The sequence below is a fragment of the Odocoileus virginianus genome, chromosome 9, assembly GCF_023699985.2.
Source record: "Odocoileus virginianus isolate 20LAN1187 ecotype Illinois chromosome 9, Ovbor_1.2, whole genome shotgun sequence".
Taxonomy (NCBI): domain Eukaryota; kingdom Metazoa; phylum Chordata; class Mammalia; order Artiodactyla; family Cervidae; genus Odocoileus; species Odocoileus virginianus.
Window position 1 is genome coordinate 55,061,376 of NC_069682.1, and position 286,802 is coordinate 55,348,177.

General features: G+C 45.1%; 10 protein-coding genes across 16 annotated transcripts in view; 2 read left to right on the forward strand and 8 right to left on the reverse strand.

Annotated features, from left to right (window-relative positions):
• Positions 1 to 22,342: 22,342 nt before the first annotated feature.
• On the reverse strand, positions 22,343 to 31,993 carry TFAP2C (transcription factor AP-2 gamma). Its single transcript, XM_070471846.1, has 7 exons — positions 31,728 to 31,993; positions 29,614 to 30,099; positions 29,413 to 29,464; positions 28,027 to 28,243; positions 27,313 to 27,431; positions 24,982 to 25,126; positions 22,343 to 23,871 (listed from the first exon to the last, which is right to left on the reverse strand). The coding sequence occupies exons 1-7, from the start codon at positions 31,773 to 31,775 to the stop codon at positions 23,586 to 23,588; spliced, it is 1,353 nt and encodes a 450-aa protein (XP_070327947.1). The 5' UTR covers positions 31,776 to 31,993; the 3' UTR covers positions 22,343 to 23,585.
• Positions 31,994 to 94,059: 62,066 nt separating this feature from the next.
• LOC110145010 (large ribosomal subunit protein eL33) lies at positions 94,060 to 94,494 on the reverse strand. Its single transcript, XM_020905136.2, has one exon. It carries the CDS (start codon positions 94,418 to 94,420, stop codon positions 94,088 to 94,090), a length of 333 nt encoding a protein of 110 aa, XP_020760795.1. The 5' UTR covers positions 94,421 to 94,494; the 3' UTR covers positions 94,060 to 94,087.
• A 1,429-nt stretch (positions 94,495 to 95,923) lies between these two features.
• On the reverse strand, positions 95,924 to 97,674 carry LOC110145011 (protein FAM209). Its single transcript, XM_020905137.2, has 2 exons — positions 97,196 to 97,674; positions 95,924 to 96,266 (listed from the first exon to the last, which is right to left on the reverse strand). Exons 1-2 carry the CDS (start codon positions 97,574 to 97,576, stop codon positions 96,009 to 96,011), a joined length of 639 nt encoding a protein of 212 aa, XP_020760796.2. The 5' UTR covers positions 97,577 to 97,674; the 3' UTR covers positions 95,924 to 96,008.
• A 2,815-nt stretch (positions 97,675 to 100,489) lies between these two features.
• On the reverse strand, positions 100,490 to 140,723 carry RTF2 (replication termination factor 2). Of its 3 annotated transcripts, none has more exons than XM_020905221.2 (9): positions 140,320 to 140,711; positions 136,085 to 136,179; positions 134,836 to 134,929; positions 132,966 to 133,105; positions 128,203 to 128,281; positions 105,156 to 105,269; positions 101,814 to 101,868; positions 101,624 to 101,719; positions 100,490 to 100,873 (listed from the first exon to the last, which is right to left on the reverse strand). In XM_020905221.2, exons 1-9 carry the CDS (start codon positions 140,386 to 140,388, stop codon positions 100,719 to 100,721), a joined length of 897 nt encoding a protein of 298 aa, XP_020760880.2. In that variant the 5' UTR covers positions 140,389 to 140,711; the 3' UTR covers positions 100,490 to 100,718. The 3 variants fall into 3 exon arrangements, with proteins under 3 accessions (XP_020760880.2, XP_020760879.2, XP_020760881.1); XM_020905220.2 differs by having other exon boundaries at positions 100,490 to 100,876; XM_020905222.2 differs by lacking the exons at positions 100,490 to 100,873; positions 101,624 to 101,719; positions 101,814 to 101,868; positions 105,156 to 105,269 and adding an exon at positions 117,452 to 118,726 and having other exon boundaries at positions 140,320 to 140,723.
• LOC110145058 (beta-1,3-galactosyl-O-glycosyl-glycoprotein beta-1,6-N-acetylglucosaminyltransferase 7) lies at positions 116,858 to 121,592 on the forward strand. Its single transcript, XM_070472475.1, has 3 exons — positions 116,858 to 117,949; positions 118,679 to 118,774; positions 119,405 to 121,592. Exons 1-3 carry the CDS (start codon positions 116,980 to 116,982, stop codon positions 119,626 to 119,628), a joined length of 1,290 nt encoding a protein of 429 aa, XP_070328576.1. The 5' UTR covers positions 116,858 to 116,979; the 3' UTR covers positions 119,629 to 121,592.
• A 6,380-nt stretch (positions 140,724 to 147,103) lies between the features above and the next one.
• CASS4 (Cas scaffold protein family member 4) lies at positions 147,104 to 184,049 on the reverse strand. The gene is made up of 7 exons (XM_070472476.1): positions 183,506 to 184,049; positions 163,402 to 163,818; positions 158,176 to 158,277; positions 156,081 to 156,161; positions 153,408 to 154,718; positions 152,487 to 152,564; positions 147,104 to 149,242 (listed from the first exon to the last, which is right to left on the reverse strand). The coding sequence occupies exons 1-7, from the start codon at positions 183,539 to 183,541 to the stop codon at positions 148,832 to 148,834; spliced, it is 2,436 nt and encodes an 811-aa protein (XP_070328577.1). The 5' UTR covers positions 183,542 to 184,049; the 3' UTR covers positions 147,104 to 148,831.
• Positions 184,050 to 189,654: 5,605 nt separating this feature from the next.
• CSTF1 (cleavage stimulation factor subunit 1) lies at positions 189,655 to 200,563 on the reverse strand. 3 transcript variants are annotated; one of them, XM_020905227.2, is made up of 6 exons: positions 200,463 to 200,563; positions 197,738 to 197,938; positions 196,037 to 196,314; positions 195,739 to 195,936; positions 194,261 to 194,651; positions 189,655 to 191,849 (listed from the first exon to the last, which is right to left on the reverse strand). In XM_020905227.2, the coding sequence occupies exons 2-6, from the start codon at positions 197,904 to 197,906 to the stop codon at positions 191,590 to 191,592; spliced, it is 1,296 nt and encodes a 431-aa protein (XP_020760886.1). In that variant the 5' UTR covers positions 197,907 to 197,938; positions 200,463 to 200,563; the 3' UTR covers positions 189,655 to 191,589. The 3 variants fall into 3 exon arrangements, with proteins under 3 accessions (XP_020760886.1, XP_020760885.1, XP_020760884.1); XM_020905226.2 differs by lacking the exon at positions 200,463 to 200,563 and adding an exon at positions 200,258 to 200,343; XM_020905225.2 differs by lacking the exon at positions 200,463 to 200,563 and adding an exon at positions 199,854 to 200,105.
• Positions 200,564 to 200,583: 20 nt separating this feature from the next.
• AURKA (aurora kinase A) lies at positions 200,584 to 216,473 on the forward strand. 3 transcript variants are annotated; one of them, XM_020905229.2, is made up of 9 exons: positions 200,584 to 200,821; positions 204,080 to 204,123; positions 204,967 to 205,240; positions 206,681 to 206,735; positions 207,800 to 207,991; positions 208,741 to 208,879; positions 213,415 to 213,563; positions 215,509 to 215,683; positions 215,823 to 216,473. In XM_020905229.2, the coding sequence occupies exons 2-9, from the start codon at positions 204,085 to 204,087 to the stop codon at positions 216,000 to 216,002; spliced, it is 1,203 nt and encodes a 400-aa protein (XP_020760888.2). In that variant the 5' UTR covers positions 200,584 to 200,821; positions 204,080 to 204,084; the 3' UTR covers positions 216,003 to 216,473. The 3 variants fall into 3 exon arrangements, with proteins under 3 accessions (XP_020760888.2, XP_070328578.1, XP_070328579.1); XM_070472477.1 differs by lacking the exon at positions 200,584 to 200,821 and adding an exon at positions 200,886 to 200,909; XM_070472478.1 differs by lacking the exon at positions 200,584 to 200,821 and adding an exon at positions 200,886 to 200,909 and having other exon boundaries at positions 207,803 to 207,991.
• A 1,833-nt stretch (positions 216,474 to 218,306) lies between these two features.
• Positions 218,307 to 229,079, reverse strand: FAM210B (family with sequence similarity 210 member B). The gene is made up of 3 exons (XM_020905230.2): positions 228,813 to 229,079; positions 220,940 to 221,115; positions 218,307 to 220,718 (listed from the first exon to the last, which is right to left on the reverse strand). The coding sequence occupies exons 1-3, from the start codon at positions 228,996 to 228,998 to the stop codon at positions 220,502 to 220,504; spliced, it is 579 nt and encodes a 192-aa protein (XP_020760889.2). The 5' UTR covers positions 228,999 to 229,079; the 3' UTR covers positions 218,307 to 220,501.
• A 56,608-nt stretch (positions 229,080 to 285,687) lies between these two features.
• MC3R (melanocortin 3 receptor) overlaps positions 285,688 to 286,802 on the reverse strand; it is a 2,493-nt gene continuing 1,378 nt past the window's right edge. The window contains exon 1 of the mRNA XM_020905138.2: positions 285,688 to 286,802. This exon is cut by the window's right edge and continues 1,378 nt beyond it. The gene's annotated coding sequence lies outside the window, so the exon portion shown is untranslated.

Here is a 286,802-nt window from a genome sequence, read left to right on the forward strand (position 1 = left end):
TGTTCTCTTTACAGACCAGCCCTGAGCCCAGAGGCACCCATAACCCAGCCTGGCACCTGGGACAGAGTCAGAGAGACAGCCTTGCCCGCCTGACCTCACACATATGTCCCCCACGTGAGCGGTTTCTTGGCATGCTCCTCAGCCTCACCACGGGGCCATCAGCTGGAACAGAGCAGGGCCCACAGCAGACTCCACTCCTAATCTCTTCCTGCTGATGTGAACCTGAGTGGGTGTGAACACTGGGGAATGCGTGATGTGGGGGTGCACGTGTGCATTCACACACATCTGCCCGTGCCCATATGGGGAGTGTGTGTCCATGCAAACGCCTGCAAAGAGAAATACATACCTGTGCATCTCCATGTCTGTGCATACCTGTGAGTGTGGGGCTGCACCCAATGCCAGACCGGGGCTCCAGCTCACCTGGGACCCTTCACTTGCAGCCACCTGCTGCCACGCCCACCCCCAGTGGAGACTGGCACCTATCTTCCCTTTCAGAGCTTCCACTTCCCCATCTCCTGGTCTCTATTTGCTCCCCAACACTTCAAGGAGACTGCATGCCTGTTATTATCTCTATTTGCAAGATAAAAAATTAAGGTCCAGGACTTCCCTGGTGCTCCAGTAGTTAAGAATCCACCTGTCAATGCAGGAGACAGGGGTTCATTCAATCCCTGGTCAGGGAAGATCCCACATGCCTTGGAGCAACTAAACCTGTGTGCCACAACTACTGAACCCGCATTCTAGAACCCATGCTCTGAAATAAGAGAAGCCACCGCAATGAGAAGTCGGCGTGTCACAACTAGAGAAAACTCATATACAGCATTGAAGACCCAGCTCAGTCAAAAAGTAATTCATGTCCAGAGACTTTAACTGGGCAGCAGCCTGTGGTCAAACGACCAGTCAGTGGTCAAACCACCAGTTAGTGGGGGGACAGACCACTGTCTCCTTGCTTTTGTCCCCAGGGTCTTCCCCCACCCCCCAGAAAGGAAGTTCTAGGGCTCATTCAGATAACAAAGCAACACATTCACCCATCCTTTCAACCACAAACTTCCAGTGCCTCCAAAAGTCCAGGGCTGGGGCCAGGTCCTGTGGATACAGGAATGCTTTCATTCTTGGAGTTTTCAAATAAATATACAATAGTCTATCAGAGGGGCTTCCCAGGTGGCACTAGTGGTAAAGAACCCACATGCCAATGCAAAAACGTAAGAGATGCAGGTTAGAAAAAAAAAGAGAGAGATGCAGGTTTGATCCCGGGTCAGGAAGATCCCCTGGAGGAGGGCATGGCAACCCAATCTAGTATTCTTGCCTAGAAAATCCCATGGACTGAGAAGCCTGGAGGGTTACAGTCCATGGGTCGCAAAGAATTGGACACGACTGAAGCAACTTAGCATGCATGCACGAACAGCATTTGAAGAGAGTTAGGTTCATCTTGACCTAAGACCTTGACTCTCCCAGAGTTTCTGAGCATGGGAGGAGAGAAGATGCAAAGGAGCATGAGATTTGCCTGATTCAGCAAAGGAGAGAGGACACTGATGAGGGGCACAAACCATGTGTGGGCTCATGACTTCTACTCGAGAAACAGAGCCAACTGGCTCCATCCTCTGCTAGCCGAGGGGGCAGCCAGGAGCCGGGCCAGCCTCAGATGGAGCCTTCTGGACATGGCCCTGGCTCCCCCGGGGCACGGGGAGGCTGCAGCTGCCAGGGTCACTTGGCAGAGACCCTGGGCTGACTGCTAACCCGGGCTGGGGTGGGGGAGCCTCTTCCTCCAGCTGCCTGGGGTCAGCACAGAGGGGCCAGAGCAGACACATCCTGGGTTGCGTTTTGTTGTGTTGAGTGTGTGTTTTGAGTCATGTCCAACTCTTTGCGACCCCATGAACGGTAGCCCACCAGGCTCCTCTGTCCATGGCATTTCCCAAGCAAGAATACTAGGGTAGGTTGTCATTTCCTCCCCCAGGGGATCTTTACAACCTAGGGATTGAACACACATCTGCTGCATTAGCAGGTGGATTCTTTACCACTGTGCCACCTGGGAAGCCCATATCCTGGACAGGAGATATGTTTTCTCAGGACAGAATAATCTTTTAGGAGGGTAATCTGGCAATAACTATAGTAGATTGCAAAAATCATACCCCTTATTTTAGGAATTCTACTTCTATACTATATATATATATATATATATATATATATATATATATATATATATATATAAAATACATATATATATATGATTAAATTTACATATGTTCTTCCACATGTTAGGAAAGATGATTCTTCAAGTACTGTCTCTGCAGCATAATTTATGTTTGCAAAGGAAATAAAACCACACCAATGCTAAACATTCAGTACATTATGTTACATGTATGCAGTGGAATAGTATGTAGCCATGAAAAATGGTGCCATAGGACTATACATGTTATTATTTTATGGAAAGAAAAAAGCAAAAGTGCACAAGAGTGTGTAAAGTACAAAGGTATAAAGGGTGTAAGGGGTCCATACCACACATACTAACACAGACTTTCTGGAAGGAAAGCATCACACCAGGTAACCACAGCCCCCAGGGAGAGGGATGAGGGTCAGGGAAGACAACAAAACTCACTTTTCAGCAAAGCTTCCTCTTCCGTTCTGTTGGAAACTTTGTACTTCACTAACTTCTTTTCATAATCTAGAAATTTTTTAAATTAAACATAATCCAGTATGGTGTCCACCTCTCTCCAATTAACAAACCCCTTAGAGGTAGAAATGTATTATGACTCATCTCTGGGCCTGGAGGCTCACGGTGCACACAGCTTCATGAGGAGCTAGACTCTGCAAATGAATGATGCCTTCTGAGGCCAAGGTCCTCGCCTAATACCCATGCTTCCTCCAGGCCCAGGTCTTTGCATGTCCTGGGAATTCAAATCCCAGGGCTGAAAGTGTTGGCACAACCCCGAGTGTTGGCACCCCACTGCACCACTGCCCCAGTCCTGAGGGGCTCTGTCCCAGCTCCCACTCAGCTGCCGCCCTACCTGCCCCATGTGGGAAGAAGGGAGAAGACTCCATGGTGAGTGTAAACGGATCCAGACGCCACGCTGTCCTTCCTCCTCTTCCTGGCTGTGTGTACTTGGGGGTGGAAACACGGCTCGATTTGACAAATATTTATGCAGTGTAATTCATTCCTTCAAGCATGTGCTGGGCTCCCATGACATGCCGGGGTCTGTTCTAGACACAGCAGTGAACTGTCCAGGAAACTCCTCCGTGCCCAGAGCTTCCAACCTAGTGCAGGGTGAGAATTCTGTCTCCTAAGTGTTCAGGTGTGAGCGACATTAAATACAAAAATGTGGGGACTTCCTGGGCGGTCCAGTGGTTGAGCCTCTACACTCCCAGTGCAGTGGGGCATGGGTTTGAACCCTGGTTGGGGCACTAAGAATCCTTCAAGCTGCACAGCACAGCCTTAAAAAAAAAAAAGAAAGAAAGGAAAATGTGTGAGGCATAGAAAATGTGAAGGCATAGAGCTATGCCTTCTGCACAGTGAGCCAAAATGAAGCCAATGTGATCACTACCATCCACCCCTTCTCGTGGTAATGTCCCTCCTCCATGTGGCCCATGACTCAGAGGCAGGAAGTCTATTATATGCATACGAATATATATATGGGGCTTTCCTGGTGGCTCAGATGGTAAAGAACCTGCCTGCAATGTGGGAAACCCAGATTCGATCCCTGGGTCAGGAATATCCCCTGGAGAAGGGAATGGCTACTGACTCCAGTATTCTTAACTGGAGAATTACATGGACAGAGGAGCCTGGTGGACATGTCCACGAGCTCACGAAGAGCTGGACACGACTGAGCAACTAACACACACACACACTATATATATAAATGCATGAATGTTTATATATATACACTATATATATGTCTGTCACACATATATGATTGTATATATGACTATATATTTTTGTAGTGTTTATATGACTATTATATATATACATATATACATGTCACATATATGATTGTATATATATGACTATGTATTTATGACTGTATACTACATACATATGTGTGTGTGTGTGTGTGTATACACGTACATATATAGGTTTCCCAGGTAGCATGAGTGGTAAAGAAACCACCTGCAAATGCAGGAGGCACTAGAGTTGCAGGTTCGATCGCTGGGTTGGGAAGAGCCCCTGGAGGAGGGCATAATCACTCACTCCAATACTTTTGCCTGGAAAATTCCAAGGACAGAGGAGTCTGGCAGGCTACAGTCCATGGGGTTGAAAAGAGTCAGAACTAGTTGGCAGAGTTTCTGGCATCCTGTAAGCATCCTACCACTTGAAGGGGAGCTCTTTTTATTATCACTACAGTGTTTAATTTTATTATTACTTGTTATTACATCATCTAATCATTGGATCTTCCCCTGCAGCTCCACTTCCAGTTTCTTTTTATTTTTTTAATATTTATCTTTATTTATTTTTTTACTTGGCTGTGCCAGTCTTAGTTGCAGCGTGCAAGATCTTCAGTTGCAGTATGTGGGATCTAGTTTTCTAATGAGGGATTGAACCCCTGCACTGGGAGTGCAGAGTCTTACCTACTGGACCAGCAGGGATCCTTCACCTCCAGCTTCCAAAGGGAACTCTCCAGCAGATTCATTCCCAGCTGCACAGAACAACTTCCTGTCCCAACAGCCCTAATGCAGTTTCCAGAAGAAAAAGTTTTTAGAGAATTCCTCCTTCCAAAGGGCCCAGCACAGGTTTGAAACCAAGGAGCACAGGTTTTAGGTCAATCCTGACAGTCTAGGCGCCCAGCTCTGCCTCCCATTGGCCCCGTGAGCCTGGAGACAGGTTGCCGTGCTCTAGGCCTATCTCCATCACTTCCGTCGCATCTGCAGGGTAATTAGGAAGGGCTCCTTCAAGCAACACAAGACAGCCCGTGCACTACAAGCTTGGGGCTACTCCTCTCCGCACCTCATTCATTGCCAGTGAACTTCGGGTGTCTGTCCTGGGCCTGACCTTGGCCCCAGACGTCAGTGATTGGCATGAGTCGCTGCACAGGATGAAGATGAGGGTAAAGACGTGGGTTCCCACCGAGTCCGCAGAGGGAGCAGCCCCAGGGGTAACCAGCAAAGCCCAGTAACAAGCCCCAGGAAATGGCATCAGAATCTGGTAATAAAATAAAGTCTAACCTTTTTGTCTCTTTCTGCTGTCAGTGGCTCACAGGGTGCCATACTCAGAGGCTTTGCATCCTGCCTTCGGGCCAGAGTTCCTTGCAGGATACAGCTGCGCCTGCGCTGACCACGCAGCTCCGCGGGAGATGTGCACAGACACGCTCAGGGACACTCAATTCAGGATGGAGGCGGGCCGTGGGCAGAGACCCCGCCCCCTCAGCTGTCAAGATGGTAAAGCAGCCCCGCCCACAGCCTATCCAGGAGAGCCCTCGCTCGAGGCCATGGGTTCAAGACCCTCCATTCCTTGATAGAATAAAATGTTCCTTTAGGGCTTCCCTGGTGGTTCAGACGGTAAAGAATCTGCCTGCAATGCGGGAGACCCAGGTTCCATCCCTGAGTCGGGAAGATGGCCTGGAGAAGGAAATGGCAACCCACTCCAGTATTCTTACCTGGAGTATCCCATGGACAGAAGAGCTTGGTGAGCTACAGTCCATGGGGTCGCAGAGTCAGACACGACTAAGTGACTAACACTAACACTTCAGATTTGAACACGGTCTCATTCTATTAGCTTCAACAACAGGGAACAGAAAGACCCTCATTGGGGCCTGACTTCAAAAGGGTCAGTGACATTATGGGCAAGGTTAACTTTGGTCACTTGGTCAAAGTGACCAAAGTGGTATTGACCAGGCATCTCCACTGTCAAAAGTTGCCTTTTGAGAAAGTACTTGGAGGCAACATAACTGCTATCCTGTTACTCCTACAACTCTGACACCCTATCGGTTTCCTGGGGCTGCCCAGGAAACTAACATAACTTGGGCAGCTTAATATGACATTCATTTCAGAGACTAGAAGTCTGAGATCAAGGTGTTGGCAGGGCTGTGCTCCCTCTGATGGGTCTAGAGGAGGTACCCTCCTTGCTGCCTCCAGCTTCTGGTGGATCCAGGTATTCTTGGCTTGCAGCTGCCTCACCCAGTTTCCATCTCCACGGTCACAGGACCTCCACCTCTTCATGAGTCTGTGTCTTCTTCTCTTCTGTCCCTTACAAAGGACACTTGTCATTGGATTTAGGGCCCGTCTGGTTATCCCAGATGATCTCATCTTGAGATAGCCAACTTAATTACATCTGCAAAGACTTTTTCCAAATAAGGATACAATCACAAACAACAGGTTATTAGGACATGGACATTTCTTTGGGGGGGCGGGGGTCACCATTCAACTTATCCACCACCACCCCCAGCCCCATGCTTGTTCATGGAACCACCTAAGGGCCTCCTCTCTGGTGTCCCAACCCCCTTCTCATCCCTCCTCTGCCTAAGAGTAGTGATCTGGAAACATAACCCTCCAGAAGCTTCCCATTGCTCTCAGAATTAACTCCAATCCCATACTTCGGACTGCAAGGGGCTGCCTGATGAAGCCCTGCCCTTTGTCTAACCTGGTCCCTACCACTGGCACCCCAGCTAAAATAGATGTTCCAGGTGGGCAGGGATCTTTGACTATCTGCTCTCTGTCGTTGCTGCTGCTGTTTAGTCGCTAAGTTGTGTCTGATGCTTCACAACCCCATGAACTGCAGCACACCATGCTTCCCTGTCCTTCACCATCTCCCAAAGTTTGCTCAAACTCATGTCCATTGAGTTGTCAACATTCTCTGTTGACCTCCCCATCATTTAGAAGAACATCTGGTATGTAAATGGCATGGAATGAGCATGTGCTGAATGGGTCCATGAGGGAAACAAATTCCTCCTGCCAGACATGGTGAAAAGTAGGTGCATGACATTCATTACTCCTCAAAGTCATCCTCTCATTTGAGGACCACTATTATTTTTATCGCCTATGAGAAAATAGAGGCACAGATGGGTTAAGCAAATTTCCCAGGAGCACACAGCTGGTAAGTGGAGAAGTTGAAACTCAAACCCAAGCAGTCTGACCCCAACATTGCTGTCCAATCACTTTGCCTGTTGGGCACTGGACTGAACTGGAAGGGGACAAAGATAGATAAAAATGAGGCCTCTGACCCCTTGTCATCACTGTCCCATCGCCAAGATGAGCATGCAACCTATTCTGTTATGAAATGTGTTGCGGGTGTCTCCATTCAGCCGGTGCAAAGGCATAACTGGCCAACTGCCCTTGGAAGGGCCCAAGAAGGCTTCTCCAAGGAGGAGGGCAGAGCAGACACCCCTCCACCCCCACCCCATGAAGTTGCACTTTCCCCACCAGCCTCCAGCCCTAGGTCTGGACCTCTCCAAGTGTGAGCATCTCTGCTGACAGCAAGGTGTACACACAGGAACCGCCATCCACAGCTGCACCCTGGGTCCCATGTGGGGCTGCCTCAAATAAAACCCAGGGGGATGACCCTGATGGTCCAGTGGTTAAGGATCCGCTTCCCAGTGCAGGGGACGTGGGTTTGATCCCTGGTCGGGGAACTAAGATGCCGCATGCTGTGGGGCAACCAAATCTGTGTGCCATTACTAGAGAGAAGCCCACACACTGCAGTGAAAGAGCCCACATGCCACAACTGAGGCCTGATACGGTCAGAAATACATAAATAATACATAAGTATTTTAAAATAAGCAAAACCCACAGACAGAACCCCTTTGGGGGCAGGCACCATACACAACACTGGACTTGCATTGCCATGGGAATCTTCAACAACTCTCCATGGGACCAACAAGGAAACTGAGGCTGGCAGTGCAATCCTTACCAAAGTCACACAGCTATGATGTGGCAGAAGTAGGTATTGAGTCCAGGCTGATCTTGGCACCAGACCCCTTCTCTTAACAGCTCTGCTGTTTTTAGTCAATTTCTAATTATTTGGGGGGATTGGTGGCTCAGACAGTACAGTATCTTCCTGCAATGTGGGAGACTCAGGTTTGATTCCTGGGTCAAGAAGATCCCTTTGACAAGGGAATGACTACCCACTCTAGTATTCTTGCCTAGAAAATCCAGGGGACAGAGGAGCCTGGCAGGCTACTGTCCATGGGGTCGCAAAGAGTTGGGCATGACTGATCAACTAACACTTTCACTTCTTTCAATTACTTTTTGAATGATACAAATACCTTACATTGCATTTGTTTGTCTAAAAAAAAAAGTATTTGTTCAATGTACACTTTAAGACATTATCATAATTTTCCTTAACCTTTTTAAAAGAATTTTTTAAATTATTAATTACTTTTTATTAAAAAAATAAAAATAAAAATTCCTCTGTTTTGTGAGGATGGAAAGCCCATAGAAATAAATAGGGACTGAGGTGGGGCAGGTGTGGGGGTAGAGGGCTGAGAGGGTCAGGGCCTAGGATGCCAAGGTTAGGTGGGACCGCCCTGTTTGGGGAATTGTAAATCACTAGGCAGGGCCAGTAGAGAAGAGATTTTCACTTCTTATGGAAATGATCTTGAAAGGCAGGAGGATTCATCAGCTTTTCTGAGTGTGGGGGTTGAAGGGTGGGGTCCACAGAGCTCATCCTCCGCCTCAGCTGTGGAGGTTCAGGATCTTATAAGTAGGTCAGAATCCAGATGGAAAGGACAGGAGGCTGGACCCCAGCTCCCACCCGCTGTTTGATGATCACATCTGCAAAATGGGCACAGATGGTACCCATCTCTGAGAGGGGCCACTGGGAGGGTCCCATGGGGGCAAGGGCACAGGTGATGATCATCATCTTAAGATCATCACCTCCGTGGCAGAGACCAAGTCTATTTGATTCATCACCATATGCCATAAATGAGCTGGCACGTAGTAGGTGTTCAGTAAATACCTTATAAGTGACGAAATGATAAAGCAGGGTCCATAGAGACTTACCAAAAAGTCTCTACCAAATCAAAATTTCAGGATCAGGAGGACAGTCTGTGAGCACTCTGTCACAAGTGGGGCAGGGGTCACCCCTCGTCACAGGTCACATGGCAAAGGACAGTGGGAGGGCAGAGGCTGGTATGGACTACACACTCTCGCTAGGCTAGACACTCCACAGAGATGAGAAAGAGCCTGTCTGGCTCCCAGGGATCATCTCTTTGCCCACAATGGGGCTGGCACATAGTAGGTACTCTAGAAACTTAAGAGTGTTCATGAGGAAAAAAAAGAGAGGAATTTGAGTCCCTTCAAGATTATAAACTGGAGGATTTCCTGACCATCCAGAGGTGAAAACTCTGAGCTTCCAATGCAGAGGATATGGATTTGGTCAGGGAATTAGGATCCCACATGCTGTGTGGCCAAAAGAAAAGAGAGATCATAAACTGGAAACTCTCTTTCCTACATTATAGTCAGAAAACCTTTAAGGAAAAGCAGCTGAAAGTCAAAGTGTTGGTTGGTCAGTCATGTCCAGCTCTTTGTGACCCCTGCAGCCCACCAGGCCCCTCTGTCCATGGGATTCTCCAGGCAAGAATACTGGAGTGGGTTGCCATTCCCTTCTCCAGGGGATCTTTCCAACCCAGGGATGGGACCTTTGTCTCCTGGATTGCAGGCAGACCATCTGAGCCACCAAGGAAGCCCCTGGAAAAGCAGCTAAATGATTTCAGAAGAAACTGTAGACTCAGTAGGGAGCCTCTACCATAAGTTCCAGAATCCACCTTCCATATGAGTGTTCTGGGGCTAAAAGCCACAGAGCAGCAGAAGTCTGGTGAGACATTCTTGGATTCATAAACTCTGGATCTCACTCTAATTGGCAGCCAGGCCCATAATTAAGGTCTTCTTACCTCTCTTCAGGGACCATTTCCTGAAAGCCTCAATCAATGTAATTGTGCTTCCTCAGAAACCACCACCCAGCAAAGTCAACCACAAATCACAAAGCAAGCAGCTGGCCCAAGTGCTTCTGACTGCATGGTGATGATGCCCTTGGGGTTGGACATTTGATCTGGTCAGCTCTATGTGGGCAGAGGCTCCCACCACCTAAACTGTGAATTCATGCATTTACAGGAGAGAATCCAGATAGACCCCTCTAGCCCACCTACAGCGGGGCACACACTCAGTCCTGCGGAAACCTGTGTCTGCAGAGGAAACAAGGCTCCTGCAGAAAAAAAAAAGACTCCTGCAGACTCGGGAGTTGAAACTGTTGGGTCTTTCTCTTTGGCCTTCTTTTTAAAAAACAACTTTATAAATGTTGTAACTTATATACCACAGAAGTCACCCACTGTGTGTACACAGTGCTGTGACTTTCATTAGCTTTTGGAGTTTGCATCTTCATTGCCTCTATCCAGTTTTAAAATATTTCTATCATCTAAGAAATTTCTACTTGCATTGAGATTTTTACGTGAAAGTGTCAGTCACTCAGTTGTGTCTGACTCTTCGTGGCCCCATGGACTGTAGCCCTCCCGGCTCCTCTGTTCATGGGATTCTCCAGGCAAGAATACTGGAGTGGATTGCCATGCCCCTTCCCCAGGGGAATCCTGGGCTTCACAGGTGGCTGAGATGGTAAAGAGGTTTTTAAAGCCAATCACTTTTACAGGTGGCTCAGACAGTAAGGAATCTTCCTGCAATGCAGGAGATCCAGGTTCAATCCCTAGGTCAGCAAGATCCCCTGAAAGAGGGCAAGACAACCCACCATAGTATTCTTGGTAGGAGAATTCCATGGACAGAGGAGACTGGCGGGCTACAGTTCATGGGGTCACAAAGAGTTAGAAATGACTGAGCACATAAACTGTAACTCCAGAAGTTAAACCTTGGGCAGTCCTAGGGTAAAATGTTCTCATGAAAGACCCAGGTTAGGCCCCATTTTTCATGGGTGGGAGCTCTTTGGGTAGGGTGCTACTTAAGTTGCATACTGGGTGCTATTTAATTTGCATGCTGTACACTGGTGCCTCACAGGATGAAAAAAAAGGCATGAAAGTGGACAGTTGGGAGCTTCCCCAGAGATCACGTGTGGGAAAGAATAAGACAAGAGGTTTCACCTAAGAGAGACATCACTCACTGAAAAGTTGACACAAAATCTTTTATAATCTTTTTTTCTGATCACTGATGTGTCAACCATAGCCAGCATTTCTCAGTTTGTCAGGCTCTGGGCCCCTGAGATGTTGACAGTAGTTGAGGGATGGAGGAGGGATTAAATGATGTCCTCGGGCCTTCCCTGGTGGTCCAGTGGTTGAGACTCTGTGCTTCCAATGTAGGGGGTGCAGGTTCAATCCCTGGTCAGGGAGCTAAGATCTTGCATGCTGCACAGCACAGCCAAAAAATAAATAAATTTAAAAATAAATAAATAAATAAATGATGTCCTTAAGTTCAGGTAACAGTGGGTTAAACGAAAGTTTCTTCACTGCAGGATTTACCAGAGCTTTCGTTTCCTTAAAGAGGACAGTTAATCTCCAAAAGGGAGATTTGGACCACAGAAGCAATTTTTCAAGGAAGGTGGTACTGGTGTTTATGAAGTACCCCACACAGCTCAAGTTTTTGCATGGTAGCAAGCAATATATAAGAAAACATAGCAGGTGACATTACATATTGGGTGACTGCTTCAAAATACTGTTTTGGGGCCTTTGTGTCAATTTTCTCTTTAAATAACACAAAAACACATTTTGCAGAAGGTGGGTCTGAAACTGCAGCCCCTACTCTGATGTCTCAAATCACCTCCCTGATGAAGTTATTCCTGTCAGATCCCTCACAGACACAGACAATAAATGCTAAAAACAATAATAATAATGTCATGGAAGAACAAACTGTCACGTGTAGTTTCATTCACCTAATCATTTGAAATGATGCCTAGCTCTGGTCCATCCATACAATGGAATAAATTGTTCGTCCATGCAATGGAATACTATACATCTACACAAAAGAGTGAGGCACTTCTTTATGTATCAAGTGGTAAAGATCTTCAAGAAATATCCTTAAGCAAAAAAAATAAATAAAAAATTGGAAAACTGAAATGAAATAGTGAATGTAAAACATTTGGCCTAGATCCCAGTGAATAATATGTGATAAATAAATAATACCTGTTATTATCATAATTCTTTTAAATAACCACTTGAAGGGCATAAGGAATTTACCATTTAAACAAATTTTGTTTTTCCAAATCAATGGCTTAGCCAGGGACCTCTAAGGTTCCTTCTACTGTTGACAGTCAATAAAGTTCTGATGAGCCCCACCCATAGGCTCAACCCCACCCTCACCTCCTGGACAGACACTGTAAGCTTGAGGAATTTTTAATTCTGAATTACACAAGACCAGCCCCACACAGCATGCTCATTTCTCTGCTTCCTGGTCCTGGTGTGACAGGGCATCTGGACGTGTCAGTCTTCAGAGCTAGTTTGGAACTCATCTTGAGCCCCAAAACCAGCCACCTCCAGGGCCCTGTCTTTTTTTTTTTTTTTTTTTTGGCTGCAGCTTGGGGGACGTTTCCTGACCAGGAATCAAATCCAAGCCCCTGTGTTGGGAATCTTAACCACTGGATTGCCAGGGAAGTCCCAGGGCCCTGCTTTAGTGTCTAGCTGTTGTTGGTGTTCAGTTGCTAAGTCATGTCTGACTATTTGCAACCCCATGGACTTAAGCACACCAGGCTCCCCTGTCCTCCACTATCTCCCAGAGTTTGCTCAAATTCATGTCCATTGAGTCAGTGATGCTATCTAAACATCTCATCATCTGTTGCCCCCTTCTCCTTTTGAATTCAATCTATCCCAGCATCAGGGTCTTTTCCAGCAAGTCAGCTTTTCACATCAGGTGGCCAAACTACTGGAGCTTCAGCTTCAACATCAGTCCTTCCAATGAATATTCAGGGTTGATTTCCTTTAGGATTTAGTGTGTAAAGTTCCAGCCAAAAAAAAAAAAAGCCAGTGGCAACTTCCATGAGTTTTTATTCCCTGTGATTGACTTTCTGGGTCTTACTTGCACAAAGCCGACATATTGAATCTTCCGCCATCTCAGTAAATTTTGCTGAGGCCCAATCCTGGGAGTTTTACATGATCCCTCCTGATCCTTCAGCCCAAATATCACCTCTTTGGTGAAAGTTCCTGAACGCTCCACATAAAGCAGCCCCTGGCCCCACTTTATCACCCCCAGCAGGCCCATTCATGTAGACTCTACACTGCAGACTGCAGGGATGAAACCTTGTATCCAAGAACCTACCAATAAAGACCCCTGTGAAATGGCTGGTGAACAGGTACACTCCCCACCACTTTGTTTATAACCACAGAAGACTGGAAACTTTCTAAACACCTTCAGAACAGGATGAATTATCTGTGCATCATGCACAAAATGACATCCTGCAAAACAAGGCAGCTCTATATGAACCAGTGAGGAGCCATCAAGGTGATAAATCAAGTGAGAAGAGTGAGGTGCCAGACTGTGTGTACAAGATGCCACCATTTGGGTTAAAAAAGAAATACATGTCATTGTGTGTATGTGCCTAAAATAGCTCCTTACACACACCTAATTGGTAATGAGGTTTGTCTCCAGCCGGGGAGATGGGGGTGGGAGGGAAACACCCTCATCTCTGTGTACCGTTGCATTTCCTCCTGGGGACCCCACTTTACACTAATAATAATAATAATATAAAAAGCTACTCATTCCCCTGATGTGATCTTGCCAGGAATTTCTATCTTCTATGTCTGGCCCCTTCCTTAAAGGCTCAGAATCCGAGGCACAGAGAGTCCCTCCCAGGAAACTTCCCTTGACCAACAGACCTGAAGGACAGGCTGCTGCTTCCCAAGACAAACGCTGGAGTTGGAGCGCCAGTCTGGGCTGCCCATCCATCAAGGAAGGGACCTTGCCCAGGCAACTCACCACTTGGAGCCTCAGTTTCTCCATCTGTAAAATGGGGCTGTAATGCCTACATCCTATGGTTGTTGGGAAGAGTAAACTAGTTTAATATGAAAAAAGTCTAAAACAGCAGTTGGCACATTCTACATGCTGGATAAGGTAGTATCTTATCCAGACAGGATAGCACGGGGTTAGAAGCAGAGCCCCTGGAGGCAGCCAGGCCTGTTCTGGAAGCTACGATCTCGCTCACCTTTGTCTGAGCCTCTGGCACCTCATCTGCAAGATGGGCTAAAATAGGATTATTAGGTGGGTTTCCCAGGTGGTGCTAGTGGTACAGAACCTGCCTGTCAATGCAGGAGACATTAAAGAGTTCAATCACTGGGTCGGGAAGATCCCCTGAAGGAGGAAATGACAACCTACTGCAGTATTCTTGCCTGGAGAATCCCATGGAAAGAGGACTCTGGTGGGTTACAGTCCATAGGGTAGCAAAGAGTTGGATATGACTGAACAACTTAGCAAGTATGCATGCAGGGTTATTAGGGAATTAAATAACATGGTGCATATGTGTTTTCTGTAGGTTGTATTACAGTAAGCGTCACATTTTTAGCTGGTTTTTCTTCATTTTCTTTATTTCTTTTTCTTTCTTTTTCCTTCTGACCATGCACACAGCTTTCGGGATCTTAGTTTCCTGACCAGGGACTGAACCCACACCTTGGCAGTAAAAGTGTGCAGTCCTAACCACTCAGCCGCCAGGGATTTCCCTAGATTTTATTTGTGTGTGTGTGTGTTTTACTAAACCTAAAGTTTTTATTTTCTTTGTAGATTTGATACCAGGTTTTGCTGGTTTTGACCACATTCAAAATGTGGTTTTGCTGGGTCCCCCAAGACGTATGGCGGTGATGGTTTAGTCACCAAGTCATGTCCAACTCTTGCGACCCCATGGACCAGGCTGCTGTGTCCATGGGATTCTCCAGGCAAGAACACTGGAGTAGGTTGCCATTTCCTTCTCCAGGGGACCTTCCCAACCCAGGAATCAAACCTGGGTCTCCTGCATTGCAGGCAGATTCTTCACAGACTGAGCTATGAGGGAAGCCCTGTTTTGACCACATTCAAGTTAAAACATTTAAACTGGACAACATGACAGAGAGTGGAAGATCATCTGCCAGCCACCCTCAACCCCCAGCCCTGATGTCAGCCTCCCAGATTCCTGCCCAGGACAACCACTTCCTGGGCGCTCATCTGTACTCCCAAAGATATTCTAAGTGTTTACAAGAGTGTGACATATATTACTTTTGTCAACAATAAAAAGGAAATTGTTTGTGACACTTTAATTCATTCTGTCATCAGCTAGAAGTAGTTAGCAACAATGGATAGCGAAAACAATAATTAAAAGGAAACAGTTGAAAAAATTCTGTCTTTCTAAAGATCTTCTTAAACAGTTGGTGCGTGCCACCAGTGAATTTTTCCTGTTTTGTGGTTAAATGAGTATGCATGGATATTCGCGATGCATCAAAATCTCTGCTGGAAGAAAACCAGAATTCCTGGCCAAAGAGAAAAAGAAACAGAGGAAATGCAGGGGGAGGTGGGGGAGCATCCTCCTACCTTTCCTCACCTGTTCTCCAGGAAATTGCTTCCAGTGAGAAACTGCACTGATTCCAAAGTTAGGAAACAGGTAAAAACCCTTTTTAAAAAAAATTTTCGGCTCTCAGCCTGTGCGCCACTGCGTTGGACACAGCGGGGGCCCTAGCTCGAGCTAGCAATAAACTTCCTTCTTGCGTTTTGCATTGTCTCTTGGTAGCTTTCTCTCTTCCCGCTCGGGGATTCGGACATCGGGCATAACATTTGGGGGCTCGTCCGGGATCCCTTGGCGAGGAGAGAAACCTCCCGAGACAGAAGGAAGAATCCAAACGGTACCGGTACCCAGTCAGGTCAGGGAAATCCAGTGTGAAACCGGGGCCTGCTAGGAGAGCAGGGAGGTAACTGGTGCAGGACTAAGGGAACGTTCCTGCCGGTGTTAGACCAAGGCCAGCGAAAACGCTGGAGGGCGACCGGCTCTGCGGAGAAAGGGGTCTTTCGTCCCCTGATCCCGTGGCAGTTGACCAGTGGACACTGTTTGGTAAGTTGAGTCTGTTACGGGGGAGTGCACCCCCCCAGAGACCTAGCACTTGGTTGTCGGCCGACAATTGTCTGTCCGTGTGTTTGTCTACGCCGTTCCGTGTTTGTGTGAGTGCCGGCATTGTCTCGCTTCTTGTCTTCTTTTGGTGTATCATTTGCTATTTCGTTTTGTCTGATCTGGTCTCAATTTCCTAATCTCTTTGGGAGCTTCAGTGAACGGGCGAACGATTGTGGGGGCAATTGATGAGTCCTGGCCAGGGCTACACTCTGGTGGACTCTGAAGGCCCAACAAAAGTGAGCCTAAGTAACTAGAGCCCGACCGGGTGAAGCTCCCCCGTAATATCTCAAACTGAGAACGTGGCCTAAAATTCTTGGTGTGGGCACGGGTCAGGCACTTAAGAGCCGCTAGGGCGCCTGCCACTTGAAGACTCCCGTGAAAGGATAAGGGGGTCACGGAACGGGCCAGAAACCCCTAGGGTGCCCGCCCCCAGCAAGAAAACTTCCGTGCAACGACGCAGGCACATAAACAGTTCCAAAAGCATACCATAAGCCCAATCTCTTGGCCGCCACCACTCCTGATAGGATTTTTGGTGGTTGTTCTCATTGACTTCTCTCTCGCTTTCTTCCATACCACTTGTTCCTTAACTATGGGTCAGGGAGAATCTACTCCACTCTCTCTCATAACTGATCATTTTTCGGATATGAGAGCCAGGGCTCATAACTTGTCTCTGTCAGTCAAGAAAAGTAAATTAATAACTTTTTGTTCTGCAGAATGGCCTACCCTCCAGGTCGGATGGACCCCGGAGGGTACGTTTCAGCCCTCCATAAAAAAAAGAAAAAAAAAAAAAAAAAAATTTTCAAAAACAAAGATAAAAAATAGTTGCACAGGGGTGCAGGTCTCTCTTGAGATCTTAGCACGGGCTTTCTTTACTTACTAGTCTAAATATGTATTTTTCACATAATATTTATTTATTTATGTAATTCTGTATTACTTTCTGTCATCAGAAGTAGCTAGCAACAATGGATAGAGAAAACAGCAATTAAAAGGGAACAGTTGAGAAAATTTTATCTTTCATTCATTATTTATTAATTTATTTATTCATTATGTACTTATGAAAGTAAAGCCTATTGGTTTCTTAAAAATTTTAGACTCACATCTGGTAGAAACTGAGAGGGTAATCCACCTTGAGGAAGCAAATCCTGTGATCACTTTGAGTAACGCTTCCAGGTTTTATTTACAGCAGCATTTCTCTACCTCTGGATGGCTGACACTCCGAGGGATCCTTTGTTGGGGGAACTGTACTATTCGCTGTAGGGTGTTTAGCCATCGACCCACTAGGATGCCAACAGCAATTTTCCCTCCCCCTACTCTTGACAACCAAAAATATCTCCAGACATCGTCAAATCTGGGGAAAAATCACACCCCGTCTTCAAGTCCTCAGGCCCAAACATGATTCCCTCCTGGTTCCTCAAAAAGGAAAGGCTGGGGTAAGCTGTAATGAAACAGAGCCCCACTCTGGGCCATCACCACCCCCACCTCCAAGGGGAGATGGAGGAGAGGTGGGGGAGGGGAATGGGAGGACTGGGACGAAAATAATGATACAGTGACCGGCTCTGCTCTCATCAGAGGCTAGACAACCAAAGTCAGGGTGTCCGCAGGACCATGCTCCCTCTGAAATCCGTGGGGAGGAGCCTTTCCACCTCTTCCAGCTTCGGGAGGTGGCCAGCCACCATCCACCTCTGCCTCCAACTTCATGTGGCCATCTCTGCTCATGTGTCTGTGCCTCTCCTCTCTCTGTAAGGATAAAAGTCATGAGGATTAAGGCCCACTGGACTCCAGCACGACCTCATCTTATTTACCCACAACACGCCTATTTCCAAATAAGGTCAAAACCAAGGTGCAGGGGTTATGACTTGGACATACCCACTTCTAGGGGGTACAATTCAACTCCTAACATCCGGGAAGCCCCAAAGGCCTTCTAATCTCAGCAAGAGCCAGATGCCAAGACACCTTCTTCAACCCACCACTTCTCAGACTCTTGCTTTTAGGGCCATTCCTTAAGACCAAGATCTTCCCTTGGAAAATGTTGGAAAGCCACAAGGAACACTCAGCGCACCATGATAAAAGAAAACAAGGGAATCCCCTCAAGGTCCAGAGGTTGGGACTCTGAGTTCTCACTGCCAAGGGCCCTGAAAGCCCAGGTTCAATCCCCTGTCAGGCAACTAAAATCCCACAAGCCTGAGATGTGACCTTGTAAACATTCTTACCAAAGCTCTTCCTTGAACATGTTCCTGGAACTAGGCCTTTCAACTCTTCTCAGTTTTCACGCTTTTATCCCATCCATCTCCCACATCAAAATGTTATCCAAAAGAGGCAAGAAAACTAGTGTTTATGACGGTGCCAAAAGTAATTAAGCATTCGATGAAACTATGGACTCCAGTGTAGTTTTTAAAAGTCATGAGATCAGGTTTGTTTCTGCAGATTATGTTCCATGTTACTAGAAGACAGAGGTTTGATACTCCTTGCATCCATGGACCATGAACATAATGCCAGCCTAGCCGGCTGGAATACAAGTGGAGTGTGCACCCGATCCATAATGCCAGCGTGGGTTGGCAAAGCCAGGAAGGGGTCAGGTTTTGGTGACTCCAAGTGTCACCAAGCCTCCCAGCCTGGTGGCCTATGAATTTCAGAGAAGTACATGAAAACTGTCAACTGGAAGAGAAATCCAATGTATCTGAGATCTGAGAAAGTAAATCAACAATGATCAGATCATCAGAGAGCAGAAGCCACCCCTGAGAATAGTGCAGGGGTGCACTACGGCATCGAAATTTTGAAAGTAAACCTTTCTTATCTCCAATTAAGGAGACAAGCCTCACCATCCACTCAGCACAGGCAACTGGAGAGGCATTGGCTGAGGGTCACGGCCACCCCAGGGATCAGAGAAAGCTCCCTCACCTGGAAAGCATGCTTAAAAGTACCTCAGACTATTCTTCCCCTTTAGCCCAGGACAGCTGTCTCCTGGGTTCTCCACCTGCTATTGTTATTCAGTCGCTAAGTAGTGTCTGACAGTTTGTGACCCCATGGACTGCAGCACACCAGGCTTCCCTGTCTTTTACCATCTTGCGGAGTTTGCTCAGACTCATGTTCATTGAGTTGGTGATGCCATCCATCTCATCCTGCCACCCCCTTCTCCTCTTGCCCTCAATTTTTCCCAGCATCAGAGTCTTTTCCACTTGCAGTAAAGGAAGGCAAATTAAACTGCCACTTCATCACCCCAACACATCCCTGGGAAAAGGAAAAGACTGGAGATGCTCCCTGACTTACAAGGATTTGACTTATAATTTTTCAACTTAAGGATGGAACAAAAGTGACTGCCATTCAGTAGAAACCATACTTCAAAATTATAACATTGCCCTTTTCCTGGGCTAGTGAGACTCTCATGATGCTGGGCAGCAGCAAGGGTCAGTGACCAATACACTCACAACCATTCTAGTTTCTACCTTCAGTAGAGTAGTCAACAAATTATATGAGGACTTCCCCTGCAGGCCAGTTGTTAAGACTCCACTTTCCAATGTAGGGAGTGAGGGTTCAATCCCAGGTTGGGGAATTAAGATTCCCACATGCTGGACTTCCTGGTGGTCCAGTGGTTAAGAATCTGCCTGCCAACTCAGGGGACATGGGTTCAATCTCTGGTCCAGGAAGATCTCACATGCCAGGAGGCAACTAAGCCTGTGTGCCACAACCACTGAAGCCCGGGCACCTAGAGCTGCAACAGGAGAGGCCACCACAATAAGCCCTGCACGGAAACTAGAGAGTAGCCCCCACTCACTGCAACTAGAGAAAGCCTGTGCGCAGCAACGAAGACTTAGCACAACCAAAAATAAAGAATTCAGCAAATTAAAAAAAGATCCCACATGCCAAGGGGTATGGCCAAAAATTTTTAAAAAAAGAAAAACAATTATGATATATTCAACCCCTTACTATAAAACAGGCTAAATGTTAGAGGATTTTGCCCAACTGTAGGCTAATGTAAGTGTTCTGAGAAGGTTTAGGGTAAGTGAGGCTAAGTGAAGACAATTGATAGGTCAAGTGAATTAAATAATTTTTTAAACAATTGAGGTGTAGGAAACTCCCTGGCAGTTCAGTGGTGAGGACTTGGCACTTTCACTTTCAGGGTCCAGGTTCAGTCCCTGGTCAGGGAAATAAGATCTTTCAAGCTGCACAGCACAGCCAAAAAAAAAAAAAAAAAAAAAGGTGATGTACAATAATACACTTTGAACTTGAAGCAATTTTAACTTCTGATGAGTTTATTGAGTTGTATGTAGGCCCATCCTCTATCAAGGAAGATCGACCCGGAAGTCTTCAGGCATCACAGCAACCCATACAGGAATTCCTAACAGCTGGTAACCAACACTTACCCCAGGAAAAAGGCAGTGGGTTCCCCACCACCATTCCCACCACTGCTGAGCCTTAGGAGTTTCTGCCTCTCACCCATCTGTGACCTTATCTTGTTTTGTTTTTTAATATCCAAATACAGGATCTCAGATCTCACCCTGACACTAGACCCCCAAAACGGAAAGAATGATGGTTGTTATGAGATCATTTCAAATGAGAAACAGACTAATCGTCCCTTTCTTAAGTCACAACTTAAATTGTATGCACATGGAGGGAAGATAGGCATGAAGGACTATTGACAACACCCCATCTGACCTTCCAGAGAACCTCTAAGTGTCTGTGAGACAGGCAGGCATATATCTCCAAGGTGCCCGGATGGGCAGCTATCCAGTCTGTAGATGCAGAGACCTGCCAAGTCTCTCTCCTAAATGAACTCTGGATCGTGCGTGTCTTTGGACCGCAATGGGTTTTCTTTCAGTGCAACCATGAGGGAAAAAAGGAGCATCTTCATTCTTCTCCTAGAGTACAAAAAGACTTCAGCAGCATCCTGTGTCTTCATAAAAAGCAAATCAGCCTGTCAAGGAGCCAGGAAGGCAACAACAGCACAGGGTGAAGGGAAAATGGAGAAAGAACCATAATTCTTACCAACACAGGGCTTAAAAACAAGAGTCTGTATGTCTGACGGCCTGAGGTTAGGCCAAGGGAGTCGGATGTGCCCAGAGGGCAGGAGAGAAATGAAGGCAGCCAAGGTTTCGGTAGGGACCTCATAAGGGTGCTCAGTTGCTCCCCATGGCATCAGCTCAGAGTGTTGGGAAGTAAAACCTGTTACCACACACTGGACCCAGGAAGCCAGTGGCTGTCCTGCTGGTGTTCAGTGGGAGCAAAGAAAAAGAACTGAGCAGAGCCAGGCATAAGCCCTGCTTTATGACTCATTCAATCCTGGGTTGACTTTGGGGTGATTCCAGAACATTGTCTGCACTGCAATTCAGCACAGCTCCTCAAAGCCAGAGTCTAGTCCAAAAGCAAGCAGAGATGCTGATAAGCAAATAGTCCTTTTTCCTTCAATCCTTTGCTCCCTTCATCTCAACACCCAAGGTCTCACATCTTGATTGAGAAATAACTGCCAATGTGAGACCTCTTTTCACTGCTCTAAAGCAAAGCAACTGTAATCCTGAGATAGCAACCAGATAAATCCAACTTAATGGGAATGTTCAATGGCTAGGGACAAGCTGCCAAGAGCAAAGTATTAGGTTGGCAGAGTTTAAGTTACTTAATAACATCCAATGCCAATATTAAATCAGGAATTGCGAAGCATTTGGTAGAGTTATGAATCAAGGATTATGAGTCTGGAGTTGAAGCGACAGCCTCATCCGACGTGGAAAACCCTTTTGCTCCCACACTCCCTTTGAAGCCCAGCCACTCAGGCCAAACTATAAACATATCACTTCCTGGAGGATGTGCCAGGCCACTTCAACTTGAAACCTAAGGACTGTCGGTGAACATCCAAGATCCTAGCAAACACCCCACAAGCACACAAGCCCTGCCAGTCTCTTCTGCTCCCCAAGGACAGAAACCCAACCTCCGATCTGCACAGCAGACAAAATGATTAGAAGGTCTATGTGCATGGTCATGTTTTCAAAGATGGAGAAATTCCATTCAGGGCACCTACCACACACCTCCACTGCCTGCCATCTGACTGAATGCCTAGTCCTCCCAAGGAGGATCTGCCCAAGTCTTTACCCACAATCATCTCATGTCCACTCTCAAAATTTTGATGCAACTTAACCATATGAACCGTGTTTCTCAATAAGTGGCCTTACACAAGACAGGATTCCCAAACTGCAGATTCCTCTTATTTGTTGATCAATCATCCCTCACACATCTCCCAGCAGCCGTTATGTCAGGGGAGATGGTACGAAGCTGAGTGCATGGCATGGGGTGACGGAGCAATCTTACGAGGGAGTCCCCTGGCACACAGGTTTACTGCTCGGCTACAGTCAAACCAGAAATGATCTCAGGTTCCAACCAGACTTTCACAGCTTCTATCGAGAATACTTTTTATTATACAGGTTTCATATACACAACAATTATTTAGGGAACATTTACAGGCAAGGAGTTCAATTCCAAAACTCCATTTTCACCCACACGCACTGTACCTCGCACTGTACCTCTTCGGGGGGTCAACCCAACAGGAACAAGACAAAGTTATTGCTTTGTGGACAGACAGTTTCAATTAAATAAGAGTCTTCCAGAGTCAAGAACAGAGCTGAAGATCCTCTTAACTCTTAATACCCTGTGTACATACGAATAAAACCTAAAGATGTGTCTTAGATTACCCCATCACCTTTAAAAGTTAATATTAAAATCGAATCCCATTTCAAAAAGTCATAAGAAGTGCACCCATATTTACAGACCCCATTAAATTATGCATAAATAAAATCTGTACACTCAACGCAGTTTCTCAAAATACAGAGCCTCCTCTGGGACTGGGGGATGACAGACAGCAAAAAAAAAAAAAAAAAATGCTCCATGCCTACCCTTTTCAAGTTTCACTAAGATGTGAAATAAATATGCAAAATAAAGCTTCCATACCTTAAAGGAATATGTCATTTCAAAAAGTCTCCTCCTTGAAGAGTTAACTTTCAAAGTTTTTTTTTTTTTTTTTTAAAGAAAAAACATAAAGTCATCAGCAGGCTTTGTTTCTACAAGTTTCGTAAAACCCGAAGGGCCCCTTTGAACAAGGGGTTTTAAAGTGTTACAAATGCCACCTATTAACCAGCTGCTAGGTGGACAGAATCCTTGCCTCCTATTGGTATGCAAGACAAGGCTAAAGAAACTACATAAATACTTTTACCTCAACACTAAAAGTTATTGTTGATCTGAATCCCATCAATTTGACCTTTCAACAGCTGAGTGAATGTGAGTTTTTGTTAGCCCGGGGATTTATTTAAAAGGTTCGAAAACTTGTAGCACCACTTCCAGAGTAAGGAAGAATGGGGTTCCAAAAAAATAAAATATAAGCTTAATGAGTGAAGAACCAGTACTTCCAACATCTCGTCCAGAGTTGAGGAGACGCTTCAGCACTCCCTAAACACTAAGGAATCCAGGAGGGCACGTGAAGAGCTGGAAATCGACGGAGGCCCTCTCTCAGGGGAAGGTGGGTAACAACGCTGCCCCCCCAGGTAAGTGGGGTGCCCAGTCTGTCCTGGTCGAGATGATCTGGGAGTCCTTTTCCTTCCAAACTCTTCGGCCCTTGGTCCACCACCCCCTCATTTTACTTCCTGTGCTTCTCCAGCTTCTCCAGGGTTTTGCTAGAATCGGCTGGGCTCTGGTCTCCGGGATTCATGTAGGATTTGTCTATGACTATCAGGGCCTCTTTTATGTAGTTCTGCACGGCAGACACTGCAGCGCAGATGGCCTGGCTGCCAAACCCGTGGGTAATCAGGCTGAAATGAGACAAGCAGTTCTGAATGTTGGTCTCCAGGACTGGGGTGGGTCGGTTGTTCCCGTTGGGAGTTCGGTCTTGATTGAGAAGATCTGTAAATTCTTTACACACTTGCCTGTGAAAACAGTCAACGCACACCGTTGAGCTTGAGCTCAACCTTGGCCTGTGACAGGTAAGGAGCACAAAGACTAAACTACCGTGGGGGTGACACCTGGAGACAAAGAGAAACTGGGGCTGACCAACCCAATAGGTTTTAAACTGACACCAATAGCCTAAGCTGCTGCACTTAGCACCTATTCTGCTCAAGGCCATGACCTAAACTCCTTTAAGCACTATCTTATTTAACCTTCCCTGCAATTAGAAAAGATAAAAGGATTAACACCAGAATCCAGTGGCCAAGGTCACCAGGACTGGTAAAGAGGAGGAATCAGAATTCCAGCCCAGGAGAGTGAGTTTTTTCTCTGATGCAGTCTGGTTCCTATAAAACAATTCTGTCAAGAACTGGGAATTTATTTCCCCGAAAGTCACTCTGTGATACAGGCTGGTTCATCGGCTCTCTCTTCTGCCCTATTTCCCACTCGACTGGTTCTGCTTCATTTACCATGATTTTAAAATCAATTTACTGTTGGTTTCGATGAGAAACCCCTCAGCTGCATTAAGTTGTTTTTGAGACATTTAATTTGCCTACAACTCCTCTACATTCAACTGGGTCGTTATGTTTTAAAACACAAAAGAGACTTCCCGGGTGGGCCAGTGGTTAGGACTCCCACTTCCACTGCAAGGGGCAAGGGTTCCATCCCTGTTTGGGGAACTAAAATCCCACATGCCACGTGGTATAGCTAAAATAATTAAAATCGAAAAACATCTTGTTATCAGGAAGCAGAAGGCACATCATCGCTACTGGATGTGACAAAATAAATTGTTTCTAACACATTTTTGTAAGACATGCAAATAAGATAAAAGAGTAAGCTTAACTATTTTGAGCTAAATAACTAAGCAGCTGAAAAACATTCATTGTGAGCCATACTCTCACTGTTCTTAGTCTTCTAAATCCTACCCAAAAGTTACCCTTATCTGACTGTACTTTTACACTCTGACATTCCTTTTGCTCAACATCCTAACTTATTTAAGGAGCATTTCTTTCTTGAGCACCAGGGGCTGTGCTGGCCTCTGGGCTTCAAGGTCAGAGCATCAGGGCATCAAATTCTCAAGTTTGGATACTTACTGTGCAGCCAGCAGCATGTTCTTCCTAGTTGCTATCTCATTCCGCCCACCGAGATGAGGTCTGGTTAAATACTCAGCCACAGATTTACTAGGAAATTCTGCTTCACAGACATAGGCAAAGTCCCGAGCCAAATGAACTGCCTCACCTAGAATAATCAGCAATGGTAACAGACTTTAAGGTGGCTGTGCTCACCACGGCAAACTAGCCCTTCTCCCCTTTTCCAGCACTATTAGTCTATTCAACCCTGAATATTCACCGGAACAACTGATGCTGAAGCGCCAATACTTTGGCCACCTGATGCAAAGAGCCAACTCACTGGAAAAGACCCTGACGCCGGGAAAGATTGAGGGCATGAGAAAGGGGCAACAGAGGATGCGATGGTTGGATGGTGTCACCGACTCAATGGTCATGAGTTTGAGCAAACTCCAGGAGACAGTGTGAAGGACAGGGAAGCCTGGTATGCTGCAGCCCATGGGGTCACCAAGGAGTTGGACACAACTTAGAGACTGAACAATAATCAGTCTAGTGGTCATTCTGCATTCTAAAATGAAATCACACAGGGGGCCAACAATCCACCTGGTAAGGAGAACTTCCTGGGTACTTTCAGTGGATTCTCTTCCCTAGGAATAGAGGGTGAAATTATACACCCTCAGGGAGGAAAAACTGAATTTTTTTTTTAAACTGAAATTTTTAACTGTTCTTGACCAGTGTAACCCAGTCCTCTGCCCAACCTGAGCAGATCATGAAGATACTGTCTCCATGTTTTCACACCATGTTTTCTGTGTCCTTGTGCAGAAGTCAGAAAATTTAAGGGAGGTGAGCATGTTTGTCAAAGAAGCAAACTGGGATAAAATCTTTGTTTTTAAACGAGGGAGCCCCATTGCTGGTTGAGCTAAGTCTCTAGAATGTTTCTTTAAGAGGGGGACTTCAATGGCAGTCCAGTGGTCAAGCCTCCACGCTTCCAATGCAATGGGGGCACAAGTTTGATCCCTGGTCAGGGAACTAAGATACGACATGCCTCACGGTATGGCCAAAAAAAAAAAAAGAGGGAGGAATGTATCCTACCAGAAATATCAGGAGCTTTACCTACCAACTTGGCCTGCCTACCCCCTGTCTAAGTTACTGGGGGCGGACAGTGAGAAAACCAAGCCGTGTGGTAGGGTGGTGGTGGTCATCTCCCACCTGAGGAACCCACCAAAGTGTCTGATTCCAAGATGTGGAGCTGTTAGAGCTTTACAAAAGCCCAGATGGTGGCACCCCCGCTATCCCCTCTGCCCTCCCTGACTCACTAAATCAGAATCTGAGATCCATTGTTCTGGTGCACACTTTCTCATTCAAGCACCCCAGCTTGGCTGGTGAGGAAACCTTGGGGAGCCACATTTATGCTCCACACACGCAGAGCCCACCATTCTCCGTGCAGGACAGCTGGTCCCCAAGAGCATCTAACAGGCAGCTCCTTTCTCCTGGCCCTGACCTCCAAAGACAACTCATAAAAAGGTAGAGCCCGGCCCTGCCAAGTCTCTTTTAGCACCGCGGTGGCACCGCATAAACCAGGGAAAGAAAATGTTCAAAAGATGGCCTGGCTGCCAGGAGACCACCCCTCATTGGCTGCCCAGGCCCCCAGCGCCCCGCTGATTGGACGAGGCGCTGGCGATAAGCCTCTCCCGGTTCAACTCATTCTCCTGCGCGCAGTAACAACCAGCTTGTTTTGTTTTTAAAAATAATTATTTCACTTTTCCCTCGCCCCCTTTGTAAAGGCCGTATTGCATTCTTGGCTACTTTCCAGGTTAGTGGGTGTAAGCCCATTCAAGAAACTGAAATATCACATCCTAACTATCTTAGCATTGGAGAGGGGTACCCATCTGCGGGCCCCATTGGGTTTTTTTCCCCCTATTACTTTTTTTGATGGGGAAATTAACAAAGGAGTTGTGAATTGGGCCAGTCTCACTGTATACAAGGGCTTTTCTCTTCATTGACCATAATCCCGATATTCCACAGCTACAAAAACTAGAAACGGAATTTTTACCCAAAGGAACCAGCTTTAAAAAAAAAAAAAAAAAGAAAGAAAATAACGAAAAAACATGTACCAAATCATTTCATCTTTCAGAAACTGGTTCACCTGATAGGAAATTTAACAGTGATTTTCTGGGGTTAACATTTGATTAGATGGCTGTGAGTCACTGCAATGAACACATGGCAAATCACTCTTTGCATCTCTTTCTCTACTTGTGACTGAGAGTTGTTTTTAAGCTTTTCTTTAGAGAAATATTAAAAGACACAACACAACACCAACTACAAATACCACAAAACAAAAAAAAAAACTCCACTGACCTTCCACAAGAGACGTCAGGAGGGTGACGTGAGCTGCTTTCCGTCTCCCGGCTGGAAGATTCAACCCAATCTTATCCAACTTCTCCCGCAAGGACCGGCCACCATTTTTAGACTTGGCTCTAAGCAAAGAGAAAAAAAAAATCTATTCTCAAGAAACCACTTTAAAATGTTGAAATGCCTAACCTGCTATCAAAACAGAAATCTGTCAGAGACCTTTGACATTATATCGTTCCTAATCAAGTGATGCAGGGAGTCCTTATCTCCATAAAATTAAAAAATCTTTCTTAGCATCGCCGGCATTTTTGTTTTTTAATCACAGAACACTGCAAGTTGTACTGGAGCAGATAAATTTTCACTTGTAGAAACTGCAGCAGCACCCCACCACACACACACACACACAAAAAAAACTACTCTCTGGGGAGAATCAGACCCATGGAGCTCCTCTATCCTAAATACAGATGCCACCACTTCATACATGGAATCAAATTCCAACCAAATGAGAATTTATTAGCATTGTTTTAGCACTTTTTTCTACACTTGGCACTTTCTAAAAGAGATGAAATGTACTAAGCCGTCCCCCTCCCCCCAGCCGATTAGAATTCAGTGTTAGGTATAAAAGTTACATAAATGTTAAAAATACCTCCCTGGTGCTTTTTTATTTTTCATCCCCCACCACCTACCCAACCACCATGCCCACAACGTGTCCCCATGTACCTTCTGAGAACACCTCCCAGTAATGAGGCATTTAAGCACTCAGGCGGGGACAGCCGCCTCTGGACTTCAGCAACTGTCACTTTGTATTTAGATGTAGAGCTGAGGAGGGACAGTCTTCCAGGGACTGAGCAGAAGACCTCACTGGGATTCATCACAGCCCCCACCAGCTCCTTCTGACAAGGGAGACTCAGGGGGTTCTTCGTCATGGAAATAGGACCTGTAAATGAAGATCAGAAGTGGCAGTCCCAAGCAAGAGACCTTTTCAAATCACTCACCAAAAGTGAAGGAGCCCTTCGACAGTAACATTGCATGTTGGGCTATAAACTGCAAACAGATTTTTTTTTCTTTTAAGCTGTATTCCTCAAGATAATCTAATCTGAAATTCACAAGTTAACACCTTGGGAAATTAATTAGTCAAAATCTGGGTTTGCATTTTCTACCCACTATTATAATCTGTTTAATTACAGCATTTGTTTTCAAAAGACTGCTTTTTAACTAAATGGTGATTCCCCCCACCACCACTCAAGGAATATCCAAAATTGCAGGACATATTCCAATCGTTTGCTAAAATCTTTTAATGCAACTGATCACAGCAAATTTTTAAATACAAATAAATCTGTTCTAAGTTTACTGGGAAATTCAGTTTATTTTATATGGGTTTTGTTTTTTTAATTTTCCCCAGTTGATTTCAGTTTAACCTCAAGTAACAGGTCATTAACTACCCTTGATTTAGGATGACTGTCTCTCCCAGCAAAACCAAACTGGTAATCTTGGCTAGATGTAAGTTAATTTCATGAGCCACTCACCAAGTAATCCCATTTTCCAACCCCCCTCCCCACCTCATCCCAGCCTAAAACCAAGAGATCACCCAGCCCCATGCATTTTAAGGCTGTATGTTTTGTAGGCCAAACTGCTTCCCACCATCTTCTTAGAGATCAGAATGAAGGCCCTTTACCTTGTATTTGAAATCAGGAATAAAATCACAGCAACCCATCCAACAACTAAAATTGTCACAGGACCAATCACTCCACTGATTTTCCAAATTAAATCACAGGCTTAACTCACTCTGGAGTTCTTTCTGGAGCATTGTACAAACACTCTCAAATCGAAGAAGTGACACTCCCCAAGGGAAAAAAATTAAGTGACAAAACCAGATTGAGAGGCAGCACCTGAGAGCATCTTTTTCCATTTAGATCTTAAATGCCCTCTCTTCTCACTCCTAAAACCTATCTGCCTGTCACTCCCTCCACCAATTTAGATGTCCCAAGTCAGATCCCAAAGGCTCCACCTTGCCAATAAGTTAATAACTTCACAGCGCAGTTAAAAACCAGAACAGGGTAGGGTGTGTGGGCCTGAGGAAGACAAGGACTGTGGCTCATTGCGTACCTTTGCGAATAACTGTCTGATCATGCAGAAGTAGGTGCTGGTCGTCCACATTCTGAGGGAGAAATGAGAAGAAAGTTTCCTTAAGTTCGGGGAGAGCCTAGCGGGGGGACCGGGGTCCGAGATAGGGGTGGGGTGGGTAAGAGGAGAGACGCAGTGGGGCGCACAGATCTGGGCCGGAGCGGGCAGAGCCGAGGCGCTCACCTGCACCTCCTCCATCGGGTGTGCCATGTCGTGGAGCCCCAGGTTCTCGGCCAGGCCCGCGGCGTCCAGGGCGTGCGAGTGGGGCAGTAGCAGGTCCGAGCGTCGGTAGGCCTCCCTGCGTGCGCTCACGGCACCACCGTCCAGTCCGGAGAGATGGGGCAACAGGCCGGCCGGGCGCCCGTGGTGCGAGGGCAGGCCGGCCCCCTCCTGGCTCTGGCGGCCCGGCCAGGCCTGCTGCTGGCTGCCGGTGGGCGCGGGCTGGTGCAAGGGATTGATGGCAGCGGCGTACGCCTCTCCAAGGTGCGAGTAGGGGTCGGCCGACTGAGAGTAAGCCAGCTGCTGGTAGGGAGGCGGAAAGTAGGGGGGCGGCTGGTATTCGGCGACTCCGGTATGGGAGAGGGGCGGCGCGGGGCTGTAGAGATGCTGCCCGGCGGAGGAGAGGTGAGGCAGGCGCGGGTTCCCATTGCTGCTCGCGTCGTGGCGATCCTGGGGCAGAGAAACCGAGACCCGGTTAGGACGAAACCCCGCTCCTGCGAACTGAGTGCGGCCGCCGCGCGGGCCCTCTTGCGCCCGGGGACCCACTGCTCCCGCCCAGCCATACCCCGCGGGGCCCTGCCCTCGAGCCAAAAGGCCCCTGGGAGAGCAACGTGCCCCGGGGGAGCTTCGTTGTCAACCGCGAGTCTGCAGAAGAAAAACTCGAGAAAAGACCTGGGGGAAGGTGCCCCCGGGGCCCGGCGGCGAAGGTCTGGGCGCTCTGTCGCCAGAGGCAATCGGGGGCGCCCAGTCCTCATCCCGGGTCGTGAGGCGGGAGAAGCTGAGGCAGGGATCCTGGGAGAAGATCTGCACGCTGCGCAGAGCGCGATCGCCCACAAGTCCGCACATGCCAGCGTTGTCCGCCAAAAAGTGGGGAAGAGGCGCGCGCGGATAGTGCGCGCCGCGCAGGAAATGCGCTTTTTCCCCGCCCCAGGGACCCTCCCTTCCACGCCCTCAGGACAAAGACCTCCGGGCGAGAGACCCTCCCTTAGCCGGGCCGGCCGCCCAGCGCCGCCCCAGGGATTCGGGGTGGAACCCGCTGGAGCCAGGCGTGCGCTCCCGGGCTACCGATGCGGGACCACGGCGGAGTGAGACCGTCCTGCCCGACCAGCGTCAGTTTCCGCATCAATCGGGCACACAAGGAGGAGGAAGGACCCCGAAAATTGGGCAGCCTTGCCTGTGCACGTTCCCTGGCCCCAGGGCTGTCCGACTTAATTCTGAAAGGACGTGTCGCCATGTGTCCCCGGGTCACAGGGGTAGCGGGAGCGGGGGCTGGGGGACCCGGACAGACAGGACGCCGTCGCCCCCTGGCGGAGGTGTCCGGGCCTGCAAACTGGAGCAGCCCCTTGAGGTGCCCCAGACGCAGGGCTCTCGCGCGTCCCCGCAGCCACCGCTCGCCTTTCTCCCGGGGCCCAGGCGCACACCTCGCGCTGCCTGCGTCTTCTTCCTCTTCCCGCTCTCCGCCTCCCTCCCTCCCACTCTCCGAAACTCTAGCTCAACCTGTCCGACAGGATGGAGCACTCCCGAGCGCTTACGGCCCCATCTGGCCCCAGCGCGCCCCCCCCCCGACTCCCCAGCCCCCACTTTTCTCGAAAGCCAAACTTCTGCTGTTTGCTTGTCTCCCCGAGGGGGTAGCGGAGCAGGTGACAAGCCCGCCTCGGAGGAGACTCCGCAAAGGTGTCGCCGGCAGGTCGTCTCGTGTAACGCCTTTGGACGGAGGTTTCGTGCGTAAAAGCCACCTCTAACAGTTGTAGACCCGGCGCTCTTCCGAGAAAACGGGAAGAAGGGCTGTTTTGCTTCGCGTGAAACCGGCCGGTAAGCTTTGTGGGTAGGATCTGCCACTCTCTTTCCAGGCCCTTTCCCGAGGCTGGATATTTATGGAAAGGCCCGATTCGGGGAGGGGACCCCGAAGAAACGCACTATAGGGGGCGTCCGGAGAAGTGGACGCTGTCCCATTGAAGGGCAGGCGGTGGGTGCCTGTTCGCTGCTCCTGCGCCCTCGCCCCCGACCTCGGTCCAGGGGCCCCCGCCTCCCGGACTGTCCTCGGGTGGGGCCGGGCTGCGCCCCTGTGCCCAGCTCACCTCGCAGTCCTCTTCATACTTGACATTATCGGTTATTTTCCACAACATGGCGTCCGGCGTCCCCCAAAACAATCGCCAGTTAAATCCAGGTTCCCCCCACCCCCCGAGCGGTAAATCCAAAATTGGGGTCAGGGTGGCCAGGCGTCTGCCGCCGCCCCCGCCGCGCGGGCCTAGCTGTCCGAGTCACTGGGCGCACATCGGCGGCTCCGCGATTGTAGATGCTGCCGCCGCGGGTGTGAAGACCGCTGCAGGGGACCTGGAAAGCCGCGCCCGCACTGTGTCCCGGCGATAGCCGGGGGATCGGGGAGCCTTAATGAGAAGGAAATTATCATAACTCCTCCCCGGGGGCCGGCGCGAAGGCCCTGGCGCCGGGCGGGGCGGCCCCCAGCCAGTCCCAGCCTAGCTCCGCCCCGCACCCTGGCCAGGCGCCGCGCGGAGTCCCACGCTGCGGGGGGCTAGGAGCAGAGTCCAGTGGACGGCCGCAAGCCTGAGGCCAGGGTCCCCCATCACGCCTGCCATCAGTCACCCTCACCACGCACACACCTGAAACTGGCAGAGCTGGGAACAGGGATCCGAATCCAAGAGCCCCCCCCCCCCCCCACACACACACACCCCTTTCATCTAGGCCGCCGTTCCCCATCTTCCGAAAGACACCGTCACGGGCAGTTAGAGACCCCGATTTAGGGGACATCTCAAGACCTGAGGTCCCCTCATCTCCTAAAACGTCCTAACCACCCACTCCTGGGAGACAAGGTTTACAGTTGGGGTCGTGCTGCCGGAGACCCAACCCCTCCGCGAGATGACCCCTCCCCCGCACGGCGTGGGAACAGTGCTCTTGGGTTCCTCCGAGGGGACGATGTGGAAGGCCTTCTGGGGAGTCCGCCCCAAGCGCCACCGAGCGGGCGGGCCTCTACACCAGCCCCAAAGTCTAGGACAACTTTTTGCCGCCATCGCCCGAAGCTCCATCTCCACGGCTGGGCTGCGGCCGGGAGGGAGGTGGGGGCACCCGCGGGCCCTCGCCCCGCCTCGCCCTGCCCTGCCCTGCTCAGCGCCAGCTCGGCAGCTTCCTCCGACGGGCCGGGCCCTCGGAAGCCTCAGTTTAACAGCGAAACGAGGTGCGGGGCTAAATACAACCATAGTGTCATAGGCAGAGGAGAGGCTAGAGGTGGGGGCAGAAGGAGGGGCCGTAGAGGGACCCCCCGCTGGAGTCGTGCGTTCCCCTCCGTTTCGCAGATGCAGGCAGAAAACGAAACTTCCTTCCGCATAAACGCTGCCTCTCACCCCATTATGTATTTGCCACCCAGGCTTGAAGGCAGAAAGCACCATTAAAGTTTTTTAAAGAAACGAAATCCATTGGCCCAATAATTGTAACTGACTTTTTTTTTTTTTTTTTTTGGCTACAAAGATAAAGTCTCTAATTCTTGAGGGGGAATTTTTTGGGACATCCTGACTGGATTTGGGAGCTGAATTTAAACATTCACAGGGAATCAGAGAAGGGGGCTCTTTCCATCTGATTCTGAATCCAATACTGCAGTTATCAATATCTGTTAGTTCAGGGCCCCAGTGGGCCTGGAGTGGCCTTCTGTTCCCAGTCCATGGAATGGATGCACCCACCTTTCCCTACTCCTGCTTGGGTTGGTTTGTGCTTTAGCATTTCTTAAAACCCAACTGGGCCTAAAGTAACCAAAATAAAAATAGGCGTCTTCCAAGCGAAAAGTTCTCCCTGGCCTTTAGTAGGCAGACTCAGATGATTTGCTGACCAAGTGTGAGGACAAAACCTGGAGGTGAAACCACTGGGGGCTTTTCGGTTTGCCTCCGGGCTTTGCATTAGGAAGTACAGACAGAGGCAATGCACACAAGGACCCCTGACAGCTCGCTTTCAAATACCGGGGCCTGGGGGCTAAAGGGTAAAAAAACCTCAGAAGCAGCGCTCCTGGGATTCGAGAATGGGGGCGGATTCGGACCCGGCGCGACAGGCCTGCTGGCGCCCTGGGCGTGGAAGATTGGGGTCCCAGGCACTTTCGAGGGAGGCTGCGGCGCCTCCAGGTGCCCCAGATTCCCAGACCATTGACGCACCTGGTCTCCTCCACGCTGGGCCTTCCATCCCCGGCTTTGACTCCAAGACCCGGCCTGGGCTGCAGCTTGAACAACTCGTCTCATCCACGCCGGCAACTGCGCCGCCGCGCAGGTTGGGCGCCAGGACCAGGCACCAAGGTGCCAACCCCGACCCCAAGACCTGACAGCCCTTTCCGCGACAGCGCTCGCCGAAGGCAGCCGGAGGGACGGAAATTCCTCGCAGCCCTGGAGAGTCTACGGCGGAGGCGAAAGGAGCCAATGGGCCCTGAAGGGAGCCTCGGAGGCAGTGAGGTTTCCGAATGGCTCGGCAAAGGCCATTCATTCATTCCCAAGTCAGCGCCCTGGGCCTGGACGCTGCCCCTCCCTCAAGGGACACGCGCTCATGACAGAGCGGGACTTGCGCGCGCGGGACGGGGAAGGCGAGTCAAACGAACCGCAGTCTTCCCCGCCAGGCGGACCCTGCCCAGACACGCACAACCTTCGGCTTCAGGGACGGAGTCCAGGAAAGCGCGCGCCCTGGTCGGGATGTGGGAAACCCCAGCCCTCCCTGGAACTCAACTTTTCTGCTCTGAGCCTAGAAAAGTGAGCTGATGGCTCCCGCACTCAAGACAGGCCTCCCCGAAAGGCCCCCACCCGTCGCCAAGTGAAGGCGCGTGACTGCGTGGCCGCGCCCTTGGGCAGCCACGGCCAGAGAATGATGCCCCCCACCGGACCCTCCGCGATTTCGCAGCCGCCTAACTCGAAACAAAACTTGGGGATCGTGGGGACCAGCCTCGCCGCACGCCTTATACCATCAGGATTTGGGGTTGGAGGGTGGTCAGCGGCTTCCCTCTGTCGCCACCTAGGGAGCCTGCACTCAACATACCCGCTTGAAGCCCGGACCCTAGCCCCCAGTCCGCTCGGTTGGCGCTGGAGACCGGAGGCGGCGAGGCGTGTGCGAGGACAGTAGCGCTACGACAGCGCGCCACCTCCAAAGATGCGTCTGGAAACGAGGCTTCCAGCCCCAGGCGACGCGCCTCCGCCGCTCCCACCCCCACCCCCAGCTCAAGCCCGGGAAGGCGACCGGGCGGGTCGAGCGGGATTGGAGCGGGCCCACGATTCCTCTTTTCGCCCCAGGGAAGGGGCGCCCGAGCCGCAGGTGGAGGCCCGAAGCGCCCTTGTGGGCGCCGAGCACCCAACAAGGTGCGTGTCCCGCGCCGCGGAACAGCGTGGGCTCCAGCTGGGACCCCAGTGAGTGGCGGGACCCGGTGGAGCAGAGTCGAAAAGCCTGCAGCCACCCGGGAGGGCCCCCATTCATGCCCCATCCCACACTCTCTCTTCGCGGCAATGGCACCCATCGGAGGGACTCTTGGCGTCCAAGAGCATCCGAATTGTACAAGCCCACTCAGGCACACGCTGGGGGCGCCACATGCATCAATTCACAGTCACTTCAAAATAGCAATCAAATAAAAATAGCAATTGTTTTAGTGATGTTCAAAGTGGCGGCTACACACAGACAGCTTCTCGTCTTAGCTCAGGGTCCAATCCAACACTTTTCTGTTACGTGCCAGGCCTGTCCTCGAAGGGGTTTCGCAGCCCTTAGTTTCTCCTCGCAAACACCCTCTCAAATCAACAAAAGCGTAGCGTCGAGCCGAAAGGGCCCGGAGGACGCCAGCTTAAGAGAGGCTCGCCGAGCGCAGAAGTCTTGGGGAGAGTTCCTAACTCGACAACCATCGCCCAGTTTCTCGGCAGGCGAATTTTTAATCGTTTAACTACCTCAAAACCACAAATTTGCCTGCTGTTCAAAGTCGCTTATCCTAGCGGCTCTCCGGCACCTATCAGACACTTGCTGGCTCTCGCCTCCCCTGCCCTGGGGGACCCCCGCCCTCAAAGGTGCCTGTTACCTCTCCACCCACTAACGTCCCCGGGCCCATCCAGGTGCAGCCTAACCGCTCGGGGGCGCAGGCAGGAGGGCTGAGGCGCGAACCCAGTGTCCCCGGAGGCTTTCTCGGCTCGGCGTCTTGAACACCAGGCACCTCCAGGCCAGCTAAGCCCGGCGGCCCTCGCCTATTTATCAGGTCGCCGCCAGGCGAGGAGGAGACCCACTGTGTCCAGGTGCCCGGCGGCGCGGATTCGGCTTCCCGGGCCTAGACTACGCAGAGCCCAGGGGCCACGGTGCAGAGCCCAGGGGCCACGGTGCACCCCCCACCGACGCCCATCCCACCAAGGGAACACCCCACCACCACCCCACCCCGCCCCTGGCAGCCTGCCTGTCCGCACCCCTCTCCCTGCCGACCCCTGGATCTGCCCTCCACCCAGCACCTCTCTTTTCACCTTTAGGTACTGGAGATTCATGTTTCCAGCTCTTCGACCCTCTGCGAGCTGAGGTTTTTTAAGAATGGGAGCTACGGCGGCAACAGGTCCCCAAGGGCCGCGTCGTGTGCCGTAAAGTGCTCGGAGCGTTTATTTAATTAACGGAAGGGGGATGGGGGCACAATTCACAGCCAGAACGGGCTATCGCGATTGGAAGACACACCTGAAGGCCCTGGTTACTCCTCCCCCGCCCTCCTCCCCTTGGAAACTGTAAAATCGCCAATTGAAAAGGGTCTTCCCAGCGTTTTGAATGATTTATTCACTTGTTTCTAACAAGCGGTTAGAAACTAGGACTTCCTAGGACTTCCTCCATCACAAAATTATTTTACTGTGTAGTCTACGTCTTGCAGGCAAGGGACATTTTAAAAGTATTTTGTCCCCAAAGCCAGCTCTATTAGCATTTCCGTGAAGTCTCCAGGGGGTCAGTTTTGACATTGACAAGAGGCGCCTCACAGGTTTCCGGGTCCAGGTAAAATTGAATCAGGGGCAAAGAGTGCCCTGGAGGAGAATGAGGTGGGCGGGTTTGGGGTCTTCCTTAAGCGCCATCGAGGTTTGTTTACACCTTGGTTTTCACATGCTATTTGCCTTAAGGTAAGAGGCAAAGTACCTAGGTTACTTTAAAAAAGAGAAAACACACGCACACCTGATAGCCCAGTAAAATGCAGTCTTCTTAAGGAAGATTATAAACACAAAAATAAATGTCATTTGTTGACTGTACCATCCGTTTAAACATCAGGGGATCCACCGTGACAACCCAGGTCAGCAACAGGAGAAACTAGCTTAGTAGAGCAGTTCCCCTTCAGCATCTGAGTCCTTGGTGGTTTTCACAGAAATCTTCCCAGGCAACCAAACCGCTTCTTCTCCAGAGAGGTGAGTTTGAAAACTTACCCAAGATTCCTCTACATGTGCTTTAGAAGTGAGAGGAAAAAAGTGACAGGAAAACTTCAGGTTTCAACCCCACCCACGGGCAATCTCTCCCAGACATTCTCTGTCTTCAACAATCTTAAGAGGCACTGTTATTGAAAGACACCAAGAAATTTTTATAATAGAATCATCCATGTAGAGAAATGCACATTTTTGCATTTCTCCAAACAAAAAGTCATGGAAGCACAGCCACAACTTAGTGTCAAGGGGTTTAAATATTCACCCGGCCACCAATTTGGGCAAAAAATGGGCAGAATGTAAGACTACAGGGAAAATAGCTTAGGCGAAGGTGTAAGTAGGATTTTGATCATGAGTACTGTTCTGTTCTAAGATCAACACATGCTGTGCTTTTTGGTCACTTTTTATTCCCATTGGGAATAGTGAAAAGGTCATAGGCCACATTTGGGGGTATAGTTACACCCAGGAAATAGGATGGGACTTGTTGGGGGAAGGTTATGAAGAGAAAGCTGACTTTTTTTTACTTCATTCTATTTGGGGTTTTGTTCCTACCTGTGGGTAGGGGTGCAATTAATGTGTCTGGTATTAATTATTTTTTATTTTATTTATTTTTGCCTGCACTGCACAACTTGTGGGATCTTAGTTCCCCAACCAGGTACTGAACCTGGTTCCTCAGCAGTGACAATGCCAACTCCTGACCACTGGCCCACTGGGGAATTCCTGCCTTAATTTTTTTTTTTTTTTTTAATGAATATACTACGCACTGTTAACATCCTGGTTTCGTTTCAAAATTTAAACCAGAAAGGAAGATTATTGTCTCTGGTCTTCTCTTGTTATTGCTGCTATGATTACATCTTACTTTTACAACTTTTTTTAAAAAATGCAATTACTGTGAATGCCCAAATGTGTTTATTTGACCTCAGAAGCTGAAGCATCTTGTACTGTCACAGTACATAATTATGGAATATTGGCACCTGGAGACTGTGTCAACCACCCCCGGGTCTCTTTAAACAACTACCACTGGTGGGGTCTGCAAGGAAGCTGGAGCAAGACCCTATTCGGCAGGAGCGCTCAGCAAACAGGCAGCCACCCCTGTCCTTTCTCCTCTGCCCTCTCGTTTAAATCCTACAATCCAGGCTGCAGTCTCTCCAGTTTACCCCTGGCATCTCCCTCACGTGGCACACAAACGTTGGCTTTCCTGAACCTGGTGCCAAGCACTTGAGTTCTACATGTAAGAACTCATTTCACTGGGGCCGTCAGCCCGAAAACAACAACATTAAAAAAGCCAAAATGGCACCATGGCAACCCAAGGATCTAAAGGGGAACCTAGCCAGCAAAAATCCACGGCAGATTAAAACCAGAACCTAAAAGGAAGAAAAGATACTATTCTTTAAATCCACTCTATAATATAAAATAAATATCAGTTTCGAAGTCCTCTTTAATACCAGGGATGCCAACAAAAAATCTTAGAGATGTATATATGTTTCTTTCTCACTTGAACAAAATCTGTAGCCTCCAAAACTAAGAACTGGAGAACTGGAGGGATTTCTCTGGTCGTCCAATGGCTAAGACTCCGTGCTCCCAATGCAGGAGACCTGGGTTCCATCCCTGGTCAGGAAACTAGATCCTCCATGCTGCAGCTAAGACCCAGCACAGCCAAATAAATAAATAAATATTAAAAAGCTAAGAACTGAAAATGTAGTGTACCATATCTTGACAATATATTGTCAAGGAAATGTATTTGGCATTTTCTTTTCATGAAAAGTTTAGATGGGCTCAAAGATTCAGAGCACTGCCCTGCCCTAATTTATCCCATTTGGCAATAATGAATTTTCATTTTGCTGAAAAACATCCCGTGGCTGCATAAGCAGACCTGTTATAATGAAGTCCAGTTTCATGTATTTGTCCAGTGAAAAGCTATTTTTCATTAGGATCTCAGACATAGCATAAAACAGTGATTCCCAAAGTGAAGTCTGGGATCAGGATGATGAGTATCACCTAAGAACTTGAAGTTTGGGGATCCCACCCCAAGACCCACTGAATCTGGATTTCAGTGGCAGAGCCAGCAACCTCTGCCTGGACCCAGCCTTCAGCTGATTCTCTCTAGCTCCTTGAGACCCACTGGCTTAAATGATTTGTAGGAAAACAAGTATGAAATTATTTATTCCCCATTCATATGTGAGACCCAGAAACTGTATATAATGAATCAACTGCACATGTTCCAAAACCATAGCTGCATCATTTAGGGGATCCTCCATCTGTCTTTGTGGTGCAGGTCACCTAAACTCTTTCTGTGTTGAAAGCATGTGCTTTAATCTTATCATACATTGACCTTTTAAGCAACCAATTTACCCTGCTCAAAACCATTCATGTAGACTCTGTTTTAAAGAAACAGTTTTTCATTCATGCATACAAAGTTATAAAAATTCTATCAGTTATATGGATTTGGGACTTAGGGGAAGAGGAGGCAAAGAAGTTTTGAACATGATTTAAAAAAAAATTTTATTGTTGCTTCCTGTTATGTCCCCTCCCCCACCTAATGGATTAGATTATAAATATTATATTCAGGAAAATGCTGAGGCCCCATAAGACATGATTACCTGAAACCAAGACTTCCCCAGCCCTATAATATCCAAACAAGCAAATCACCCCTTTCTCCTAGGGGCGGTTCATGTCTCACCATACGGAACACTAGAAACCAGGGGGTCCGAATGCCTTACATTTCCTATCGCGTTTAGGACAGGTGGACCTCTGGTGGTGCCTTGCACATCCTGGGATGCACCACACTCTGACCTGGTGAAGACCATAGGCTTTGGTCCCACTGTGTCTGCTCCAAATCCTGACTCTGCCTCAACTTGGAGTGCCTCAGTGTTTCTGTCTGCACAATGGAGATAGTAGTGCCTACCTCCTAGGAGTGAGGATGAAATGAGATCGCATAAGGAGAGGGTTTAAAATAATGCCTAGGAAATTCCCTGGCGGTCCAGTGGTTAGAACTCTGAGTTCTCACTGCCCAGGGCCGGGGCTCAATCCCTGGTCAGGGAATGAAGATCCCCAAGCCTGGCCAATGTTAGCATTGTACAATATTGTTTACTAAAATCACGGCTGCATTCTCTTCATCCTTAGAGCACAGGCCGCTCTGTCCACAGACGAACCTGCTCCCCAGGATGACCACTGGCTGACCCACAACCCCCTCACCCCCTCCCACTCTCAGCCACCTCCCTGCACCCCTTATTCACCCAAGTTCACCTCCTAGATGCACCTGCCAAGTTGGTAGCCCTCCTTTTAATCAGCAAGTGAGAGGCTCTTGGAGACATTCATTCCTCCAATGGACAGTTACACATAGTTACAAGCATCTCTGCCCAGCTGTCAGCAGGTAAGGAAGCCACCCTCCTGTAACCTCTAGTCTAGTGGGAGCTACACATCCATCCAACAATGTTTTGAGGCTCTCCTATGTGCCAAGTCCTACTGCAGTTCAGGGGTAACATTCACAAAACTGACAAAATCCCCAAACTTACAAAGTGTGTGTTGGCAGGGGCTATAGCTTTAAATGAACTATTACAGAGGGCAGGGAGGGAGAAAAGGAAGGAGGGAATTAAAGAGGGAAGGGAGGCAGGGAGGGATTGCTAAGAGGAGAAATGTTAGAACAGAAGCCAGGGTTCCATACAGGCTGGGGAGGAACTGACTAGCCTGTGAGTCAGACAGATGGTGCTGAAGAGCTGACTTTGGTCCAGAGAATGGAAGGAGGCCCTCTGGACTCTTTGCTCCTATTAGCTTCAGGGTATTCAGCCCAGAGTAGATGTTTAGAGAAGAAATGCTGTTCCCCTCTTGGAGAAGCTCACTGGGTGACCACTTTCTTCATTGACTGGGCAGGAAGCTTGCCAGGGCCTCTCCCATATCAGGGGACAGTGGCAATGAAGCCAAGTCCCTGCCCTCGAGAGGCCCAGGGTCTCTGGAGACAGGACATATAGCATCAGATGGCACTGGAGGAAAAGCAGGGGCCAGGAGAGTGAGAAGACTGGGTGCTTCAAGGATGTAGTCACGTGAAGGAGGTGATCTCTGAGCAGGCACTCAGGGATGGGTTTGTTTCAAATGCAAGCACCAGAAGAAACAAATGCATGAGAAAGTCCCTAAATTGTCCCATTCCCAGAGATAAACATCATTAAAACACAGAAGTATAATTCTACACATTCTATCCATAATCTATATTACACATGATATAGAAGATATCACAAATGTAACATTATATCTATATTTTAAACAAATTTTAAATAATAATAGCAGTACTTTATTTTCTGCAATTTGCTTTTTTGCACTTAGCTGTAGAATGGGGACTTCTTTGCATGCTAATATATGTAGATTTGGGACTTCCCTGGCGGCTAAGATGGTAAAGAATCTGCCTGCAATACAGGAGACCTGGGTTCATCCCTGGGTCGCAAAGATCCCCTGAAGACGGAAGTGGCAACCCATGCAGTATTCTTGCCTGGAGAATTCCATAAGCCTGGTGGGCTACAGTCCATGGGGTCACAAAAGAGTTGGACACTGAGCGACTTTCATATGTAGATTCACTTCTTTCCTTTTTGCTTTCCTCCTCATTTTTCTTCTGTCTTCCTTCCATTTTTTTTTTTTTTTCTCTTTTGCTGGTTTGAAGTTTAACTAATTTTTTTTTTAATTTTTTTTTTTTTAACTAATGTTTATGCGAGCTGCCACATTAGAATTGTTTACCACTTCTTGCTTTTGTCTGTTGCATCCTAGCTGACCTGCACTGACGTTTACCACGTGTGCCTCACTGTTCAGGTCCTTTGCATGGAGTATCCCATTTAATCCTGCAGGAGCCCCGTGAGGTGAGAACTATTACTATTTCCATTTTGCCTGTGTAGAAACCCAGAAACACAGCACTTTAGTAACTTGCCCTTCAAAGCCAGGGAGGAGACAGAAGTGGGTAAATAAGACCCTAGGTGCTAACGTGTCTGCGGAAGACTAAACTCATAGCCTAACAAGTTGAGTCAAGCTGTCTTTTAAAATAGCCTGTGGGACAAACAAAATATGGCCACAGGCTCTTTAAGGCCTGGGGGCTGCCAGGGCAAGGCTGCAAGAAAGAGAGAGCCTGCAGACAGGCAAACGTGATGCCTAGATTCCAGGGGTGATACCTAGAAGTGGGGTTTGGGTACCAGAGCCTACGGGAGCAGCGTGATCTAGTCTTTACATCCCCACCAGTGGTGTAGAAAATGTGTCTACCTCCTCCCACTTACAAAGTGGAAAGACGTTATTCTACCGATCCTTAATTTTTTCCAGAGCTTCTCTGGAGACTCAGTGGCAAAGAATCTGCCTGCCAATGCGGGAGACTTGGGTTCAATCCCTGAGTTGGAAAGATCCCCTGAAGAAGGAAATGGCAACCCACTCCAGAACTCTTGCCTGGAAAAATCCCACGGGCAAAGGAGCCTACAGTCGGGCTACAGTCCATGCAGTCACAAAAAAGTCAGACATGACTTAGCTACTAAACAACGATGACAATTTTTGCTAAATGGATGGCTCAACAGAAAATGGTACATTTGATTTTCATCTTTTCTATAATTTGCTGGTCATGTGTGTGATTTCTTCCACAGACTATTTGTGCTACTTGCCCTTTTTTCTATCGAGGCATCTTCAGTATGCTTTCAGCCCTCACTTCGGGAGCACATATACTAAAAGCAGAACAATATTTTTTTTCAATGATTTTCACACATCCTTGTTCATGTTTCAGTCTTTATTGCAGCTGGTATGGGTGCAGGGAGGTGAGTGGGAAGGGAGATGTATTCACGGTCTAAGGTAGACAGACCTAATTTTTTAAATTAATTAATTAACTTTTATTTCTGGCTGCGCTGAGTCTTCGTTGCTGGGTGAGGGCCTTCCCTAGCTGCAGCGAGTGGGGGCTGCTCTCTAGTTTCAGTGCTCGGGCTTCTCATTGTGGTGGTTTATCTTGTTGCGGAGCACAGCCTCTAGGACTGGCAGGCTTCTGTGGTTGTGATATACAGGCTAAGTTGCTCCACGGCATATGGCATCATCCCAGACCAGGGATCGAACCCTGTCCCCTGAACTGGCAGGTGGATTCTTAACCCCTGGAGCACCAAAGAAGTCCCAGACCTAATTTTTATTTTTCCCAAGAGGAGAGATGCTAGCCAATGGCCCTCACAGTAAGAATGGGCAGAAAGAAACACCCCTATTAATCATGTAAGTTGATCTCTGTCCACATGTATTTTTCTGCCCTCCCATCTGTCTAAAGTGCCAGTGCCAAGCTATGTTTTGATGATTGTAGCTTTTGCCCTGTTTCCATAACTGCCTCATCTCCCTGATTTAAGTCTTCCAGAAAAATCTTGGAATCAATGTGTCAGGCCCTTCCCCACCCCCGACACACACACCCACATCGTCCTCCCCCAACACATACATCTGACTTCCATCCTGAGTGGAATTACTCAGAATGGTATAGCTAGAAAAATCTGGTATCTTTGTACTAACAAGGCTGAGATTAGATGTCTTTTGGGTCTCTGAAGAGACAGAAAGAAGTTAGGCCTGGGGCCGAGCTCTGGATTCAAATTAAGATTCTCAGCGGAGGTGATCTCCCCCTACCCTGAGGGGACATTTGGGAAAGTCTGGAGATACTTCTGGTTGTCACAGCTCCCCGGGTAGGCCCTCCTGACATCTCCCAGGTGGACCCACAGAGCCCAGGATGCCCCCATGACAGAGAGTTAACTGGTCCATAGTGTCCACAGCATCGAGGTTAAGAAGCCCTGCATTATTTTGCTTTGCTCATCCCAATCCAGTCGGGGGCTGGAGGATGGACACCAAGGCACTTGTGTCCACTGACTCCCGGCGGCACTGGCCTGGGGCTGCTCACTGCAGCTGGAAGCCACTTGGTGGGGGGGTGGGTGTTTCAGGGGTCGGGGCGGAGGGGGGGGGAGATTAACCTGAAGCAGCACCTGGGGCCGTGCAATGTGTCTGCACCGTCCCCACCCCTTAGGTACACTCCTAATGGTGAAATCATTCCTCAATTTGCCAGGCCCCAATGCAAAATGATAATTTTGCCAGACCCTTGTTCAAAAGTGAGGAATTCCAGGAGCATCACAGCGAGCATCAACACGGCCCTTCAATCTCAGCAACCTCGTAAAGGCACACAGCCAGGAAGCCGGGCTGGCTCCCTCCGCAGCTCAGCAAAGTCACTCTGCCCCCATTCACTCTCCCTCTGCTGCCCCGACCTGCATTTTCTACTGAAGGATACATCCTCAAGCTCTAACCATATTCTAAGTCCTCATTCTAAAAACCACTGCATAGAATTTCATAATCTAAACTTTGGTGCTTTGCGCATGTTAACCAGTATCAGGCCTAGAGAAGGTTGATGTTCAGTCGTTAAATCGTGTCCAACTCTCTGGGGCCTATGGGCTGTAACCCACCAGGCTCCTCTGTCAGTGGGATTTCCCAGGCAAGAATACTGGATTGGGCTGCCAGTTCCTTCTCCAAGGGGTCTTCCTGACCAAGGAATTGAACCCAAGTCTCTGCTCAGCAGGCAGATTCTTTACCATTGAGCCACCTGGAAAGCCCTCAAAACATTTGTTTTATGAGTGAAAATGCACCTTTCCTCTAAAATGTAGACTCCTTGAGGGCCAAAGAATCTGTCTGTCCCATTCCCTGCATCTACAACTCGCCAGCAGAGAGTAGGCACATCACTAATATTGGTTAACCATAAAATCTCTTTGACTCTACAAAGAGTCAGGTCTTAGTTTCCTTACCTTGAACAGGGAGTGGATGAGGGACAGAAAAGCTACATAACTTGCCCCAGGCCACACACCAAATAAAAACCAGGGCTACAGGCTTCAGAGTCTGAAAAGCCTGAGCTGAGCAGAGACACTGAGCTTCCAGAGTTATCTAGCCAGGCAGAGGAACAGGAAGGGGAAGTTTGGAGAGGAGTGTGGGGAGGGATGAAAGGAGACAAGGGGAGGAGGTTAAGGGAGCCAGAGCCGGGGCAGCCGTGGCTTCAGGGGTGCTGCGGGCTGCTTGGGGTTCCCCAGACGCGTCTGGTCCTGCTGCCCTTGGCGGGTGTGTCCTGTGGCCGTGGGGTCCATAAGACCGTTTCCGAGGGTCATGAGAGCACGGCTCTTTCATAACAGTGTGCGATGTCGTTTGCTTCACTCGGTCACTACGCTGGAATTTTCCAGAGGCTATGTGATGGCCTATCGCAGCAGATAGGAGAACCCAGTTGCCTTCTATTACGCCAGGCATTAAAGGGAGCTGTAAAACGGATAAACAAGCTGACCAACGAACAAATCCCAACCACTGTTCTCAAGACGTTTCTTCTTTAGTTTTAGAAAATATGGTTACTTTTTTCATAAAATGTGATTTTAGGTTGATATGTAGTGGGTGTATTATTGTTACTTTCAAATACATGTTTTAAGTGACTCAGTAATTTCTGATACAGTAATTATTGATAACCCACATAATCAATTTCAGTTTTTTTTCAATGTAAAGAGGTCCTTAGATGGAAATGTTGAGAATCTCTACCCTTTGGTGACCTTGGTTTGTCACCACCAAGCACGTGCTCGTTTACTGCATGATTAAATAGATATATGGAGGGATAAATAAGTTGATAAATACATGAGTGAAGAATTGTGTTTTTGAAATATCTGTGCCCTTATGTTTGCTGCAGCATTATTTACAATAGCCAAGATATGGAAACAGCCTAAATGTCCATCAACAGATGAATGGAAATATATATAAATATATCTGCACACATGTGTACACATACATGTGTACAATGGAATACTATCCTGCTACAAAAAAGACTGAAGTCTTTCCATATGCAACAACATGGATGGACCTTGAAGGCATTATGCTAGGTGAAATAAATCAGGCAGAGAAAGACAAATTCCATATGATCCTATTTATATGAGGAATCTTAAACAAAAGTGAAATCAAAACACCAAGCTCAAACATACAAAAACAGGTTGATGGTTAACACTGGTGTGGGGCAAGCAAAATGGGTAAGGGAAGTCAAAATTTCCAGTTATAAAATAAATAAGTCATGGGGATGCAATATACCGCATGACAACTGTAATTAATAAGACTGCATCGCATATATGAAAGTTGCTAACAGAGTAGATCTTAAAAGTTCTTATCATCAGAAAAGAAAATAATTCTGTGACTTATGTCTGGTGATGGGTGTTAACTGGACTTCTTGCAGTGATCATTTTGCAATATATACAAATCATCATGCTATACTGTGGAAGCTAATATAATGTATGTCAATTACACGTCAATTTAAAAATCAATAAATTCATTTTTTAAAAGATTTATATTTTGGATACATTAGAGGATATGAGATATACTGCTCTGAACATCCCCAGAAGGAAGGGGGGGGAGGCAAGCAAGGACAGCTCCCTCCCTCTTAACAGCTAGAGTTTCCTCTTTTGTAAATGAGACAGTAAAGGGTTCCCCTAAGAATGCTATGCTTAGGTTCCCTTAGTCAGAGAAGTCAGCAAAGGGCCTGGCCTGGAGAAGGAAGGGTGGGTTATGATTACAATAGAAACCTTCTCGATTATGTGTTAGTTTGCATCTACTATGGGTCCCTCTCTCCCCTCCGCTGGTGCCATCTCACTTCTAGATTTATTTGCCTTTCTCCTTCTGTTTGACTGAAGTGGAACAGATGGTTCAGGGATAGTCTCCGGCGAGGTCAGAGAGTCAGCCTCTGCACCTCTAAGAAGGCTGGCAGTGATGGGAGGAGTGGGTGGGCAAGGGGAGGAATTGGGGTCAGGCGTCCAGCGCCAGCCTGATGGTGGTGGCCAGCATCCCAGTGCTAAAACCCAACACTATAGAGCATTGACTGCACATCCAGGACCTTGCAGCACATCCTGTATCCTTCGAGAAACTTTTAAATCTCCACCAGCCAGACACCCCCAAGTTTTCCCAGTTGACAGAGTTGGGTGGGCAAGCACAGGATACAGTGCTCATTTCTAAGCATTAGGAGTTGGTGGAGCCCTGGAACCAAGGAGTTTGGGTGCTAAATTCCACCAAGTCTTAAACCAGACCCCAGAGGAGGAAGAGGGGTGGACAGAGCAGAAACCTCTGCCAGGCCAGGCATTCTCAAGCTCTTGGGGTTTGTTTGGGGTGAGAGGAACGAAAAGCAGTATCCGGACTCCGAAGTGGGAGTTTTGACCTTAAAAGGTCACTTGTTGATGCACTCAGTGTCCTTGTGCTCCTGGGGCATTGGCACCTACCTAAGAAGGCCTGATTAATTGGTCCCCTCCTGGACCGGGGCTGAGTCACCTTCTCAAACCAGCCTCTCCCCTGTCACCCGGCTCCACAGTGTCCCTGCACCCTGCGATTCCCTATCTCTGTCCAGAGTTGTCTCTTTTCCATCTTTCATTCCACAAGTATTTATGGGGCATCTACACAGTCCCAGGCCTTGTGCTGGGAAGCTCAGAGGGAAGGAAAGAGGCTCCAGCCTCTGGCTTCGGGGCTTCCCGTCGCTGGTGGGAGACAACATCTTGACAAACAACTGCACAACTCATCCCTTTACCGAGGCGTCAGTGCCCTAGAGAGACAGGGCTGCTGGGGGGATAAGGCAGCCCAGCCTATCCTGGAGGTGAGGCAGGCGCTCAGAGGAGGCAGTACTGAAACCCAGAGGGGTCAGAAGGACAGAGACCAGATCTTTAGAGGAAGCAAGTGGGGAAGGGAGGGTGGGCAAGCCCTGGGGCAGCACACACAGCTTAGGAGTAGGGAGCTGCTAAGATGGAGTCAGAAGCTCTGTGGTTCAGTCCACACACATTCTTCCTGTTATCTCCAGACCCCACTGATCACTCTCCTACCAGAGGCTGTTTTGTAACTGAGATGCGTTTCTGAGGTTGGTGGTGGATGAGCAGGTCCCTCCATCTTACAACAGATGTACCTTGAGTACCTCTGTACCAGGGGATGGTAGGGAAGGGAAGCCTCAGAGTTTACCATGGAGACCACCATGAACCCCACACCTAAGACAGGTCAGATATCAGAAGGAAAGGCAGAAATAGGAAGTGAAGGAGCGTGTGTCTTAGTGTGTATGTGTGGGTGGGGGGGCGGGGACAACCTGCAAATGTGGAGGTGACTCCCTGGCACCCAGGAGGGACCCCAGGCACACAGAAATTCAAGACTTGTCCTTCCCAGCCCAGGCAGATAGCTCAAGGATGAGACTCTAACACCAAGTGCCAAACCACTTACCTGATGGAATCACCTTTTCAAAGAGCCAATGACTCCAACCAAAGCCATTCACAGGCTATGGAAGGTCTGGGTGCCATGAAGATGTGGGTGACTCTGCTGTAGAATGTAATGGAGCAAGAGCCCATAGAATCTATGGGGTTTGCTGGAAGACTTTGTAACTAACATGTGTTTAGTTTCTAAGATGCTACAACTGGGACTTCCCAGTTGTAGGAAGGACTACTAATCCAGTAGTTAGAACTCAGCACTTTCACTGCCATAAGCCCACGTTCAATCCGTGGTCGGGGAACTAAGATCTCACAAGTCACAGAGCTCCTTCAAAAAATTAAAAAATAGAATAAAAGACTGCAAACAATTTCATCACACACTCCCACTGTGTAGAGAAGGCCATGTCCTCACAAGGTCACATTTGTACATTAGGATAAGTATGAATGCCTCTCCTAGCCTCTCCCAACCAGTAACCATGATTAAGAAGTTTGGGAAGGGTCCTTTGAGTTCTTTTTCTATTTAAGCCCATTTTCTGCACACAACCTATAAAGGAGAGCTTTTTCTTTCCTACTTGACGTGCGTTTTCCACGTGGCAATATTCTTGCCCTTCTTCACTGTTATCTGTAGCTCCATCTCATTTTGTAGCTTCTGCACAATCCAAGGGTGGAGACAGTTTGGTGATGACTAATCTTTCCCATGTTGATTGTGTTGATTGTATTTCATGCTATTTGCCCGAGCTTCCATCACACTATCTTTTTACCTGTCTTATGTCAAGAATTCTCCTAGAATTGTGTTTGAGGTTTGGGTATATGGAATTGTGGTGTGTACATTTGTGAGTGTGTGAGTTTGGAGGGAGAAGACTCATGTTACGGTTTGCAAATGGAGAGACATATCCATCAGCACTGATTTTTACATTCCTTCCCTTTTTAGATTCCCTTATAGGAGTGAGGCTGTCGCTGTCCTGCATGTCGATTAAACCCTCTATTCCTACCCCTGTTCCAAGACAGAGGGCAAAATCTCTCAGACTCGTTCCCACACCTGCCTCATCTCACTGCCTTCATCCTCCTTGAGAGCTTCATAATCTATCTGCTCTGCTCCAGTCCACCTCCGCTCTTCCCTCCTCCTCCCAAAAATCTTGCTTTAAGTAGAATTGCTCTAAATGTACAGACAGGTCTTGAGACACCTGAGATCTTTATACTGATGAAGCTGAGATTAGGTCCCTTTCATGTCTAGGAAGGACAATAAAACACCAGCCTCCTGATGCAGAGCCCTCAGGTGAGAAAAATAAAAATCTGGATGGGTGACCCAGAGGATGGCCACAAGGGCATAGAGTCCTCAGTGACTCACCTGTGCTCTGGCCTCTGGCAGGCTTCCTGGATTTCTTCCAAAGGACACAACCCCAGGGAAGGGTGTGCTGGCAGAGCTCCCAGCCCTGAGGGAACGCGCCCACCGCAGGGTCCTGTGCAAGTTATTTTCAGTAGCTGTTGTTTGTGTCAACCTCTATCCTCATAGGAGCTCTTCCTGTGGGTAAAGATGAAATAGATCTTTTTTTAAATAGCTGATTCGTATATTGATCACTTGGGTTCAGGGCTTCCCTGATAGCTCAGTTGGTAAAGAATCCACCTGCAATTCAGGAGAACCTGGTTCCTTTCCTGGGTCAGGAAGATCCGCTGGAGAAGGGATGGGCTACCCACTGCGGTATTCTTGGGCTTCCCTTGTGGCTCAGCTGGTAAAGAATCCACCTGCAATGCAGGAGACCTGGGTTCCATCCCTGGGTTGGGAAGATCCACTGGAGAAAGGAAAGGCCATCCACTCCAGAATTCTGGCCTGGAGAATTCCACGGACTGTATGTATAGCCCTTGGGGTCACAAAGAGCGGGACACGACTGAGTGACTTTCACTTTCACTTTCATATTGATCATTAGTAAGTGCTTTCTTTCATTGTTCAAAAACTTTGAGTAGACTTTCATTCAATAAATATTTATTCTATACCTCATGTCCTAGCCAAAGAAAAAAGCTCTGAACACATCCAACATCTGGAGGCGAGGACCACTGAGAAAAATGAAGAAAGAGGAGGGAGGCAGGTGGGATGCTGGGGTGGTGGGGACAAGACCTCAAGAACCAGTGCAATTTAAACAGGGTGTCATAATGGAAAAGAAGATAAAAAAGAATGTGTATATGTGTAACTGAGTCACTTTGCTGTATAGCAGAAGTTAATACAACATTGTGAATCAACTATATACTTCAATAAAAAATAAGTAATAAAACAAAGGGAGAGAATGGATACATGTATATGTATGGCTAAGGCCTTTGCTGTTCAGCTGAAACTATCACAACATTGTTTGTTGTTCTGCTATACCCCAATACAAAAGAGAAATTTTAAAAATAAATAAAACAGAGTCTCAGAAGAGACTTCACCCAGCTTATATATATATAATCACAACTTGCAATTATTTTGTTTAATTATAAATTTGTCATCCATGTCTTCCACAAGAGTGGGAGCTTTAGAATAGTGGGGTCCTCTCTGTCCCCAAGAACCTGGTTGATGCCTGTGGCATGTCAGACTCTCACTGTGGGTGTAATCCTTGAAGGAGACACATAGCTAAGCAAGATCCAGGTCTCAGGGAGACAGTGGATTAATCCAGAGTGGGCTGGATATGTTAGTGCAGTATACATAAAATCACTTGTGGTTTTCCTTGAAATGGAGGTTTGGTTTCCATGGGTCTGGGATTTTGCATTTCTAACAAGATCCTGGGGATGTTGGTGGCCCTAATTCTCAGATATCACTGAGTTTGTTTAAATGCCTTAGGGTGTTGGGCAACTTTAGGTCTTCCCCAGGCCTGACTAAAAAACACAATATGAAAGAGGGACTGGTGTTTTTTGGTTTTGTTTTTTTTTTAAGAGGGACTGGTTATTAAATGGCAAGAAATGGGTTAATTTCTATCGGAAATAATAATCATGTTGGGGTTAGGTGATAAGAATAACAATAAACAAACGAATAATCTTTATCTGTTTATTTTTAGGTGTAATGATATGAAGTCTGGGTTCATTTTAAAATAATGATGGGAAAAAATAAAAATCAAATAATGATGGGGGAGTGGAGGAGGAGATGGACGAAAAGCAAGTAGCAGGAAGTAGTGGTGAGAAACAGCGAAGAGTCTGAGGGAGGGGCGAGTCTGAGGGAGGGGCGGGTGAGGGAGGGGTGGGTCTTTACTTTGGGATGGGTTTGAAAAGTTCTCCAATAATAACAAATAAAATGGAAGTAAGATGTGAGCTCCATTTTCAAGAGAAGGCAGTTGAGTTAGAGTTGAAACAGGGTCGCGCACACAATAGCTGCTAGTACGAATCTAATTAACATCATTCTTGTTTAAAAGACTGGAGTTCCAGAAAGTCAGTGTCTCAGTAACCTGCAGAACAGATCAAATTCAGAAAGAAGTGTTTCATCTGTGGAGTCTTCTTTTCCTTTTTGTGGAAGGTGTGGTCTAATTCCTTTCTCTTCCTGGGGCCACACCCAATGCATAACCATCCAACTTCATGAAAACTGCTATTAACATTTTATTTTAACACAAATTATTCACTCACAAAGGAACAATTACAGATCTAAGGAACCACTGTTTATGCTGGCCCTCTTGGAGGGTGAGGGGAAGTGAACGGGTGGGAACACGGATTTGTATTCCCAACTTTATAACTCTGTTGATTTTGTTTGCTTTAATATATTTTTTTTAAGTTACCCACTAATGCATGAATATATTTTGGTTATAAAACATTCATGAAATATTTATAAATGTACAGCTACAGAACATATGAATGTCCATCTCCTTGGCTTTCTCCTAGAAATCAGTCTTACTCCAGAGTTTAATCCCCAGATAACTGATATATCCTTGAATCCTTTTTCTTTATGTTGTTGTTGTTTAGTCGCTCATTTGTGTCCAACTCTTCTGCGACCCCATGGACTGTAGTCTGCCAGGCTCCTCTGTCCATGGAATTTCCCAGGCAAGAATACTGGGGTGGGTTGCCATTTCCTTCTGCTGGGGATCTTCCTGACCCAGGGGTCAAACCTGAGTCTCCTGCATTGGCAGATGGATTCTTTACCACTGAGACCCAGGGAAGCCCTTTTTCTATATATCGAAGTATATATCTCTGTGAGCAGCTTTTATAAAGATTTTATTCTTTGCTATTTTAAACAAACTTACCACCCAGCAATATAGTTGGCCATGCTTCTGCATTATTAGCTATCGACATCTTTCATTTTTAAAAACACCTGCATAAAAAATGGATTTCAAATTAATCAATAAAAACAACCAATATTTCTCTCCTGGGGTAGAGGAGTCCTGCTGGATGACCTGAACTTGAAGGGTTTGTTATTTAGTAACTGAGAAAATATGTAGAAGAATCTAGAACTCTTACCATATCAGAGGGCAGTGAATCTATGAGGCACCCCCCTCCTCGTAGTGTGGTGATGAAGGGAAGGCCTGGATGGCCCAACGGGAGACAGGACCAAACGGCCTCCGCACAGGAACGTGGTCTGAGAGAGCCCAGTGGATGATCGTGATTTCTCTGCACTTCCCAGGTTCAACTGACTGTGAAAGGTGGTTTGTTATCAAAGTTTAGATAAAAGCAGGCAAAATGACGCAGGCTCTACTCACTCACAGGCTGTGTTACTCGAAGAAACAGCACTGATGCACCGCACAGATGGGTAGTGGGACAGGCTTGTCAGTTACTGAAATGCTGGAATTCCGAGCAGCCCGAGAAGACTCTCCTCTGGCCACTTGGAGATAGTGCCTGTTAGCAGGCAAATGCCCTCCAGCACGTAGTTATTAGCATGTCTTAAGCCTTTCCTAGGCTCCAGGCAGTAGGCTAAGCATTACCTTGCCGATCCACAAATAACCACTGACCACCTACTATGCATCTCCCAGGATTGCAGGCGTTGGGCATAGAGCAGTGAACCCAACAGACCTTGTGTCTGCCTCCACGGGCTTGTGGTCTCAGTCCAACACACAGAATCACAAAGTGTGAAAGCCTGATGAGGAGAGACATTCCAGGCAAAAGAAACAGCCCATGTCCTGCTATGCAGCTCTACCCTGAAAATGTTCACCTATCAATTGGCTTCCTGACTTTGGACAAGACAGGCTTAGGCTTAGGACTCAGGACTTCATTTTCGTCATCAGTAAATTACAGGGCAATCTTCTTAACCCAGGGATTGAACCCAGGTCTCCTGCATTGCAGGCGGATTCTTTACCATCTAAGCCACCAGGGAAGCAAAAGTGTAATAGTCACAGATCATCATACTGCTAGCCCCAGAGGGGCACCGTTTCCATTCATATATAAGGACCCCTGAGAATCTTGGTGAATGACTGGAACCCCACTCCCACCTGCTGATCAGGGCTGGGAAGGGCTGCCTTTGAAGTGCAGACACCCGCTCTGGGCTCTGGTCCCTAATCCTGCCGGGAACCCTAACCCAGGTGGAGGTGAGCTTAGAGGTGATGGGAAATTACCCTCTTCCTGTGTTGTGCCAACATCATTGACCATGAACATATGCTCTGCTGACAAAAATACAAATTTAATTTTGTATTAAATGATCTAGCATTGGTACAAGGGCAATCAGAAAAGCTAATGGAATTGAATAAAGCCCTTAATACCTTATTCGCATATATATGGGGCTTTGTTGCTATTGTTGTTTAGTCATGTCAGACTCTTTCCAGTCCCATGGACTGTAACCTACCAGGCTCCTCTGCCCATGGAATTCTCCAGGCAAGAATACTGGAGAGGGTAGTCATTTCCTTCTCCAGGGGATCTGCCCGACCCAAAGATTGAACCTGAGTCTCCTGCTTGGCAGGCAGATTCTTTACCACTGAGCCACCATATGGGAATTTGGTAAACAGTAAAAGGTGTCATTTCACATCGTGGAAAAAGAACCTGTTATTCAATAGTGACATTAAGGAGAGGCATTTGGGGGGGAAATTTTAATTCCTTGTTTCAAAAATGAGTACACTCATAGCAAAGAATTAAACGCACAAAGTGTTAAAGGAGCAGGAAAAAGTTTAGTAATGGATGTGACTTTAACACCAAGACATAAAGAAAAAACACTGATGAAACTTACCACCTAAAAATTTCTTTTTTTTTTTTCAGTTTTACCACTTTATTGCTACCAACCCATCTCCCTCCACCCTCATGCACACATGCTCAGTCATGTAACCCCATGGACTGCAGCCCGCCAGGCTCCTCTGTCCATGGACTTTTCCAGGCAAGAATACTGGAGTGGGCTGCCATTTCCTTCTCCAGGTAAAAATTTCAAATGATGTATTTTAGAGACTAGGAAATGTAAGCAAAACCCCTGTGTGCTCCCCTCCCAGTGTAGGAAGGAAAACAATAAAGTAGTTACCACCCCAGGAAAACAGAAGTTGGACTATTTCCTTCTTTGCCCGCTTTTATTCTTGAATTTCCCATATAGGCATCTATGGATCAAATCCAGGTATGAAACTCGGTATCTTTCTGCAACCTGTATTTTTCCTCACAAGGGTTTATCTGGGAGCTCCAACTGTGTTGATACAGGAAGCTCGGCTGCAGGAAAATGCAAAACTGCAACAGTAGCTGAGGATGGTTGCATCTTCCATGCCCAGCTCTGGGGTGTGTTTCCTTCAGTGTTACCCTTGCTGGGAGTTCAGTTTATTCCCTTTAACAGAGGCCAGGGTCTAGGCAGAGGGACTCTGGAGAGCCCACAGGAAGAGGTCCTCCATGCCCCCCGGCCCACACTCTGTCCTCAGCAGGGCAGGCTCCCCAGGCAGCAGCTGAAACTGCAGGTCCCTGTGGGGATGACAGTGGCCACTGCAGCCCAGGACAGAGCTGAGAGCAGCTGGGTCTCTGGAATGGCCCCTCCCCCATCCTGCTGCATTTACCCCAATCGCCAACTTCCTAAACTCTAGAACCGTGGTTCTCAAAGCCTGGTTCCCCCACAGGCAGCACCTGCAGGACCTGAGAACACATTAGAAATGCAAATTCCCGGACCCCACCCCAGAACTCCTGAATGGAAACTGGAGGCGGGTCCCAGGGATCCCCCAGCAGGTGCTGATGTGAGGTCAAGGTCACAGACCTCTGTCTGGAGTGAGACCAGGTTCCCTTTTAGCCTTGGTTCAGCTGTGAGTGAGCCTCACGGACTCTTAATAAATCAGTCATCATGAGATGAGCCAACAGTAGGTGCTCAGTAAGGTGTTGTTCAGTCGCTAAATTGTGTCTAGCTCTTTGCAACCCCATGGACTGGAGCACACCTGGCTTCCTTGTCCTTCACTATCTCCCCAAATTTGCTCAAACTCATGTCCATTGAGCCAGTGATACCATCCAACCATCTCATCCTCTGTCACCCCTTTCTCCTCCTGCCTTCAATCTTTCCCAGCATCAGGGTCTTTTCCAGTGAGTTGGCTCTTCACGTCAGGTGGCCAAAGTACTGGCGCTTCAGCATCAGTCCTTCCAATGAATAGTCAGGGTTGATTTCCTTTTCAACTAACTGGTTTGATCTTGCTGTCCAAGGGACTCTCAAGAGTCTTTCCAGCACCACAATTCAAAGGCATCAGTTCTTCGGCACTCAGCCTTCCTTGTGGTCCAGCTCTCACATCCATACATGACTACTGCTAACGAGTCCTTAATAAACACTTCCTAAATGTTCACCCTGTGCTGGGGTCTGTGCGTGGGGCTCCAGTGCACAGGGTCCAGTGGGGGAACCTGTAAGCCAAGAAGCCCATTCAGGAACCCAGTTCAGAATAAGGACCTTGACGCTCACTGAGTCCAACTGGGGTTTAGGGCAGAAGATGTGGGGTTGCATATGGAACTCCATATCCAGTGGGAGACCACAGATTTATATTCCCTCTGGTCTGAAATGCCAGTGCTAATATATTTACACTTATGCATACTAAAATAAGTAGCTTTTTTTTTTAAATCCAAATATTTATTGAGCACTTATTATGTGTTAATCCCTGGTCAAGGTGTCTGATATTTATCTTTGAAGTAAAGTCCTAATAATTAAAATGAAACATATGCATGTCTCAGAAAACAAATAGGAATAGGACAGAAGGGCAGAATATAAAGGTTAATCTCTCTATTCCCCTAGCCATTCACCTCCTAATTTTCATATATTGTTTTTAAATTCTGAAACATTTTTGTTCATTTGTAAAACAATGGCCCACTCTTCAGTTTTATGTGAATTGCCTGTTCACATCTTTTGTCTATTTTTCTACTTTTTACTGCTCTTTTGACTTTTTTCTTTTTGATTTCTAGGGTTTATATCCTGTATTCTGAAGCCCTGCACATATTATGGTCTTTTCACATCAACTATCTTATTTATTGCCATTTGAAATCCTCTTTAATGCAATTGACTGCATCAACATTTCCTTTTTTCTTAATTTTATTTCATTTTATTCTTTTTTTTTTTTTTATCACACCCTGCAGCATATAGAATCTTAATTCTCTGACCAAAAACTGAACCCACATACCCTGCATTGGAAGCACAGAATCTAAACCACTGGACACTCAGGGAAATTCCAATATTTTAAAGTTTTGTTATTTTTATCTTGGTGAAGAAACCTCCCTCACCATGATATCATGGTATTTTCTGCTTTCTTCTAAAAGTTTTCAGTGCTGCATTTTTATATTGAGTTATCTAATCTATCTGAAATTTATTTTGTGAATGATCTAATAACAGGAATCTAATTTATCTTCTTTTAATAGCCAATTACACAGAACCGCTTGCCAACTAATTCATTTCCTCTCTACCAAGTTATCACATACACATCCCCACAGAAGGGGGTTTTCCTACTGGTTCAGACGGTAAAGAATCTGCCCTCAGTGAGGGAGCCCAGTGTTCAATCCCTGTGTTGGGAAGATCCCCTGGAGAAGGGAATGGCAATCCCCTCCAATATGTTTGTCTGGGAAATCCCATGAACAGAGGAGTCTCGCAGGCTGCAAAGAGTCAGACACGACTGAATAACTAACACCTCACACAGAAAGTTGGTCTCCTCTGAGTTCTATTCTAGCATATTCATCTGATACACCTGTTGTACTTATTACATTGCTTCTGAGAAAGCTTAAAATCTTTTAAGATGTATTCTTTCTTGTTTTATTTTGAGAAATTGCCTTGATTCTTCCTGGCCACTTCCAAAGTAACAAAATTCCGAAGTCCTAAAATTCATAGAAAACATGTGCTTTTAAAATCACCCTTGCCAAGTTTTGGGGCTAATTCATTAGCATATTTTTATTGGCTTTCCTTGAATTTAGAGATTATTTTGAGGAAAACTGACCTTTATGTAAAACTGCTAAGTTTTGTAGCAAAGCATATAAATTTCCCCAAAAGTTTTATGTATGTTTTATTAGATTTATTCCTAATCAGTTTTTGTTGCTGTTGTATATCATTATTTTAACTATATGTCTAGTTCTTCTTTCCTTTTATCTATGAACTGTATTGATTTTTAAAATATTAATCATTTTTCTAGTAATCTCACTCAACTCTTTTATTTGTTGTAGTGGTTTGTTGAATTTCCTGGATTTTTTTACAGAGTCAGCCATGTTATCATTGAAAAATGACATTTTTGTTTCTTTCCTTGTAATCCTTACAGTCTCTTCCTTCTTGTTTCTTTTTTTTTTTCTCAGCAGAGGATGGCTTGGCTTGGAAAAGAATATTTTAAAATGTATATAAATGTATAACCGAATCACATTACTGTACAGCAAAAATTAACAAAACATTACAAATCAATTATGGTGGTGGTGGCGATTTAGTCACTAAGTCATGTCTTTCTCTTATGACCCCATGGACTGCAGCCCACCAGGCTCCTCTGTCCTTGGAATTTCCCAGACAAGAATACAGGGGTGTGTTGCCATTTCCTTCTCTAGGGGATCTTCCCAACTCAGGGGCCAAACCTCCATCTCCTGTATTGCAGGTGGATTCTTTACCACTGAGCCACCAGGAAAGCCCTAAATCAACTCTATTTCAATTAAAAAAAAAGAGAGAGATGCCTGTGATCCAAATAAATCAATGTACAAGAGCACAGGAAGATGGTCTCGGGTCCCTGGGCAGAACCTTGGTTGTACTGTTGAATACAAGTAGTAATAGGAAGATTTTTGTCTTCTTCCTAACTTTGGTGAAGTATTTTCATCATAAAACAAGAATGTTTTCTTTAGACTTGTGGTGGATACTCTTTATCAAATTCAATTGCTCTTATAGAAAGAGGATGTTGATTTATTTAAACTTGAAAGTATATGGGATTTTATCAAATGTCTTTTACACATCCACTGATATAATCAAGGAGCCTAAAAATATTCATCGAATGCATTGTTTTCATCTTCAAAACAACTCAGTGAGTCGGGTATTGGCTTCCTCATCTATAAAGTGGGCAGATGAGGTGCAGAGAGGCCACCCCACTGGGTGACGTCCATTTCAGAATAGTAAGCAGATCTGTCTATCTTTAGAGCCTGTGATCTTTTTGCTAACCCTCCAGGTGGCCCCTGGGAAGGTCAACAAAAACTTGGGCATTAGGGGAGCTCCAGGTTTGTGCAGGGTGCAGAGAGGAATATTGAAAACAGCCAGAGACACTCCTGGAGGTTGGCTCCCTGGGGCAAAAAGATTCTCCAGATTAGCTTCATGGCCTCGGTCACTTCATCTATCAAATGGGAGCATCAAGGTGCCAGTGCCTGACATGGTCAATTCCAAGTAGTTAAGAGATCTGAAAGTCATCATGGTTACCTGGTGACCACATCTACCATCAGTAACTGGTAGCCAGAGAGGCCCTACAAAGTGTACAATGGCACATGACTTAACAAGGTTTAATAGGGTTGCTGGAAAAAGTAGGGGATTCCTAGTTAATTTTGAACTGAGGATAAATAACAAACACTTTTTCTTTAAGTATAAGTATTAATAGTTCTATAAATGGGCTTCCTGGGTGGCTCAGTGGTAAAGAATCTGTCTGCCAATGCAGGAGACACAAGTTCAATCCCTGGGTCGGGAAGATCCCCTGGAGAAGGGAATAGCCACCCACTCCAGTATTCTCACCTGGAGAATTCCATGGTCGGAGGACCCTGGAAAGCTATAGTCTGTGGGGTTGCAAAGAGTTGGACATAACTGATCAGCTAAAACTTTCACTTCCAATGCGAGGGCACAGGTTTGATCCCTGGTCGGAGAACTAAGATCCTACGTGTTGCACAGTGTAGCAAAATAAAAATAAAAATTATTCGTTGTTCACCCAAAATTCAAGCGTAGGGCAGATTATATGTTTCTATCTCTCTCTGTCAACCCTGCCTAGAAAGAATGCTTGACAAAAAGTTTAACCTGAATCTAATTAAGCCTGTAAACCCCACTTCCAGTTTACAGAAAAGAGAAGGACTAAGTTAAAGATGCTCCATGGACTGTAGCCCACCAGGCTCCTCTGTCTATGGGATTTTTCCCTGCAAGAATACTGGAGTGTGTTGCCCTGCCCTCCTCTAGGGATCTTCCCGACCCACGGATCAAACATTGGCAGGCGGCTTCTTTACCACTGAACCGCCAGGGAAGCCTTCCCAGTACTGTATTATTTGACTTTTTGGTCAAAAGTAGGAATAATCAGTATTATAAAAGAAAGCATTTATGTTTATGGTAAATGAAATTAAAACAACAGATAATGGGTACAATCTCTCATCCCTCTCTATCCCCACCTCCCAGAGGTCTGGGGTAGGGCTCCCAGCAGGATTAGGGAACAAGAGGCAACCAACCTGAGTGCCAGCATCTCATACAGGCAGCTGTGCCCAGCCTGGGGTGCCCACAAGTCTGTGGAGCTTCTGGGTGGTCCTGACCCTTTCACTGGAAATGAGGACCACCCAGCTGGCTGTGTCTGCCAATTCGAGGGCCTCACCTCCTCCTTCCCAGGCTCCACTCTGCTGCCCGGGGTATGGTCAGCGTCAGAGTCAGCGTCAGCAAGAGGTTGAGAGAGACTGGGTCAGCCGCGGCCCACTTGATGCCTGGGTCCACTCAATGGTGCGGGAAAGTCAGCCTGGGGGTCTCATCTTCACGGCCCACTAGCGAGTTCCCTAACCTCTCCGAACCTCAGTTTTCACACATCTGAAATGGAAATGAGGGACTTCCTTGGTAGTCTAGGAGCTAAGGCTCCACGCTCCCAATGCAGGGGTCCCAGGTTCAATCCTTGGTCAGGGAACTAGATCCCACGTGTCCTAACTAAGAGTTCACATGCTGCAACTAAAGATCCCGCATGCTATAGCCAAATAAATATAATAAATAACTAACTAAAATGGAAATGACATTCTCAACCTCTTGGGGTTTGGGGAAGGAAGGAGTGAGAGGTAATATCTTCAAAATCCTTAATGAGTGTCCAAAGTAGGAGCCTTGACTTTACAAAGGGACTTGTTTTGCGGTGTGTTCAGCATGTACGGTTCTGTAGCATCAGCACCTGAGGAGCCAAAGCTGACAGATCCCCTCTCAGATCAGGGTTGAGCCAGATATGTCATCTTCTCAAACTGTGCCCACCCCGCCACCCGCTCTTCCTGTCCTGTCACCTGGGGTCCACAAAGTCCTTTCACCCTGTGATTCCCAGCACTGCCCCGAGTCATCTCTTCCCCATCTTTCATTTCGCAAATATATACGGAGCATGTGCCACGCTCCTGGCACTTTTCTGGGCAATAGGGATAGAGCAGGGAACAAAACAGACTAAAAACCCTGTCATCTGGGGGTTTGTCCCCCTGAAAAGACTTAATAAACTAATGTCAAACACAGAGAACGTCAGAAGATGCCAACGCTGACTTAAAAACGCAGTCACAACCTACAAGCTGAGTTATGTCTTAGCATTAAATTCTGTAACTTGAGATATCTGATTTCCTTTAAAAGTATTCACACACAAAAAAAGTATTCACAAAAATACTTTTGATGTTTGGACTACCTGCCCTGGATTACAAACTTCTATATATAACCTGACTCCTCCCTCCACCTCCTTGGAGCAGTTCGCTCAGGGTTACTTGAGATGCTGTCTCCTGGGCTTGAAGTCCTAGAAATTCCCACCAAAGAAAACATAACTCACCACTTTTAGGTTGTGACTATTTTTTTTTTTTTAAATTGACACCAAGGACTAGAGAAGAGAATTAGTCAGGTGGGACAATTGGAGGGACTTCCCAAGAGGTATTTTAATTATGACAATTTGTAGTGCTTCACGTATCTGGCATTTTCTTATTTATTACTTGTTGGTCAATCAACACCTCACTACCCTGACTCTAGGATAAGAGCCCAAGGACATGGGGCACCTGTCCTTTATCCACTGCTGTATCCATAGGGGTTACCTCTGTCCCTGATGCATCCAATCACTGAGTATTTATTCACAGAATCACAAGAGGAACACCCATCCTCAAGCAGTGCTGAGATCTCAACAACAAAAGTATGTTAAGGTTGGGGCTTCCCAGGTGGCACAAGTGGTAAAGAACCCACCTTTACCACTTTTTACCTTTTAGTGCAGGAGACATAAGAGACAGTTTTGATCCCTGCATCGAGAAGATCCCCTGGAGAAGGGCAAGGCAACCCACTCCAGTATTCTTGCCTGGAGAATCCCATGGAAAGAGGAGCCTGGTGGGCTACAGTCCACAGGATTGCAAAGAGTCGGGCAAAACTGATGTAATTTAGCATACAAGTTAAGGTGGGAAAAGCTTGAACTGGCTGAAATCCTCAGAAGAACTTCATTCAAGTACCTTAAGGGCACTTTGCCCATTGCTCACAGCTTCCCAGTTTTCCTTTGGCCTTAAGGAAAAGTTGAAAACTACAAGTGGACCATGAAATAAGAGCGAGGTGGCCATCTAATGGAAGATAAATGTGATTGAGGCTCACAGTAATTGTTGGTTATGAGGAAGTATTAATTCCTCTATCATCCAAAGGGACTGGGGGGGCTAAACATCAGGATGGTGAGGCCACAAACAGGTGTTTTTTGGGGGGGAAGGGTCAGAGCCAGCGTGACCATATGATTTATCAGACAGGGCGATTTTGAAAATGAAAGGGCTTGATATTAGGAATTCCCCCAGCTCAGGAGATACCCTTCAGGACCATCTCAAGGAAACCTGAAAACAGATCACTCTTAGGCGGGTGGCTCTCAGCCAGGGGTGGGGGTGGGGTGATTTCGCCCCCAGGGAACATTGGGAAACATCTGGACACGTTTTCAGTTGTCACAACTAGTGTGTGTGTGTTGGGGGTGGTGTTAACTACAGATGTCTAGTGCTTAGGGGTCAGGGATTGGGCTAAACATCCTCCAGAATGTAGGATGCCACCCCTCTCCCACCACGAAGAGGTATACAGCCCTCAAAGTCAGCAAAGTGAAGAATGGGGACCCCTGAAGGAGTTAGACTTTTTATCTGATGCAGAATGGGGTTAGGGTTGACTTCTCAGCCTTTTTTGAAGGGGTCTGGGTGGAACCATCACTTTAATTTAGTACTCCTAGATAGCACACCGTCTAACCTGACCAAGGAAACATCTGAGCAGTGAGCATCAGCACCCACTCACCTGCGGTGGAATTTCACCAGGTTAATGTCTGCGGTTACAACTTGCTCTTTCCTTGTTAGTGCCAATGCTGTGAGTTTGTTTTAAATGAGTTGAGTAATATCTGAATACAATCTTTTTTTTTAATTCTGAAGAGGTAACAGACTGAACTCATTTGCATTTCTAGGCTCTCCTCTGAGTGTCAATTCGCAAGCACGTATAACTTAAGGCAGGCTTTGTTCTCTCCTCAGTCCCTGCTGTCATCTTTGGCTTCTGCCTCATTATTTGAAGCACCTGGGAGGCATTCCATTGTATGGATGCACCCTGCTGAACCCCTTCCCCTCCTAAATGGACCCTGAGGTTATTCCAGTTTTTCCTGTCGTAACAAAGAAAGATAAAAGACACATCCTGACATGGACTTCTGAAGATGTGGTTGCAGGGATGGAAACTGCTGAGTCACGGGGTCAGCTCTGATTTAAGTCTTGTTAAAACTCTTCTACAGGGGTTGAAATTTTAATGCCATGATCATATATTCCCTGAATCTAAACAAATACATCCTGGGCTGGCCTCAAATGTCCCCTGTGGAGAGGACTTTTTTTTTTTCTTCCCCTGTAATGACCATACTTTGGGTTTGGCCCTCACAAAGATACTGCATCCAATCAGATGTAATTTCTAGGCTCTGATAAAACAGTCGTGTCTGACTCTTCACAACCCATGGGCTGTAGCCCTCCAGGCTCCTCTGTTCATGGGATTTCCCAGGCAAGAATACAGGAGTGGATTGCCATTTCTTCCTCCAGATCTTCCCAACCCATGGATCGAGCCCAAGTCTCTGTGTCTCTTGCATTGGCAGGCAGATTCTTTACCACTGAGCCAGCTGGGAAACACTTCTGATAAAACAGGGTCTCCTCCTAATAGTAAGAGATGTCAAGGAATGCTTTATACCTTAGTCTTCCCTAGAGGGGAAGAAATGAATGATTAACACACATATATGTATTTATTTACTGTCCACAGTAAGGTAATTACAGAAAAAAAGTCCTTTTCACTGGGGACATTTGGGATCAGTCCAGCATATAAACCACACCTGGGAGAGCCCAGTGCATGGACCCGGTTTCCCCCATTTCCTGGGTCTTACTGGACTGTGGACAGTGGATGATTCAGAGCTATTTTAGGTGGAAACACAATGAAAGCTCTGTTATCCACCAGTTCTCAGGGATCTATAGGGAGGCCCCCAGTGAACAGCACAGGGATGATCTCTGCTGCGGAGCGCCCTCTTCCTGCCCCAGTGGGTCTCAGGAAGAGAAAAGCTGCTTGCTCACAGTCACACCCTTTCTGGAACGCTGACAAGGCAGCAGGCTGGTCGTTTGCATGCCAAGGATAAGTGGGAGGACCCACTGTGCTCCCTGACATTCTGGGCACTGCCGTAGAATCACAAATGACACTGACCTCAATCTGACTCCCATGTGGCTCCTGATCTACGAGGGGAGATGGATTTAATTTAAAAAGCACACATACACCATCACAAAGTGTGGCACTGGGTTGGACTTGGGGTGGGGCAGTACTCCAGGCAGAAGGAGCAGCACTCTACTGGCCATGCGCCTCTCTCTTGTTATTCAGTCGCCAAGTCATGTCCGACTCTCTGCAGCCTTATGGACTGCAGCACACCAGGCCTCCCTGTCTTTCACCATCTCCTGGAATTTGCCCAGGTTCATGTCCATTGAATCGGTGATGCCATCCAACCATCTCATCCTCTGTCCTCCCCTTCTCCTCCTGCCTTCCATCTTTCACAGCATCAGGGCCTTTCCCAATGAGTCAGCTGTTCGCATCAGGTGGCCGAAGTATTGGAGCTTCAGCTTCAGTAACAGTCACCTCTAAAGTGATGAATTCTGCCCACTCAGCCGAACGGCCTGGAGCTGTCACCTACCCTCTCTGAACCTCCCCCTTTCAGCTACAGAGTAGAAATAATAACCATAGCTTCACTGTATTGAATGGTCCCTATATAATTTATCATCTCCTGGATGCTTTTGAGAATAATAAAAGGACACTTTTAACAATGATGCTGGCTAGCAGACATGACCCGGGTCTACTGTGGGTGAACAAAGATGCTTGGCCCTGCTCCTGTGGGCACACGGGGTGTACGGGCTGGAGCTACTGCATACACACCCTCACTGTCGGAGTAGGAAGCATCATCCTGATTTTACAGATGAAGAAACTGCCCATCATCTCCAGGGAAGTAGGTGCAGCAACCAGAATTTTTATGCAGGATTTTTTGATTCCCAAACCCAAGAAGGGGATTATTATGCTCTCCTGAGATTAGGCTGAAATATTTGCATGTATAGTTGTCATTGCCAAAATGTATTCAAGTTGTCTGGTTGTAGGAGGACAGCTTTGATAAATGGGAACTATTATTATTATAATTAGTGAGAACAAACTCTCGAATCATCCCAGTGTTAAGCAATACTTGGATCAGGTAAAAGTCACTTGCTGTCTGCTCCAAGACATATCTGCTTCTGGAAGATAAGATTATGCCTTAGCTCTACTTTCAAAACTCCACCACTTGGCCCGCCATTCCAAAGCTGCTGTGTCAGAAACAACCCGATTCCAACCAGTCCCTTGCCTTGCAAAACTGCTGTAAACTCCCCCAACCAGGGCCCTAAAACCCTATAAATACCATTCCCTAATTTTCTTAATTCTCGAGACTCTGTTGAAGTGGTGTCCTTTATTGCAGGAGGACTAATAAACCCAACTTTGCTTGATCAACAGGTTTTTCCAGTGGAGTTAAGGTCTTGGAAGGCGTTAAAAATGCTTTTTTGTTATTATTCTACAAAATGGAGTACGTCAAGGCTGTATATTGTCACCCTGATTATTTAACTTATATGCAGAGTACATCATGAGAAATGCTGGGCTGGATGAAGCACAAGTTGGAATCAAGATTGCCAGGAGAAATATCAATAACCTCAGATATGCAGATGACACCACCCTTATGGCAGAAAGTGAAGAAGAGCTAAAGAGCCCCTTGATGAAAGTGAAAGAGGAGAGTGAAAAAGTTGGCTAAAAGCTCAACATTCAGAAAACTAAGATCATGGCATCCGGTCCCATCACTTCATGGCAAATAGATGGGGAAACAGTGGAAACAGTGGCTGACTTTATTTTCCTGGGCTCCAAAGTCACTGCAGATGGTGATTGCAGCCACGAAATTAAAAGACGCTTACTCCTTGGAAGGAAAGTTATGACCAACCTAGACAGCATATTAAAGAGCAGAGACATTACTTTGCCAACAAAGTTCCGCCTAGTCAAGGCTATGGTTTTTCTAGTAGTCATGTATGGATGTTAGAGTTGGACGGTGAAGAAAGCTGAGTGCTGAAGAATTGATGCTTTTTTTTTTTCATTTATTTTTATTAGTTGGAGGCTAATTACTTTACATCATTGCAGTGGTTTTTGTCATACATTGAAATGAATTAGCCATGGATTTACATGTATTCCCCATCCCGGTCCCCCCTCCCACCTCCCTCTCCACCCGATCCCTCTGGGTCTTCCCAGTGCACCAGGCCTGAGCACTTGTCTCATGCACCCAACCTGGGCTGGTGATCTGTTTCACCCTAGATAATATACATGTTTCAATGCTGAGAATTGATGCTTTTGAGCTGTGGTGTTGGAGAAGACTCTTGAGAGTACCTTGGACTGCAAGGAGATCCAACCAGTCCATCCTAAAGGAGATCAGTCCTGGGTGTTCATTGGAGGGACTGATGCTGAAGCTGAAACTCCAATACTTTGGCCACCTGATGTAACGAGCTGACGCGTTTGAAAAGACCCTGATGCTGGGAAAGATTGAGGGCAGGAGAAGGGGACGACAGAAGATGAGATGATTGGATGGCATCACTGACTCGATGGACATGGGTTTGGGTGGACTCCGGGAGTTGGTGATGGACAGAGAGGCCTGTCATGCTGCGGTTCATGGGTTCACAAGGAGTCGGACACAACTGAGCGACTGAACTGAACTGAACTGAACAAAATGGAAACAACCAAGTGTGCTAGACACAATAATGGTCTCCAAAAGCTACCCACAAGCATACAACCAGAACCTGGGAAAATGACACCTTACTCGGCAAAAGGGGCTTTGCAGACATGATGAAGTATCTCAAAGTGGGGAATTATCCTGGATTGTCTGGGTGGACCCAGTATCATCACAAAGATCCTTACAAGAGGGGGCAGGAGCTCAGAGGTAGACATGTAATGATGGCGGCAGAGGCTGGAATGATGGATGTCTTCCATCAATGCCTTCCTGGATCAAGGAAGGAAGATAGTCCCTACCAGCTGGAAAGGGCAAAAGAATGGATTTTCACTTAAAACCTCCAGAAGAAATACAGCTCTGCCAATCCATTTTAGACTTCTGCCCTCCAGAACTGTAAGACAATAAAAATGTGTTGTTTTAGGTTACTGAGTTTATGGTAATGTGTTACAACAGTCATGAGAAACAAATACGCCGAACATTCAAGAGAGAGAAGCTTTGCGATAGTTGTCAACAGAGAACAGCAGAGAAGCTAGACCACAGGCTAGAGCTAGGCTCCCTGGGCTTCCGGTCCCTCCCCTGCCACTTCCGGGCTGGCCGATGTTGACTGAGTTACTAAGTAACTCTCTTGAGCTTTAGTCTTCCCAGAACAAGGATGATAGAAGCAACAGCCTGAAGAAAGTTACTGTGCTGATAAAAGAAAAGCTATTGTGGGATGAACCTAGCGCGGTCCCTGGCACAGAGCTGGGGTTAATGCATCTCAGCACTGAGGTCAGAGATGGAGGAACTGGGGAATTCCTCCTCATTGGTTTTCTCAGGATGGAGCAGAGGCAAGAGCATGAGTTACTGGGATAACCAGGCGAATCTCAGCCACACTGCTACTGCCAGTAGTCAGTATCCTTCCCACACTTCGTTTCTTAATTCACACGGCCAGCTGTGTATCTTGCAAAAATTACTTCCAAGGATACGTTGCAGGTTCACGTCTGTGATCTGGCCGGTCTTGAGGGAGCTGAAGACCCTTGGGTCTGACCTTCCTCCCCCACGGTCGCTGTTCCTCTCAGGCTCCGGACATGCCTCTTATTTGGTTTAGATATCAATGCTGCTTTCCAAAACGGAGATAGGCGACCTTCCCAGACACCATGGGGTAGATACTGCAGTGTGAGTGCCACCTAGTCGGTGCCCGTGCCTGGAGCCACACCAGCCCAGGAGGGACTAGTAGAGGACGGAAGAGCCCTTTCAGACCCAGGAGGCTCCACCCTCCCAAGGTAGTCAAGGTCAGGACTATCCAGAAGTTTAAGGAGAAGATGCAAACATGCCCATTTCTGGTCTCCAGGCTGACACCCCCACTGGGCTCTCCCTCCTTAACTCTACTCGGAACCCTAACTCTGACATCTGCCTCAGGCCTGAGATCCGGTGGCTGAAGGGATGGGAGATTACTGGCTGTTATTTCAATGTTGTCAAACACTTTTTTCTTCTAGTTTTATTAAGACATATTTGACATTTTCAAATACTTTTGAAATAAGGCTATTCATTTTTAGCATTATTCCAAAAAAAGATTTTTTTTCTGTAAACAAAATACTTTGTTTTATGAAACAAATACTATGATTCTAGTTCACAGATAAAAATTTAAATAGCTTCAAAAATTTAAAAATTTAAATAGGGGACACCTAAATATACACATGGATTTGGTATATGATAAAGAGTATAATTTTCCTATAGGTGAAAGAAGAAATGGTTATCCAATAAACCATAAAAAGTCCCATTTGGAAAAATAAAAAAATCTGTAAAGCAGAGATTTTTTTTAAAATTTATTTTATTTTATTTTAATTTATTTATTTTAATTGGATGCTAATTACTTTACAATATTGTAGTGGTTTTGCCATACATTAACGTGACTCAACCATGGGTGTACATGTGTTCCCCATCCTGAGCCCCCCTCCCACCTCCCTCCCCATCCCATCCCTCAGGGTCATCCCAGTGCACCAGCCCTGAGCATCCTGTCTCATGCATCCAACCTGGACTGGCGATCTGTTTCACATATGATAATAGACATGTTTCGATGTTATTCTCTCAAATCATCCCACCCTCGCCTTCTCCCACAGATTCCAAAAGACTGTTCTATACATCTGTGTCACTTTTGCTGTCTCGCACATAGGGTTATCGTTACCATCTTTCTAAATTCCATATATATGCATTAGTATCCTGTATTGGTGTTTTTCTTTCTGGCTTACTTCACTTTGTGTAATAGGCTCCAGTTTCATCCACCTCTTTAGAACTGCTTCAAATGTATTCTTTTTAATGGCTGGGTAATATTCCATGGTGTATATGTACCACAGCTTTCTTATCCATTTGTCTGCTGATGGACTTCTAGGTTGCTTCCATGTCCTGGCTATTATAAACAGTGAAAGCAGAGATTTAAAATGCGAAAATCTAAGTTGACCCTTAAGCATGCCATCTTTGGGGATCAGCTCCCCAGGTGGGCAGCTGGAAATGCAGATCCCTGTGGGAATGAACAATGAACCTCTGAGAAGTCTCTTCCATCTTCTTGCTGGGAATTAACCCATTTGCCTTATAATTAGCCATCTCCCAAAACTCTAGAATTCAAGTGTTCTCAGTGTCATTCTCCATTGTTAATGTGCATCAGAGTCCCTGAAGGGATTGTTAAATGGTAGATTGCTGGACATAACCCTCTAGTTTTTCTCTGATTCTGGGCTTTCTTGGTAGTTCAGCTGGTAAAGAATCCACCTGCAATGCAGGAGATCCCAGTTCAATTCCTGGGTCGGGAATATCCCCTGGAGAAGGGATAGGCTACCCACTCCAGGCTTTCCTGGTGTCTCAGGTAGTAAAAAATCCACCTGCAATGCAGGAGACCTGGGTTTGATCCCTGGGTTGGAAAGACCCCTTGGAGGAGGGCATGGCAACCCACTCCAGTATACTTGCCTGGAGAATATCCATGGGCAGAGGAGCCTGGTGGGCTACAGTCTATGGGGTCACAAAGAACTGGACAAGACCGAGCGACTAAGCACAGCTCTGATTCTGATTCAGTCAGTCTTGGTGGAAGGAGGGGTGGGCAGGAGTTTGGTGGTGCTGATTCTGTTGGTCTGGGACCACACTTTGAGGACCACTGGTCTAGAACTGGAGATCTGAGGGCTTGGGGCACTGTGCCTGACATAGTCATCACAAGCCAGCCAACGTTGGGTGCTCAGTTAATATTCAGTTGACAGTCTTTTTTTTTTTTTTTTTTTTCACAGTTATTTTCTTTTTTTTTTTTATTAGTTGGAGGCTAATTACTTTAAAGCATTGCAGTGGTTTTTGTCATACATTGAATTAGCCATGGATTTACATGTATTCCCCATCCCAGTCCCCCCTCCCACCTCCCTCTCCACCCCATCCCTCTGGGTCTTCCCAGTGCACCAGGCCTGAGCACTTGTCTCATGCATCCAACCTGGGCTGGTGATCTGTTTCACCCTAGATATACATGTTTCGATGCTGTTCTCTTGAAACATCCCACCCCCGCGTTCTCCCATAGAGTCCACAAGTCTGTTCTATACATCTGAGTCTCTTTTTCTTTTTTTTGCATATAGGGTTATCGTTACCATCTTTCTGACCATTACAGTATACTAACACATATATATGGAATTTAGAAAGATGGTAACGATAACCCTATATGCAGCTGACAGTCTTAAGAGCCCACTGTGTGAGGGTCTCTGCCCAAGACCAGGGGCCCTGCTGTTGAACACCTGGAGGAAAATCAGGATGTTCCTGGCCTCTGGGAAGTCAGAGTCCAATGGCACCTATAAGCAAAGGAACCCATAATTGAACCCAACATAGGTAGTGGGAGCTGGCCCTACACTGAGGAAGGCAGGCCAGGGGGAGGGAGGGGGAAGTGAACACTAGCAGGTAACTGACCAGGTGTATGACCTGCAGAAGCGCCTGGTGACCATGGTCCAACAGTGTGAACATAAAAAACCATAAGTGTACTGCTGTCTGCCAAGCTTTGAACCAGAATCTCTAGGCTCGTCCCAACCACGAACCCACAGGGAAATGAAGTCCAGTCAAGGCAATTAAACTGGTTACCAAGCTGACATGATCATGATATCTTCCCATTGACTTAAGCCTAAGTTTATGCCCTTTGGTCAAGTTTTACACTTTCTTTATAAAGATTTTATACATCTTTTGATAGATTTAGGCTGAGTATACTTTTTGTTAAGAGTTTTGCCAATCATTCTAGTAATAATTCCTTTATATTAAAAGGATCCAATCTCTATGGAATGGTCATCATTTGCTTGAGATATGACAATGGTATTTAGACATATATATTTGACAGATGCTGATATATTTGATACATATACATGTAAAGTTTATATGGCAAAATCTTAATACAGTCTATCAGTTTTTCAACTTTTCTATATGTTTGAAATCTTCAAAATAAAAAATAGAAAAAATTAAAAAAAGAACCCAATCTCAATCACACTTTGCCCCTAGTTGTCTTGTCTTTTCTGTCTTTTCCATTCGGAGACTTTCCTCAGTCTTTTCTCTGCTCTCATGACCTTGAGGTCTTTGAAGATTACAGGACAAGTATTTGCTGAATGAGGCTTCCCACGTGGTGCTAGTGGTGAAGAACCTGCCTGCCAATGCAGGAGACGCAGGAGACGGAGGGTTTGAACCCTGGGTCAGGAAGATCCCTGGAGGAGGAAATGGCAGCCCACTCCCTCCCGTATTTTTGCCTGGAGAATTCAAAGGACAGGAGCCTGGCAGGCTACAGTTCCTTGGGGTTCCTTGGGGTCACAAGAGTTGGACACAACTGAGCATATACACACGTGTTTCCTGGGATGAGACTCCAGTTACATGCCTGCCTGGAATTTCACAGAAGGGATGTTGTATTCTTCTTGTCTCTTATCAGTAAGCATATGATTTCAACTTGTCCTATGACTGCTGATGTGAGCACTGATCTCTAGATTAAGGTGTTTTGGTCAAGTTTCTCCACAGTAATGTTACTTTTCCTTGTCTATATTTAATAAGTGTTTCAAAGGGAGAGACTTAATTTTCCATCCCTGTTCTTTCACTAATTTTAGCATCCATGGATGTTTCTTGTCTGAATTATTCTTATGATGACTGCCAAAGAGTAATTTTCTAATTTCATCATTTCTCTTTACATTTAATTAGTTTGCATTGCACTGTTAAGAAGCACTTCTCTTTTCCTCATTTAGTTATTCATTTTTAAATGTGTGTCAGTGTGAACTCAAGGATTCCTATTTTATTCAGCGGATTTTTTTTGTGTGAGTTTCTTTTGTTTGTGTGGCTGTGCTGCTTTCGGGATCTTAGATTCCCCCACCAGGGATCAAATCCATGCCTCCTGCAGTGGAAGTGCAATCTTAACCTTTGGACTGCCAGGGAAGTCCCCAGAGGGCACATTTTAAAGTGATCTCTAGTTTATGCAATGGCACGAAGTACAGTTTTGATAGTGGCTCTACAAAGACCTTCAACCGGACCCCAGAGATGTACAACCAGTCTAATACAGACACGAGGCACTGTGGGAGATAAAAGACAATCCCCAGCTCCAAAGAGTGGGGTGGGAAAGGAAGTGCCTGAACTCATCATCTTTCACTGCCATGTTTGTACACCCCTTGGTCCTGTCTGCAATCTGTGAAAGGGCTCTGGCTGATTCTGATCCCCAGTCTTCATTAGAAATGCTCCAAAAGAAAAAAAAAAGAAATGCTCCAAAAGAAACTCAGAGACAACAGCAGAGCTAGACTGGGACTTTCCTGTCCACGGCATTGAGGACACTCTGGCAAGGATGACCCAAGGCTGCCAGTGGACACCAGGTATACGGCATCCAGAAACTCCAGGAGGGTCGACCCACCAAGCAGCTCAGGTGTGGGATCTGATGTGTTCCTTTTGGGGGTGCAGCCCGGAGGAGTCTCAGATGGCATCTGCCCCTCCCCCTGCCAAACTTCTGGGGCAGATTTTGTTCTTCACGAGATGACGGGGTTGCAATCAACCTCAGTGAGCTGGGGCATTTCCAGTGAGGGGTGTCCCTGCCCCTCTTCCCATGAGTGTACTGCTAGAGGGTGGGAAGAACCCCCGGAGGCTTTCACGCTTCCCTCCATCCCATCCCTGGAGGCTTCATTCATCTGGGTTCTCGAGCAGGTGGGGGTGGGGAGCAGCTGAGGGCTGAGGGGACCAGTGGAAGAAGGTGCCTCAATCTGGGTCCTGAATGTATGTCAGGAACTGAGGCAGGAGCTTTATGCCAGTGGCTTGGTGTTTTCTATTTCATTTTTCACAAAGCGATGAGTGGGGGTAGTTGGTTTGCTCTGGGAGACAAAGATGTAAGTAAATTCTGAGGACGGTCCTCCTAGGAGAAAATACTTCCTAAAAACCTCTTTTTTTTTTTTTTTTTTTGCCCATGCCATGCAGCTTGCGAGATCTCAGTTCCCCAACCAGGGATTGAACCCAGGCCACAGTAGTGAAAGCCCAGAATCCTAACCAGTAGGCCACTAAGAAACATCTTCTCCACCTCTTTATATAACACCCTGCTCCCCAAAAGCTCAAAGCTTCTGGTGACACCGTATGTGTTAGCGGCTGTGAACCCAGTTCCTTGAGCTGAGCAGACAGGTTCAAATCTGGACCCTGCCAGAGAATTCCACTTGCCAGGCTGCTGGGAAGATAAAATGGGGAAAAATGGAATAATAAGGCTGTGAAGTGCATAGTTCCAACATCCCTCTAAGACAACAGATGTCTGGTCAGAATCAGACAAAGGATGGCACCTGTAGCCACACAGTTTGCTGAGATGGAGCAGCTCCTGAAAAGGTGGCCAGGTCAAGTGCAAGATCCCTCCCCTCTCTCCTCTCCCTGCATCACAGCTTCCTCTTCTGTAAAGTGATGGGATTTGGGGCAAGATCTTCATTAAATGCCCCAAATCCCACACACTGGGGTGCTTCCCGGAGCACCCAGTACCACTCTTAGGTTCTCTGGGCACCCCCTTATCCTCACATTGAAGATGCAGCTTCTGTCCTCACTGCACCCGCTTTGGCAATGCCCTCCTGGGAACTTCTGTCCACGAGGGTCCTTGCCTGTAACCAGAGCTTCCACTGCACTGCTAAACCGAGAAGCCGCAAGGCCGAGTCCAACAGGACGAGTCTTGAAGAGTCGCGGCTTCTGCTTTCTTTTCTCCAGAGCCTCAGCTTCTTTCTCTGTGAAATAAGGAGGTCACTCCCTGTTGATTCAGTGGTAAAGAATCTGGTTGCAATGCAGAAGACCCAGGTTCGTTCCCCAGGTCAGGAAGATCCCCTGGAGAAGGAAATGGTTACCCACTCCAGTATGCTTGCCTGGAGGATTCCATGGACAGAGGAGCCTGGCTGGCTACATACAGTCCTTGGGGTCGCAAGGAGTCAGACACAACTGAGCAACTAAGACACACGCATATAATGACCCCCAAATCCCTTCCAGGGCTAAACATCCAAGCCATCCAGGCCTTTTATGTCCTTTTTTTTTAAGGTAACACTGAAGGAAGATGCTCTTCCTGCAACCTCTGAAGGGCAATCCGCTTAACCGCACTCAGGAGAGTTTGCAAAAGCCAGTGACAGCGACATCATTTGCCCTGAGATGAGAGCATTTCTGTCTCCATGATTTGGGTAAGAAACATGAATCCTCCTGGGTCGTACAACCCGGGTGGTCAAACCAGGACTTGAACGTAGGCCTCTAGACCCCAGACAAGTCTGGTAGCACCCGTCAGTGGGGTTCAGATCCTGATTCCACCCCTGCGTGGAGCACTGGGAACGAGGATGGGAGGGTGCAGTTCCCAAGTTAAATCACAAGGTGGCGAGCTGACTTCAGTCATTGCCGTTAAGGCCGCGGATTAACGGTGGGGAGGGGCTCCTTCTGGGTCACAATTGTGCGTTTACACTCTTTGCTTTCTCTCTCCAATCCTGGATCTGGTTTTCCAAAGGTTTGCAGTGATCTTTAAAAAAGCAAAACAAACAAAAAGGAAATCAGATCAGGTGACTGGTTTAATTCCCCAAGGGCTTCTCACCACACTGAGAATAAAATCCACAAGCCCAGGTATGTCTGGCCCCTGCGCCCTGCCCCTGCCCAGCCTGCAGCCCACCTACTCAGTGCAATGCGATGGTTCAGGCAGCTCACCTGATGCATTCAGAGAATGCATCAGTGGGCCCTTGGGGAAACCTGCCATGCTGGCATTCTATGGTTCTGTGATCTGGAGAGTGAAAGCCATGTTTGGTCTTGTGGGTGTGCTGAAATTAACCGCTGGAGGCTAATAACATGACACCTGGAACTCTGGTTTGAGAGTGATTTCATTCATTTGCCAGTCCTGATCCAGTCTGTGTGTGTGTGTGTGTGTGTGTGTGAGCGAGAGTGTGTTCATGCTTTGCTGCTGCTACTGCTAAGTCGCTTCAGTCGTGTCCAACTCTATGACCCCATAGACGGCAGCCCACCAGGCTCTGCTGTCCCTGGGATTCTCCAGGCAAGAACACTGGAGTGGGTGGCCATTTCCTTCTCCAGTGCATGAAAGTGAAAAGTGAAAGTGAAGTTGCTCAGTCGTGTCCGACTTAGCGACCCCACGGACTGCAGCCCATCAGGCTCCTCCATCCATGGGATTTGCCAGGCAAGAGGACTGGAGTGGGGTGCCATTCCCTTCTCCCGTGTTCATGATCCGTCGTGTCCAATTTTTTGCCACCTTTTGAACTGTAGCTCATAAGGATCCTCTGTCCAGAAGATTTTTCAGCCAAGAAATACCGGAGTGGGTTGCCATTTCCTCCTCCAGGGGATCTTCCTGATCCAGGAATCCAACCCTTGTCTCCTCTGTCTTTGTACTTCAGGCAGATGTTTTACCTGCTGAGCCACTGGGGAAGTCTACTGGATCCAGCCCCTACTAGGTGCCAAACACTTGGAACACAACTCATAAGGAAGCCAAGGGGTGTCCAAATACGCCATAACCAACCTCTTCCTCCATTTTCCAAGTGACAGTAATGATAAGTATAATATGAATAAACAGAACTAGCCAAGGATGTATTTACAATTCTAGAAGACAGTGTTATGATTTAATATGTGAAAGGCAAAAGCCAATTCTATAATCTCTCATTTGGAGGGAACTGACCTTCCATTTGGAAGGAAAAAACTTAGTTTCTCTAATCCAGTGGTTAGGACTCCGAGCTCCCACTGCAAATGGCATAGGTTTGATTCTGGGTCAGGGAACTAAGATTCTCTAAACTCTGCAGTGCAACCAAAAAAAAGGAAAAGAAAAAAAGCAAAAGGTAATAGTTCTGCAGGCTCACAAGATGCAAAGGAAGAGATAGAAGATCTGGGAGATGCAGAGAATAATTAAAAGACTTGAAATCCTGGAGAAGGTCACAAAGGGTGGGACCTGGAGCAAGCGGAGGGACAGGACTGAGGTCGGAAGAGGAGGTTGTATGTTTCCTCCATAAACCAGGAGAAATGGGAGGAGGAAGGGGACCCAGGTGGGGATGCTTGAAGGACCACACCCCTGGGCCCTGCATTTGGGAGGCAGACGCCTCTTGGCAGGACGCAGCTTGTCTCTGAGGTCTGAAGCAACTGGCCCCAGAGATGAGTCGACTTGGCCCCAGAATGGAGACCAACCCAAAGTGAATGCCCTGGTTCACCCACTCTGAGATTGGCAGCCCTCAGCTCGCTCCCCGAGAAGGCTGGGCCCGTGGCAGCTCCACCCAGCCAGAGGCCATCCAGACGGGGCCCCAGAGAACGTGGCTTCCAAGAGAGGATGTTTCAGCAATACTGCAGGGCTTGTCTCTGCAGAGAGAGCATGAGCAATCAACAAAGGGCTTAATCCTCCCCTAATCCTGCCCAGCACCTGCCCTGTGTTCAATCTGTCTGTCCTGCTTGTTAGGTTCTTACAGAAAGGCATCAACTGACTTGGGGAAAGGACTTCCCTTATGGTTCAGTAGCTAAGACTCTGAACTCCCAATGCAGGGGGCCTGGGTTCAATCCCTGGTCAGGGAACTAGATCTCACATACTACAACTAAGACTCAGCACAGCCAAATAAATAAATATATTTTTGAAAGGGGTTGGGGGCAGAGAGGAAGGAAGATGGGGAGGAGAGACAGCAAATGAGGAAGAGTCCTTAATGTCAGGGTTTTATGGAGAGAAGCTTCCAGAGTGACCTAGCCCATTCTTCCATGTGCAGTTGGGTGGTGCAGTCAAGGGCACTGGCAGTTGCTCCCTGCACAGACCCTCAGCTCAGTCTGAAGATGCAACACAACCCGAATCCTGGGACCGGACTTGCCCCAGGTCTAGGTCAGCACAACGAGCCCAACTTTCCCCTGGGCAGCACCCACGTTGGGTGCTTTCAAGGCGGCCCAACAACTCCAGAATCACCCTTGTTCTGCACCTGGGGAACGAGGCTCTGAGAACTAAGCGCCTAAGCCTGCCCGGCTAGGCAGCTGCAGAGCCAGAAACCAAGCCTCTCTTAAGGGCAGAAGGCAGGATGCGTCAAGGTCCTGTGACTCTTGCTGGTTGTACAGTCTTAGAGAAGTTGTAAAGGACCTACCTCAAAGGGTCGTATTGAGGTTTAAATGAGTTTATACTTGGGAAGTACATAGAAAGCATCCTAGGTGCTGTGTGATGTTTGGTTATTATTATAGGGGGCTATGGGCTTCACTGGTGGCTCAGAGGTTAAAGAGTCTGCCTGCAGTGCAGGAGACCCTGGTTCGATCCCTGGGTCGGGAAGATCCCCTGGAGAAGGAAATGGAAACCACTCCATGGGGTCGCAAAGAGTCGGACACAACTGAGCGACCTCACTTCATGGAGCTTCCCAGGTGGTGCTAGTGGTAAAGAACCTGCCTGCCAATGCAGAAGATGTAAGAGACTTGGGGTTTGATCCCTGGGTTGGGAAGATCCCCTACAGGAGGGCATGGCAACCCACTCCAGTATTCTTGCCTGGAGAATTCCATGGACAGAGAAGCCTGGCAGGCTACAGACCATAGGGTCGCATGACTGAAGTGACTTAGCATGCATGCACATAGAGGGCTATCTCCCCCCTCCCATCTCCATCAGCAACCCCGTAGCAAGACAATCCAAATAAGGGTACAATCCAAGCAAAGTCTGGGCTTTCTAAGAAGACCCTGCTTCAAGACCAAGCCCCCACATTTAAAGTACATTGCCATGCCTAAACCCTCCTTCTCAGGAACTAATATTTCAGGAACCATCAGTCTTTTTTTTAAACCATTATCATTTTTTATTTATTTTATTATTTTATTTTTTGACTGCGCCTCTTGGCTTGTGGGATCTTAGTTTCCTGACCAGAGATGGAACCCCAGGCCCTTAGCAATGAAAGCTCAGCATCCTAAGCACTGGACCACCAGGGAATTCTCTACTATGATTTTAATTAAAATCACCTGGGGGCAAAGCAAGAGCTATTTGAAGATATTCCTCGGAGAAGTTTTTAACTTCCCTAAGAGAAAAAAATTAAAAAATATTAGCCACATTTCTGCATTACCACCCTGGAAATTTCAGCAGACAACCATAAACTGTCCTTTTAGCCAGCGCATGAATTCTATGAGCATCAGAGCTAAGAACAGTGTGTCGGGTTCAGTAGAATTGCATTCTCTTTGCTGTCCGTGGGCTTAGCTCTCCTTCCGGTCCAAATGGCAAGATGCTTTGAAAGAATTTTTTTTCTTCATGGAGGAGAAATGAAGAACATCTAAAGGGAGAAGCATGTTTCTTTCTCTACTACTCACCACTCACACCAGATGTATGGGGGGGGGGTGCATTTCCCACAATTTAATTCATTAGGATACTAACTCCTCAGCCTCATAAGACTGACCCATATATATGGAATCTGGAAGGATGGTACTGATGAACCTATTTGCAAGGCAGCAGTAGAGATGCAGACATAGAGAACAGACTTACATAGGCAGAGGGGAGCAAGGAGAGAGTGGGAGGAATGGAAACAGCAGCCTTGAAACATATACATTACCAATGCAATATAGATAACCAATGGGAATTTGCTATATGACACAGGGAGCGCAAACCTGATGCTCTGTGACAAACTAGAGGGGTGAGATAGGCTGGGAGGTGGGAAGGAGTTTCAAGAAGGAGGGGACGTATGGCTGATTCATATTGATATATGGCAGAAACCAACACAGTATTATAAAGCAATTATCCTCCAATTAAAAAAAGAGAGAGACTGACCCCACTTTAGATGCCAGTCACAAACTCAGGCCTCCAGCACTTCTGACCAACTGGCTATAAATCGGGGGTTCCCATGAACACCTCTTCAGGTTTGATAATTTCCCAGAAGGCTCAAAGAACCCAGGAAAAGCTGTGAACTTGCTAGATTGCTGGTTTATTAGAATGGATGTGATTCAGGCATAGTCAGGTAGAAGAGACAGGTAAGTTTTGGGGTGGGGCCCCGAGTTGCCAGACCCTCTCCCACCTCTAGGTGTTCAACAACCCGGATGCTCTTGGAATACATTGTCCAGGTATTTTTATGGATCTTCCATCAGGCAGGCACCCTTGAGTAAGTCTTTGGCAACCTGCCATTAACTCAACTTCCAGCCCCTCTCGCTTCCCCAAAGGTCAGGAGGTAGGGCTGGAAGTCCCAGCCTTCTAAGCAGGTGGTGGTTCCTATGGCAACCAACCCCCATCCTGAGGCTACTTGGGAGCCCCAGTCACCAACCATCTCATTAGCATAGAGCAAGACATTTTTTACTCCAGAGATTCCAAGGGGTTTAGGAGTTATGTACCTAGAAATGGGTGGGGGGAGAGGCCAAATACATATTTCTTATTATGCCACAGCATCTTTTTATTATTAGTATTATCTTTAAACTCTAAGGCACTTTGAGTATGATTTACTAATAGGCCAGGTCACTGTCACTTAAAACAGAAGCTCCTGACCCCAGCAGTTCTATCCTTCAACTTCTACATCCTTGCTTTCTCAACTCTTGGCAGGATTCATACCCTCCCACCCCCGTGACCAGGAAAATGTTGATTGGCAGGTGGCAGGAGATGAAAAGTTATCCTTTTTCTCCATCTTCACATCTAAGCCAAGAGATACTGCCCCATTTATCACCAGTCTGCATTAGAGTTCTGCCAAAAGTTCAGTTAACAATAATGAAGCTGGTCTTCCCTGGCAGTCCAGTGGCTAAGCTTCCACTGCAAGGAGCATGGGTTCAAGCCCTGGCTGGGTAACTGAGATCCCACATGCCCTAGGCTATGGCCTAAAAATATTTTAAAAAATAAATAAAGACTTCCTAATTCTATTATGACCATGAATCATTGTATAACCCCAGGAAAAAAAATAAAGTTTAAAATAAATTTTAAACCAACTCTAAAGCCGCCCCCCCCCATTTTTTTTTTTTTTAAGGCAGTACTAGTAACCTGGAAAATGATTATAATGATTGCTTCTTATTTCTTTCTGGCTTTTCCAATCAATCCAGCTAAAAGTTGGTTGCAAGGTGACATGTGCATGTGGGGTGTTTGACATGATAAATACAGGTGTAGAGCCAAGCTTGAGAGCTTCAGCTTTTCAAACACCACTGTTCATTCGACAAATACTCTCTTGGCTCAGGAGGAGAAAGACTTGTATTTTTTAAGTGAAAATGGTTATATTATATAGACTTATATTTTTCAAGTCCAAGGTTATAGGGTGCAAAGATGCTAATTCCTCTTTTATGAAAAAAAGAAATGCCTAAGAGGCAACACTTTCCAAACAATTTGCTTTCCCCATTGGCCCTGAAGGGTCCCAGGTGACAAAAAGCCCCAGGTCCTCTGCAAATCCAGGCTGTGTTTCTACTTAAGAAAAGTAAACCCAGAGAAGAATCTTGAGAGTGCCCAGAAACTAGAAAAACTGGTTCAAGCTTCCCTCTTGAATCCTCCTCCTAAATCCAACAAGTGCCCCCTCCCGCCCCCACACCCCAAGCTTAATGTATCATGACCCCAGGCAAGCATGGGATTCTTTAGCAAAGCTTACACTGTAATTAAGGAGGAAACTTTTCAAAGAGCTCTTTTTAAACCGTTCAGTGTGGCTGGGACCAGATTGCAGGGACCAACAGGGGCTGTCCTGGATTATCACTACAGGGCCAGTGGAATTCCTAAAGATGTGGCCTTAACTTAGGGGTTTGCAAAGTTGCAAGATCTTGGGTCTGCAGACATGACTTAGAAAATGTCCATTTTTCAGCCCTTCAGAGCATAGAGACCAGGACTGGGCTGGGAGAGAAGTTGGGCAGGGCTTGGGGAACCCTTGTCCTATTGCATTTCAAATTCAGAAAGTGTCTTCCATTGTTGGCAAACTTTTTAAGACCATGCTGTGTGATATGCAGGATCCCAGCTCCCTGATTAGGAATCGAACCCGGCCCCCCTGCACTGGGAACACAAAACCCCAACCACTGGACCACCAGAAGTCCCAGAAAACTCAGTTTTGAGAGCATTTGCCAGGGAAATAAACTTTCTCAGTAGAACAACTTTGGAAATGTCTATGGAAGGGAAAGGTTTACCAGATGGCTCGGTGGTAAAGGATCCACCTGCCAATCTAGGAGACTCTGGTTCTATTCCTGGGTCTGGAAGGTCCCCTGGAGAATGGAATGGCAACCTACTTCAGTATCCTTGCCTGGGAAATCTCATAGACAGAGGAGCCTGGCCGGCTAGCGTCTGTGGGGCCGCAAAGAGTCAGACACGACTGACTAAGCAACAACAAATGGAAGGGAAGCAAAATGCAGTGACTGAAAGTGGTGGTGAGGATGGGTGTTTACTGACTTGGAAGACATTGGTGGTCTGTGACAGGGCTGGTAAACGATTTCTATAAAGGGCCCAATAGGAATTTTAGGTACATATGGTCTTAAAGCAGCCTCAGGCAGTATGTGAATAATACGGCTGCTGTCACTACAACAGAGGAGTTAAGCAGATGGGACACAGACCAGCTGGCCCTCAGAGCCCCAAATATTTACTGTTTCCGGCCAATTACAGAAAAAGTGTGTGGGCCTCTGAGTATACTGGATGGATTACAAGCCAGTGAAGGAAGGAACCAGGAGAAGCAGCATTCCTACTCTCTCATCATTGTCAAGGTGAGAGAATTGACTCAAAGGAGGAAGCCACTGGCTGCCACCACCACCTGAGCCAGGTGGTCCAAGGATGTGACTTACTCTCTATGGGATGCTGGCTCATATCCCCCAGCTGCATCTAAGCTGCAAGTACCTGACTTTGGTCCCCAGTCTGGCCCCACCTACCCTTGAGCTTTCACTGTACATCCCCATGAAGATGGTATTTGCTGTCCCTTCCCTCTTCTCCTCTGTCCTTTGATGGGGGAAACACATGCCCTCCATGCCCCTGCTCCCAATCCACAGCTTTCCCCGTGCTTTTATTTATGTATGTGGCTGTACCAGGTCTTAGCCGTGGCACATAGGATGGATATTCGCTGCAACAGGCGGGATCTTGTAGTTGCAGCATGCTCACTCTTTTCCTCACTGAACACTACCACGTGGAAAAGCTTAATGCTAACTGATAACTCTAGTTCATTCTTCCTCTCTGCTGCACAACATTCCAAGATGAAACATTCTGTCATTTCCTTATTTATAGGATTGTGTACCTAGAAAACCCTCAATATGCTAGTTAGTGAATTAAAAAAACCAACAAAAAACCTAGGGGCTTTCCTGGTGGCTTGGTGGATAAGAATCTGCCAGCCAATGCTGGCGACACAGGTTGGATCCCTGGTCTGGGAAGATCCCACGGAGCAACTTAACCCGTGCACAACAACTGCTGAGCCTGTGCTCTAGGGCCCAGGAGCTGCAATTACTGAGGCCCAACCGCCGTAGAGTCTGTGCTCTGCAATGAGAAGCCACTGTGGTGAGAAGCCCGCACACCACAACTAGAGAAAAGCCCTCACAGCAACGAAGACCCAGCACAGCCAACAAATAAATAAATAAAATTATTTTTAAAAATACCTAAAATAAATAAGAGACTTTGGTTAGTTGTCTGGGTCCAAGATAAATACACAAAAACAGCAGCTTTCCTACACTCTGGCAATAGGCACATAAACATAATTTTTTTAAATGCATTCACAATATAGAGAGAAATTATGAAATACTCAGAAATAAATTTAGCAAGAAAGGCATGGTTCTTTATGAGAAAAAAAAAAAATCTTACTGGATGACAACACAGAGAGTAGAAACACAGGCAGGAACATCCCATGTCCTTGAGTAAGAAAAGATAAAAATTATGATATACATGTGTTAGTAACTCAGTCGTGTCTGACTCTTTGCGGTCCCATAGACCAGGCTCCTCTGTACGTGGGATTCTCCAGGCAAGAATACTCCCAACCCAGGGATCAAACCCAGGTCTCCCTCATTGCAGGCAGATTCTTAACCATCTAAGCCAGCAGGATTTGTAAATCTGACCTTATTTGGGAACAGGGTCCTGGCAGATGTAATTATGATGAAAGTTAAGCTGAGGTCATGCTGGAGAAGGGTGGGCTCTTAATTCTATACAACTGGTGTCCTTATAAGTAAAGGAGAGAGAGACTGAGGGAGAGGTCACATGGAGACACAGACAGAGGAGAAACCATGTGACCACAGAGGCCCAGATAGGAGGGATGAACCTACAAGCCAAACACCCCCAAGGATTTCCAGCCACCACCAGAGGCCAGGAGAAGGACCTGGGACAGACTCTTCCCAGAGCCTTTGGAAAGAAAATGGCCCTCTTAGCCCTTGGTTTTGGACTTCTAGCCTCCAGAACTGTGAGAGAATAAATGCCTGCTGTGTTAAAGCCACCCCACGTGTTCTGTCTCATTGAATCCCTCAGTCATGTCCAACTCTTTGGGACGCCATGGACTGCAGCATGCCAGGCTTCCCTGTCCATCATCATCTCTCGGAGCCTGCTCAAAATGTCCATTAAGTCTGTGATGCCATTCAACCATCTCACCCTCTGTCACCCACTTCTCCTCCTGCCCTCAATCTTTCCCAGCATCAGGGTCTTTTCTAATGAGTCAGCTCTTCGCATCGGGTGGCCAAGGTATTGGAGCTTCAGTTTCAGCATCAGTCCCTCCAATGAATATTCAGGGTTGATTTCCTTTAGGATTGACTGATCTGATCTCCTTGCAGTCCAAAGGACTCTCAACATTCTTATGACAACCCTAAGAAGCTAATGTACGGTGGAATTACATAAATCTTGAAAGAACAAATAGAGTCGTGACTCAAATTGAAATTTCCTTTGCCCAAGAAAGAGGGTGTATTTGGCAAATTTCCCCCAAACTGCAAAAATAAAATAAAAAGCTAAACAGAGGGGACTGTGGGCATCCTCTTCTAGGCTAGGAGAGTGGGTCACAGAGGGGAACCTCCTCCCCGGGGTAACTGTTGAAACCACCACACAATTGGTGTCTCGGTGGAACCAGCAAGTTTCAGGAATTGGATCCCAGAAGATGGCAGCTTCTCCCACCCTCACAATCCCGGCCCACCCAACACACCCATCTTCCCACTTGTCCCAACACCTCTCCTTTAAGAGAAAGGTTCAGAGGAAGATAAAGTTCATGATGCGTCTGTGTGCTCAGTCGCTCAGTCATGTCCGACTCTTTGTGACCCCATGGACAGCCCACCAGGCTCCTCTGTCCATGGACTTCTCCAGGCAAGAATACTGAAGTGGGTTGTCACTTCCTACTCGAGGGGATCTTCCCAACCTAGGGATCAAACCCTCATCTCCTGCATTGGCAGGTGGATTCTTTTTTTTTGGCAGGTGGTTCTTTACCACTGAGCCACCAGGGAAGCCAAAGTCGATGGAGCAAACTCTCAAAAGCAGAGGGTGCTGTGGCCAAGAGGAAAGTGGCTCCTGGCCACGTCTGGAAATTACGAGAACTTTCTTCTATGTCAGCTCCTGAGCCCTCACTTCCCAGAGGCCCGACTCAGTGGTAGCAGGTCCCCTCCAATCTGTCTTTCATCCTTGTGGGCCGGGCACACAGCAGTGACTCACTCAGAACTCTGTGCCTGCTTGGAGCTTCCAATGCAAGAGAAGGGGATAACAAACAGATAAGGGTAGATAAGTTGGATGATGGCGTAATGACTATGAAGGAAGTAAGGGGATATGATTAACAGTGAAGGAGATGGGACTTTCCTGGCAGTCCAAGTGGTTAAGACTCCGAGTTTCCAATGCAGGGGATGTGGGTTTGATCCCTGGTCAGGGAACTAAGATTCCGCATGCTTATATGGCACGGCCAAAAAATAAAAAACAAAACAGACAAAATAAAATTAGACTGTTATATTATCTAAAAATTAGTTTCAAAGAAAAAAAAGAGAGAGATAAGTAGCCCAAAGATAGAAACAACCCAAATGTCCATTGATGGACAAATGGATCGAGAAAATGTGGTCCATCCCTCCAATGGAATGGTATTCAGTCATGAGAAAGAACAGAATACTGATACATGCTACAGACACAAAATGCTGCGTGTAGCTGATTCAGTTTATGAGAAATGCCCAGAAGAGGCAAATCCACAGAGACAGAGAGTAGATTAGTGGTTGTCAGGGGCTGGGGTAAGGGTGGAAAGTGAGTGCTAAAAGGTATGGGGTTTATTTTTATGTCATTTTTGTAAGGCTGCACTGCATGGCATGCATTGCAAGGAAAATTCTTAACCATTGGACCACCAGGAAGTCCCTTCATCCTTTTTTTATGGCTGAATAATATTCTACTCTATGACTAGTCCACACTTTATTAATCCATTTATCAGATGATGGACATTTGAGTTGTTGCCACTTCTGGCTATTATGAATATATGAACATTCATGTGTGGCTTTTTATAAGAGTTATTTTTATTTATTTAGTTATTTGTTTGTTTATGGCTGCTCTGGGTCTTCATTGCTTCACCCGGGCCTTCTGTAGTTGCTGTGAGGCGGCTACTCTCTAGTTGCGGTGCGCTGGCTTCTCTTGTTGCAGAGCATGAACTCCGGGGCATGCCGGCTTCAGCAGTTGTGGCTCATGGGCTCAGTTGCTTCCTGGCATGTGGGGTCTTCCAGACCAGTGATCAAGTCTGTTTCTCCCACATTGGCACGCGGATTCTTTATACCCCTGAGCCACCAGGGAAGCCTCATGTACAAGTTTTCTACGGGACGTATGTTTTCATTTGGGGCAGGTGTTGACACCTAGGAATAGAATGGCTGGGTCGCACTGTGACTCTGTATGTTTAACCCTTTGAGGAAATGCCAGACTTTTTCGAAAGTAACTGCATGATTTTACATTTCTGCTAGCAGTGTGTGAGGGTTCCAGTTTCTCTGCCTCCTCACCAACCCTTGCTATTGTCTGTCTTTTTGATGACAGCCATCCTAGTGGATCTAAAATGGTGTCTCATGGTTGTTTTGATTTGCATTTCCCTGATGAGTAATGAGGAGCATCTTTTTATGTGCTTATTGGCCATTTGCGCATCTTCTTTGAAGAAATATCTATTTAGGCCCTTTGCACATTTTCAGTTGGTTTTTACTGAGTTTTGAGTTTTACATATATTCTTAATACTAGATCCTCATCAGATATATGATATTCAAATATTTGCTCCCATTCTCTGAGTTGTCTTCTCACTTTCTTATAGTTTCCTTTTGGAGTGCAAAAGCTTTTAATTTCTATGAAGTCTCACTTACTCGTTATTCTTTGGCTTCTGGCGCTTTGAGTTGCATTGCTTTTGTAATCAGAAAAAAAGAAGATATTTTTTAGGCATTTTCCTTGTGGCTCAGTGGTAAAGAATCTGTTTGCCAATGCAGGAGACAAGGGTTCCATCCCTGGTCCAGGAAGATCCCACATGCTGTGGAGCAACTAAGCCTGTGCACAACTAGTGACCCTGTGCTCTAGAGTGAGGAAGCTGAAACTACTGAGCCCGTGTGCCCCAGAGCCCATGCTCCGCAACAAGAGAAGTCCCCGCAATGAGAAGCCTGTGAGCTGCAACTAGAGAGGAGCCCGCGATCACTGCGTCTAGGGAAAGCACACGTGAAGCAACGAAGACCTAGCGTAACCAATAACTTAATAAAAAATATTTTTTAGAAAAATAGCCCCCTCCTCCAAAAAAAAAGAGAAAAATAGGCCCCAACATCATGCAGTTTATTTATTCACCAACATTCCTGTCCTCAAGGAGCTGACGCTCAGTTGATGTTTCTGGGGACTCCCTCTCAGTTGTTAAAAACCACTTCTGTTTTCCTCTTGGGTACTTTTCCAGGTTGCTGGGCAAAGTCTTTCATATTCTGATGAACCAGATGGCCCATTAAACAGCTCAGATTTAAGTGGGATGAATCATCACTTAACTGTACTTAGAAATTCTAAAATAAGTCACGTGTAAGCTCTTGCAAGGGTTTCTGTTTTCAATGCCTTGCCTGGCTTCGCTTTCAGTGTTTGCTGACTGTGGAATAAACCCAAACACTGGCAGATGGCAGTTGTACTGCCTGAAGTGGGAAGCAGCAACTCCTGCCCAGTCTGGGGAAACAGGAACCATATGTGTTCACGATAACACCACACTGGGGAGCACCTAGCATCCACAAGGAGGGAACTGGTTAAGTATGGTACATCCGAACTCTAGAATAAGAATCACTCTTCTCCCCGGGGGCAGGGGAGGGGCACCTCCCTCTATGAAACTTCTGTCTTGCTCTGGGGCAAAGAGCACTTTCTGCCTCAGCCACCTCCAGCTCAAAATAATCTTTGTGCCAAAGTGGTATACTTAGGGTCAGCACATCCGTCAAGGACCCAGTTACAGCACAAATGAAGGTATAATGAAGGATGGAGGCCAGCCCTCAGAAGGAAGGTGGGTTTCTCAGAGAACCTCAGGCCTTTGCATTGGCTTCCCATCCCCACGGCCTCACCTCACACAGCATGTTGTTCAAAGTGTCCTCCGAAAGGTCTTCCCTGACCATCTGGCTTCAGGGGCCCCTCCTCCAGAGTATTTTTCTTCACAGCACTCACCTGCTTCTGAACAATATTGTTCATTTATGTGTTTATGGCCAAGGTTGGTGTTTCCTCATTGTCTGACAAAATCCCCAGAGATACTGTAGGTAGGATTTGATTATCTTTGCATTCTCAGTTCCCAGGAGGAATTTGGCCTTTTTGGAGTTGAATAATACTCAACATATGGATAAGTCACATTTTGTTTATTGAGTCATCCATCCACCCATGGACACCGAGGCTGCCTCTGCTTCTTGGTGGCTGTGAAAATCATTGCTATGAACTTGGGTGTGCAAACAGCTCTCCCAGATCCTGCTTTTAATTCTTTGGGGGTGTTTACCCAGAAGTGGAGTTGCCAGATCATATGGAAATTCTGCTTCTTAAGTTTGGGGGCAGCTCCATCCTGTTCGCGTGGCTGCACCACTTTCAGCCTCTTTCCTGGGAGCAGCCTCTGAGGGGTGTGAGGTGGGCCGTGTGCTCCACGGTCACACGTCACTGGATCTGCAGCACCACTGCCGTGCTCACACAAGATGCTCCTGAGCCCTGGCTGAATGACGAACAGATACATGACAGAGGGAAGGGTGAGTGAGTGAAGGGGAGATAGTGTATCGAGGTCGAGGGAGGTGGTTATGATGGCAAAGCTCCCGCGCATCTGCCTGAAGGCTGAGTCCACACTCACTGGGAGGGGAAGGCGCTGAGCAGGCTCTCCAAGCTCAGGGCTCAGAACCGCAGCCCCAGCAGGGCAAGCAAGGGTCCGGGTGGGGACCACGGGCCAGACAGGGAGGGGCTCTGCCCCAGAAACTCAGAGCCTCCCTTGGCCCCCAGGGAGCTGCCTCCCAAGTCTCTGCCTCTCCCAGGTCACCACTCTGGGGCAGGTCCCTGCTGGGCCTCCCCAGGTGTCCCTAGGAAAGAGAGACACAAGAGCCTGGGCGGCAGTGGTCCTCCCACGGCCACTGTCCCCTCCTCTCCATCATGTTTCCTTTTCTATGGGTTTTCAAGATGGAAGGGAATCTGATTTCTTCATCTCTGGGAGTAATGTGCTTCAGAGCTATCTTCACGTCAGCACTGTCGCTGAGAAGGGCTCAGGGCTCCGTTTAAGGGAATCATGACTCTTTTACAATACGATGATCACGTGTCAAAGATGTTACTCAGGGGACTTCCCTGGCGGTCCAGTGGTTAAGGATCCGCCTTGCAATGCAGGGAATGCGAGTTCTATTCCTGGTCGGGGAACAAAGATCTCACATGCCGAAGGCAAGGAGATCACACCAGTCAATCCTAAAGGAAATCAACCCTGAATAGTTCCTGGAAGGACTGATGCTGAAGATGAAGCTCCAATACTTGGACCACCTGATGTGAAGAGCCAGCTCATTGGAAAAGACCCTGATGCTGGGAAAGATTGAGGGCATGGGACAAGGGGGCGACAGAGGATGAGGTGGTTGGATGGCATCACTGACTCAATGGACATAAGTTTTAGCAGGTTCCAAGAGATGGTGAGGGACAGGGAAGCCTGGCGTGCTGCAGTCCATGGGGTCGCACAGAGTCGGACACGACTTGGCAGCAACTGCACAACAACACACCAAGATGCAACTAAGACCCAACACAGCCAAACAAATAATAAATAAAGAAACAAAAGAAACACAAAAAAATTCTCAAAAAAAGAGAGATGTCATTCATTAGTTAAGGAGGGGCCAGCTGGATGTTCTAGATGAGATTCAGATGAGGCTTCAAAGGACTGGCAGTCTACAGGAGGACAGCAGACAGACAGAGGCAGAGCTGCTTGACTGGGTCCCCTAGGTGCAACCCACCTGCATCTTCATAAACTCGAACGCTCGGTGTATTATCTGTTTTCTAGAGTTTACAGAACTGGTAAGTGGCTCCAAGGCGCCAGAAGGCAGAGCTCACCCTCAGGGCCTCCACAATACTCCTTGTTTCCCACAGGAAACCTCATGTTGCATGTCTGTTGTCCTCTGAGGCGCCCCCACCCCCACCAAGGGCCCCTGAGAGCAGAGACCAGCACTCACTCAGCATCCTTCGGGTGTGGCCCAGGCTGGGCCATCTGGAGATACCTGGAGAAATGGGTGCATCCTGGCCTGGGGGGTTGGGGGAGGGGGTTCCAGTCTCGTCTCTCCATGGCTCTCATCTCACAAGGAGGGAAACTCAAGTCCTATCGGTGGCCTGCAAGGCACCTGCTCCCTGGGCCCCACCTCACCCCCTCCCCAACTCCACCCCAAACACAGGACACCACCCCCACCCAGGGCTCCCCGTCAGGCTGGGCTCCCTCCAGCCTCTGGGCTTTTGCACCTCCCCTCCCAGTGTCCTCCGTACCCATCTCTAGCTGGTCTGCAGGGCCAACCCCCTCCAGTAATGACTTCTCAGTAACCCTTCCATGACCACACCATTGAAGATCTAAAGAACCATCTCATTCACTGACCCCCACACCCTCACCTCCTACCTTGGACAGACTACCTATTAGACTCATGGGCATGCTTCTCATTTCTCCCTCAGTGGACAGCAAACTCTGTCCCGGGAAGATGTTTGTTTGTTTTTATCTTCTCATGCCCAGAACCTGGAGAAGTGCACAAAACAAACACTTGAATAAATGAATAATCAATGACAAAAGTTCATTGTTAATAAAAAGTAATGTTGTTATTACTGCTTAAAAAATATATGTATATAAAATATTATATGTATGTATATATGTGTGTGTGTATATATATATATATACACACACACACACATTTATTTATTTATTTGGCCTGCACCAGCTATTAGTTGAAGTATGTGGGATCTAGTTCTCTGACCAGGGATTGAACCCAGGCCCCCTTTATTGGGAGCTCAGGATCTTAGCCACTGGACCACTAGGGAAGTCCCTGTTATTACTATTGGTACAAAGAACGCCAGTTGCTACTATGATAAAAGTGTTATGACCACTATCTCTTCATCTCACACATTATTTTCATCAAGGGTCTTGGAAAAGTCTGGGAAACCAGAGCGCTGTTTCCCATGACAGGCTTCGTCTGCCACCTAGCGGCAATCTTAGGTAACTGCAAGCCTCACAAGGCCATCTAGGACAGGTAATTCAGGCAGAAGTGTCCATTCAGCAGTCCACACATCCGTTAAAAAAAAAAAAAAAAATCTGTATTGGCATTTCTGATGAGAATTCGAGCTGGTACAAGCCTCCTGGAGGGAAATTTGGCAATACATAACAAAACTAGGCCTGGGCTTACCTTTCTCCCCCACTAAGCTCATTCCTAGAAATTTACCCTAAAGTTATGTCTCCAACAACACAAAAACAGGTATGCACAAGTGATTCACTGCATTATCATTTGTCATTTCAAACTACTGGAAACTACCTGAATATTTGCATGTAAGACAGAGGCTGAACAAACACAATGGAGCACTCTGCAGCAGGGAAAAAAGGATGAGAAAGACCCTCTCAAAGCCAATAAGGGATTTTCAAGGACATACTGTTAAATGGAGAAAGCAAAGCCCCAAAGAATATAGAACGCTTGCTCTCCTTCACATCAGAAAGAAGGAGCATAAGAAAATACACATGTATCTGTTCATCTGCGCAAAAGAAATGCAGGAAGGATAAGACAGAAAGCAAGGAGGCTGATCACAGCCCTATAGGGCTTTGTGGAGGGGAAGAGGGCATGGGATTTGGGTAGCAGGGATGAGAAAGAGAGGCAGTTCTCTAGGTGCATCTTTTTTTTTTTCTAAATCTTTGACTCTCAGTGAAGGCCAAAACCTACACTTCTCATGTCAACCAGCGGCCATAATCCTGGACATCTAAACCAGAGAAATGGAAGTGTGTGTTCACATAGAAACCTGCACACAATTCTTCATAGCAGTCCTGTTATCATAAGCGAAAACTACAAAAGACTAAAATGTCCCACCACAAGTGGATGGTTCAACAGACTCAGCAGCAGACAGGCATAAATTGTTGGCATATGACACCACCTGGATGTATCTGAAGGGTTGTATGGAGTGAAAGAGGCCAACCTCAAAGGTCACACACTGTGTGATTTTATTCGCATAACATTGTCATAGAGATGGAAACGGTTGCCAGGGGTCAGGGGAGGTGGGGAAGGCTGTTGAGGGTCTCTGCCAGGATGGTGTAGTTGGCGGGGGCCGGGGGGCGGGGGGCGGGGTGATCCTTTCTACACCGGGGACAGAACAACACAGAAGTCTCCCCACACACTGTTGCAACATCTGTCTTCTGGTTCTGTGATTGTTCTCAAGTTGCATAAGATGCAACCACTGGGGAATCCAGGTGAAGGGTCTAAGAAGACACTCTTGTTACCTTTGTGACTGCCTGTGAATCTACAATTATTTCAAATAAAATGCTAAAAAACGTGATTATGGTCAAAGAAACATGTCAGGGCAGGGGGAGGTTTGGTCCCTGAGCCAATAGTTTGTAACTTCTAGCTTCAAGGAGCAGGACAACCCTATTCTTGATCCCCTTCCATTATTCCTTTGGTCCCATTCCTCTGGTTCAGAGGCCAGGGACTAGGTCAGAGGGAGTGTGGACTTATCCTCCAAGGCATTGGGAACAGCAATGGTGTTCAGCAATTGGGAACAGGAAGATGGGGGGTGTGTGTGTGTGTGGTACTGATTTTCTACTGCTGTGTCATAAACTATCACAAACTTAGTGGCTTCAAGCAACACACATTTATTCTCCTACAGTTTCTGTGGACCGAGAGTCTGTGTTCCGGTGGGTGGGCTCCTTTGCGAGGGTCTCCCACAACAGGGGTCCCCTGTGACATGGGGGGCTCTTCCAGATCCTGTCCTTGCAGCTGTGTGACTGAGACTCTGGGCTTCTTTCCTAGCTGTTGACTGGGGACTGCTCTCAGATCCTAGAGGATGCTCTCACATCTCTGCCTCATGACCTACCACCTCTGGCAGTGGTCTCTTCAGGCCGCCAGGAGAAGGTCTTGGCTACGAATCCTGCCAACCCTCCAAGTGAATCTCCTCTGACGGAGACAGCAGCGTAGACAACTACAGCCATCTAGTGGCTTCGAGCTGCTGCGTCACTTCAGAGTGCGGAAGCCCTGGGGTTTCACTGACACTCAGCAGAGGTGAGCGGCTTTGTGGGGCTCTGCTCCTTGATCTGTATCTATTACATTTTTGTATGAAAATAATGCACGAAATAGACTGGGGCGAGGAAAACACTATTTTCTAGGCAACACCGGGGTCTGCAAAGCTTTGTGTTAGTCGAGGCAAAGACTCGGGACACTCTTTTATGGGAATTATTAAATCCACTTGTACAGCAGATTTTGTTCTAATTATACCCCAGATCAACTTCCTATAAGAAATTTTGATGTTTTGCTCTTTCGTAGGATTCCCATCATTAGCTGGGACAAAATGACACAAAAATGATATGGAATTACATTTTTGCTTCTCAGACAAAGAGGGGATGTTTGTGAAAGTTATTGATATATCAGATTCCAATGAACATATTTTCTGTTTGTTAACATATAAATTAGGACGTCCCTGGTGGCTCGGATGGTAAAGAATCTGCCCGCAAAGAAGACGACCCAGGTTTGATCTCTGGGTCGGGAAGATCGCCTGGTGAAGGGAATGGCAATCCACTCCAGTATTCTTGCCTGGAGAATTCCATGGACAGAGGAACCTGGCGGGCTCTAGTCCATGGGGTCGCAAAGAGTTGGACACGACTGAGTGAGATGAACATAAACTAGGATCAGCAAACTTTTCCTCTGAAGAGCTAGTTAGTAAATATTTTCAGCTCTGTGGGTCATAATGGTTTCTGTGCAGTAATTCAACTCTGCCACAGAGCACAAAAGTCACCATAGGCAACATGTAAATGACAGTGTGGCTCTGTTTCAATAAAAATTTATCTATGGTCACTGAAATTTGAGTTTCATGTAATTTTCATATCATGAAATATGATTCATCAGTTGATGTTTTTTCAACCACTTAAAAACATAAAATCCATTTTTGGACTTCCCTGATGGTCCAAGTGGTTAATATTCCATGCTTCCACTGTGGGTGGAATGGGTTCTATCCCTGATCAGGGAACTAAGACCTTGCCTGCCACATGGCGTGGCCAAAAACTAAAATTAAAAATAAAAAAACCATTGTTAGTTCAAGGGCTGTTCAAAAACAGGCAGAAGCTTATTTGACCTGTGAGTCGTGATTTGGCAACCTTTCGATTATCTCCATTCTAATCTAAAATATGCCCCGTGTTGACATCATAGGTTAAAACCAAAGTCTTTTTTCCTTATCTGCATTTCTTCAGAATGTGCTGGAAAAATAACTTCTACTTGAAAAGACCCAGAAAGAGTACAGGAGGCACTGAGGAGACGTCTCAACTCCTTCCAGTTGTTTTTTTTTTTTTTCTTCTTCTCTTTTTTTAATATTGTGAGAGCTGAAATTAAGACAAAAAGCAAAGGGTTCAGGGAACCACTTTTCTTTTTTTTTTTTCCTTCAAATCCACACTTTTATTTATTTTCAAGAAGTTTAAATCCTCGAAGGGTACAGCATCACACGGATTCTGTGTCCAATGGCCTTAGCAGGAAGGTTACTTCGGAATTTGGCACGAACCATGCCACTGTTTCCATGAGCTCGAGTTATCTTTCCCCAGATCACTCTGGTTTTGTTAGGTTTTCCACCAGGAGTTACTGTGTTGTTCTTTGCTTTGTACACATAAGCACATCTCTTGCCTAGATAGAATTCAGTTTCATCTCGAGCATATACACCTTCAATTTTCAGGAGAGCAGTGTGTTCCCTTTGGTTCCGTAGACCCCGTTTATAGCCAGCAAAAATGGCCTTGGACCACAGCCTTCCAGACATATTTGTCGTTTTAGAAGTCCCGTTCCCAGCAGGCCCCACTTATTTGCCCCCAAAGTTCAGCTGCAGGAACTCCACACACCTTCACAGGGTCCAAGATGGTTCCAGGGACCACTTTTCAAAGACAGGGTGACAATGATGAGAGGGGAAGAGGTGGGCAGGTCTAACCTGAGGTCTCTCAGACACTGTGTGGGTCTTGAGGATGGTGCTCGAACCACGAGGATTAACTCTTTTTAGCCAGATGGAAGGCAATGGAGGTTCGAGCACACTTTAGTTAGGTGTGAAGTGGAAATAAGGGAACCTCCAGAGTGGATGTCTCTGCCCAGGCCTGCATCTGCTTGTCCTAAAACTATCAGGCTGGCCTATATGAGGCGTCATGAGCTAATAGAACAGCCCAGAGAAAGTGTAGCTTCCATTAGCCATATAAACATGCCAAAATATCCATATTTTATTTCATTTTTATTATTGCAGTTTTTTGGCACACTGCAAGGCATGTGGGATCTTAGTTCCCCAACCAGGGATCAAACCTTCGTCCCCTGCAATGGAAGCACTGGGCTGGCTGCCAGAGAAGTTCCCCAAATATCCATACTTTAAACAAGTATTATAAAGAACATTCAGGAGACATAAGTGACGTGGGTTTGATCTCTGAGTCGGGAAGATCCTCTGGAGGAGGAATGGCAACCCACTCCAATATTCTCATCTGGGAAATCCCGGACAGAGTGGTCCACAGGGTCGCAAAGGGTCAGAAACGACTGAAGCGACTTAGCACTCACAAAGAATGTTAATACTGACTGCTTTGGAAGCTCCTGATTAGCTTGTCTATATCCAAATGACATTAGAAACGTGGTTTGAGTCTCCCATTTTTCTTAATCCACTTAGATACATGTAACCGTCAGTTTTATAGTAGAAAAAGTCAATACGTCAGGCCCACAAGATAGAATGAATAAGTTTCTGAAGGTAAGAAAATGAAATGAGGGACTTCCCTAGTGGTCCAGTGGCTAAGACTCCACATTCCCAATGCAGGGAGCCCAGGTCAGGGAACTGGATCCCACAGGTCGCAACTACGACGAGGTGCAGCTAAATAAATAAACATTAAAAAAAAAAGAAAGAAAATGAAGTGAATCCACCATCCTCTGGACACACACACCTAATTCAATCATTTTATAATTTTAAACCTATAATTAAAGTTGTCCTTTATAATGTAGTGAACTAGAGAAAAAATGATTCTGCCCTTTCCAAAAATAGCTACTATAAAGATAGCTATTACAGAAATAATATTAGCATCTTACCCCAAAAATCTCCCAAGTCTTATTCTACAAAGGTCATGGTACAGTGGCCAAAATTGTCACCCAATGCTAATGTCACTGTCCTCACACTTCTCACTACCTTTAGCTCTGGAGGAGGTAAGAAATACAAAAACAGTAACTGCAATGGCGTCTGGCCTCACGTTTTTTTTCCAGTTTAAAAAAAAAAATAAGAAAGGAAAAAGGTCACGAATTTGAGAACTGCTTTTCTTCACAACAGTTTTATAGTTTGGATACAGTTTGTCAGTACCCAACTTTTCCTTTCCTATTTGGACACACAAACCCACTCAATCGGCAGAGTCTTCTTCGCCCCAAATCTCATATATTGTAACGTTACGGTGTGGGTCTGCACCCCCTAAGTTCTGAAGCCTGAAGTGACCTCCAGTTGCTATGGTGAGTTTCAGATTATGCACCCTGGGCACAAATTTCACAAGGTCCATCTCGAGCTGGGTTAAGGTACTGAATGCATAGTCTTTGTTGAGAGAAGCGTTTTTCCTTCCTGGAGGGCGAAATGTACAGCCCCGAAGGGTGGGAGGAGTCTGCACCTGTCAAGAAAGATATTCAGGGTGAATGATACCATTGACATTGCTGGTTTTGACAGAGTTCTGAGAGTTGGGCTCACCTGAGAGAAGTTGGCTCTAGCATTGATCTAGTCAAGGGACTGGCAAATGATGGCCAAATCTGGCCTGCCAGCTGTTCTTGTTAATAAAGTTTTATTGGAACACAGCCAGGCTCATTCATTTGCTTATAGTCTATGACTGCTTTCACGCTCAAAGGGCAGAGTTGAATCCTTGCAACAGAGACTGAATGGGCTACAAAGCTGAAAATGTCGACTATCTGGCCTTTTGCAGAAAATGTTTGCCAATCCCCTGCTCCCATCAGTTTGGACACAGTATCCTGGAGCGTTGGGTCTGTTGAAGAGGGAACAAGCCACCGTATTTCTCTTCCCATCCCCTTCTCAAGAGCTCTTCAGCCACTTCATGGACAGGCTGTTACTTCTTTACACCTCTGACCCTTTATGACAGATCTCTTCCTTTACTTGGAATAATGATACCACTTCCATTCAGTTCAGCAACTGGTAATAATTCAGATGCCAGGGAAATGAAAAACCAGGGGCAGTGAATCTGGCTCTGTAAATAATTTTGACCTGAAACATGCCAAGTTCTTCAATCTATCTTTATTTGAAAAAAACCTGATTTAACAGGATAAACATTGAGCCAAGGTTTTAGTTGCCTAATAAACAAAAGGTGGCCTTTAACTATGAGTCCCAACCTCTGTGAGTTCAGGTCTAGTTTTCTCTAAGGATATGTGGGGAAATGAGTTAACCAGCACACTCAGGACTTGGAGTAGATACTCCATATTCAAACTCGTTATACCTAACAGTCTTGCCTGTAATAACGAGAGCATCTGTTTCTCTGAGTCTGAGGTTTCTGAGATGGAATCAATGTGGAGTAACAAACAGAGCCACCCTTACCTTATTCTTCTCACTATCTCCTCGAAACTTCAGTATCACGTACAGCACAACAATAAAAATGAGCCAGAGCCACTTGCTCCCAAGCCAACTTTGGGTATGCTCCGGTAGATTCTGCCGAATTCGAAAGTGCCCTCCACAGGGCACCTTCCCCTGGGTTTCTTTGGGTTTATCTCTCAGAGAAGAAAACATAAAGGCATAGCCACAGGAGAGACACAGAGGCAAGAACAAGCACCATTTCAGAGACTGCATGGTGAGCAGAGATGCGGCAGGATGTGGCTTGCAGTGGGCTGCTATGCTCTTGCACCTGGAGACAGGGGACCAGGCAGGGCTGGATCGTGGTGATGTCACAGAGGCCCCCCAGCCAGAACCCACTCTGGCCATTGTGATGACTTCAGGGCAGAGGATAAAGAGGCTTGAGGGGGGTCGCCTGGGAGTAGGATTTAAAGGGAAACGGCGTCCTTTCCAGCAAGCAGTCGAAAAAGAGGCGGGGAGTGACAGAATGCCATCTCCTTACCAGCGTATGCTTTCTGAGCCTGGTGCTCTACTGGGAGGGCGGGTCCATCTCCTATTTTTATTTTTCCATTTGTTGAATCCAGACACTGTGGTGAGCAGAGCAGACTCAAGGCATGTGCCCCAGAGGAGCAGAAAGCCGAATGGGAGGGAAAGATAATAAACCAGAGGCTGCAAACTAGGAGCTAATGATGTTTTTTGTGTGGCCAACACTGTTCCGAAAAATGATTGTGCTCAGTCGCTAAGTTGTGTCTGACTCTTTGTGACCCCAGGGACTATAGCCAGCCAGGCTCTTCTGTCCATGGGATTCTCCAGGAAAGAATACTGGAGTGGGTTGCCATTTCCTCTGCCAGGTGATCTTCCCAACCCAGGGATCAAACCAAGTCTCCTGCATCTCTTGCTTTGGCTGGGGTATTTAAATGGGGGTGGGGGAGCTCCATTTACAAAGGTCAGATTTCTGATTTCCTTGAAAAGTATGGAAGATCTCATAACACAGGGCCCCCCTCTGCTGGAGCCAAGTAGGAACCGCCCCTCCACTGGCCACGTTCTTCCTATCACCTCATATCCACATTCGATGACGTCACCTGTACACAATGCCTGGCTTAATTAAAAGTATCATTTATTTCATTAAAATTATGACAAGGGGATTAGGAAAGACCTTTTTTGCTATATTTTTATTATTTATAAATTGAAGACAAATCAACATCTGAGATTAGTTTTACGTGACGTTATCAAATCATCACAGTATGAAGTGTGCAGTTGTTCATTAGCAAATTATGTTTGAGTTTTAGACTAATAAGTACTAATAGTTGAGATGAAAACTGAAGAAAAATGCCAATGTGAAGTTTGTGAATAGCTAGCCTTAAAAAAGCTCCATGCTTTAAGGTGAACTTTTTTTCCTGTTCTCTGGAAAATCAATGGAGATTGGACATCTCAATTTCAAATGTAAATGAAAACTCATTTTTAATATTTAGTATAACTGCTAGTGAAAAAAGTGAAAAGTGCTAGTTGCTCAGTCATGTCTGACTCTTTGTGACCCCATGAACTGTAGCCTGCCAGGCTCCTCTGTCTATGGGATTCTCCAGGCAAGAATCCTGGAGTGGGTAGCCATTCCTTTCTCCAGGGGATCTTCCGAATCCAGGGACTGAAGTGATATTACTGTGAAAAAACAGTGATGAAGGAACTTCCCTGGTGGTCCAGGGGTTAAGACTCCAATGCAGGGGACAAAGGTTCGATCCCTGATTGGGGAATGAAGATGCTGCAGGCTGAATGGCATGGCCAAAAAAACAAAAAAAAAAAATGTGGTAAGAAATGAGAGCTTTAAGAGTGCAAGGGGGTAGCTGGAGGTTAGTTCAGGCAGGCAGGTTTTCCTGAGAAAGACATCCGGGCAGAGTGTGAGGGATGATCAGGAGTTGGCTGGATGAAGAGGGGGAAAGGCTGACATCCAGGCAAGTGTGGGGACTGGGAGGTGACAGGGGTGCAGCAGATAGAGGCCACCGCCAGGAACACAACCAAGCACCTGAGCCACTGCATTCGAAACCAACAGCTTCTAAAAGTGCCACAAAACAAAAAAAGTCCCAATTAGCAGAACACAGCGCTTGCACCTATTCCGCTGGGTCATCTGACTGACACTTATTCCTCGGAAAGACAACTTCTGCTCCTACAACCCAGGGTCCATGGGGTGTCTGCACTCAGCCTCTGACTGTGTCGAGCCCAGGGAAGTTCTGTGAGAGGATGTGAAATCAGAAGGGGAGACAGAGGAGAGTCGGACATACCACACAGGCTGACCTGGGGCTCACACTCCCCCTAGCTTCAGGGGCGGGGGGCTCCTGGGTAGAGAGGGAGCCTCGCACTTACAGGGGTGCGAGACCCCAGGGTTGATCAGAAATAGGCATGGTGATCGTAACTAGATGTATCTGTATGTAAATGTACATGAATGATAATTTTCATGTTTTTTCTGGAAAAAGTCCGTAACAAAAATTCACTGATACTAATATAATCTGATGAAAATGAATCTATATTCACATATCCTCAGGTCCAACTCCCCAGATTGCTAAGGCAGAGGACAGGGTGACAGAGCAGCCTGGCTTCGGTTCTCCAGCACCTTCCCCTCCCCAAGCCCAGGCTGCTCCCTCCCGCTTCCAACCTCCTCTCCCATCCTTTGCCTGGTTTTTAAAAAATTTTATTTTCCTGAAGCATAGTTGATTTACAGTGTTGTGTTTCCTCTGTCTGCTTTTTAATGGAACTTCATGCCCCGGATCTCCTATAAAGAACCATTTCAGTAACATGCCCCCGTCTCCAGAAGGCAGGGCTCACAATCTTGATACTCCTGCCTTTAGAGCAGAGTTTCATTAATTATTGACTTCAACACACTTTATGCATGAGACACACCAATTTTATGCCCAGTTTCCCTTTTCATGATCTGCTGAGAGAGAACGTGGAATTGTCATGACGTCACAGAATTACTGTCACTAACAATGCAATGGCTGCAAGTTTCTTACTCAAATATTAGTGGAAGAAGAAAAACATAGAGATGAGAGAAAAAGCAGACTTTAGACTTAATTTTTGTACCAAATCATCAGGTGCACAACTAAATCTCCTCTCTCATCACACCGATGGAGCAAGGAAACCCCTTAAGTCCCCTGCTCTGGTGCAAAAGGCTCCCTCCCACAGCCCTGCAGGCAGAATGTACTTGAAACTCAACTCCTTTCTCAAGTTCAGTCTCACTCGGCTTATTTAATTAATTAACCATTGGCAACAAAACCATGAACATTTTAGTCAAAATGAGCGGACCACACACCCAGGAGGAACCTGGAGTCTTTAATTATTTTGAGCATAAGTATGCAGCCAATATGCTCTCTGGGCCGGGGGAAGGTCCAAGTGCACAGAGGGTAGAGGTGAGTGGGACAGGATGACAGGCGAGGCCGGCGGGGTCACAGAGTCCCCGCTGCGCCCTCCTACTTGAGTGGCTCCAGCAAGCACACAGGGCCCAGCTGAGGCCGCACCGCTGGCCTCAGAAGCAGTAGGATGTGTGGGTGACCCAGTGGGCCGACTCCTCCTTGGAGCGCTTGGCGGAGCTGTGGGTGGTGAAGAGAGACTTGTAAGCTTCTGACTCTTCGCTGTCGGCAATGGACCTCTTCGCGGCTTTTCCAGAAGTGATCCCGTGTGCTGCTGGAAAAACGAAAAGCTCTGAACTCTGAGGCTGGGGCTGCAGACCATTCCTACCATCACATTCTCGAGAGGCCACCAAGCCCAGGAATTTCCCTCCTCCTTTCTGGGGAGGAATGTTGAAATACAGTATCTCAATCACTAAGCCCAAAAAACAAACGAAGCTACTGTATGTAAATCTGTCATTTAAAATCACCTTTATCACTACTTGCACAGGCCCCAGCTTCAGAGATTGACACACATGAGACCCTGAGGCCAGGTGGCTGGTATGTGGAGGGATATCTGGAACCCATGAACACAAGATGACTCACTCCTTACCTTATCCATCTGTGCTTCTCTTCTTTGTGAAATAAATACTAGTGTCTCTAAACTCTGGACTAGCTATCAAACGGCTCCTGGTCGGGAGGCAGGTGGAGGGAGGCTGGCTCCAGTGCACATCTGGTGCACAGAGAACTCAGCCTTAAAATGGGGAACGAACGAGTCAGATCTTTGGTCTCTACACGCCGTTCGCCTGGCCCTACAAGCAGGCTCCACAGGAAAACTGGACAACGGCATGTGTGAACACCCCCTTCAATCCCGTGAATCAACTGTTTCTTAGCCAACCCCCAAGAGAGCTCAGTGAACCCCTAAGCGAGCAAGAGACACAATCAGGATAAGCTTGAGTCTTCAGAGTCACCCCAACAAACAGTGACACAACCAAGCGGGTCTCCAGCCATCTGAGTGGCCCACCGTCATCTCAACTGGACCCACCTGCACTTTTTGGAGCCGAGTTGGTCTTCTTCTCTCGAGTGTCAAGGTTAGTTTCTTCGGGCTTCCCTGTTTTCATTTTTGATGGTCCTGGGGTTTCTGTGAAGAAACAAAACCAAATCAGGAACTTATTTAGCAAAACAGGCCTAGGGTCTTATTTTTGCTAAATAAGGCCTTCTTTTTAGCATCTTACCTTCACTGACATCTGATTTTGAGACAGACTCTGCCGCCTTAGATTTCTTTGTTTTCTGTGAAAAGAAAGGGAGAGAGGACATGTGCTCCAATTGCTCCAATTCACTGATTTTAGCGTCCGTGTGGCTGCCACTGGCCTGGGAGTCCAACTTGAGGCTGACACAGGTCATCTAGGGCAGGGCTCCCTCTGAAGATGACTTTGACCCTCAGCCCTGCACCTTGGTCCTGCCTAGGTGTTTCTGGCTGCACACTTATGCCTCATGCAGTATACATCTGGAGAGATCTGCTCAGCAGTTATATTCCAAAACCACACCCTCAGACAATTTCAATGAGGAAGACAAGTTTCGGTGAGAACAGTCCATTTTAATAGTGACCGCTGCACACATAAGAGTAGTTAGCTGGACAGTAACATAAAATCCAGACAGGACAACTATGGACCAAATCCTAACCTTTTCAGGAAGACCTCTTCAAAGTGGTCAAAATGCTCTGACATCTGTGTATTTAACTGTAAGGACTTGAGGCCTGTACTAAAGAACACTTCAGCCAGTTCTCAACTGTGGATTACTTCTGTTAGAATTCTGTCGCTCATAATAGTTAAGCTGGTCAGCAAAAAATTAAGAAATGAAACTATTCTAAAAACCACACAGCGGGGCTTCCCTGCTGGCTCAGTAGTAAAGAACCCACCTAACAATGCGAAAGACACAAATTCGATCCCTGAACTGAGAAGATCCCACAGGCCGAGGAGCAACTAAGCCCGTGTCACAACTCCTCAAGCTCGCACACCCTAGAGGCCATGCTCTGCAACAAGAGACGCCACCGCAATGAGAAGCCCATGCAGCACAACTAGAGAAAGCCCACGCAGCAACGAAGACCCAGTGCAGCCATAAATAAATAAACATTAAGAGAAGAAGAACATTAAAAACCACACAGCTGATTCAATCATGGGACAAACAGGCCTCTGTTCACTGAGGGAATTTACTTTAATCATGCTATTTCCTTCAGTATGCAAAAGGTGGCGCTAAAGACCCTGCTCAGGCAGTGGTCTCTTGGTCTTGTAATATATATATATATATGCCATGTGATTTGTAACACCTGTACAAAACGCAATGTCTTGTTCATTTCACACATGCAAGACATGCATTCAACTCTGAGGGTAACACCTCATGGTTCAAAAATAATACTGACTTCTAAGTCCTCCATTCACAGCTAAGGTTATGATATTTGAAAAGCACGGGCAATGGGGCATTAGAAAGGAAATGCTATGTCCTATTCCTAGCTGTGGGTATATTTGGGAAATATTTTGGTTTCCTGGCAGCCGTCTCTAAGAGGCATTCCCAGAAGCTCTGGGGAGGACCCTGCGGAGACGGGCAGGTTAGCTCCGCTGGGCTTTCAACAACTTGGTGGAAGCCTGGGACACAGGAGACAACTCAGGTAAGAGGGCTACGACCACACCACCGTCTCTACTAAAGCTTCCTTCAAAATACAATCTTCCCCTTCTGCGCTTTTTAAAAACTGAACTTGATTGATAGTAGCAATCAAGAAGCAGCAGATCCTTTTTGGTAAATGTCCTCTGCCAAAAACATCTCAAACTTTTTCTTTTTTTGCTCGTTTGATAATAAGATCACAGTTATTTAGAAAACCAACTTAAAATGAACACATTTATAGATTTAATTGCTCCTAAACCCAAAGTCACTGCAGATGGTGACTGCAGCCATGAAATTAAAAGACGCTTACTCCTTGGAAGGAAAGTTATGACCAACCTGCATAGCATACTAAAAAGCAGAGACATTACTTTGCCAACAAAGGTCCATCTGGTCAAGGCTATGGTTTTTCCAGTGGTCATGTATGGATGTGAGAGTTGGACAGTGAAGAAAGCTGAGAGCTGAAAAATTGATGCTTTTGAACTATGGTGTTGGAGAAGACTCTTGAGAGTCCCTTGGACTGCAAGGAGATCCAACCAGTCCATCCTAAAGGAGATCAGTCCTGGGTGTTCATTGGAAGGACTAATGCTGAAGCTGAAACTTCAGTACTTTGGCCACCTCATGCGAAGAGTTGATTCACTGGAAAAGACCCTGATGCTGGGAGGGATTGGGGGCAGGAAGAGAAGGGGACAACGGAGGATGAGATAGCTGGGTGCCATCACCAACTCGATGGGTATGAGTTTGAGTAAGCTCTGGGAGTTGATGATGGACAGGGAGGCCTGGCGTGCTGCGATTCATGGGGTCGCAAAGAGTCGGACACGACTGAGCGACTGAACTGAACTGAACTGAATCCTAAAGTCACCCCTTTAAAACAGAGTGGCTCTTTATCCTCATGAATGTTGTAATAACCCCATACAAGACCACTTCGAGGAACACTTCTTTTGGCATTTGATCACATAATTTGGGCACAATTTCCTGCACTACAGAATAATTCACACACATTATTTATTTTCTACCTAAGTGAAACAATAAGAGGAGGAAACCCAAATGGTTTAGCTCTTTCTGAGAATTCTGGACACATAATACCAACACCACATTCTCAAGCATCAGGCTTTTAAAGCCCCATGAACATGAATTACATATTATTTGAGAGTGATACAGTCCTGTACTTTCCTCTATTATGGTTTTTAAAAAAGAAAAACCGGAAAAATCTTTAATTATTACATCACTGGTAGATGTACTCCAATTGCATAAAAACAGGCAGGCTATTTTTTCTTCCCCATAATTTTAAGTCCTCAATTTTCTAGTATTTTAGGCATTCCTTTGCCTTAGTTCTGAAGACATGAAATTTCTCCCACATTTAACCTAAACCTTTTTCTTTTAAGAATGAAAAAAAGACCATCGCTATCACTTAAAGTACTGAAGAAAAAACAAAATTTACTGCTGGATCCAGTCGATGGCATATTGAGCAAATTTCTTAGCTGATCAACTGTTTTGAGCCTGGGGCACAATGCAAAGCCTGCACCCCCACACCCCCAACCAGAGTGCTGCCTGCAGCTGATGCTCACCGAGGCGCCACTCAAAACAGGTGGGCAGGAGGAGAGGCCAAGCAGTAGGAAGGCTGTTCTCTACTCTTCTGGCCACGTCCATCCCCTGTGGATGGGCTGACCACTCCTCCCTCCACACTGAGGAGGAAGCTCAGAGGAAGCTCAGTGCGGAGCAGACCATGGAGCCTAAGCTGCGAGGCATCTTCCTAGAGCCCAGGCTCTTCTAGGTCACAAAAGCCATCACTGCAAACCCTGAGGGCGCCACCAGCAGCACAGTTGGGGGGTTGCAACGGGCTCCAGAGCAGGGGCAACAGCTGGGCAGGACCTACTTTCACCCAGACTCAGAGGCTGAGGGCAAAGCCCAGGACACGGTACCTTCTCCAGCTTGGCTCGCAGCCGCCTCTCCTCCATCCTGCTCTTCAGCACTTCCACATCTTCCTTGCTGCCGTTGAGCACGATGACGTCATCCTCCTGAAAGGCAGTCCCACACTGGACAGAGAGAGGAGACAGGTCCTGTGAGCACGTGGACGGCAGCGACCCCAGGTCCTGGCTCTCAGCCCAGCTACCGGGCCTCCTGTTGTTTTCCCACCTGCACCTTGGCTTGATCAGCTGTGGAGGTCCCGCCCTGCTTGGGGAAGTTTCCGGGCATGGTTAGCCCAGTAGGCCTGCCTACGAGACTGGCCTTGGCTGGTGTCTGGGAATGTGCATTTCTGGAGGGTTCTTCCCATTTCCAAACTGTGCTGGGCTTCTGCTCACAGTCCCCACCCCCGCCACTGGACCCGATCTCTGGGTGCACAGACCCGAGCATAGGGTGGGCATTTAGGAGATGCCTGTTAAGGACTCACTAGCCGTACTTACTGAGCACCGACTGCTGCCTCATCTCATGAAGACAGACTTAGTAACAGCCCATGAGGCTCACACACAGCTGAGCCAAGGCCAAAAGGGAAGAGACCAGGGGATCTCACATTCCAGACAGAGGTCTGTGACCTTGACTTCAGAGCAGCACCTTCCTGGGGGATCCCTAGGAACCACCTCCAGTTTCCAATCAGGAGTTCTGGGGTGGGACCTGGGAATTTACATTTGTAATGTGTTCTCAGGTCTTGCAGGTGCTGCCTGTGGGGGAACCAAGCCTTGAAAACCACGGTTCCAGTTTAGGAAGTTGGCGATTGGCGTAAATGGGCTGAATTCCAGCAGGACAGGGGAAGCCCCATTCCAGAGACACAGCTGCTCTCAGCTCTGTCCTGGGCTGCAGTGGCCACTGTCATCCTCACAGGGACCTGCAATCTCAGCTGCTCCCTGGGGAGCCCGCGCTGCTGAGGACAGGGTGTGGGCCAGGGGGCATGGAGGACTTCTTCCTGTGGGCTCTCCAGAGTCCCTCTGCCTAGACCCTGGCCTCAGCTACCACCTCTGTTAAATGGGAATAAACTGAACTCCCAGCAAGGGTAACACCGAAGGGACTAGAATGCCGAGTTGGGCATGAGCACTCAACCATCCTCAGCTACTGTTGCAGTTTTGCATTTTCCTGGAGCAGAGCTGCCGGTATCAGCACAGGTGGAGCTCCAAGACACAGCCCTCCACACCATGCTCTAACCAGCTTCCTTAGGCAGAAGCACTGCCTACCCTGAGTTCTTCATCCATGGATTCAACCAATTTATAGCTAAAAATACTGGGGAAAAATTTTTTTTCACGAAGTTCCAGAAAGCAACACTTGAATACTATTTAAATAGTTACCACACATCTGTGCAGGGCAGTAACTATACAGACCCGCAACTATTAACATAACATTTATACCGTATTTACAAAGCATTTACATTCTATTAGTAGTAGTGTTGGTCACTCAGTCCTGCCGATTCTTTGCAACCCCACGGACTGCAGCCCACCAGGCTCCTCTATCCATGGGATTTTCCAGGCAAGGATACTAGAGTGGGTTGCCATTTCCACCTCCAGGGGATCTTCCCAACCCAGGAAGATCATTAGGTATTATTATTATTCTTAGGTACATTCTATTAGGTATTTTATTAAGTAACCTGAAGGTGACTTCGAGTATATGGGAAGATGGATGTCAGTCATACGAAACACTACATCATGCTATATAAGGGACTTCAGCCTCTTCAGATTCCGGATTTGGAGCGGGGGTGGTCCTGCACCAACCCCCTAGCCCCCAGCCCAATAAGGAGGGCTGACAGTCACATGGCTGTGTTCTCCCTGCTGGGAGGCGCACCCCCGCGTGGGGGGAGAATGCAGAAGGAAGCCTCACAGGATTCCTCTAGACACTGCCTGAGTCTCCATCCCTCACCATGAGGGCTACACGCCCCTGCTGGATCAGTGGACAAAGCTGGGCCATGAGGACAGCTGTAGGGCAGGTTCAGTGGGTCCTACTAGTCCACTCTGCCCGGACCAGTAAGAGACTCAGTGTGCCCAGAATCTCTTTGATAGAGAACATTCTCAGCACAAGAAAAGACATGCAAGTGCTGTTCTTAGAAGTTGCCAAAGCTTTCCCAGCATCTCCCAACCCTCCTCAGCCACTGCCTTAGCTGGGTTATTTATTGTGGTTCTGAGTCCAAAAAGCATAGCTTCAGGTCAAAATAAGCTCATGTTCGGGTAAGTTTTCTCAACTGAAAAGATATTCCTTTGACCTACCAAGTCCAAGGTCGGTGCCAAACAAATAGTTCTGTGCACAATGAGAGAGGCGTGTCCAGCCTGGTGTACAGCCAGGGCTGCCCCTGGAGAACAGTGAGGCTGGCAGGCCAGGGGAAAGAAAGAGCCCCTCTGCAGGGAGAGAGTCCCCCTAACCCAGAAGCCCCGGGTTGTGGGAGATGTGTGCAGAGCCTTCCCCTGGAGGTGTCCTCCTTGGAGAGACAATGAGAGAAAATCTGCAGGAACAGGATCGGGTGGTAGATAAGGCCCAGTGGGGCTTGGGGCCGGGTTCCGGCATCAGTAACCCTCCTGAGCGCGCAACCATGAGGCAGAGGAGTGGTGTCTGCTTCCCCTGCTCTGTCACAGTCCGTCGTCGTCCTCCTCTGGGGGCTTTCTGTGCCTCCTGCCACCTTCCACCATGCCTTGCTGCCCCGGTCCGATCATGTCAGCGGCCTGCAGCCTCCGTCCCTTGCACATGACTGCTTAGTTGTCTGTGTATAATAGAGGGCTCTACCCTGCCTACTGCTGTGGTGTGCTGCCCCCAGCATTGTACTCTTAGAGCTGACTTAGCTGCTACCACCACCAAGTCAGGAACTGCTCACATTAAAACTCGCGGTATCGTTTCTGGTCTTACATTTAGATTTTTAATCCATTTTGAGTTTATTTTTGTGGATGGTGTTAGAAAGTGTTCTAGTTTCATTCTTTCACAAGTGGCTGACCAGTTTTCCCAGCACCACTTGTTAAGGAGGTTGTCTTTTTTCCATTGTAAATTCTTGCCTCCTTTGTCGAAGATAAAACTCCTAGAGGAGAACATAGGCAAAACACTCTCTGACATAAATCACAGCAGGATCCTCTATGACCCACCTCCCAGAATATTGGAAATGAAAGCAAAAATAAACAAATGGGACCTAATGAAACATAAAAGCTTTTGCACAACAGAGGAAACTATAAGCAAGGTGAAAAGACAGCCCTCAGATTGGGAGAAAATAATAGCAAACGAAGCAACAAAGGATTAATCTCAAAAATACACAAGCAACTGCTGCAGCTCAATTCCAGAAAAATAAATGACCCAATCAAAAAATGGGCCAAAGAACTAAACAGACATTTCTCCAAAGAAGACATACAGATGGCTAACAAACACATGAAAAGATGCTCAACATCACTCATTATCAGAGAAATGCAAATCAAAACCACAATGAAGTACCATTACACGCCAGTCAGGATGGCTGCTATCCAAAAGTCTACAAGCAATAAATGCTGGAGAGGGTGTGGAGAAAAGGCAACCCTTTTACACTGTTGGTGGGAATGCAAACTAGTACAGTCGCTATGGAGGACAGTGAGATTTCTTAAAAAACTGGAAATAGAACTGCCATATGACCCAGCAATCCCACTTCTGGGCATACACACAGAGGAAACCAGATCTGAAAGAGACACGTGCACCCCAATGTTCATCGCAGCACTGTTTATAATAGGCAGGACATGGAAGCAACCTAGATGTCCATTAGCAGATGAATGGATAAGGAAGCTGTGGTACATATACACCATGGAATATTACTCAGCCATTAAAAAGAATTCATTTGAATCAGTTCTAATGAGATGGATGAAACTGGAGCCCATTATACAGAGTGAAGTAAGCCAGAAAGATAAAGACCAATACAGTATACTAACGCATATATATGGAATTTAGAAAAATGGTAATGATAATCCTATAGGCAAGACAGAAAAAAGAGACACAGATGTACAGAAGAGACTTTTGGACTCTGTGGGAGAAGGTGAAGGTGGGATGTTTTGAGAGAACAGCATCGAAACATGTATATTATCAAGGGTGAAACAGCTCACCAGCCCAGGTTGGATGCATGAGACAAGTGCTCGGGGCTGGTGCACTGGGAAGACCCAGAGGGATCGGGTAGAGAGGGAGGTGGGAGCGGGGATCGGGATGGGGAATACATGTAAATCCATGGCTGATTCATGTCAATGTATGGCAAAAACCAGTACAATACTGTAAAGTAATTAGCCTCCAACTAATAAAAATAAATGGGGGGGGGGGGAACTCGCGGTATCTTGCTCTTTGTCTCCAAAATTTAAAAGACCCACTAATATCAAACCCACTGTTCCCTCAAGGCCTCAACTGCCTGGACTTGATCTGGCAGCCCCTGGAGACAGCACCCCGGCTCTCCCACCAGCTACAGGCCTGTCACCTGACCTCACTAGGCTTCTGCAGGACTCCAGGGCCCTGGGTGGAGCAAACCATCCCTGGAGGTGAGTGAAACCAGGGCAGGAATCAGCCTTCTGCCATGATGCCAGCCTCCAGACTGGGACTCTTCTCTGTGGACTAACGGGTGGGAGTCACTTTAGAAAGTGGGGGTGGGAGGGCTGCTGCAAAGACCCCAAAGGGACTGATCCTCTCTCTGCCTATAAAAGTAACATGCACACAAAGCAGAAAACACCCATATTTCCCTGTGAATGCATTTTTCTATGCGTGCCATTACCATACACTTGAAATCATACATTCATTTTCAGTTTTGCTTCATCACTTGGAACTTAGATGTCCAAAAAAAAAAAATGGGTGGGGATAGCTAAATAAATCATAATACATTCCTAAAAAGGAAGAGTATATATAGCTATTTTAGAGTTTTTGACAACACAGAAAATGATTATGTGTTAAAAGAAAAAGTAGGCTGGAAGTTATCTATTCATATGATCTCTGGATGTTAATTTCTTTTTAAATATTGAAAAAAACAGGTTAGTAGGAAAGTGCTGAAGGAGACAGAATTAAGAGTAATATGCTTCTACATCTGTATTTTTATATATGAGACAAATGTAGTAGTGGTTTCTCAATTTTTGCTCTTACAAACAATAACTGTGATGAAGAACTGATTACATGGATCTCTGACCCAGAAATTTCACTTCTGAGACTTGGTTATTCTGTCATAGAACCCTGTCACTTTTCTGCATTCATGGCTTATAATATTAATAAATGAATGTATGCCTGTATGTGTGTATGGACTTTTAAAACAGGGCTTCCCTCTGTCACACCATAAGATCCACATGAGAAGGTTTTATCTTTCTTGATTGTAGCCAAGTCTTAAGCACAGGGTCCTGCACACAGTGGACGCTCAGTAAATAACTGCTGACTAAATGAATGAGAACATAACCTAAAGAAATATTTCAAACCAGGATGAAGTGGAGTGAAATTTTAAAGCCAAATAGCTCCCCTAAAAGGCTGCATGAACCTTACACGAGAATGCCCATCACATCAAGTAAAGGCAGGGGAAAAAAAAAAAAAAACTTATGGTAATCTAAAAAGGAGAAGATCACTCCTCTTGGGCTTTAAGAAATACAAAAATATCCCACTGTATTCATAGCACCTCTTCTGTTATTTATGTGTTTAGGCTGTTTTATTAGGATTTTCATTAAAAAAAGTTTAGCTGAATCAATCTGTATAAGAAAATGATACCGTAACCCTATCTCTCATCCACTTATTACAACAGCTCCTCCAACATGTTTGGTTTTTATTCTGTATTTCTCTGAGAGCTGTGGGAGTGTAAAGTACATGCAGGCAACTCTCCTCATCATTTTCTCAGCTGTTTTCTTCTACTGTTTTTTTTTTCCCCAGGTTACGGATGTGAGATCCAGGTGAAATCCAGCACCAAACCTCTTCCCCCAGGGACAGACCTGCCAGGCCAGTTCAGCAGCACCCACGGGACATTTAAGACAAGCCCTCAGGGTCCCGGGGGCAGCACTGCAGCAACACTTCACGAGCTGGCAGGGTAGCCTTTCGTTTCTTGGTAGAATTAGTCTCTCGACTCAAGAGACCCTGAACACCTTCATACAAATGTACACAGGGTCTCCCCACCGAAAGGCTGCACAGATCTGTTTTTATATAAAAAGCATGCATGTCACACAGACAGCAATGCTACAGCCCCTTAAGATCAGACAGACCAGGTTCTCTTTGCCCCATTAAGAAACCTTAAGCAACATCTGTTCTGCAAAACAGCAACAGGTATCTCGAGTGACCGCAGGTGAAGAAAAGCTGGACTCGTCTGACTTAACAAAGAGCTCAGGTGTCTGGACACCCACGAGGGTGAGAGTCTCTGCGGGCTCTGAGTTGCGTCTCTTGGCTTCACTCTCCCCAGCAGACACACGTGGGGTAAACCTAAAGAGCGGACCAGCAAGTGGAGGACCTTTGAAGCCAGAAAATGGAAGGATGTTAAGAGAAGTACCCATCAGAGGAGAGTAACAAAGGGGGAAGCCACTATTGGTGGACAGAGACTCCACCTCCGCCTCGTGCACAGGCTAAGCCGGTGGCTGTGGGAAGACGGGGCAGGACCAGGACTCTGCCTGTGTCCCTGAAGTCAGGCCTCTGGAGAGCCATGCTAAGGCACTCGACTGCTCCAATGCTACGCAGGAAGCAAGGAGATTTTTAAGTGACTTTTATTTACTCCCTGAATGAAAAAGGCTCAATAATCAATTCTGGCCTCCTACTTTTAAAAACATTTAAGAAATCTGACCCAGGACTGCCAGGATTTCACCCAGCTTTCAGAATCCGAGAAGCACCCGCGCTGCCCTTCACCTGGGCCAGGTGTTGGTTTTGTAAAGGGAGCCAGCCCCGAAGAAACACTCAGGTTCTGTTTTTCAACCCATGGGTCAGAATCGACAAGAATAAACTCCTCCAGGGATGAAAGGGTGACAAAACCTGCCAAGCGACTCTGGTTCATGTGATTTCAGCAGGAGCCGCAGAAAGAGAAGCAACTGAAGGAGAAGAAAAGCCAGGCAGGGTGCAGACACGCCAGGACCTCCGACCCATGCGAGGAGCATCTCTCGGTAAGTGCTTCGTGAATGCCACAGGCTGAGCAGGTGTTGTTACTACTAACAAAATGAAATTTAAGTTTTTCTGTGTCTCCTCCATGCCTTTAAAATAGAACTATTGGAATATCAGTAATATTTTAAAATTCAGAAGTATTGTGCATCTTTTCCTCTCAAAAAACAGCCCTCATTTTTTCATTTAAGCCAAGAAAATTTAAAGTGGAATGTTTTTAAGAATGAGATCAATTTGATTTTTAAATTTTAAATGCTGCCATTTATTGATTCCTCATGTGGGAAATAACTAAGTCAGCCTCAACGGCATGTCCAAACTCTCAGTTCTCAATCTGTACCAATAGTAAGAATGTTGTATTTGCTGTGATTGTTCTGAGTGGATATCCTGAAATGCAGTTTCCCTCTTCATATCAAAGTGGCTGAAGAAACAAATACTCATTTTAGGAATTAGCATGTTGTGATTAAGACATCTATTTTACCAGATAGCTAGACGGTATGAGTTCAAAATTAATCTAATATGTTAAAGCTCAAATAGTTCAAGAAAAAACAACGTTAACTTGTAGGATGCTCTGGACATCATTCTGAGCCTAGAGATGACAGAAAAAACACACAAAGTTTTCATCGCTGCAGCTACAGTGACTTTTTTAGGATAAACACACAGTAAATGGAAAGAGAGTAGACATTCATGGTCCAAAGGTCTCACCACTCCAGGGAACTGGTGGGTCCTAGGCACCCCCATCCAACTTAAGCATCGAGCACCCTCCCAAGCCAGGCTCAGGAGGAAACACTCATCCATCCACTCCCACACCCCTGGGTCCCCGGGCCTTACGAGACAGGTTCTATCATATACCCCAACCTGCAGTCCAGAAGATAAAGACTACATTGTTTAATCCCTGTTAAGTTGACATTAACTAGCTAATATTAATGCTCTAAACCAGAAGTATACTAGAGTATATGGCAAAATACTACATGTTCATCTTTAAAGATGCCCATGATCTATTTATTAACAGGAATAACCTTTAAATAAGTGTGAGTTTCAACAAAATAATTAATTTATACAGAATGTTGCCAACCTGCCCTGAAAAGTCTATACAACTTAAATCCCATCATAATAAAATTCAAAAGGACTGCCCTGAAGTGTTCCAGTGGCAATACCTGGTACCAAACCCACATTACTGGCTTTGTTTTGGGCTGTTAAGCCTTGTTAGTGGGGTGGGAGAGGAGGACTACAGAAGGATAGAGAAGAAAGAAAAAAAGAAGGAAAATATACTCACTGGCTCTCACAGTTAGGATAGTAAGGAAGTGTGAAATAACTTCTTGGAAACGTTTTAGGCTTGGACAAAAAACATAAAAGGTTAAATTATTCCATTCTGAGAACTCGAATTAGAAATCATGTGTGATTGCTAATACCACAAAAAGGAAAAAATCTTAACACCATCCTTAACCATAGCCTTGATAATTACTTCTATTGAAGGATATTCTACAAAATCTCTGAGATGTCATATGTCTTCAGTCAACTGACTGTAAAACCTTCAAAACATTATTCATTGTCTGGAAGCTATTTAATTCTACTGTACACTATACATATTTTATTATTATTATTTTTTGGCCATTCCCCTACCAGGGACAGAACCCGTGCCCCCTCACCCCCCTGCCCCTCAGTGGAAGCACAGAGTCTAAACCGCTGGACCACCAGGAAAACTCCATTATATATATTTTAACGATGTTTTTGCTGTGCTCAGTTGCTAAGTCATGTCTGATTCTTTGCAACCACATGGACTGTAGCCTGCCAGGCTCCTCTGTCTGTGGGGTTTTCCAGGCAAGAATATTGGAGCAGGTTCCCATTTCCCACTCCAGGGGATCTTCCCAATCCAGGGATCGAACTCGAGTCTCCTGTGGCTCCTGCATTGGCAGGCCATTCTTTACCACTGCACCACCCGTGAAGCCTTATTTTAATGAGGTTACTCATTAAAAAAAAAAAGCCTCAACAAAGAACTTCTAGATCTGCTCCTGCTTCATGAAACACAATAACTGCCACTCTTTCTAAAGCCTTTAAAATACAGTTTAAATAAAACTTTTTGCAGAAGAAAAAAATGGCTCAAAAATAAAAGACTGTACTTTTTTTTAAATGGGATGCATGTTCCCCTCACTTAAAAAATATTGCTTATATTTCTTGGAAATTAGTGATAAAAAGTCACATGTTTAACAATTATAGTTTCATGATGACTACAAAAGTTGATTTCACATTACAGAAACAAAAAAATAACAAATCACCAAGAACAGAGGCTAGGAAATGTCTGCAAAGCTGAAAGTGGTGTTCATTACAACTTCAAAAGAAAAAATTGCCAGGCAATAAAGGGTTGATCCCTATAGGAATTTTCACGTTATCTACCTTGTGGAGGCTAAACCAACAGCAAGAACTATTTACATTCAACAGCAGTGGAGTCTCCAAAGGCTTCATTGCAAGGCTGTCCTCGAAAAGCTTGTGTTGGAGCAATGAAAATAAAGTTGGTGACCTTTCCCACAACGTGACATTCTAGCACTCCCCAGTTTCTAGATTTCAAAGTGAACCTGAGCTAAAAGGAAGACTGGGCAACTGTGAACAAGGCACCACAGAAAAAGAGGTGAAAAGCGGCTGATTAACCCTGACCACGCTCCACTGACCATCTCTTTACAAGGGAGGGCAGGGACTTCGCCCAGGTATTGCCCTGAAGGACAACAGGTTACACGGGACTCATCTTCATTTAATTATCACAAACCACGGAAAATACTCAGTCCTCTGGGCGCTGCATGGAGTCTGTCAGTGAAGCGGGGCTAACATTTCTGTGATGAGGCCAGCAAGTTTTACTTTGACCATAAGCTTAAAAACATCAACCAAGACAACAAACTGAAAAATACCCCAAACCCCCTTCTCATGCGAAAGCTAAATGCTGGAGAAAATGTAGTAAACTATGGTACATGGTTTACCTTTAACCAAAATTCTTAACAGAGAAGCATTTATTTTCATTTCAGGAAGGTATTTCCTTCCAACTGGATTTCTGTTTTCATGATAAAGGTTTCTGTCTATTTTAGAGACCAGATATGAAATGTGTTAATTATAACAATGACTCTGTACTTTATAAAAAAAAAAAGTCTTTAAAATTATGCAATCATGTTTTATGTTTGGGACCATCAACAAACATTTACTGAACCAGAGTAAAATGTAACCTGGCATATCTGGGCAGAAATTGCTTTTTATTTTTGAAGCATGACGTGTAAAAAGAAAACTATACAATGAAAATGCATACATTAAAAAAATCCACAACCCTCAATCAGCATTTATAGTTTTTCCTGGCTCACAGTTTTAAAAGCACAGAGATAACTCAAAAATGTTGCCTCATCCATACTTTACCCAAATGGTATTTGCAATAATGATGTGGAAAGGTAAGGGGCCAATGTCAAATTTGAGATTAACACTGGTCAAAAGTAAATGGGTTTTTAAAAACAGGAAGGAGGAATAGGCTTTTTTTTTTTTTTTTTTTACAGAAACTTAGAAATAAGACTCATAAACAAGGAAAAAAATTACTAACAATACAGACATTTTACCTGATCAATATTCTCCCCTAAATTCCCAAGGATGGTATTTGCATGACAATAATAAATAATTAAAACACCTACTTGTGCATCTCTATAGAGTTCAAGGGAGGCAACTGAATTATTATCAAATAATCTTATTAAAGATATCTTGTTTTTAATCACTGAAGCCTTCTCTAAAAAAAATACATAAATTCATTTCAATAAGTTGAATTATGTAATCACAAAATTTCTCTTGATTTGTTGTTCCTTTTATTGAAAAGATATATCCTCATAACATGATATAGAATAACAGCCTAAGAAATTCTGGGTAATGCAAACCACGACAGGATCTATGTCCAAAATAAATGTTTGAGAATTTTTTTTCCTGCCAAGATAAAGACAATATACTCAACATCATCAATCATTGGGGAAATGAATAGTAAAACCACAATGAATTACCATTACACACCTACTAGAATGGTAAAAAAAAATTTTTAATTGACTACACCCTGTGTTGGTAAGGATATGGAGTAAACGGAATGCTCATACTTTGCTGGTGGGGATATAAAATGGCACACTCACTTTGGAAAACAACCTGGCAATTTCTTAAGAAGTTAAACATAAACACCTGTATGCGAGCCAGCTAGTTCACTCTTAAGTACTTACCTCAGGGATATGAAAAAATAGGTCTACACAAAGACTCATGCACAAATGCTTACAGCACCTTGTAGTATCCTAAAACTAGAAACAACTTCAGTGTCCTTCAACAGATGAACAAACAGATTGTGCCACATCCATTTGATGGAATATTGCTCAGCAGTAAAAAGGGAAAATGGTGGAAAATGCAATGATGTGGATCAAATCTAAAAAGCATTATCCTAAGTGAAAAAAAAAAATGGCAAAAAAATATACAAGTATAACTCCATTTATATAAAACTGCAAAATATGCCAACGCATCTATGGTGACAAGAGCACATTAAGAGACTACCCAGAGACAAGGATGGAAGGAGGAGAGAGTACAAGGGGCCCAAGAAAATTCTCATGGGGTAAAAGAAATGTTTAACATGACTGTGGTGTGGGTTTCACAAGCACTTTCACAACACTCTAAATTCTTTCTGTTGTTCCTTCAGGAAGCTGAGAGGAGAACGTTTCAAACCATGGTAATAAGAAGGCAACTGGAGCTCGAAGCATGAGCCAGCTGCGAGCCACAAAGCCTGGTCTTCTCGTGTGCACAGCCGTTTGCATCTTCATTTTTATTTATTTAAGGAATCTGACTCCCGAGGAAGCAGAGGAGGAACCCACCCACCCAGCAGTGGTAGAATGTGGCTTCTATCCAGATGAACTGTGCTCAGCTTTGTTTGAAGGGAAAGAGGCGGCTCCCCAGATTGCAAAGTTCTGTAGAAACCCTCATGGATCTGAAATACTTGCTCATTTACACAGACCAGGAAATTGCTCCAGGATTTCCCACGAGTTGCATTTCATAACCAGACCCCTGTCTGCAGACGAGGGCAGCTTCTCTTTGGCATATATTATTACTATTCATAAGGAGCTGGCTATGTTTGTGCAGCTACTTAGAGCTGTTTATGTGCCTCAGAATGTTTACTGTATTCATGTGGATGAAAAGGCCCCAAAGAAATATAAGACTGCAGTACAATCCCTGGTTAATTGTTTTGAGAACATTTTTATTTCATCAAAGAGAGAGAAAATGGCTCACACTGGCTTTAGAAGACTACAGGCAGATATTAACTGTATGAGAGATCTAGTCCATTCCAAGTTTCAATGGAACTATGTCATTAATCTCTGTGGACAGGACTTTCCAATCAGAACCAACAAAGAAATCATACACTACATCAGAAGCAAATGGAAAGATAAAAATATCACTCCCGGAGTAATCCAGCCACCAAGCATTAAATCTAAGACAAGTCAGAGCCATCTTGAATTCAGCCCTGAAGGAGACATCTACGTGTCTCCAAATGCAGGATTCAAGGTTGAGCCACCCCATAACTTAACCATTTATTTTGGAAGCGCTTACTACGTACTAACGAGGAAGTTTGTGGAGTTTGTGCTGACTGACATCCGCGCAAAAGACATGCTCCAGTGGTCCCAAGACATCCACGGCCCAGAGCGACACTACTGGGTGACTCTGAACCGACTGAAAGGTAAAAACAATCCAGCAGAGGGGTGTCTGTGCAGGCCAGAGGCAACAGCAGCAGACGTATAACCGCAAAGATTCTATTTCAGCTCTCTGACTTGGCAAACAGCTCTATATATTCTGTAAGACCTCCCCCTTGGGTGATCGTCAGCGGGGGTGGGGGTGCAGGGTGTCTCTGCTTTTAGGGATCTGGGGTTTGCCAGGCTCCCATACCAGGCTCACTGCTTTGTTCCCTCTCCAGAAGGAAGTGCCAACATTCTGCGTCTCCTCAAATAGAGCCCTTTGAAAATTCTGAGCACAGATCACTGGAAGGTTCTTCCTTTCTTCATTTGCTTATTAGATACTGCTGAATACCTACTAGTACTGTATATCATGCTAGGGGCTCTTTAAGAATGGAAAATATTAAAACTAGCCATTGTGTGTGGGTAGGTAGGTTTTCTGAGAGGCAGAGGGAAATATGATGCTTTCCTTTAAATGGGCTTATTTGCTCTTTATATAAAGTTGGCTAGCTCCTATTTGGGACATGCCTTCAAGCTTGAATAGCTAAGTGAATAGGTCCAGGAAGACAGTGCAAACAATGAGTCCAGGAGAAATGGGTGAGGACCTTTTTAACCACTGAAAATCCTTTCAAATTACCCCCAGAGCTGTCCTTTGTGCAAACAAGGGCAGGCATCCTGAGAGAGGTGGGGCTTTCTTTCCACCTGCTCACTGTGTGCCCGCCTGTCTTCTCCCTCAGATGCTCCGGGCTCCACCCCAAACGCTGGCTGGGAAGGAAACATTCGAGCTGTTAAATGGAGAAACAAGGAGGGAACAGTTCATGAAGGCTGTAAAGGTAAAAACAAAACCCAAGGGAGCTCCCTGGTGGCCTAATGGATTAGGACTCCAGGCTTTCAACTGCTGGGGCCCAGGTTCCATCCCTGGTCTGGAAACTGAGATTCCGCAAGCCAAGCAGCTCAGGAAAACAAAAAACAAAAAAAAAAAATTAAAACAAAACAAAACACATGCCCCAGGATGTGGACGAGTCCAGTAGAAAGATGGCAAGTTCTCTGGTACACACATGGAAGGGAAAACAGAGCGTGCATGACCTCTGGGAGCCTGCAACTCGTGGTGGACAGAGAACTCGTGGAAACTAGAGCAAATCCCCGTGTGAGTCAGTTCTTCGCATCAGGGGGCCAGAGTGTTGCAGCTCATGGCAAACTTGTGCTCAAGACAAGCTAAAATTCTAAAGAATTCACCTAAACCAGCCCTTAAAGACTTCAGGAATCACTAACCAAACAAATGGAAGTTTCACAAGTTCAAAGTTGAAAATAAAAGCCCCTTTCAAAGCAACTGTGGAAATCATGTTTAATCTGAACTTGCAAGAAGCAGAGAGGCCTGACAGATGACCTTGAAAATGTGTCACTTGTCCACATAGATGTAAACTGACGACAAAGGCAGCTAAGTTTCTGTGTTCTCTTCGCAGGCCACTACGTCCAGGACACCTGTGTGTACGGACCAGGAGACTTGCCATGGATCATTCAATCACCTTCTCTGTTTGCCAACCAATTTGACTCGACCGAGCCTCTTGTGGTCTCGTGCTTGGAGCGGTGGCACAGACTCAGAGTTCTAGGGCAGGCAGAGGTCCCTGTGGAGGCACACTGGCATTTCCAACAGAAGAGCCATCTCAATACGGAATTGAACCGCTGAGTTGGAAGTTATAGAGAGTGTTTGCTTTCTTATTGGTATCATTCTGTTTTCTTGACTTGAAATCAGAGAACATTCGACCAAAAAAGAATGGAAAAATAATTCCTTGACAGAAGATAGTCCTAAAATGAATTTAGAAACTTGCTACTGACAAAGACTCTACTATTAATGATAAGCCACTTTCACAGTTTAGAGAAAGAAATCACAAGAGAAAAAATAATTCAAAGTTCCACTGGTGACTGGATAAGTGACATGGAGGCTTGACTGCCTCACTGAACAGTTAATGGAAATCAAGATTCTCCAAACACTTAGATCCAGGCTCAAGTTAGAGTAAGAATGTATCTTGTCTTAAGGGTACTATTGTGTATGAGATTCTAATAAAGAACAAACTCCCACTGAAGATGAAAATATGCTTCCAGCAGTTCTCTTTGGCTAGGAACAATGTAACTTTGTTCTAGAAATCCTAGAAAAACAAGGAAGAGTCTACTTCCTTTGGGTAAAAGGAAATTACGGAGTTGAAACACAACTTCTTACAAAGGCTGCCCCCAAGTTTCTGCAGGCTTGCAGCTGCGATGATGAGATGGTCTGTATCTAAGCTATACCAGTCACAACCACAGGGGGCGCTGGGCACCTGAAATGTGGCTGGAGTGACTGATCAAGTGAACCTTAACTTTAAAAACTTTAATTAAAATTTAAATAGTCAAAAAATTTAAAAAAATAAAATTTAAATAGTCACACGTAGCTGGTGGTTACCATACAGAACAGCACAGGTCAAAGGCATGGATGGTCTTACTTCTCTCTACTCACAGATTCAGGTCTTTCAAAAATCCACAAATCTTTGTTGTTTTGTCGAGGACTTTTTATATACTCTTTCTAAAAGAGCCCACGGCATCATACAGGACTACAAACATACAACTATTGAACAGCATAACTTAAAACAACTAAAATAAGGGGCAAGTAGGAACCACAGGACAGAACACTAAAGAAATTAATGTGTAATTCAAGGACAAAGCATACCTCTCAGTGAACTGACACTTCTCAAACACAGAAACTAAATGAGATTCCAATTAAGTCAATGAAAACAGTCCCTGAAAAGCATGGAACTACACAGAAGAAAAGAGGCTCTGAAAGCAGAGCCTGCAAATCAAACTTGAGCTAACCACAGCACATTTAAATTTCCACTGAAACAAACATTTCTTCCCCAAAGATATGCGATTCCAGGGAAAGCGCACGGTAGAAGGTTAAGACCATCAGTGAACGTCAACGCCCCAGACAGCCTGCTCACAAGCAGACAGAGTTGATGGTCATGCTCTGAGTGGTTGTTCAGAAAGCTCAGGTTCACCACAATCCTGTCTCCTACATTTTATAACAACTCTTTGCAAGTAAGTGCAAACCCCAGTACACTTTTAAATTAAATAAAATAAAAAATAAAAGAAGCTTACATTGTTTCAAGTTACTTAAAAGATAAGTTTCCCTTCATTTCAATGTCAATTATAGAACACAAATTCACACAACTGCCCTCAAAAGGCTCAAATACTGCAATAAATCATTTCTGTAACAGTGAGATTAAAAAATAATAATAATAAGATAACTTAAAGACATGTCCAGCGGCTAAGACTCTGCCCTCCCAATGCAGCGGGCCTGGGTTCTATCCCTGGTGAGGGAACTGGATCCTGCATGCTGCACTAAGACCCGGTGCAGCCAAATAAATAAATAAAAAATAACTTAAAAGGTAGAGGAATGAAAGGGGCTTCCCTGGTGGCTCAGTTGGTAAAGATTCCCTGGCACTGCAGGAGACCTGGGTTCCATGCCTGAGTCAGGAAGATACCCTAGAGACGGAAACAGCAACCCACGCCAGTATTCTTGCCTGGGAAATCCCATGGACAGAAGATCCTGGCGGCTACAGTCCATGGGGTCGCAAGAGTTGGACACAACTAAGCAACTAAACCACCACCACAGTGGAATGAAGCAGCGGGAGATTTGGGGAACCACAAGCTGGGTGTTAGTGGGGCATCAGGGCACCTCCCGGGAGGCCAAGACAAAGCAGCAGCCTCCGTGGACATCAGAACCAGCGGGAAGCTGCCGCGCTCTCTACCCTGAACCAGCCTCTGACTGCATTTATTCGTCACATAAAAGAACAAAATTAAATCACACATAAAACAAAGTCTGAACAATATTTCTAAGGATTGTATCTTAAAGGTGATCGTGAGGCAAATAGGGATCTTGAGATAATTTCTCCAAGTTTCCAGATACAGAACCTGCTTGCGAACATGTAGTCTACTGTTCAATTTTCCTATTGTGTTTTCCTTACATGTAAAAATTTAAGTCTGCCTGTGCTGTATGCTGTGTGATTTCCTAAGGCTTATTATTCACAGAGACCATGAAGATGGCAGAAAGGAAACAACTGAAGGAGGCTGGGCCTGAGAAGCAGAATTCACCACCAGCTTTTGAAGTGCCTCCTTCTTTATCTTCTCCCCTTTCCACTCTGCTCACTCCATGATAAAAACTAAAACAAAACAAAAAACAAAACAAAAAATACAAAACAGTGTATGAGTGTAAATTTTTGTTTCACTTCTGACTTTAAAACATCCACACACTGCACTCACCTGTCACAAAGCCTAACTAAATGAAGCCAGGTCAGCAAGCCAAATGTTACTACTCACACCTCTACTGACTGATGCGTTCCAACTGTGATGCTGGAGAAGACTCTTGAGGGTCCTTTGGACAAGCAAGGAGATCAAACCAGTCGATCCTAAAGGACATCAACCTGGAATACTCATTGGAAGGACTGATGCTGAAGATGAAGATTCAATACTTTGGCCACCTAATGCAAAGAGCTGACTCACTGGACAAGACCCTGATGGTGGGAAAAGACTGAGGGCAGGAGAAGAGGGTGACAGAGGATGAGATGGTTGGATTGCATCATCGACTCAATAGATATGAGTTTGAGCAAACTCTGGGAGATAGTGAAGGACAGGGAAGCCTGGTGTGCTGCAGTCCATGAGGTGGCAAAGAGTCAGACATGACTCGGTGACGGAACACCATCACCACCCCCTTTAACATCCAGGTCAGCTTCTCAAGCTCACCTGTGCATACAAATCCCCCGGGAGGCTCTTGTTAAAATGCAGTTTCTGATTCTGCAGGTCTGAGGAGGGGCCTGGGAGTCTGTGTTTCTTAAAAAACAAAAGCAAAACCCTCCCAGGTGACGCCAGTATTCACAGGACCATGGCTCATGTTTTGAGTAACAAGCACACCATTTATTTTGCAACCCGTGGTTACTCCAATGTGTTTCTTCTTATTACGAGCAGGGACGAACACAGTGGGGAATACTGTTAGTTTTGTGGCTAGTGTTTTGTTTACCATGAAAACAGAAAAACCTAGCAACTACATCTCTTTGGACTCTTTTCTGAAGTCAAGCACACAGCGTGTGTTTTAGAACACAGAACAAGGGCAACTTCAAACCCTGGAGTCTCTTCTGGTGAACCAAAAAGCCCCATGTCCGTGGAATGACAGAGGGAAAAAGTGGAGAAAGTGCACCCCCTCAGTATCACTCCTGACATTGTTCTTCTTTTTAAACGTAACATTCTACCATGTTTGTTTACATGTTTATTCCTTCCTGTTTCTAAGAATGGTGTTCTTGTGCAGAGGAAACACAGTTCTAACCACTAGACTGCCAGAGAAGTCCCTGACACCGCTCTTACAACACTGGTTCCTCTAAATTTCAGACATTATCTGAAACATGAAAATACTCGCTTTAGATTTCCACATTGTGGCCTTATCTCCCTTCATTCACATTTTCATGATGCACCACAGCTCCTGAAACTGTACCATCATTCCTCCTTTGGGTACTTGGGCAGAAGTGGTTGGTATTCACCTCTTCTTCCGGGGTGTCCAGCTAGACTGCAATCCCCAGGCTCCTGCAGGTAGGTGTGCGCACGTGACTAAATTCTGGCCAAAGGCATGTGAGCAGAAGCAGTAAGTACTATACCCAGGTCTGACCTATAAAATACAAGGCTCTCAGTGTTGACTGCATGAGTGACTGAATGAATGACTCCCACCAAGGGCACCACTGCCTGTCCCAGGCTCTAATTTTCTGAACCAAATAGTGCTATCAGTTGAACTATGCTCCCCACCTCCCCACAAATGGTGAGATCCTAACCCCCGGGGTGTTAGAATGTCACCTTCTGCAGATGAAGTTAGTTAAGATGCAGTCACTGCGTGAGCTGGGATTACTATAAAAAGGGGGGAATTGAGACACAAAGACATGCTCCATAAAGGGAAGACTGCGAACAGACACAGGGAGAGGCAGCCATGGACAAGCCAGGGAGAGAGATCTGGAATAGATCCTCCCCTCGCTGCCCTCGGGAAGTACCAGCCCAGCCAATACTGTGACTGCAGACTTCAAGCCTCCAGAAGGGTAAGAAACTAAATGTCTGTTGGGTCACCCAGTCTGCAGTGCCTGGTTACAGGAGTCCTAGCAAACTAGAATGCAGAGTACTCAACTTAGCTCTGTGTGCAAAGGCGATTTTTAAGGAGATCACCTAAGTGAAAAGAGTAAAATATTACTCTTCTGACAACAGACTGATTTTTAAGGGAAGCTGGTCCCTAAGGTTGGTTCCTGAGTTATACAGCCAGGGTCCCGTCTTGACTGGGCAGTCTCGGCTGCCCTGAGGCCCGTTAGGAGGTAGAAGGAGCCGGCACTCCACTTCTCACCTGGTCTTGGCTGCCGCTTGTGCAATCCTGACGAGGTCACTTCCCCTTTCCCCCTGCTTCCTCCCCTTCCGTGAAGCGCTGGACGGTGACTTTCAGAGTTGACTAGCACTGTGTTCCGAGACACCAACAGAAGGACTCCAGAGTCCCCGAGTGGCACTGCCTTTCCACGAAAGAACGTCAATTTCTCTGCAGAGCTGTGAGCATGCGCTCCTGCTCTGCTGCGGGTCTGTCACAATGGCTGCCACCAAGGACATCCAAGGTCAGCCAGTGAAGAAGACAACTGCACACCCATCTAAGAGGGGAAAAGCCTGATTCCTTTAGATCACTGAGCCTCCCAGCAGAAATAAAAAGCAAACAAAGAAAGAAAAGAAATAGGTGGGGGCTCCACACTAATCCTGAAATCCTGACGTAGGGCCTGAGGTCGGGAGTGGGGACTTAAAAAACCACTGCGGTGACTCTACAGTGCCACCTGGGCTGGGAAGCACTGGTTTAGGGTATCTGACTGCTTTAAGATTTCAGCTTAATTTCCCACCGTCTCATATTTACATTCTTCCAAGCAAGCTTCCAGACTGCACCTGTGGATGTGCCTGACACAGACAATGCCTCACACACTACTTGTTAAAACACACAAACGCTTGAACACAGAGAGGTTCCTTTCCTGCTCATGGGAACGCCAGGCCAGCTGAGTTCCCTCTCCTTCAGGATGCTTCTCTCACAGGCTCCTTTTTCTTACTTGCTCTTGTTTATAGTCTTTTCTCTCTGTCACTCTTAAACAGACCTATACATTGTTGCCCCCAGGGCTCTCTGCTGCTGCAAAGGCATCAACAGCCCCTGATGACAGCACTGCCCTTCAGCCCCCACCCCCGGGGAGCTGCTCCTCAGCCTGGTGCTCCTAGTTTCCACCAGGCAGTCTGACTCACACCCCTGGCTTCTCCCTGCTCCTGAGCGGCCTGGGCAGTGATGGCACCTCGAGCCCGCACCTTCTCAGGCTGCCTGGGCATTTCCTCTCCTGAATGCGGCCGCTGCTCTTCCTCTCCCACCCCCAGAGCGCACCCAACATCACTAATACCATCTCGAAAACTTCAGGCCTTCCCCTGCCTAATGTACTGTCAGCATCTTAATATTTTTCTTTAAATCTACCCATTGTTTTTACTTAAATTTACTTGACACATTAACTTGATCTTGCTAAGTATAAAAATAGTGTGTGCGCACATGCTAAGTCATGTCTGTCTCTTTGTAACCCCATGGGCTGCAGCCCGCCAGGTTCCTCTGACCATGGGATTTAGGAAGCGTAGAAATGCAGAGAACAAATCTCTAGAGGCCCTGCCTGCCCAAGCTCTGAGCTTAAGGCCCATTCATTCTCCTGGGAGCTGAGTGAGTGTTGGAGATGCATTAAAACCATCCCAGGACCAAATGGAAACTTTCCCTGCAGGGCAGGCACATGACAGAAGGCATGGGAAATGGGAGCTGCCATCCTGCCACGCAATGTCTTGTGAGGATGTCTGGGGTCCTTCCTGTGGTCCCCGTGCCAGCACTTCTACACCGACAGTGACGTCCCAATCTCTGGGAAAGCCTGACTGATGAGAACATGCTCTGCCTCCAAGGCCCAGAACAAATGCCTCCTTCATAAAGCCACTTCTCACCAGCACGACCAGAAGTTCTCTGGCCCCTCAACTCCAATAACATCCTTACATCCACTTGGCAATTGGCCTCAAGAAACAAAGAAGGGAATGGCAACCCACTCCAGTGTTCTTGCCTGGAGAATCCTCATGGATAGAGAAGCCTGGCGGCAAGTCCACAGGGTTGCAAAGAGTTGGACGCAACTTAGTGACTAAACAACAACTCAAGAAACAAAGTAGAATACAATTTTTCATATAACTTGATTCCTGCAGGACTGCAGTCTCCTTAAGCGCAGGGACCAAGTCATCCACATCCCACTTTCCCTGGGAACCCCTGTAACATCGTCTTTAATACCGGAGACATAATCAATACTGGATGATAAATGACACGGATTGATTCCTAAATGCATTCTTTAAATTTCTCTTTTTTTGGTAAAAGCTTAATGAGAAAGATTCCAAATGTTGTGATGGGCTTGATCCATAATCACCCCAAAGCGGAAACTACTATACATTCCCAACTTCTTCACCACCCATCACCTTCTGTCTGCCTTTGAGCCTCAAATTAATGAAATCACATTTCAGTGAGTCCTCCTCTGCGTCTGGCTTCTTTGCGGAGAAGTCATTCTGAAACTAAAGTCATCCAGCCTAGCTGGAAGCTGCCTCCAGCTTCCCACTGCTCTGAGAATAAAATCCACAAGCCCCCGCATGGCCACCCAGGCCTACGGAAGGTGAACCCTGCCTAACCCTCCACCTCACCCACTTCTCCTCTCCTGTCTCCACCCTCCACCACACTTTCTGTTCCTTCAACTAGCAAAATCCTCTGCCACTTCTGAGCTTAGGCGCAAACCTTCCTCAGCGGGGTCCTTCCTGCCCTCAGGTCTTAACTCAAACCTGCAGGGGCGCCTCCACTGACCACTGGGAGGCCTTCCTCCCTCTGGTACCTCGGCCTCTGTGTTTCCTTCCTGGCCGCTATCACAATCAGCATTACCTTGCTCATTTATCTGAGTGGCTCTCCAACTGGAAAGTGGGTTCCATGAAGGCAGGGACTGAATCAATCTTACCTACCGTGTACCCCATTCCACAGTTGCCAGGATGGGGCTGGCCCATGACAGCTGTCTTATGAAAGCTATTGAATCAAAGAGTAACTCACAACAGGGAGAAACCATCCTGGGAAGCCTAACGAAACCCAAGCAGAGCTAATATGGGTGAAAATGCAGTCAGTTGTTGGCATCCATGACATTAAAATAAATGCCAGGTTCTTCACAGACAGGCAGAACACCAAGACACAGAGGTCCTAGGCTGCGCAGCAACCCCAGAGAGCAAAGTCCTCTGCACCCTCTCATGTGAGCTGAGCGGGCACTCTTACATCTCATGTGTGCTCACGAGTATGAGCGTCTACTGAGGACGTGCAACATGCCTGGACAGAACAAGGCAAGGGTGAAGAGACAGACAAGCCCTGCTCCCTCTTTCAAACAGGTACCAGTGGAGCACAGGGGATGGTGAGGGCGGTGAAGATACACTGTGTGAGGCTGCAGTGACAGACACACATCATTACATACTTGTCCCAGCTCAAGGAATGCTCACTGCCAAGCATGAACCCTAACATAAAGGGGACTCAGGTGATGGTGAGGGATCAAGATAGGTTCATTAACTGGAACAAATACACCACTGGTGCGGATGTGGATACAGGGGGATGCCGTGCACATATGGGGGTAGAGGATCTGTGAGAAACCCTTTACTTTCCTCTTAATTCTGCTATGCATGTCAAACTGCTCTGAAAATAAAGTCCTATTTATAAAAATAAAAAAGAAAATGAGAAAGAAGAAACTCTTATAGTCCAATGGGAAAAGTACCACACAACCAGCAAGTACATTCTGATGAGATCTGTGGGATAACCAGGTGCCCAAGGGATGGGGAAGGAGGCTGGGTTCACAAAGGAAGCAACGGCTCTGAACTAAGGTTCTGGGAGCAGGCCTCCGCCCGCTAGAAGGAATAAAGGCACCAGAGAGGACAGGTGGGCAGGGACACGCACCAGAGGTGGTCTGAGTCTCTACCTCCAAGGAGGGGATGGAAGATAGATTCAAAGCAAGGATGGGGATGGAAGGGTTTTATGCAGAGAAGCAACTGATGAGATCCATGTCTCAGAAAGAATTAAAAGATGCTGAAGTAACACACAGAGGGAGGGAGCCCAAACCATCTGATGTCTTCAGCTATTGAGAAGGAACAAATGATGTCAACAACTCACCGTGTGACAAACTTCTGCTTTGATCTCTTTTAGGGCTCGCTCAGAAAACACGCAACCACAGCACCGGAGGAAGCAAAACCTGGAGAGAGAATACAACACGGAGAATGATTTAAATAACAACTCAAAAATTACCACCCACATTATCGATTAATATTTATTCTGTTAACACAAAGGCCAAGAACCACAAAGAGAAAAATGGTTATATCTGATTCCCTTAAGAAAAAAAAAAAATCAGTGTGTCCTAAATAAATAAATAAGTACAGACCCACACATGAGGTATCCCCCCACTTTTTGAAAGTTTGCTTTAGACTACTTCATTTTTTTTTTTAAAGACTACTTCATTCTTTACAAAAGACCTACACTTTCATTTTTTTCAAAAGACCTACATGAGCACCTATTTTTACTAATGGAAAGAAACTCAAACTGAATTTTTGCTTTTATGAAACAAGGCAAAAAAGTAGAAAATAGCATTCAGTGTTTGTTTTGCAGAGAGCTATTATATAGGTAGCTTGCACTCCAAACTCGTTCCAGCTAACTACATTCACCATCTCAGCATCAAGCTGCCACAGCTCTCAATTATGTCTGTGAGCATCAGGCCTTTATCCCTATTTATTCTGTGCATGTGAAAGCAAGGTGTGTCCTAAGGTAACCGCTTCTTCATTTTGTAAGAAAAATTCTTATAAAAATTCATACAAATTTAGGGAAAGCTCTACTTTTCAGATAGAGGAGAACCCCATATATTGAAATTGAAACCACAAACACAGGCCACAGTTCCACTCCTACCTCCTTGCAAGAAACTTTTGGAAAAAACACTAATGATAAAAATAAATAAATGCATTTTAAAAAAACTCCACAAAAGTCAAAAGACAGAATAGGAACTCAGGGAGAAAATAATTTAAATATATATGAGATTCATAGTTGTTTTTTTTTGGCCACTACATGCAGCATGTGGGATCTCAGTTCCCCAACCAAAAATTGAACCCAGGTTCCCTGTATTGGAAGCACAGTCATAACCACTGGACCATCAGCGAAGTCCCAAGATTCAGAGTTTATGAATATTCAAAAGTCTTTAAAAGCAATAATAAACAATACAGAAAAATGGGCCAAGGGCCTTAACATGTGGTTGACAAGAGAAACATAAACATAAGAACACATAAAAGATGCTTAACCCCCATCTATTAATTACAGAAATGCATTTCAAACAAAAACACATACTGTTTTACCGATCAGGCAGTAACGAAAGAGTCTGAAGGTGACCAGTTGGAAACTGTCTGAGGAAACAGGCACATCTGTGGGTGGGTGGGTATGACACACTACAACATTTCAGGAGGACAACTGGCAGCATCGGGTAAAGCATCACTCTTCTGAATTTCTCCTACAGAAACATTTCCTATGGAAACAAGTGTTCAGCTCAGTCGCTCAGTCATGTCTGACTCTCTGTGACCCCACAGACTGCAGCACGACAGGCTTCCCTGTCCATCACCAACTCCCAGAGCTTACTCAAACTCATGTCCATCGAGTCAGTGATGTCATCCTCTATCGTCCCCTTCTCCTCCTGCCTTCAATCTTTCCCAGCATCAGGGTCTTTTCAAATGAGTCAGTTCTTCGCATCAGGTGGCCAAAGTATTGGAGTTTCAGCTTCAGCAGCAGTCCTCCCAATGAATATTCAGGACTGATTCCTTGAGGACGGACTGGTCTGATCTCCATGCAGTCCAAGGGACTCTCAAGAGTCTTCAACACCACAGTTCAAAAGTACCAATTCTTCAGTGCTCAGCTTTCTTTATAGTCCAACTCTCACATCCATACATGACTACTGGAAAAACTATAGCTTTGACTAGATGGACCTTTGTTGGCAAAGTAATGTCTCTGCTTTTTAATATGCTGTCTAGGTTGGTCATAACTTTTCTTTCAAGGAGCAAGCGTCTTTTAATTTCATGGCTGCAATCACTATCGGCAGTGATTTTGGAGCCCAAGAAAATAAAGTCTGTCACTGTTTCCACTGTTTCCTCATCTATTTGCCATGAAGTGATGGGACCTGATGCCATGATCTTACTTTTCTGAATGTTGAGTGTTTAACCCAACTTCTTCACTCTCCTCTTTCACTTTCATCAAGAGGCTCTTTAGCTCTTCTTTACTTTTTGCCATAAGGGTGGTGTCATCTGCATATCTGAGGTTATTGATATTTCTCCCAGCAATCTTGATTCCAGCTTGTACTTCATCCAGTCCACAGTTTCTCATGATGTACCCTGCATATAGGTTAAATAAGCAGGGTGACAATATACAGTCTTGACGTACTCCTTCCCCTATTTGGAACCAGTCTGTTGTTCCATGTCCAGTTCTAACTGTTGCTTCCTGACCTGCATACAGATTTCTCAAGAGGCAGGTCAGGTGGTCTGATATTTCCATCTATTTAAGAATTTTCCAGAGTTTGTTGTGATCCACACAGTTAAAGGCTTTGGCATAGTCAATAAAACAGAAGTAGATGATTTTCCAGAACTCTCTTGCTTTTTCGATGATCCAATGGATGTTGGCAACATGATCTCTGGTTCCTCGGCCTTTTCTAAATCCAGCTTGAACATCTGGAAGTTCACGGTTCATGTACTGTTGAAATGTGGCTTGGAGAATTTTTAGCATTACTTTGCTAGTATGTGAGATGAGTGCAGTTGTGTGGTAGTTTGAACATTCTTTGCCATTGCCTTTCTTTGGGACTGGAATGAAAACTGACCTTTTCCAGTCCTGTGGTCACTGCTGAGTTTTCCAAATTTGCTGGCATATTGAGTGCAGCACTTTCACAGCATCATCTTTTAGGATTTGAAACAGCTCAACTGGAGTTCTATCACCTCCACTAGCTTTGTTCGTAGTGATGCTTCCTAAGGCCCACTTGACTTCACATTCCAGGATGTCCGGCTCTAGGTGAGTGATCACACTATCGTGGCTATCTGGGTCATGAGTATCTTTTTTGTGTAGTTCTTCTGTGTGTTCTTGCCACCTCTTCTTAATATCTTCTGCTTCTGTTAGGTCCATACCATTTCTGTCCTTTATTGTGCCCATCTTTGCATGAAATGTTCCCTTGGTATCTCTAATTTTCTTGAAGAGATCTCTGGTCTTCCCCATTCTACTGTTTTCCTCTATTTCTTTGCACTGATCACTGAGGAAGTCTTTCTTATCTCTCCTTGCTAGTCTTTGGAACTCTGCATTCAAATGGGTATATCTTTCCTTTTCTCTTTGCCTTTCGCTTCTCTTCTTTTCACAGCTATTTTAAGGCCTCCTCAGACAACCATTTTGCCTTTTTGCATTTCTTTTTCTTGGGGATGGTCTCAATCACTGCCTCCTGTAGAGCATCATGAACATCCGTCCATAGGTCTTCAGGCACTCTGTCTATCAGATCTAATCCCTTGAATCTATTTCTCACTTCCACTGTAAAATCATAAGGGATCTGATTTAGGTCATACCTGAATGGTATAGTGGTTCTTCCCTACTTTCTTCAATTGAAGTCTGAATTTGACAGTAAGGAGTTGATGATCTGAGCCACAGTCAGCTCCTGGTCTTGTTTCTGCTGACTGTATAGACCTTCTCCATGTGTAGTCTTCTCTTGTGTTGTTGGAAGAGGGTGTTTGCTATGACCAGTGCGTTCTCTTGGCAAAACTCTTGTTAGCCTTTGACCTGCTTTGTTTTGTATATTAAATATACAAACTAACCCCCAAAGCAATTTTCTAGTGTGGAGGTCCTACAAATAGCACCAGGGAAAAACCAAAACAGGCAAAGCTCAATGAACTGAGAAGAGAAAAAGGAGAAGAGATTAACTAGCAAGTGAAAAGAAAATCTAGAGGAAACCACAATCGGAGCAACGTACTGCAGGTAACCCCTGCTCAAGCCCCCGGAGCTGAGACTGTCTCTGCTAAGTTCCTCTTTTGGGGTGAACCACGGTTTTCTTAAAAAGAAGTGGGAAATCAGATATAAAAGGTCACGTAGTGTGTAATTCTATGGAGGCAGGGGGAGGAACGGGGAGGGACTGCTTAATGGGTAGGGGGTTTTTGAACTAGATGGGGGTGACGGCCGCACAACACTCTGACTGGATCAATACTAAATGCCACTGAAACATACACCTTAACATGATCAATTTTACATTATGAACTTTACCTCAAAATACTGTGTATGTACACAACACACACACACAACAAGGTTAGTTGCAAATCTCATTCCTCAGAATATCTCTCGTGAACTTTGGCCTTTCATTTTATTTACTTTTCTTTTTTTCAGCTTTATTTAGGTATAACTGACAAACAGGAATTGTGTATATTTGTGTACAACTTGATGATCTGCTATATGTATAAACTGTTAAGATAATCCTCGAAAACAAGCTTGTTAACATACCCATCACCTCACAAGGTCACCACTAAATGTAAACTTTAAGAGAGGCCTAAACAATTTCCATTCAGACTCTCTGAAGAATATAATCTTTAAAAGTACAAGATCCTTGGGCCTTAAGTTTTCCTTCTCCACAAACCAATGAAGCCTTAGGTTATTTCATTTCAGAGCTGGGTGGTTGGTTCCTCTGATGCAGTTTTCCACATACAATGTACATATGTCTCTTAGACAGCCATGTACAGATGTGCCAAAACACTCCAGATTGGCTGGAGCGCTTCCCTAACCAAAAGACACCTTAGAGAAACCAGTGTGATTATGAAGCTACAGCACAGTTCATAATAGCCCTGGGATTACTTACCCACAGTCCACGTCACCTGTCCACACTGACTACCTACCTGTGTCGGCCGTTCATTTCCAAGCCCACGACAGGGCAGATGAAACGTGCCCGCTGGAGGTCGTCATGTTTGTCACCTTTAGTGTTTCCTTTATCACCTTCCCAGGCAGGGTTGTCAGAGAGCCTCAGTTCTGTCACATTCTGTGAAAAAACATCAAAAATTCCTTTGCTTTAATTATTGTTCTAGTCCCTTCCCATCCAAACCTCTTTTTCTACTTTCCTTTTGCATCAGTTAACACAGAAATGAAATTAAACCATAAGTTGTGACAGAAAACAAGATTTTTTAAATGCACTGTCCAGCAAATTATTAATTTCTATTTTACTAGCATTTTGCTAAATAAGGCAAAGGAACTTTGGACATGAAAATTTATCCCACTAAGGGAAGAAAGCTTCGTAATAGTATCCCCTGGAAAGGAACACCTGTTTTCCTGGCTAATGAAGCCTCAGTCAGGCTGTACATATTACTGACCTGCCATGTTAATTTAATAGCTGAAGAGACAGTAAAATCTGTGAGGCTACGGTCTAATGAGTCCAAGGCAGGCTATCAGCTGGATATTACTGTCATACTCCTAGACCCAGTTATTTGGGTTTTCAAAATTCAATTTTACAAGCAGTGACTTAACGGCCTCACTTCAGCATCTAAGGCATTTCTTCATAATTAACTGCACCAATTTGATTTCAACTCCAGGGAGCAGCTGAGTACGTCGGAAGGAAAGCCACCACACAAACTGTCAACTTCTTGCTTGAGAGCTAGTGTGTATTCATTAGGTTCTTTGCTCAGGGTATTTGTGGATTATTAATTAAAGTAATAATCACTTTTGCATTGTTTTATTTGAATCCTCCTGTCTTTATAGAGTTATGAGTTCTTAGAAAAAAATTTTGCATTAAAATTAAAAGTTCAACCACATACATTATATATTGTAAGTACAGACTTGTATAAGTTAATTTCAGTGGTCATCACATTTTTGAGATAAGGTAATTCTGCTACTGTGGGTTTTTGAGAAATAAATTTTCTTCTCAAGGAAATGATGACAAAAATCGACATGGATATCTCCACAGCATGACCATCAGCCACAATTCAGAATTACTAATTTGTCTGAAATGAACTATTCCAAATCCCTGTATCCTTTTATTATCCCCTAAAGCTCAAACAAAATGCCTATTATAGTAATAAGCTAAAAACTTAAAAAAGAAAGAGGAGAAGGAAAAAACTCAAAGCCTCAGCCTGGGAGTCAGGGTTGTGGCTCTGATTTAAGCAATCCTCTGACAAGCCATGAGGCCTCAACATGTCACACACAGTGAGATGAAGTCACATAAAGTGAGATGGAAGTGTCTGACAAGTTTGCAGTTCTCAGATTTTTCACTACTTTTTTGATTTTTCTCCCACTGATGAGATTGGAAAGATTTTGTCTTCTCAACAAAGTTCCTTTACTAAAAAACTTGTTTTTCCACTTCTGTGATAGAAATGTGTCAATCAGAACATCTAATCAGCAGGAGATAACCACAATGACTGAAAAGTGATCTATCTATAAAAATCTCTAATTGTATAAAAGTGTCTTCTGAATAAAAAATTTCAAGTAGCTGAGTTTTAACTTAAAAAATTATGCCTCTTAACATTTATATAGCACACTGAGAATTTTTAAAGCTCTTTCACACACATTAAGTCACCAGAGATTTATAATACAGTTAAGTACAGGTGTGGGGACTTCTGGCTTGAACTTAAAGTGACTGTCCTAAATCACACCTTTATTAGATGGCTGGATGGGACTGGAATTCCAATTTCCAAGTTCAGTCTAAAACACATATGAATTCTATACAATAAACCTTAACCACTGAGACCCCCTAGAGCACTTCAGAATCACCTGTCTTACCTTAATGCTTTTAATGTGAGAGGCTGCCTTCCCAAGAGCCTTTTCGGAAGATTTGTCCAATAAAAACTCAATGACTGCATCTTTGTTGTAAAGTCTGCAACAATAAAGATCAGTCAGGACATTCTGGCAACAATCAACCTTCATCCAAAAGAAGAAGACTAAACTGAGTACAATCCAAAGTCATTTACGTCTGATAACAGAAATGTCCTCGCACTCCTAAAAAAGCAAATTAAATCCTGTCTCAACCATTTCCAAAGCATACAAAGAAAGAAACCAGTTTAAATCAAGGGCTATGTAGACTGACAGTCAGTGGACTGAATGTGACCCAAACCAGGATTTTTTAAATTGGGAAATTTAACATAAAACATTTTCAGGCTTCCCTGGTGGTTCAGTGGCAAAGAATCTGACTGCCAGTGCAGAAGACACGGGTTCAATCCCCGATCCAAGAAGAGCCCACCTGCCGAGGGACAACTAAGCCGGTGTGCCGCATCTACCGAGCCTGTGCTCTGGGTCCTGGGAACCTCAACTATGAGCCCTGTGCCGCAAACACTGAAGCCTGAGCACCGCCGTGTGCCACAACAAGAGAAGCCACCACGGTGAGAAGCCTGTGCACTGGAACTAGAGAGTAGCCCCCTGTCGCTCAGAGAAAAGCCTGCTCAGCAACAAAGATCCAGCATAGCCATAAACAAATAAATAAAATTATTAATAAAAATAATTAAAGTACACATTTTCAACTTTCCCTGGGGGGAAAAAATCAGATGTTCTGAAATCAGCCTACCTTCTTGAAATGTAACAACAAGCTGGAATTGGATAGCGGCTGCCTTTTATTTTATTATTATTATTTTTTGCTATGCAGCCTGTGGGATCTGAGTTCCCCAACCAAGAACTGAACCTAGGCCCTCAGCAGTGAGAACAAGTCTTAACCACTGGAACACCAGGGAACATGAACTCTCCAGTTCACCCAGTCCTCACCATGCCCTACTGATCCCACATGGGTCCTTCATGCATTTATGTTTGTAACTTAGCTCCCTCCTATTGGCCCCTGAGTTTTCAACCCATGGATTAAACAAACCAAACTAAAGAGAAAAGTGCAGAAGTATGCTCTGAGAAAGGGAATGACAACCCAAGCTTCACAAATTTGCTTGAGATCACTCATATCTGATGAATCAAGAATTGCATTTACACGTTAAAATTCTTTTTTTAACACCATGTAATAAAAACTCATCTCCATTAAGTGAGGGAACTATACCTGCCAAGTTCACAGGCAACTATTGGTCGTCTTAATATTTCCTGACTTAGAGTACAGTAGTTCCACTGGGCCACTAATTCAGCATCCTTGTCGACCTGAGAAGAGAAAAAAAAATCCTTTCAGTTAATTTTCTCCTTTGAAAGACACACGCTCCACAGAATTCTATATATAAAGGCTTATTCAGTAATACCATGCTGTGATGATTTTTGCTTTTTAAATCTAATTACTGACACGTGAAGCTGGGATTTAAAAAGTCACACGTCAAATAGCCACACATACAAATAGTATGTCAAATAAACGCCCCTCTATATATGATGTGTACAAAAAAAAGTTTACATCAAGTCACTAAATTGCTTGTCAATTACATATAAATATTAATATTTATATCCTAATAGTAAACTAGGAAGCTCATACAGAAAAAACAAGCAGTACAGGTTGATTTCTAACAGTGGGAACAGCTCCAAAGTTGTTGTAGCAGAATTTAAGGGCAAAGAATTGAGAAGACAGGCATTAAAAACAAAAAAAAAGAAGTTCAGCACAAAGACTGTATAATTCCTTACAAAAATCACCCACCTAACAGAAACGTTTTTTGCAGAGTACCCACTACAAGGCATATCAAGTCATTATCCACACTCTAAAGATTCAGATCTGAGACCCTCCAAAGCCCTCAAATGATATTTCCACCTATTTAATATCCCATGTCCCACTCTTTACTGTTCCTAAAATGTCAAACCCGAATAATGTAACAAGATGGCACACTTGGGGGAAAAGAGGGAAGAAAAAATAAAGAATTTAAATTCCCTCAAATTTAATTTTTGCAGGAACTATTTAAGGGTTTACTGAGTGCCAGGTACTGTGCTAGACAGTTTCTGTGACGTAAGTCTTCTCAGTTCAGTCATTCAGTCGTGTCTGAGTCTTTGCAACCCCAGGGGTTGCAGCACATCTGGCTTCCCTGTTCAACTCCCGGAGCTTGCTCAAACTAACATCCATCGATGTGATGCCATCCAACCATCTCCTCCTCTGTCATCCCCTTCTCCTCCTGCCCTCAATCCTTCCCAGCATCAGGGTCTTTTCCAATGAGTCAGTTTTCTGCATCAGGTGGCCAAAGTATTGGAGCTCCAGCTTCAGCATCTTTCAGCCCTCATAAAAACTTATGAGTTAGGATTCTTATCTTTGTAGTAGAGGAAACTGAGGTACCAAGAAGTTAAGTTGCGTGTCAAGGTCACACACTCCAGCAGAGGAGTGAAGATAAAAGGTCAGGCAGGTGGGCTCTGAAGACCATGCTTTTAATCGCTACTCTCTATTACATTTGTATTATTTTGTATAACTTTTATATTATTTATTTTTATTGAAGTACAGTTTATATACAATATTGTGTTAGTTTCAGGTGTACAGCATAGTTATTTGAGGTTTTTGCAGATTATGTTCAATTATAGGCTGTTACAAGATATTAGTATTAATTCTTTGTGCTATACAGTAAATCCCTGTTGCTTATCTATTTTATGTATTTGTTGTTCAGTCACTCAGTCACGTCCAACTCTTTGTGACCCCATGGACTGTAGCACGCCAAGTTTCCCTGTCCTTCATTATCTCCCAGAGTTGGCTCAAACTCATGTCCATTGAGTCAATGACGCCATCCAACCATCTCATCCTGATTTTATGTATAGTAGTTAGTATCTGTTAATCCAGATAAATGTGTCCTTCCCTCTATAGTTTAAAACAAAACCAAACACACAAACAACAAAAACCCCACCACACTACAGCAGATGTTGTCTTATTCGGTCCCAAGATCCAACAGCCCCATTTTGGCATCTTAAATAGCTCTTATCATCAGCCACACTGTAGAGAGCCCCTAGAGAGACTTGTTATCAGTGAAGCTGATGTACCATACTTTTTGTAGATTTAAAAAGCTACACTAGGCAAGTTTAGTATCTACTTTCTAGATCTCCCACCTGCTTTACCACAGTCCTTCACTGCAAAAAAAAAAACCACCTGGGAGAGTTGGGGACAGGGAAGGAACTACTCCTTCCCAATTTAAAACTTGGTCCACCCAAGGTCTTAAACCTGAGGAATGTCTTGGGTCAAATCAAACATACTGTATGTGATTTGACAAATGTTATTATACACCTATCTGAAATGCAAGCTCTACAAGGGCTGGACTCTGTTCACTGCTATATCCCCAGGGCCTAGAAGTGTATACTGTAAGCACTTAATGCGTATCTGTTGAGTGAATAAGAATAATAAAAATCCACCCTGCCTGAGTACTCTAGTTGTTTCAGATCACCCTTTCTTCATTTCTTTCCCCTTCTGACATCTATTCTTAGCCAAGCCTGTCAATAAGCTACTCCTCTTCGGTTCTGGGCTCAAGGTAACAAAACTGAGCTAAATACTATTTGGGTAAAAGCTCAATCACACAAGTGGTAGCTACCCAGCATTAATCTCTGCACACGTAGCTGTGATCAGAGGGTACACGCCAACACGTAGGTGTTCATTCACTCTCAAATTCCATATACATTTGTTGGAAGTTGACTGTGTGGCAGACACATCACAGGGGTCACAAAAGTGACACATACATGTCCCTGTCTACACAAGAAATAGACATAAAGAATGAATAAATATAGTGATAAGCACTATTAAGTAAAGCAGCAGAAGAGGACAGAGTGATCAGAAGAGAGGTGTATTTTGGCTATGGTGGGCTGGGATGACATTTCAGTAAAGAATTAACTGATGTTTAAAAAAAAAAAAACCACCACCAAATGATATGATTGTCTCAGTGAAGAACATATCAGGTTGAGGAAATTAAACTCCAGGTTGACGAACAAGGCCTTTGAGCTGAAACAGAATAAAAGAACTGGAGAAGGGCAGAAGATGAGGTAAACAGATCACATCCTGTCTGATCACACAGGGTCTTATGGGACTTTTTTTCTGAATATAATGGGAAATGACTGGAGGGGTTTAAATACAGTAGTGATTTAAATACAGTAGTGATACATGGAATTTACTTAAAGACTTCTCTGGCTACTGACTGGAGACTCACATGGACCACCCAGTGTGGCAGTCACTTGTATTAATATTAGGTACTTTAAACACCTTCTATTATTAAAAAGTAATCACTGGTGCTAACTCTGAAATCCTGAATAACTGGATGGGAATTCTGGCTTCATTACCTAACAGCTGTGTGATCTTGGTCATGTTACTGACTCAATTTCCCTGTTAGTAGCCTACGACTTAGCGACTGAACAACAACAAAAGCAGGGAAATTATAATACATAATTTGCTCAATCATTGGTGAGAATTATGGATTATTCAAACCTGCGTTTATCTACCGTATTTATATTGCTAGTTGAGGGGGGGGGAAAGGTGTGGCCTCAGCCCCCAGGAGCTTATCACCCTCTGAAAGTTAAAAGTCAAAGTCGCTCAGTCCTGTCCCACTCTTTGCAACCCCATGGACTATAAAGTCCATGGAATTCTCGAGGTCAGAACACTGGAAAATGTTCAGTAGCCTTTCCCTTCTCCAAGGGATATTCCCAACCCAGGTCTCCTGCATTGCAGGCGGATTCTTTACCAGCTGAGCCACAAGGGAAGCCCAAGAATACGGAGTGGGTAGCCTATTTCTTCTCCAGCGGATCTTCCTGACCCAAGAATCAAACCGCGGCCTCCTGAATTGTAGGCGGATTCTTTACCAGCTGAACTATCAGGGAAGCCCAGCCACCCTCTGAGACCAACAGTAATCAACTTGAACACAGCGTACACGGTGGTTACTTTTTAAGTGGATGCCCTGACCTCAAAGGTTAACAGTTTGAGAAGACTTCACTGAGAAAACGAAGTTAGCGTGTACAGAACTCAATAAACAGCGACCATTTGTATCATTGTTACTAGCAGCAGACAAACTTCAAATCCTGGTTCTGCCACTTACTAGCTTTGCAAATTTCTCCTCCTGAGCCTCAATTTCCAAGTCTCAAAAGTGAGGCTTCTGAAAGTATATACCCGTAAGGCTGTTTTGAAAATTACATGAGACACCCCATATTATGCGTACTGTCGGATGAATGGCAACAGCCCGCAGTCAATAAATGTCCCTTATTAACACTGTGGTTAATTCTGAGTTCTCCGAAAGGGATAAATAAGCAAGGTTGTTATGTGGAAACCCGCTAGCTCCTCCTCCCACACTGCTTCGCTTCCTGGGAGCGATCGCAGGTCGCACCACCTCCAGGCCCCACTGGGGCCACGTAACTCACCTTCTCAACCTTCTTCGGCCCCTTCACCAGTTCATGCCTCTTAGGGATTGTTCCTCCGTCGCAACCCATCGCAAGCCGACAGAGTCCAGAGCAATCACCTACCGCAGCAGCTTCCGGAGTCCCTGGCGACTGTAGGACTCACTTCCGGCGCACCGCAATGACGCAATACGCCAGTCTCCACGCGGACGGGCGGGGCGAGGCGGGGGAAGGGCTTGTGCGGCGTCTTGGTTGCTATGGAGAGCGTCGCTAGGCGCTGGGCGTGACCCCGCAGCGGGGGCAGCTGCAAAGCGAAGGCTGGGTCTTGGTGCTAGCTTCGCGCAGAGCGTACTCCTACTCTCCGGCTGCAGCCAGTCCCTTCATCTTTCAGGCGGACGTGGGATTCCTGCTGCATCCGCCTAATCGTTCTTCCACCCTTCCGGGGCGGGGTCCAGGGGGCGGCGCGGGTGGGGACGACTCAGGAGCAGCAGCCTTGTTTTTGGGTCCCCACCCCAAAAACTGTTGTTTCCATGCCTTTTCCGAGAGACAAACTGTATCATATCTATAAAACTCAAAACCCTTGCAAAACCTGTTAAAATTCATGATTGTCTGCTTTCATGCTCTTGACCATCTTTTCACTGGTTCCTTTAATTATTATAAATATTAGAGGAAAGCTTATCCACTGCTAGTAAAGCAGACCTTTTAGGACTGGGTGTTTCCACCTTGATCAAAATGAAACAAAAAGACTAAAACTACTCCCCACTTGGGAACAGAAAATACAGTGTATGTGGATTAGAAAGCTTCAAGGGCTAGATGATTGAGTTATCTGATACTGCAATTAATGAGAATTAAAAGAAAAATCCTTTAATCAGTTGGTCTCTGATTGGCGCCTGATTTATTTTTATTAACATCTCAAGAGCTGTAAACTCCCTAGGGACTTTGTTTTACTCCCTCTTGCATTCTCAGTGCCTGCAAGAGTCTTCAGTCCTCCATAAACCAAAAAGTACAGATTCATTCCGAGAGGGTTGACCAGCAGACCCTAAAAAAGTTTCATTCAACCAGAATCTCATTTCTAGGGTAGGGAAACAGAAGGCTGGAAATATCAGAAGCACTGGTCCAAGGTTAAACAGCTAGTGAGAGCTGGGGATGGGTTCTAAGATTAGTTTTCTCTTAAAGCAGTGGACAGAAAAACAAAGAATAGCAAAAACAAAGGATCTTTAAGCAGACTCTCAAACCAGTGTTCTTTTCGGACAAGTACAACTACCCCTCACCAAATTCATTTGGGGCGAAATAAACAAAATTAGCTGCTCTTTATCAAGCTGTAATTCTCTGCTGGGAGAGTTGGAAGCATTTTTGCGTTCTGTCCTCTCAACCTTAGTAGGGAGTATAGCACCTTCTGTTATCCAAGTGACAACCCTAAGGCTCAGATGTGCCAGATGTCTCAGGTCCATGGCACACATCAGGGAAGTAGAAGGGGAAGGAGGTGAGGGAGGGGCTTTCTCAAATGATGCCCATCTAACCACAGATGCCAGGATCCTTCACCTCCTCCCCCCAAAGCTACTGATGACACCCAGTAGTAATGACTATGCGGGCGTTAAAGTTCAGGCAGCTGGATGCTTTTTCTCTTCCCCCTTGGTTTCCTCTTTTAGAATATTGGTTTCTAAGCTACTATGTGTTGCAGACTATACACAGCTAAAATGTACAGGTTTATTTTTATCATCAGTAGCAACTAGTTTGTGTTGAGAGCTGTCAGGCATTGTATTCTGCCTTTATTTCATTAGAGTATTTCATTTCCAGCCACACTGGGAAGTAGGTCTGTTATCTGCTGCTTCTTCCCACTGTCTTTGTTGAACGAGCCAGTAAAGGATATTCCCTTGTGAGGATCCTTGGTGACAAGTTTGATCCCTGGATCAAGCTGTGAACTTGAAGGGCAGGAGAGGAGTGAAATCATGATAGAGAAAACCATTACCTTCTACCAAAAATCAGTATTCCTTAGAGACATCCCTGGTGGTCCAGTGGTTAAGACTTTGCTTTTCCAATGCAGAGAGCATGGTTCCATTCCTGATCAGGAAACTAAGATCTCACATGCTGTTCAGCCAATTAAAAAAATCAGTATTCCTTAACCTTTCTGGGGTCATTGGACCTGTTGGAGAATTTGGTGAAAACTTTGGACTTATTCCCCAGAAAAATTATCCATAAGCACTTGGGAAAATTTGCTACAGTTTGTTTTGTTATTTTAGTTGCTAAGTCGTCTCTGACTCTTTGTGACTCATGAACTGTAGCCCGCCAGGCTCTTCTGTCAATGGCATTTCCCAGGCAAAAATACTAGAGAGGGTAGCCATTTCCTTCTCCAGGGGATCTTCCTGACCCAGGGTTTGAACCCTTGTCTCCTTCATTGGCAGGTGGATTCTTTACCACTGAGCCACCTGGGAAGCCCAGCTGTAGTTTATACTTATATGCATTTTATTCATGGCTTCCTGAAGCCCAGGCTAAGAACCAGTACTTTAAGTGCTTCTACTGCCTGTTACAATAGTTCCCAAATACTTCCAACTTCTAAACCATTGAGGGTTTTATTTCCTGTTAGCTCTGCCCATATGCTCTTCCAAAGCTGCAGTTTTAAATTCTGTCTGGAAAAAGCTTATATGCAGAACAACTCGTTTTAAGAGTCAGCGTGAAAGAACAAAAACAAAAATGCAAAACTATGTGTTAGGATTCTTTAAGTATTTCACAGCCTGAGTACTTCCCTAGTGGTCCAGTGATTAAGACTCTATGCTTCCAATGCTGGAGGTGCAGGTTCAGTCCCCTGTGGGGAATTAAGATCCCACATGCCTCTTGGCATGGCCAAAAACTGAAAAGAATTTCCCAGCCTCATTTAAGGTTACACTTGGGAGGGTGTCCCAAAGACAGTTAAAATAAAATAGAAAATGGAAGTGATTGCCACAGTAATTCAAGACAAAAGTTACTTTTCGTTTGCAGTTTTAGTGAAATATTAAAACTATTCCAGGACTCTACAGGGCCTTACATGAACTGGGCTCCTAACTACACCTCCCAGCTCATGTCATTCATTTTTCTTTCCCACACTGGCATCTCCTCCGCTTGGTAGAACTCTCCAGGTATACATTTACTCTCCAGGTTTATGTTTGCTCTCCAGGTGGACTCTGCACACTCCCCTTGCTGTTCCTTTTGCAGAACACTCTTCCCCCGCGTTTGCCAAGCTGACTCTCTTCAGTGATGCATCATCACTTGGCTCCTGGTCCCCTCTTCAGAGCAATCTTTCCAGACCTCTCCATTTGAAAAGGCACATTTTGGTACTTCTCTGGCGGGCCAGTAGTTGAGGCTCTGTGTTCCCAGTGCAGGGGGCATGGGTTTGCTTGCTGGTCGGGGAAGTAAGATCCCCCATGCTGCAGGGGGCGATTAAAAGCAAAACAAACAAACAAACAACTCAGGCTTCCCTGATGGTCCAGTGGTTAAGAATCTGCCTTGCAATGAAGGGACACCAGTTCGATCCCTGGTTCAGGAAGATCCCACATAGCACAGAGCAGTTAAGCCCACGTGCCACGACTACTGAGCCCACCTTTCCTAGAGCCCGTGGGCCGCTACAAGAGAAGCCAGAACACTGAGAAGCCCACCTACTGTGAAGAAGAGTAGCCCCCACTTGCAGCAACTAGAGAAAGCCTGAGTGCAGCAGTGAACGCCCACCACAGCCAAAAAATAAAGAAATCTTTTTAAAAACTGCACATCACCCTATCCACTACCCTGATTTAATTTCTTCCTTGCATTTACCATCACTGATAACCTGTTATAAATGTAACTTTTGATGTCTCATTCACCAAGGAGTTTTTGCAGTAATTTAGATTTTTTTAATGTTATATCAAAATATAATTTATCTTGATTACCAAGTGTTGGGTGTGCCCGCCTGCATTTTGCATCCAAAGAGAGTGCCTCACTGGCCTTCACCCTCACTCTGGCCCCGGTATTCGATCTCCCTCAGCTGAGAAGAAAGTTACATGATGAGACCCTTTGTTTTGTCTACTGCAGCACGTCTAGTGATCAGAAGAGGCCTGGGCAGATAGGAGATGCTCAATAAATGATTGTTAAGTGAATGAAGGAAAGGAAAAGGACATTAGCAAATAACCAACAAATATGGGCAACTTGCAAGGAAAAAGCTTCGGGAGACCTGGGGTGCGTACTTGGGGAGAACATAATATTTTTTAAAGATGCTTTGTTAAGAAAAATAGTTGCCACCCAACTGGGTTCTTGGCTCCCCCAGTGACTATCACATTGAAAGATCTCTAAATGAGGCTTCTCACCACTTCCATCTTCCTGAGGAAATTTAACTTAATTGAGGTCATGTTGCTGCCGCCACCACCACCATACACCCACCATTTCCTCTTCCTACTTCGAGAGGAAACAGTACAGAATTTTGGATGTTGAAGAAACAGACTTAGCAAAAAGCTGCTGAAAGCTAAAAAATTGTGATTTTATCCAACTTTACAACTTTTTCAGAAGTAATTATTCTATTAAATCAATCAGTGGAAACTCATCCCATAACTGCTCTCTTTCAAAAAAAAGGAAGGAAACCCATTTAGCTAGGAGCAGCAGTTTTCAAAGTTTTGAACCCAGTGGTTTTGGTTTTACACTTTGTTGCCAAAGGTCCCTGGTTTAAACTGATTTCAAAAAAAGAAATATATATATATATAGATAGATAGATATAGCTCCAGATGTCTGTCTCTTTGTGGTGTCTCTGTCTCTCTTTTTGGCTCTATCTCTCGATCATTCTATCTCTCTACATACATAGGTACATACATACATAGTGTTCTGAAACCACGTGGGACCTGTTCATTACCTACTGGAGACTACGTCACTTATAAAGGACTAAATGAGTTAAAACATCTAAAGCATTAGAACAGTATCTGAAATGTAGTCATCACTTAATAGATACACCCCGTTGCTATCACTAGTGTGTAACACGTCATTTTGCCTCCTGGAGCGAACCCTGACTGGTGTCTCCCCTGGAGCAACCCTTCCTCTTTACGGTGCCATTTCTCACTGCTAGGGGCTCCAGCTGGGACACGGCGTTCCAGGGGTCTCTCGTGTTTCTGCATGTCTTCTGAACAGAGACATTGGCTTGGCATTTTGTTCCAGACTATCTTGTCAAGGATATATATAGCAAACCCCCTTGGAAGACAGAGACAATGTCTTCCTCCAGAGCCGAAGGGCAGGATTGTTTGCTGTCCAGTGTCATAAAGATAAAGTCTCCATCTGAGGCAAAGCTTGGTCAGGTTTACACAGAGACTGCTATAAAAGATTGGGAGCTTGCTAGGTTCAGGGGTTTTTTATAGCTTTGATGCAAACCCTTTGTGTGCATAGCATCACATACACACACCTTTGTGTTGCCCCTGGGACTTGAGGGATATGGGGAAATGATGTAAAAATGAAGCATTAGCAGACTTCCCTGGTGGTAGAGTGGCTAAGGATCATCTTACCAGTGCAGGGGAGATGGGTTCTGTCTCTGGGCTGGAAAGATCCCATGTGCCACAGAGCAATTGAGCCTGTGTGCCACAACCAAGAGCCCTGGAGTCACAACTACTGAAGCCCATGAGCGCTGAGCCTGTGCTCTGCAACAAGAGAAGCCACTGCAATAAGAAGCCCATGCACCGAACAAAAGCAGCCCATGCTCCCTGCAACTAGAGGAAGTCCATGAGCAGCAATGAAGAGTCAGCACAACCAAAAATAAGAATAAATAAATTATTTTTTTTTATTTTAAAAAATGAATCAGTAACCACTTGTGAGGCTGTAAGAGGAGGCCTTTGACTCTGTGCAGGAGAGTTGACATAATAACAGGTCTGACTAAAATCCTTAGAAAGGCCTGCTGGCAAGATTGTCTTTGGCGGCTATATAGGAACTTGGTTTCAGGGAGGGTTTCCACCATCCCTGAGTTGATAAGAATAGAGCAGGGCCTAAACTGTTTGTACAAACAATGTGATTCACACAGGACACCTGCTTCCCTTCAAAGAGTCCAGAACTTTGGTCCATGCCACACAGAGGCTCACACATGATCAACCCTAGTGAAAACCCTGGAGGCCAGGCTGTCATGAGTGTCTCTGGCCAGCAACACTCCCTGTATATTGTCATGGCTCCCAGCTGGGGGAATTAGGGGGTCCTAGGTAACCCCAGGGAGAGGACTCTTGGCAGCCGGAGCCTGCCCTGGCGCTTCATTCCCACATGACCCTTCCCTTTGCAGATTTTGCTCTGTCTCCTTTCATTGTGATAGATTAGAGTGGTGAGACACTATACGTGGGAACCTGTGAAGCTTCCTACTGAATCAGGGGGCCTCAGGGTGGTCTTGGGTACTCCCGACATGGTCTCTGACCCCAGAATCTCATGTCTTCTCTCAGCATCCATGAGATTAAGGCAGGCTGACTTGTTACTTTGAAGTAAGAGAAGACATTTCACAGTTCTTGCTAGAGCCATCTCCTTATCTGTCTAGGAACACATGGCTCTGTGTGTGTGTGTGTGTGTGTGTGTGTGTGTGTAGGGGTGAATCCCAGGTCTAGGACACCTTGGGTATTATACACCCATCTTACCATGGAATTGTTAGGGGCAGACATTTGATCTAAACTAGTCCAAGCAGAAAACAAGACTCTTTCTTCTCCTCTGGCCACAGACCAAGAAAGACCATAACTCATGGCAGACACCTTGAAACCATGAGAGTTAACACAGAGAAAGTGGGACTCAGAAATTGGGCCTTGATGAATCTGCTAGGGGTACCCAAAACAGCTGTTTTTGAAGCCAACTTGTCCCTGGATTATGTTAAGATACTTGAGTCAATAAATTCCTTTTATTGCTTAAGAGAGATGGTATGAGAAAGAGTCCTAACTGACACAGATCACAGCTGCTCCCAGAAAATGTCTCCATTCTAGTGCAGAGAACCAAGCCTCACCAGGATAGGATCCTTCTTTAGGGACCGAGAGTAACTCGATGAATACAATCAGTCTTTTGGTCATCAACAATTTATAAGCGCAGAGTAGTGGATAGGAACTGCAGCTGGTACCATTTCAGGTAATTTCCAGCCTAGAGATGTCTCATGGCAGAGGGGCACATAGAAGACATAAACCTCCACTTGAAGTGATGATGTAACCATAGAAACGTGAGCTAAAGCCCCAGCTGCGAGGACAGGAAGAGGAGGTATTTGACTTGGCGTGGGGGAGTTGGGGGGGGTGGTATTCTGGGCCACTCTCAGATCTGTGCCCAGTGATAGGGATGCTGTTTATACCACACTTCCTGGCTCTACTTTTCCAGAGCTAGCCTTGCATGTGCAAACTTGGTTTCTACTTCCTCTCCTTGCACACTCTGGGGAGATGCATTTGCGTGACACAAATAAACATTTTGCTTTGATGCCAGAACCCAAGTGACACAGATCAAACATCTTTCCAAAGAAAAGATTGGTGCAAAGGATATTTCAATTCATGACTGTATTGACATAATATTATAAATGGTAACACATTTGAGACTATTGAGGTATAAACCTTTTCTGATTTAACATACTAAATGTTTGATCCATGTGTTGAATTTATCAACACAGAATCTATAATGTACAAAATAAATAGGGAACCCAATAGAACATGTTGTGTTGCAAATTACTGCTACTTATAACATGCTTGTTTAACTCTGTTCAGATAAAACAGCAAATATATATATACATATTTGGTGTAAGTCACAGATATAGAATTTGTACCAGTCTCTCAGAATTAATTCTATCCAAACTGAAAATTTTACTACATTTTCTAGCAGATGCAACAGAAATCAATCACTTGAAAACAATGTCTACCCCCATTCTCATATTGTATTTTCTCCCTGTTGTTTAGTTGCTCAGTCATGTCCGGCTCTCTTGCCAACCCATGCACTGTAGTCTGCCAGACTCCTCTGTCCATGGGATTTCCCAGGAAAGAATACTGGAGTGGGTTGCCATTTCCTTCTCCAAGAGATCTTCCCAATCCAGGGATCGAACCACGTCTCCTGCATTGGCAGGTGGGTTCTTTACCACTGAGCCCCCAAGGAAGCCCAAAAGTAGGCTTCTCCCTAGCACCTAATATATTGTGTATGTATTTCTTAGTCTTTTGTCTGTCTCCCCACTAGATTGTAAATGCCCTGAAGGCAAAGCTTTGGTCTGATTCAGTGCTACAAGCCCAGCACCTAGAATTTAACATACAATAGGTACCCAATAAATAAGTACTGAATGAATGAATGAACTTAAAACAGGCACACATTGAGCTAATATAAAACACTGGATTCCACAACCTCATTTCATACACTGGCCCTACACGATAGGTCCTTTCTTCGCACCTAACTCCTCCCTGACTCTGTGGGATAAGCCAATATCCTGGAGTTGCCCAGACTCTCGGTAACATTGGGTTTGGGCACCATGACAGTTGCCATCCATTGTACACTCCCAGGTTGGTTCTGCCCAGACGACAGACTTGCACAGGTTGTGGGTGTGCAACTGAAGTGAAGAGTTTGACAGGGAGAAGGAGGCTTATTCCAACATCCCCCGGAACTGCTGCGCGTGCTGCTCCAGCTTCTTGGCTTCGGCCCGGAGGTGCTGCAGGGCGGCGGGGCTGGGGTGCTGGAGCACCGCGTGCTTGGTGGCCAGTGCTAGGTCCTTGAGCAGGCTGCAGAGGCAGCTGCTGCCCCGCAGGATCTCATTGCGCACGTCCCGCTCCTGGGTCTCCCGGCACAGCCTGTCCACCAGCTTCTGCCCGACAGTGATGACCAGCTTGCTCTGTGTGATGAAGGTCTCAGGGGGCTGGCTGTTCTGGAGGCTGCTGTTGAGCACGCCGATGGCTTTGAAGAGCGCCCCAAAATAGAGACGGCAATGTTCAGAAAGGCATGTTTTCTTCTCAGGATTCTGCTGACTCAAAGGCCGGGGGACCAGGGAGCTAGGATTCTAGAGAAGGGGAAGAAGACAACAGATCAGAGATGTGAGCGACAGGCTATGGCTGTCTCTCTTCTCCTGTTTTTGCTTAATTTGCAGACTTTTTATAAGAAAAAGTATAGTTTTGTTTGGGAAGCCCCATGAGCAGGTGCAACATTCTGCCTAACAAATTAATGTTAATTCAAAGCATGTTGTGTTGTTTAGTAGCTAAATCCTGTCCAACTCTTTTGTGACCCAATGGACTGTGGCCCGCTAGGCTCCTCTGTCCATGGGATTCTCCAGGCAAGAATACTGGAGTAGGTTGCCATTTCCTCCTCCAGGAAATTTCCTGACCCAGGAATCAAATCCTGGGTCCTTGCCATCTCCTGCACTGACAGGAAGGTTCTTTACTGCTGAGCCATCAGGGAAACCCTTTTTTAAAGCGTCCTTATAATCTTACATATTGTGTTATATATAATCATTCATATTAGATATACATAAAATTATATTCAGTCTTCCCAACAAACCATTAGAAACCCATTCTAAGAAATTTACTGACAATGACTAAATTTATACCTTTTTTTCGTTTTTTCTTTTTATGTGGATCCTTTTTTAACGTTTTTATTGAATTTGTTACACTATTGCTTCTGCTTTACATTTTCGTTTTTTTTTTTTACCTCGAGGCATGTGGGAACTTAGCTCCCCTTGCACTGGAAGGCAAAGTCTTAACCACTGGACCACAGTGAAGTCCCCTAAATTTATAAATTTAAAAAAATGCAGGACAGTTGATGGTGAGATTTTAAAATTTACTCAAATAACATGTTTTAAAGCATTCTTAAAAAATCCTTCTTAATTCCAGTATCAGAGGTAAACTTGAATCCCCCAAATTTCCAGAAGAAATCAAAATATACTGACCTATTTTCTTTAAGATTAAAATATTTATTTTACTTGCTAGTTAAAGTTTCATTTAGAATTTTGTTTTCGTGAATTTTATTTTCTGCAATGTGGCGCCAAAGCCTATTCACTAGTGAAAGATTCTCAGCATCAAATTTAGTAGCAGCCACCCCAGGTAACAATCAAAAGCCCCTTTGTTAGGTGTAGGTGAGGAGAATGAGTATCCCAGAAGAGAAGAGGTCACCTAGGGTCACTCAATTAGCAAAATAAAGATTGGAGGGCTGGACTTCCCTGGCAGTCCAGTGGTTAAGACACATTCCCAGTGGAGGGACTCAGGCTTCAATCCTTGGTCAGGGAGCTAGATCCCACATGCCACAACTAAAAATCCCACATGCCACAACTAAGACCTGGTGCAGCCAAATACATAAATAAATATTGAAAAAAAGTTCTGGAGCTCTAAGCCGAGTCAACAATTCTGAAATTCTCATTCTTTGTTAAACGGCACCCTTTTATCAATCTAAGATCTCAAAACTCACAGCTCAGAAGCACTCAGACTGCATTATGGTTTGACTGTGTCTCCCTAAAATTCATACCCCTCAAGGTAAAGGTATTAGGAGATGGAGGCTTTGGGAGGTGGTGACTAGAATTAGGGCTTCCCCAGTGGTTCATGGCCCCCAGGGTGGGGGATTAGTGCTCTTTTATGGGTCATGTGAGAGCTTGCTTCCCGACTGTGTCCTCTGCCAGGTCTGAAGCCTGGGAGGGATCTCTCACCAGAACCTGACCATGCTGGCATCCTGATCTTAGACTCCTAGTCTCCAGGCCAGTGAGACATAAATTTCTCTTGTTTGCAAGCCACCCAGACTATGGTACTTTGTTGTAGCAGCACAAACAAGGACAAGTGACAGAGAAAAGATTGGAGTGTTGGCTGTGGTAGACTCTTGGAGGGGCAGGAAGCATGAGAAGAATGCTTCAGAGGCTAGAAATGAGAAGCAACCATCTGGGAAATTGGAATGTTGGCATCTTAGCTTGAGAATATCATCCGTAGGTAAACAAACAATGTACTGTCTTTTATCCTGGGGTGCTGGAAACCTCTGGAGGTATTCTTGGTTGTCACACTGATGAGGGAGCACCACAGGATACCAGCAGTCAGGGGACTAGGGATACTCAGTGGTTCATCCCACATGATGGAGAATTGCCCACCCAATGGTCAGTGGTCCCTCCACCCACACTAAGAAGCAGTCAGTCTAAAGCAGGGTATTTCCAAGTGTGGTTCTTGGACCACTGCACCTGTCGCACCTGAGAACTTATTAGAAAAGAAAATTCTCAGGCCCTACCCTAGGCTTACTGTATTCTGAACGCTGGGGTGGGACCCAGTTCTCTGGGTTTTAACAAGCCCTATAGGAAACTGTGACACACTCTCAAATTTGAGAACCGCTAGTCCAAGACAGACTTCATGTTGAATGAAATAGCATGACTTTTAGCAATGTGACAGGCCACTAAGCTTGGGGTTTGGAGTTTGCAGAACTAAGCATCAGGAGGCTTGGGTTATTATCCTAGCTGGCCTCTGAAAAGGCAACGATCTTATCCATATCATTGAATAACTCTCTCCCTTCTTGCCTACCCTGATCCCCCAGCCAGAAAGTTGAGTGGGTTCACTGGTTCCCAGGCTTCAGTTATGCAAAGAAAACCTTCACACGCTATGAAGTTTCTACCTTCCTCTTAACTTCAGTTGGCTTCATCTTTGTCTTTAAACAATCCAGTGTTTACTTGTTAAAAGTGTTTAAATTGGTAAATGGAAAACTAGTGTCATTTGCCAGCAATAGGAGGTAACCGATTATAATTAAGCACAGTGATAACATCCTTGATTTTTTTTTAAAAAAGAACATCATATGTCAAAGAAGTGCTGAAGGGACACAAGCTTCAAACCAAAATGGTTTTTCTGTTGTAACCAGAAACATTAAAACAGAATGTCAGACAGATGAAGAGATAGAGGGTAGATCAAGTGTATACACAATGAGAAGATGGTCACGCACAAGCCAGGGAAAGAGATGCCTCAGAAGAAACAAACCTTGATTTTGGATTTCTAGCCTCCAGAATTGTGAGAAAATAAATGTCTATTATTTAAGCCAACGGCAGGGGTTGCAGAAAAAAAAGGATGTTGAAAAAGAATAGTCAAAGGACCGTGTTCCACACTTGGGGGCTCACTGGGTTAGTTCATCTCCAGGGTTCCTTCTACTTAAAATAAGGAAGAACTATCACAAAACCAAGTCTCCTCCCATGTGGGTCAGGGCTGTGATGTTGAATTACTCATAGCAGATGTCTCTGGGGATAAAGCGTTTTAGTCAATCAGAAGGTTGGAGAGTTAGTCAGCTTCATCACTTACCTGTGTTTCTAAGTTGCTGTTTTCATCCGACCTTTGTTCCAAGATGGGCTTTTCTCTCTCTACCAGGAGAGGCAATTTCTGAAACATAAAATCCCTTCGAATTACCAACCAAAATGGTCTTTTAATCCACTTTAAAACTTGAGCATTTCTTTTTACGCTTTTGTTGAGGTTCTGCCTATGATACCTTTTGCCAACAAAGGTGATTTTAGCAGCTCAAGAGCGGAAACAAAGGACACAGAGTTTAACCAGAAAAGAAAAATATCTAAATGTCCAGCTTCTCTGGAGTGTGTTAAAGCTCTTGCACCATCAGGCATGTCAGCAGAAAACCCCAAGACTGGGGCTGAAAGCACCAACTTCTCCTGTGACACAGCCCCTGTTATCTGCTGCATCTCCTGCAACTTGCAATTCTTGAACTAAAGGTGTCTTACTATAGTGTCTCACCTCATGGAGGAAAGTATTTCTAAGAGTAACTAGAGTCTGGAGGCTGCTAGGACCGTGGACAATTTGGAAGAGTGTTTATACTTCCTCTTCTGTTCCTAAGAAGCACACTGACAATGACTCAGTTTATAACTTTCCAAAGTGCAAGGAAACTTGATGGTGAGATTAAAAATTTTGCTCAAAGAACAGGTTTCAAAAGGTTTTCAGAATCCTTTTTTATCCTAGCATCAGAGGTAAGCCCCAAACCATAAAATGTCCAGAAGACATCCTGTTTGTCTTAATATTAAAACACTTATCTTTCTTCTTACTAAGATCTCATACAGAATTTTACTTTCATGAATTTTGATTTCTGGAAAATGGAACTCATGCCTCCCCAAAGATGAAACAATAGATTCTCAGCATCTAGCTTATGGGTGACCACTCCAGATAAAAATGCAAAGTCACTTTATATTTTATTTATACCACATGGAACTCTGAACTCACCTGTTCACAAACATTTGTCCTATTCTTCTCTAATAGTTCAGGAGAGTGTTTGCTTTCTTTTTGCTTATGAAAAGGCGTGTTCCTTTGATAGGATTCAATCTCCCTTTGGGGAAGTTGGATGGGTTTGGCAAGCTTAAACTCTGCATTTGGGGTCAATTGCACCGGATCTTCCTTTTCACAGTTCAGCTTGAAGAGGAGCCTCCCATTGGCAATGATGATGGAGGTGAACCTCTTGACATCTTCCGGAACCGTCCGTGCCACCTGGACAAATCTCTCCAGGTCATCCGGGCTGTTCTGGATTTTGTCAGTCACAAGGACTTCCAGGGACCAATCGCAGCTCTCCAGACTTTCCTTTGTTTCAAGCAGGATTTGGTAGGAGTTGGAGATCGTCTGCAGCTGATCCCTAATTCTGGCCTGAAGATTACTGTTGGTGAGGTTGCACGTGGTCCCACAGACTCCTCGGGCAAAATCCAGGAATTCTCTCAGGGATTCCTCTGTGCGGTCGGCGGCCCTGCGGATTGCATCGATGTTGGCCTCCAGAGAGTCCCTGAACCTCCACTTCCTACTGACAAAGAGCATCAGGCCCCCGACAGAGCTGGCCACCTTCTGCTGCAGAGCTGTGACCGTTTCTCTGGCCAAGTCCAGGTCCAGGGGGGGCTCTCTGGCTGACTCCTCTGAGAAGGAGCTGGACGAAGAGTCAGTGGATGTGGAGGAGCAGGAGGAAAGAATGCTGGCTCTGCTGCCGGAGCTGGACACGGACGAGCTGTCTGGTTCAGGGGACAGTGATGCTGCCTGGCTGGGAAACCACGGGGAGTTATGGTCCGAGGAATTCTCTGAAGGCATGGTGGCTTTCCCCAGCTCTTTCTCAGCCTGGGGGTCCCTCGGCCTCGCTTTAGGGATGTCATAAATGTTCGGCTTGGTGTTCTGCTGCTCCACTCGGGGGATCAGAAAACTTGAAGGAACCTTGTAACTGACACCTTCATCCAAAGGGAATGCACCCTTGGCTGGTGGAAAGCTATAAGAAGGAATTTCTGGAAGACTGAGCTTTTTCTGCATGGACACGTTTCTCTGTGGGTGTGGATTGAGAGTCCCTGCTCTGCTGCTAGGAGGGCTGTGGAAGCTGGACATACACCTGGGGAGGGCATGGTACCCCGATTTTTCCACAGAGCTACTTGGAGATGCATTTCTTACATCAGCCTTTTCCAGAGACACTGGCGTGTCATAAACCCATTCCGATTTTTGAGGGCTTGGCAATGTGTTGCAGCCACCTCTCCTTAAGGCGATGCTTGATGTCGGGGGAATATTCTGCCTCTGTGAAGAACCACACAAAGTCACCTGTTATTAAGTTTAAGGAAAAGACAGGGGGAGTGACTCTGGAGATGCATTGCATGTGTATTACACTGAGGAGCCACCAAGCGCTGGGCACTGTGCATCTTAAAAGCCTGATGGTCATGCCTCTGTTCAAGCTTCTGCAGTGGCTTCCCATCTCCGCCACCACTCAAGCCCTTCACAGTCTGGCTCCAGCCTCCTTTTGAGTCTCCTCGCTCTCCGCCTCTGCCACCACACCTGCCACTCCCCTCCTTCAAGGTCCAGCGACTCAGGCTGCTTACCTTTCTCTGAACCAAAAATGCTCTCCTGCACGGCTATATTTAATTCTGTCCGAGCTGGTTCCTCTGTTCTCAGTGTCCACCCAACCCCTTGCTTTCCATCTAACAAACTCCCATGCATCCCTCGTGACACTGCTGTGAAGCCACCTTGGGCATGAGTGCGTGCTGGCTGAGTCACTTCAGTCATGTCCCACTCTCTGCAACCCCATGGACTGTAGCCTGCCAGGCTCCTCTGTCCATGGGACTCTCCAGACAAGAATATTGGAGTGGGTTGCCATGCCCTCTTCCAGGGGATCTTCCTGGAGATCTTCCCCAGGGAGAGAATGTCTCCCTCATTGGCAGGTGGGTTCTTTATCACTAGCACCACCTGGAAAACCCACCTTGTGCACAGGTGTATTTATTGTATGCATGCGACAGAATCCATTGATAAGCATGGATTACAGATTTCTAGTTAAGTCACCTTCCCTCCATACAAATAAAAGGCTAGCTCAACGCAACATGTCTCCAAGGTAGATTGCAAGAAGAAGCATTTATCTCAAGTCTCCTGAGCTCTTGCTCTATGCCGAGCACTGTACTAGATCTTTTGCAGGGATTATGTCAATTCATTGGGCTTCCCTGGTGGCTCAGAGGTTAAAGCGCCTGCCTCCAATGCGGGAGACCCGGGTTTGATCCCTGGGTCGGGAAGATCCCCTGGAGAAGGAAATGGCAACCCACTCCGGTATTCTTGCCTGGAGAATCCCATGAACGGAGGAGCCTGGTAGGCTACAGTCCGCGGGGTTGCAAAGAGTCGGACACGACTGAGCGACTTCATTTCACTTCACACTTCACTTCATGTCAATTCTCACAGTAAGTTTGTAAAGAGAAACAGAGGCGTACGGAAGTCAAAGGATTTATCTAGATCACATGACTTGTCTGGTAACTGAACACCTTCACAGTTACAAGTTTTGCCTCCAGTGAAGTAAATTCTGTTATGAGGGATTTGCGTTCCTAATTTTGACCAAGCAAACATTTCCCAGAGCTGGTTCAGGTTTGCACAGTCTCAGATCTCAGTGCCGATCATACTTACATTTCTTTGGCTGGCCGGGGGACCCAGTGCTGCCTTTTGGGGGCTGGGGGGGATATCATATAGCTGCTGCATGCCTGGCTCCTGGGAAAAGACCACAAAGGTCAGTTTGGAATTTTCCTTCCTGGTGGCTGCACATCACAAACCATCTCAAAGCTGGTGTTTTGTTTTTTTTTTCTCCAAGTAAAAACACAAATCATTGAAGACTGAGGCTTTCAGTCATGATGGTTTTATGGCACAAGTGTGTGCTGTTCTGAGTACATTTTCAACAATGGGCTCTGTGTTTTCCTTCTCAATCAAAGGTGGAGACAAACTATAGAGAGAATTAACTGCATTTGTCTGAGTTAAAAACAGCAGTTCATTTCCTTCTGTAAGTTCACCCTAAGATTGAATTAAAGAAGACTAAATATAAGATTGGAATTTACTATGTCTTTTTTCTTTCTTGTTTTTCCCAGTAGGAATTTTCCTGTGCTTATGACTCGTGTATTAATCCTGCAAATATTTACTAAGTGCCTACTAATGACTAGCCACTGAGCTAAGTGACATATGTACACCCAGTAATGAGCAAAAGACATAGCACCTCTAGAGATAATAGGTATTTGTGGGGGAGGTGCAACAATTAGGAAATACATAAATTAGGACATGAAAAATAGGTTCCATATTCCAAGGTAAGGTGAAAGAGCACCAGAACAGGTTTTGCAAAGAAAGAGAAAAGAAGCTGAAATTTGGAGACGGTTTTTGTTTTGGGTTTTTTTTTTTAGATGCGTATCATAACTTGTGGGATCTTATTTCCCCGACCAGGGATTGAATCCAGGCCCTCAGCAGTGAGAGTCCTAAGCACTGGGCCACCAGGGAATTCCCAAGAGGGGTTTCTTTGGAGAGAGTCAGGCTGTGAGTCTCCTCCAAGTCTCCTCCTTTCACTTTATAGGCAGGGGGAAGTTTGGTACTGCCTGCTCTGAACATTAAATTCCTCCACCGAGACTTCTTACTACCTGTAAGTGACCAGGAAGTCACCCAACCAGCCTAAATTTTTATTTTGACTGGAGCTGTGGCTCTCAGCCCTGGCTGAGCCTGAGCACCACCTGGGAGCTTTAAAATTCCTACTGCCTGGGTCCCACCCCAGATCTCAAACCTCAGAGTCTCTGGACGTGGTTCCAGGAAGCAGGCATGGCTGAAGCATCCAGCCCATTCCCCTGTGCTTGGTGGGCAGGGTACAGCATGGCCATAGGGCAGTTCTGATGGGCTAAGAAGTGACTAAAGTTGTTTTCTGTTACAGGAAGTATGTCTTACAAAACTGATGTACCAGTTACATTCACGTAAGATTAAAAAAAAAAAACAAACTCTGAAATTTCCTCCCCAAGAAATAATCAGTGTTAAGATAACCAACAACAATGTTAAGACTATGACGTATATCCTTCGTGATACTATTACTTTTAAAACGTGCAGATAAAAAAAAAAAGTGCAGATATGTGTATATATAGTCTTTCCTGGAGGCTCAGAGGTTAAAGCGTCTGCCTCCAATTCAGGAGACCCGGGTTCGATCCCTGGGTCAGGAAGATACCCTGGAGAAGGAAATGGCAACTCACTCCAGTATTCTTGCCTGGAGAATCCCATGGACGGAGGAGCCTGGTAGGCTACAGTCCGCGGGGTTGCAAAGAGTCGGACACGACTGAGCAACTTCACTATCGCTATTTATATACTGTTGTGTTAGTCACTCAATTGTGTCCAACTCTTTGTGACCCTATGGACTGTAGCTGACGAGGCTTCTCTGTCCGTGGGATTCTCCAGGCCAGAAAACTGGAGTGGGCTGCCAATCCTTTCTCCAGTGTGTATATAAGCATGGATATAAAGTATTACAAATGAGAAGTAAAAAATTTTTAAATATTCAGAATTCAAATAGTAGTAATATTCGTCTGAGCATGTCTGGGTTCCCTGGGCACAAAGCTAGTTTCCGAGTGGTGATGGGTCCCTTGGAGTCAGAACTGAAGCTCCAAAGGTCTCTCAATGGTAAAACTGAAATGCAAGTTCAGCATAATGCTGAGTGCCCACGATTTGGATAGAGAAAAAGGAGAGGAGCAGGGCCATGGATGAGGCTCACCTTCAGGGTTGGTGGGCACCGGCTCTGGGCAGGCACATCGTACACCTGGCAAGCCAGAGCTGGTAATGAGGTCCGAGCAGGTCTGGGAATCATGAAGACAGCCTTGGGGAGAAAAAGAAGAACAGAGGGAAAGAAATGTTACCACCGCATCCATGGACCACAAAACAGCAAAGGCAGCGCTAACATGCTAGGACATTCTCTGGGCACCTCTCATTGGAGACCCTTTACTCTGAGACTGGAGACAGCAGGACGCTGGTGGGGAGGTCCGTGATGGAGGCAGTCTTCCTCACCATGTGGATCAGCCTCATCTGGGAAGTGGGTTGGAAATGCAGATTCCTGGGCTCCGTGTGCATTGCACAGAATCTCTGAGTCTTGACAGAGAGCCTGGGAAACTGCAGTATCATCAGGGCCCTCAGGTGATTCTGATGTTCTCAGAATTTTACTTATGGAGCTGACTTTGTGGGTCACACTTGCCCAAGAGACAACCTACAGCCTATGATGGGACTTTCCTTGGTTTGTAATTGTAGGTGGAAAGAAGCCAGTTCAGTAATGCCCAGTGTTTTCTTGGAAAATGTAGATGGGAACTAAGGAACATGTTTTTGAGAAACATGGTTTTGAAAGGAAACTCTAGTTCAAGAACTAGAGGGTCTACAAGCAATTTAAACCTAAAAGCAGATTTCATCAGGAAATTTGATCTTTTTACTTGAAATACAAAAGATTGCCCTTTCTGAATTTAAACCAAAATCAAATATCTTCTTTGTATGGTCTTTTTTTTTTTTTTAAGAAAGGCCAGTGTATTATAATAAGGAAGTTGGAATAAAAAGTAAAACAAAGCTCAAGATCGTGGTTACCCTGGGGGGAAGTGGCTGGGAGAGGTGGGAAGGGGCTTCTGGGATGCTGGTTTCACTGTGTTTCTGGATTCTGATACTAATGACTGAACTATGAGGATCTAGAGGTTAAACTTCAATAAAACATTAATGGATAGTATCAGCCACAGAGTCAGGTGAACTAGATCAAGAGCATGCCAAGGGCTCTGTCTTGGGTGTTGGCAGGCCAGGGGTGTGGACAGACACAGATACAACAAAGAAACTTTAGTCTCTGGTGTTCATCAGGATATGACCTTGGATGGGCCTTTCACCTCCCAGGGAATCAATTTCCTCATTTGTAAAACGAAGAGTTGTTCTCACCTAAAGAGGTTTCTTTTTCTCTCAGATCTACAGAGGTCTCTTCCAGCTAAAAAGATGCAGAGTCCCTGATTAGGACAACTTGAGACAAGGGACATATTTTCACCCTCTTGGTTTTTAATTTTTGGCCAACCTTAATCTAGAGATGCTCAACCTGAGTATAAGGGGAATCTCTGAAACAGGTCCCCCGGGCCAGGTGCCAAGCCTGTTTACTGCCCATTGGAAAACAGCTCAAAGCTAGTGGCTGGGCTTGCTTAGTTTTACCAACATCTCCTTCTGTTCAGAATGTTATTTTCTCAGCATTCTCAGACTCAAAGCTCACCACTGGATTACCCAAGTAGGGAGGAGATGCCTCCCTTCTGTGGATCAGAAGATTCTTAAGTTATTATAATCTTGCATCCTTCTAGCTCCTTCCTTCTTGTAGTAGAGGAAGAAGCAAGATTATTCAGAATCACCAAAAGCTACAGTTTGAGGTGAACTCAGAAATGATAAGATGGTTGGATGGCATCACTGACTCAATGGACATGAGTTTGAGCAAGCTCCAGGAGTTGGTGATGGACAGGGAAGCCTGGCATGCTGCAGTCCATAGGGTCACAAAGAGTCAGACACGACTGAGTGGCTGAACTGAACTGAACCCTCTCCTGATACAGAGCAAGAAAGAGAAGTCTACAGGGGTGCTGGGATGTCTCCAGGCACCCAGCCTGGCCGTGGCTGCCGCAGAAACCAAGTGAACCTGGATTCCTCATTTCTAAGCTGCAGATGACATTGCTTGCTTTAAAAGACCCTCAAGCACAGAGAAGGCGATGAAAAAGGGAGTGGGGAGAGGGTCAAAATATAGATAGGGCAGTGATGGAGGGAACTTAGGCAGGAATAAAAGGCAGGAAAGTTCCCCAAGTGTTTTACTGGGGCCAGCCACCTCAAAACCCGCTTGAGTGGTGAGGAGCCCCTGGCTTCTGAAATCCCCTTCAGTGGCTGTGGTTTCTGTCCATGGCCACAGCCTGCACCAGTGAGGTCTCCACGCTTCATGTCAAGGACAAATCTTACAGCTAATGCCCTGACCCTTTTCTGAGTTAGGATGGTCAACTCATCTCTCTTTTTACACCAACATCAGGCTAGAAGTTGACAGTGAGCCCACGGTTATGTTGGATCTGGTGATTTCATTCATTCCACAAAGGTCTATGGAGCATCTCGCAGGAGACTGGCATGGTCCTGGGGGTTCAGAATCCCCAGCAAACTGCAGACTTTGCACCCACTGTGCTTTTAGGGGGCAGGGAAAATGACCTTAGATTTAAAAAAAATTTTTTTTTTTTACAGATGGGTTAAGACCTTTATTGAAAGTGAAAGTGAAAGTGAAGCCACTGAGTCGTGTCCGACTCTTTGCGACCCCATGGACTGCAGCCTACCAGGCTTCTCTGTCCATGGGATTTTCCAGGCAAGAATACTGGAGTGGGTTGCCATTTCCTTTTCCAGAAGATTTTTAAAAGATTTTTAATTGGAGTATCATTGCTTTACAATGCTGCGTTAGTTTCTGCTGTAGAACAACATGAATCAGCCATAATTATATATATACATATACCCCCTCCCTCTTGAGCTTCCCTCTCACCCCCAGCCCCATCCCACTCCTCTAGGTCATCACAGAGCACTGAGCTGAGCTGCCTGTGATATACAGCAGCTTCCCACTAGCTATTTTTACACATCGTAGTGGATACACTTAAATGCCAGTCTCTCAGTTCGTCCCACTTGACCTTTGATTTTTTTTTTTCTTTCCTTTGAAAGTGAAAGTCACTCAGTCGTGTCCAACTCTTTGCGACCCCATGGACTATACGGTCCATGGAATTCTCCAGGCCAGAATACTGGAGTGGGTAGCCTTTTCCTTCTCCAGGGGATCTTCCCAACCCGGGGATCGAACCCAGGTCTCCCACTTTGCAGGCAGATTCTTTACCAGCTGAGCCACAAGGGAAGCCCAAGAATACTGGAGTGAGTAACCTTGCCCTTCTCCAGCGGATCTTCCCAACCCAGGAATGGAACCGGGTTCTCCTGCATTGCAGGCAGATTTTTTACCAACTGAGCTATCAGGGAGCAACTCAATGAACTTCAGCCCAGGCCACTTGCTCTCAGAGGAGCCAGCACCCAGGCCCCACTCTGGGTCAGCTGCTCGGATGACAGCTGAGTGTGCCAGGCCTAGATTTGGGCCAGTTGTTCCAGAAAAGGGACTTCAGGTCCACCCCACAGATGGCTGCAGGGCAATCAGCCACCTCTTTCTGATGTTTGTAGTCGGTGCCTAGAGGGGCAGCTGTTCTGTGTAACACGGGTTGTCTGCCTGGCAGCCGGGGGAGGCAGGCACTCTGAAGTATTCAGAATCTCTTAGCAACTTCCCTGATGGTCCAGGGGTTAAGACTTCACCTTCCAGTGCAGGGTGAGCAGGTTTCATCCCTTGTCAGGGAGCTAAGATCCCAAATGCCCCCCAACTCCCCCAAACCCCCCAAAACATAAAACAGAAGCAATATTGTAACAAATGCAATAAAGACTTAAAAAAAAATCTTTTAAGGGATCAAAGAAGAAGCTGGTGTGGAGGAGGCCTGCAGGGTAAGTGGGACATTCTTGGGAGGCAGGGCAGCACATACATGGGAGGAGGAGCCTCTCCTGGCCTAGGGCCTCATCAGGACCTCTGTGCAGAGCTGAGGCCAGGTGGGATGTGTCATCTGAGCTGAAAGCAAAGTGTGTGATGGCAGGAAATGCTTGCAGTGACCAAAGACCATGCAAGACTGTGCTGCATTCTTAACACCTCATGAAGGCTGGGGCTTGGAGGGAAACAGTGCATTAATTTTTTTTTTCTTTTGTTAATTCCTGCTTCTTTCTTCTTCTTTTATTTTTTTGATGTGGACCATTTTTAAAGTCTTTATTGAGTTTGATACAATATTGCTTCTATTTTACCTTTTGGGTTTTTAGCCCCAAGGCATATAGGATCTTAGCTCCCCAATCAGGGATTGAACCTGCACTCTCTGCATCAGGAGGCGAAATCTTAACCACTTGACCACCAGGGAAGTCCCTTCCTCTCCTACTTTAAAAAAATGTTTCATTCTGCATTTACAAAGTGCTTCTTTTCCTCTGCTTTTAAAAAAAAAATGTTACTTTTTAAAAATTACAGATGTAATACATGTTCTATATAACACACAAATCAACCTCTTAGTCTCTTTGTTCATCAAATATTTATCAAGTACCCACCCCAGGCTAGGCACGTCCAAGGTGCAGGGGACACAGAAGCGAATAAAGTATAGATCCCTGTTTAATGACTTCTTTCACTTTCTCCTTAACCAGTTCCACTTCCTAAGGGTGACCACTGCTGGTGTGTGTTCTTTTCAATGCACACATATATACATACACTTTTTAAAGTTTTTTTGGTTTGTTTGTTAGGTTTTTATTTAAATGGCTCTTTCTCCCTGCCTTATAAATACCTTATAGAACTAATTTCATTTCCCCCCCATAACTGCAGCACACACACACACACACACACACAGTGGCTTGTCGTAGGGTACTGCCAAAACTTATGTAACCAATCCTCCATGAATATTCCTTTAGGCAACTGGAATTTTCCCCTATAACAAATAATACAGCAATGGCTATGACTTCTTCATTCAGATATATTTCTGCCTTCTTGTGTATTTCTGCAACAATTCTGGAAATCCTTTCTAGGTTGAAAGGAACACATTTTAAATCTGATGCATGATTTCTTGCCTTTGACCCATGGAAATTCAACCCCTCCATTTAACTAATGTTTCTTCCTAGTGTAAAAAGAGACCACTGTAAATGTTGTCATTCTTTCAGACTCAGCTCAACTAAGCATTCAGTTTCCTGCAAAGCGTGGGTGTCTTGGCAAGCCAGGAACCACCAGGGTACCCAGAGTGTTAATGACAACCCAATCACAGGATGGTTCCCATCCTGTACGTTTGCTCTCCTGATGGATACCCACAATTCAAGGGTATTCAGGCCCTGGGTGCTGCCTACCTTTTGGCCTATTTCTTCTGTCTGGAAATGTACTTACCTGTTTTGGAAAGCTTAGGGTCTTTTCACAGACAATTCTGGCACAGGCAGGTGGGTCAGGGACTTCGTAGATTTGGACTGTGGAAGGCGGGGGCCCCTCCACCCAACTCTTCATCTGCTCGTACACAGGAGATGTGGGGTCGAGCACGGTGGGCACCTCATAGGTCTCCTGGGAGATGGTGGGAGCATTGTCCAGGCCTTTCAGGAAAGGGGGACGAGGCCTGTCTGTGGGGGCCTCCACTAGGATTTGGAGGCGGTTGGCAGGGGCCAGGCCTTGCCTCCCGTGGAGCAGACACTTCCACCAGCCTTCGCTTTCTGGTACATTTTGTTCCAGAATGGTCAGGATGTCTCCTCTGCAGAAAGCCAGCTCATCGGCGCAGTCAGGGTGGTTGTCATAAAGTGCCTTGGCCAAGAGGTTCTGGAGATGGGAGAGAAAGAATTCACAGTCATTGTTATTGCCAAGGACCAAGACTGCCACACCACTCGCTTAGAACACAGTCACAGCTGCTCCTTTATCTCATTTCCTCCCCTCCCACCCACCTCCCCCCTGCAGAGACCCTCGTCCCTGCTGTTTGCCCAATTTATTTCTAGCCATTCTTGGGGAGGTGGGAAGAGTCTCAGGTGAGATGTCAGAACTTCTAGGTAGTCTTACCTATCACTGACTCAATGGACATGAGTTTGAGCAAGATCCAGGAGATGATGCTACAGTACATGAGTCACAAAGACTTGGACACCACTGAATGACTGAACAAATGACCCACCAGAGGTATACGGTAGACGGCAGCCTAGCACAGAACTAGGTTGAAATCCTGGCTCTGACTTCCTAGCTCTGTGCCCTTAAGTAAATTAGCCACTCTCTTTGGGCCTCAGTGTCCTTGTCTGTAAAATGGGAATAATAGCACTATCTACCTCACGTGGGTGTGCTCAGTCACTCAGTCATGTCCGACTCTTTCCAACCCTTTGGACTGTAGCCTTCCAGGCTCCTCTGACCATCGATTCTCCAGGCAAAAATATTGGATTGGGTTGCCATTTCTTCCTCCGGGAGATCTTCCCGACCCTGGGATTGAACCCACGTCTCTTGAATCTCCCGCACTGCAGGCAGATTCTTTCCACTAGCACCACCTCTGCCTCACAAAGTTATTAATTAAATGGGTTGATATGTATAGAAAGCTCACTGAACAGCGCCTGGCACTTCCTAAGTTCTCCATAAAGCTTGGCTGCAAACTGTCAAAACGATTCTATTGCTATTTTCCTGGTTGTTGCTTTTCTCCTGGCTGGCCTTGGAAGCTCCATGACTTTGGGGACCACGTCTTGCTCAATTTGCTGTTCTCTCGCAGCACTGAGCATGGACCCAGGCTCAGAGCAGAGGCTCCATTTGTGCTCATTTATTCACGTGCAGTGAAACAAAGACACAGAGGGTGAGTGACTAGTCTACACAGCCAGGATCAAAATACAAACAATCTCTTAATTCTCAGGCCCAGACTCTTTCTGTAAGCTACATGGCTCTCAAAAAATCCCGAACAACACCAACAAAAAATTATAACCCACCTGTTATAATGACAGCAATGGTACTGTACTGCCTACAAATACCTAACTCCTCAAATACCCCTTGACCTGATTTTAACTGTTTTCCGGTTCCCTCATTAATTAATCAGTTTAATAAAATCCTTGACGTGAGTTCATTTCATATTTGCATGAGAGTTATGATTTTACCTTTTTGAAAATGAGACTTTGTTCACACTGGGGAGAAAAAGGAAAGCAAAGTACAGTCTCCAATCTATCATCACAATTCCCATGAAATATATTTAATGCAGTCTGAGAAGAAAAAAACGCATCATCTGAAATGTGCTTCCATTTGTCTGGAAATAAGACAGCATGTGTGTCTAGGCAGAGCAGTTGTTTCAACACGGCAATTGCTGGGAAGCGCCCAGATTGGCAGCAGCTTAGCTGGTGGACTTGCCTGTTTCAAAAGGGGATACTTGCCTGGAGAACAATTGCCTTGTGTGATCACCCGCCTGATCAGGCACCCACAACTGTCCAAAATGGACATCGACAGTCTTGCTCTAGAGACATGGTTTACTTTCCATGGACAGTCTACAATCTTCAGAGTGGCAGCCCACACCCTAAAGGGCGTACAGTCACGGTAAAGGAAAACCCTAACTATGTTGTTAGAACAGGATTCCCGTCAGAATAGTATTTTGTTATAACTGGTCCAGAGACACCTACTGCAGTCAATTAATGTCTCAAAGTTTTGATAATAAAGACTATCAATATTTATGTTATAGAAGAATTAAATACATGTAAGAAATCTTGGAGAATTCCTCTCCCAGAAAAGGGAGCTAACAGCAGACTACACTGAATGGGGAATTATTTTGTGTTGGGGACACTGAAGCTATCATATCAGTTAATTCTCAGGTGCCTCAGAGGTAGGTTTTCTTCTTCCCATTTTACAGACAAGGAAACTGAGGGTCAGAGAGATTGGATGACTTGTCTGAGGTCCCATGGATTCGAAGTTTTCTCCTCATATCCATTATTGCACGCTTCTCCTTCCAATCCATTCTCTAGACACCAATCAGAATGACATTTTATATGATATTTCTCCTTCTCTGTCTGGTTTATTTCAATTAGTATAATAATCTCTAGGTCCATCCATGTTGCTGCAAATGATGGTATTTCACTCTTTTAATGGTTGAGTAATATCCCATTGTACATATGTACCACACCTTCTTTATCCATCCCTCTGTCAATGGACATTTAGGTTGCATGCATGTCTTGGCTATTGTGAATAATGGTGCAATCAACACTGAGGTGCATGTGTCCTTTTGAATGACGGTTTTCTCCAGCTATATGCCAGGCGAGGGATTGCAAGGTCATATGGTAGCTCTATTTTTAGTTTTTTAAGGAACCTCCACAGTGTTCTCCTTTGGCTGTACTAATTTATTAATACATTCCCACCAACAGTGTAGGAGGCTTCCCTTTTTCTCCACACCCTTGCCAGCATTTATTGTTTTGTAGAGTTTTTAATGATGGCCAATCTGACTGGTGTGATGTGATATCTCATGGTAGTTTTGATTTGTATAGAATGATATTTTTTACACATAAATCAGACTGTTGGTCTGTTGTTTAAAAATGTCCAATTGCTTAGAACCACCTTTAGGACCAAACCTAAACTCTCTGCCCGATTGCCCGGCTTGAATGACTTCCTCCTGTTAATTTTAGTGCTTCTCTCCTGTTAATTTTCCTCCAGCTGCCTTGTTTTCTTTCTCCGATGCACTAAGATTACTTCCACCTCAGGACCTTTGTCCTTGTGAGTCCTCCTGCCCTGAACACTCTTCACCCATATATTTGCACAACTGACTCCTCATCCTTCAGCTCTCAGCTCGAGTCACTTCCTGTAGAAGCTGTCCCTGACCACACGGGAAGGCTGGGCTCCTCTTCCACATGCATCCACGGGACTTAGAGATGAGGGCCCTCTGGGCATGTTAAGAAAGAACCCAGTTGGGACCCAGCCAGACTTTTACGGACAGGCTGGCAGTGTGGGGAGAAATGAGAAATAGCAGCCTTGGGTTTCCCTGGTGGCCGAAGGGTGAGGAATCCGCTTGCCAGTGGAGGAGACATGGCTTCCACCCCTTGTCCAGGAAGATCCCACATGCCCTAGAGCCTGTGCTCTGCAACAAGAGAAGCCACTGCAATGAGAAGCCCGTGAACTGCGACTAAAGAGTAGCCCCTGCTTGCCTCAACTAGAGAAAAGCAACAAAGACCCAGCGCAGCCACAAATAAAAATAAATTAATTAATCTAATTAAACAAAAAAGAAATAGCAGCCTCAGCAAACAGGTATCGAGCTCTTATGTCCCTGATACTGCGCTGAACGCTTTACAGACAACAGACCGAAGGGACTGATGGGCTACGGCAACAGCGTTCTGATTACAACCATGATCATCACTGAGGCCACCTCCAAGTTATTCTTTGTGTGTGAATGCTCAGTGGTGTCCTCCTCTTCGAGACCACATGGAATGTAGCCTGCCTGGCTCCTTTGTCCATGGGATTTCCCAGGCAAAACTACTGGAGTGGGTTGCCATTTCCTCCTCCAGGGAATCTTCCCAACTCAGGGATCGTACCTGCGTCTCCTGCACCTCCTGCGTTGCAGGAGGATTCTTTACCCCCTGAGCCATTGAGGAAACCCAAAATACCAACAGCACCCAGTATGCCCGTGGTCTCTCATGCAAGTACTAACCAGGCCCAACTCTGCTTAGCTTCCAAGATCAGGTGAGATTAGGGGCTTTCAGGGTAGTGTTAATTTGGGAACATTTGTGTAGATACAAGAGATGAAGCAAGGTGTGTATTTATATTTTTATTCTCTTTGGGCACAAAGACAGTTAGGTCCTAGGTACAGCAGAAGAAACCTTCCTTGCCAATTTCCAAAAAGGACCTTTCCCCCAAATGCCCATCTTCATACAACAGTTGGGAGAAGGGAAAGGAGGCTAGGGAAACAGAGGCAAAGAATAAGAGTTTCTCTCTCTGGGGAGACGTTCACACAATGGCCAGATGCAAAGTGCTAATCCTCACTGAACTGGCAATGAGCCACGGGAGTAATTAGCTAGCTTCATTTATTCATACATCAGGTTTGAGCATCAACTATATGCCTGGCGCTCTGGGGAGATAAAGTGGTGAAGAAAACAGTTCCTGATCTCATGTCGATGTACATCCTAGCAGAGGAGACACACTCCAATCACAACAGAAATAAACATAGGGTTTCTACTTCTCTTAAGTGCAGCCAAGAAAAATACAGAAAGTTATGAGGAATCTGAGTGTAGTTGGGAAGTGGGGATGGATAGGGCTTAGGGAACATTTTCCTGAGAAACTGGCCATGGAAGTTGCAATCTGGGAGTGAGTAGAAATTAGTCGGATTGAGAAAAGGGGAGAAATCATCCAGGCAGAGGAAGAGAAATGGGTGAGGGAGGGAGTGAGTTTGTGTGTTTGTGTGAAGTGTATGGTGAGTCAGGGAAGCTGAAAGATGTCCAGGCTGTCTGGTTGTTGCTATTGAGTTGCTAAGTTGTGTTCGATGCTTTTCCAATCCCATGGACTGTAGCCCAACAGGCTCCTCCATCCATAGGATTTCCCAGGCAAGAATACTGGAGCAGGTTGCCATTTCCTTCTCCAGGGGGATCTTCCCAACCCAGGGATCAAACCTGTGTCTCCTTCATTGGCAGGTGGATTCTTTACTGCTAAGCTATCATGGAAGCCCTGATCAGGTTGTCTGGAGAGAAGTAAATAAAAGCCTGGGGCTTCCTTCAATATTGGTTGATGTTTCTAATTTCTGGATGGGAAGGGGATTAGAAGGAGCTGGTGTGAAGCCAAAGAAGCTCATCAAAGCCAGTGGCGGTCCAGTCCAGGTGGGAGGGGCCTGAGGCTCTGAGGATGGAGGTGGTTGGCTATAGGAGCACAGTTGGGAGGAGCTGCCGAGGGATTGTGTGCAACCCTGAGGTGAGTCGTGAAAAAAGGGCAGGGTTATAACTGCTGAGAAGGAAAGAGAGTTGCACTGTGGATCAGGGGAAGTAAGATGCAGAGAGAGATGTGGTCCCATACTTTGTCTTCTGCAGTGATGTGAAAGCTGGCAGAAGTAGCTACAGTTCCAAGCAGAGGCTGGTTAGAGGAGCCTGTAGAAATGCCACCTGCTGAAACTACCGACTTTTGTTTCTGCATCATACCCACTGCCAGGGTGGTCACATCCTCTCTAGACCAGGAGGGTGGGCACAGCTCCTCGGTGACTGCCCCACACTGGCTCTCTGAGAGCCCAGCTTGCCTTCCTGCTTGCCTTTCCACTTTTCTTCAGTTCACTTGAAAGAGCAAGGTGGCAGAAACTCAGAGTGCTCAAGCTGGGCCTCATCTATTGTTTTTGCCACATTTCAGAGCTTTAAGGTGCCTGCGTCTAGGAGAGTTTAAGATCACAAGGCAGCAGGCAGGAGAGTAGGGATCCAAATGAGAGTCACCCTGACTCTGAACCCTGCTATGGCCAATTCACTGCACAGCCTCCCAAAGTCCAAGTCAATTCCTGTCCTAATCTGCTAAAGTCCCTGTGCGTGTGTGTACTCAGCCTCTCAGTTATGTCCAGCTCTTGGCGGCCTCATGAACTTTGCAGCCCACCAGGCTCCTCTGCCCATGGAAGTTCCCAGGTAAAAATATTGGAGTGGGTTTCAATTTCCTACTCCAGGGGATCTTCCCAACCCAGGGATCAAACCTGGGTCTCTTGCATCTCCTGCATTGGCAGGAAGATTCTTTACCACTGAGCCACCTGGGAAGCCATAGGCAGGAGAGGCAAACTCAAATGATCATAAGAACCAGGCAAGAAGTATGTGTATGTCAGGGAGGAAGGCCAGGTGTCAGACATTTGAGAGTGGTGGGGACTTTGGCATGCTCAGACAGATTTCAAAAGATAACTATTAATACTGGGGTCAAATGACGTACTCTACTGCTGAGTCCAGCCCACTGCTGGGGTCTTAGAGGCCTCACCCTGGTTTCCTTTGCAAACTGGGCATTAAAACTAGGAGTCGCTGGAGCAGTCATGCCCAATGCAGGAGTTCTCTAATGGACATTCTGTTCCGAAGCCTCCCACCCACCCCATTATCTTATCCATGACTATGTGCAAATTGCTCTTGGTCTGAGGCTCTCTCTATCCTCCCCTGCTGGCTCCCCTCTCTCCCTCCACAAGGGTCCGATCAGAAGCATCACAGCCCAATCCTACTCCCTCCTCGCTTTATCTTTCACAAGTCTCCCCCCACTCCCAGACTCTTGTACACCTGAAATTACAGAGTTAGTGGCAGGGGATAGGAGAATAAGGATCCTGGGATGTTTCCATTAAAGTAGCTAGAAAATAATCTTTTCCTTGGGAAGGTAATTATACCACGAGGGCATCAGCACACAGCAGGAAGTAGTGAATAAATAAATGCCACGAACAAGGAGAGAGAGAGATCATAAATGTGCAAGGAACTCTGAGTAGCAGGTGGTTGCTGGGTCCCTGCTGTGTACAATGTCATGAAACCCCATTAACAAGATGAGTGTTTTTCTTCTACTAAAATCCTTCTTTGAAAAGTGTCCATGTTTAGCATGTTAGCTTCCTTCTCACAGATTCCATGACTTACTTCCAAGAATTCTTAGTTAGTTTTAGGGGAAGGTGATGGAATGGTTCATACTTCCCTTCTGAGGGCCATGAGAGAGAACAGTTATACAGAAGTCACAATTTTTAAAACCACATATACTGTAAATATTTCAAATCCTGTGGTGTATGGGAAATGTGAACCCCTGAGGTTCACGAAGGTTTTCCCTAGATGTAGGAACTTCTTTGAGATCCATGCAGTATTCTCTCATCCATCTTTATGAGGCTGCTGTCCAGACTTAGAACATCAGGAGTAAATGCAGAATGGAGAAAGCTCTTTGATCATCTTTAAAGACAAAGGTCTCCCCTTCAATGTACTTGGAAGTATTTCAAATCATGTAAATATATAGATAGGCTTAGAATGATCAAAGCAGAGAGAATGGTGCTATCTGTTGGCTTGTGACTGTTTATTTTCCATCATATTTTAAAGCATAATGTTGTTTTTTTTTTTAAGGAGAGAGAGAGAAAGAAAATTTCCAAAAGCATAATAAAAAATCCCCTTACCACCTCCATTTTTCCTTTCCCACCCACATTCTACAAAAGGGGAAGAAAGAGAGAGGAAGAAAGACAACCCTGAGGAAGAAGCACAGTATCCACATGACATCTTTTCATGGGAGATGCTGATGAGTGACAACATTCTGCGAGGTAACCTCCGGAGAGGTGAGGGAGGGGCAGACAGGCTTTCAAGGAGTCACTGCAAAGACTCTCTGGGGAGGCTCCCCACTTTGCAAAGTCGATATAACAATGCAGACTTCTTACACACTGTGTCAGCTAATACTGAGTTCCTGTAATTAATCAAAGAAAACAAAATTCCTCTCTAATCTTCTGGAGGTATATTGAGTCATGTTCATGCTGTTGTTTACTAATTTAGCCAATACCTCATTAATATGGATTGCGCATAGCTTTTCAACTCGGTTCCAGGCACTGGGATAAGTAATCAGTATTGATTATCTCACTTGGTAGTCACAATTCCATAAAGCAGGGACTGTTACTAACGTCCCATTTAAGAGATGTGAAAGTTAAGTCACAGAGAGGGTGAGTGAGTAGCCAAAAGCTGCTCCGAGAGGCAAGGAATAGAACCAAGATAGGCACACAGGCAAATCTGACCCTGGAGTCTTTCCTTTTAGCCTTCAAGTCATAGTGGTTAGCACACTGTCCATCACACAATGTCATGTGCATTTCACTGGATGAGAAAATGACCAAGGGTGCCTCAGGAGAGAAGGATGGCAAGCTGATAAAAAACATTTTAACACAGTTGGATAAATTGCATGGTTAGAGCATCAGAATTAGATACTGCATTAAGAATTCAGACCAAAAAAAAAAAAAAAAAGAATTCGGACAATGGCTTCAATGTAATAACTGACAAATAATGACACATTTGTATAATGGAATACTATACAGTCATTAAAAAGAATGAGGTAGAATTTATATGAGCTGAAGTGGAACAGTCTCAAAAACAGAGTATTATTATTTGACTGTGTCATGCAGCTTGTGGGATCTTAGTTCTCCGACCAAGGGTTGAACTTGGACCTGGGCAGCAAAAGTTCAGAGTCCTAACCACTTAAGCACCAGGGAATCCCTGAATGCTAATATTTTTAAATGCAAGACGAGAAACTGTGCAGATGGTACGCTTCTATGAGGACAGCATCTTTCTGGAAGAAGACATAAGTCATTGGGGCTCCTCTCTGGCTTGGGGAACTGGAGACCAAGAAACCCTAGAGATCTGGGATTAAAGGAAAACATACTTTCAGTCCATGTTCACTGGTACAGTTTCAGTTTTTAAAATCACATGTGCATGTTTTGATTTTTCAATTCAAGAATCTAGTGTAAAGAGGTTCTGTTCTGTTGGAAGAAAATGGCTTCTGTGTTGGTGAACTTGCACTCCTGCTTGTCATGATCACTGTTCTACTTCCAGATCTGCTAGACGGGAACCTTGACCAAGCCAGTCTTCATCTCAGCCAAAAGCATTTTGTCATGTAAAAGCATCTCTTACCTGGGGAAACCCTTCATGAACTTCTGGGATATCTCACACCATTGATGACACTTTCATTATCCATCCATTCAGAGGACCATTTACAGCATGAAAGAAAAGCTGAGAAGTATTTGGACCATTGTCGAGAACCTGCTGATTTTGTCAGTGTTTTTTTCTCCCCAGCTCCTTGAGAGTAGGACTACAGCGTGAAGATCCCCAGAGAAGGCAACAAAGACCTACCACTTAGATGCAACAGGGTCAGAGACTTCTCTGCTGCTCCACTGGTTAAGAATCTGCCTTCCAATGCAGGAGATATGGGTTCGATCCCTTGTTGGGGAATAAGATCCCACATGTCACTGGGCAACTAAGCTGGTGTGCCAGAGCTAGAGAGGACTCTGTGTGCCGCAATGAAAGCTCCTGCACGCTGCAACTAAGACCCGATGTGGCCAAAAAAATCAATAAATAATATTAAAAATAAATGCAACAGGGTCTAACTGCAGGTGTGATAAGAATCACAGAAGTTGGGACTTCCCTGGTGGTCTGTTGGTGAAGAATCCTCCTGCCAATGCAGGGAACACAGATTCCAACCTTGGTCCAGGAAGATTCCACATGCTACGGGGCAACTAAGCCTGTGGGCCACAACTACTGAAGACTGCGCGCGCTAGAGCCCATGCTCTGCAACAAGAGAAGCCACTGCAATGAGAAACCTGCACACCGCAACTAGAAAGTAGCTGCCCTCGCCGCAACTAGAGAAAGCCCCCGGGCAACAATAAAGACCTAGCACAGCCATAAATAAACAAATACAATTTGAAAAAAAAATTACAGAAATTTAGTCTGGAAGAAGCTTTAAGGGAGTTTCTGGGCTGGCCCAGGCAAGTGTGAGAGGCATGGAATGAGCCTCCAGGCAAACAGGGGAGGTGGGCTGCCTTTGTCCCCATCACGCCCCCTCCCCTGTGGTCAACTGCAGAATGACAGGAGTCCTGGGCACAAACACCTGGACCAGATGGGAGGCCTCCTTTGAGGGGACTGTCCCCAAGACCAGAAATGAAGGACGAGCAGCCGGGGGACATTGCAGCTGTGCATTGTGTGCTTCTGACACTGGGGAAGGTGTTAGTTTAACCATTTGTTACTTTCCCTGTGCATGGAATTGTATTATGAGACCACCCAGCCTCCTCTTCTTTCTCTTCTTTAAATTATGTTAACTCTTCTTTCCTTTCATGAATTTCAGTAGCTATCTGTAGCCACAATTACATTGAAAAGTAAAATTCCACAAGTTACAGGGAACCGAGAGTCACTTAACATAGCAAGATGGTACATTTCGCAACCAGAACTTGCTTGGAGATTGGCAACTCTATTAAATTATTTCCTTTGGATGTGTCATGCCTAAACATGGGTGCTGCAGAACTTGAGACACCGTGGCTGCAATGATCTGCATTTCATTTTCAGAAATTTTTAGAAATATTTAGATTTTTTTTTTAATGAAGTGAGAGCTAAGTAATTTCTTGCATCATCCCCACAGTATAAAAAAGAGTAGTTTCTTTTGGAGTTTTTTTTTAACTTTGCAAAGTACTTAAATGAGAGATGCTGAGGGAAAACTGCTGTCTGTCTTGTGCTTAACATTAATTTGCTTGGATGGGCTAGGAAAATAACTGGTTTCCACTACTCCACTTTGAGGAAAAAGTTGAAAAGTTCTGGACAGAAAGACTCCAGAATGCAGAGAAAGTCATCTGAAATTATCTAGCTGATATATTGAAATACCCTTTTCCAGATTAAGAGAAACAGGACTTTCCTGGTGGCTCAGTGGTAAATAATCCACCTGCCAATGCAGGGGACATGGGTTTGATCCTTGGTCTAGGAAGATCCTACATGTCACAGAGCAACTAAGCCTGTGAGCCACAACTACCGAGCCCATGCTCTAGGGCCTGAGAGCCACAACTACTGAAGCCCACTTGCCCTAGAGCCCACACTCTGCAACAAGAGAAAGCATCGCAATGAGAAGCCCGTGAACTGCAACAGAGAATAACCCCCACTCGCCTCAACTAGAGAAAGCCTGAGAGCAGCAACGAAGACCCAGTGCAACCAAATTTAAAAAAAAAAGAAAGAAAAAAAGAGCATGCTAAGAATGCATCAAAAATATTAAAAGAAAAAAAAGAGAGTGAGAAACAAATAAAGGAAGGTTTCCTTGTTTTCTCAACATCTCTAAAAACGATCCTGACTATGTGAACAGGCACAACCTTAACTGATCTCTCCATCATAAAGTTGAACTCTGATCTTTTCAGCTTTGAATTCTTCCAGATGGTTCAGATGTAAAAGTCTCTCACACGGGGACTTCCGTAGCCGCAGAAGGCATTGTCGACTAATAAGAGTTTGAGGAAGAGACAGTGGCCAGAAAAAAATTCCAAAGCCACTGAGTGGAAATGAGGCATTTTCTTCCCTGATGCCTGAATAATGTGGTTATCCAATAGATTGGGGTCTTCACCAGACCCAGATGTTTGAATATACTTCCCCTATTCATGGGAACTTTGCTAAAATATGCTTTCCCTGCTTCACTGATTTGACACTTATCAAGCACCAACTGTATGTCTGATGTGTATCAGGGGGAGCAAGATGAACAAGTTCCCTTAGTCTAAGCTCAGGGTTGAAATGATGCAACAGTGAAGATCTCCCAGGTCTTCTAAGTAATTGATCTTTTTGGATGTGGCCCAAGACAGGTTGGTGTTATACCAAACTGTTTTTGTAGCCTGTAGTGCCCTAGAGATGCAGCATATTTGTTCATCCATTCCCCAAAGCCCCTCCCCACCTTCAAGTTCATTCCTTGCTAGACAAGCCCCGGAATTTTTGTTTAAGATACTTGGTTTGGGGAAAAGAGTTGTTGAGAGCAAAGGTGGGCCAAGGTAAGTGGTTGGGATTCAGCCTTCTCTTGTGAGAAACTTGTGGAGGGAGGAGGGCAAGTAGCTGAGAACTTCCTGGCTCTCAGAACAGGACCCTCATCTGAAAGTGTAGGGTTCCCATCCAGCTCCAACCACCGCCCCCCCCACACACATTTTGCACAGTTTCTTCTCTTATTCTTATCTCCTATTTTGTGAAAGTCATCAGAGGAGTTAAATAAAGTGACAGGTGCGATCTTTTCCTATCTCATCTTTTCCTTTCTTGTTTCTTGCTTTGAAAGGTAAAGGGAAGGAACGACATGGAGACCAAATAAGGTGTTTCATGGCCTTTGAGCAGTCTGAAGCAATTACACCACCCCTATTGGGGGAAAGCTTTGTCTAAGACTGTGCTTCTTAAACTTCGTGTGTCTATTAACTGCATAGGAAAGGAAAAAAGGAAAGTGAAGTCACCCAGTTGTGTCCGACTCTTTGCAACCCCATGGACTGCAGCCTACCGGGCTCCTCCGCCCATGGGATTTTCCAGGCAGGGGTACTGGAGTGGGTTGCCATTTTCTGCTCCAGGGGAATCTTCCCGGCCCAGGGATTGAACCTGGGTCTCTCATATTACAGGCAGACGCTTTACCGTCTGAGCCACCAGGAAGGGTGACTATTAACTGCATGCTTCTTGTCATATCTGTGTGCTGTTTGTATACTTTTTAACTTAAAGAACAATATTAAATTAAGCCAATTAAAAAAAAAACACTCTCCCAAAGCAAGATGACCTATGAAATTAAAAATTTGATGAGCTAGCTTTAGTTTTTTCCCAATGCACATTAGAATACATAGCTAACATTAACAAACCTCCCATCTATGGACCACACCTAAAATAATCTCGTGTGACCGAGGTCAAAGTCCCACAGGGTGTGGTTTTTCCATTTGATTGATCAGGAAGAATTCAAACCTGGTCCAAGCTATTTAATAGATTGCAGAGAAATAAGTGAAGGTTCATACTTGTTCACGGAATTCTCCATTGCCTAGGGTCATTTTTAGGGTTGTTAGGAAAGCAACAAGCCACCTGTTCTTTAAGTTCTTCTCTCCTTCTGTTAGCAGGATTTTTTTCCAGGTTACCAGGTTTATTCATTTTGTTGTCAGTAATGAGCCATAGACAAACCAATTGCCAGCCTTCCAGGAGACACCACAAGGAAGGTTATAGACAATGTGCTCTGTAATTGTCCCTGTTGATTTTCTGATCCCTACATTTTGGTGTTTCCCAAAGTATAGAAGCCACTTGATGTTTCCGCTGTTAGTAATTGATTCTCATGCTCTTTCAACCTGTGAGTTTAAATTCTGAACCCAAGTGAACATTCTTTTAAAAAATATATATTTATTTATCTGGCTACAACAGGTCTTAATTGTGGTGTGCAGAATCTAGTTCCCTGACCAAGGGTCAAACCAGGGTCCACTTCAATGGGAGCTTGGAGTCTTAGCCACTGGACCACCAAGCACCTTTCAGCTTTTGTTAACCAGATGTCAAATATCTCCAAGAGAGAAGCATCCTACTGCTTTCTTACCCCAGTTCTCCCCAACTGCAACCCCCAAATGCTAGGGGGCTGTAACAAACGTGTGACAAACAAAATTGGGAAGCAAAGGTTAGTTCCCTGACCAGGAATCAAACCCATGACCCCTGCCTTGGCAGGCCAGAGTCTTAACCACTGGACCACCAGAGAAGTCTTGAGAAGCAATGGTTTAAAGAAAAAGAACAGTTCACTAATTTATAAACTCATGGCAAACCACTCTGAATGGGCAGATGGGTCTCCTGGATTTGCCCAGGATTAACACTTCCTTGAGGCGCCTTAAGAACCGGCAAACCCTCCTTGTGAGGAGCCGCCCGCCCTCTGCTGCACTCTGGGTCCTAACTCTGTCCGGGCCATGGGCACGCAAGAGCCCTCTCCCATTCTGCTAAACACATGGCTCATGAGCACTGCATCTGGAAGTGGTTCCTAACAGACGACTTCCCCTTTTTGCAACTCATGTTGAAGTCTTCGAGTATCACTTGTAGGGGCATTTTTTGTTGTTACTAGCCTCCCACCTTCCTCCTTTGAAGTTATTTCCCCTCTTGTCATTTCCTCCCTGAGTCATCACTGTTCCAAGATGACCACACATGTTTCTACAGCCGCTTCCCCATTCCATTATCATGCAGGCCACTTTCCTTTGAAAAGTCTTCTAGCAGATGTTTTTAACTTTAGGGGTAAGTGCGATGGTGGTGTGTTCTGTTTTGCTTCCTCCCCCACTCCACCCCCACCGCCCCCCCTGCCCCCAGCAAAGTGAGCTCTTTAGTAAATACCCTGTTAAGGGAATTAAAGGTATCAAACAGGGAAAGAATAATACTATGTACTGGATTTTTAATGCCAATGATGATTTATTAAGTATTGAGAAAGGAGACTAAACCTTTTTTCTCTATGGCATTTAGAGCGGCATCTGGCTTAATATTTGTGGAATGAAGGAAAGGATTTTCTTTTTTTTTTTTTTTTTTGAAGGAAAGGATTTTCAACAGAAAATGGAAATAAAGTTGGTGAAAAATAAACATCAGTTTCTTGGGACTTTCCTGGTGGTCCAGTGTTTAAGATTCTGAGCTTCCACTACAGGGGGCAAGGGTTCAATTCCAATTCTGGGTTCTTATCTCTCAGGCCACTCAGTGTGGCCAAAAAAAAAAAAAAAAAATCAGGGGGGGCTGGGAGAGGGGTTTAAGAGGAAGGAGATATATGGGATATATGTCTACTTAAGGCTGATTCACATTGTTCTATGGCAGAAACCAACACAGCCCTGTAAAGCAATTATCCTCCAATTAAAAAATTAAATTAAAAAATCAGTTCCTTAAAAAAGAAAACTATTTAGCACGTGCAGTTCACTAAAAGCTATTTATACCTTTATTCACTCTTCATTCTGTTCACATCTCCTGACACTTTCAAACACCAAACATCTCATTTTTTTCAAAAGGCAGAGCGAATGATGCTTCTCCGTGTGCACTGGGAACAGCAGGGTATCATCCGAGATGGAAAGGAAGCCCTGCTCGGTCTCCTGACTCACCTCCTGCTTCTGCACTCTCCTACTGACTGTCCGTGGGCACCCAGCAGCCTGAGTGATCTTTTAAAAGGTAAGACAGTCCATGTCACCTTCTGCTTTAAACAGGCTACTGGTTTATGCTGCAGTTCAAGTTCTTAGTCCAAGTTCTTACAGTGTTGACGAGACCCAGTGTGCACAAGACACTGCTGATCCCTCAAATGTCGCTTCTGACACTTTCTCCCCTTGTGACTCTTCTCTAACATCACTGGCCTTTTCACTGACACTCTGCTCTGCTGAGTTCATTCCTGCCCTTGCATTTGCTGTTCCCTCTGCCGGGAATACTTTCCCCATTATTCTGGTTTCCAGAGAGGCCCTTTTTGTCTATCACCTCTGCCAGGTCACTCTGTTTGGTTTTCTTTAGGGCAGTTAGCAGCATCTGAAATCATTGTGTCCCTTTACTGACTTACTGACCTTCTGACTCCACGGGAACAGGGTATTGATCACCCTGATCCCCAGAGCTCAATAACTATGTGTTGGGTGAAAGGATGACAGTGAACCATGAATTGTGTTTTCCACTGGGTGCTGTGTTGGCCTGTTCTGCCTTGGGAGGCAGGTGAAGGGGTCAAGCTGCTGGATAAGATCAGAGGGAGGCCACCAGTCTTTATGGCTATGGCTTCGGTTGCAAAGGCTCAGAGCTAAGGCAACATCTGATCAAGGGAGAAGGAGCAGGTGATTCTCAAGTGTCTAGGTTGAGAGGTGGGTCAGGTTGGGGCCAGGGAGGGGTTAGGAAAGCTGAGAGTCAGGGATGACCTCTGTTCCCAGACATCTGATAAGCAGGAAGTGCCGTTCCTGTCCTCAAGGCTGTGTTGCAAGAGCTCCGCACGCCTGTTAACCTCCCATTCATTCATTCACACACACACATACACCTAAGTGTTTCTTGAATACCTACTGTGTGTAGGCACTAAAGATGCAGCACTGAGGGTTTCCCTGATGGCTCAGTGGTAAAGAATCCCCCTGCCAATGCAGGAAACACAGGTTCCGCCCCTGACTGGGAAGATCCCACATGCCATGGACAACGTAGCCCGTGCACCACAACTATTGAGCCTAGAGCCCAGGAGCCACAACTACTGCAGCCCACTCACCTAGAGCCCATGCTCTGCAACAAGAGAAGGCACCATAATGAGAAACCTGCCCTCCACAACTAGAGTACCCCCGCCACTCTCTGCAACTAGAGAAAGTCCTTGTGCAGCAAAGAAGATCCAGCACAGCTACAAATAAATACGTAAAGTTGCAGCGCTGAATGAGAAAGCCCAGATCTACCCCTGATGGAGTTGACTTTCCAGAGCGGGAAACAAACAGTTTCCCATCTTGATAATAGAGGCTGAGATGCATGGTGAGATGATGCAATGGGTGTATAAAGGGAGGCGGTTTAGATAGGGTGGTGCACAGAGGCCTCTGGCTGGCGAGATGCTTGAGAGGAGTACCCAGTGGTCCAGCCACAGGAAGAGAGGAGCATGCCAGGCCAGGAACGGCAGGGGAGAAGGGGAAGGAGTTCGGTGAGGGAGGAATTCAGCTCCAGTGGGGGAGCTGGTGGGAGTGCATCAGGTAAGGCCTTGTGGGCCATGGCGAGCTCTCTGCAAGTGATCCCACTTGCTCTTCTTCAACAAATACTGGGTTTCAAGTGTCTCACGATGACTTCAGAGCTTCTAGAGGTACAAGGAGAGCCTGAAATTGCTCCCCACTCACAAACAAAGCCTCAGTGAGCATTCTTGCCCAGAAACACCAGAGCAGGAGAGTCTCAGCGACTGGTGGACACTCTGACGCCACCCTAGTCTATCAGGGTTTAAACCAACCCTGGGAATGTTGGTGGTTTTTTAAAAAAAAACAATTCAAAGTCTTCACTATAGACCCTCCTTGACTGAATCTGGAACCATTCCACTTAGAGGTGTGATGGAGCAGGACCATTTGCTTTTCAACCAAAGCTGAAATCTGAAATGCTGAGAACATTTCAGGACATTTAAAAGTTCTTAAAACATAAATATGATTTCAATCAGTTCTCTGGACCATCCACCCTTCACTAACACACTGAAGACACTTGTCTGAAAACTCCCTTCAGAAAACCAAGTAAGCAAAGAGCCTATAGCTTTACTCATAAGAGAGAACGTCTAGACTGTAGAGAAAATAATACAGAAAGTAGGTTTTCAAATAGTCGAGATTCTCAGAAAGTGATGGAAAATAACCATCGTGCTTATCTGACCCAGGATTCCTCTTTCGATTTCTGGACATTCACTCCAGGGAGACAAAGACGATATTTTCAGTATCACTTCTAAGTGTGTGGACGTGTGCACGCACACACACACACACACACACACACACATACACAGAAGTAAACACAATTTGCAACCAATGGGACTGAATCACAAAAGTAGGCGCAGACTCTATTTTCACAAATAAGGCACTTATGAAATAACCAAAAGTCCAAAGTGAGGGCTTACATTTAATAAAACCACTCATTCATCTTGTCCTTTAGACCTAATTTTCTAGCTTTTGAATGAGTTGAACGTGGAGCCAGTCAGCTACAGTCCACTGAGAGGCTGGGTTTACCAACTTGGCAATGCATCATGGTCTCTATTTTTGTTGCAGTCACACTGTTTGAGGTCAGTGTTTCCTAGCTCTAATTTTATCACGTTTATTTTTCAGTTTTTCTCTTCATTTAATAAGAGAGTTTGGGGAAGCTTTATAAAAGTCAGACAATTACACAGAGTCTGCTGTGCACACAGGTGAAATTCTATTGACAAGGAAGTCCAGGTTGGCTGTTAGGCAGCAACACTAGGGACAGCCCGAGAGGGCAGGCTCCGCTTGCCTCCCGACAGGCACAGGCAGACATCGGGGCGTGAGAGGTATTGGGGGGACCTGAGTGAAAAGCGGGGCTGCTTTAAAGTCAGATACCCCCCCTAAAAAAAAATAAAGTCAGATGCCCCAATGCGGGGGATCACTCCCACGGCACGACCCCTTCAAGTTCTGTGTTACCATCTAATCAGAAGCACCTAAACAACAATGTAGGCATTAAATATACTGAGATAGATCAACAGTGCTAAAACAGACGGCATTCTAATACATAATTTTCACTGTGAAAGACAAGCCCCACAGATATTCATTACTGCTCCCGCTCTTGTAAAGCCAATTTTTAAAAGCATGTTGTTTTATTTGTGTATTGGTGGTTTTGTAGGAATGCTGGGGAAACCGTGAGGTGAGGCAGCCTTAGGACTGGGAGTGGAAGGCTTGGGTTCTTGCCCTGCGACTGCCCTTACCAGGTGGGGACATTTGAACCAGTTCACATGTCATTCATCTAAGACTTGGGTTGGCAAACTAGGGCCTTTGGACCAAATCTGCATGACCAGTCCAAGAGTTAAGAATGATTTCATATTTTTAAAGGGTTGTAATAAGAAACAAGAATATGCACTGGAGATCAGAGGTCCCACAGAGCATAAAACACTATCTGGCTCTTTATGAAAAGAGTGTGGACCTCTTGCCTAAGGATCAGGATGTAGTGAGGTGGTTAAGAGCTGGGGCTTGGGTCAGTCTACCTGGTTGGTTCCTGGCATTCTACTTACTAGTGAATGACCTTGTCAAGTTGTTTCAAGGTCATCTGTCCTCATCTGGTCCCCTTTCCTCATCTGTAAAATGAGGATAAAAGTAACACACCTACCTCATGGAGATGCTGAGAGGATATAATAAGAAAAAGCAAGCAGAAAACTCAGCACCAGGCCTGGCAGATGGACAGTCAGTAAGGGTCAGCTGTTACTATCTGTTTAATATCAATAATAGAATTTTTTTTCAATAATAGAATTTTATGGGGATGCTGAGACTATCAGATACATGTTACATGCATATATATATATATGCTAATCACATGCTGCAAAGTTCTGTAGAAACTGGGCAGATTTAGCAGCCCATAAATAAAAAGAAGTCTAAATCATAAAAAAAAACTGGATATTCATAGAAAATGCCAACATTAGGAAAGAAATAAAAAGTAGTGGATTGTTCTAGATTACGGTTGACAGAGACCTAACAAACAAAATGTGTGATCCTGGAATGAGTCTGGGATTAGAAAGCAAAATACTCACATACACAAAGACATACTAATAGCCAAAAAAGCTAGGAAGGATAATTTTTGATTTCTGGAAAATGTGAATGTAGCCTGCATCTAAATATATACAAATAGATGCACACAAATGTGATAAAGTGCATGGAATCAGTGAATCTAGGTAAAAGATAATGCACAAGTTTACTGAATATTTTTTTCTGTTTTCCCAGTGCTTTAAAGCTTTTTCAAGGAAAATAGTTGAGTACAAAATTCTAGGGTAGCTAAGATATATAACAGAGGCTGTTATAGGCTATTCAGCTATAACTTTCACTAGTGACACCTATGATTATTATTTTAATAATAAATATCACATATTTAATCATATAAACAAGCTCCCCATTTCATAATTGCTTCATTTCTTTTTCCTATTCTACTTAAAATTTTAAGAAGATATAGCAAAATAACCCTGACCTTCACTTTCCCTGTGTCTGAGCAGTTTTTTTTTTTTTTTTTTTAAGCAGCCATTTCAACTTTCTAATAGCAAAACCTTTTTGATCCTTGCCACAGACTTGAGCTCTGCTCAGGCATAATCAGTACAGAAGGTATGATGAAAACAGCATAGGAAAGCCTGCTGAGGGCTCAGGGCCAGAGCAGAGACCTGTGTCTCTCTCAGAAATGTGTTAGAAGGTGAATGGGCACGAAGAGATGGGTTGTGTTATCAATCATGTATACTGAGTTTTGCTAGAAAATAATTTGCATCCAACTCTGAGTCAGGCTGGTAAGGAGCTTTACAGGGCATATATTTTCTGCACTTAAACTACCATGAAACTTTCCCCTCTAGAGCTTACAGGTTACTGTTACATTTTTTACTTCATCAGAAACTCAGCACTGAAATCAGCCGCTGTCCTTAACCCAAACAGACTGCTCCATCTTCTGCCCCTACAGACCACCCAGCCACTCACCTTGGGCGCTCTGTCCAGGATGCCTGCTCCTTTCATGTTGTCCTATGAACCAGCTCCTCTGAGCCCGGCGGCTGATATCTCTGACTTCAGAAGCGGTTACGCAATGTCACTGCATGCCTCTGGCTGGTTCTCAGAAACTGAATTCTATGGCGCTATCTGACAGCACAGGAAATTGTCAGAATGGTTCTCCCAGAAGGCAGACTTTATGGAAAGGAGAAGAAAAGAGGTGAAGGAGGGGAGATGAGAAATCAAGGCCACCCTCACTCCTCAATGCCTCTATGTCTATGAGTAGAGACTGTCACACATTTGCTCTGAGAAACCACAAAAGGGGAAAAAAATAGTCTTCTCCTTTATAGGGTGAAGTTCCTACTTTGAAAAGCTGAGTGTATGAATGCACGGCAGTCTCATTCCTTGAACGTCGTGGAACAACTCCCACTGGACAGACCAAACTTATTTCTCTGATTACAGGCCGCCAGGACACATTTCTGATAGCGGTCAGTGTTTCTTCCTTCTTGCACCTTAAAACTTGCCCTGCAACAGCCAGAGAAAACGAGTCCAGGAATGGGGGAGCGGTACCCAGGAGACCTCCTCCCACATCTTTCTGGGTCAGGCACACACTTCCTTCTGTTCCGACCCCCATTGCCCACCCCCTGGTCTTTGGGTGTGGTCTCTGCCGCAGGGCTATGCTGAGCACTTGTCAATACAAGTACATTATCTCTCAAATCTCACCCGCCCACCATCTGAACTTGAAGCCACAGTGCTAGTTCATCATGCAATTCAGTACAACTTGCTAAATTGTTCCACTTTCCTTGTGTGCATGCGTGCTTAGTTGCTCAGTCATGTCCAATTCTTTGCAATCCTTTGAGCTGTATAGCCCACCAGACTCCTCTGTTCATGGATGTCCCAGGCAAGAATACTGGAGAGGATTGCCATTTCCTTCTCCAGGGGATCTTCCCCATCCAGGAATCGAACCTGAGTTTCCTGTGGCTCCTGCATCGCAGGCAGATTCTTTCCACTTTCCTTAAATTCAGACTAAATATCCAGAGAGGACCTACAGGGGCGCAAAAGGCTTGCTGGGCATGTTGGCATTTTTATTTCATGTAAACAAACTGGTGTCCATCCTTCCAGCCAGGCTCAGGTTCGGTCTCCAATGAGTTCTCTCTCTCTTCCCATCCTGTGATTACAGCACTTACTGTCTTGTCTGCTGGTTGGCCTGTCTGAGTACCAGGAAGGATTTATGAGTGGAAAGAGATGACTGATTTCCAGTGGGAGACAATCTATAGTCTTAATTGTTACCTTTGTTGGAACTTCCCTGGCCAAGTGGTTGATATGTTATAGATGAGAGCAAATAGAGGGAAGGAACAGAGATCACACAGAACCATCACAAAAGGACCGAGCAACAAGCTCAAGGTGGAGATCCATAGAGAGGAGGACAGAGATAGGAGAAGAGGGAATAATCTAGGAAAGGCTTCACATGGAAGGCAGGGTATGAGAAGCAGGGGCAGGTCAGTGTAGAGCCTGGACTAACAGATGGTACCTGTTTATCTTTTACAGGTACATATCCTGTTTATCCTGTTTATCTTTACAGATGAGACAGATCGTTAAAATGGTACTACTGCAGGTGATATTTGTGAGGCAAAGGCCGCTACAAAATAGCAGATGATTTTAAATATGAATCTGGATATTTCTCTCAGGTGTACCTATTTGCTCCTGCTTTCTTCTGGCTTTACCAGCTCCTCTGTGTCGGTGACCTTGGGTCATGGAGCACCTTATAAGGAAGAGGCAAGCACTGTCTAGCTAAGGCTGAGGTTCGTGTTTTCAGAGAGGGAATCTATGAAACCAAACTCTGATGCTTCTTATGTATAGAAATGGAATGATGTTATGATTGCATTTTTAAAAGCCCTTGTATCTCAGAGATATACACTGAAATAGTTACAGACAAAATTTGAGAATTCAAAATAATTCAAGGGGAAAGTAGATAGAGGTAATTAGAATAATACTGGGCATGAGCTGAAAATTGGGGAGTCTGAGTGATGGATCCATGGGGATTCATTGCACTGTACTGCTGATATTGAATTTTAAAAAGCAACAGCTTTATTAACATATAATTCACATAGACCCCTCAGCGAAGGGAATGGCAACCCACTCTGGTATTCTTGCCTGAAGAATTCCAGGGACGGAGGAGCCTAATGGGCTACAGTCTATGGAATCGCAAGGGGTCGGACTTGACTGAAGCGACTAACACTTTCACTACTTCACTCTAACATACCACAGAAGTACGATTCAGTGTTTTTTTAGTATAATCAGAGTTGTGCAACCATCACCACTATTTAATTTCAGAACTTTTTCGTCACCCCAATGAGAAAGATGATACCTATCAGTAGTCACTCCTTTTTCTCCTCTCCACACTGGCAACCACTGTTTTCTATTGTATTGTTGACTGCTGCATCTATTTGAAAAAAGTAGAAAGGCTGGACAAAGTTGCTCAAGTGATGAACAGATATAGACTCTGAACCCAAGTCTCCTGGAAGAGACAACAGACAGACTTCATGCCAATTCAAGTTTGGATGGTTCCCATCACCTTGGCGAATTCCAGAAAGCAGTTCTTCCCAGTACTGAAGGGATGACCCTGAAGGTCCCTATACAGATAGAATGCTGTCATTTGCATGTCTTTTTCAAGGAAAAACAGTCTGAACAAAAAACAAAACTAATAGGATTTGACCCTAAAATTAAATACTCACCCCTGCATAGATATTCAGTGTGGTATTTTGTGAATGAGGGGCTTGACTTCTCAGACTCCTGTTTGATCAGCTATGATTTTTCTGAATGGAAAAGCTGTAGACATTTGCTGTAGACATTTTGCTGTGGTCCATTCATATTTACATTATAACTCAACATTGCAAGAGTTGATTATTCTAGGAAACTGTGTTGTTTTCAAAATATCCAACAGACCAAAGGTTGAAATAGCTAGAATTAAGAGAACCAAGTGAGAGAGCTTCTAATAAGGTAATCCCCCCTTCTCTTAAGTAATGTGCTGCTAAGAAAGTATTTTATTTTGTTTATTTTTATTATTTATTTGGATGTGCTGGGTCTTAGTTGAGGCACACAGGACCTTTGATCTTCATTGCAGCATGCCAGATCTTTCATTGTGGCATGTGGGATCTAGTTTCCTGACCAGGTTTCAAACCTAGGCCCCCTACATTGACAGTCTTAGCCACTGCACCACCAGCGAAGTCCCCGAGAACAGAATTTTGAGTTTCTTTTCAGAACTTAGGGAGTCTGATCATTTTCATAACTCCTAATAAATGTGCAGCAAGGCATATTGTTTTGTGTACTTAGCTCTCTTTCATATGCTTTTATACTGTTTTTGTGTGGACTTTCAGCCATCCAACTGTATGAGTGTCAGTTCAATACCTGACCTATTAAAGACCAGCCGAACACCAGACTCAGAATGTCCAGAGCATTAAAGTTCTGGCAGGACATTTCAGACTGTGCTGCTTTAAAAGTCTTTATTGGTTTTGTTACAATATTGTTTCTGTTTTATCTTTTGGTTCTTTGGCCAGGAGGCATGTGGGATCCTAGCTCCCTGACCAGGGATGAACCCAAACCCCCTGCATTGGGAACTGAAATCTTAACCACTGGACTGCCAGGGAATCTGCTGTGCTGCTTTAAGATCACCTGATTATCTGGCAGATTGTAACCTCAAGAAGATAACTCAAAAGAGCTCCTTTGGTCAAAGTAGGATTTCATAAATTGCCAACAAAGTCATCTAAAAACCCGAGTATACAGATAATATGGGGAAGACTGAGACACTGCAGGCATTATAATTAGTGATAGCTCAGCTTACTAGCCTGAATTTTGATCCCAAGTTTGAGAGGAGAAAGGAATCAGAGCAAGACTTGAAAAAAAAAAAAAAACCAGAGGAAACGCTACAGGTGGAGAAAGGTGTGTAAAGCTGGAGGGCAAGGCTGAATGCAGAAAATGATGCCACGAGCCAGTAGTCATTATGGGGGAGCAACTAGGAAGGGAAGAGACAATTGGCCAGAAAATGGGAAGAGTCTTCATAGATGACAACACCCACTAAAGGGAAAAGAACAACAAAAGCACAGGGCAAAAACAAGAGGTATGAAAGCTACAGAAATGCTGAAAGTTTTTCTAAAGTTATTTTGTTGTGGTGGTTCAGATCTACTCAGTTATTTTTAAAGTCTCTTGATCCTTGACCCCATTTTATTGTTTTAGTTTTTCAGAGGTATTCTACACAATACTTACCTATTGTGCACCTGCTAATTCCAGTGTCTGACTCATTTCTGCTGATTCTCATCACCGCGGCTGTTTCTTACACTTGAGAACACGTGATTATCTTTTTAAAAAGATTCTTTTACTTATACTTTTGGTTGCACTGGCTTTTCATCGCTGCCCATGGGCTTGCTCTAGTTGTGAGTGGGAGCCGCTCTCCAGTTGTGGTTTGCGGTCTTCTCATCCCAGTGGTTTCTCTGGGTGGGGAACACGGGCTCTAGGCACTTGGGCTTCAGTAGTTGTGGCACATGGGCTTAGTTGCCCCGCGGCACGTGGGATCTCCCTTGACCAGGGATCGAACCCGAGTCTCCTGCATTGGTAGGCGGATTCCTTACCACTGAGACACCAGGGAAGCCCCTGAAAATGATTCTTAGAGCTTCTCTGGGAGAAGTTATTGAGGCCTGGGGCTAAGATGTGCTCTTCTGAAGAGCAGCAGTCCCCAACCTTTTTGGCATCAGGGATGGGTTTCATGGAAGACAATTTTTCCATGAACTGGCGTGGGGGGGTACGGTTTCAGGATGATTCAAGCGCATTACATTTATTGTACACTTTATTTATTACATCAGCTCCACCTCAGAACAGGCATTAGATCCGGGAGTCTGGGGACCCCGGCTGTAGAGGTGCTAGCCTGACACTCCACTACCAGCTGGAGCTGCTTTAAATTCTCAGCCTGAAACCACACAGAGGTTTCTCTAAACCACTAAGCGGTGTGACTTGTTCTAGCCTTGCTCAAGGAGCCAACAGCTTGTGGACGGGGGATTCTCAACAGCCTTCCCCCGTGCCAACACCACAGACCCTCTTCCACAAACCTGAGCCAGTGCTGTAGGTAAGATTCCTCTTTCTCTGAGGTGGGGATTTTGTCAACATCACCTTTAAGCTGGTGGGGGGAAGCACCTTTTGGGTTCTGGGTTTTCTTCCTGGGTCTTTGATCAAAGTTCCTACCTTGTGAAGACTCAAGAGCTCAAGGAGTCTAGGCTACAAGGGACTGCCAATGTCCGTGGTGTTACCAGCAGCCGTCACTGTTAGTGCTCTGGATGCGGGCTGTGTGGTGGGGTCTGCCTCAGAACTCCCGCACTCTCTTGCTAGCTCAGCTATCTACTTAGTGATTAAACACGAAATCTATTCGGGTTTGTACTGAACGGGGCTCTCGGAGGGTCCTGGCCCGCTGTTTCTTTCCAAAGCAGAAGTTTCCCCCAGAAGTCAGTGTCTTCCCCCTCCCCCAATTCTGTTTACATCATGATGTGTTTTTAAAAAAGGAGCTTCACTGATGGAAGTGCACGTTGGGGGTGATTTTGATAAGCTCTTCAATCACAGAAAAGGAAACTATTGCCTGGAAGAGAAATGATTTCCCTTAAGAGAGCTGAGACTTGGGATTTCCCCCCAACAATCTCTTCTTTTGGGTGGTTCAGTGATAAGGAATCTGCCTGCCAATGCAGGAGATTTGGGTTTGATCCTTGGGTCGGGAAGATCCCCTGGAGAAGGAAATGGCAATCCACGCCAGTATTCTTGCCTGGAAAATCCCATGGACAGAGGAGTCTGGCAGACTACAGTCCATGGGGTCCCAAAGAGTTGGGCATGACTGAGCAACTGAGAATGCAGGCATGCATGCAAGGAAAACCAAAGCTTAAGACAAAAGGTAGATTCTCTGAATGATCTAAAGAAATGGATTATACTCAAAATTTTAAATTCACAGAAGAGCAAAGATACACATCTACAGGTGACTAAGTCTGGTTTCCAGAACAGAACACTAAAGAAACCAAGTATCCAGCCAAGCTCACAATGGCTGTTCAACACCTTATGTTGTAACAGAAACATGCAAGAGAACTCCACCCCAAAAATGAACTAGCTTTAAATGATCATTATATACAAAAAGTTTATTTTAGAAATCACATATCTTTAAAAAAAATAACATTGAAGTTTTAAGTTCTGATCTTGACTGAATGTTACTCACCCTCTGCATGTCAGAGTGTTCTGTGGTATAATTAACGATTCGAGGAAACCAAGTCCCTTTACACTAGTTCGAAACATGAATGTGAGTTTTAAAAGAAGAAAAATTTTAAAAAGAAGCTATTTTGGAAGCACATGGAAGCATCTTGATCTTGTAAACAGAAGTCCTGAAACTACAGACACATTGCTGAGACTATTCCAAAAGCTGGAAAAAAGTAGGCATTATCATTTCAATTCACGAACAGTTAAAAAGGTTCAATGGAACCAGTATCGAGTGTAGTGTGCTCATCCCAGTGCATCTCAGAGAGAAGCAGCAGAAAAGTTAGACCTTGACTTTACCGTTTCGAAGGCTGGAAGTCGGAAAATGTGGGTAGTTTTGGCTGGTAATTTCTTGGGTAGAACTGGTTATCCTTTATTCTACTCAGCAGGTTTCTTTCAGTCTTATAAAAACGGCGCCCACAGGTGACCAAGCTCAAGTATTGGAGAATCAGGACACAAAATAAAATTTAAACTCACTACGGACCCAAATATATAGCTCTTTGGAAACCTGAACTATAACCTGTGACTTAACATGAAAATGGTTTTAGATGAAAGAGTTTAAATGATCCTTAAGGATGATGTCTAAAACAGAAGTTTTAAACAGTAAACTTCAGAAGATTATAAATTAATTCCTATAACATAAAACAATTAAGTCTATTTAGTATCTTTATCAAATGATCCTGGATTGTATTTTTAGGAACTCCTACTCAGATCATGAGGTATCTGTATTGGGGGATAATGATAAACCAGAATATCTATCTGTAAGAGGAGCTCAAGGCTCTCTGATGAGGCTAGAATTGAATCCAGAGAAGTATTGTCACCATATAAAAAATTCTAAGAATAAGAAAACCTGTATTATTTGGTTAATTGCAAAAAAAAAAAGGGGGGGGAAAATTCTGAGAACACCGCTGCTGGGTGCATCCAAGATGAGCAGTCATGGTACATGCTGAAGAGAACTCAAAGCTAAGATTTAAAATCACGTGAGGAGAAAGTCAATTGATAGAGATCATTCCTGACGATGAGCAACACCTCACAGCAGTAGCCGGTTCGCCTAATTTTGATTAGATCGACTATCCTGTCAATGTTTCCCATCAAAGGGTAACAAGGTCATCTTACTGAAGACAAGTGTTTTAGGTTGTGAAAGGACTATGTGGGAAGCGTGCTGGGACACACACCTCCTATGAATCTTAAGGAAAAGCTGGCCACTCATTTTACTGAAGTGAAACGTGTGTTGACAGTGAAGTTGCAGATCTGATCTTTATTATCAGAATGATGTCATTTTAGGATAGAACTGATAGATTTTCTAAAATGAGCCTAATATGGCATAAAACTCTTTGATTTTCAGAGCTATATGCCTATGTATCTGCCGAAATGTATTTTGGAAATATACAAGGAGGATACAGAACAGGCACAGAAGCTGACAAAAATATCCGGATGCACATTCCTCATGACAGATCCACGTGGGATCCAGAAAGCACTTTAATACCCTATCCATCAAATGATCAAGAGTCTAGAGAAATAGTAAGTCCTGTATTTACAAAACTGATGAAAATCACACTGTAATAATCAGTGAGTGCAGAACAACCACACAGATCTGTTTCCAACTTTTTCCACCATGATTCTCCATCAAGGTAAAAAAAGATTCTTTCATACAAATCCCAGAAGGATGTAGAGGTGGCAGCATAACTGCTGGAGATGGAGCAATGACTTACTACTGAGGCTGGTGATGGACACAGGAGGGGGGGTTGGTGGAGAAGAGGGCAGAGTCCTCTTGAAAAGAACCCTGTTGGACGCAGGCAGCTCTAGTCCGTGGTTGACCTCCGGTACCAAAATCGCGCCCGGAAGTCATCGCTGCAGGTCATGAAGCCGGGGTTGGTGGGCGAGTGCACAATGCAGCGCACGATGTTGTTGTGGCCCAGCGAGAGCAGGTTCCGGCGCTCGGCCGTCCGCGAGTCCCAGCAGCACAGGCTGATGGTCCTCTCGTCCGGCAGCAGCACGTAGTCCTCCGTGTGGTTGAAGACGGCCTGCGTCCGGTGCACCTGCCGCCCGCTCAAGCCAGCGCCTGCGCAGAGACCGAGAGGTTAGGTAGGGGCCTGGGCGCCAGGGCCAGCCTTCCAAGTTCACATCTTAGACACCTGACAGCTCTACTTTTGTTATTAGCTGTACCGATATAAACACAGCATTAATCGTTGAAGTAATACACATTTATTGTGCAATTTTGGAAACTCTTAAAAAATATACACATATGAAAAAGAACATCACTTTTGGGCCCACCTCCTAGTACAACTCTGTTAATATTCAGATGTATTTCAGGCATAAAAACACCTCAAAAAGAAAAAGAATATACAAGTAGTGCCACATTATCTAATTTCATGTTGGGCACACTTCATGCTTTTTTCCTAGCTGCAAAGTAGCCCAACTGTTTGGAAGCACCATTACTTAATGATCCTTTTCTTGCCACACATGTAGTTTGTATCCAATTGGCATACTGTGATAAACATCCTTGGTGGAGATATTTCGTTGGGATAAAATTCCCAGCACTAGAAGCACTGGGTTATATGAGCAGCCACTCTCCAGAAGGAAGTTTTATGCTTTTTAATGACCATGAATAAAAAATTGTATTTTATGTTTAAGTATTACATAAACTATTCCAAAAAAAAATTCTGTCTGATAACCTTATACCCAGGATTAACATTAGCAACTTTTCCAAATATCTCTGTGCATTGTACACTCATTTGTAACTTATTAAGTCAGAGCATACTGCATGTGGTGGAGACCTACAAAGAGGGCAATATAGTTCAATGGGTAAAAATACACACTGTGGTGTTGGATCTGGACTCAGTACTTATTCTGGATGTGACCCTGAACGAATGACTTAACATCCCCAGGCCTCATCTGTCCTGTCAGGATAATCAGAGCACTCATCCTCAGGATGCTGTGGGGATTAAAAGGAGGTATGATGTCCAGTCCACTTGGCAGGCTCAGTGTTCAACAAACATTACTATGAGTGTGTGTGCATGCTTCCCGAGACTCTTCTTAAATTTCTAACAGTGGGTATAGCACTTCAAAAATATTATGTATATTTAAAATTTTGATCTATGACACCAAGTTGCCCTTCAGAAATATTTTACCAATCGATATTCCTAACAATATGTGATTTCCTGAGATGTTTATTGATACTAGGTAATACCAATCTTTTAAATTCCTAAAATATGATAAGCAAGAAAAGGATACTTCCATTTTTGTTTCTTAGGTTTTTGGTGAAGTTGGTCATCTTTTCTTGGGTTCACTGACCAATATCTGACATGTTCATTACATATGCTATGGATATTTCCTCCCAAGTCCAGCATTTTAATTTTGTTTACAGTGTTTTAAATTAACTTTTAACATCAAAATGTCTAATATTTACTTGGTAGTTTTCCCTTCTCTTTCATTATTTCAAGAGCCCTTTGAATTCTAACTAAACATTAAAACTGGAAAAACAGATCCAAAAGTGCTGACATGAAGGAGTATAAACTGTGAATTATGAAAAAAAGGGAATTTGCATATAAATTCAGTATAATCTCATTTAAAACCCAAATCCCAATTCTAGCAAAACAAACCAATCAACCACATATAACCACAAAAATGTTCCAAACATTCCTAAAACAAAAATGACTCCTCCACGCTGCACCAGCTGCAGTGGAAGCCAGGGAGGAAGCTGACTCTGGTCACTATGAGATAATCCTAAGGTAGGTTATGCTGCACCCTAGCGGTTCCCAGGTCACTAACTCTCCAATCTTCTCCACTCACTAACAACCCAGGAGATCCCTTACAACAGCGTTGTTTTCTTATGAGTTTTAAGTTCTGGTCACAGTAATTTCCGTGTCTGACACAAACAGCTCACAACAGAGAAAACTAGCTGGTTTTCTACCAAACAGCCTTTGCTGCTACGAGGATCAAAAGAATGAAACACAATATTTTAACACTTACTATCAAATAATTAGACCTTAACACTGACTGCTAGGGATAGGATCTATTTAAATGGATCTCGTAAAAAGAGCTTTCCCACAACTGTTACAATCAGAGACCAATGTAAATTAATCAGAGAATCAGACTAACATCATTGCATATTTATACAGGTCCAGAACACTTGGGGTCTCTTTGGGGGGTCTCCTCTCTTCAGGCACAAGCCAAGATCTTCCCTCTCACCCACTGAGGGTTTTCTCTGCACTATGTTCATGTTTTTGTGGGCAACAGGCAGGCCATGGGTATACAAATGAACCTCCAAACTCTCAAGTGTTACTTGTGTGGAATCAGATCTAATTTTAGCTGTTAACATACTGAGATGAGCCAAGTTAAGAAACTGTGGCTTCTACTTCCAGCTCTGCCTCTTGTTTGATTCACATGGGGATTTACTGTGTGGATCTGTTTCGAGAGTTCTGGAAACTAAAACACCTCAGGAATGTGAATTGATATCAACCTCTTACATACCTGTGTATCTGACCAGCGTTCGTCCTGTTGATATTTCCCAAAGTTTAGCTACAGAGTCTTTTCCACTTGACAGAATATATTTAGAATTTTTCGAAAAGATGGCAGAACAAACTTCCGCGCCATCATGTGCTTTCTCGAACGTTGTGATGCATCGATTTGAGACACCATCCCATAATTTGATGCAGCCATCCTTGCTACCAGTCACGTACATATTGGCACTAGGATTGTAATTCACTGAGCATATGGCATCGGTGTGCTGATCTTGAGGGTTGCAAGAGACAAAGCACTGAAATGTGTTGATGTCATAAAGTCGAAGTGTCGGATGCTGAGTCCCCACAAGTATAAAGTCTCCGGAAGGATGAAAGGAGATGGAGCGTAACATTTCAGCCTCCTGTCAGGAGAGAGCAGGGGAACCACTGTTAAGCCTAAAGGAACTGCGGAGAATATCTGGCCAATGCAGAGAAATCATAAAACAATGACCAGGTATTACACAGGCACGAGAAGAACAAAGAACTTAATGAGAGAATCATTTAAACAAAGATTTCCAAAACTATTTACTGGTGAGATTATTCCAAAGAACACAGAAGTGAGCTTCATTATTTTAAACAAACAATGGGTGAATTCAGAATGGAATATCATCATTCTATGATACGTTTGTGGGGCTTCCCTGCTGACTCAGACCGTAAAGAATCTGCCTGCAATGTGGGAGACCCATGTTCAACCCCTGGGTCGGGAAGATCTCCCAAAGAAGGGAATGGCAACCTACTCCAGCACTCTTGCCTAAAGATTCCATTGACAGAGGACCCTGATGGGTTATATTAATAATCCATGGGGTTGCAAAGAAATGGACATGACTGAGAGACCAACACACACACATGATACCTTCATATACAATTAGTGAATAAAGATAAACAACTGTACTTTAAGAATAGTTCCTTAGGACTTCCCTAGCAGTCCAGTGGTTAAGACTCTGTGCTTCCACTGCAGGGGCACAGATTTGATCCCTGGTCAGAGAACTAAGATCGCCCCCCAAAAGAATAGCTTCTTTGTCCCAGGGCTCCAAATATGGAGGTGGAAGTCACTACTAAAACACCAGAAGGTCTGAACTGCGTTTTCAAAATAAGGCAACCAAATGTTGCTTTTTCGGCAAATACCTGAGTGTCCCAACTAAATAATTTTGTAATTCCCATAAGTTACACTGTAGAGAAGTTGGTTATGTTTTGTCTTTAAGCAAGAATCTGCAACCTTTAAAGAGTGATGTGAATTCTGAACCGTATCTCTGCCCACCAGCTGTCCTGAGCGGCCAGAGGAAGTTGGCGCCTGACAGCCCGAGAGCCATGCCATCTGTGGCAGGCAATGCATCCTCCTTGTTTATAGGATGACCACGGAGACAACTTTGAAAAAGAGAAGAGTCACACATCAGCTCACTGTATTAAAGGAAAAAAAAAAACAGAAGCTCCTTTCCAGACATTCCTCACCTGGATGTATTTGAAGGCTCTTTTTGCAGACGGTTTGGAATAATCGAATAATTTAAGAGTATAATCCCTTGAACCAGAGGCGAGAATCTGTTCTGTTGGGTGGAAGGCAAGACATGTGACTTCATCCACGTGGTCGTAAAGAGTTCGAATCACTGGGTGGTTTTCCATGTTCTGCTGTGCAGTCTCGTTCATCATGACCTAGGCCAACAAGGAAAGAAGAGAAACTCTAAGTGGAATCACTCTCATTCTTCTAAGGGACAACAGAAGATAAATGGTAAGATGTGACTGGGATCTTCACCTCAATCGGCATGGCGCTTTTGGCCAGCATTCTTTCTGTGTCCAGGATTTTTATGGACGCATCAGCAGATCCAGTAGCTATTAGCTGCCCATCTCTACTATAGGTAGCTACACGACAGGGTCCTTTGTGGGATGTGACGTAGCAGGTTTCGTACTCTGACGCTTCTGGGGACATAGTCTGGACATCTGCATCAAATTCCAGGTCAATTCCTGTGCCAGGGGCAACTGTGTCTGACCGACCAATTGCATACTGAACTGCAGTGTCATCATTTTCCATTCCTGAAAGCAGTAAAAATGAAAGGCATGGAGAAACATTATTTTAAAAGGACAAGGCAAAATTCTTGATCCAAACTGGGAATGCTATTTGCCAATGTCAATGTATTAGTTCTTGCAGCCACATGACACTTAATACTGTACAGAATTATGTATTTTGAGCTGGGGGCACACACAGTGACAAGACTGTAAGGCAATATGGGTTGTGGGAAGTTAGGCTCCACTAGGTGAAGTCCTCTCCCCAGATACTTGCCTCTAAAATGTTCTACTTTAACCACAACTAAACACGCTGAAAAAAAGCACTTCTGCAGTTAAATCACCCACTTTTTCCCGTTCTGAATTTTAATATTTTGCATGTCAAGAGCTGTCATTAGCAGCTTTGAAGCTCATTAAGTCAGTGTTAGTAGTAGCACTAGTGAAACACCTTTGAAAAAAGTGTTAAGCTGTGAATAAAGTCAATCAAGAACATGCATTTTGAATTGAAAAATAACTTGACACTGTACAATGTTGATTAGTATAGAAAAAATCAGAAATGCAGATGAACCAAAAAATAAACACAACCTTGTATGATATATCACCCAGAGATAATTACTGCTAACATGGTGATATGAATTCTTCGAGCCTTTCTCCATGCACACGGTTGTTTCATTTCTTAAAACAAAAATAAAACCACACCATGTAACATGGTGTGACTTACCTGGTCATTTAATCATACAGAACAAACACCTGGTCAGTGTAATAAATGTTCATCCACATCACACTGTTGGACCCAATTTTATGGATACGAGAACCTTTATAATCAATTCCATATTGTTGGGCATTTCAGTGGAAATCATTCTATCTCCCCCGGCTAATCACAATTTACATTGCCAAGTCAAAGGGTACAAACATGTATAGTAATTCTTTTTTTTTTTTTTAAACATGTATGGTAATTCTTATTGCTTCCAATGACACAGGCATGCACCAGGATACACTGTTGAACAAGACAAGGTTCAAGGTTTTTATTAAACTTTCAGTCTTTCGGTGGATGGTAAGGATTGTGAGGGAAACAACAACTCTAAACAATAAAGAAAATTTCAGACAGTGATTCTATAATGAGGGAAATAGGACTGTGATTTCAGAGCAAATGGGGAAATATGGGGAAGATGTTCAAGTTATTTCAGAAGAGATAAGGAAGACTCTGAGATGACATTTGAGTTGAGATTTGAAGCAATAATAAGTAGAACAGCAGAAAGCACCAGATAATTCATATAAAGATCCAGAGGCTAGACAGAATCAGCTCAAAACCTTCACAATCTGGACTTTGTTTACTCCTCCAATATCTAGCACTGTACTTGATATATACTAGCCCTAAAATGAAAGGGCCATCATCTTGAAAAACATCTGAAACTGTCCTGGGCTCAATGAAGAATTGGCATTCACAAGTTACCAAGTTTGATGAGATGCAGGAGCTGCTCCGAGGGAGCGCACACAGACTGAGGCTTGATTTCATTGATGAGACCATTGGCAATGCTGATATAGCCGTCATAGAGCAGCTGGCTAATGATCAGCTTGTAGAGCTGCTGGCGGTCCTTCAAGCCCACTTTGGTTCTGTACATCTTGGAGAAGAGGAAGATAATTTTTCTGCCAGCTGTAAGAAGAGAAAACAGGTGATAATGAAGGGCAAAGGCAGGAGTAAACCACAGAAGCAACACAGGAATCTGGTCAGACTTTTCAGGGTTTAAATCTCAGCTCTACCAGCATTCTCTTTGGTTGGCAACTGTATTTCTCTGAGATCAGGGGCCTCAGCTCTCAAAAGTGAGTGAAGGTTAAACATGATGGTACATGTAGATTCTTTTGTGCACAGTGGCACACAAACAGCTCAAAACGTGTCAGCCAACATTTACAGCTAGACCTCTCTTCATCATTGTTTCTTTGCCAAATTAGCCACGCATGACTTTAATTCTTCACTGCAATCTCCAGAATCTTCCATTTCTTCTGCTTATAAAACACTGGTAATGTTGCAATAGGTAAGAGAGCTGCTATTGTGGATGCCCAGACACTACTGTTTCCACCAGCCTAAGCTGTTACATGTATTAAGGTCAGTTATGGTTATTTTTAAAATACTTTTTAAGACAATGGAGCTTGTTATGTTACATAATTAGACAGTAAATCAAAACATTAGGGCAAAAAAGCTATCATGCAATGAAAACTAAGTCAGGTTGAATGCTTTGCAAAGCATTGCTTAATAAAATACTTGTGAACAGGATATGGTGAAAACAACTACTTAAAAAAAATGGAAAAACTGGAAGGACTGTGCACTTTGATTTACAAATTCTCAGTCTCAAGAAAGCAAAAGAGAAAACTGTAAATAATGGTTGGTTTTTGAGTTTATGGGGGGGAAAAAAAGAACTCCAACTGGTGAACATGATTAGATAATCTGATTATAAAAATCTACCTTTGTACATATGTGTCGCTCTGTAGACACTGGAGATGGGAAACAACAATAAAGAATAAGTCATTGGCAGACAGGTGGCTGTGGCAAAGAAAACTGAAAGACCACAGGAGAGATAAGAATAATAAGGGTGGTCAGCGGTCTATTAACACCAGTACCTCCTGGTACTGCTGCACTACACAGGGGTAATTCTGAAAGTGGGAGATTGTAGTAAAGCAGTGGGGAACAAGGTTTTTAACTACACAATGCCCTCTGGAGAATTACTGAGGCTACTGATCATAAGAACAGTTAACATTTACTGGGTGCTGACCATGTTTCATCTCAAACCTCAACTACATCCTGCAAAAGAGATCCAGTAATCTTGTTTACAGGCGAGGAGGGGATATAACCTGCCCAAGGTCTCAGAACTGGGAGGAATCAGGATTGGAATGTAGGTTTGACTCTAGAGACTGTGTTGTTACTAACCGCTGCTTGTACTATTCCTTAAAACCTTAATGATATTAATAAAGCTAGCTAAAATTCCTTAGACATTCAGTGTAGCATATAACCAGGTGGCACACTGGTAAGGAACCCGCCTGCCAGGTTGAATCCCTGAGTCAGGAAGATCCTCTGGAGGAGGAAATGGCAACCCACTCCAGTGTGCTTGCCTGGGAAATCCCATGGACAGAGGAGCCTGGCAGGCTATAGTCCATGGGGTCACAAGAGTCTGACGTGACTAAGCATGCACGCCAGGCCCCAGGACGTAATACACATGGTGTAAGCAACAAATATGCATACCTCATTCAACCTTCATTTAATCCCATTTTAGAGGTGGGCAACTGGAGGCCCAGAAAGGTTAACTCACCCAGGATTCAACAGGTTGTATGTAAATGGCAGAGCCTGGATCCTAACCCAGAGCCTGTGCTCTCACTGTGCTGTACTGATGGGGGCTGAGCAGATACATATAAATCCATGCTGTGTAAACACTAGGACACAACAGAGATGATGAAGCCGCTCAAAGAAATCAGTGAACACTGCAAGGAAAATGTGGCTTTGTCATCCTGTCTCTTCACTTATGTTAGGCGCATCAACCGGCGTACCAAGAGATTAAATAAGAAAAGAGAGGACGTACCCCGCTTAACTCCCATAAAACTTTCGCTCGCTGGGCTAGTAAGCAGATAATTACCATCCCCAAATTGGCAGATGAAGGGGCTACAGCCCGAGGGCAGGAAGAGCCCACTGCAGGACAAGTGGTCCCTGGAGCTGGAACAAGGACCAAGGCGAGAACACAGACGCCCCCTCACCGAACGCTCCGCTATGACCCCGACCTAGAGGCCAACGAAGGATGGAAGGGAGAGTGTGAGCAAGGCCATTATGGAAAAGGAGGGACAGTGCAGGCCAAGCCCAGCAACTCAGGGCGCACGCCACCCCGCTCACTAATGACCCTTCCCGCCCCGCCCTGGTCCTCACGATGGTCCCCTAAAGGTCCCAGCCGACCGCACCAGCCACTCTCCACGCAGCCCTGGCTCTCCATACCCGCTAGTCCCGCTCTCTCGGTCTCCCGCTCTCTCTTAGAAAAATGGAGGCGCCAATCCTGCCCGATCAATCGCTCCGTGCGCACGTTCACTGCGCACGCGCAAAGGGCGTAGCGCCGAGCGCTGCGCTATCGATCCGCATCCCTCAACTTGCTCCTGCCCTTTTCGCCATCTTACTTACGGGCACGATCGAAAGACTCGCTCACCTCCTTCAACTTTATCTACCCTGCGACAACCCTGATGCCAAGGAACCGGTGCTTTACGGACAAATATTAGATCCAGAGAACACCGCGGGCGCTAGAACGGCCACGGGTGTGTAGGGCCGTTGGCTCCACCACTTCCGGGGCTTTACGGAGCAAGTGCGCCTGCGCGCCTTCTCCGCCTGCCTGCGACAGAAGCTGTAGAGTTCGCTTTGAACCAATGAAAAGGCAGCGCCTCTCTAGCCCCGACCAATCAGCCTTCGGAATAGAGGGTTTAACTCCTATTTAAAATGAAGACTTTGAATCTTAACGGCTGAGCTCTCGGGAGGACTTGGTTTCCTTGCATCGGAGGTGGGAGTCCACAGGTGCGTAGACCTGGGGCATCTCTGTGCGGCTGGCTGGCAGGCAGGCGGGCGGGCGGGCGAGCAGGCGGATGCATGGTGGCCTTCGCAGGTTGGTGGGAGGGAAGCGGTCTTGGGGACTGCTGGGTCAACGAGGGGAGGTCGGGGCGCAGGGAGCTTCCTCCCCCCCCCCCCCCGCCCCGTTCCTCCCTGCGCCCCCTCCCCCGCCCCCCGCGCTTTCCCTGCACCCTCCCTTCTGTGCTCGGATGCCGATTTGCCCTGTAACATGCCGCCTAGTGTTTATTGAACACCTGGAGTGAATGGGGTTGTTGGGATGGGGATGGGGGTGGGGGGGGGTTGCTTTCTAATGGGATTCTCTTGTTAAGTGAGCACCTGGGTAAGAAAGAATGCAGAATTTTTTTTTGCCGTCTTGGAATTTACGTTCTAGGGGTGGGGGGTGAGGAGACAGACGATAAATTAGCAAGATAACTTCCGATAGGGTTGTACTAGGAAGTGGGCTAGTTTGAATAGACTAGCCAGGAAAGGCCCTTGTCCGGGCAGGATGGATGAGTGGGTGAATAAATAAACCTGGAAGCCAGTGCTTCTCAAACCGTAGACCCCAGACTACCTTTATCGGGATTACTTGAGCGTTCTAGTTAAAAATATGAACCCACCTAAGGGATCAGACGGAGAAGGCAATGGCACCCCACTCCAGTACTCTTGCCTGGAAAATCCCACGGACGGAGGAGCCTGGTAGGCTGCGGTCCATGGGGTCGCACAGAGTTGGACACGACTGATGTGACTTAGCAGCAAGGGATCAGAGGGGCTTCCCAGGTGGTGCTAGTGGTAAAGAACCCTCAGGAGTTGGAAGCGACTCAGGTTCGATCCCTGGAGGAGGGCATGGCAACCCACTCCAGTATTCTTGCTTGGAGAATCCCATAGACAGAGAAGTCTGGTAGGCTACAGTCCATAGGGTTACAGAGGTAGACTCGACCTATGCAGGCAAGGGATCAGAAGTGCTTGGGTGTAGGACTCAGGTGTTTGTATTTTTATCAAGCTCTGCAGGTGATTCTGATGTTTCATTGAGAACTAGTGTATGCCCGGGGTATACTGGTCATCTGGGGATGTCTTTGAAATGCAGGATCTTAATTTGTTAGGTCTAGAGTTGGGCTCCAAAGTCTGCATTTCTAACAGTTGTCCTCCTGATGTAAATGTGTCTACCATCCTTGACTATCACTGTTTTCTTATCATCCTTAACCTTCCTTGTTGTTTGAATTAAACGTTTTTCAGCAGCATACTCATTTCCTTTCCACACTCTTTCATATGTGCAGATAATTTGCAGGTTTGATGAAGGAAGGAAAAGTCTCCACCCACAGTGCTATAAAATCTGCTTTCCTATGTAGACTAGTAGGATCTCCAGTTTGAGGTGCAGGGATCTTATGCAGGTCGTCTGGACAAGAGATTCTCGAACTTGGCTGGAGTCCAGAATCACCTGAGAAACTGTCTTCCTGTGGCTCTCTGCAGAATTCTGAATCAGAGACTTAGTCCATTCTGTTCCGTTATTCTTCCTGAGAAGGAAAAGTGTATTACCTTGAGCGAATGAACATTGGTGGCTTCTATAGAACCAGTGTCTGTAGAGCCATGTGATCTCATGAGTCAGCTGCTTGTAACTGTCAGGGAGAGTGAAGAAGGCACCACAGCATGGGTGAAATTACCGTTCACATGATATGAGAATGTATCTCCTTTTCTTGTCTATTTCCGAATGGCTGTTTGATATAAGGGCTCCAGATTCTTTAGGCTGGTCTCCTCTTGCAGGTGGAGTTATTTGTTTGCTTATAAAGTGGATGTGAAAGTTGGGGTCTGAAGAGTGCTTTCTGATTGGATTCTAGAATTTAGGGAGCAAGAGAAATGGATAAAGGCTTCTCTGGTGTAAGGATCCATATATGACTTGTTAGAGGGATCACTGGGCACAGTGTTGCAAATGGACCATAATGGGGCAAAGGTGGAAGCAGAGTGACCACTGGGAGCTTTTTGCAAATAATTGAAGGGAGAGAAAATTGTGGTTTGACCAGGTGGGAGTAGGAAAGGTTGTGAGCAGTGATTTTCAAAATAAAGCCTGTAGCATTCGCTGATGGCTTAGATACAGGGTTTGAGGGAGAACCATGTAAAAGATTAGAAGACTTTAGACTTGAGCAACTGGTAGGATGGAGAGAGCAGGTTAAGGGGAATGCGGGTTGGGAGGAAGCAGGACGCCAGTTGGGGACAGGTTAAGATTGAGATGCCATTCAGATTACCAGGTGGTAGGAGTTCAGAGGAGAGCTTTGGACTCGAGATGGAAATTTGGGGGTCCTCAGCCTGAGGACGATATTGAAAGCCCGGGAAGAAGAGGTTTCATTTGGTGTGTTGAATTGAGATGCTTGGCAGGCTTTCCTGGGGCATCCTCAGCAGGTGATAGAGAGCCTGGCAGGAGAGGAGAGGGCAGAAGGCACCAATTCACATTCTCCTAATAGAGATGTTTAGAGCTCTGGGGCCCTAGGAAGGTGTAGACAGAGAGTGGGGAATCCCTTCCACGGTTACCCTAGACACTGAGATTGATGGCACAGGTGAGGGTCATCAGCAAAGGTGTTTGCCTTGGGACAGCTAGTAAGGCAGGAGATAAGTCTGTGCAGGAATAGAGTGCAGGACCCCCTGGAATGCCAGGAATGCTCCTGAGAGCAAGGCTGAGAATTGACCTTTGGGTCTGGCAACTAGTGAGGTCAGCCTGGAGCCTGGTGGGGATGAAAACCCTGTGGGAGGGAGCCTGCAGCCTGGTGAGGGAAGTGATAGAGACAACTGTTGCCCAGTTCTGCTGCTGAATGGGGAGGCCAGAGATGTGGTCATAATTTGAGTCAATGTAAGGGTAAAGAGGACTTTTTTTTTTTTTAAGGCATCACTTAAGGAAGCTGGCCTGTAGACTGGTGGAAGGGATTCATTACAGAGATGATGGGAGAGAGGGGCAATGCATTTCAGGAGTGGGGTTGGAGTGCCAGAGAGGGGAGAGGATGGGATGCAGTGTGTGAGGGGAGAGAAAGGCCCCACACCTGAACCTGGTCTAAGCCCTATGCTTGTGCTCCATCACAGGAGAAAATGCTGCTTCCTTATCAGCCTTCATTGGACAACAAACCATGTAAAATTCTGTGTGATGCTGAGGCTTTTTCATCAGGATTTTTAACCCTGATCCAGTGTGACACTTTGAAGCCGATGGATTTTTACAAATTAAAGGTGGTTCTTTTTTCTTTTCAGGCATCATGGACAGATGTAAAGAAAACTGCATCTCAGGGCCTAAGGTAAGTTGAATAATCTGGAATCTCAGATCCCTTTTATAAAACCCAAAGGGAAGTTGAGTTTAAGTCTAGAGTTGTTCTCACCTTTCCTTTGAGATATGACTGTGGTTCCTCCACTGCGTCCCTGGGTGGGAACTCGTTGCTTTTCTCAGCATTCAACAAGGCTCTGTTGCTGCTCTCACTGTAACTTATTTTGCTCTAACTTTTTGAAGAGCCTGTGTTTGTTTCCTCTTTTGCCTCAGATCCGTTTTGTGAGTGCTTGGAAACTGAAACACTAGTAAATCAATAGTAATTAGCTTTTGGGACTATTAAAACTGTGCTCATCATTATTTAAAAATTATACATATATAATTAGCTTTTTGTGGAACATGTGGCAAATACAAAACTTCATGCAAAGATAATCACTGTTGACTATTTGATATGTTTAGAGAAAAGACTGAAAAAATACAAGTATTGTTGAAATCTCAATGGAATTGGGGTTTTGGTATAAAGTTTCTGAATTGTAGCTTCTTGCTAAAGAATAATTCCCAAGTCACTGAGAAGTCTTAGGAAATGTTTAATGCCTCTCTTTTTAGATAAAAGTATAGTTAATGAACATTTTTTTAATGGGAACATGACTTTTAGGGGTAGGGTGTTGGGGAGCGGGTAGGAAGTGTCATTCAGGTATTTCAGCCGTAAACTTACTGAATCCTCTGCAAGTGCTGATTCCAGTCAGTTTCCCTGTCCATCTGTTATCAGTGACAGTCATTATATTGCGGTACTAGAAGATAGACCTTGGGAATACGCTCAAGATACTCAGCTTTCCTTCATGAAGACCATAGCGTTCCTTTTTCCTCCCCCGTCTAGACTGCAGTCCCACTGAGTGATGGCCCAAAACGCATTCCAGTGGCTCAGCAGCTTCCTGCTCAGAATCCGGCGTCTGCGAACAGCGGCCAGGCTCAGCGCGTCCTGTGTCCCACAAATTCCTCGCAGCGTGTTCCTTCACAAGCACAGAAGCTCGTCTCCATCCAGAAACCAGTACAGACCCTGAAGCAGAAGCCCCCGCAGGCAGCCAGCGCCCCTCGTCCTGTCTCCAGGCCGCCAACCCAGAAGAGCAAACAACCCCCGCCACCAGCACCTGGTAAGCAGTCTTCTTAGGCTCATTGGAGAGCCATTCTTTTATTTGCTAAAAAAAAAACCAACCAACCCACTATACAGATGCACGTTTACTGTTTGAACCCTAGCTTTTATGTCATTTCTACTGAGGATGGGGAGAGGATCTGATGTCGGGATGAAGTAACAAGTCTCCTATGGGCCAGGCCTGACTCCCACCCTCCTGAAAGAAGTCGCAGTCAGGGAAGACACAGCAGCAGCCCCGTATTCTTTGGATTGCTTATTGGGGCAAAGGGGGTTCTTTTAGCAAGTACACTTGGAACTGAAAAATTCCAAGGTTCTGGAGCATGGAGGGAGATGCTGGGGGTTGGGAGAGTGAGTGGACTGAGGCAGGCAGGGCAATGTTGGGGTGGGCACTGCTGGCCTCAGGGTGCAGGGCTTCGTCCCTTATGTGCTGGGAAGCTGCTGAAAGGTTTTTGGGCAGAGGAGGGGCTGACTTGCCTCTTAGAGAAAGCTTATCTGGATGTGTGGGATGAATTGAAGAGTAGCAATGCTGGACCCAGGGGTACCAGGTAGGAGGGAGGCCACTGGGGTTCGGGTCCAATATTGCAGGGGCCTGAGCTGGGTCGGTGTTAATAGTTATTAAATTTTACCAATTGTCAAGTGCTCCATAGCAAGCTTCCTTCATCCACATTGTGTCATTCTGTCCTCTTAAGCACTCTACAGAGGCAACCGTAGTTTCTACCTCGATTTTGTGGAGGAGGAAGCTAAGACTTTGAAGCATTAACTTATCCAAACACAGCCAGGGCAGAGTGATTCAGGCAGATCTGAGAGCTCACTTAAGATGCCAACTTGACAGAATGGGGCAGTAAGCCAGACATGGGGGTGGTGGTTATACTGGTGGCATTAAATCATTAAACCGAGATTGTGAACCGTGGAGGGAAGGACTACAGTTTAGACCTGAATTCAAATATCTCACCAGAGCAAACTGTGCTGCTGTTGGAGGTTGAACTGCTGGAAATATGCAAGTAGAAATGTCCAGTGTAACTTCCCCTTGGCCACTAACACAGTGGAAGGAGGGTGGTGGTTGGCTTATGTTTTGCTGCACATTGTCTGATGCTGACCCACCTCCTGGGGAAGAGGTGATGAATTGTTATGGATGGGAGACTGGTAACTCTGCTTTAGAAGCTCTTCATTTAGAAACTGAGGTTCCACGGAGAATCTACACAGCCTTGAGGTTTTAGATTATCTGGGGGCCTATGATGTATCTGTTTATCTTTACTCTCAAAGCTCTATACAGACTTCAGATGGCAGGACTCAGGTTACAGTGTACTTGTCTTTTTTTTCCTTTTTAAAATAAAGAAAACCAAAAATAGTCCAGATCTGTCATTCTGGGCACACCACTGATATTTTGGTGACCACTCTTTGATTCATCTCTAATCAAAGATTGTTAACTTATTCTATTTAGGAAATAATCCTGAGAAGGAAGTGGCATCAAAACAAAAAAATGAAGAATCAAAAAAGTAAGTTTTATCTTATGTACAAAGTTCTATACCATCATTCTACTAGAACCTACTAATGTCATTAAATTGCAAATTTAGTTATAGGAACACTTGTTAAAAATAGGCCTTTGTATTTTCACTTGGAAATTTGAAACATCTGTATTTTCTAAATCTTCAAAGAGAGAAGGAATTTTAATGATGTTTATGAGGGACTCGAGTTTTTCTTACTGCTTTTCACACTTAGAAAAGACATATTTGACTTAGAATCTGTTACAGAAATCAAGTAAAACTACCTCTCTACCCTCAGAAGTAACTACTACATACAGTTTATGTATACTTCTCTACTACTTCTAATAAAGGTGGAAGTTAAGCAACAAAATGTGGTCCTCTTGCAGCCATATGGACAAATACTTTACTGTAGAGTATTTTGGAAGTATTGATACAGTTACTATATTCTTCATAATAAAGCTTGGCTGTATGTTCCCTTGCTCTCAGTCTCTGAACTGTCTAGACTCTAGCATGTAATAGAAGGTGGAACCACTGGATGAGACTCTCAGAAAGTTTCTGGTAGGCATGTAGAGCAAACCCACAGCCTTTTTTGCTCTAGCTGCCTACCAGAAATTTTCTGAGAGTCTCATCCAGTGGTTCTGAGCCCATTGTCCTGTAGGCTCCATCCTGCTCGCTTTCCCAGAGTGGTTCACCACCCCAGAGAGTGGTGGTGTCTCCACGGCTAGAGGAGGCCATTTGAAAGAGGCTCCCAGTTGTTTCTGGAGCCTTCTTCCTTCTCCAGTTCCTCATCTAATCCTCCTTATGGTCTTAGCATCGTTGCTAATAGGTCTGTGCTCAGAGCATAGTACTGTCTCAGGACACTTCCCAGCAAGTGCCTCAGCTCCAGAAGTCCAGATTTTTCCCTGTCACAGACTCATTCAGAGGAGGCTGTGGTTTGGTTCTTGCCGAGGATACGTGCTGAAGACAACTTTCAGTATAGACTTATTTATAGGCCTGGGATGTCTGCTACTCATTAATATACCTCATTAGAAAGGATGTGTTTTCTTCACACTTTAAAATGTTCAATTCTTCCCCAGAAGGCAGTGGGCTTTGGAAGATTTTGAAATTGGTCGCCCACTGGGTAAAGGCAAGTTTGGTAATGTTTATTTGGCGAGAGAAAAACAAAGCAAGTTTATTCTGGCTCTTAAAGTACTATTCAAAGCTCAGCTGGAGAAGGCAGGCGTTGAGCATCAGCTGAGAAGAGAAGTAGAAATACAGTCGCATCTCAGGTAAGCCTTCAGATGATGTCCGGGGGAGTGGGGGGCAGAACTCGGACTTCAGTGTTTGAGAACTTCTCGTGGAAGGCTGGCTTCATAGTACTGCAGATTCATCATTTTTTCAAAGGTTTATCTAGACTTAACTGCTGTGGTTCGGAAAAATTGCTTGAAGGTTTGTCTTGTTAATGGAGTAATTTACTGGATGAGTTTTGTTTTGGTGAATAATTAAAGGAATGATACCTCTTATTTTGAGTTCAGGTTGCACACTGGCAGCCTCCAGGTTGACTTTGGGTCTTTTTGTTTTCAGTGAATTTCAAAAAAATCTCAGCTAGCCTGTGCTCAGCTGTCCAAAGTCCTCCATAGCACATCTCCTACTGTTATTGATCATGGTCTGTGTTGTCTGTCTCATGGTATTTGAGTTTCAAACTACTGTGGGAATGGCATGTCTTTTTTTTTTTCTTTTTCCTTTCAATTTGCAGAGACTTAATATTTAGCTGAATTCTTTCCCCCTAAGAATAGGGATGGTCCAAAGGAAGGAAATAGTCTAAACTAAACCTGAGGTTCATTAATACCTTGAAATGCATGTAAATTGATAGCAATGTGCGTCTTTTTCTTGCAGTGGGTTCATAGTTTCACATTTTCAAGGGGAACGGAAGGTGGGATCTGTGACCAGCAGCAGTTCTCACCACTGGTTTCACATGAGGGATCTGATACTCAGTACAGATGAACTCCCATACTAGGTGTCCCATCTTTCATTGCAGGCATCCAAATATTCTCAGACTGTATGGTTATTTCCATGATGCTACCAGAGTCTACTTAATTTTAGAATATGCACCCCTCGGAGCTGTCTATAGAGAACTTCAGAAACTGTCAAAGTTTGATGAGCAGAGAACTGCCACGGTGAGTTTTCATTTACTGTCCAGACTAATTCTGTTTACTCTATACCTGTCCTACATAGCGCTGTACCTTTCATTATATAATAGAGGGGGCTTTGTTCCATGGAAAGCTAGCTTAATACAGGGGTCCCTAACCTCTGGGATCTAATGCCTAATGATCTGGGGTCAGGCTGATGTAATAATAGAAATAAAGCACACAATAAATGTAATGTACTTGAATCATCCTGAAACCATCTGCCCTTCCCCAGGTCTGTGGAAAAATTATCTTCCACAGATAATTTGGAAAAAAGGTTGCCAAAAAGGTTGGGGACCACTGGCTTAATAGAATCAAATATTTGAAATGGGAAAGTCAGAGTAGCTTAGGTGTACCTTATATACAGATAAAATCAAGTACTAAATGAAATCTTGTGGTTGCTTTCCACAGCTGTTTCTGTGGAAATATATAGTTACCCTGTTTAAAAAGAGAAGAATGTATTTTTTATCAGTTTTAGATTTACAGAACAATTGAAGATAGTGCAGACTTACTTTTCCTATGCACATCTGACTTCTATTACTATTTTATATCTGTGTGGTACAACTGTTATAACTAATGGACCACTAGTATATAACTATTGGCTGAAATCCACACGTACATTCAGATTTCCTTTGTTTCTCATGATTAGATTAGGGTCATGGGTTTGGGGAGGAAAGTCAGAGGTGAAATGCATTCTCTAAGGATACAAGCTGCTGACCTGACTCATCCCCAGGTGTTGGTCTTGACCACCCAGCTGGGGTAGTGTTCGTCAGGCGTCTCCTCTGTAGAGTTACTCTCTCTCCCTTTTCAGAGGAACAGCTCTTCTACAGGGCAGGGTATCGACATACATTATTTGGAATTCTGTACCACAGAGCTCTCTTTTCTCCCTTAATGATTTATTCAAATATTTATGAATATGGGCTCAGATACGTTATACTTTGAGGATAATCTAATAGCACTTTGCTCTCATTGTTCGTTCCAGATTTGGCCATGGGTGCTCTTTTACACAGGGCCTGTGTCCTGACTTGTCCCCATCATTGTGGGGAGTGTGAGCCTGTGTTTTCTTTAAAAGCACTTTCTGTTTGTCGGTGCTATAAGGTGCTCCAGCTTCGTCTTATACATTTTCTAAGTCTTAGAATTCATTATTTCTCCAAGGAGCTTTGCTTCCTTTTATTGGAAAATGTTATTAGAAGCCTTGATCTGGGTGCTGGATGTGCTCATTGCTACTGTTACTACTTCTGGGCTTTCAGCTGAAAGAGAGCATTGAGATGTGTGTATTGTAATCTCGGTATTTGCATGGATCTAAAAGTATTTATAATTACCCACCTGTATCTATAGTAAACATGAGTACGTTATCACATGGATCACTTTACCTTCCTTCCTTGCTTATCGTAACCTCCACTCCAACACTGAGAAACTTGGATTCCAGCATCGGCCATCTGTTTATCCAATTCCAGTGTTCATGTGTAATGGTATCAGAATTGTTAACCATCCACCATGGAATATTACTCAGCCATTAAAAAGAATTCATTTGAATCAGTTCTAATGAGATGGATGAAACTGGAGCCCATTATACAGAGTGAAGTAAGCCAGAAAGATAAAGACCATTATAGTATACTAACACATACATATGGAATTTAGAAAGATGGTAATGATAACCCTATATGCAAAACAGAAAAAGAGACACAGATGTACAGAACAGACTTTTGGACTCTGGGGGAGAAGGCAAGGGTGGGATGTTTCGAGAGATCAGCATCGAAACATGTATATTATCTAGGGTGAAACAGATCACCAGCCCAGGTTGGATGCATGAGACAAGTGCTCGGGCCTGGTGCATGGGAAGAGCCAGAAGGATTGGGATGGGGAGTACATGTAACTCCATGGCTGATTCATGTCAGTGTATGACAAAACCCACTACAATATTGTAAAGTAATTAGCCTCCAACTAATTAAAAAAAAAAAAGAATTGTTAACCAGTTACCCCCGTGGGAAACAACCATATGCATTTGAGGTCCATCTGTATCCTCTCAGGGTCTGATGGTTCATTTCTCTTTACTGGTGACTAATACTGCATCATATGGCTCTACCTTGGTTTATTGTTTCATCTGTTGAAGGGTATCTTAGGTTGCTTCAGTCTTTGATTACGAGTAAAGCTGCTATAAACAGTTGCATGCGGCTTTTTGTGGGACACAAGTTTTCATATCTGCTGGGTAAATACCTAGGGGTGTGCTTGCTGGCTTGTCTGGTAAGTCTATGTTTCGCTTTGTAGAAACTTGTCAGCAGTCTTCTGCAGTGGGGATGCCTACCATCTGTGCATCCCACCCACGCATGAGAGTAAGTGTGGCTCCTCACCAGCAAGTGGTGCTGTTCTGCTTTTTTCAGTCTTCCCAGTCGGTGTACAGTGCTGTCTCATTGCTTTAATTTGCAGTTCTCTAATGACCTACAAGGTTCAGCATCTTTTCAGGTGTTTACTTTCCATCTCTATAGCATCTTTGAGGTCTGTTCAGACCTTTGAAAGTGAAAGTCACTCAGTTATGTCCAACTCTGCGACTCCATGGACTATACAGTATAGTAGACTGTGCTGTATAATTCATGGAATTCTCCAGGCCAGAATACTGGAGGAGGTAGCCTTCCCTTCTCCAGGGGATCTTTGCAATCCAGGGATTGAACCCACGTTCAGACCTTTGGCCCATTAAAAATGTTCTTGTTGTTGTTGTCTTACTGAGTTTTAAGAATTCCGGTGTATTTGTGATCTGAGTCCTTTATCGCGTGTTTTACAAACATTTTCTCCCAGTCTGTGGCTTGTTCTTTCCTTCTCTTAACTGTGTCTTTCAAGGGCAGGCATTTTTTAATCTTAAAATCCAACATATCAGGTTTTTGTTTGCCTTTTTCTTTTTTTCCCATGGATTGTACTCTTCTTTATTAATGTGAAAACTGTCTGAAGAAGTTGTCTTAATTTGGACTGTTTTTTGTTGAATTAGCAGATGAAGGGCCTGTAGAATGGTGGTTACATTGTTCTGTTTCTTGGTGGAGGTCTCTGGGTAGTATGTACACTTATCTTTTTGGCATTGATCTAAATGGCATTAAATTCAAGTGCTTTTACTTTTATCTTCTACTGAAATCACAGCACTGTTGCTGAATGACCTCTGGTCCCTGTCTGTGCAATGAGGACATACTATTTCAACTTAAATATTTGCCCTTTGGATAAGTAGAAATCTATTTTATTTACTTTTTAAATATTAACTAGCCAAGCTAGTTTCTATTTGATTGGCAAGTAATGTTTGTACTCAGTTTTCTTCAATCCAGTGGAGTTTACTTGGATATAAACAGATAGCTGCTTGAAAGGAAGTAAAAGATTGGTTCTTTCTAGATTCCTTAATAGTTTATATACACACACACACCTGTTTTTCTTTCCTGATTAATTAAAACTAGTTCTGGAGAAGTGTTAGGGACCTTTATACATAATCCGTAATCTTAATGTGGGTGTGTGGAGGGGGTGGATACAGAGAGTGCTGGTTCCTGCCGGGTTTGAGCAGGAGCAGCCCATTGTCCTCTGGAATCATACTGTATCACCCACTTTGGTGCAGGAGACAAGCTTTCTTTGCTTTTGCTTTCAGTTTATTTATAGTTTATTTAAGTGTATGGTCTAAAGTTTGGTCTCTGCCTTTTCCCTGAAAGCAATGAAAAATGTCCTTTCTGATGATAACATCTGGTTTCTACCCTTTCATTTGGTAAACCTTTTTGGTATAACATAATGTTCAGTCCTGTTTAGAATTACTTTTTGAGAAACCAACACTTCTCAAACTTCAGTCAGAACTAAATATATTCTTTCAACATACTAGAAAACAATTCTCATTTACATGTTAAAGCAAATCCTGGGCTTGCTTGCCAGATCTTTTAATTGAAATGGAAACAGAACGAATGAAAGGACTGACTGGCTTGTGTACCTGAACCTGACAAATGAATTAGTATATCGTGTGCCCCTTAATTTAACCCACTGCTTAGCATGCCAGAACACCTGCTTTTAGTTTATTGTTCAGGATAATTTTCCTCTGATGCTCTTAGAGTAACTTTATAGCTTCAAACAAACCCTTTTGTCGTAATTTTGCCTTAGTTTTAAAAATGGAAATGGACTATAATGGTCCTATACTTTAAAGTTTTTCTTTTTTAAGAATGTTAAAAATTGTTCACAGGTCTGACTCCCTCATTTGTACCAGTTTTTCAATATTGTCATAATTCATGACTGGTGGGGATGTAGTGGTACTTTGCTGGTCTCCTTTCTTTTGGTGTCGCACCTGCTATGTTAGCAAATAACCTAGCACAGAGTCACTCGTACTTCATGCTGAACACTAAATTGGTTTGTTTTCTCGTAGAGTAAACAAACATCGTCCACTGTCTCTAGTTTTTGCTTTCAAATCTACAAAACATGTTAAAATCGATGTTGAGTTTCCTTTTAGAAGAGATGTCTAAAATTAACTTGTGTTCTATAAATCTAAAACAGATTTCCAATATTTTTTGTTTTAATAGTATATCACAGAATTGGCAAATGCCTTGTCTTACTGTCATTCAAAGAGAGTTATTCACAGAGACATTAAGCCAGAGAACCTGCTCCTTGGATCAGCTGGAGAGCTTAAGATCGCAGATTTTGGGTGGTCGGTACATGCCCCATCCTCCAGGTATGTAACTTCAGAGATGGAACTTGTTTGTTTGGTTTAGCAAAAGCCTGGGGACTAATGAGCTGAATAAGTAAAATGTTTACTATAAGTAAACATAAGCATAGATGTTGTGGACAGTGGGGTCAGGTAACTGACACACATGCTTTGGAGTAATTTAGGCCAGGCAGGAAACTAGTGTCTTCAAGATCATTTTTACTGTGCAGCCATTTGTGGATGTTTATCCTGGGGTTAAAAGTGCATACTATCCTTAGAGGCCAATGAAGGGGACAGATAGGCAAAAGATATGACAGGTGTATCACAGGATGAAATGCAGTGTGCAGAGGGGGAATAATACCTGACTGAGTGTGGGAGGGAAACGCCACTGCCTCCTGGGCCAGGAGACACGAGTTCTACGAGTTCTGAGGGCAGCACGTGCAGAGCTCTAGAACTGAGAGCTTAAAGGAACCAAACTAGTTTGGATGGAACTTTCAGGGTGGTGGTTAAAGATTTTTTGGTCTGCTCCTGTCAACAGAGCAGTCCTTTCCTATCTCCTCTTAAAGAAGAGAGGTCAACCTAATGAAACAATTTAAGTGAACTTTGCAAACAGAGCTAAAACATTTTCTCTTGTTTTTAAGCTGGGTTTCAATGAGCTTTTGAAACCATGTGTGAAGTAGGGCAATTAAAAGCATACATCTACTGCTAAGAGTTTGTCAGCTTTGGGGTAGGTCTTAAAAAAATTATAACCTATGGCTAATTCATTTCAATGTATGACAAAAACCACTGCAATGATGTAAAGTAATTAGCCTCCAACTAATAAAAATAAATGGAAAAAAAAAAAGAAAGAAAAAAAAAATTATAACCAGATTACTTTAAAGCCAGTTAAAAAAACTGTGTAGTCCAGAATGGATACTGTTGAGTGTGAGATTTGTTTTTGATACAGATCACTCCTAACTGTTTCCAGCAAGGTACTGAATCTGCTGTTGCAGTCTCCTTTTGTTTTTTTGGGAAAAAAAAAATCTGGTTGTCACAAGTGGGAGCTGTTGGCCTCTGGTGAGGCAAACAGCAATGGCTGTAGCATCACAGGGCTAAGCTGGACCTTGGCCCGCCCAGTGGTGTCATCACGACAGGAAAGATGGCTGATCCTTTTCTAAAGGGAATATTATATAAAATGTTGGTCACTTGGCCCGGCTTCCCATACTGGTTAACTGTAGGAGCTCTCAGATTACTGTGCTGTCTTCTGAGGCTCTTGATCTGGGCCTTCTCCCGAATCCAGTGGTGATGAGAGGCTAGGAATCTACAGCGGCAGCTCCATTAGGCGAGCTTGAACATTTGTGCGTTCGCTGGGCACCAGCGGCGCCAAAGAATAACTGGTACAAGGCAGCAAAATCTGCCTAGCCTTTGCTCCTGTTTTGATGTCTGTTTCCAATCTCTGTTATAAAAACAGACACGCTGAATTGATCACCTGCCTATTCAGTGCCTACACTCCCAACAGTTGTTAACATTTTACCATGTTGAGTGTGTCTACGTTTTGGTGAACCTTCAAAAATAAGTGACAGACAGCATGCTTCATCCTTTGAGTGCTTCAGTAGTAGGCACGTCCTGAAAATAAGGACATTGTCCTATATAATCACAACCATTATCACACCTAAGAAACCTAGTCTTGTTAATATCTACTATTTAGTCCATGTTCAAATTTCCCTAGTTGTTCACACAGTTTCATAGTGGTGATACTTTAAATCTATCATTTAAGGAAGTTCTGGAATTAGACATATTTAGGGTGCCACATGATTGCTAGCTGTGAGGTCTGGTACAGCACCCCGTCTAAAAACGGATTTATAATAGCACCTGCTTTGTAGCACAGGAGCTAGCCTAGGAAAAGCGCTCGTGTTAGTGGAATGGTTGGTGACTTTGAGCAGCTGTTGTGATAACAGAAACAGCACGTCAACCTGAGCCTGCCTGTTTTCAGGAGGACCACTCTCTGCGGCACGCTGGACTACCTGCCCCCTGAGATGATTGAGGGCCGGATGCACGATGAGAAAGTGGACCTCTGGAGCCTTGGGGTGCTTTGCTATGAGTTCCTTGTCGGCAAGCCTCCTTTTGAGGCAGACACATACCAGGAGACCTACAGAAGAATATCACGGGTAAGGTCTCACTACAAAGGGACCCATCGTTCTGTTAGAATTCCTTATCAACCTTGACAGGAGGCTATGATCTGAGCATTTCTCATTTTCTCTCTGAGCCACATTGGTGATTCTTGTCATTTATTGTGTACTCATCCAGGTGGAATTCACATTCCCTGACTGCGTGCCCGAGGGAGCCAGGGACCTCATTTCAAGACTGTTGAAGCACAATCCCAGCCAGAGGCCCACCCTCAAAGAAGTACTTGAACACCCCTGGATCACAGCCAACTCAAAACCATCAAGTTGTCAGAAAAAAGAATCAACTAGCAAACAATCTTAATCTTTGCAGGCAGAGATCCTTAGGCCAGGGCTGCCTTGTCCTGGAGCAGGCTGCTGGAGTGTCTCCCTGCGGCCTGCCCGCCATCGAGACTACAGGACATGCTGCTGCTGGGCAGGCAGTGCTCGGAGTCCCACTTCTGCAGACACGACACTCTGCAGCAGTGGGAGCAGCCATGAGAAATCGTGCTGATGACTTCACTGGTTATAGAATCAATCTGGAGGCAAGGTTTGAGGGCAGCCACCCTGCAGCCTGTTTGGAGTAAGGCGTCCTTGTGGAAGATGGACTCAGAGCCTGGCTGTGGGGAAGGGGGTCATGCCTAGTCCTGCCTCGACCCTTGAAACACTGTGCAATAACCTTCCCAGTCCTGTGTGTGTGTAACTTATCGGGTGGCCCAGTCTGGTAACGCTGTCAGAATGAACATGTGATTCTTCCTTTTAAGTGTTAAAATAAAGACTTTTGTATAGACTTGGATCTTTACCTCCACAGCATCCCTTCAGGACTGTTCGGTGTCTGTCCAGCACCCCAACTTGGCCTGCTTGTGGGTCCTCAGTCACTCACCTGGTGAGATTGAGGCAGGAGCATGGGCTCGCCTCAGTCTTGGGGCACCGGGGTGTCTCAGCCCTTTCTAAATGGTAAAGCCTTATTTTCTCTCATGATGTTGATGTTTTTATAAGGTTCTCACATGTGTAACCTTGACATTACAGTGCATCTCCCAGGAGTTCACATTTGACAGACACTTTGAGAAATGCCGGGCTAATCACTAGGTGGTGGTGGGGAGGGGGGAGGTCGGAAGGCCCACGGACACATGGGCCTTCCTTCATTCCCTTCCTTCCCTCATCCCTCCTCCTGCACTCCTGGGGGCAGGGGAGGGAGGAAGAGTCAAGCAGCAGGCGCGTTGTGATGGGTTAGGGAACAGAAGGGGAGCAGGGCCGGGGGAAGGAGCATCTCAGTTGGGCTTGAAAGACAGGATTTAAAGTTTAGAGGCAGGTACGGCTAGAGGTCCTTGCAGCCTGAGGGAGGGGCCTGCAGGAAATGTGGCCCATTGGTGGGGGGAACTGGAAGTGGGGTGCCCTGCCGGGGAACACCAGGAGTAGGTGTGAGGGCAGCCAGCACCCTCCACTGTCCCTGGTGCCCCCAAACCTTGGTCCCTGCCCTGGGCAGTGGACATTCACCCTTGTGCATGACCACAGCCCGCTGGAGTCCTCATCCTGGGGAGTCACCTGCCCAGTCGGCAACAGCTCACAGAAGTGAGTGACCCCGGCACGGCAAGGGGGCTGCTGGGGGTTCACTAGAGCTGCAGGTAGTCTGGCTGGACAGAGGGGAGGGGTCAACCATCCATGTCCACACCCGCCTTCTGGGCTCTGACCATGTTCTCGACAGCATGGTGAGGAGCTCCACGTGTTGGGTGAGCCAGCTCTTGGCAACCTGATTTTCCCAGTGTGGCCCTTGGCCTTGATTCTGTGGTCAAAGTGTTCACCCAGCCGGACTCCCTCCCCAGCCGAACTGGGGTCTGGGTGCTGCCAGTGTTCAAAGTGGTTCATACAAGTGGACACTGCTGCCCCCTCAGTACAGCTGGCTAGAGCTTCCCCTTACCCTGGTCACCTGGTTCCCATGAGACACCCTAGAGTTGACGCATCTGTGTCAACTTGAAACCCAAGTCCACAGATAAGTCTGCTTGCAGTCCACGGGTAATTCTTTTCACCAGCTGTTCAGTCTCGGCCTAGAAATGAGGTGCCATGAGGAGCTGGTCTCTCCCATTTTTGGTCTCAGGTTCTATGTGCTCCTATCACGTAAAATTACATATTTCTAGCTGCCAACACTTGTGCATCAACCAAGATGGTGAACTTGATCATGATGAAGACAAAGGTGGAAGTGTTGAACTTACTGAGAACGAGGAGAGGAAATAAGATTTCATGGCCTATTTTCAACGCAAGAGGCAGACAGATCAGGAAATGTCCACACAGAAAGAAGTGCTATACACTTCCAGGGCAGAGTTGGCGAAGTAGTCATAGAAACATCAAAACAAGTGGGTAAAACTGCAGTGTCTGATTGCCTTGGGAACTTCCAGTTCCCATAGTCTTGAGCTTTATATCCCAAAGTAGTTCATCCATCTACGCCAGTGGCGGTCAACATGACATGACTAACCCTACCAGGGCTATTAGCTAAGCCACATTTCCCCCAGACAATCCCACACAGGCCCAGAAAAGAGCTCACTGTAATGGGGCTGCATTAGCAAACTAGTCACACGCAGTGCTGGGTTGTCACTGGCAGCGGTGATTGGCTTACCACAAGAGGAGTAACAGGTTCTGCACAAACTTTACAAAGATGTTTATTTGTTTCGTGGAACTTAAGTTGCTCATTTTGTCAGATTAAAAAATTAGAGGTGAACAATGGCTTACATTTCTAAAATAGATCATCAGTTCTATTCCCCTAGTTCCATAAAAACAAGGTAAATACAAGCGATCTGTACATCTTGCTGGTGAATTCACATAATGCTCTAGTTCCCTGATCCTTTGACTTTCTCTCCTCTAGTTACTCTTTTCTGTTTTGACCACTGGCCACAGGAGTGGAGTGGCGTTGGGGCTTAGAAGTGAACGCTATGGCTATTTGGTATGATAATTTATTGCTTGCCCTTTCAGTCCACTCTCATTTCTCCAAACACAGAATCAAAGTTTGAGATTTAAGCCCTTAAACTTGGAGGAATCCCTGCGGGCTTTTTTGCATAGGCATTACTCAGGATCTGAATGGGTAGGGAGGCCGATGTGGAAGGTGGTTAGGAGCCCAAAGCTAACTGTTCCCATAGAGACAGCAACACAGAAGTGCTGGTCCTGCCCTCACAAGGAATTACCTAGCACTGGCATCTTCATTTTGTTCTACTGTGTCCATGGTCCTTGGAATTAGACCCCAGAAAGACAGTTCCAACTTTAAATGGCTAAAACTTCTTGGCAATGGGCTAATTGCTTTAAAAGGGGAGAAAACATCTGATACACTTTAAAGATCTTGCAACTGGAGACTCTGTCCCATGAAGATACTTTTAAAAGTTAACTGAAATAACTGATTGATGTGGATTACTAAGGTCTAACTGGGAAAATGTCAATAGTCAGAGCTCAGTAAAACCAGGATGATCAGTTTACAGTTGCTTTAGTTTTCTGATTGTCAAAAGTGTAGTTAATCAAACCAAAAAACTAAAATAAAATCTGGGAGCCAGAAAGATAAACACAACCCCTCATCCATGGCAGAGGGACAGACCAGTTACAGTGGGGTTCCTGGGTTTGGAGCAGGTGCCCTGCAGGAACCTGGCCTGGAGGGGGCAGCTGTCAGGGACGCTGAAGCCTACCAGAAGACATTCCTTCTCTGTTGCCTGCTTCTGACTATTCTGCAGAGAAAGTCTCAATTTGACTGTGTGTGCTTCGATTTCTATTCTTTTTTTTTTTTTTCGATTTCTATTCTTAAATGTCCCTAACAGAGACTGTGGGGTCTCAGGTCACACCCCCTTTATCTGGTAAACTGGCTCCATCCCTCCCCCGCTTGTATTATTACTGTATTATATATTTTGTAGTTGCCTTATTTACAGCAGCTGCTAGTAACTTTCCTTTTTAGTGACACAAAATCTTTTTTTATACACATAATTTTAACTCAATTAAAAAACAGAAGTAGCAACTCAGTGTAAACATTGTGACAGTGACTCTGGAATGTCTGAAGTCTGAGACAGGGTGAGTTAGGTCAAGACTGTCTCAGCTTTCTGTATATATGCAGCAGAGCCAACTGATGCCATTACAATTGGGCAAAGTTTCCATTTTTTACCTAAAGAGACAAATGACTCTGACCTACTTTAATGAAATTTGCGAAAAACCAGCTGAGGCAGGCTCTACTTGTCCAGATTTGAAGATGTTTGGGAATCAATAAAACATACCAGAAATACTTATTTGTTCCTTTTCCCCAAACAAGTGTAATGAATGTCAAAGTGTTGATGCTAACTTAGATCCTGATGACACGTTTGGAAGTCCTCAATTCTGCTCCATTAATTGTAGCACTGGACTCCGTTTTGCACAGTATTGCATATTAAACTGCAGGCAGCCTGACAAGTACAGGAGGAAGGGGAATTTTAAAAATCAGCGTAATGAATCACTACCCTTTAAGAATTTGAGCAAAGAGGAACCCCTGAGGCTCTTGCAGGCAGACCCTCACCAACGGTCTTCTGGAAGGAACATTTCCTGGCTGACAGTTTTGTCTGAGATGACAACTCATTGGTGGTGGTCTGCTGACATTTTTTGAGTATGCAGACAAGCCCTGTGATGAATAGCATTATCCAAACTTTAAAGCAGAAAAACTACAATGATTTGAAACCCTGAATTTTTGCTGGCAAAAGTAAATCCTATTCATGAGAATGCAACAATTAGCCCCTGCTACCCACCCACCACAAAACCTACATTCTAAAACCAATCTAGCATGTGTCATTTAAAAGAAATAGGTTTTCAGGCCCACAGTTGAAGAGTTCATCAAGGCTTTGCTGCTGGAGGTTTAAAAATTCCCACTTTCCGAAAGTATCTGACAATCAAGGGCACAGAAACTAAGGTAATACTGATCCTCACGGGTGCGAACAGCTTGTGGATGGCATAGGCCACCACAAAGGTGCTTGTGCCGGCTGCCATTTTCGATTGGACCAGTGATTCTTTAAAGCCGAGTTTAAGCAGGACGGTTGACATGTCCACACCACTGGAGGGGAGAGAGGCAGACAGACAAACACAGAAACACAAAAGATATTTACTACAGCAAGGGACTAAGTTAAGCACTCAATTTGGCTCTGAGATTTACAGTGTTTTTTTAAAATGTAATAAAAGTAGCTAGATGAATACTAAGTCTTAGGAAGAAAGTTCTTATTCCCAAAGACTTACATGATAGCAAAAAACAAATACCTATTACTGTCCCAATCTTACCTTGAAATAACCATGTAAAACATTCCCAAGGAGATTAATGAGATTCCAATGTGCAGTGACACTCCCACGGCACCATATTCTTGAAAAATCTTTTTCAGCTGCTGCGACTTGCTTAGCTTTTTCTCCTCTGTGCCCTTGATATTGCTGCCTGTGGTTGCAGTGATTTTGCTGGGGTCCTGCACACAAACCAAAGAAAGGGAGACACTTGAGGGCAGGAGCAAGGATGTAAGTGGTCATCACCACATCACCACCTTCAGAATCACAGATATTCTGCTCTTTCTTGTAATGAGAGATGAGTTCCTCTCTTTCTTCATCTGCTGCTGCTGCTGCTAAGTTGCGTCAGTCGTGTCTGACTCTGTGCAACCCCATAGACGGCAGCCCACCAGGCCCGGCCGTCCCTGGGATTCTCCAGGCAGCAACACTGGAGTGGGTTGTCATTTCCTTCTCCAATGCATGAAAGTGAAAAGTGAAAGTGAAGTCACTCAGTCGTGTCCGACTCTTAGCGACCCCATGGACTGCAGCCCACCAGGCTCCTCCATCCATGGGATTTTCCAGGCAAGAGTACTGGAGTGGGTTGCCACTGCCTTCTCCATCAGCTGAGGCAAATGCCCGCTACGCCACTGAGTGCACTGAAGGGCTGGGTACCACATGTGATGGGCAAAACGATGGCCCCAAAGATGTCAAATTCCTAGTCCCCGGAACCTGTGAATATGTGACCTTATGTGGCAAAAGGGTTTTGCAAGTAGGATTCAGTTAAGGATCCTAAGATGGGCAAATCATCCTGGGTCTTCTGAGTGGGACCAATGTGATCACAAGGGTCCTTGTAAGTGGAGGGAGGGAGACAGCAGGGTCAGAGAAGATGACATGAAGACAGAAGCAGAGTCAGATGTGCAGAGGTTGGTGCTACTCCCTCTGAAGATGGAGGAAAGGGCCAAGCCAAGGGATGCAGACACCTCTAGAAGCTGGAAAAGACAGGAAATGACTTTCCTGGTGACTCAGATAGTAAAGAATCTGCCTGCAATGCAGAAGACCCAGGTTCAATCCCTGGGTCAGGAAGATCCTCCGGAGAAGGAAATGGCAACCCAATATTCTTGCCTGGAAAATCTCATAGACAGAGAGAAGCCTGGTGGGCTACATAGAGTCCATGGCGTCACAAGAGTCAGACATGACTTAGGGACTATACCACCACCACCAGAGCAGTTGGAAGGACCCAGCCCCGCTGATGCACTGAGTGTAGCCCCCATGAGACCTCATGGGCTTCTGACCTCCTTGACTGTAAGAAAACAAATGGGTGTTGTCTTATGCACATGACAACCACGCTAGACTCTACAAGACAGTGGGTGTGAAATAAATGACAGCAGAAGCTATGATATATTTACTTTTGGAATCAAGATTTACCCCTGAGATCTGAATGGATAAAGAGGGAGGGCTAGTTCCCAGGCCATAAATGCAGCATTGGGGGTTTACAGAGAAATTATTTACTGTGTAGGGTGTCCATTAACATTTATTGAGCATCTACAAGGCCTGGAAAGTTTAAGAGAAACAAAAACAACAATATTGGATTAAAAAGACAAAACTCCTCCTCCACGTGGAGAGTGCTTTTTCATCAAAGGATTGCTTCAGCTCTCACGACAGACCTCACAGAGCTCTTCTCAAGGACAGGATCTGGGTCAGTCAGCTCCGGTTATGGACTTTGAAGCGGAGGCCATTTCCTTATATTTTTAGAACATGCGGGGGTGCAGGCATACCTCAAAAGCTGGCAAGGCAGGGGTTGGGGGGTAGGGACAATGACATGCATCACGGAGACCCCAGGAATGAAATTAATATCTGGATACCCAGATATCCAGAGGAGAAGCCTCCAAATCGAACGAGGCAGCTGTCCTCCCAGCCCCGCCCTGCTCTGGAGGCATAGGTGGCCGCCGGGTTTCCTCTCTGGTCACCCCGTGTGTCCAACGGAGGGCACTGGGAGCAAGAAGTGGTCCAAACCCCCGCATGACATCAGCTGGGCCCTGCTGACACCTCACCTCGGGTGGTGACCCAGATGTGTGTCTCCCTAACTCAAAGCTGGCGCATCTGCCTTGGCCGTGATGTCCACGGTCATACATCCACAACACGTCTGGACGAGTTCCTGACCCACTCCCACCCACGCGCTCCTCTTCAGGTCACAGCTGTCCCTGTTTCGGCAAACCTCATCCTCCTGGATGCTCTGCCTGAAACCCGAGTCACTGACTCCCCTGTTCACACCCGACGACCAGCCATCGGCCGACCCCACCAGGTCCAAACTCAACCCACTTCCCCTCCCCTCCACTCCCCACCCAACATTCCTATCACCCTGGCCCAAGCTTCTCGCCTCACCCCTGGGTGACTGCGATGGCTTCCTCCCAGCTGTCCCCCAATCCCACCTTTGACCCCTCAACAAAGTGGCCAGAGAGAACCTGTGAAATCCAAGGTGGGATTACAGCACCGCCCCACCTCAGAGGCCTCCTGGAAGCTAAAGTAGTCTGTGCACTAGCCCCCCTGACCCTCCAGACACCAACCCCCCTCCCCCCCACCCTTCTCCTTCCTGCTTCCCATTCCAGCCGCCTAGCTTCTTTGCTGCTTTAAGGAGGACAGGCCAGGCCCGACAGGCCCTGGCATCTGCTGCTCCATCTGCCAGGAACTTTTCCCCCAGATAGCCTCATGGCACTGCCTCCAGATCTTTATCCAGCACCACTGCAGGGAGGCCTTCCTGGACTGCTCTCTTTAAAACCAAGAGCCCCTCAGCCTATGGTTCCTGTGCATTTCCCTCCATCCTGACTTCATCATGCATTTCCTCTTCCTCCCCAGGGAGGGACCTATCCACTTTGGAAATGGTTTTGCCCACATGGAAATTACAAACCGTTAAGTCCACCTTAGCGTTTGAAGTATACAGTTGCATGGTTCACGTGTGTCTGCCATTGTGCAGTCATCACCAGGGTCTAATTCTGGAAGATTTTCGCCACTTGATCTTCAGTTACTCCCCATTCCCCTCCCCTCCATCTTGCCAGCAGGGAATGGAGACCCCAAGCTCCTTTCTGTCTATGGATTTGCCCATTCTGGTTGTTTTTATTGTGAATAGGATCATGCAACACGGGCCTTTTGTGACTGGCTTCCGCTACAGACTGAATGTTTGTGGAACTCGCCTCCCCTCCACCAAGTTCATACAATGAAACCGAATCCCCACCCTGATGGTATTTGGAGGTGGGAGGTGACTAGGTCAGGAGAGCGAAGCCCTCATGAATGCAATCAGGGCTCTTATAAAATAGACCCCAGAGGGCTACCTTATCCCTTCTAACATGTGAGGACATGACAAGAGGACAGAAGACAGTTGGCAATGAACCAGGAAGCACACCCTCACCAGACACTGAATCTGTGTGTCTTGACCTTGGGTTTCCAGCTTCCTGGGCTGTGAGAAATGAATGTTTGCTGTTTAAGCCACCTGTGCTTGCACGCTCAGTCACTTCAGTCGTGTCTGATTCTTTGTGACCCTATGGTCTGTAACCTGCCAGGTTCCACTGGCCCTGGGATTCGCCAGGCAAGAATATTGGAGTGGGTTGCCATGCCCTCCTCCAGGGGGTCTCCCCAACCCAGGGATTGAATCCCTATCTCTTATGTCTCCTCCACTGGCAGCCGGGTTCTTTACCACTAGCACCACCTGGGAAGCCCTTAAGTCGCCCAGTCTATGGTATTTTTGTTAGAGCAGCCTGAACAGACTACCACAGCTTTTTCCACTTATCATCATGTTTTCAAGGGTCATACACATTGTAGCAGGTATCCAACTTCATTCCTTTTTATGAAGTAGAATTTGATTCAACTGAAATACAAAGTACGGATTCTAAAATTTAGCCTGCGGGCTAAGCTAGGAGCCATAGCACATTTTTGCTCTACAAAGAATGTCCGCTGTGTCTGGGGGTGTTGTGCCTGGTAACCTCTGGGGCAGGCTCTCACCCTGGCTTCACGCAGGACAGGAGGGCCTGGCTCTGGGTCAGATGCCAGAATGATAAAGTGTATATGCTGCACGTTTGTGGAAGATAAGGTACAAAAGCAGGCCATCTTACTGTCCCCAGGGGAAGGAAGGAAGGCTCAGTGAAGAGCCACATTCTGGGCACGGCAATGAGGCGGTGGAATTCAGTCTTGGATTGAAACTTGCTCAGAATTGGGACTTCCCTGGCGTCCCAGGGGTTAGGACACCTTGCTTTTACTGCTGAGGGGGAGGGCTTAATCCCTGGTTGGGGAACTAAGATCCTTCAAGTCATGCAGCCAAAAGAAAACAAAATTTGCCCAGAGTCATCCTTGATTTATAATCATACGCAACAGCTACTCATTTGCCCCTCTTCTCCCAAAAGCTGGTACAAAACTCAGATTTATGAGTTAAGAGTCTTTTCACTACCTCCCAATTGAAAGAGCATCTCTTTTGTTCCCAAACTGCAGTTAGGACTGAAAAACACACACACACACACACACACACACACACACACACGTGTGCGCGCACGTGCGCCTGCGCGCCGCCCCCCCCCCCCAACTTGGAAGCTTTCACCCTGGAATTAAATTTCAGTACCATTAAAGGCTGTTCTGTCCCTGGGAATTAAGTGTTAAGGCCTTAAGGGTGAGGATGAATTGTATTTTCTCACAGCCTTTAGCTTTGACTTCTGCGGGGGTTTTCAGACTTATGAAAACAGACACTTAAAAAAAGGGGTGGTGGTGTGTGGTTTAGTCACTCAGTTATGTCTGACTTCTGCGACCCCATGGACTGTAGCTTGCCAGGCTTCTCTGTCCATGGGTTCTCCAGGCAAGAATACTGGAGCGGGTTGCCGTTTTCTCCTCCAGGAGATCTTTCTGACCTAGGTATCAAATCCTAGGCCTCCTGCATTGCAGGCGGATTCTTTACCGCTGAGCCAGTATCCATTTATGGGGTCCCAGAGACTGATTCTGATAGGCAGGAAAGCCTGTCATGTTTTGAACGGTTTTAGGAAAACCACGAGTGTCCTCAGGAGAGGCCACTTCTGTTGAGCCAGCCACCGAGCTTAGCACTTTAAAGGTTTTATAAAAACCCTCACGACCTCATGATGCGGGTACCTCTGTCACTTCTACTTTGACAGATGGGAGACCGGAGCTTTGGGGTGAAGCTGCGAGCTGGCTGGCGGTGCCCAGACTGGCTTCTGCACTACAGACTCCCCTTCTTGTGCCCCAGGAGTTGAACATTCCTAGAGGAAGAGTCTGTTTCAGAACTTCAGGACTCTGCAGGGGAGAAGGAAAACTGTCTTCAGTTTCCTTTGTTGGGCCAGAACCCATGCTCCCAGTTCTCCGACATCCACCAGCCGGAATGGCCGCTGGGAGCTCAGGCTCTTTCTGATAAACAGGTCCCCACCCGCCTTTTGGCTGCGGAGGAAGTGCCCCAGATGGGAGGGCTGCCGGGCGCTGATAGGATGGCTCCCAGAGCCCAACCGTGTCCTGGGGCGGATGACGATGGGTGGAAGCCCTTTTCATTCCCACCCCGACACTTGGCCTGACAGAACCTCATTCCGCCCCATCTGTCCACTCACAGGACGGGGCGGAGCTGCCACTCTCTCTCTCTCCCTTCCTCTTCTGTGCAACCTCTATTTTGGCAAATGGCCTTTTGGCCAAAAAAGAAAAATAAAAAGGCAGCCAGACTTCCAGCTACAGAATAACAAGTATCTATTGCCAGACAACAGGAGGGACAAAATATTCAGACACATGGGCAATTTCCTGTTGCTGGTGCCAAGGTTAGTTTTTAACTTTCTAGAGTTAGATTTTTTTTTTTCAACATGGATAATTTACTTCCTTTTATTTTGGAAATCTCTTTGATCATTGTGAGTCATGTATTTTTCTTCCTAAGCCTGGAGGAGATGAAAGAGGTTAAAATAAAAGGAATTTATGAAGAGGTGACCTGCAAGGAATAGGAATCTTTCATTCATTTCTTGCTGAGATGTCACCTTAAAAACCTGTGATACATTCTTAGTTGCTGCCCTGGTTGCAAATAACTTCGTACCTCCCCTGGTGTCTGTTTTTTAGATAGAAGTGCTTTCATATACTTGCAGATGACTTGGCTCTCTGAGCCCCAGCGTTCTCCTCATCTCCCAGTTCCCCCTCACATGCTGCCTTTCAGCGAGTCAGATCAGTGCCAACCCAGAGCAGCACTCACAAAGAAGTGAAGAACAGTTCTTAAGAGCAAAAGCCTTGGAACCAGACTGGTTTGGATCCCAGTTCTGACAGGTAATCACTGTGTTTCTCAGAGAGTTACTCAACCTCTCTGGGCTTATGTCTCAGGGTTGTTGTGAGGATTACATGAATTGATATTTTCAAAGTACTCAGAACAGTGCCTATTGCAAAGTAAACACAATATAGTGTTTATCAATATTATTTACCGCATGAATAAAAACAGGTGTCACTATTAACAATCTGACCTTTTAAGCAAGATTTCTGGCTCATTCCTCAAAACTTCTCGACTCTTCTCATACAGCCTCCTTACTTTAATAAATACAGCAGTGGTAGCTGGGGTTGGGGACGGGGGGAGGGCAGCAAACATACATACACATACACACACACACACACACACACCCCTACACAGTGCCAGGCTAACAAGACAGACGATCAAATCAGGGGGACACTCCATATAAGGAAAGCATAGAAGATGTACTACCACGAGGCTGAGGAGAGGCCAGTAGAGACATCCAAGGCATCACTGGTGGTCAGGGGAGGCTTCCAGGAGGAAGGGACAGCAAGGCTGATGTATGGAGAATCACCAGGAGACAGCTGGGTGTATGCAGAGGGTGCTAGACATGTGAAGATCCCCAAGCTGGGCTCAGGAGGCAAAGACAAGATCTACTGCCTGCCAGATGGCCCAGCACAAGGCAGAGAAGGAAGTTTCTCCATCTGTGGTGGAGGCATGGTAAGGTCATGAGTCAAAGGCCTATGGAACATTCAAGAAGCACTGGCTCCCAGTGGCACCATGCTCAGGCCTGCATCAGCTCATGGAATGGTCCCCCAAACTATTATTGGGAAGGTGTTATTTTTAGCCCCCTGAAAGGTCAGCAACCAGGCCTCAGAGACCTTGAGCACAGGGTGAGACAGCAACCCATGTGAGTGGACGCAGGCAGGCTGGACCAGAGCGGCAAAGCTCCAGGCACTGCTCCTTCCAACTGAGTTCTGCATCTCCAGAAGGCACTGCTCACCACCTGTTTTCTTTAAGGAGACCCACTTCAAAATCAAACTGAAACATATTTACAGAAAGGAGCAGTCTGCATTTGCATTCTGAATGAAAACCAGTTTTCACTTACCATGCATAGAAGGCAAGTGAAGACATACACAAAGAAGTAACCCTGCGTTTCAGGCGCGAGTCTCGCCCGCAGTTTGACTGGGAGGCCTGCTCTCGAAGTTAGATAAAAAGGGAGCGGCAGCAAGAACGGGGGTGGGGGTGGGGGGTGCGGCGGCAGGTGGTGGTGCTGGTGGTGTTAGAGACAGCAGCACCCACCGAGCCTTCCTCCTCAGCCCAGCCATGGGCCCCAGCGTGACTTCAAAGGGAACAACTCTAAGCGCCGGATGACAACGTCGATACCAAGTCCAGCCCCACCTCCAATACTCTCGGCCGCCACCACAGCGCAGGCCCAGCTTTGGGCACCTGGGATCCCTTGGAGGCTGTGACCTTGGGCATTCGCCACGCCCCCCTGAGCCTCAGTTTCCCCGGCTGTTAACTGGGAGATCGCTTCCTTGGTTTGAAGAGATTTGGGGTCTGGGGACCTGGAGGTGCTCGGTCTCAGCATTTGCGCGTGTAAAGCTCTCAGGTGGACCCGCTATCTGGGCGCCCGGGGATCCGGGTGGGGGTGGGGAGGCTTACCTGGCGGCCCTGGTAGTTCCCGCGGGCGGCGCGCAGCAGCTGGGCGTCCGGCCCGGGCCCGAGCCGCGGCAGGAACACCGGCGGCGGGACACAGGGGGCAGCGGCGCCCAGGAGCCAGGTGGGGCGGCACCGAACCCGGGCGCCCACCCGGCCCGCGGGACTCAGCAGCGCCAGCAGCCCAGCCATGGTGCGCAGAGCCGGGCGCTGCCCTAGCAGCAGACCGCAGGGGAAGCGGCGCGTTGGGCGGGGCCGGCGGGAGCCAGAGCCCCGAGCGGCGGGGCGGAGCCGGAGTCGTGCCCCGTCCTAGGCCCCGCCCACCTACCCCCCGCTGCAGCCAGAGCGGCGAGGGCGGGGCTGGAGCCGCGCGCGGAGTGGGCGGGGCGGGAGCTGGAACCCAGTACCCAATGAGAGGGCTGGAGACGCGAGCTCTGTCTGACACCGGGTTAATTCCAGCCCCTAGGACCTTGACTCATCATGTCGGAGGCCAGCCCAGCCCAGATTCAAGAGTGAAGGGGTTAGATTCCTCCGACTTGATGGGAAGTGGCAAGGTGGCAGGTTTTGTGGAGTGGGAAATATTGTCGTGACCATCTTTAGAAACTGCAATCTACAACAGTTTTCGACTGCTAACTGCAATAAAGATACTAATCTTTGGTCTCCATTCTGCAGAAGAAGAAACTGAGGCTTACAGAAACGAAGCCTTCCCCGAGGCCTCTTATCCTCATCCTCTTCTCCTGCCTGACCCCCTGGTAGCACTCAGAGAATAAAGCGTCTGCCTGCAATGCGGGAGACCCAGGTTCGATCCCTGGGTTGGGAAGATCCCCTGGAGAAGGAAATGGCAACCCACTCCAGTATTCTTGCCTGGAGAATCCCATGGACAGAGGAGCCTGGTGGACTACAGTCCATGGGGTCGCAGAGTTGGACACGACTGAGTGACTTCATACTTCACTTCAAGGATCCAAAGTGTTTCTAGATCTTTGCTATTTTTAAGCAGGGGGTAAAAATAGCACGGAGAATTGTTGCTTGGAAAACCACTGGAAAAGCTGGAGGAGTGGACATTAGACTGGGTCCTCAGGAAAGACTCTGGTTAGAGCAACACCAGCGGGAAGGTGAGTGTCAGGGGCAAGCTAGCGAAAAGAATGAATTTTAGAGCACATTGCCAGAGACAGTGACCCCAGGATCAGAAAGATGCCACTGCAGCTTCCTTCCACAAAACAGGCCACTGGACACGAGAAGGCAGGGTCAGGCTGAGGCTTCTGTCACCACTAACTGTCCACACTCATGGGCTGGCAACGGGACACCTGGATTCTGCTGTAGAAAACCCCACATCTCTGCCAACTTGTTAACCAGCAGCAAACAACCCAAGCCACAGGAGGATGCCTCTGCCTTCAAAATATTTTATGAGTGCATCCAGTTAGCAGAAGGAAATTAGTATCCAGAAACCTAGCTGCAAAGGAAAATTATAGCCATTCTGACCAGAAGGTGCACAAGAAAGGGATGGGAATCCATGTGCCCAAATTCAGTACCTCGAGACCACCCCCTAACCTGCCCTCACCTTGTCTCACTGGGTAGAACTGAGTCACATGATACTGTTAGCTTCAGGGAAGTCTGGAATTTGAGGATCCTGCAAAGAAACAGATTTGGCTTAGATCAGAGCAGGCACACTGTCCTCCTGAACACAGTTGGGGTTCTATTGGCAGGGAGGTAGAGGAGGATGGCTGGGGGGATGGTATGGGGGAATGGTAATTCCAGAAAGTGGATGGGGCTGTGTGCCCATGCATGGTGGTGAGTGTCACGTGGGAAGTGCACGTGTACCAGGGCGAAGGGGAACAAGTCAGTGTGTGTATGTGAGGGGGTTGAAACGGAAAGGGGGCTGGGATGCTGGAGGAAGAAGAAAGGATTTTTCCCTTCTGATGGAGGAATTACTCTGCCCCAGTTTCCAGGGGAATCTGCCTGGGGGTCCAGGGCCTCAGAGTTACTCACTGTGGCTCATTTCTGAAGAAATGTGGGAAGGTAGATCTGGCAGACAGACTGTTAAAATAAAAAGTGGACACTATTTAGGACAAACTGCCTCGTTTTCTCCAATTACATATTCTGATTTACCTGTGTATTTATTCCGGTTCTCTTTCTCTGTCAGATTCTGCAGTGCCTATTCTAAACATTTTCTGCCCACCTGGGGTCCTCCCTCCTGCCCTGATGCCTTCCCTCTTGGCACACACCCTTGCCTCCTACCTCTCAGAGGAAGCCTGGGTCTTAACCAATGGCTCCAGCCCACCTCCTTGTTTCCCTCCACCATCCTCCACCTCCTGCTTCAGTCCCCTTTTCCAAAGCAAACCAAATTACCCATTCCCACGTATGGCTTCATGCCTCCTCTCTGTTCATTTCCAATCAGCATTCATTATTCTGAACACCTGCCATGTGCCAACAGCGCCGATACAGTGAAAATAAGACCTTGTTGTTTCATGAGCTGGTGGTTAGCATCACAACTTTGATGCGGTGCAGACCTGGTATAGAATCTCTGTTAAGTGATTCCAACTATCTAAGCTGGTGGTTTCCTCACTTGTAAGAAGTGGGAGTAATAACACCTATCTCAAAGGGTTGCTGCGAAGGAGATATATTTCAGTACTTGCAGAACTGAGTCTGGCACAGTGAAGACTCAAGACATGGAAATGTTTTTGGCGTTTCTTTCTTTTTTGTCTACCCAGCTCTCTCTTTCTAATAAAGATGCCTGTCCCTCTCTACTGTAGTTTGTATGAATCTTAGTGGTCAGTAGCCTCTGGTCAGAGGATGGATTTGAGATCCTTGCCCCTTGTACTGGTAAAAGTGGGGTCATGCTGAGCATATACATCATAGGACTTTTTCACTTAATCTCTCATTAATGTCTTTCCTTTTGGAACCATAATTGTGGAATATTATTTAAAAGCTGTAGAACATTCTGTCTATAGATGCTCCATGACTTATTTAATCCAGTGTCCTGGTAAGGAATGTTATAGACCGAAGGAATCTTTCCCCAAATTCGTATGTTAAAGCACTTACCCTCAATACAGTGTTGTATGGAGATGGGCCCTTTGGGGGGTAAATACAGTTAGGTCAGGTCGGAAGGGTTAGGTCCGTGTGATGGTGTTAGTGCCCTTACAGGAAGTGGAAGAGCCACCAGTCTCTCAGTCTCTCTGCAGCAAGAGGGCAGAGCAAGTAGGCAGTTCACAAGCCAGGAAGAGAATTCTCAGCAGAACTTGACCATGCTGCCGTCTTGATCTCAGACCTCCAACGTCCAGAAGTCTGTTTGGAAACGAATAGCATTTTATGGCTTGGGGTCAGATTGCCTGGCAGGGGTGTCCCCCCCTTTAAGGTGCACTGACCATGTAACTGGTTAAGTCACTCAACATCTCAGAACCTCAGTTTTCTTATCTGTAAAATGGGAATAATAATAGCACCCATATCACACAGTTGCTATGAAGAAGAGAAATTTCATGTAGTTGTGTGCTTGGCACAGTGCCTTCCTGAAAGCTGATCGTGGTAAGCACAGTGGCCATCATTATTATTATTACTGTTTCTCTTCATTCATTCATTCCAAGAAGAGGATGAATGGTGTGGGCTGGACACAACTAAAGGCTTTGAGCGTGTGTGTGGGGGGGCACAGGGTATGGGTCCTGAGCTGTCCAGTCCAATGAGGCCACCTGGGGAGAGAGATGCGACTTATAAAACCACCACTGAGAAAAGCAATAGCTTGTAGAGGATGGACTTGCTGGCTTTCTAGGTATCTCCCCTCTACCGCCTTCGAGATAGAAATGATCACTTCTCAGTACTCAGGTGAGGTCTGAATTAGTTGGAACCATGATGCATGAAGATTCCTTTTTATTTGTTCGATGTCTAGAGAGTTGCTAATAAGAACTCCTGAAGTACTTAGTAAGAACCATTTAAAGATTACTGACTCATGTCTGAGAAGTATGGGGATTAACAGGAAATAAAATTAATATCCGTAAAGCAAACCAGCTGCTGCCTGTTCTATGGGCAACTATGGAGTCTTTAAAGGCTTCATTGTTTGTTTTTGTTTTAATTATTGTAAAGAAAAGAAAGTGAAAATGAAGTTGCTCAGTCATGTTTGACTCTTTGCGACCCCATGGACTGTAGCCTAGCAGGCTTCTCCGTCCATAGGATTTTCCAGGGAAGAATACTTTGTTATTAATTAATAATTAAGAATACATTAGTTATTGTAATGGGTAACATTTGCTCATTGTAGAAAATAAAGCTCAAAGGACACAGCCAGCAACATCATTTATTCATCCAATAAACACATTTTGAGCACCTCCTAAGTGCCGGGCACACAGCAGTGAAGAGGGAAGACAAGGTCCCACGGAGCTTATGTTGCATCACGGAAGAGACGCCAAGAGGGGAGAGTGGTGGGAAGAATTCAAGACAAAATCTGCCGACACAGAAAACCTTTCCACAAAAGGAGAAGAGAAACAAGAGTTTTATTATTGAACAAACGCAAGTTATTATAGAATAGAATACTAGAGTATAATAGGATGTGATGTAGATCGCAGGCAACTCACTAGAGATTGCAGAAAGTTCCTCCTTTTATGCAGCTGAATCCATGCTTCATCTGAAGACAAAAAACAACTAGTTCTCAGGTAAGAGGACTTAACGGCTATTCGTCACACATAGCTCACCCCAAATCCACTGGTAACTGGGGAGGTCGTTTGTCCTTGCTAATTGTCTATCCAAAGGAATAGACACTTCTCCCATCTCTATGACAAACACGTAATGATAACAAAGAGCTGGCCACCGAAGTTAAGCCCCCACCTGGACTAGGAGATAGGCTGCTGTCTTCCTTGATGTTCACATTTCAAGGAGACAGCTCTCAGACCCTTAGCTAACATTTTCCTGAGTCGTAAAAACTGGCATGTGGCTTGCTGCTGCTACTGCTAAATTGCTTCAGTCATGTCTGACTCTGTGTGACCCCATAGACGGCATTCCACCATGCTCCCCCGTCCCTGGGATTCTCCAGGCAAGAACACTGGAGTGGGTTGCCATTTCCTTCTCCAACACATGAAAGTGAAAAGTGAAAATGAAGTTGCTCAGTTGTGTCTGACTCTCAGCGACCCAATGGACTGCAGCCTACCAGGCTACTCCGTCCATGGGATTTTCCAGGCAAGAGTACTGGAGTGGGGTGCTGTTGCCTTAGGTTGCCTTTAAAACGTTTGCATACAACTCAAAGGGGCAGAGGAAGAGTTAAATGCTTTAAGAAAAGGAGAGTGGGGATGAGAAGGTTCTCATCTTTTTTTTTTTTTTTTTTTTGCACCAGGGAAAATCAACTTTTTTCAATTTATTCTTAATTGTTTAATGTCTTTACAGAGACAGACATTAAACAAATAAGTGAGCCCTATGGTGTAAGTCAAGTAAGGGACTGGGGAGTTGGGTGCTGTGACTGGATAAGACAGCTAGGTCTCAGAGAATTCCATGTGCCCAGAGCCTGGAGCAAGACAATGGGGATGCCTTCCCTGCAGTGGCCAGGTTTGCATGTCCTTTCAGCCACCTTTCTATGTATGAACAATCACATCTGGTGGTTGTTGTGTTTGATGTTTTCCAAAAAATGGGATTATAACATGTGTTTGTTGACTTGAAAAATATTCACAGCCTAAAAGTTGAGAGCTATATTTCATTTGGCAGGAATTTTTAGGACTTCACACTTGGAAGTCAGCATCTCAAGTAATCCTGAGAGAGTTGCTTCAAGGAGGCAAGGGGAAGAGCCAGGTTATACTGAAGTTTTGCATCAAAGGGCAGATAGTCTGAATGTGAAAAGATTGTTGTTAAAGAAAACCAGATATCTCAAAGAATTGGGCACTTTTCTTTGTATAGGAAGATGGAAGAGTCTGGGCTCACTGAAATCATTCCATTGATACGCACCTCCACTTTCTGGGGCCAACATCCCTTGTTTTCACGTCCTGCATTTCCTTAGGGCTCACTGTGGGGAGTGGCTGCAGTCTGATGGTGCTGCTGCTGCTGCTAAGTCAAGTCAGTCGTGTCCGACTCTGTGCGACCCCATAGACAGCAGCCTACCAGGCTAGATGGCAGGTATTCTTTCCTTTCTGAGTTCCTTCAGGGCTCACCAGCTCATCATTGGTGGTGGCTGCAATTGCTGATGATTGTAACATCTCTTATTCACCGATTTGGCAGGAAATATACCATTACTCATGCCCGTCATTTGCTTTTTTCACCCACTGTTCCATCAAGGACATCTGTCCATGTCAGTAAACACAGAAATCCTTCTTTAAGTAGCTGCCTTGTATTCCCTGCAGAGGGGGGTGTCCTTTTCCTCATGAGATGGACATCTAGGGCCCCCTTTGTGGGGAGTGAGAGCATGAACTCTGGAGGGAAGCCCAGGTTCATGTTCAAGGCACACCACTTGCTTCCTGAAGACACTGGGCAACTTAACCTGAGCCTCAGTTTCTGCACGTGCAAGATGGGGACACTATACTGGGGACACAATGTGAGATTAAATGCATTGACACATGAAGTTTGAACAGTGCAGAGCTTAGAGCAGGCTCATCCTCCTTATCACATCAGCTGTTAGCATTACAAATTACGTTAATAATCACTGATTGATAACACAGCCCATGAAGGCTGTGTCTGTTGTCTCATTCCTTCCCTTCCTTCCTCTAATATTTTTCTGCCCTCTCCTTTGCCAGATCATGCAGAGGAATGGCTTGGAAATGGTCGCTGCCTTTAGGGAGCTTAGAGTTAGGTGGGGCTGATGGACAGAGAACAGGTCACCAGTGGAGGACAGCATCGTGAATCCGTGGTGGGCAAAGGGTGATCAGAAAGTCTTCCAGGAGAAGGAGGCATCGGACAACTGAAAGGTGTCAAGGAGCAGACACAGAGCTTCTGGGGGATAAGGCACCAAGTCGAGGGAGGGCTGGGTGCAGGTCCCAAGGAGGAAGAGAGCAATGTAAGTGGTGGATTGGGGTCGGGGAGCTCAGAGGAGGCCTGAGTGGCTGGGACCGCAAGGAGTGAGTGAAGGGCCCTGGAAAAAGTTGCGGGGGATGGGTGGAGGGGTGCGGCGCAGATCAGCCGATTTTATTCTAGCTGCGGTGGGTAAGCATTGAAGAGTCTTCATCTTCAGTGAAGGGAGTGACACAATCTGATGACCATGTTAAACTGTGGAACATGAAGATGTGGGTGGAGGAGGCAAATGGGAAGGAGGCAGCGCCTGGGGAGGCTGAGTGGGAGGACTTGGGAGGTGTGGGAAGTGGGTAGCCTGGAGGTGGGGCCAGGAGGAGAGGATCCGACCTCCGGTGGACTCTGAAACTAAGCCCTGAGGATTGGAGGCTCCTCCCCTGTCCTGGAAAAGTACCTTCTGCCCACCATAGGGCAGTGGGAACAATTTCAAGGAGGTACCCTTGAGAACAATGTGTTGTCCAGGCCATCTGGATGACTGAACCCTGCTAAAGCCTCTGCATAAAACTTCAAGATTCTTGGGCGCAGGGCGGAGGACAGCTTGTTACATCTTACAAGCCTCGTGCATAATTTCCCTGCATTTTGGAAGCTCCACTCACTCATCTGGAGGGTACGCTTCTCTGAGGCTTCACCTGGCCCCGTTCACACAGTTCAGTTTCAGTCCGCACCCCGGAACTCCACGCTTTTGAGCCCCAGAGCCAAGTTGCAAGCCCTGTGGCTGAAGAACTTGTCCGGTAGTAAAAGCGTAGGGGAGGATCTTTGGGGGAAAACAAAACTATTTGATTTGCTCTGTTGCTGTTGTTCAGTAGCTAAGTTGTGTCCAACTATTTGATTCTCTTAGTTTCCCTTTCTAAATAGATTATCCAGGAAAAAAGGGGGGGAGGGTGGTGAGGGAGATCTGACCTGCCAATATCCATCCAGGAAGAAAATTTGTCTTACTTCTAGATACAGGTTGCTGGCTTTTGAATTTTGGTCCTGCTACTTGCTTCTAGCTGTCCTCAACCAAGTTACTTAATCTCCCTGAGCTTTCCTTATCTGTGAAATGTTACTGACTTTATGAAAGTGCATACATGCATGCAAATTTGCTTCAATCATGTCCGACTCTTTGCCAATGGACCCTGTGGACTGCCAGGACCCTGGAGCCTGCCAGGCTCCTCTGTTCATGGGATTCTCTAGGCAAGAGTACTAGAGTGGGTTGCCACACCCTCTTCCGGGGGATCTTCCTGACCCAGGTATCAAGCTCATGTCTCTTATGTCTCTTGCATTGGCAGGAAGGTTCTTTACCACTAGCACCACTTTTAAAGTGCCTTTATGGGAATACGTGAGGTTTAAAAATGTTCAGTACATCTAAGAGTCTTGGAGCCTGGCTGATAGTAATTCCTGGGTATCTCACTCCTGGTGGATGGCGGGGCACTATTGGTTATTCCCGTTCCGTTAATTGATTCAGTGGAAATTCAGACCTAACATCAATAGCTGCTGCATGTTGCACACTCTGCTGCCAGGCTTTGAGGGTTTCTTCTGAGTCTGTGTATTTGCACCTAACAGCCACCTCAAGGGATCAACATTCTCATCATTTGCATTTTGCAAATGAGGGAACTGAGGCTTAGAGAGGTTAAGGGGAAGGTGTCTGGGGGCTCTGAAGGGGGCAGGGGCTGCAGAGCTGGGTCTCTGAAGTGAGTGTTAGGGGACCCCGGCTTTGCTGGCTTGCCACTGAGTGATGCTTATCTTGTCCTGGACTTAGCTCAGTAACCCTGCTCTGCGCAAGGCGGATGACCCCGTCCCCGGCGTTCTTGGCCAGCAGGTGGCACTGCAGGCTCTCCCAAGGCCAACCGAGGAGCGGCAAGCACTGCAGGTGTTTCTGAGGTTTGGGGCAATTTACAGTTTTTAAATTCAAGGACCTAAAACAGCACCCTGGGCCCTTGGGTCTCCGGATCTTTCAGCAAATCACTTCTGCACCGGAGTCTTGAATTGTTGTTGTTGTAGGGAGCCTGATGTAAACTCACAACTGAGCAGGAAAATGACCTTAACCACTTATTTCTCTGAGTGTTTTTCTGGGTTGTTACTGCTTATGTTTCTTTCTCTTTTTTTTTGCTAACTTTCCATTACACTAAAAACAGGTTCATATTTATGCAAAATGTATGGATCATTTAACATAATTAATTTTCAAGGAGAAGTATGCAAACACAGCAGGTATGGTTTTACAGAGAGAAACAGGCTTAGAGAGACTAAATAAATGGCAGTCCTTGAGCTTCGAGGAGAAGCCAAGCCCGTTGGCTCCAAAGCTGCTCTTTCCTGGATCTTCCATCTGCTGAAGAGTCATCTCCTTCCCCCTTACACAGCTCCTTCCCTCACTGATTCTCTTAGTAGGAAGTGGGATATTTATTGGGGGGAGGGAGACAGGATGGATCGAAGGGAGATGTTCCTGAGAAGTGAAAAGTGGCCCCAGCGTTTGTATATAATTCCAGTGATTCCTGACAGAGATAGCAGTCATGGCTGGGATGGGTCTTTGTGATACATTGGTTCGGAACTTATTCTAGGATCAGGAATAGCAAACCCTGCCAGGTCCTCAGGGCCAGATGATTGTGTAAATGAATTCCAAGGGCACAGCTTGTGCAGAGGGGTGCTGACATTGCCCTCATAGGGAGAAGCTTCCTCTAGGCTCTAGAGCACAGTGTGTTCACATCGGTTGATGTCTTTTTAAAATTAATTAATATTTTTATGTATTTATTTATGGCTCACAGGGTCTTCAATGCTGTGTGCAGACTTTCTCTAGTTGCAGCAAGAGGAGGCTACTCTCCATTGCGGTGTTTGGGCTCCTCACGGCAATGGCTGCTCTCGTTGCAGAGCTCGGGCTCGAGGGCACAAGGGCTTAGTTGCCCCCAAGCTTTCAGTAGTTGCAGCACGTGGGCTCAGTAGTTGCGGCTCCCGGGTTCTAGAGCACAGGCTCAGTAGCTGTGGTCCACGGACTTAAGTTGCTCCATTGCTTCTGAGATCTTCGTTCCCTGTCTGGGGATAAAACCCATGTCCCCTGCATTGGCAGGTGGATTCTTAACCACTAGACTACCAGGGAAGTCCTACTGACTTTTTTTTAAGATAAGCTCTTTGTAAATTTGCAAAATTGGCCAGAAATTCTTCCCCTCCTATCCAGAGATGGAATCTTTATCCTTCTAATCTAGGCTGGTCTGTGAATTTGCTTTGGCCAGTAGAATGCAGCAGAAGTAATGGCATGTGCAAATTTTGAGCCCAGGCTTCAAGAAGTCTTGCACACCCTGTTCTTACTCTTAGAGCCCGTGATCACCTTGTAAACAAGCCCAGGCTAGCATCCTAGGGGAGGAGACCTGATGCAACAGAGTCTGTTGTCCCAGTTGAGGCTGCACTCCACCAGCCAGCCACCCTCTGATCCGACAGCTGACCACAAACACATGAACAAGCCTGGACAGAGATCAGCCAAGACATCCCAGACCAGGAAAGCCAGCTGGCTAAGCCCAGCCCAAGTTTCTGAACCCCAGAATCATAGGACCATCAATGGTATTATGCAGAAAATGCTAACTGACCAAGGTTTGCCATGAAAGAGTGTGAAATCTCCTGACTTAAAATGTTGACTTTTTCTTCTTCTTTTCCTATCTGGATTCCTTTTATTTCTTTTTCTGCTCTGATTGCTGTGGCCAAAACTTCCAAAACTATGTTGAATAGTAGTAGTGAGAGTCCTAAAAGATATGCTGTTAAAGTGCTGCACTCAATATGCCAGCAAATTTGGAAAACTCACCAGTGGCCACAGGATTGGAAAAGGTCAGTTTTCATTCCAATCCCAAAGAAAGGCAATGCCAAAGAATGTTCAAACTACTGCACAATGCTCTCATCTCACACACTAGCAAAGTAATGCTCAAAATTCTCCAAGCCAGTCTTCAACAATACTTGAACTGTGAACTTCCAGATGTTCAAGCTGGATTTAGAAAAGGCAGAGGAACCAGAGATCAAATTGCCAACATCTGTTGGGTCATCGAAAAAGCAAGGGAGTTCGAGAGAAATATCTGCTTCTGCTTTATTGACTATGCCAAAACTTTTGACTGTGTGGGTCACAACAAACTGTGGAAAATTCTTCAAGGGATGGGAATACCAGATAAATTTACCTGCTTCCTGAGAAATCTGTGTGCAGGTCAAGAAGCAATAGTTAGAACTGGACATGAAACAGTGGACTGGCTTCAGATTGGGAAAGGAGTATGTCAAGGCTATATATTGTCACCCTGCTTATTTAACTTATATGTAGAGTACATCATGCGAAATGTCAGGCTGGATGAAACACAAGCTGGAATCAAGATTGCTGGGAGAAATATCAATAACCTCAGATACGCAGATGACACCAGCCTTATGGCAGAAAGCGAAGAAGAACTAAAGAGCCTCTTGTTGAAAGTGAAAGAGGAGAGTGAAAAAGTTGGCTTAAAGCTCAACATTCAGAAAACTAAGATCATGGCATCCAGTCCCATAACTTCATGGCAAATAGATGGGGAAACAGTGGAAACAGTGACAGACTTTATTTCCTTTGGCTCCAAAATCAATGCAGATGGTGACCTCAGCCATGAAATCAGAAGACGTTTGCTCCTTGGAAGAAAAGCTATGACCAACCTAGATAGCATATTAAAAAGCAGAGACATTATTTTGCCGACAAAGGTCTGTCTAGTCAAAGCTGTGGTTTTTCCAGTAATCATGTATGGATATAAGAGTTGGACTATAAAGAAATCTGAGCACCAAAGAACTGATGCTTTTGAATTGCAGTATTGGAGAAGATTCTTGAGAGTCCCTTGGATTGCAAGGAGATCCAACCAGTCAATCCTAAAAGAAATCAGTCCTGAATATTCATTGGAAGGACTGATGCTGAAGCTGAAACTCCATTACTTTGGCCACCTGATGTGAAGAACTGGCTCATTGGAAAAGACCCTGATGTTGGGAAAAATTGAAGGGAGGAAGAGAAGGGAATGACAGAAGATGAGATGGTTGGATATCATCACTGACTTGGTGGACATGAGTTTGAGCATCTCTGGGAGCTGCTCAAGGAAGCCTGGCGTGTTGCAGTCCATGGGGTCACAAAGAGTCAGGCACAACTGAGTGACTAAACTTAAAATGTTGACAGTGTATTCAAATAAATCAACAAAGAACCTCCGTAGGTATGGACAAATATTTCTGAGCTCCAGATGGGGCCCCAGGAATCACTAGTTTGCACACAATATGATAAAGACGATGGAATAGAAACAAATCTTGTTTTGCTGTTTGAAGCAATCCTGCCACATGTAAATCTTAGTGAATTTATAGATACTGAGTGAAGGTGAATGTAGAGAATGATTTATTTCAACAACTCTAAAAGGACCTGCATCTCTATGGGCTTGCCTCTTGGAGTATGAACTTTCAGCTGTTCTATCTATGGGTTTCTTTGTTCAAGATCATCTCTGGCCTTGTTTAAAAATAGAATCTTTATGCTTCGGTGTGCACAAAGTCCTCATCTCATTACCCTGTGTGGTGAACCTGGCCACCAGCTGAACTCTAGTTTCTGTGCATCAAGCTTCTCTAATAACCGCAGTGCTGAATAATCAATGGCTATTGACCAGGGCTAGGAAATGACTATTTTGAATCAACATCCCTGAGAAAGGTAAGTGAGGCAGCAGGAAAGAAACACTCTTCTTTCACACATCAGATTCTCAAGGTTCCCAAGTCATTTTGCCTATGTGGAAATCCATGATACTCTGAGGAGCCGTTGAAAAGCAATCTTGGTCCTGAACACCTGATGGAGTGAAACAGCTGTAGTTCTTTCAGATTTGCAAAATGGGGAAGGAAAATGAAAATTCTGCAGGAGGTAGGAATGGCCACTGATTCTTTCAGGGGGATTTTTCTCTGAGTTGTTTACTCCCAGATTTTTTTGTGAGACAGAGGAAGGATTGTGATTGTATATGTTTTACACAATGAAGCTCAGCTTGCCATCCCCCAACTTCAGACTTGGAGAAGGTCTGACTCAATGATGCTGGAAAATGCTTTCAACGTTATTGCCATCACATAAACTGATCACTCAGCTAATGGATTGAGGTGGTGGGGGTGGGGGGAGGAGGCACCAGACTTTAGAGCATCTCTTTTCAGAGTGTAGATGCAGGACTACCTGCATCGGGATTACCTGGGGATGGCTTCCTTATAAAGCAGCTTCCTGGCTCCAGAATAAAACCACTAATTCAGAACCCCTGGGGATGAGATCCAGGGATCTATAGTTTAGCGAGCTGCTTAGGTGATTTTCTGCAGTGCATTAGAGGTGGGAGGGAGCATTAGAGTATGGTACAAGGCTGAACTCTGGCCAGCCTTCCTCTTTGTTAAAATGTCAAAGCTGAAGGCCCTCAGTGAGATGCTGACCTGTAGCTTAGAATAGAGAACTGGCTTTGATTTTTGCCACCAGAATCAAGAAAGAATTTTGTAGAAAGTTAAAACCATGTCTTAGCACAGGCTACAAGAATGAGCTCTGGTTAAGAGAGACCCGTCTTTTTATCTGAGTTAGGATAGTGCCCTTTGGGACTAGTCATGTACTGTGAAATATGGTCCTTCAGTACAATGGCTGACTACTATTGTAGAGTTTAGTAATTATCTGTTACTGCAAAACTAATGACCCCGACACCTAGTGGCTTAAAACAATAATAAATTCTTATTATCATTTACAGTCTCTGAGGATTAGGAATTCATAAATGGGTGGTTCTGGCTTAAAATTTTGCATGAGGTTGCTCTCAACATATGGGCCAGGGCTACTGGGACGTGAAGATTTGACTGGGACTGGGTGATCCAATTCGGATCCACTTCCGAAGTAACTCACTCACACAGCGGGTCACTTGTGTGTGGCTGGCAGTTCCTCTCCGCAGGGTTTCTCCACGGAGCAGCTTGAGGGTCCTCCCGACATGATGGCTGGCTTTCCCCAGCTCAAGAAATCCCGGGAGAACAAGGCAGTTGTTATGATACTCTTTGCAGCCTGGTTTTGGAAATCACACACAGTCTCTTCTTTTTAAAAAAAAATATTGATTTATTTGACTTCATCGGGTCCTAGTGGCAGCACACAGGCTCTCCAGTTGCAGCAGACAGGTTTAGCTGCTCCAAAGCATGTAAGATCTTAGTTCCGCAACCAGGGACCAAACCCGCGTTCCCTGCACTGCAAGGCAGACTCTTAACCACTGGACCGCCAGGGAAGTCCCCTACCCTATCACTTCTGCAACATCCCATTTGTCAAACAGGTCAGCCCTATTCAGTGCAGGAGGTGACTAAACCAGGAGGTGAGACTCACTGGGGACCCCTTTGGAGGCTGGCTACCAGCATGAATCATATTTGTCATAAAAATAATAACTACTATGGCTGGAGGGCTTACTCTGTGCTAAACACTACCATGCTCTTTACATATCTCATAATCTCATAGTGATATATAACATCTATTTATTGGTTTTCAGTATTTAAAATTTTATTTACTTATTTTTGGCTGCTCTCGGTCTTTGTTGCTACGCTTGGGCTTTCTTTAGTTGTGGCAAGTGGGGACTATTCCCTAGTTGTGCTGACTTTTCATTTCAGTGGCTTCTCTTGTTGTGAAGCATGGGCTCTAGAGCATGCAGGCTCAGTAATTGTGCTTCATGGGCTTAGTTGCCCCTTGGCATGTGGGATTTTCCCTGACCAGGGCTTGAACCAGTGTTCCCTGCATTGGCAGATGGATTCTCAACCACTGGAGCACCAGGGAAGTCCAGTTTTCAATATTTAGACTTAGCTTATGAATTCAGAAGGAACTATAAACAAGATTTGTCTAGAAACACAAGTAAAGGAGTCTTGGGCAGAAGCTGTGGAGTAGATTGGAGGGAGGAGACAGGCAGGGGAAAGGATGGGAGCTAAGGAGCACCTTACAAAGCAGGGGGTCCAGGTTCCTGCAGGAAGTGGGTGGAACAAGACACAGAGGGCTGAGCACTCCATCTAAGGTTCTAAAGAGTCCCAGTGCATACTTAGTTGCTCAGTTATGTCCAACTATTTGTGACCCTATGGACGGTAGCCCACCAGGTTCCTCTGTCCGTGGGGATTCTCCAGGCAAGAATACTGGAGTGGGTTGCCATGCCCTCCTCTAGGCAATCTTCCCAACCCAGGGATCGAACCCAGGTCTCCCATATTGCAGGCAGATTCTTTGCCATCTGAGCCACCAGGAAAGCCCAAAGAGTCCCCTAGAGGGATGAAAAAATATAGCTATAAATATTGAAAATTGAGATGGAGAGGGGAAGTTATGGCCCAAGATCTGTTGGTGGGAAGCTAACATGTGCTGTCTCAGTCAGGAATAATGGTACACACATGTGATTTAGAGCTCTGGAGGTAAGCCCTGGGGTTGTTTGAGGTTGGTGCTGTGAGCCCGGACTCGATGATTCTGCCCTGAGTGAGTCGTAGATGTTAGGCCAACTAGAGGAGGGTTAGACTCTTCCAGGACTTCCTGGCGGAAGCAGGCAGTGGTCTCAAATCTGAATTTATATCAGAGTCACCTGTTGGGCTTGTGACTGCTGGGTTCTGTGCCTAGTTTCTGGAAGCTTCAGTAGTCCTGGATGGTCTGAGAGAGAGAAAAAAAAAAAATCTCATTTCTCTTCTATGACTCACTTCTGTGTTGAGTTGTTGATATTTAGTTTCATTTTTTGTTTGTTTGTTTTTTTAGTTCTACCACTTTATTGCTACCAACCCATCTCCCTCCACCCTCGTGCACACATGCTCAGTCATGTAACCCCGTGGACTGCAGCCCGCCAGGCTCCTCTGTCCATAGACTTTTCCAGGCAAGAATAGTGGAGTGGGTTGCCATTTCCTTCTCCAGATATTTAGTTTCTATGTGTACAACTCTTCTGCGACCCCATGGACTGTAGCCCACCAGGCTCCTCTGTCCTTGAAATTTCCCAGGCAAGGATACTGGAGTGGGTTGTCATTTCCTCTTCCAGGGGATCTTCCTGACCCAGGGATCGAACCTGAGTCTCCTGCTTGGCATGCAGATTCTTTACCACTGAGCCTCCAGGGAAGCCCATCTGTGTCCAGAAGTGTAGGTATTTTTTCCTCCACATCAGCCAATTCTCCAATACCAACTGGTTGTCCTGGAACTCAACTCAGTTCTGAGACAGTTAGTATCAGATCCCACACGTTCAGTGTTCAGTCTCACAAGACTGACCCCACTTCAAAGCTTGGGATCAACTTGTACACACTGCCATCCTTAAAATGGATAACCAGCAAAAACCTACTGTATAGCACAGGAACTCTGTTCAATGTTATATGGCAGCCTGGATGGGAGGGGAGTTGGGAGAGAATGGATACATGTATACATATGGCTGAGCCCTTTGCTGTCCACCTGAAACTATCACATTGTTAATCCCGTATACTCCAATATAAAATAAAAAGTTAAAAAAGAAAGATTGACCCTACTTCAGATGCCAAATCACAAGACCCAGGTTGTCACTTGTGCTTCTGACCAACTGGCTGTAAATCAAGGCTCCCATGACCTCCACCTTGGGTTTGACAACTTGCTGGAACAACTCATAGAACTCAGGGAACCCTGACATCCACCCCCTCCCCAGACACTCAGGATTGTCCTGAAGCCCCCCCGCCCCCTAGGCCTTTTCCTTGGGGAGTTCTCAGCCAGATGGATGAAGTGACAAGACAAGTACAGAGGCTTGATTTTTATAAACCTAAAGGAAAAAAAGGCTGCTGACAATGGGACTAATACCTTTCCACATCTTTCTTTTCACAACGAACTATTATTATACAGAAGCATGAATGCTTTTGAATTAAATGACTAATTTTCCTCTGTAATTTTATTTCAGAACAATGGCTTCTTAGAAGTCTCCATGGTACCCAAGGAAATAATAGAAATGAATTGGAATACCACCCAGAATAGAGTAATACCTGCCATCTATGCAAAATATAACCCCTTGTCTAGAACACCTGTCCAAAATTAGTCTCTTGTGTTGTTCATTTATTTGTTTATTCATTCATTCACCCAACAAATATTTACTGGGCATCTTGCTATGTACCAGACAGTGTTCTAGGTGCTGGGGATACTGCTGTGAATATGAAAGACAAAAGACTGCCTTGAGGGAGCTGATGTTTTAGTGGGGAGAAGACCCTAGACAAGTAAATACTGAAATACATGGGAGGGCAAATGATAATACAAGCTATGGAGAGGAAGGAAGGCAGGTAAGAGGGAGTATGGGTGTCAGGGGTGAGATGTGATGCAACACTTGGGAGTCAGGGCACCCTGGGGATATCACAAAGTGGGGGCATTTGATCAGAGATCTGAGTGAAGTATGGTAATGAAGCAGGTAGCATCCTTCAGGAGAAACATTCTATGAAGAACATCGTGTGTGCTCTGTGCACAGTCGTGTCTGACTCTTTGCAGCCCCAGGGACTGTAGCCCACCAGGTTCCTCTGTCCATGGGATTTTCCAGGTAAGAATACTGGAATGGGTTGCCATTTCCTTCTCCAGGGTATCTTCCTGACCCAAGGATCTAACCTGGATCTCCTGCATCTCCTGCACTGGCAGGCGAATTCTTTACCACTATGTCACCTGGGAAGTCCATTCTATTTAAAGGAAACAGTATATACACCAGGGACTTCCCTGGTGTCCCAGACGGTAAAGAATTGGCCTGCAATGCAGGAGATCTGGGTAAAGTATATTCAAAGGCCTGAGGCCAAAGTGTGTCTGAAATCTGTCATTGATGGAGAGGAAAGATAGTGTTGGCTTACCGACCAATTTTTCCTTGACCACTCTATCCTCTGAATTCTTAGAAAAAGAAAAAGACATGTATTGTTGCTATCACAGTAACTTGTGTAAGAAAAAGAAAAAAACATAAATCATAATTGCCTTTTAATCTGAGTGGAATATTGTTAAATGGAAAGCATTGTGATTCTTGGTTTGGGAACACACAAAAAAATGAATGTGGTACTGGAGTGGAGCAAAGCGCCTCAGGAAAACAGGATTTCTTTTTTTTAATTAAAAAAATTTTAATCTGAGTATTGTTGATTTAAAATATGTTAATTTCTGCTATACAGCAAGGTGATTCAGTTATACATATTTTATATATATATATACATTTATTTTAAAAATATTCTTTTCCATTGTGATTTATTACAGGATATTGAATCTAGTTCTCTGTGGTATGCAGTAGGACCTTGTTGTTTATCCACTCTATATATAAAAGCTTACACCTGCTGACCCCAACCTCCCACTTCATTCTTTCTCCAACCCTCTCCCCCTTCTCAACCATCAGTCTCTTCTCTATGTCTGTGATTCTGTTTCCGTTTCATAGATAAGATCACTTGTGTCATCTTTTCGACTCCACATATAAGTGTTATCATATGGTAATTGTCTTTCTCTTTCTGGCTTTCTTCACCTAGTATGATAATCCCTAGTTGCATGCATGTTGCTGCCAATGGCATTATTTTTTTCATGATTGACTAGTTCTCCATTCTGTGTATGGACCACGTCTTCTTTATCCATTCATCTGTCAATGGGCATTTAGGTTCTTTCCACGTCTTGGCTTTTGTGAACAGTGCTGCTGGGACATAGGGGTGCATGTATTTTTTTTTTAATTATAGTTTTGTCTGGGTATATGCCCAGGAGTGGGATTGCTGGATCATATTGTAATTCTAGATTTAGTTTTCTGAGGACCCTCCACACTATTTTCCACAGTGGCTGCACCAACTTACATAAAGGAGAATTTATTTCTATAACAGAATGAGGGAAATTTGGGTTAGAAAGGAGGCAACTGGGAGGGGCCGATAGGAGAAAATATGGAAAATTGGGGAGAAGGATGAAGGCTCTGCAGGATTGAAGAAAATTATGAAAAAACTCGTGTGGTGGGATGGCCAAAGGATTTGATGAATAAAGATTTAAAAATATGACATAATAATTTATTAGTTTTCAATTTATTTTCTTTAATGACCACTCTTTAGCACTTAGCCAAGCATTATTCTAAGTGCTGTTCAAAATATTTTTTGGAGATACAATTCATATGCCATAAAATTTAGTCTTTTAAAGTGTATAATTCAGTGGTTTTCATCTGCGTAGAAAGTTGTACAGGCATTACCATGATATGATTTCAGGATATTTTCATCACCCCCTAGAGAACCCTCATACTCCTTTACAGACATTCTCCAGATGCACGAAGGTTTGGGCTTTGGGACCATAAATGTTCAAATTCTAGCTCTCCTAAGTGACTTCACTTATTCTGAAGCCTCGGTTTTTCCATTGAGAAGAATGCTGCTTACCTTGGGGGCTTTAAGAGGATTAGAGATGATGAATGGAGCATGCCTAACACAGAACTAGTGCTCAGTTAATAGCAATCAGGCTTAATGTAAGCTATAAAGTCACAGTGACCTCGGGGATCTGATCTATTAAACCCAGGGTTGGCATTAATTTGGAATTTAGTAGAAAACACAGCAAGAAATTGATAAAAATGAAATCCAACTCTAACATTTTCTAAAGAACTTTCTAATGAAAGAGAACTCCCTAACCTGTGAAACTGTGAGAACTGGGGAACTCAGTACCGGCTAAATAGGCTTTTTTGCAGAAAAATATCTGAGCCCTCTTAACATTTAAATGGTACAAAGTAGTACATTTTGCCTCTCAGGCAACCAACAAACTAGACTCCACTTCCTGGTTTAAAAAAAAAATTTTGACTGTCCTTCAGGGAAGGAATGAACTTAAGGCACATTTGTATCAGGGACCTTTATATCAGGGCCTTCCCAAGTGGGGCAGTAATAAAGAATCCACCTTCCAATGCAGGAGACACAAGAGACGCAAGTGCGATCCCTGAGTTGGAAAGATCTCCTGGAGGAGGAAATGGCAACCCATTCTAGTATTCTTGCTGGAAAATTTCATGGACAGAGGAGCCTGGCAGGCCTCGGTCCATGGGGTCACAAAGAGTCAGACACTAAGCATACGCGTGCGCGAACGCGTGCGCACACACATACACACACACACACACACATTTTGGGTACCACATTTCTCAGCCCCGATCCCAACCAGGCTGTGTGAAATGGAAACAGACTCAGAAAATCGGGGTTAGATCCCAGCCCAAGCTGACCGATCCTGGGATCCCATGGGGAAGAAATGTCCTGACTACTCCCTCCTCCTGCCCTTGGACTTCCTATTGGTGCTCACACTGGCCACAGCAAAATGGGCTTTGGGAAGCCAATCCCTCGAATCACCTCCCAGGCCACTGAGCACGTGGACAGAGAAGATGCAAGGACAGTTCAATGGAAATCTTTGGAGCAAAGGGAAAGCCCAGTCCCCTAGAGCAGAGAGCTCCAGGTTGTCTAGGCAGGTCATGGTGAGGTTTTGGGGCAGCTTCAAGAGCAGAGTGTTGCCTGGGTGGATTGCTAGACCTTCCATTTCTCTGAAAAAGGCTCATTTCCTCACCGGAATAGTGATCAGAACCATGGCCCCTGTATTGGAAGCATGGAGTCCTAACCACTGGACCACCAGGCAAGTCCCAAAGTCTCCTCTTGCTTTTTATCGAGAACCTCCTTAAGATTTTACCAGAAGAAAAGGTTCCAGGTATTAGAAGCCTATTTTAAAAATCACTCTAGAGCCTTCTAACCCCCACTTTCTCCGTTATCTGTAAGTAATAGGTCATGTTTAAGCAAAATGAGCCCTGAACTCCAACCTGAACTTTTCTTTCACAGCCGGGAATAGAAAACCCTCCTGTGATTGGCCTTTCCTCAGATGTCCTGCGAGGAGATGCCCCATGGAGCAGGCCTGACATTTAAGATGAAAACGTCTTCATTCCTCTTTGTGTTTGAAAGAGTGGAGGAAGGGCGGGGGGAAAGTCTGTCTGGGACTCAAATTCTGTGCTGTAACTCAAGGCTCACGAGGAAGGTGGTGTCAGTTCTGCTAGACTGATTAGTGTATTTAGAAATTCAGGTAAGAAACTCTTGGGGGAATGAGATGCTTAGTGTACAGACCTTTTATGTGCCACTTGGAAAATTCTCTAACTTATGTCTGTTTTCTACCCTGCTTATTCCTAGAAAGATCGCACACCCAAAGTAAGAGAGGCTGTGATCTGTAGTTCTGTTTAATTCAGCCACATTTCCGATGGAGGAAATATCCCCCTCCCAGTATCTTTTAAAAATTACATCATATTTTATTTTTTAATTTTTTGGCCATGCTGTGTAGCATGTGGGACCTTAGTTCCCCGACCAGGGATCGAACCCATGTCCCCTGAATTGAAGTGCAGAGTCTTAACCGCTGGACTGCCTGGAAAATCCACCACCATCCCAGTATCTTTTTGTGGTTGTGGTGTGACTTACTCCTATTCCAGAATCTCTCATTTCAAGTGTTAGATACTCCAATTTGGGCTGAAAAATCCCAAGGTGAGTAAAGGCAGTTAAACCTCATTTCACATCAAGTCCGTCCAGATGTTACCTAGCCATACACTTGGAAAATTAAACTTGGCAGCTTCTCCAGGAATCAACGTGATTGCAGCTCCAAGCCCCCCCACCAGCCCCAGCGGAGTCTGGAGTCAGAACTGCCTCATGGTGACCTGCAGGGTCTTCTGAATTCCATCCCCTTATTTCTCCTGTAACAGAGTTTGTCAGTTTTACACAAGAAAGAAAGGCGAGCTGAGCATGCTGGTAGCTTATTTCCTTGTTCTGACAAAAACCTCTGTGATTCTGAGCCTACATTTCAATAAGGCTTAGGCTGAGCTGCATATGGTTCTCATGAGTTTGAAAGGTGGTTGTGCCCACTGAGGGGACGTTTCAGAACGTCCGGAGACATTGTGATTGTTACAGCTAGGTGGGGGAGGGTTGCTGGCCTCTAACACAAAGGCCAGGGATGCTGCCGGCTTCCTACAGTGCACAGGGCAGCCCCCACGACAGAAAACAACCCATGTGTCCCCAGTGTCCAGGTTGAGAAACCCCGACACAACTGAGATGTTTGTCAAGCCTGCTCGACTCAAGTTGAGACCCTTGCTATGTATCCACTTGTAAACTCCTGTGACATTTTGATATCAGCATTTTAAATTCTTTCAATCATATTTATTGAATGTCTACCACATACTCTGGTGGCTCAGACCGGTAAAGAATCCACCTGCAGTGCAGGAGACCTGGGTTTGATCCCTGAGTCGGGAAGATCCCCTGGAGAAAGGAAGGGCCACCCACTCCGTTATTCTTGCCTGGAGAATAACATGGACTGAGGAGCCTGGCAGGCTAATGTCCATGGGGTCGCAAAGAGTCGGACACGACTGAGTGACTAACACTTTCCACCACGTATCAGGCACTATTCTGAGGTTTGGAGGCGCAGCCATGAACAAGACCAAGCTGGCGTCTGTGAGCCCACAGTCTCCAGGGAGCACTTTTCTCTGGAGGGAACCCCTCTGCCTGTTGCCTTGGAACCTCCTCAGATTTCTTCCAGCCAGATTTCTCTTACCCTCTTCTCCTCCACCCAGACTAGGCAGGGACTGGCTCCTGTAAGCACTCAGATACTATCAGCAGAATTCTACCTATGAAGTCTTCTGGGAAAGTTTTAATTTCCTGGCTTCAGCTCTACTAGAGGCAGACCCCCCAGGCACAGACTGCAGTATAAGTAGTTTGTTTGAGAGGTGATTTCAGAAAACACTGGTAGGGGGTGGGAGGCAGAGCAAAGAAGAAAAGACGGTCAACACAGGGCGAATCATCAAGCAGGTTACCCTCGGGGCAGTGTGGGAAGATAGTCCAGACTATGTAGCTCAGAGTTATCGATCCGAGGGGTATTTGTCCACCAAACCCTATCAGTCAATCGCTTGGCATCTGCTTCCTAGGGATATTAATTCTTTTTTTAAAAAACTTTTTATTTTATATTGGGGTATAGCCAATTAACAATGTTATGATAGTTTCAGATGGACAGCAAAGGGACTCAGGCATACATACACATGTCTGCATTCACGCCGCCCAGCCCCACCACTGCACCCTCCCCACCCCCACTGGCCCCAGTGCCAAGCCAAACTCCCTTCCTGGATCCAGGCTGGAGATGTTAATTCTTCAGTAAATTTCCAGCGTGCCATGTGCAGGCTGAGCAAACTCTGATGGCCACAGAAAAGACTTGCGTGTGTGTCATTGGAAGTCATGCCAGAGAGCATAGAGCTAGGAAGGCTGGGGCAGGTGGCAGTATTCAGGACACTGACAGTAGCTGCCAAATGGTGCATCCTGAGGGAAGCCAGAGGCATCTCATCTTTGCCAGATGCTTGCTGAGCTTTCAAACCTATCGTTGTTTTGTTGAGTTACTAAGTCATGTCTGACTCTTTGCGACCTCATGCACTGCAACATGCCAGGCTCCCCTGTCCTTCACTATCTCCTAGAGTTTGCTCAAACCCATGTCCATTGAGTCAGTAATGCCATCCAACCATCTCATCCTCTGTCGCCCCCTTCTCCTCCTGCCCTGAATTTTTCCCACCATCAGGGTCTTTTCCAGTGAGTAGGCTCTTCACTTCAGGTGGCCAGAGTATGGGGGCTTCAGCTTCAGTATCAGTCCTTCCAGTGAATGCTCAGGGTTGATTTCCTTTAGGATTGACTGGTTTGGTCTCCTTGCTGTCCAAGGGACTCTAAAGAGTCTTCTCCAGCACCACAGTTCAAGAGCATCAATCCTTCAGCGCTCAGCCTTCTTTACGGTCCAACTTTCATATCCATACATGACTACTGGAAAAAACCATAGCTTTGCCTATACAGACCTTTGTTGGCAAAGTGATATCTCTGCTTTTTAATACACTGTCTAGGTCTGTCATAGATTTTCTTCTAGAAAGCAAGTATCTTTTAATTTCAGGACTGCACTCTCTGTTCACTGTGATTTTGGAGCCTAAGAAAATCAAACCTGTAGATCACCCTCATTCCCCTCAACCCCCAGAAGGCTGCTGGAGCAGAACATGACTGAGGGTTTGGGAGAGTTTGCCATGTGGGCTTTTGGATGTGTGGACTGGTGTGCCTCTCTGGTCTGGAGGAGCCTGAAGGCAGGGGCTGCCTAGAGCATTTCCAAGTAGCAGGGAGTTGGGAAGAAAGGGCAGCTGAGGAAGCTGCCTGTATTTGCTGAGCTTGGAGGAACTCAATGCAGATTGGCAGCGGGTCAAGAAGAGGCTGCGGAAGGTAGCTGAGCGTGTGTCCCACTAGGCTGGCACCCAGGGGGAGGGATCCCAGGGAAGGAAACTTGAGACAAGACAGGAAGTCGTAAACCCCACTGAGGAACAATGCAATGTCAGAGGGCCTTAATGAAGGGTTGAAGGGTGCATTCTCTTTCTGAGTTTTTTAACTTTTTCTCCTTTTTCTCCAGTATAAACTTCAGTCCCTTCCACCTCATGGACAGAATCTTGGCCCATATATTCAGTTTCCAGTTTTACTTTTCTCCCCCATCTTGTACCTTAAAAGAATTTCTTGTTCATTTTTAAACGTAGTTGGTACCATATGTCCAGTTCTGAAAGCAGGGGACAGTCTGCTCGGAATGAAGGGGAAACAGGCAAGGTTGAGCCTCCTCTCAATTTGCCGTAATGAGCAACTCCTTCTCAGTGCTGGGAACTCTGATTCAGTCCTTCTTTGCTGAAACTAATTGAAATGAGAATAGAGTCTGGCCTTGAACTTTTTTCGTTTAATTTCCCTGGGGATTTTGATCTTTTAAATTTTTTCTCTCTGTTCTGAGTTGTTCATATGAGCTTCCTTTGGAGCTGAAACAGACTTTGATTCTCTTAAGACATTGGCTCTATCTGCTAGTTATGGGATGGAAAGGGTTGTTATCAAAAAAGAGTCCCACATTAATAGGTAAGGGTTCTGAAGGCTTATCTGTGGCTTGCCTTTGCTTTATGGCCTGAACTAAATGTGAACGTATGGGTTAGATTATTTGTTTTGTTCTTGAGAATAATTTGTGGAATAACTTGCACTCATCAAGAGAAGCCAGGAAGCATCTCATGTCCTGGATTTCCTTTTTAAGTTGAAAAGTTAATACTTCCAGTCCTGGGGAAAATGTGGCAGTGTTATTAAATACTTGGTAATTTTGTGGGTAAGACTGAATTGGTAAAATCCCTTTGGAGGGCAACTTGGAAAATCTAATAAAGTAAAAATGCACATGCCCTTGGGCTCTCAATCCCACTTCCAGTAGCTTTCACTACAGGTATACTCTGAAATGAGCACAAACACGGATGCTCGAGGTTATCCAGGGCAGTGTTTTCTTTATGAAAATATTAAAAATTCCTTTGGACTTCCCTGCTGATCCAGTGGTTAAAAATCCACCTGCCAAGGCAGGAGACATCGGTTTGATCCTTTGTCCAGGAAGATTCCACATGCTGCAGGGCAACTAACCCTGGGCACCACTACTGCTGAAGCCCTCAATGGACTGTAAAGAACCAAAGTGCACTGGCTTTGGCATTAGATGAGAGTCCAGATTAAGGCCTGAAATTTTTCACTGTGAGCTAATAAAAAAGGACAGGCCTCTGACTCATTGACCCAGAAAAGGGCAGCACCATGCTTTTTTTTATTCAGGACAAAACCCTCAGAATCCTCCCAATTCCTCTTGTATGCACATTTCAAATTTAAATAATTTTCTAGCTCACTTAGTTAAATAAGTGGTAGAACTACAGTTTGAAGTGGGCACCCTGATCTGGAGGGAGGTGCAGAGAACTGCGGTAGTTTGCCCAAGGACAAGTACAGACTTAGGAAAGTTATGCAACTAGAGTTTGAGTGCTAGGAATTTCTCTCGTGCTCTTGCTGTATAACTAGAATTGCCAAAGGCTTATGCAAATCACTGGTTATCCCTAGTACGAAGGTACTGGCCACAAGAAGTGAAAAACTTCCAATATTTAATATGGATTTTGTATTATATATGGGCTTCTCCAGTGGCTCAGCTGGTAAAGAATCTGCCTGCCCTGGTGCGGGAGATGTGTGTTCGATATCTGGGTCAGGAAGATTTCCTGGAGGAGGAAATGGCAACCCACTCCAGTATTCTTGCATGGAAAAAAATTCCATGGACAGAGGAGCCTGATGGGCTACAGTCCATGGGGTCACAAAGAGTCAGACACGACTTAGTGACTAAGATAACAACAAGATATAATATATACTGGATTATAGGTTTTGTATATTTGTATAGATAATATAACACAGTATATTGATATTGATAGCAGTCTTCCATTTTGCATTTTAGAGTTTGGATTTTGATCAGCATTTTGGTTTTCGAAAACTCATCCTTGGCTTTCAAGGGGAGAAGACCAAGTAAAATATCCTGCAGGAATCCTTTATACTGAAATGCTTCTCAGCACCGCATTCCTCAGGCCATAGTTAAACCTGAAATTTCTCTTTTGACCAGATTTTGACACAGGTGTGGGGATAAATATTGAACCAGATATTGAATCACTTTCAACCAATCTGGAGTGGCTATTTCTTTGAATAAAAATCATTTCCATTTTGTAAGAGCTTTTCTTTTTTTCCTGAGGGGCACAGATCTTGTGAAAATAAATGAAGATTTTCTTTTTGAGTGTGTGGTGAAAACATTCAGCTTGGAAATGACTTCTTTGACAAATTTCTTGCTACAACTACATAAGTAGACAAGTAAACATGTAGATAAATGAATGCAAACCTGCCAGGCTCTGGTAAGATGGGTTTTCAGAAAGAATTCACTCCTATAGTTATTTAACATCAGTAGGCATATTCAGTACTTCAGGGGCAGTTTGATTATATGGAGTAATTAATAATCCTGTTATAAGGTAACATTTATGGAGCCTTTATATGTGCCAGAAACTGTCCTTTGTATGTTTTTTAAAATTTGTTATTTATTTTTGGCTGCACTGGGTCTTTGTTGCTGTACATGGACTTTCTCTAGATGCAGAGAGCAAGCAGTACTCTCTAGCTGCGATGCACGGGCTTCTCTCACTGTGGAGCACAGGCTGTAGGCACATGGACTTCAGTAGGTGCAGTGTGCAGGCTCACTAGTTGTGGCTCACAGGCTCAGTTATTCTAAGGCTGTGGAATCCTCCTGGACCAAGGACTGAACCCATGTGCCCTGTATTAGCAGGCAAATTCCCATTCACTGTACCACCAGGGAAGTCTATGTATGTTTTATACGTACATATATATACACACAGGAATATATATGTATATATGTGTATATATATATATATATAAAATCATCAAAATGGTTCTGCAACAAAGGTGCAATTATTACCCTGGTTGCATAGATGGGCTGTGCTAGATTTTCTGTGTGCTAGATTTTCAGGTTTTCCTTACCACGCTTGGTGCCCTGGCAGGATGGTCTGTGAGCTGCATCCACCATATTCCTTTGTCCTCTGGATTCCAGCTGAGTTTGTCCAGTGGAGCCATCGGGAGATTGAAGGTTAAGTCATAATGTCAGAGGAGGGCAGAGGCTGAGTTCCTCACCTAAGCCACAGGTCCTGGCAAGTGATCCTCTCCTCCAGCTGGGGGTCTCCCCGGATTCTGGCCCCCACCACCTCCCCTTGCCCCTCTGGTCCAGGCTGATGACAGTTTTCTGCAGTTACCAGCTCCTTGTTATTGATTTCTCTTAGTCATGCCTATGCCCCTGTAAGTTGATTGTTTATTAAATTCTTTTCAATGGTCTCTCTCGAGTGTACCATTTTATTCATCCTGGACCTTGAGTGATATGTAGGAGAGCTGAAGCACAAAAAGGTGAGGAACATTGGTCAAGGTTACCCAACTCATAGAAGGCCATGTGAGGATTAGAACAGAAGCTAAATAGGGGTTTCACTAAAATATAAAACTAAAACAAAAAAACGTTATTTTTTTCTCCTCAAAAAATTGAAACTAGCAAAATATCCTTGATTTAAGAGGCTGGTGTTTAAAAATAAAGTGATCACATATTTCTTACCTTAAAATAGTTTTGCAAACCAAGAGAAAGTAGGGAAAAAATGGATAAAGGGGAAGGGTAGTTAATGTCACAAATCCTCTTTTTGTAGAAGAAAAGTGTAAGAGCATAATGTTTTCTCATTTTTCCCTCCCTGAAGCAGAAAGCTGAGATATCAAGATTGCTGTGTTTGTAACATGAGCAGAGTAAACTTTCCTCAAAGGACATACACAGACACCATAGGTTGGTGGTCATCTCTGAGGGAGGTGGGGATGGAATGGGTGTTCAGTTCAGTTCAGTCGCTCAGTCATGTCCGACTCTTTGCGACCCCATGAACCGCAGCACACCAGGCCTCCCTGTCCATCACCAACTCCCAGAGTCCGCCCAAACCCATGTCCATTGAGGAACGGGTGTGGAGTGAGGCATTAGCTATAGCTGTAATGTTTTATTAATTGAAAGAGTTGAGGGACCTCCCTGGTGGTCCACTGGCTAAGACTCCCGTGCTCCTAATGCAAAGGTCCTGGGTTCCATCCCTGGCCAGGGAACTGGATCCCACATGACGAAACTAAGGGTTCACATGCTCCCACTTCCTAGAAAAGTGTCTGCTGCCAAAAGCCCCTGGCATCAGCATTCCCTCCTCAAGTCCATTTCCTATTATTCTAGTGAGTCTATCCAGGAAGCTATTTGAATTATCATTCTTTTCTCTTGAACACATGACATTTTTGTGATTAGGAGACACAACCAGAGATTTTCAAAGGGGGACATTGTGAATCCTCATCTCAAGGGAGTAACCCAGCAAGAGTGAGAGAAAACCTCCAAGGCTCTGAGCAGGTATAAATGGTCCCCCACCCATGGAATGTCTAGGGCTCAAAAACCAAATCTCCATCCTTTCAAAAGCTGAATTGCTCAGTCCACTCTAATGCGGGGAAACGGCCTCAAGGCTATAGATTGTAGAAATTAACTGATTAAAGAAATCCACATAACAATTTATGAACCACCTTCTTACTGAGGAAATGAAAGGAACATGGGCTGCATCATGTAATAAAAGCTGCTCTCCATTCAGCTGTAGCTGTGTTACCCAGCAGGGCTGGGTTTTTTGCATTTTTCTTAATGAGTATTGAATAAATTCAGCCTTGTGCTGATCTCTGAATTATGACCAAATCGTAGAAACTGGGGGATGTAGGGGTGGGTGGAATAGGGAGCACAAACTGTGGATGTTTCAGGGGGAAATTAGGGAAGAATTGGCCGAGAAATATCAGTCAAAGAAAGGTTCGCTGGCTGGCATTTGAAAAGACATTATTTTCTATATTTTGAATCAAGTATTTGTTAATTTAAAAAAGAGGAGAAGAGAAGGGAAGTATTACTTGTCATCTGCCAGAATTAGGGCCAGGTACCTGGGCACATATTGGGTTGGCCATAAACTTCGTTTAGTTTCCCATAAGATCTTACAGAAAAAAAAACAAATGAACTTTTTTGGCCAGCTCAATACTTTTTCACAGTGAGATTTTATCTCACTGTGAGATAGGGAGAGGGGAGGGGAAAGATTTTTTGAGTGAGAGGAGATTGGAGATGGATGGGAAAGTGGGGTTAGGGTGTAGGATCCCGTGCTGGGAGAGAGGGTCTGCCATGCAGGTAGTGGCTTTCATACGGGAAGAAGAACACAGAAGGAAATGACCTTTGGAGAAGCCTGGAGACCAATGTTTCTTGCTACTTCTCTGGCCGCTATGCCATGGATGATAGAGTATTGCTCAGAGCAGTGTTAAAAGTAATACCGCCACACTTGCATTTTCACAGCATGCTGTCAAGAGTTGACAGCTTCCAAGTTGCTTGATTAGACGTTAGACAGTTCAGAGGACAAAGTGAATCATCAGTGACACCCCTCTCCTGCCCCCCAACATACCTTGGCTGTGATACTGATACACATATCAGTATCTGTTGTAGTCGTCCTGAAATTACTTCTTGTTCAATCAGTAAGTCGTATCTGACTCTTGTGATTTCCATGGGCTGCAGCCTTCCAGGCTCCTCTATCCATGGTATTTTGCAGGCAAGAATACTGGAGTGGGTGGTCATTTCCTTCTCCAGGGAATCTTCCTGACGCAGGGATCGAATGTGCATCTTGGATTGGCAGTCAGATTCTTTACCACTGAGCCACCATTTTATTACATTCTCTTCCACGTATAGATGGTTTTCACATCATCAGAATCATAACATAGTAGCTATTCAGTGCCATTTTCCGCTTACATCAGATCACAAGCATGTCCAACATCACACACACTTTAGAACCTTTTTTTTTTTTTTTAGGGGGAGGATAATATTCTACCCAGGAATATATGAGAATCTATTCTATTACTCCTTTTCCTATTCTAGGTAGATCAGTCATCCCCTACTGTTTCCTCTCAAATAAAACAACTCTTGCTGATATAATCTTTACACATTTTCTCTTAAATTATTTCTTGGGATTTGGATTCTACTCATCAAATGGCAGAGTTGACAGGCAAAGAAAATAAGCATGTAGGAAATCAACTCAGTAGAAAATAGAGTTTAGTGGGAACAATGTGGCAAGGTACTGATCAGTTTCCCTTCTAAGAATCATGTCATGCAAAAATATGGGTGTGTGAAGTGTCACCTTGTACAATGTTTCAGGGTGATAGGACCAAATTATATGAGAGAGAGTTAAATATTTTAGGCCTCCCTTACTCTCCAGGCCAGAGATGGAGGGAGTGTGGGTCGGTCTCTAGAACCAAGGACCCAAAAGGAAACCTCTGAATTCCTGGGAAGGAGGTGTCATCAAAAACTCAATAGCAATATACCTGACACTCAATAATCAATAGTTAAATACAAGAGAGGGAAATCTGCCTCATAGATCAATCGGTGGTGGCTTAGAGAGCTGCGTGTTCTGTGAAGGAACTTTAGGCCATATTTAGAGCTTATTGGGCCAGAAAGATGGAATAAGTTTCCTTATTTGGGGTGGTTGTGGTTAGGGACATTGATTTTTTTGAGGGGAGCTTTTGGCCATTCTGTTTTGGGGGAGTTGTGAGCTCAGAAAAAGCAGATAGGCTGCAAGGTAATACTTGAAAAATTGGATTTCAAGCTAGATGGAAAGATGATCATATTTGAACCCTGTAAAAATTCCTGTAACGTTGATACAGTAGGTGTGTGGCCTTGACCTTATTTCACAGAGAAAGTTAAGACCCAGAGGGGCTTATGAAGTGACCATGGTGGGAACTTCCCCAGCAGTCTGGTGGCTGAGACCTCACCTTTCAATGCAGGGGGTGTAGGTTCGATCCCTGGCCGGGGAGTTAAGATGCCAGATGCCTAGGGGCCCAAAAACCAGAACACAAACAGCTGAATCAGTATTGTAACAAATTCAACAAAGACAACAAAATGACCCACATCAAAAAAATCTAAATAAAAAAGAAAAGTGACCACAGAGCACGTGAAATATATTGACTGCAGGCTTGAGATTTCAACTCACGTCTTCATTTGTTAGTTAAAAGAGGTGGATCAAGAGACACTGGCATCAGGGTTCACCTTTATTCTATCACTTTGTCAACACTAGGGATGTGAAACAGCATGACACCCTGCTTCAGGTTGAGCTGGAGAAACAAGGCTGCCTGAGGAAATTCAAACAACACAGTGTAAAGTAGCTATTCAGACCGAGCCATGTGCCAAGGTGGGGGCACTGGCAACCAAGTGAATGACACAGGCCAGCGGTTTCAGTAGTTTTTGCTTGCACACCACCCAAAACTGTTTTGAAAAACTGGGAATTCCCCTCACATATAATTCATAATTTTTCTTCATAAGTATAAATGGTTGCAAACAATATTCCTTCTGGTGTATTATGAATATTGATATTCTAACATAGAAATGTTACATGGTTTTAAAAATTGTACCTAATGGAACCTAAACACCATAACAATTTTTTTGTAGTATGATCTTTATGTTCATACATTTCAAACAGCATAGTTAGTTTAAATCATTGACTATAAACATTTTAAATTTCTAATTATGAAAATTTTCAGATGAAAATAGACATATAAATAAGTTAAAATCTGTTAAGATGATATCATGTTACAAACTCCCCTCTCATCCAGGCTGCCATATTAACGTTGAGCAGAGTCCCCTGTGCTATAAAGTAGGTCCTTGTTAGTTATCCGTTTTAAATATAGCAGTGTGTACATGTCCATCCCAAACTCCCTAACTATCCCTTCCCTAAACATCTTAACAATTTGATATCCATCATGATTCATTTAAAAATGAATGAACCAATTTTTAAAGTTTTACATTGTCCTTTTCTTCTCCTTGAATTTATAATCATTCTTTTCATTTCTACAGAGTTTTATTCTAATGAAATATTTTTTATGTTTTAAGAATATTTATTGATTATTTTATCATGGTTCTCTGCAAGTAGACTTAAATATACAAGGAAGCAAAATCGTAGTCTGCTAGCACTCTAAGTCTTGTAGGGCTTAAATAAAATCCTAGATTGAATTTGCAGTTTAATTAGTATTAATATAATTGATCCACATAATAAACTCCTTTTAAAATAATTATTGGACATAAAAAGTAACTTTTTATTGCACTGCATCTCTTAATAAGATGAATAGGGCTTTTTAGAAAGACTGTTCAGAGGGAGGAAATTACTTTTATTGTAATGATGCAGAGCTCATTATTAATTCTGTTCTTAGTTTTTGTTTTTTATAGATGTAAATTCTCAGAAACCTTGTTCACACAGAATGGATGGAAATGAGAGTTTCGTTACAGCAATGTCACTCAATTATTTAAACTCTTTCTGAATTATGTGCCAAAAGTCACATGGTGGTTTGTCAGAAAATTTATTTTTAGTGATGTACAAGCTGACGACTCAACTAGTCCTGCTGTGATATTGTTGAAATCAGAGGATTGGAAGCAACTGGAATTGGGGAAGTTTTGATCCCTGGACTTTTGGGGTTATTTGTTTTCTCAACATTTGCTCCAGTATTTGGAATGATCCTGTTATGTGATGCCCTTGACTGTTTAGACCTGGGGACACTGTACCCAGGTGAAATTCAGGGTGGGGAGAGGTGGAGTTTTCTTCTGTGGAGTAGGAGAGGAGTGGTTAAGACAGGGCAGGGAGGAGATGAGGATGAGTGGATTGCTCAGAGCACTTACAGGTAAGAACCAGGAATGTGCTCAGATCAGGTTTAGAAAGAGCACACTTGAGATCTGAGAACTTGGAAATGGAGTCCTTTAACACTCTCCTCTAGGGACTTCCCTGGTGGTCCAATGGTTAAGACTCTCAGCTCCCAATGCAGAGGGCCCAGGTTCGATCCCTGTTCAGGGAACTAATTTATAACTTAAATATTGAGACTTATGGCATGCAGACCTCAATTGGGACTCTTGCCTCAGGTCCTGCCATTGTTAGGGTCAGAACTATCACTGGTGCAATAAATAATTCCTTAAAAGAAGAGGAGGAAGTAGGCAGGTTATAGGATTCTCCAGGGAAGAATACCAGAATGGGTTGCCACTTCTTCCTCCAGGGTATCTTCCCAACCCGGGGATCGAATGCACCTCTCTTATGTCTCCTGCTTGACAGGTGGGTTCTTTATCACTGGCATCACCCGGGAAGCCCTATTAAAATACAAGTCATTCCTAAATAAATGTCCCGCTTGCTGGTATCCAATCAGTCACCACTGACCAGGGAGAGTGGGCCAGGCCCCTCGGGGTTTCAACTTTGGCAGCACCCTGGAACCAAGGAGACAGCATTATAGAATACTGATGTTCAGATGGGTCCAACCCACAGAAGTTGTCTGTGGTGAAGCCAGGGCGTTCAGATATTTAAGAGCTGCCTAGGTTTTTACAATATATAGTCAGGGCTGGGAAACAGTGGGCTGGAGCAGTGGTCTCCAGCCTTTTGGCATCAGGGATTGATTTCGTGGAAGACAATTTTTCCACAGACCGGAGCAATGGGGATGGTTTGGGGGTGATTCAAGCACATTACATTTATTATGCCGTTAATTTCTATTATTATCACATCAGCTTCACCTCAGATCATCAGGCATTAGGCCCAGAGGTTTGGGACCCCTGAGCTAGAGTTACCCTCCATTAACTTCAGACAAGCTAGGTAAATGTTTAGTTTCTTTGGCTGGATTGTGTTATGCCTGGTGAGAAAGACAGAACTAAATGATTCTCTTAGAATGTGGCCTTTTTTGACCATTGCAATGGGCTTTTGGACAACTGACTACTATTGGTAGCTGTGTTGCCAGTTGTTAATGAATCTCTCTGAGCCTCAATTTTCCCATCTATACAATGGGCATAATAATGATTTTTTACCTTTTAGAGTTATCCTGAAAATTAATATGAGAACTTCTAAAATGTTTAAAAGAGCTGCTGGCATTGAGAAAGGGCTGCAGAGGTGCTTTATAATAAGAGACAATTTGTTCCAAATGCTGTCAGCATGAGTCATTTCTTTGTGGGCAGTCGGTCAGTGATAGACTCCGCGAGGCCTTGATTCATGGACCCAGGCTCCTTTAGCAAACTTCTTTAGCAGAGGTACACAAGGTGGCTTGATTTATTTCTGGGCATTTATCCATGAGAAAACAAACAGGCAGCACAGCTCAGCCTGTACCAACAAGATGATGATGGATAAAAAAGGTGCGTTAGGGAGCAGAACAACATATAATTAGCCAGATAGACAGCGCTGTTGGATTTAGCATCAGCTTTTACAGAACTTTGACTTTCCTGTCTGTTTGCCAACCTATTTTAAACTACTACTCTTGGGGAGTCTGTTGTTTTGGGTGGTGAGGATGGGGTTGAAATATCGGGAATAATATGGAGAGTGTCTGTGTCAATGTGAGGGATGCCATGGCTCCCAAGGTCAGGGCCAGCTTTGTGGGCAGCTGCCCAGGTCCCATGTGCAGAGGGCCTCTGAGCTCAGGTTAATGCCCTACTGTCACACTCTTGGAACTCTTTAATAATTCTGTCTCTGAGCTTTTGTTTTGCAAGTGAAGTCTGACAGTGCAGCCACAGGTCTGTGCGTAGAGGAAACACATTAATGTGTGTAAGAGCTGCAGTTTCTTTTTTTTTTAGGTCTTTATTAAGTTTTGTTATAATATTACCTCTGTTTTATGTTTTGGCCCCCTGAGGCATGTGGGATCTTAACTCCCAGAACAAGGATCAAACTCATATGCCCTGCATTGGAAGGGGAAGTCTTAACCCCTGGACTGTCAGGGAAGTCCCGCAGCTACAGTTCCCATCTGCCTCATTTGCACACAGCTTCCAAGCTTCCACGATGCCCCATGAATCCTAGTAGACCCACCAAGCTGGGGATTCAGAACGACTCAGAGGACAAGATAAGCATCGTACATTAAATAAGCAGGGACACTGACAGCTGCAAGAGGCCAATTTTTCTATTCAAATCAGAACTTGCTTTGAAGGCAGAAGGAAGGCATTGTTCTAAGAAACACAAATGACCAGGGGACCCTGTCTTATCCTTTTTCACTTCCCTGTATGAGCCAGTTGTTTATGACAAAAATGATGCTACAGGAGGGAAGAGAAGGGTAAAGAGTCCCAGAGATTTTTTTTTTTCTGTCTTCCTTACCCATCAGTAGGGAAGGTGGACAGTGTTGGTAGAATGTGCATGTATCAAACAGTGAAATAGGAACAGCCAAGTTAGTCTTATGCAGTGTTTCTACTGTTTTGGTAAGAATGAACTGCATATGCGCATAGGAGCTACAAAGTAAGAAGTGTGTAATTTCGGTAATTCTGCAGAGGAGTTAAGTGCCCTTAGATTTCCATTTAAACCAGCACTGCATAATATAAAAAGTAAAAGTCATGCTTATAATTTACATAGCAAGTAAAAGATACCATGACAAGTAGAGAGAACCATAGAAAAAAGGGGAAATTTTTGTATTTTAGTACCTTTAACAGCATTCCACACCCCCCCACCCCCACCCCGCACTCTGAAAAGGGCAACTCATATTTTCATTTTGCAACTGGGCCTTCCAAATTATGTAACTGGCCCTATCTGACTTATCACGCTAAAAACTGTCAGTAATTGAGAGTTGTCTTTCTGTACTAGTTTCAGAATTGTTAAGCTCCTCTGAAGCACCTGAGTGAGAGATTTTGGAAGTGTCTGAAGGTGACCACCCTCTGCCTTCTCAGCATCTGTGTCTCCATTTTTCAGTTTTCATTTGGCAGTCTTCCTTCAGCTCTCCCGTCATGTGCTTGGGTAGCTCATAACTCAACAGTGGTCCACCACCAAGAGGGAGGTCAATCACATCATAATCTCCTGACCTTAGTGATTGGTCCAGGGGTGACAAGTGACCCAGTCAGAGCCAATCAAATGCAAGGAGCCTCATGATGTACATGGGTGGGCATTTCCAATACTCACCAATGGCTGGTTCTCCTCTGTTTCTGGACACACAGGAGGGTTGTACTCTGTTTCCTAAAAGTTCAGCAGACTACAGTTCTGGGACTACATCAAACAGACTTGTGGACTCCTGCCCTGGGGATGATTGTCTGGACTGTCATGGACTTTGATCAATCATGAAATGAATTTCTGATGTGTGACAACACTGAGAATTTGGGATTGCTTGTTTGTGGCAGAGCCACAAAACCCAGCATACCCTGATGAGGACAGCAAGTGTTGACTGCTCTTGCATTTTTTAGGAATGGATACTATTTTCTACTAAGAATGTTTGAGTTTAGAAAGATATCCTCTTAAAAATGTCGAGTCCATTTCTGGATAAGTTGTACACCAGTCTGGAAATCACCATGAAGATGATACAAAAATGACTGAAATTTGGGAAAGGCAGGTTTCATGTATGCTAGCAGAATGTACAGAATACCAAGGAAGTTTTGGCTCTAGGGGGAATGTGGATGATCTTCATTTTGTTTCTGATACGGTGCTGAAACTGGATGAGCTTTTTCAGAGGTAGTTGGTGTAAATAATGATGGAAGAAAAGTGACTGAGTCTGGTTAATGGTTTAAGGAAGAAAAAGAAGCTGCAGGCGAAGTCTTACATAATGTGATTTTATTGAAATACAGAGGAGAAAGCTTAGATGGATGGGCAGAGATAGAAATATGACTTGCTTGGCAAATGCTTCCAGACGGTCATCCACTGGGCTTTTCTATTACCACTGCAAAATTGTGCTTGATGTCTTTTTTTTGTTACATGTACTTAGATGCAGGGGAAAACCATTCTTCAAAATGGTGGCCTCAATGTGTCAGAATCAGGAAGGGTCTTGGCACCAAGTTGTTGACTGAACATGACCGTGGTGATACATTTAAGCTTATTAATCAGAAAGTGAAGATTGATCTAAACATTCTGCATGTAGGCCATGTGGGGAGATATTAAACCCCATGAGGGTTTCTTCTCTTTTTCCCCTAGCCCAATAATTGTTTTGGATGAATCATTTGCACTTGTGCAAGTTTTAGCCAAGTTGCCTTAGGTAATTTTTACATAATATTTATAAAAACCTTCCTGTAATTGTGACTCATGGTCATGCTTCTACTCAGAATTTTGTTAAAGCTGAGCATTTCAGGGAGAAAAGTGCCTGAGCGATGTTGAAGCCTTTCAGAGAATTCAGTTAGTGGAGGCAAGACAGCCAAGGCCATTATTTGCTGCAAATGCTCTTAGTCACTGAAGCCCCAGTGACAGATAGGCTAATTATGTTTTTTAATATTTCCCTTTCATTTTTTTGGAATTAAAACGCAATAAATATTGTATAGCACAGGGAATTCTACTCAATGCTCTGTAAAGGCTATATGGGGAAAAATATTAAGAAGTGCATATATATATGTGTGTATAACTGACCCAGGTGGCAATAGTGCTAAAGAATCCACTTGCAAGTGGAAGAGACAGAGGAGATGCGAGTTTGATCCCTGGAGGAAGGCATGGCAGCCCACTCCAGTAATATTGTCTGGAGAACCGCATGGACAGAGGAGCCTGGTGGGATACAGTCCATAGGGTCTCAAAGAGTTGGACATGACTGAAGTGACTTAGTGCACATGTAACTGATCACTTTACTGAACAGCAGAAACTAACACAACTTTGTAAGTCAACTATATTCCAATAAAAAGGAAAAGAAAAGCAATGATATGTATATGCTTCTCAAAATACTCAAATATTACCTAAATGTATAAAGCAGAAAGTACAAGTTTTTTTACCTTTACAGTTAAGTATTTCCTAAAGTAATACATAATCAATATGGAAAATACACGGAAGCATTTTTAAAAAACAGATTCTCAACATTTTCCCCTAAATATTTACATTTTAAAAAAATGATATCATAAAATGGCCCTGTATGTGGATGTGTAATACTTTTATTGCCATTTTTCAGATAAAGATCTTTGGGTTTAACTTACCAAAGGCACACAGCCTACCAGTGACCTGGCTGGGATCTAAACCCGGGTTTGTCTCCTTTTAAAGTGCATGTCCCTGACAGCCAGCCAAACTTGCCCTTTGCATGTCAACAATCAGATTCACCCCATTTTTAAAGACTGCACAGAATTGTCTGGTATAAGAAATGCCAGTCACAACTGCAGTGAGATGCCACTTCATACCTGTCAGAATGATTATCAATAAAAAGACAGCAAATAACAAGTGCTGGCAAGGATGTGAAGGAAAGGGAACCCTCATGTGCTATTGGCAGGAATATAAATTGGAACAGCCATTACAGAAAATACTATAGAGGTTCCTCAAAAAATTATAAATAGATCTACCATATGATTCAGCAATCCCACTTTTAGATATTTATCTAAGGAATTGAAATCAAAATTTCAAAATGAGATTTTCACTCCTATGTTCATTGCAGCCTTATTCACAATAACCAAGATATGAAGACAACCTAAATGTCAGGAAATGAAGAGAATGTGATGTACTACATTTATGATTATCTATTGTTGTTGTTGTTCAGTTACGAAGTCGTGTCCAACTCTTTGCGATCTCATGAACTATAGCCCGTCTGTCTTCCTCTCTCTTCTAGAGTTTGCTCAGATTCACGTCCATTGAGTCAGCGATGCTATCTAACCATCTCATCCTCTGCCACCCCCTTCTTCTTAGGCGTTCGATCTTTTCCATCATTAGGGTCTTTTCCGATGAATCGACTCTTTGCATCTTTTTCAGTGAGCAGTCAAAGTATTGGAGCTTCAGCTTCAGCATCAGTCCACCCAGTGAATATTCAGGGTTGATTTCCTTTAGGATTTACTGGTTTGATCTTGCAATCCAAGGGACTCTCAAGTGTCTTCTCCAGAACCACAGTTCAAAAGCATCAGTTCTTCGGCTCTCAGACTTCTTCACGGTCCAACTCTCACATCTGCACATAACTACCGAAAAAAACCACAGCTTCAATTATACAGACCTTTGTTGGCAAATGTGTGCATGTTTGTTGCTCAGTTTTGTCCGATTCTTTGTCCATGGAATGTAATGACCAGGTTCCTCTGTCCCTGGAATTCTCCAGGCAAGAATACTGGAGTGGGTATCCATTCCCTTCTCCAGGGGATCTTCCCAACCCAGGGATCTCCCACATTACAGGCAGATTACCATCTGAACCACGAGGGAAGTACACATATACGTGTACTTGTAGGTACATATGTGTATGTATACATATATGCACATGTATGTATACATGTGTGTATACATAAACATACATGTGTGCACACATGTAAAATAATATATAACCATACCATAGAAATAAAACATATTTACATATTATATCCTCTATGACCCACCTCCCAGAATATTGGAAATAAAAGCAAAAATAAACAAATGGGACCTAATGAAACTTAAAAGCTTTTGCACAACAAAGGAAACTATAAGCAAGGTGAAAAGACAGCCCTCAGATTGGGAGAAAATAATAGCAAATGAAGCAACAGACAAAGGATTACTCTCAAAAATATACAAGCAATTCTCCTGCAGCTCAATTCCAGAAAAATAAATGACCCAATCAAAAAATGGGCCAAAGAACTTAACAGACATTTCTCCAAAGAAGACATACAGATGGCTAACAAACACATGAAAGGATGCTCAACATCACTCATTATCAGAGAAATGCAAATCAAAACCACAATGAGGTACCATTACATGCCAGTCAGGATGGCTGCTATCCAGAAGTCTACAAGCAATAAATGCTGGAGAGGGTGTGGAGAAAAGGGAACCCTCTTACATTGTTGGTGGGAATGCAAACTAGTACAGCCGCTATGGAGAACAGTGTGGAGATTTCTTAAAAAACTGGAAATAGAACTGCCATATGACCCAGCAATCCTACTTCTGGGCATACACACAGAGGAAACCAGATCTGAAAGAGACACGTGCACCCCAGTGTTCATCGCAGCACTGTTTATAATAGCCAGGACATGGAAGCAACCTAGATGCCCATCAGCAGACGAATGGATGAGGAAGCTGTGGTACATATACACCATGGAATATTACTCAGCCATTAAAAAGAATTCATTTGAATCCATTCTAATGAGATGGATGAAACTGGAGCCCATTATACAGAGTGAAGTAAGCCAGAAAGATAAAGACCATTACAGTATACTAACACATATATACGGAATTTAGAAAGATGGTAATGATAACTCTATATGCAAAACAGAAAAAGAGACACAGATGTACAGAACAGACTTCTGGACTCTGTGGGAGAAGGCGAGGGTGGGATGTTTCGAGAGAACAGCATTGAAACATGTATATTATCTATAGTGAAACAGATCACCAGCCCAGGTTGGATGCATGAGACAAGTGCTTGGGCCTGGTGCACTGGGAAGACCCAGAGGGATCGGGTAGAGAGGGAGGTGGGAGGGTGGACCAGGATGGGGAATACATGTAACTCCATGGCTGATTCATGTCAATGTATGACAAAACCCAGTACAATATTGTAAAGTAATTAGCCTCCAACTAATAAAAATAAATGAAAAAAAAAAGAAGCCAAAAAAAAAATAAAATAAAATTTAAAAAATATTGCTAATATATATTGCACATAATATATATTATATAGAATATTTGAAAATGGAATATTATTCAGCCTTTAAAAATAATTAAATCCTACCATTTGCAACAACATGGATGGTTCTGGAGGATGTTGAGTGGAATGAGCCAGACATAAAGACAGATATTATATGATCTTATTTGTACATGGAATCTAAAATAGTAGTCTTCCTCAGTGACTCAATGGTGATGAATTTGCCTGCAATGCAGGAGACACGGAGATGTAGGTTCAATCCTTGAGTTGGGAAGATCCCCTAGAGGAGGAAATGGCAACCCACTCCAGTATTCTTGCCTGGAGAATCCCATGGACAGAGAGCCTGGCAGGCTACAGTCCATGGGGATATCAAAAGAGTCAGACACAACTGAGTGGCAAAAGAAAAACAACATTTAAAATAGTCAAGCTCATACAAGAAGAGGGTGAATGGTGTTGGCCAGGGGCTGAGGGGAGGAGGAAGAGGAGAGATGATGGTCAAAAGGTACAAAGTTTCAGTTACAGAGAATGAGTTCTGGAGATCTAATGTACAGCATGGTGCCTCTAGCTAACAATATATATTGGATACATGAAATTTGCCAAAGCATAGATTTTTTAAAAGACTATTTTTATTGGTGTAGAGTTGCTTTACAATATTGTGTTATTTTCTGCTGCATAGCAAAGCGAATCAGCCATACGTTTACATATATCCCCTCTTTTTTGGCTTTCCTTCCCAATTAGGTCACCATAGAGCATTGAGTAGAGTTCCCTATGCTCTATAGAAGGTTCTCATCAGTTATCTATTTTATACATAATATTGTGTATATGTCCTAGTAGTGTGTATATGCCAATCCCAATTTCCCAGTTCATACCCACCACCATTCCCTCCTTGGTATCCATATGTTTGTTCTCTATGTCTGTGTGCTAGACAGTAGCTCTTATATTAAGTGTTCTTATCACACACACAATAATAATGATAAAGGGGTGTGGGGAAGCCAGGAAGGGGTCCATGGTAACAAGGCCCTTTTCTATCTTCTCCCTGCACCTAGCACAGTAACTGGGATGGGCAGATGATGAAAAAATTGTTTGTATGTTGAAGGAATGGAGAGTCACATGTAATAAAAGCTAATAGCATACAGGAGACCTTGGCCGCTGGTGCCTGATAGAGTCTTCAGGCTTCCTGTAGGAGGAGACCTTTCAACCGAAAAGTCAGTCTTAATTAAGGAGGAGAAGGGAGCTGTTCACAGTACAAATCACCCCAAGTTCTCAAGGAAACTTGAGTTGTACTGGGAAACTTAGACTGTTTGAAAACTCAGACTGGTTTTCAAGGGAGATTTGATTTTTTACCACATCTCCTGAGAGGAATTCGATGTGGTAAGCTGTAGTATTTTCATCTTCCATTAAAGCACAAATGCGAATAATTATAAATAGAAATGCTTTTTAAAATATGGCCTTTTTATGCACCTACTGTGCTGCCATTTTGTTTTACAGTACATAAAAGCACTTTGTCCATTTCATTTTAAATGTTAAGCAACACCCCAGGGTTTGCTAAATGAGTCATTGAACTTGCTTCTTGCAGGGTCTGTAGCCACGAATATGGCACCTAATAGATGTTTTGATCAGTGGTTATAAAAGAAAACATGTTAATAGCTGTTTGCAATACATCAGCAGAGTAGAGGCATTTTTGCCTTAAAACCATAGAGTTATTCTCAGTTGTATTTGCTCTGTGATGTCACCCAAGATGGAGTTTATTTTGTGCCCTGCTGGGTGGAAAAACCACAGGCTTAGGTTGCAGGTAGATCTGGATTCAAATCCTGTCTCCAAGTTACTCTGTGGCCCTGGGAAACTTATCTTTGCTCTCTGAGCCTCAGTTTTCTTACCTGCTGAAGGTGGGAAGTAACTTCCATATCTTCTCAAATATATTACTGAGTCCGAGTTCATACTGCTCTCTCCATGTTGTTCAGTCGCTAAGCCATGGCCGACTCTTTGCAACCCCATGGACTACAGAACACTAGGCTTCCCTGTCCTCCACTATCTCCTGTAGTTTGCTCAAGTTCATGTCCATTGAGTCAGTGATGCTATTCAACCATCTCATTCTCTTTCATCCTCCCCTTGTTGCATGACAGGCCAATAAATTGAGAGATGAGTTGTTTGGGCAAGGAGTGGTAGCATTATTCAGAAAGCTGGCAGACTGCGAAGAGGATGGATTCCTGTCCCAAAGCACCATCTTGCCTGAGTTAGAATTCAGGCTTCTTTTATGCTCAAAGAGGAGGGAGTAAAATTTAACATTTCCTGGTTCCAGTCAGCCTCTAGAGGGCATGTGTTCATTTCTTCCTTCCTGCAGTTACTCACAGATGGGCCTGGTGAAGATGTTTCCTGTGAATTAAACAAAGGTGTTTTAGCTTAATGCTCATTTCTTCAGAGTCAGGGTTTCCAGAGATGGGTCATTATGTATCATTTAAGCTTATAGACCACATCCCTTTAATGATTAACTTAATAATTAACTTGTTATAGAATACAAAGTTTCTTCCCTGTCACAGATATTACACTTAAAGCTTATAGTCCAGGGCCCCCAGACTCCCTTTTACTTTTCCTCTTCTCTTTAAGGTCATCAGCTTTTGCTGCATTCCTAGCCTTTTTCTCTGTTATTGTCTGGTGACAGGAAATGTGTATTATAAAAGCATCTTGTACCTATGCTCTCCCAGGGCCCTGAAAAAGATGGTCAGGCAGAGGAGTTCTGAGTTTTCTCCTGCTGAATAAGAGTCTGCCTTTGTTCTGCTGCTCCTTTATTCATTTAAACAATTTCTGCTGAGTGCCTGTTCTGGGCCATGCTCTTTACTGGGCTCTGGGTTACAGTGGGAACAGGGTACCCAGGTTGATTCTCAGAGGTGTGTCAGCTAGGACTGCAGGTCACTAGGCTGGGTGTCTTCTGTTTCCCCTCCAGATCGATCTTCATCCCTCTCTGCCTGTCCTGGAAGGCTGACCACATACATCACAGATTCTCTTGCTATCTGACTTCTGGTTGGACTCAGCCTCTGGCCCACTGGGGAGAGCTCAGAGGCAGAGAGATGTGTGCGCTTGGGGATTTGGACTCTTCTGGTCTGCCTTCACTACCCCCACCCCCAGAAAGCCACAGCTCTTCTAAATTGTCTTTCTCTAACTTCTCCACTTTTAACCATTTGAGCCTCGTTGCCTTTTGGGGTTTAGGGCCTTGAGTTACTGCACCATTCCTTGTGCTTTCTTTACTTCTCTGCCTTTGAATAAAACCTTTTCAAGTACCTCCTATTGATATTTGAGTCATCTTGATTTGAAAAGGTCCCTCTGTTTTCTGCTGGCGTCTGACTCAGTTACAAATAATAAACATCCACACTGACTCTGATGTGCATTAAAAAAGAATTGCCCACAGTCAAAACATCCATTGGGTTTCTGTTCTGTATGAAATCCATGATGCTGTCTATTGAAGGTCGATTTATAGCTAAAGGTTTCTCCATGTTGATTACATCCAAAAGGATTTTTTCCAGTATAAAATCTCTGATACTCCATGAGATATGTCATTTTTTGTTTGAAAAAGGTTTCCTGTGGTGATTACATTCACAAGGCTTCTGCCTTGCGTGAATGCTATGACATTCATGAAATGTGACTTCTTGCTCTAGGCTTCTGACTTTCGTGGTGTTCACAGGGCTTCTCACTCTAGAATGGATCCCTGTTCTGGGTAAGAGATGAGCTATCATTGATCTTCCCCCCCACCCCCCACCCCCAGATTCATTACTTTCAGAGCAAATGTCGCCACTGGAAATTCCAAAGAGTAGGAAGAAGTTTGAATTTTGGCTGGAAGCTCTCACCTAGTGATTAAACTCAGGGTTTTAATCCAACATGGATGAACCAGGGCAGAATCATCTTTCATCTTTGTTACAATCAGATGACTTCATCCAGGTATAATTTCCCTCTGATCAGTCACATCTAGTTTATGGTTCAAATTCACTCTAAGTTCATCACATTGATGGGGTTTTATTTTTTGGAGAAGTAAGTATGGAGGTTAAAACAACTTGTTTTCCAAGATTCTCACCTTGGTCTAGGTTTTCCTGTAACATGTCATCTCTGGCGGGGAAAGCTCAGCTGTTTCCCTACTGTCAGTTTGTCAGGTCATTATCTTTCAAAAAAAATGTCATAAGCTGTTCTTTGTGAGTTTTTTCATGTTATGAAGGGATAGACACATCTTAACAAATGTTTTGCCAAGAGGTTGGCTCCTTAGGTGCAGCCTACTCCATATTACAGAAATGTCTAATAGAGATCTTTTCCCTCTCAAGTTCTGGGAGGCAACCTACCGGTTAGCACCTACCTGGCGTTTCTCCCTCCTTGGTCCATGGGTTCCCTCCTTGTTTCAACTTACAGATCTCAGCTGGTTTGCTGTCTTTGTTTTGGCTCTTGACTTGTAGGATCTTAGAACCAGTTAGGGATCGAACCTATGCCCTCTGCAGTGAAAGTGCAGGGTCCTAACCAATGGACCACCAGGGAAGTCCTTGGTTTGCTGTCTTAATGCCCTCTGAAGAGTAGGATCTGTAACTCCCCAGCATCGTGTCCCTGTGGTCAGTTGTCTGTGTGGTTCCTGCTGCCCCAGGTAAAAATTCATAGCCCCTTTTGTGAATGATCCTCTTCCCTTCTACTTGGTCCTTTCTAAATCTTCTTCTGGGAAAAAGCAGAGAAGGTGGATTATTCTGCAACTTATTTATTTTCATTTATTTTGCAGTTCTTTCTGTGTTAGCTCCCATTTCTTATTAATGGTGATGGGGTATTTCATAGTATTGTTATGTCATAATTTATTCAATCACTTGCTTATGGTATCTCAATCATTTAATTAAAAAAAAAATAAGCTGTTAAGGATTTGGAAGTTGAAGCCATTTTAAAAGGGAAAACTAGCATTTGTTTAAAAGAAAATGAGCACTCCTCAAAATCAAAAATGTTCAAGAGTGGATTTTGATAAGATGGACATACCTCTTTAATGGAGAAATCGAAACTTCTGAAAAGAAAAAGACCAAAGTCTGTCTGACTATACATTTTTATGACTGGATAATGATCAAATGTTCAGTACACCAAAAAAATTAATTAATGAAATTAAATGGGACAAGACATGATTGTTGCTGTCTGGGGAAAGAAAGGTAATTATATACTTTCTCCACCCAAACAAAAGGTCAGGCTGTCCTACCCTATGAAGCTGTCACATGGGCCATTAGCCATTAAGCCAAGGGAGTTCTGTCTTCTGTGTTTTGATCCATTCAACGGCTGTTCTGAGCACCCGGCACCTTCCTGTCACATCCTGCACACGCCGTGTAGGGAACAGACCCCAGGAGGCTACAAACCAAGAGAGCGGGTGAGTCCTTTATGAGCAAGGATGCGAAATCTGAAATGCATGGTCCTTTTATCACTTCGGATCTGCAGGTTCTGCCTCTTGTCAGGTGCCTGAAAAACTGCCTGAAGCAAAACTTGTCAACTGGAAGAGTCCTTGGAGATGGGTGTAGGTGGGACTGGTCCTCCCTCCCTGACACCAGTAGAAGTGTAGGTGCTCGAGTATCTTCAGGAGGTGGTCTGGACCCCAGCTCATCCAGGTAGCTGGGCCAGCAAGCAGTGCACTTGAGACAGTGTGCGTCACATTTCGTTTACTCGTCTATTCTTTTTGCAAGTTTCTCTTTTTCAACAGCTTCATTGTTATTTAGTCAGCAAGTCGCATCCAACTCTTTGTGACCCCATGGACTGTAGTCCGCCAGGTTCCTCTGTTCGTGTGATTTCCCAGGCAAGAATACTGGAGTGGGTTGCTATTTCCTTCTCCAGGGGATCTTCCCCACCCAGGGATTAAACCCTCGTCTCCTGCATTGACAAGCAGATTCTTTATCTCTGGGCCATCAAGGAAGCCAGTTCCAACAACTTTATCTAGATATAATTCACATACCATAAAATTCACCCATTTCAAGCAGGTCACTGATTTCCAGTCATTTTGCTGAGATGTGCAATGAGCTGTTTTTACTCCTAACACTTGTGACACCAAATATGTGAGTTTTTTCTCCACACCAGCCAGTTCTCCAATTCGTTGGACACCAGTAGGGAGTCCGACAAGTCATTTCAGTTCGTAGGAATTTGTGCAGACCCACAGATGCCAGGGCTCCGTCCCACAGACGGTCCTCAAGTAGGACCCCAGTCTCAACTCTCAGGTTGTCACCTCTGTACTTCTGACTGAGGAGCTATACACTGGGGCTTCCTGCAAACCACCTCCACCCCAGGTGTGATGATTCACCAGAAGGATTCAGAGAACTCAGGAAAATACTGTGACTGGTTTATGGCAAAGGGAGCCCTCAGGAGCAACCACGTGGGCATGGGGGTCAAGGTATGGGGGAGGGATGCTGAGCTCCACCCCCTCTCTGGGCACATCAGTCTCCCAGAACCTTGTGTTCACCAGTCTGGAAGCTCCCTGAGCCCTGGCGTTCAGGGTTTTATGGAGAATCCATTACGTGGTTGTGATTGAGTAAATCATTGGCCATTGGTGATTAACTCACTCCTCAGCTCCTCTCTCCTCCCTGGAAGTCAGACCAACCCTCTAATCATTCCAACATCTCTTTGGCCACCAGTCCCCTTCCTGAAGTAAAAATGAGCCATTTGTTAACATGCAAAGACCACTCTTCACCCCAGGAGCTCCAAGGGTTTTAGGGGTCATGTGCCAGGAACCAGAGACAAAGACCAAATATTGCTTTCTTATGTCACATCCAGTAACCCCACAGTCCAGTGTTAGGGTATATCTGTCACCCCCAGTGAGATCTCTTGTGTCTTTTACAGTTAATCCTCATTCCTAGTCCCAATTCCAGGCAACCATGGATCTTTCTGTCTCTATGGACTTACCTTTTCTAGATATTTTGTATTAATGAAATAATGCAAAATCTCTGTTTTGTCTGGCTTCTTTCACTTGGCGTATTATTTTTGAGGTTGTCTATGTTAGAAATGTAGTTCATCCCTTTTTATGGCTAATATTTAATTGTATGGATGGGTCATATTTTTTCTTATTCCTTTATCAGTTGATGGACATTTGCATTTTCCACTTGGGGGCTATACTGAATAATGCTGCTGGAACATTTGCATGAATAACTTATTTACTATTAATAACAATAATCTGTGTATGGAGGAGGAAAGTTTCAAAATGGAAGTGATATGTAGATCATGATTCTCTGATTTTTACTTCATGCTACTGTTTTAAAAGTTAAGGTGCTGGTTGCATATATTTCTGTGTGATTCATAACACATCTACTTGGTTAGTTCTGGGGACCATGGCCCAGAAAATTAGAAGCTACCCCTGCACGGTATTGTGAAACCAAGGACAAGGCTAGGGATGAGAGACAAGCAGTTTAGCAAACTAGCTTATGTAAGCCCTGAATGTTAGAAACAAAGGACTAGAAAAGCAGACTGTAGCATGGCCTAAAATGAAGTCCCTTTTCTAGCATGTATACTTGTGTTTTTGCATAAGGTCTTTTAAGGATATTTCAGAAGCTTAGAATAAATGTGCTGAGTTACCTGAAAATGTGTTATTGTTGCTCAGTCACTAAGTCATGTCTGATTCTTTTGTGACCCCATGGACTGTAGCCCACCAGGCTCCTCTGTCCATGGGATTTCCCAGGCAAGAATACTGGAGTGGGTTGCCATTTCCTTCTCCAGGGGATCTTCTTACCTAGGGATCAAACCCGTGTCTCTTGCATTATAGGTGGATAAGTCCAAAAATGTGCTGAGTTACCTGGAAATTATCAGGTAATATATATTTATATATATATATTTGGCTCCCCAGGTCTTGGTTGTGGCATGCAGGATCTTTAGTTGCAGCCTGAGAACTCTTGGCATGTGAGATCCAGTTCCCTGACCAGGGATGGAACCCAGGCTCCCTGCATGGGGAGCTTGGAGCCCCAGCCACTGGACCACCAGGGAAGTCCCTGTCAAGTATATCTTAACAGAAGGACAAGAATCCAGGAAGCCGGCAAGAATGAGTGGATTCTGCAGATGAAGCCTACAAAAGTACTGGGGACAGGGCTGGAGGGTGGATGGGAAGTGGACAGTGTTTCTGATTTTGGAAACAGCTCTCAAGTGTCTGGTTCAGGACCTCCTCCTTACCTCCCACCATCCACACAGCTAATGGCTTCGTCCCAGCTCCCAGGTGGGAGTTTTATCTAAGCCTGAGCACATGCACTCACCATAGTGATGGGCTTAGAGATGGGCATATGATTTAATTTAGTTGGTCTGAAGTTTTTCACTTCTGGGTGGTGGGCATGGGTAGAGAGAGGACTGGGACAGAGAAGTTGGTTTTCTACTGGAGTCAGTGATTTGATAGAAGTCTGGTGCTATTGGGTCCACATTGTGGGGGAAAAAAATGATTGTCAAAGAAAGCCAAAGAAGAAGTTAATCTCCTGAGACAGAGTTTTTTTGATGCAAACTCTTCAGTCCCTGCCAGGGCCCAAATGTTAATAAATTCCTCCCTCTTTTTTTTTTTAATAAGCCAGCTGGAATGGGTTTTTGTTGTCTTTGATTCAGAGTCTTGACTCTTCTCTTGCTTGGAATACATCGAGGTCATCAGAATTTAATTTAAAAACACAAGAGTGACAAGCTTCCTCTTGTTCCTAAGTGAGCTGGAGCAGATTCTTACCTGTTCAAGTGTTTCTGGCTGAGCCTTAGGCAAGGAGCGGGTTGTTTGTCTTTTCTCTGAATCATCGCTTCCTTCTCTCTTCCTCTGCTGGGAGGTGATCTCAGTTTGGGAGGGAAAACAGAACAATTTCAAGTCTACTTGATGAAGACTTCCTTACCCACTCAGCAAAGCTGATAAGAACAAGAGCCACTCCTGTGACACGGATGAGAAAACCGAGACTTGGGATGGCTAGATGCTTGGGTCAGGGAGACACAGTGAAAAGATCAGGCTGCCCAGGGCTGTCTGTTCTTTTCCCTGCAATGCCTTTCACTTTGAGAGGGGATCCAGCCTGGCTCACCCAGGGCACTCTCTTCACCCGTCTGCTGCCTTCCTGAGGACATGACCTCCCCTGCACCTGGCATGAAGTACCTGGTCCACATTAAACCCCGATCAGGTACTTGTGATGACAAAAGAGAAGACTCACATATGAAGAAGAAAAGGTAGACTTTGAAGTGAGTGCACATTTTATGTGCGGAGTGAGACGTTTGAAGCCTAACATCTTCTTTTTTTTTTTAATTAATTTTTAAAATTTATTTTTGGCTGTGCTGGGTCTTCATTGCTGTGCAGGTTTTTCTCTAGTTGCAGTGGGTGGGCTTCTCATTGCTGTGGATTCTCTTGTTTCGGAGCACAAGCTCTAGAGGACGGGGCTCAGTAATTGCAGTGCCTGGGCTCTAGAGCACAGGATTAATAGTTGTAGCACACGGGCTTTGTGGCTCAGAGGCATGTGGGATCTTCCCAGACCGGGGATGGAACCCATGTCTTCTGCATTGGCAGGCTGATTTTTTTTTTTTTTAAACCACTGAGCCACCAGGGAAGCCCTGAAGCCTAACATCTTCTGAAAAGAATTAAGCCACTGTGAAACTGGTGGTTACTAAATCACCTTGGGATTTTAGGTAAGTTATCAGTTAAAGATGAGTCTGATTCTGACAGGGAAATGCATAGGAATGATGACCATATGCTGAGCAGGGGCTTTGCACTTTTTATCTGTGATGCTCAGCATTCTCCTGAAGCTAGTGATCATTCCCATTCCATAGATTGGGAAATATGGGCTCGGAGGGGTGATCAACCAGCACTGATGGCATTCTGATCACAACCCCAAAACATCATGTTGTAGCTTTAAAAAAATCCCTGTAACTGAGCTGCAATTACTGCCAATTAAATCACATTCTTTGAAGAATATAATCTATATCAGAATTTTTTAAGTTTGCAGCTGCCTCCACATTTGAGGACTGCTGTTCTTAAATGTTTCTGGTTTACCTTGAACCAGTGATTCTGGTTCTTGAAGCATTTCCAGTGCGATATGTCACTTACCCCCTTCTTTGTGACCCTTTGATCTTTAGAGGAAGCCAGATCGAGCACTTCTGATCTGATACTGTGTGGAGACTATAAGCATGCTAACACCATCTGGTTTTCTGGGCAGACCTGTTCCACAGGAAAGATGTGCCTTTGTCAAGGGATGGCAGGCATCTAGATCTCCAGCATCTAGACCTCTGACCAGCAGGCAGAGAGCTGAGTGTCTGCAGAGGAACCAGGAAAGTCTAGATGCCTAGTGGGGACAAAATTGAATGTGCATGTGGTCATGGTGCTTGGAGAAATGGGAAGGGTTTCCTTGGAGGGAGAAACCCTTTACTAACCTTTCTCTTTCAAAAGTATGCCTTGCTTGCTTCTCAGCCCGTTTTTACCCATTTGAGAATTGTCTGGGGGGGACTTGAAGTTGATGGAATCATCTCAGTGGTGGGTGACTCAGAGGGTAGACTGTCTGCCGGGTGATTCATGCTCAAGTCTTCAAAACTGATAACTCACCTGCCTGTTTCATTTCATCTTGAGCAGTGGCTGCTGTGTGGATTGGCCACCTGGGTCAGGAGAAGGGAAATGGAAGATGATTTCTGAAGAAGGAAAACGGAAGATGATTTCATTTAATTATGAGCCCTTTTGACTTCCCAAGGCTTTTCCTTTGGCTTTATGTGATAGGATAAATGTGTTTGCTTTGTCAAGAAGCCACCTTAACTGTGACTTTCAGCTGTGGAAATTGTTCTAGTCTCAGTTGTGGGTGGCCTCTCAGACCCGCAGCAGCAGCAGCAACTCGGCGCCTGATAGAAATGCAGAGTCCCAGGCCCCCTCCCAGGGCTGTGATTCAGAAGCTGCATCTCCACAAGATTTTGGGATCTTCCAGGGAATCTTGGGCGGGTGCGCATTTCTATTCGAGAAGCCTCCATAGGGTGAGACCAGAATATAATAAACTGACCCGTTAATGTCCTTTAATAATAATAATATCAGTAGGAATAACGTCAAGGGACCCCAGGGATTGTGCTAATAAGTCTCTGATGTATTATTTCATTGAAACTTCTCAACAACACTGGATGGAGGTACTACCATTATTCCTTTTTTTTCCTGGCAAGGAAACAGAAATGCACATGTGGATGAGAGGCAGTGAGAGACAGGGACATGGATCCAGCTCACATCTCATCTGCCTCTAAAGTTCATGACCATGAGCTCTATGCTATGACGTTAGTCTGTGTGAATGAATGAAAGATACGGTCACAAGTTGCTTCAATGTGTTCATTTGCTCCTCAGATGTTTTCTGAGTTTCGGCTTCAGAGCAGACATGGAGTGGGCTTGGAGGGAGATAGGATGCAGCCTGCCTCCCCACGCATGCCCAGTTCAGAAGGGTAATGGGAGGAGGAAGGGGAGGAGCAGGGGCATGAATAAATAGCCAAATCCCTACGGGCATCACGAGTTCATGTCCTGGGCCAACCTTAAGGGGGAACTCAGCATTTTGCTGTCCCCCTCCAAGGGAAACCCATTGCTCCAAGCACCATGACCACATGCACGTTCAATTTTGTCCCCACTAGGCATCTAGACTTTCCTTGTTCCTTCTGCAGACACTCAGCTCTCTGCCTGCTGGTCAGAGATCTAGGTGCTGGAGATCTAGCTGCCCCCCATCCCTTGACAAAGGCACATCTTTCCCTCTGGAAGAGGCTGCCCAGAAAACCCAGATTGTGTTAGCATCCTTGGAGTCTACACAGCATCTGGCTTCCTCTAAAGATCAAAGGGTCACAAAGAAAGGGATGAGTGACACACCGGACTGGAAATGTCGATTTTGTTGCCTAGTTTTCTGCTTCCAGTTCATACCTTAATTAGAAGCATTTCTGTGGCATTCTGCTTGCCTTATCCTCAGTGGAACGGAAGGGCAGATCACAAGTTTTCTTGAATCACCTCCTCTGGTGGTTTTTGTTTTCACTTCTAGCTAATTCTGTTGCACATCACATCTTACGTGTAAACCCAATATGTGAACCAGATCCCAGGAAAGCGTGACTCCCTGAACTTGGAGCCCTTCCCTCTTCTCAATCTCTTCCCCTCCTTTCCCCCCTTCCACCACCTGCCCCCACCCCCATGGGCCTCTGTATTTGTCAGGATGGTATTGCTTACAAATGACAGTAGCTCCGTAACAGAAAGTCCAGGTATAGGACTAGCTTCAGGTGTAGCTGGAGGCAGGCACTCAAATGAGAACAGCAGACATTCTTTTTCTCTTTCGTCTGCCTCCTGCTTTCTCTGATGTTGGCTTCATCCTCAGATACCACTCCTGCAGCCTGGGGTAACTTGGTACCCAGTGGTCCACAGGAAGGAGGACCGCTCTTTCTCATTAGTTCAAGGACTGAGAGTCTCCCTGGGCTGCCTTGGACCAAAGAAATGCCTGCTTGTGCCCAAGACATGGAGCATTGATGAGCCAGACTCCTCCCTGGTGGCTGGTGGTGATGGGGTCCCTATCACTTGATCCACAGTCCCGAGGCAGCCGTCACCTGGGGCCGCCATGGACAAGGGCAAAGGCTAAAAACCTCCCATCACATCCAGCTCTGCCAACTGCAGGATGTGTGACTGAAGTCTAGAGTCTTCAGTGAGAGAGTTGTCCATGCCCACACCAGCCTAGAGCCATGCCAAGTCCCAGGCTCTCCTGAATTTCAGCTCAGAGTTTCCTTTATTGACGCCCCCAGTGTTTTCAGAGAGAGGCAAACCATTTTCTTTCCTGATAAATAGAGTCCTTCAAAGCACCTCTTGTGGTATTCACCCTAAAGGACCATCAATGACCTTGCTCTCGCGTGCCCGCTGATGACAAATTGGAAGATGCCAGCCTCTTAGAATCCAGCAGTGTACTGGCATGAATGGAATAAACTCAAGGCAGGACTCTTTTCCTCCTGTAATTAGAAATGCAGAAAGAATCTTTCTTTCTTCTTTATTTCTCAGTATCTATCATTAAGGTGAGACAAGTGCTCTATAACATTCAGGGAAATGAGCCAGTTATTCAGGTATTTCATGGAAAATGCGTTTCTTTGACTTGAGCAACTCACCTCCTTAGCTGCTTCCCACTTTCATTCAATTGATGCCTCTGGCGGTAGACAGGCTTTCTGTGTTGCCTAATGAAAACATGGCAAAAAGGAGAATGTGTAAGGATTTTTCTGTGTATTCATTGTTAATACTTCTGGTAGAAAGTACACAGAGTTCTCTATTGGGGCTGAGAGCTGCTGAAGCCCATCCAAGCCTGGACAGCATAGCCACAGGCCACGTGCTACCTCGCACAGTGGATCCGTGGGCAACACATGAACCGTGGGGCCTGACTGGCTGAGTCCTAGCTCTGCTCTCCAAATTCCGAGCAGCCCGGGTCTGGATGATTAACCTCTTCCATGATCCTACAAATAAGATTCCATTTTCTACAAGTCAAGACTTTAATAGTGCTTATTATTTCATAGGGTTTTCATGAAAATTCAATGAGTTACTATATCTAAGTGCTTAGTCCAATGTCTGGCACATAATTATACCAGGTAATGAGTTTTGCTGTTATTGTCATTTACTGAATTTGGCTCTCAAATAAGTGTTTTTACAAGAGAAAGGTTGAGTTCTTCATTTAAAGGGTGTGCTTGTATTCTGCATTTTGTCAGAAAACAACAGGTACAAATTTCCTGGGGCTGGAATGAATACAGTGAGTTTGAGTCCAATTGAGGGGTGAGTATGGGCCAGGACTGGGGGGAGGGTTGGGGGCTTACTGGAGGAAATAAATTATTAGGACTTTTTAGGGCATGGTTGTTGTTCAGTCACTCAGTGGTGTCCGACTCTTTGGAACCCCAAGGACTGCAGCACACCAGGCTTCCCTGGCCTTCACTATCTCTTGGGAGTTTGCATAAACTCATGTTTGTTGAGTCAGTGAGGTCTTCCAGCCATCTCATCCTCTGTCACCCCCTTTTCCTCCTGCCCTCAACCTTTCCCATCAGAATCTTTTCCAGTGAGTCAGCTCTTCACATCAAGTGGTCAAAGTCCTGGAGCTTCAGCTTCAGTACTAGTCCTTCTAATGAATATTCAGGGTTGATTTCCTTTAGGATTGACTGGTCTGATCTTGTAGGGCAGGATAGGGAAGTGGAATTTTATTCAAGGCCACTGAAGAGTTTTGAGCAAAAGTGTGATATTATCTGATTAGATCTTTACATGATTGCACGGGCTGCTGTGTGGAGAACGGATTTTAGTGAAGGTGAGGGTAGGTAAATGTTTTCATCCACGAAGGCTTGGGTGTGTTGTAGCCCCAGTCCTATAAAAAGGCATCACAATTAAGCTCAAAACTTCAACTTAAATGAGGACCACAGGAGATGATTTCTAGGGGTGCCAGGAGTCAACCTCTGTGGTGATTCTGCCTTGGCGATAGGGGGTGAAAGTGAATACAATGAATGAAGATAGAATGTGCTTTTATTTCCAAACATTAAGTGTATTTTGAACCTGACTGTCCCACTGCTTAAAATGCACAGTAGATTCCTGTATGAAATCTGGGGAAGTGGTTGTGGAGGAGAGAGTAACAGCCTGACATCCAGGGTCATTCACCCCAGAAACGGGTACACTTCCACAGGTACCCACAGACTTCGGAAGAGTATAGCAAGTAAAATGATGAACTGTCTTCTTGGTTTTTATGACAGCTCAATGGAGGCTCTGTTATGAACGTCTGGACTTGTGTTTGTAGAAATAGTCCTTAAAGCCTCTCTCTATGGTAGTACGTGCCTCTGGGGTCATTGGGCCATCGTTCAATGCTGCTGTTTCCAGGAGAGGCACTAGGGTGTCTGGGTTGGACCTGGGGGTATGGGTGGACACCCCGAGTTTGAATCTCCACTTCTCCACTTGTAGCTGAGTTTCTGTAGACTTCTTTACTTCCCTGAGTTTCAGATGCCACATCTATAAAATAAGGATGAGCCTCATGTTTGCCTCAAGGGGTTATGCAGAGATCAAAGAATCAAGTGTCTGAAAGGAACTTAGCACAGTTCCTGGCATGGGGTCAGCACTGCTTGTGGATGTGTATTTTTGACTGTGCATTGTGCTCATGTAAAAGTGCCGTGTCCCTGCTATTTTATTTTTATTTTTTTTGTCTCTGCTAGTTAAAAGGTGGTCCCCAGACCAGCAGCCATACCCTGTGGGAGCTTGTCAGACTCAGAAATTCAGCATCTGAGAGAGTAACATTGACGTATATACACACTACCACGTGTCAAACAGCTTTTGGGAAGCTGCTATATAGCACAAGGAGCTCGTCTCGATGCTCTGTGGTGGGATGGTGGGTGGGTGGGAGGGAAGCTCAAGAGAGAGGATGTATGTATACTTATAGGTGATTCACATCATTATACAGCAGAAACTAACACAGCATTGTATAGTAATTATACTCTAATTAAAAATAAGTTAAAAAATAAAGGATTAAAAAAAAAGAAACTCAGAACCTTTGGCTTCACTCCCAACCTGTTGAATTAGCTTTAGTGCTTGAGCAAGATCCTGGGTGATTCCAGCAGATGTTTCTGTTCAGAAGCACTGCTCTGGGCAGCTGGATCTGTTTTGATTATGGAAAACTGTTGGCAGCATTATGTTGGTGCAAAAAGACATCAGCCTCATGGCACAAATTATACAGAGACCCTGAAGTAGCTGGGCATTCTTGGGCACTCATGTTGGGGACAAAGGTTTTTCATCTGTAAAGTGATTCATCTGTGTCAGAGACTTGTTGACAATATAAATGAAATAATGTGAAAGCTAATATAATAGAGTGCAAAGTATGTTATTTTTATCTTGTTTACATAGAAAAAGGACATCATAATCCCTAGAGTTGTCAATACCATTTTCAAAGAATTCGATTCCCCATTTTCCACATCAATTTTCCGGGAGGCAGTGGACAAGACCTATTATTTGGTGTCTCGATTAAAATAATGCAGAGTGACAGTGGCCCAGGAATTTCAACCTGATATTTTTGGAAACTAAATGGGAGAGTTTTGTAGTTTGGCTAAAAAGCATTGCCCTAGAAAAGGCCAGCAGTGCTGTCAATGGGGATGTTTATGCCATTGACAAAGTAATCACGGAATTGCAGTAGACGGCATGAACAGAAGCCAGTGGGGTGCTTCCGGGTGGTGTGGTTCAATGTGACACACGTTTATCAGCCACAAAAGCCTTTTTTTTATTATTATTATTTCCAAACATCACAACCAAAGCAAGAAACAAATCCTATTGTTCACATTAGCACAGATCAAGTACAGAAAGCCTCAGTATATTACAGCACAAGAGAAATACACAGTTGTATATCAAAGACACAGCAAAAGGTAAGAATTCGTGGAAGAGAGGAATGTGGGGACAAACAGAAAGTACGGTCTGAAGTCCTCTGGGGTGGAAGGGGATCTGACAGATGCTCGCAGCACACAGCTGTGGCCAGAGCTCATCAGCAAGGCTCACCCTGTGTTCACAGGAGTGAATCTCTTTACTTGATTCAGTATAGACCTTGACAACAGGGTCACCCAACTTTAACACCATGTCGAACAAAAGGAACCGTGAACCAGAAACTGTCCTCCTTCAAACATCATCACATCACATAGAAAACCTGTGACAGAGACACAGTTCTTATAAGCAAAACAGCTTTCAAAAAAGTCACAGGCAGCTCAGAGTTTAACTCCCTGAAACTACAGTCCAGCAATTTCTTGAGACACATGCCTTCCCACCCACAATTCCCTCTCGTGTTTTAAAGACAGAAAAGAAATCATAGGAAAAATTTGCCTTTTTAAAATAGGGAAATATATACCTTAAAATAGCAAGGTATCAAAATACTTCATACATGGGTATGTTCTGATTTTCCAAAGCACTTTACCTCTCTTTCATTAGAGTTTTGAAAGATGCCCTGTGTTGAATGCAAACAAACCCAACAACAACAGAAACAATCATAATAGCACAAAATAGAATAACACAACATACTAACAAAAATAGAAGTGGGTTCCATTCCCATGCTACTTCTGTGGGGGGGTGGGGGTGGTCAAAGGAGTCAAGAAGAGGGGCAAACAGCATAGCATTACTTCTTCCACAAGGAGGTCATTGTTTTTAGGAAGTTGTTTTACCATCAATAGAGTAATAGACTAGAAGTCTAGTCTCTTATGAAATGAGAGTAAAGCCATTTGAGCTGGGGGTTGGTAGCTGTAACAGGTTTGCTTGGGGGAGATTCCAGCTACCCTTACTGTTACAAATCCTTGAGTCTGTTTGACCTGAAGCATGAAGGAGTGGAT

Coding starts and splice junctions, on each gene's coding strand:
- RTF2 (XM_020905220.2), bottom strand. CDS start 140,388: ATGGGTTGCGACGGAGGAACAATCCCTAAGAGGCATGAACTGGTGAAG. Junction 105,270..128,202: donor AAGCAGAAGTTTGTCACACG/GTGAGTTGTTGA, acceptor CTCTCTGTCCAG/TGTGGGACTGCCTTTCAGGA. Junction 100,877..101,623: donor CTCGGCTCCAAAAAGTGCAG/GTGGGTCCAGTT, acceptor TCGTTTTTCCAG/CAGCACACGGGATCACTTCT.
- CSTF1 (XM_020905225.2), bottom strand. Junction 196,315..197,737: donor CCTGCATCTCATCAAACTTG/GTAACTTGTGAA, acceptor TACTGCTTTCAG/GAATGGAAAATGATGACACT. Junction 191,850..194,260: donor AACGCTGGTCAGATACACAG/GTATGTAAGAGG, acceptor GTCTCTGCGCAG/GCGCTGGCTTGAGCGGGCGG.
- LOC110145011 (XM_020905137.2), bottom strand. CDS start 97,576: ATGGCCAGAGTGGGTTCTGGCTGGGGGGCCTCTGTGACATCACCACGA. Junction 96,267..97,195: donor GAGATAGTGAGAAGAATAAG/GTAAGGGTGGCT, acceptor CTTTCTTGACAG/GTGCAGACTCCTCCCACCCT.
- FAM210B (XM_020905230.2), bottom strand. CDS start 228,998: ATGGCTGGGCTGCTGGCGCTGCTGAGTCCCGCGGGCCGGGTGGGCGCC. Junction 221,116..228,812: donor GGAACTACCAGGGCCGCCAG/GTAAGCCTCCCC, acceptor GTTTGTGTGCAG/GACCCCAGCAAAATCACTGC. Junction 220,719..220,939: donor TTTTACATGGTTATTTCAAG/GTAAGATTGGGA, acceptor TCTCCCCTCCAG/TGGTGTGGACATGTCAACCG.
- LOC110145010 (XM_020905136.2), bottom strand. CDS start 94,420: ATGTCTGGAAGGCTGTGGTCCAAGGCCATTTTTGCTGGCTATAAACGG.
- AURKA (XM_070472477.1), top strand. Junction 204,124..204,966: donor ACTGCATCTCAGGGCCTAAG/GTAAGTTGAATA, acceptor TCCCCCGTCTAG/ACTGCAGTCCCACTGAGTGA. Junction 205,241..206,680: donor ACCCCCGCCACCAGCACCTG/GTAAGCAGTCTT, acceptor TATTCTATTTAG/GAAATAATCCTGAGAAGGAA.
- LOC110145058 (XM_070472475.1), top strand. CDS start 116,980: ATGAGCCAGCTGCGAGCCACAAAGCCTGGTCTTCTCGTGTGCACAGCC. Junction 117,950..118,678: donor GACTCTGAACCGACTGAAAG/GTAAAAACAATC, acceptor CTTCTCCCTCAG/ATGCTCCGGGCTCCACCCCA. Junction 118,775..119,404: donor AGTTCATGAAGGCTGTAAAG/GTAAAAACAAAA, acceptor TTCTCTTCGCAG/GCCACTACGTCCAGGACACC.
- TFAP2C (XM_070471846.1), bottom strand. CDS start 31,775: ATGTTGTGGAAAATAACCGATAATGTCAAGTATGAAGAGGACTGCGAG. Junction 28,244..29,412: donor TCAGACAGTTATTCGCAAAG/GTACGCAATGAG, acceptor CTTCATTTACAG/GTCCTATTTCCATGACGAAG. Junction 23,872..24,981: donor AACATGCTGCTGGCTGCACA/GTAAGTATCCAA, acceptor CTGTTTTCACAG/GCAAGTGTGTAAAGAATTTA.
- CASS4 (XM_070472476.1), bottom strand. CDS start 183,541: ATGAAAGGAGCAGGCATCCTGGACAGAGCGCCCAAG. Junction 163,819..183,505: donor TCCTGGACAGAGCGCCCAAG/GTGAGTGGCTGG, acceptor TCCCATCTCCAG/AACCTCTTGGCCAAGGCACT. Junction 152,565..153,407: donor GGACAAATGTTTGTGAACAG/GTGAGTTCAGAG, acceptor TTTATGTTTCAG/AAATTGCCTCTCCTGGTAGA.